Here is a 237,181-nt window from a genome sequence, read left to right on the forward strand (position 1 = left end):
TGCCCCATTGTACCAAGCAGCCCTATGCACTCCAATGACTACGTCCTACTAAATAGCAATGAATGCCCCATTAGGCAGCCCATGCATCCTAATGTGAACAACGTCATGCTTTTAACTCAGTGGGGCCTGAGTTAGCAGCAGGTTTATCGTGAAGAGTTAGTATTAGCGTTAGGGTTAGGGCTGGGATAGAGTGACAGGATTAACACTCCACTCCTCAAGGCAGCCACTTCCATCACCACCCAGCAATGCATGTCCCAGCACAGTCAGACTCTGACTCAACACAGTCACAGCAAGGTGAAAGCTGAATTGTTTCCCAGAGGACAGAGCTCTGGGACTGCCAGGTGTGTCGATCTGTGGGTGCAAGGGAGTAGGAGGTTGGAGTTGCATGAAGTTGGGGTGCTTTTTGGTGTCCGAAGGTGAAAGCCTAATGGAGTGTTGGTGTGTTATCAACAGCATGGCAGGCCATGTGACAGTGGCAGAGGATGCTAAAGACGTTTAACTGGTTATTTCCATGTGTTTAAGGTCTGGGATTGGGGGTGTGGCCTGAAGGAGCCTGGACCAGTTTGGGGTTAGTGTTAGATTCAGCATTAGCTGGAGTGTTGGGATTCATTTGTGGCTGGAGTCAGAGGTAGGGCTGAGCTGAATTCGAGTGCTGGTTAGGGTAAGGATGAGTGTTAGGGGTTCAGAACCATCAGCCAGCTACAGACCACCTCCACAACTGTGCTGAGTGACCCAGGGAAGATGCAGTGCAGACAACACAACTTTCAGAAGGATTAGAAATCTCGCTCCACAATAACCACTAGAGCGAGAGCCAGGGCCACCCCGGGGGAAGAGGCGGGGGGGCAAATGGACAATTTGCCCTGGGCTCTGCAGGAGCCCCCACGAGAATATAGTATTCTATCATATTGCAACTTTTTTTTATGGAAGGGGCCCCCGAAATTGCTTTGCCCCAGGCCCCTGACTCCTCTGGGTAGCCCTGGACAGAGCTTCCTCAGCAGGTAGCCCATGGCTTAGGACTCTCTCCCACTAGAGCTGGGAATGACCATGTGTCATGGTATGAGCACCCACTCTGAATCTTAGCATCCAAAAGATGGGGTACCAGCATGAACCCCCCTAAGCTTAATTACCAGCTTAGATCTTGTAGTGCTGCCACCAACCAGGACTTGCAGTGCCTGGTACACTCTGGTCCCCCCAAAACCTTCCCAGGGGACCCCAAGACCCAGTCCCTCTGGATCTTAACACAAGGAAAGTAAACCCTTTCCCCCACCGTTGCCTCTCCCAGGCTTCCCCTCCCTGGGTTACCCTGGAAGATCACTGTGATTCAAACTCCTTGAATCTTAAAACAGAGAGAAATCGGGCTTTTCCTCCCCCCTTCTCTCCTTCCTCCCACCAATTCCCTGGTGAGTGCAGACTCCCTCCCCTTGGGACTTACACAAGATAGCCCAAAATCAATCAGGTTCTTAAAAAGAAAAGCTTTTAATAAAAGAAAGAAAAAAAGTAAAAGTTGTCTCTGTAAAATCAAGATGACAAATGTTACAGGGTCTTTCAGCTTATAGACACTGGAGAAAATCCTCCCCCCAGCACAAATACAAGTTTCAGCAACAGAGATACAATCCTTCCAGCAAATACACATTTGCAAATAAAGAAAACAAACAAAAAGACTAAACTGCCTTCCTAATTGGTACTTACTAAATTGAACAGAAGAGGCTGTTTCAGAAATTTGGAGATATGTGCTTACATGTCTGGTCCCTCTTAGAACCCAGAGAGAACAAAAACCCCGCGAAACAGCCCAAAACAAAGGCTTCCCTCCACCGAGATTTGCAAGTATCTTGTCTCCTGATTGGTCCTCTGGTCAGGTGTCCGGTTCACTGTTTGTTAACCCTTTACAGGTAAAAGAGACATTAACCCTTAACTATATGTTTGACACCATGAATGCCATCACCTCTCGGAGAAGCTAAGTTCTCTGCTCTAGCGCTGTCGTACTGGCATCGTTCATTGTTACTGACGTACATACGCAGCCTTCCCGCCCCGGGGACGGGGGAGGACAGTTTGCAGTGGAGCCAAATAGCGTTGGAAGGTGCTGAGACACCACAGGGATGAGAGTGGTAGAAATGACCACATAGAGAGACAGACTGGCATGACAGGAATGTTCCTGGTGAGGAGTAAGGTGCACTGGAGAATAGTGTGGAAAAGCCTCCATATCTTCAGGCTGCCCTAAGTTTGATCTGGAGCACAGTGTGCAGGGAATGGGACTTCATTTCATCAACCACGTTAGGCACTAAAGGCCAGCCCGTTGCCTGAGCAGGGTTAGCATCTTGTAGGCTTGCCCCACTGCATCGTCTCTTAAGAGCACAGAAATGGTGATGCTTGTAACCTTCCCACCCCTGGGTAGTTAAAAGCCCAGTTAAGGTGCAGATACCTTGCCGGAAGATGGAATAACCTTTTTTCTGCAATCTGATTACTCTGTGTTGAACATACACAGTCTATTTCATAGCTGGTTTGTGTGATTCACTGTGTTACTCTAGTTATGGGTCTGAAATGCCAACCTGCTCCTTTTGGCTTAAGAAACAGCTACATTATGAAAGAAAATAAAGCAGCACCCTCGTGAGATGCTGACATGAACACACAGCACAATGTTTGGTCTCTGATGTAACATGGACACATCAAACACAGCTGAAAAGAGAGTGTCAGGGGAAAAAAATCCCCTCCAGTAAAGTCACTTTATGCTTGCCAAACACTCCCCACTGCAGGTGCTGTACGAACAAAGTGACAAGCTGAACTAATGCGAGCAAATTGACACTCAACATTCCATCTGTGTTTTTGCTTTTACTTGTGACAACACAGTGTGTGTCCGTGCATGTGTTTAGTACTGCGCAAAACACTTTTTGTTAACTTCAGAATCGTTGTGCTAATTAATAATAGTCCATAGCTCATCCGTCTTGTACGACTCTTCAGCGGTAGAGCTCAAAGTGCTCCCCAGAGGAGGTCAGTATCGGTCCGTTCTTTAGCAACGCAGGCAGACGTGCCAACGTGAGTAGTGATTTAGGTGCCTGATTTAAGCCACCTGAAAAAGGCCTGTCGGGAAGATCAGGCCCCTTTTTAAGGCATCACATGTTGTGCACCCAGGTTGGTACTGAACCTCCCATGCTCAAACAGCAGAACTCAAAGGAATCGCTAGTTAAGGCCACATCACGATCAGTTCACACCTGCCACTGCTCACAATCCCAACTCCTGCCCACCAGTCTCAGCAGGAGGAAGGGGCTGTATCCACAGAGACGCTTTGACTGGGAAGTGCTGCATTGGGTTACCTTTGCCTCTGACAATGCTGACGACACAGAGTTAGTCCAGAGGCAGGGGCTGGGTTCTGTGAGGTGCTCAGGCCCAGAAGGGAGACGATTTCATTGGGAACTCAGGGCTCACAGCTCTTCTCAGGATCGGGCCCAGAGGGACTGACTAACACACACACCTCAACAACGAGAGTGCCCGTGGTTATGCTAATGCTCAGCCAGGCTGTGCAGATGTCATTGCTGGCTCCATTCCAGTCCCATTGAACCTTTGCATAGTCGCATCCGTCCAATGCTCAGCTGCACCCAGCCAGGGTGGGGAAAAGCCCCTCTCCCCTCCTGATACCGGGGCCCAAATGGCCCCTGGCATAACCCAGAGCAACCCTTCCTGTTAAAACTCCTGTGCTACCCATGGGAACAGCTCCTGCGGCCCGGGTCCCCCCAGCGCAGTCCCAGCAGGCAGCTCTCGGGACGCTGCAGTCACCAGCCAAGCGATTCTGAGCCCAAATGGAGCGCTGGCTGGGTACCCACCCGATTTCCCTCTCCCAGCGTTCCTACCATGGTGTGCACATGCTTTCTGAGCACCTTGGGCTGCATCAGCAAATGGCAGAACCTCCCAGGGCTGGGCTGATGCAGCATGATACCAAAATTGCAGCCTGCTGGGCAGAAGGAAAAGGTGAACTGAGGCTTAAGGGGAAGGATGGTGTGTACTAATGCACCGGATTTCAAACTTACCCAGAGCTCTTCTTAGGCTCACAAGCTTGTCTCTCCCCACAGAAGCTGGGCTTGTAGAACTACCATCTCCCCAGCCTTGAGTCTCTAATATCCTGGGGCCAGCACGGCTACAACGCTGCCTAAACCATAGAATGGCTGTGAGCTAGAACTATATTCCACTGGAAAATGCAGCTCCCCAAACTCAAAATGCTTCCTGACATTGGATTGATTTCCCCAGAATTTTGTTTTGGAAGAAAACCAGGGGGAAAATTCTGACAAAGTGAAAACATCACATTTCAACATGTTTGAACAAAACATTTCAGTGTTTCAATTTGAAATGGTATTTTCATTGTGAGTGTTCTAGTTTGTCATGTCACATGATACAAATTTAAAATAAACTCCAAATCAAAACGTTTCAATCAACCTGAAATGAAATTTTTTCAGCATTTTCTTTTGTGGAACATTTTCAAATGTTTGTTTTCGTTCCAAATCTCAAAATCCTTTCTGAACTACAATTTCCATCCTTTGTGTTGCTCTAGAGACACCAAAAGATCACAGTTCGGTTTGCAGGGCCACCACCAACTTCCTGTGTGTCTCCAGGCTTGGTTCCCCAGCGTGAAATGAAGATAATACGTCACACTCTGCATCCAAAGTGGGTGAAGTGGCAGAGTCTTACCAGCAATAACAATTCCTGATCTCCGAGGGCTGTTGTGACACTTGATGTTTGCACAGTGTTTTCAGAGCCTTGGATGGAAGGTGCTACAGAACAACGTATTTATTTATTTACTGGCCTATTGACTTATCTCACCAACTATCCTTAGATTTCCTTATATACTAACAGGTGAAAAATACCAAGAAGCCTCAGTTTCCTGAGGCCGCTTCACTGCGGTTTGAGAGCTACAAGGTGGGAGAGGGAATCTTTTATTGGACAAACTTCTCGTGGTGAGAGAGACAAGCTTGCAAACCCACAGAGCTCTTCTTCAGGGCTGCGGAGGGCACCGCTATTTTAGTATGTCAGGACAAGGGTGGCACAGTCACCTTGCGGAACTCTTTGCCAGAGGATGTTGCGAAGATCAAGGCTATAACAGGGTTCAAAAAAGAGCTAGCTAAATTCATGGAGGATAGGTCCATCAATGGCTGTTAGCCAGGACGGCCAGGGACGGTGTCTCTAGCCTCTGTTTGCCAGAAGCTGGGAATGGGCGACATGGGAAGGATCACTTGGTGATTACCTGTTCTGTTCATTCCGTCTGGGGCACCTGGCTTTGGCCACTGTCGGAAGACAGGATCCTGGGCTAGATGGATCTTTGGTCTGACCTAGTCTGGCTGTTCTTATGTTCCGAAGCCCTTCTCAGGATTTCTAGCGGATTTTTCTGAGACATACCTGGCTTTTGTCAAGTAGGCAGACATAAGCTTCAGCTCCAATTGCCAAATGTGACTGCCTAAAGGTAGGCACCCAAATCTCTATTTAGGCCCTTCAATAAAAGAGGGATAATACTGCATGCTACTGAGCAGCCTGCGATTTCCACTGGAGTCAAGACGAGTTGTAGGGCTCAGACTCCCCAGAGGCTTTTAGGCAAGAGCCTAAATTGCAACAAAATGTTGAAAATTCAAATTCTGGGGAGGGATGTGAGGGGAAAACCAGGAACATTTTCATTGATTTTTTTTTAAACCAGTAATATCACTGATAACATTATTTGAAATTTGACCAAAAACAGGGCAAGCATTTGTTTAAAAAAGCCCTGGTTTCCACACTGACCTTTTTTTGTCTGAGGGGGTGGGGAGGAACCAGGTCTGGCCCCTTGGGGCAAGGGTCCTGTGAAAGAAGAGAAGATTTGTCCCAAAGACTTGATGATACAAAAGCCAAGGTGAATGTGGGGCTCCTGGTCATGCTCGACTCAAAGCGCTGCACTTTCAAACATGAATGAGTGGTGGGATCTATCCCCGGATATTAGAGAGACCGGGTGGGGGAGGTGCTATCTTTTACTGGACCAACTTCTGGTGGGAAGAACCCAGCGTTAGAGCTTACATGGGGTTCGTCTTCAGGTCACCTTGTCTCTCTCTAAGAAACAGGGAGTCATTAATGTGTAAGTGCTGAATCACAGGGTACTAACCTAGTAGGGAAAGGCCAAAAAAGAACCAGTGGCTGGCAGCTGAAGAAAGCCAAATTCCAACTGGAAATCAGGTGCCATTTTTTAAAACTATTTATTGATTTAGAAAGTTTTAACAAGTTGACAAATCTTTGCCATTTAATATCAGAACCAACACAATCGTTAGAACAGTGAGTTTTGTTCAGGGAGAGATTATACAGGGAGATAGTCAGCAAGTCTTTCTGTTTAACAGCATGTTACCATGGGACCATCGTTACAACACCTGTGTTGTTTCCAGTGACTGTATGCAGTGAAATCTCAATGTCCACATCTACCAGACCAGGCATGTCTAGAAAACATTAATATTCAAAAAAATGGATAGTTGTGCTGGGGATTCTCCAGGTGACTGTATTGTGTCTGAGTACTGAATAAAGGTAACCAAAGATCTAAGTATCCATCAGGCCTCTGTCAACTCTGCTGGGTCTGTAGCTGGTGTGGTAATTTTTCCATAGCCACAGGCTCCCATATTTTTCTGACCCATGCCTCTATAGTTAGGCTATTTTTCTTTTTCCAGTGAGAGGCTAAGGCACAAATGTTTAACATGGAGGGTGATGAACCACTGGCACAAAGTACCAAAGGAAGTGGTGGATTTTCCTTCTCTTGATGTCTTCGAATCACGTCTGCGTTTCTCTGGAAGATCTGCTTTTGCCAAACACAAGTTACTGAGCTCAATATAGTGGTGAGTGGGTGAAATTCTCTGGCCTGTGCAACACACGAGGTCAGGCCAGCTGAGCTAATGGTCCCATCTGGCCTTAACCTCTAGGGATCTTACATTATATTTAACAAAACAAGACTCAGCTGCTATGATCAAAATACGCACTCTGAGAACAAGCTGACTTGCAGTTGCCTTGTTTGTGTGTGTATATCATTTGGAACAAACTACAACCACATGGATTTAGGGAGGGGGGTTGGCATATATTTGTGTTGAACCCCATGCAAAGGTTAAGCACAAGCCTAAGGAGAAGATCCTCTCCTACCTTTCCCCATGCTGTGCTATAGGTAGAATATGTACCATGTCTATTGGTCTTCTGAAAATCAGTGGCTGCCATCAAGTGTTTCTTGATCCAATTACAATCACAGATCTAGTTAAAGTCAATGGGTGAGCGGAGGCCCCTTTCTGACATAATAGGAGGAGCAATTAAGCCCCTTTGAGTTAGTGAGCTACAAACAAAGGCAGACCTGCCCAAGACACATGGCAGGTCATAGCTCAGCTGTGTGGCCTGAGTTACATAAGAATGGCCATACTGGGTCAGACCAAAGATCTAACTAGCCCAGGATCCTGTCTTCTGCCCCAGAGGGAATGAACAGAACAGGTAATAGTCAAGTGATCCATCCCCTGTCGCCCATTCCCAGCTTCGGGCAAACAGGCTAGGGACACCATCCCTGCCCATACTGACTAATAGCCATTGATGGACCTATCCTCCATGAATTTATCTAGTTCTTTTTAACCCTGTTATAGTCTTGGCCTTCACAACATACTCTGGCAAGGAGTTCCACAGGTTGACTGTGCATTGTGTGAAGAAATACTGCCTTTTGTTTGTTTTAAACCTGCTGCTGATTCATTTCATTTGGTGACCCCTAGTTCTTGTGTTGTGAAAAGGAGTAAATAACACTTCCTTATTTACTTTCTCTACAACAGTCATGATTTTGTAGACCTCAAGCATATCCCCCCTTAGTTGTCTCTTTTCCAAGCTGAAAATTTCCTGTCTTATCACTCTCTCCTCATATGGAAGCCGTTCCCTACCCAATGCCCATTCAGGAGCTAGGAGATTGGTTTTGCAGCTGTGTGTGTTGGCACAGAAAACCTGGAGAAGCAGTGGTGAGTGTGACCCCAAGAGGAAGCAGAGTGAGAGGGCTTCCTGGGCGCAGAGCTTGCCAATGTGGCAGACTTGGAGATTTCTGAGCAGGGAAACTACCTACTGCTGCTTGTTTCTACCATGTTCAGGGGAACAGGGCTTAGGGCACATTGCCTGTAAATTGCACCAGAAATGCACCTGACTCGTAACACTGATGTTTCCGCCTACTGGAAGCAACCCTGCAAGGGCCCAAACACTGGCTAAAGGTCTGGGCCAAAGGGACACAGTACTTAAGGGCAGTAGGCTCCTGCTTAACTCAGCAGTAGTGAGCTCTGCCATCTTCTTCACGATGCTGTCAGGGAAGTGAAGTGAGCAGCCTCTGCTCAGGATGACTAGAAGAGGATGCTGGTTGCTAAGGAGAGTTAAATTGTTCTTTTCCCTTCCCTGCTTGGCTTCAGCCCCCCTGCTGCAGAAAGGGCAGTGGCAGGAGCGGTTACCAACCCAGCAGAACAGGGCTGGTTCGGACTACGTAGGACTTGCCATTAGCTGGTTTCCCTGAGTGACGCAAGGCTTGTGATTCCCCACAGCCGATGCAGCTGGGTGAGAAAGGTCCAGTTGGTGACCCTGCCTGATATGGAAACGCTTTGGGTAGAGAGTTGACGTGTACGGCTCTAACCAGCCCCCCTGGGTTTGACCCCATGCGCAGCCCTCGAACCACCTCCTGCTACTGCCTGAGCTAAAGCATTCAGTGTCCAGACCAGCAGCAGTAGCAGACTCATTCCCGTTCTCTGGGGCTCGGCCAGTAGGAGAAGCCAAAGCTCCCAGCCCCTAGCTTGGGTGAGGTGGTCAAGTGAGAGCTTATTTTCTAAAGTATAATGTAGCCCTGCAAAGGAACCTGGCCCCTAGGCAGGTGGCGCAGGGAGCTGCTGAGCACTGCAGGAGCCCGTTAGCTCTGTTTCCAAAGCAAACCTGTTCTGTGTTCGCCCATTCTGTCCCTCTCACCCGCCTTTTTAGTGCACGGATGAAGCTACTGCAGCAACTTCTTTCTTTACAGCTTTGTTTTTTCTCCGTTCATTCTTCCCTGCAGCGATAATGTCCCTGTGACTCAGACCTCCCACCCCAAGAGTGACTGAGGGCACATCGGCATATTAATCAAATTGGAAACCTGAGGGCGAGGCTCCGGCACGCCTCTCAGAGTAACCATTCTTGGGATTGCAGTGCACGGCTCCTAGCAGGTGAACATAGATCCCTGGCCTCGGGGCAGGGCCCTAAACAAAGGAATGTTTTATTCTGCGGGAGGTTGTGCCACATACTTGTCATTACTGGTCACAGATAGGGCTAAGTAGCACTGGTTATAAAAGCCCAGGGAGCCACTTTTAGCCATAGTGAGCTGAAGAATGCAGTCCCTGCTTGTCCAACGACCTCGTCCTGCCTGCTTGGGTTCTGCTGGGCTGAGGGCCAGGCCCGGGGCTCAGGGAGGAGAAAGAGGACGACATGACAGCAGCCCATCCTTTTGGTCATTCCCAGCTCACGGACACCTGACTCAATAACCACTCCTAGGCCTCATATTGGCTCTTTGGCTGGAAGGGGGATTTGGTGTTTTACAGGCTGACATGCAGCCTGGCGGACCAGGCCTGCTGCTCGTGCAAACATCCAGGCTCGAGCTGAAAGTGCCACACGGCTCGTGCTTCCTGCTCCCGGGGAGCTGCCCGGAGGAGCATGGGCTGAGTCCCCACACAGGCCCAGCAGTGGCTGTGGGACCCTTAGGTCTGCACTAAAACAGCCAGACGGGCATGCGCAGGCTGGCTCCCTCAGCCTCATTGCTAGTGGTGCCTGAGCAGTCAGTCTACGGAGGCAGCTCCGTGAGGCTGAGACACTGACGACATGAGTCAGGCCCATTCCTGTGTATGCACAAAAATGGCTGCCAAAGCCTGTCCCGCCAAACATGGAAGAGCACAGCCGGGGCCAGCAGGGTCCTTGGGCAGCAGTCCCAGGTCTGCCAGTCTGGCCAGCTCCATGCCCAGGATACCCTGGCGCTCTCTGCTTGCACGCATGGTCACACTCACCCTGCCTGCACAGCCAGCCTAGTCTCTGCTTGCACCCAGAGCGTGCCCCCCCCCAATTAATCTACAGAGGGAGGGGGCTGACATGGCGTATTGCCTTGGGCAGTGGCTACCTGCTTTTATAACGGGGCTAGATCACACCTGCCTTGGAGCAAGCGAGGGCGGAACGGGGACGGGAGGCTTGGCACACCCACTGGTTTCAACGGGGGCTGTGAGCCAGTAACGGCGTTCAGCAGGACGTGCCCTAAGCACTGAGGGAGCCTTGCAGAGATGTAGGTGACAACTCGGTCTCTGCCCTGAGGTGCTCACCAGCCGAGCGCCTGACCCTACAGGTTGTGCCGCACGTGGGATCGCTCTAGCTGAGCCATAGCCCACTGCCAGCAGCAGGAAGCCACGTGGGGCCAGGTGTCTGCCCATGTCCCACCGTCTGCAGGCTGGCGCTTATGCCCAGAACCAGCCCGGTACGTAAAGCCAAGAGCCAGGCCCCAGTGGGAGCAAGGACCAATGTTAAGACCCTACTGGGGGGGAGGGGGGGGGGGTGCTGCGTGAAATATGGGCGCAGCGCGAAGGTGTCTTTACCACAGGTGGGGAGGAGCAGCTGGATCAGTGGGCAGAGGTGTTTTTCACGAGGGGTAGCAGGTGGTGCATTGTGGGGTCGGGGGGGCACATCAATGCAATCGGTGGAGGACAAGGTGCAGCCCACAGGGGCTGTGACTGGTGGCCGCGGTGGGGGTGGGGGCTGCAGAAGGGTCTGGCTCTAGGGCCGATGCCTGTGTTACCAAGCCAGGGAAGCAGCCCAGGCCGCATAAGCCGGCTGCTCAGTGGGAGTCACAGGTGCCGGGGCTTGGAGAGATGGCCGAGGGGCCTGTGCGCATAGTGCTGGGGGGATAACGGGGCGGGGGGGGGGGCGCTGGAAGGGACTTGCCCTGCCACTGAACGTATTTCAATAGCAGGCGTGTCACCGCAGTCACCGCTGTACACACAGACACACCCTGGGGCCAGCCCAGCACCGGCGTGCCAGAGACAGTAATAGGCACCAAGTGTATGAGGTGTTTTTTGTTTTTTGTTTTTTAAAAAGCATCTTCATGAACTGTATCACCAGCATCAGCACTCTGCAGCATATCAGCACGTCTGCCTGTGTCCGGGGTCCAGCCCCTCTAGACTAGATGGGCACATTCAGTTTAATGTCAAGGCGCAGAGGTAGTACATTTATTCACTAGTCACACACATTGTCTATACATAGTGCTTGTGATGGCACGTGACACCCAGTGGCACCATTGCACACAGCCGTGTCTGGGTGTGCCAGGCTGACCTGGCTTGTGGGTGCCAGATGTACTGTGCAGTGGCATTGAGCAGCTGTTGGAGCGGGCATTGTGGGGCTTCGTGCTCCACCTTGGGCTCTGAGTAGAACCAATTCCTGGGATCAGGGTACAGGTCCTCCCCCGGGCGGCTGCACTGCACCCGCTGGAGCAGTGCTAGCACTTGGCAGCTATGGGGCACTGACGTCAGACTGGCACACTTCAGCCTCCTCGGAAAGCCCCGTCTGGCACCACTGTCATACGGAAGGGACTGGTGCAGCACATCCTGCTCCACCCACCAGCGATCCACAGCACTGGGGTCTGCCAGACAGGCCCTGTTATCAGCAGTGCCCAGCGCCTTCCCACACTCTGCTAGTGACCCACAGGGCCCAACCCCACAACACACATGGCTGCGTCCCCAGGTGCGCCAGCCAAACGCTTCCCCGGGGGGCAGGAACCCGCTGGCTGCCTGCCTCACAGCCTTGGGGGAGAGTAGGTGCCAATCTGAGCTGCTCCAGGAGACAGGCAAAGCTGGGCACGCGCGCGCACCAACGCACCCATTCACTGGCATTCTCTAGCTCAGAGCCCAGCTGCTCAGGGTGCCCCCGCCCCCAGTAAGGCTGGAATGGAAATGCTGCACCCCACCTCCACTTCCCCCTGCGCTCACCTCCCCCCCCACACACACACACCCAGCAGAACGGGGGGCGGGGGGGGGGGAAATGAGCCCCAGACGCGGCAGTGCTGGAACTGGGCACAGGTGTGGTCAGACCTGAGGAGGGGGGCAGAATTGCTAGGCAGAAGACAGGAAGATGGAGGGGGGTGATCATCTGCAGCAGGGGGGCCAGTCTCAGCTCACCTTAGAGAGGGGCACTGACCTTGCTTCTTGCAGCGTTGCGCTTGGCCGTACTGCACCATGCCACCCCACCCAGTCGCACGCGTCACCCTGCGGACCGCTGGCCTGCAGGGCACTGCCCAACCCCACACACAGCTGCTGTAACCACGTGAGGGCCTCGGCTGGGTCCGGAGCAGGGCAGGTGCTGTGGGGGTCAGCTGACCAAGCAGCGTGTGCTGGAGCCCGTCGGAAGGCACACTGAGGGTTGGGTATAAGACCCTGTGGGGTGAATATCCTGCATGGAGTCCTAGCAGAGCCCATGGGCATACCCGGGGGGGGGGTGCCTTAGGGATAGGGGGGCTGCTGCCTGCACAGCTTGCAGAGGATGGGCCACTGGTACCCAGGGTTATGTTAATTTTCAGCTGATTATGAGCTGCATCTATTAAGAAGACAGGGCCTGAGGAAAGGACGGCATTGTGCTGCGTGGTGCTGGGGCCACACAGAGGCTGTGTTGCTTTGGAACATGCCTTGGAGGTGGTGATACTGAGGAAAGGGGTTGGGGACATGAACTGGCAATATTGGGCATTATTTCTGGCTGTCCTGGCTGGCAATTCTGCCCCCAGCCAACCCGAACAGCTGCAATTTGTTTTTCAAAGGGTGGCGGGAGGGGGAGTGCTTTGAGTGCTACGGCTGATACCATGGCTGACTGAGCCTAAAGCTGGCTGAGGCATAGCCCAGCCAACCAAGGGTTTGGGATGCGTGTGAATGAGCTGGTGGTGCTGCAGGACTCAGAGACTGCACCCACTGCCTGTTGCTAACGTAGAAGTTCTGGTAGCTCTGTGACGGCAAGCAAGCCTGGAAACGAGCCATCTTTCCTCCCATACATCTTGGGAGGTGCCTAGACCTGCTGCTGTGCTCATCCCTTCCCTTGTCCCGGCCAGATCAGCTTAGTGCCGGGTGTCACGGCCCAGTGCATGTATGTCATAGGAAGCAGAACAGCTCCACCAGGAAAGATTGGGAGCCCCACCCCAGAATAACCTATAGACACATGGGTCTCGGGTCCAGGCTGTGCTCCAACACAGGCAGGGTGGAGATTTGAACCTGGGTTTCCCACCTCCTAGGTGAGTCCCTAGCCTGTAAGTGCTATCAGGGGGGGAGGGGCAGCTCTGGCTTGCAAGAGGGGTTGACCTGGCTTTGACACCTAACTGGAGAGGAGGGTTCATAACCCAGGTATCTCCCCCACCTGGAGTTAGGGCCTAACCTCTCTCCTCCGCATTTCCTATTGGTTGGCTTCTGGGAACCCCTTTTTAGAAACCTGACTCTCCCTCATGCATTGTACAGGGAGCCCTGGTGCCCAGCTCAGGGTTGTGAACTCGCCTAGGCAGCAGAGTATCTAAAAGGCACCTAAATCCCCCTTGTGACTGTCATCCTTAGGAGCCTAAATCCCCTTGACTTTGTTAGACTTACTCCAAGCTCCACTGGACAGACGCACTCATGCTGCTTGCACTACCTCACTAAAAATAGCTGCGTAGCCATTCAGGGTGAAGTCCGGCGCCGCGGCCAAGGGAGAGAGGCAAGTTCAGAGCCTGAGCTCCAGCCCAGGCCGTGCTGCCCAAGCAGCTATTTTTAGCCTGTTAGTGCGAGCCCAGGTGTGATGAGCTGGGCTCAGAAACTCACTGCCACGGGCTGCGCAGACGCACCCTGGCTGGTAAAGTCACTTTCCAGACTCTACCTATGTATCTTTGAGCAACGTTAAGAGTTAATCACAACAGCCCTGCTGTAATCGCATTAAGTTCTCTGCAGGGATTATGAAAAGATGACACAGACAAACATTTTTGGAAAATCCATGGCAAGCTTTTTTTTTTTTTTATTAGCTATGCAGTATTTGTAAATTTCACATGATTTTCTTTGTGAATTCTTCCTAATGAACAAACCAAACAATTTGTTTGAGAACAGTTTATTATCCCTATTGAGGTGATCATTATTTTAAAGTTAGCCTACAGACTACACAGCACACCATCTAAGTAATCTTCCCTCATCTGATTAACACAACAGTAATTTTTGGGATGTATAATTTTCTCTCTTAACTCAAGAATATCCTTAAAGTTTGCAAAAATTCACATTGCAATGAGAAACAGGAACAACTATTCTGCTTCCCTGGGGAGCAAAGTGAAGAGAACGTTTACAGTGACTGCCTGAAATACTGCTCTGTTATAACAGATGTTAAGGGAAAACTTTATGATGAATAAATCTCAGAGCTGTGTTTCTATGTGCCAGGAGATTTGTACTGGGTCTGTTGCTGTCTGGATCAAGAAGAGAAAATATTTTGGTTAAAATTTAGGTGCCTAAAATTAAGCACCTAAATACAGCTTCAAGTGTCTAACATTAAGCAGCTAAGTTTGAAAATGTGGCATGTATCTTTCAGAGTGTCAGGATTCTGAGTTGTTAGACCCTGTTCCTGCTTCCACTGAAGTGAGTGGCAATTGGCCTATTGGCATCAGTGTGTCAGACCAACACATATACATATTTGTGACCTTAAAAATGCTGATGCAGCTTGAACTATTCTGTTCAATGTGGTGAATTTTAGTAATTCATGTATCTGCTTCTTCTCCACTCTCGCTCCCAGTGTTGAGAAAATGACAGAAGATGTCACTTGCTTTTCTGGCTGTCTTGCCTAAAGAGCCAACAGACACTATCGACTTTCTTTGACAACTGCTACAGAATATGGCCCTGATCCTGCAAGCAGATCCCTGCAGCTTTGCAGAGCCCCCATGAAATCAGTAGAGCTCTGCATGGAGCTGAATGCTGGATCGGGGCCCATTTGAGCTACTCTGCATGTGGTTTATGTAAAATTAAACAATCCCCAAGGAAGTGAAAGAGAGGAAGGCAAAGAGATGGGCCAGTGGTGAATGACGGCGTTATCTGTAGAGCCCAGGAATGAATCAAGGTACTCAGCTGGGAGGCTTTCCTTTGAAAATTTCATAGAATTTGAGGTTAGAAGAGACCATTAGAGCATCTAGTCTGACCTCCCTGAATTTCACAGGCCAATTAATTTTCACCCAGATACTCCAATATTAAGCCCAAACACTTGATTTAGACTAAAAAACATTTCAGTCCTCAGGAGGCTAAGCTGTTGAGACCAAAGTTCCACCACAGCCCGAGGCTCCCTTCACTGGCAAGGGATTGAGAGATGCCCTTGATTCATTCCAACAGCTGGCCCAGTCCCAGGGAGATGGGACAAAACAGAGAGAAGTAAAGCAGGTTCCCAGTTCCCTACAACAAAACTGTCTGACTTAGAAGACACCAAAAGGAAACCATTTTGCTGAAAAATAGATATCTCCAGGCAGATTTTTTTTCATCGTTGTCATAGTACCAAGTACAAGCAGCGTATAGTAGTCTGTACATCAAAGTATTCCAGTGTAAGACGAGCAATTGTGTGATGACATATGCTTGGATCATAACTCAGAAGGTTGCTCAAGATGGATTCCTTAAGGCTTAGGGGAAGCTCTGGAGGTTTTATGATGATTTCCATCTCAGCAGAGAGAACCCTTCATGGATCACATACGTCAAGGTGGCTAAAAATGCAAATACCTACAATGGAAAAAGCTGGAGTCAGGTACAGTTAATTGCTAAAGGGTATTGTTTGTTGACTGCATATTTAAATTTGCCCATTCAGCAGTACTTATTTTAACCAGTACAGTACTTGGAGCCCAAAAGCAGTGACTCCATTCCAGAGTTGCTAAGGGTAAGATTTTCAAAGTCACCTAAGTGATTTAGAATCCAAATGTCACTGAAAGTCACTTAGGCTCTGAAGTGCAGAAGTCACTTTTGAAAACTGGGCTTAAGTTCTTGAATCACTTCAGTGCTTTTGAATCAGTTTCCCTGATCCTCACAATACTATTTTTGAGCATCTCACAATAGGCAGCGTCTCAATCTCTGGTGACGTCTCACACACTTTTACCCTCTCTCAAATGGCTGCCATCTGCCATTTCTTTCAGTGGGGCTGAAGCCACAGCTGGCCCTCAGTTAAGATGGCCACCATGTTCCCCAGCATCTTTGCAGGTAGAAGAGAAGCTGCCTCAAGTAAAGATCTTCACTGGCTTCTACTGTGCTTGGCAGGGACGAAGGCCCAGCTGGGATTAAGGAAGGTGGCCACTTGGTCACAGAGCACAGCACTCAGTAATACTATATTGGAAAGATGTTAAAAACAGTGGGCATGTGAGGAAAGGGCGAGCTACTGTACTGGATATGAATGGCCCGGATCCCAGAGTCTTTTGGAGTTTGATAGATGGGGATGATTAACCTGCTCATTATCACAGTGAGGGAGAGAAGGGTTCTCCTCCTCCCCCTCATGGAAGTGCTGGGTCTGAGCTTGTCTCCCAGGCCATTCAGCTTTCACTCCTTGTACATTTTGTTCACCCCTCCACTGTGAAAGCTATTTGATACTTACCACTGCTGCAATATCTTCCTGGTAAACTTTAAATAGGAAAGCATCATGGGCAATGATGGTGGCATAGGCTTGTAAAACAGCAGCACTCAGGTAAAACAGAGCAGCCATTGAATGATAGAAAGCATCCTAGAAAATAATAATAATTAACAATCACTTCCAAAAATACCACTAAAGTCAGAGACAGAAGGTGCTCTAAAAAACACACATACACTTCCCCGGCTGAGCGACAAAAGCACTTTGGGCCATTTACAGCTAGTTCATTTACCTTGAGCCTCAGGCCAAAGTGGTTTGTGCAAATGGGATTCTGTCCAAGTTTGGCATTTTGGCAAATATATTTTGACAGAGAGGAGCTGCATTGTGACCCAGATCCTCAAAGATATTTAGGTGCCTAACTCCCAATGGGCCACTCCCAAAGGGAGTTAGGTGCCTGGATACTTTTGAGGATCTGGGTCTTTGCATCTGAGCCTGGCCTGTGACTAGGACTCCTAGGCGCTACAGTAATGCAAACAATAAGTAAGAGAGCAGACGGGGGGACTCAAGGTGTCATAAACAGATGGTTAACGGTTAATGTCTCTTACCTGTAAAGGGTTAAGAAGCTCAGTAAACCTGGCTGACTCCTGACCAGAGGACCAATAGGGGGACAAGATACTTTCAAATCTTGGTGGAGGGAAGTTTTGTTTGTGCTTTTTGTTTTGTTCGTTGTTCACTCTTGGGGCTAAGAGGGACCAGACGTACACCCAGGCTTTCCCAATCTTTCTGAATCAATCAGTCTTTCACGTTTCAAAATTGTAAGTAGTAGCCAGGCAAGGCAGATTAGTCTTATGTTTGTTTTCTCAACTTGTAAATGTGTCTTACTGCTGGAAAGATTTTTACCTCTGTTTGCTGTAACTTTGAATCTAAGGCTGGGGGGTCCCTCTAGTCTATATGAATCTGAGTACCCTGTAAAGCATTTTCCATCCTGATTTTACAGAGATAAAGAAAGAAAAGGTAAAAATTAATTAAAAACCTTCTTTAAGAACCTGATTGATTTTTTGCTTGTTTTAAGATCCAAGGAGTTTGGCTCTGTGTGAAGCCTCTCAAGGCAATCCAGGGAAGGGAAAGTCTGGGGGGGGAAAAGGAGGGGGATAGTTAATTTCTCCTTGTTTTAAGACCCAAGGGGTTTGGGTCTGGGTTCCCCAGGGAAGGTTTTGGGGGAACAGAAAGTGTGCCAGGCACTAAATTCTGGCTGGTGGCAGCGTACCAGATTTAAGCTAGTAATTAAGCTTAAAGGCGTTCATGTAGGTCCCCACTTTTTGTACCCTAAAGTTTAAAGTGGGGGAAAAACCTTGATACGAGGCAAAAATCCCCAATTTTCCATAGGGCTGTGGTGTATGGAGGCTGTTCTCCCCATGTCGCGCCTGTGTGGAAGGCCACTCGAAGCAGGCCTCATTGCAAGGGAGCTGAACTCGCAGTTACTGCACACCTTGCCCTTGTGCTGAGACAACAAACAACGAAATCAACAATCCCAGTGGTACCACATCTCTGCCACTGCAGCCACGCTGCCTGCCCTGGGCAAGGGAGCACACGTGCTCCTGGAGTGGCACAGCTAGACTGGAAACCAGTCGTAACTCAGCGTCACGATTCCTCCTGTGCTGAGGTGCTAGTGTGCAGCGTGTAAGTTACTTCACCCGTACCTTGCACACACCCAGATACCCTAGCGGTGGAGCCAGGGCTCTCCAAACTCCCCACCCTTCTCTACCCCCTCCCTGGCTTGCAGCGAAGCTCATCAGGCCAGCGTCCTTGCTGCCCATCCCACAGCTGGAGTCATCAGCTGAGCAGGGTATCATGGGTGGGGGGCAGAGACAACCTAGCGCTGTGGAGGTGAGACTTGACTGGAAGGTAAAGTGTAGCCTTGGGTTAGGGAGTGAGTTCCTGTACGTAATGAGCTAGGCTTGTTAGAAAGGAAGAGAAGATGGGGATGGGGATGGGGATGGAGCGAAGGCCCAGTGACCCCAGGCAGGAGCAGAGCAGTTACATCCCCATCCTGGCACTGTCTTGAATGGTACAAGGGCCTGGCTAATATGCTGCTCCGTGTGCCAGGGACCCAGGAGGCCATGGTCCATCAGTACAGGGCTATGGCGGGAGGGGCAGGGCCTGCTGCTCTGCTCTCGATGTGCCATCTGGTGCACAATACTCTCCAGAGCCCAGGTGCCATCTTATCTTCTTCTACCAATGACTCCTGAGGAGACTGGCTCCACCCTGCTCAGCTCGCCATCATGGAGGACCTCTTCGTCCCACCTCCCAAGCCACTGGAGGAATGTTCCAGTGGGAAGCGAGGGAGGGAAATTTGGGATTATTAGATTTTCTAGGCCACTCTTGAACCGTTGTGTTTGAGCCCCTCACAACACCCCTGAGAGGGAGGGAAGTTCCCTGTTTAAACAGATGGGGAGACTGAGGCAAAGAGATTTCCCTGAGGTCATTCAGGAAGTCTGTAGCAGGCCCAGGAATAGAACTCGAGTCAGAGCAGCGCACTAATTGGAATTGCAATCCCATGGGAAGTTCTGATATTTCAACTCCTTCTCCCCCACTGAATTGGGACAAAGATGAAATATTGAAATTTTCCCCAGAACAAGGTTTCAAAACAATTCATTTTCGAAACAGCGAAAAGTTGCATTTCAGTTTGTTGAACTGACCCCTAAACATTTCACTTCCAGTCAGTGCAACATTAAACTGCATTGCCTCATGGGAGTTGTAGTTGGGCATCTCAGGCCTCCATTCTCCCCAATGGGCTGAGCTCCCCAGCCATGCTTCATCTTTCCTGATGCACCTGAACTCACGTGTCTCACTTGGTGAACCATGTGGCTCCGTCAGAGGAGAACCTGTGTTGCACCATGGGAGGTGTAGTCTAGCCAAGGAGATCCGTCCATAAGTGAATGGGGACATGAGCAGTTTCAATTACAGTTTCTATAGGGCAATGGCATCACCATTGGGAAATGCAGTTTAGTGGTGAATCGACCCAAAGCAAAATATTTTGTTTTGATTTTTCTGGCAGAAAATTGAAAAGTTTCAGCAAATTCAAAATTACCTTGTGGAAAAATTTAATTTTGCAGAACCTATTTCCTGTGAAAACAATTGACAGAAAATTCCCAACCAGCTGTAACTCTAATCTTCCAAGTCTTGTGCCAACATCTAGTCCATAAGAACATCCTTTCCCTGCATGTGGCACTATAGTTTTCAGTGGCTGACATCTCAGAGGGGACAGAAGGCTCCCCAGAAAGAAAGGGCTTTGGAGGAGAAGAGGGAAGGGAGGTACATCAGGAAGGGTGTGGACTACAGTCCCTTCCTGGGGATATAATGAAATGCAAAATACAGCTTTGCTAATTGCTCATTAGAACAGGTGCAACATGCACAACTGCTGGGCTTCCTGAACCAGCAGCAACGGAGCTGCTTATTCTGGATTCAGGTCCTGATCGCAGCTTTGGATAATCCTGTAATGGCACAATGACAGGCATATAAACCCAGTCTGCCAACAGGCACGTTAACTTCACCTGACACCAGAGATTAGTCCCACTGTCTCAAATACATGCTCAAGTGTTGGCTGGATCAGGGCCACAGTGCTCGGACTGTGTGTGTCAGTGAGCTATACAACGAGAGGATCAGCTTACCACTGCAATCCAAGAAGATTTTCCACTGTGAGCGCCGCAGAAATAGAGGCACATGAGAAGAGCTGAGAATGTGAAGCAGAACACGGAGACAAACATAACCCAGCCTTGCAGCATCTGAAAAACTACCCTGGTTGAGGCCACCAGAATCCAGACAAGGCCTCCAAACACCTGCAAGACATAAGTGAAGGGGAGAGAGAACAGGATAATTCAGGTTTCGTATCTTCCATCACCATGTGTCATGTTATGATCTCAAAAGACATGATAAGTCCATTGGTCTCAACCCGAGAGCTGTACATCAAGATTGCCTTCTTTCCCCAAGAAATTAATAAGAATATTAAATTTAACAAACCCTGTCTTAATAGAACAACAGCAGTTCTACACCTACATTTCCCTTCTTCTCAGGGGATTCACAAGGTAGCAATCTAGTTCTGCAATTTATTGTCATATGTGGGGGCGGTCGCCATCTCATACGTGAATACAGGCAGTCCTCAGACTTACGACACACTTGGTTCCTTACAATTGCATCGTAAGTTGGAACATTGTAACTCGGAACTGCAACTACTCCATTGTGGGATGAGCATCGTAAACTCAAAACCCATAGTCATTAGTCAATTCAGGGTGTTAATCTAGAAGCATCGAACGGTGTAAGTCTGAGGACTGCCTGTATTTAATAGCCCCAAAACAAAACGCTTATGAAGGGAAGTGTTTTCTCCATGGAGTCCAACACTCAGATGTAATATTAGAGAAATTTTGCACAACCCAGCTGCTACCTCTGGCCAAAGTTTTCTTAATTTTCCATTTTTAATGACATTTGTTATTGAAAATTGGAATTTATTTTGTTAATAGAAAATCTAATGAAAATTGTGTCTGCATCTTGGGAGGTTGTTGACCAGCAACCAAGCTCAACATTGTGTTTGTTTACTTATTTACATTTCAAAAAATGCAAAGTTTTTGCCCCTTCCTGTGATAATAGTATTGGTTTTCTGGCTAGTTGTGCTGCTGCCATTGGTGTGCACAACAGACACAGCTTTACATAGGCTTCTGGCTCTCCTGCTTTAACAATATGGCTCCTAGAGAGTCAGAACTGGAAGGTACCTCAAGAGGTCATCTAGTCCCGTCCCCTGCACTCGTGGCAGGAGTAAGTATTATCTAGACCATTCCTGACAGGGGTTTGTCCAACCTGCTCTTAAAAATCCCCAGTGATAGAGATTCCACAACTTTTCCCTGGGCAATTTATCCCAGTGCTTAATCACTCCAACACTTAAGAATTTTTTCCTGATGTCCAGCCTAAACCACCCTGGCTGCAATTTAAGGCCATTGCTTCTTGTCCTGTCCTCAGAAATTAAAGAGAACAATTTTTCTCCCTCCTCCTTTTAAGCACTTGAAAACTGTTATCACATCCCCTCTCGGTCTTCTCGTCTCCAGACTAAACAAATCCAATTTTTTTTAATCTTCCCTCGTAGATCATGTTTTCCAGACCTTTAATCATTTTTGTTGCCTCTCTCTGGACTTTCTCGTTTGTCCACATCTTTCCTGAAATGTGGCGTCCAGAACTGGACAGAATAATCCAGTTAAGGCCTAATCAGTGCGCAGTGGAGCAGAAGAATTACTTCTTGTGTCTTGCTTCCATCACTCCTGCTAATACAGCTCAGACGGGGCTGTCTACACAAGGATTTACTGTGCACTAACTTCAGTCTGTGTGCACTGCAGAGCGTGTCTACACTGCAATTAGACACTCGCTGCTGGCCCGTGCCAGCTGACTCGGGTGCACAGGGCTTGGCCCAAGGGGCTGTTTAACTGCAATGTAGACATTCAAGCTGAAGCCTGAGCTCTGGGACCCCCATGATGGGGGTGGGTCCCAGGCTCCAAGCTAAGCCTGGCTGTCTATACGGCAATTAGAGAAACAAGGTGAGGGCAATGAGATCTTTTATCGGACCAACTTCTGTTTGTGAGTGAGCTTGTCTGGGACCAGTATGGCTATAACACTGCATGCTGCACTGCCGCTAAACCGCCCCATAGCCTGGGCCCAAGTCAGTGGGCATGGGCCACCTGCAGGTGTCTAACTGCAGCGTAGACACATCCAGTGTGGCCTTCACTCATGCCATACAATTCTTAACGCGTACTAACCTGGCCAGTTAATACTTATTCTTCCATCCACTTTGAAAGTGGAGTAAGTGTCACACACCGTATCTCAGAATGACACACTGTAGCCCCTGCACATGTCATGATATTACATACATGGCATGCCATGTAAGGTATCATATGAAAGGTCATGATCTGCTGAAACCCATTGGTCTGTCCAAATATATATATATTGTTAGTGTGTATAAAGTTATTAGATTGTTCTGTATGGTTGTTAGTGAAATAAGTTGCAAGTTTGCTAGTGACACACAAAGGATTCCTGCCCAGGGGGGTGTTGACCGCCCATTAATCGACCTTGTGACTCAGCCGTGCGAGCACCACACAATGGGAACTGCTCAGTCACTGGGACATGGGGACTGATTGCTGAGTCCCAGTGAACAAAGCCCACCAGGACGTGCCTGACTAGCGCCTGCCAGGCACATGGGGCAAGGGTGTAAAACAAGGGACAGTAGCATCACGTCTTCACCTTTCTCCTCCCCCACCTACACTGGACACAGCCGAGATGCCAAGACGACAAAGCTCATCTGAGGAGACTGGTCCAGGCTCGGGGGAAGCCTGTGCAGTAAGGACTGTAACATACCATGGGGTGAGAACATTGCTTGATCTAAATACTGTGCTTATTTTTATGTTCTTTGGTGGCCATCTCTGTCCTTTATGCCAACCACTTATAATCACTTAAAACTTGTCTGTCTGTAGTTAATAAACCTGTTTTATATTTTACCCAAAACTGTGTGTTTTGCTTGAAGTGCTTGGGAATTCTCGGATCAGATTACAAAGGCTAAATGTCCTCTCCACGTTGAGGGAGGGGTAGAATGGGTAATAAATTTATACTGGTCAGGCTTCTGAGCAGGGCAGAACGGTACAGCTCTGGGTTCCTAGGCTGGGGAGCTGCAGGGAATTGGCTGGAGCCTCTCCATGCTGCAGTGTAGACATAACTCGAATTACCATTTCGTGCTGAGGTTTGGCTGATTCTGATTTCAGACACCAACTTACCCTGGCAAAATCACAACACATATATATTTTACACCACTTGAGAACGTTTTGAAAGCAGAGAAGATATTTCCACAGTAGCATCACAACATTCAGAAATCTTCTATTGCTGCACGTTGTAGGACGAAGTTCTGAGATGCCTTTATTTCATCCCAGCTTTATCCTGGGAAGGGAACACATTTCTTCGGCTAGTGTCAAAAAGCCCAATAGTTTGACACATTGAGAGAACCCACTGATGGATGGGATGCATTGTACAAGTCCAGAAACATACACGCTGGATTGATCACATGAATGAGGTCTTCTGCAAACCCCGGAGGAAACGTTTTCTGGTCATCACCTAACTTAGTGACGACCTTCAAAGCCTATTGATGTAAGAGGCACACTGAGCACTATGTAGAAGTACTTTACTCTTCCATATCACCCCTGGAGATTAACAGCTGCATGCCCCTTTCATGAATTTAGAATATACACGTTTATTAGTAGGTCTAACGACAAGCCAGGCAGCAATCACAACACAGTTGCACAAATAGAGTCTGAATTTGCTTGGTCAGTTGCTGGAATCTTCAGATAATCCACGAGTCACTGGCAGTGAGGTGCTGTGGAGATCCCCAAGAACTGGTAAGTGCTCAGTTGAAACCCAGCACAGAGTGGAATGTGAGGTTAAAAAACCTATTCCGGGTATCGTTTTCTGAAATTCTTCTTCACGATAAGTAGGTAACATGAGCCCACACAGCGGGAGAGAGGGACCTAGTTTACTCTATTAAAGCAAAGAGCAGGACAGCCTGATGAATAGCCCCTCCAATTATCTGTCAAGTATGGGAAAGGCTAATGAGCCCAAAGCCTCGGGTACTGTTGTCAAACACTTCAGACAGATGTTCCAACATCTCTTAGCACCATTAACAGCCATTAGCAATGGAAGAATTGCTGCTGGCTGGGTAATGTGCTTCTCCTCTCTCAGGCAGGCATAATTCTGCCTCACAAATCAAGCCTCACCCACTTCACTAGTTGTAAAAATGTCTGAGAGGTCATGAAAGCCAGGCTGCTAAGTGCCTCGCTCACCTCCCTCCCTCACCTGTTCCCGAGTTCGCACACCATTTTTTAGCTTGACATTGAAATAAGCAAACAAGAAAAGAAAAGACTGCAGCCCCTGTGGCCCAGCGCTAGCTTGAGCAGAGGGACTCCTGGAGGAGGCAGGAGTTTTGTGGGGTTGATTTTTACCCCTGAAGGTTTGAGAATGTTCTGTTCTGGACAAACTGGGAATAAGACCTGGCCAGGATCTGGGGGAGGTCTAACCAGCCTGACTCTTTCCAGGCCAGCCATCAATAACACTTAGCATGACGCATTTGAGAGGAAGTGGGAAACTTCTCTCACATTTATGTGAAGAATGCACTTAAAGGCCTGAGCCCTGACTGCTCACATGCTGCTCTTGGGAAGGCCTGGCCACAATCCCCTCTAGTGACTGGCCCGTACAGAGTACGGGAACCTCCACCTCAAATCTTAGGAATTTTGCTTTTAGTGCTCAGGGGCTTAAATTAATACTTCCCCACCCCTGCTCTTCTCAGCCAGAGATCTCACAGCACTGTACAAAGGCCAGTATCACTGCCCTCATTTTATAGATGAGGAAACTGAGGCACGGGGCAGTGAAGTGAACTGCCCCAAGTCGCCCAGCAAACCTGGGAATGGAGCCATGGTCTACTGAGTCCCAGTCCAGTGCTCTCTCCACTGGTTGATACTGCCTCCCCTGCTGAGGGAGATGTCTGTCTCCACACCGCTGACTGCAGGGATGTGGCTGTACGCTGTTGTGTGACCCAGACAAGTCACTTGTTTCCCTTCCTGCCCACTCCCTCTCTGTCTGTTGGGTCTGTGAGCTCGTTGGAGCAGGGCCTGTCTCTCAACCTTCTGCCTGTGCAGCATCTAGTGCCAGGCCTGGCTCCAGGGTTTTTGCCATCCCAAGTGGAAGAAAAAAAGGAAAAAAAAAAAAGCCATGATCAGTGGCACCTCCACTGCGCCACTTTCTTCTTCAGCGGCACTTTGACGGCAGGGGTGCGTGATGGGGCCCCAGTGCCAGCCGAGGCTCCAGGCACTAATGCATGGAATAATTCCAATCTGCAGAGACCATCTGCCACACAGAGCAGCTCAGCAACGGAACTTAGCAAACAATTAAATTACCATCCTGAAAAAGGGTTTGAAGAGAACAGGTGCAGGGATGCGGTGATTTTATTTCACCTTGCATGGATAATATTGATCAGAGCATGGCTTGGTCCAGCAAGCTGATCCACAAGACAAGATCCTTGTACCCCAGTGGATCTGAGAGCAGGATCAGGCCTATGAAAAGACAGGGTGGTAAGTGATGTCGTCCCATTTGAGCAGTCTGATGTTCTGCATTTGTACAGCCCCTAGCACAACGGGTCCTGGATCACGCTTGCGTTCCTAGGCACTACAGATCATCAGTGTCCAAGGCAGTTTAATGGTTCCCTTCCTAGATGGCACCACTTGGAGTCTGAAACAGAGATGTGAGATCAGGCAGCTCTCGGCAGAACCTCCCCACATTTACTCACGAATTGCGAGGGTAACACAGAGAGCGGCGCACTGGGAACACCTGAATGTGTCTATATTGTTGCAGCATTTTGTAACTAACAAAACCCCGCGCTGCTCATGTGCTCCAAGCACACAGCTCTTCATGCGCTTGGAATCCAGAGCTCCACAGGCATGGCCTCCAATGAAACATGAGAACAGACAAAAGATCCATCTAGCCCAGTATCGTGTCTTCCGACAGTGGCCCATGCCAGGTGCCCCAGAGGGAATGAACAGAACAGGTAATCAGCAAGTGATCCATCCCCTGTCGCCCATTCCCAGCTTCTGGCAAACAGAGGCTAGGGACACCTCCTTGCCCATCCTGGCTAATAGCAATTGATGGATCTATCCTCCAGGGATTTATCTAGTTCTTTTTTTGAACCTAGTTATAGCCTTGACCTTTGCAACATCCTCTGGCAAGGAGTTCCACAGGTTGACTGTGCACTGTGTGAACAAATTCTTCCTTTTGTTTGTTTTAAACCTGCTGCCTATTCATTTCATTTGGTGGCCCCTAGTTCTTATGTTATGAGAAGAAGTAGATAACACTTCCTTATTTACTTTCTCCACCCCAGTCATAATTTTACAGACCTCTATCATATCTCCCCTTAGTCATCTCTTTTCCAAGCAACAAAGTACCAGTCTTACTAATCTCTCCTCATACGGAAGCTGTTCCATACCCCTAATCATTTTTGTTGCCCTTTTCTGAACTTTTTCCAATTCTAATATATCTTTTTTGAGATGGGGCAACCACATCTGCATGCAGTATTCAAGATGTGGGTGTACCACGGATTTATATAGACGCAATAAGCCATCCACCTGGCTCCCCAGGCAGGCAGCTTTTCCAGCCTGGCTGGAGCTAGCTGCATTTGCTGTCAGCCCCCCAGCCTGAAGCAAATACTCACCAGTAACCACACACCACAGAACAAAAACACTAACCCAGGAACCTATCCTTGCAACAAAGCCCGATTCCAGGTCTGTCCACATATCTATTCAAGTGACACCATCATAGGACCTAATCACATCAGCCACGCCATCAGGGTCTCGTTCACCTGCACGTCTACCAACGTGATATATGCCATCATGTGCCAGCAATGCCCCTCTGCCATGTACATTGGCCAAACCAGACAGTCTCTGTGCAAAAGAATAAATGGACACAAATCTGACATCAGGAATCATAACATTCAAAAACCAGTAGGAGAACACTTCAACGTCTCTGGCCATTCAGTAACAGATTTAAAGGTGGTAATTTTGCAACAGAAAAGCTTCAAAAAAAGACTCCAACGAGAAACTGCTGAGCTTGAATTGATATGCAAACTAGATACTATCAATTTAGGCTTAAATAGAGACTGGGAATGGCTGAGCCATTACAAACACTGACTCTATTTCCCCATGTTAAGTATCCTCATAGCTTCTTGTCAAACGGTCTGTGGCAAATTGCCAGTACTGTTATGCTGCGTCTCATGCTCTCTCTTCTTTGGGGAAGGTTTCAGGGCACCATTGCTTGCCTCTGAACCAGTATTTTAATTACCCCACTAGTGTCCTTGAGGAGGGGAGTGGAGAGGGAGGGACCTGGGCCCGCCCTCTTCTCCAGGTCCCAACCCAGGGGCCCTGAGGTTTGTGGTGAATCACTTGAACTAGCCGTTCCTTCCCCTGGGCTACTTCCCTCTCCTGCCCTTCAGCTTGGGAAGGGGCTTCTTGCCCTCCTTCTACACAAGCCAGGTGCCCCTTATCTAGGGTTTTTTTTGATTTCTCAGCCCACCGCAGCACTCCTCCAAACTTTCCTTTTGTCTCTCTTCAAAACTGTTCTCTGCTCCAACCAAACCTTCCTGCTCCAACTCCCACACTGTCTGACTGAAGCAGGGGTTTCTATCACATGACTGACTGCTGGTGCTCTAATTGGCTTCAGGTGCTCTAATTAATCTATAACAGACCTTCCTCCCCTTGCAGGGAATAAGGCTCCCTGCTAACACTCTCCTGCTGCCCTCTGGCCGTGCTGTATCACATGTCTTAAATGGACTATCTTGATTATCACTACGAAAGTTTTTCTCCTGCTGACAACAGTTCATCTTAATTAATTAGCCTCTTAGAGTTGGTCGGGCAACAGCCACCTTTTCATGTTCTCCGTATGTATATATATGTCCTCACTATATGTTCCATTCTGTGCATCCGATGAAGTGGGCTGTAGCCCACGAAAGCTTATGCTCAAATAAATGTGTTAGTCTCTAAGGTGCCACAAGTACTCCTGTTCTTTTTGTGGACACAGACTTACAGGGCAGCTACTCTGAAACCAGTAAAAGAAAGGCTATGTTAGGATTGTAAACAGAGAGCGGGCAGAGGAATGTGGCCTCCCCTGGAGGCAGCCCCATTATACCGATGGGGTATCATATTCCCTTCCCTGAGAGGCTCCATCACCTTCCCCCATCTGAGTCAATGCAACAGCAAACAGCTGAAGCTGCCTTTGCCTGGGTTTTTCCACATAGCTCGAAGCTGTCAGGGGCTCATCTGTGCTGATAGACCATGGCTAAAGGTGCAGCCTTTTGGGTCAGCCAAGCCCCCAGAGCCGGCTGTATGAACCAGACCCGTGGGAGTCTGCATCCTTAGGCTGGAAGTCCCAGGAGGAAAGGCTAGAGAGGGTGGCATGTCTGCTCTCAGCTAGAAGTGCCACCAGAGCTGCCTTTCTTGGGGCATCGCAGTCCTCTGCCTCCTCCCAGGCACGCCGAGGACCTGGAAGAGAATCTCCCCCAGGCCGCAGGGTGGATGGAAATCAGAACAGCTTGCCTGAAGGCCGTGACATTGTGCCAACATGCAGCCGCTGCGGACCCGCTCCCCAGAGCTGACCCAGGAACGCCGTTTGGTTCAGTTCCAGCAGTGCGCAATGATGAGGTGTGTTCCCTGCCAGCCTGGCCCTCCCGGCTCAGCACCACAACCACCTCAGGCAGCCACCCACTCCAGAGTGCGGCAGCCGGTCTTTTAACTCCCTCAGCCCTAAGGTAGCACAGCAGTGAATCTAAAAGGGTTTCTGAAACCGCCAGAGAACAGCAGCCGCCTCCATTGCCCAAACCAGCGACAAAGCCACCAGCACGCCAGGGGAGCTCCAGCAATTAGTCTCAGTGCTAGAGACGGTTGGAGCTAGAAATACTAGTCTGGAGACTGCACAGACACCTTCTAGCCAAACACATAAACAGGGGCTAGTGTGGGAACATCTCCCCTCCCCTCTTTATGGGAGGGCCATAACTTTCGCTGCTGGGAAGTCAGAACAGCCTCTCAGGCCTTGTCTACGCACAAGTTGTACCACTTGAACTATCCCAGTGTAGTTAGAGCAGTTCGACCCCCTAGTGTGGGCACCGTTGTCCCAGTATAAAGGTTCTTATCCCAGAATAGCTGTATGGGAAGGGGAGTAGCGGAGCTGCAGCCACACTACGGTTTAGAACCAGCTCGGTAAAAAGCCCACACCTGAACAATGTGTAGCGTAGGGCACAAGGGAACAGGCTGTATGTGATTATTGCTGGGGGATTCCCCCAGCTCCTTAGGGCATTAGGAGAACAAATCCCACAGACTCGTTTCCCATCAGCACTTTTGAAAACACGGCCCTGGACAATGGCTGTAAACGCTACAGAGAGAATCCAGCTTCTGCTCATTATACTGCCAGATTCCAGAGAGCTGTGCGCCCTTTAGCTGCTTCTTCTGAGGACTGGTCAGCGAATTCTAGCCCCATCCTCTGGAATCCGATTTCCCTTCTCTGCTTGCTCAGGAAGAGAGTTCGAGTGTGCGCCTGCTGAGGCATCAGACTTGCCAGTGTCCCACTAGTTGTCTGGCCAGCAAGATGCAGCATGGAACACAAGTTGGGACTGTTGCTTAGATTGCTGGCTAAGCCCTGGAAATGCAGGTTTTCTTTTTCGGCCAGTCAGTTCGCCTTGCTGCATCCAATAACTAGCTCTTGGTGGGGAAAGTCCCTTCTGTGTTGTGGGTTAACAATTCTGTTGCAAACTTCTTTTGTTGCTCTTTTGTTACTAGTAGGGCCCTTTGGGATTTGCAGCAATTCCTTGATGACTGTTTTTACAGTTCTGCAAATACACTTGCAAAAACCAGCACTTCCTTTGCAAACAGAGAGAAGGAGCTGGGAGTGCTGCGTTTTGTTCTCCAGAACCAGTTCACCTTCCCCTAGGGATGCGCTGAGCCCAGATGAGGGCAGGTTTCCCAGCCACAGTCCTAACATGCGTTGTTTGCATCTTTTCCCTCCCCTTGCAAAGGTGCTGGCACCATGTCACTAGCTGCTTAGAATTACACAGCGGTGGGTGTTCCCAAGGCTGTGGTAGGAAAGCGAGCCAGGAGCCTAGGCAGTAGCTGAGAACAGTGCCTGGGCTACAGGCAGAGAGAATCACAGAGTCCAAGGCCAGCAGGGTCCACCAGACCTCCTGTGTCACACAGCCAGGGAGCCTCCCTTGGCCCAGACCTTGCGGGTGTCTTTCAGAAAGAGATGCAAAGTTGGGTGGTTCAGACTGCGCCAGAGCCTGGCTGAGAAATCCCCTCCACTTCCCATTGGTCCCAGAGCACTGATTTCATTAGCGGAAACAGGATCTGCGCACACAGCCCCTCAGAGTTTCCCTTCTCTCCTGCCGCCTCCCATTTATGCCTCACCGGCACTGGATAAGCCGCACTGAGCCATGAACCAACAGTGGGAGATGCCCAGGTTAAATGGTTTCATTCCAAGCTGCCTCCTACAGTTGAGTTCTCCTGACATCCCTGCTCCCCTGCATCCAGTTCCCAATTCTCCCTGTCCTTCGGGCCATGCCCTGAGCCCTGACCCTTCTCCTCCTCCCCTCCCTCCACAGCCAGACCCCCACACCCCCGTCAGTGCCCCAGCACACGTCCCCGTCCCTCCATCCAGAGTTCAGAGGCCAAGGGCAGAGTATAGTGAAGGGAGAGGGGGGAACTGACCCTGCCTTGGTGCTAGGGCTGGCACGGGGACCAAGGGGCACCAGCCTCACCCCCTTATTAAATGGATCCCAGTGTAACCTCTGGCCTAGCCTTGCGCTGCTAGACACTCTGGCCCGGTGGGATTTCATGGGAGTGGCTGATAGCTGGGTCATGCTGGCCACATCTTGTCTCACCTCCAGTATTCCCCGAATACCTCCTGTTCTCACTCTTTCCCGCTGCTCTCCCAGCTACTCTCCTCCCCCAAACCTTCCCCTGCCCATGACCTAACTAAATCCGCTCAATAGGCGATAGGTTTCGCCAACAGGTTGGAGTGAGAAACATTCGCCAGGCTGGTTTGCTGTGCCCGCTCCCTGCGTCGCTAACAGGGATCCTCCCCTTCCTCGTGCTCCCTACACTCACTTGTCACATCTTGCCTGAAGCTCCATGGCAGACTCCTCAGGGAGAGGATCCTGGCTTTTCCCGTGTGTGCGCAGCACCCGGCACAGTGACCAGGACCTCTGGGGGCCCATTACAAGAACATAAGGAGTTAGGAATATGTATCAGTGCAAGAGCTGGGTGAACAATGGATTTGTCTGCTCACCAGCAAGTCTGAAAAATTGGGGGTGGGGGATGTGGTTGAGTTGGGTTGAACTGAAAACAAAATTTTGGTGACTTGAAAAGTTAAAAACAAACAAAACAAAAAACCTTTGCTCAACCCAAATTGTTTTGGTTCCATTTCAAGCATTTTAATGTTTTTGATTAAAAGCATTTTTTAAACAAAGACATTTTAAATAGAAAAAACCAAAACATTTTGTTTTAAAAAAAAAACAACCGTTGACATGTGGTGATTTGGGGGGAATTTTATTTGTTTTGGGGGGGGGGGAAAGCAAATTTGGCAAATTGAGCACAAATCTGTGAAACATTTCAGGGCCCCTGAAGCTGCCTGTTTCACTGTAAAAAAAAGTTTCAAATGGAGAGTTTCACCCAGCTGGGGTGACCAGATAGAAAGTATGAAAAATCAGAACGGCGAGTGGGTGGGCAATAGGCACCTATATTAGAAAAAGCCCCAAATATCAGGACTGTCCCTATAAAAAAATCAAGACATCTGGTCACCCTACACCCAGCACTAATCATTATTCTTATGCTCAACAGCTTTGACCCCGCACTTTCACTGCCCCCATCAGGAACTCTTCATTCCCCTGCTAAAGGCTAGAGAGTCGAATTCAAAACGCCCATTGCTGCTCCTCATGGTCACTGCTCTCCCAGCCAGAGGGCCAGGCGGGGCCCAGCTTTGGACTCCCTTGATGCTACTCTAAGCAGCAAAAGCAAATCAGCTTTTATCTCTGCCATTGTCTGCAGCTGAAAATGTTTCCAGCCCATCTGAGCTGTGCTGGGTACACCTCCATCAGTGTAACCCGGGTTTGTTTTCAGCATGGCTCAGCCATGTGTCCACGGCTGCTGTCCGGGTAGGGTGACCAGATGTCCCGACAGTCCTGATTTTTGAGTCTCTCTTATATAGGCTCCTATTACCCCCCACCCAGTCCCAGTTTTTCACATTTGCTGTCTGGTCACCCTATGCCCAGGCTCCATACTATGTACACATGCACTAGCTGGAGCAGGTGTGCAGGAACAGGGGCATCACCCCCTGCCCCATCCCCTAGGGTAGCCCTTGCCTAAGTGACTCACTTAAAGTCACACAGCAAGTCAGTAGCAGACAGAACAGGGCATTGAACCCAGGTCTGAGCCTAAGGTGACCAGATGTCTGATTTTATAGGGATAGTCCCTATATTCAGGGCTTTGCCTTATACAGGCACCTATTACCACCACCACACCCCAACCCCATTTGTCACACTTGCTATCTGGTCACCCTGTTTGAGCCCCAGGCCAACACCCTAACCCTGGACTGTCCTTCCTCTTCTGCCTGAAACCCAAGCTCCTGGGTGAGCCAGGCCTCACCGGGCTCAGGCGAGACTTCTACTGTTTAGTCTCAGACACTGTAGCCTCGGGCCCCTCTTTTCCAGTTGCATTTGCTCTTCCTGCCCCACCCAACTCTCCCCTGGGCACTGGCAGCAGAGTGAAGCTTACTCAATCCATATCTCTGATCCTTTCTGGGGTAACATTATGGGAATGTAGGTTGCAGATTCCAAAGGAGCCTAAGGGAGTTAGGCCCCAAGCTCCTGGCACCTAACTCCCTTAGGAAATCCCAAACTTCTCACAATTTCACTTTGCTACCTCAGCAGCAAGGAGGTGGAAGGAGAATGTGAGAACAGCTCAGGAGGTTTTTGCTGCTCTTCTCTGCCTTTGGAGTCTGCTACTTCGTTCTACTACTCCACTCCTGCTGCACCTTCTTTTCCTGCATAGATGACTGGCCACACAGATCGGCTCTTGATGGGCTGGGAAGGTGGCACCTAGGTGGGGAAACATCCAAGCTCTCTCAGGGGCACTCAGCCTAGGGGGTAGTTAAACAGAAGGCCCAAAGCCAGGCTTGAGGGGGGTGCAGCCGCGCAGATGAAAATGACAGTATTTACGCAAACCCTGAGGATGCTGGTGTGATGCAGTAGGGACTGTCTGTGTGGGGAGTGGGAGAGCAGGGGAGGACTTTAGGGGATGGACGATGCCAGGGCCTGTAACCTGAGCTAGGTAAGGGAGGGGAAAGGTCAAACACCTTTGCCCGGGAAGGGGACAAAGGAAGGGAGTGGCAGGAGGGAAGCAGTTTGAGTTTGGGCTTGGGGCTGTGTGGGCGGAATTCAGGGTATCCTAGCTAGGATCCAAGCACCCTGAAAGCCCAGAAGGACTCGGTGGAGGGGTCCTGACTGTGCCTGCAAGCCCTGCTGTAACCTGTGTTCCTGTTGTCCAATAAACCTTCTGTTTTACTGGCTGGCTGAGAGTCACTGTGGGTCCCAGGAAGAGGGGTGCAGGGCCGAACTCCCCCACACTCCGTGACAACTGGTGGCAGCGGCGGGAGATACTGCACCCCGTGGACGGCGCTTCCTGCAGTAAGTGACTGGGGAGCAGTAAAACGAAGGGGTGGTTAACCCCTGGGAGTGTGTGCCCAGTGAGCAGGACTTTGCAGTAACAGGGTCCCCCGGGGGATTACAGCGAGCGGTCCCAGGGGCGGAGGAGTCTGCAGCTCGACCCTGGCAGAGAGGTGGTGACCTCACGAAGGACTGGTGCACTAGGGGTCCCCCTGGAAACCGTGGGGAGCGGCGAGCACCCCGGCCTGTGAGTGGTCAGCAGGAAGATGTATGCCAAGCGGCGCAAGTGCGACCTGCTGGAGCTGTGCAAGCAGAGGGGGCTGCACCCAGGGAGACGCACCAAGGACCAGCTGATTTCCCAGCTGGAGCAGGGAGACCGCATGAATGAACGGAGCCCTGTCTCTGAGGGAAGCAGCCGAGAAGATGCAGCGCAGGCACCAGTGACTGTCCCTGCTGGGAGTGGTCAGCCGGCAGACGAGGGCTTCCCGAGACCCCCCCTTCCTAGGCGTAGAGGAAGGGCGGGGAGGAGCCCAGTGTATACCGAGGGCACCGTGACACCCCCAGCCAGCAGGGGATCCTCACGGCGACGCTCGGCATCCGTGGAGCGGATGCGGCTGGAATATGAAAGGGAGCTGAGACGGGAGGAGCTCGAGTTAAAGAGGCGAGAGCTGGAGGAGAAGGCGAAACAACGTGAACATGAGCTGGAGGAGAAGGCGAAACAGCGTGAACATGAGGAGAACCAGCGTAAACATGAGGAGAACCAGCGCCAGCGTGAGTGGGAGGAGAAGGAGAAACAGCGTAAACATGAGCTGGACCTGGCCCGGCTGAGGAGCAGTGAGGCCCCGGCTGCGGTGAGTGAGGGAGGACCCAAGCCTACAAAGAGCTTTGATAAGCACTTGCTGCCCCGGCGTAAGGAGGGGGAGGACATAGATACCTTCCTGACGGCTTTTGAGAATGCCTGTGAGCTGCACAGGGTTGACCCTGCAGACAGGATTGCAGTTCTCACCCCCTTACTGGACTCCACAGCCGTGGAGGTGTACAGCCGACTGAAAGGGGCGGAGGCAGGGGACTACGAACTGTTCAAACAGGCCCTGCTCCGCGAGTTTGGGCTGACTCCTGAGATGTACCGGAAAAAGTTCCGGAGCCAGCGTAAAACCCGTGAGGTTACATACCTACAACTGGTCAACCGGGCGCAGGGGTATGCTCGCAAGTGGACAGCTGGGGCCCAAACTAAAGAGGACCTGCTTGACCTATTTATACTGGAGCACCTGTACGAGCAGTGCCCGTCCGACCTGAGGCTGTGGTTGATGGACCAGAAGCCGGAGAACCCGCAGCATGCAGGCCAGCTGGCCGACCAATTTGTGGACAGTCGGGCAGGGGATGGCAGGGAGGAGTCTCGAAGGAGCAGGCCTGCCTCAACGCAGAGAGAGAGTCATCATGGGACCTCCCAAAGGGGGCCTATGGAGAACCCCCCCAAAAGGGGAACATCCAGCGGCAGGTCCCTCCGACCCACTCAAGGGGACCCACGAGATATGGGCTGCTATCGCTGTGGCCAACGAGGTCACATACGGGCCCAGTGCCCCAAGCTCAGGGACAGACCAAGCAGACCCAACCCGCAGAGGGTGGACTGGGTAAAAACCCAATCGGAGGAGGGGCTACGTTCCCAGGAAAGGGGGGTTGGCAACATACCACCTGTTGATGCTCCCGGTTCCGGGTTTTTGGTTTACCGGGTGGGCGCGGGGCTGCCCCTCCGGAAAGAGTGCATTGTTTCCCTGGAAGTGGATGGGAGGAAGGTCACTGGGTACTGGGACACGGGCGCAGAGGTGACGCTGGCCCGGCCTGAGGTGGTGGCCTCAGATCGGATGGTGCCCGACACCTACCTGACCCTGATGGGCGTGGGCGGGACCCCATTCAAGGTACCCGTGGCAAGGGTACACCTGAAATGGGGGGCCAAGGAGGGCCCCAAGGATGTGGGGGTACACCAATATTTGCCCACTGACGTGTTAATGGGAGGGGACCTTGAGGACTGGCCTAGTAACACCCAGAGTGCCCTGGTCGTGACTCGTAGTCAGAGTCGGCAAATGGCACTGCACCCCGAAAACGGGGAAGGTACTCGACCTGAGGTGCAGGCCCCTAACTCAGGGAGCGGGAAACGCCCAGGGGCACGGTGCAGAGAGGCTGCGGCCTCAGACCCAGCCAGCAAGAGAGAGCCGGTCCCCATTCCTGTCCCAGCTGCTGAGTTCCAGGCCGAGTTGCAGAAAGATCCCTCCTTGCGGAAGCACAGGGACCGGGCTGACCTTAGTGCGGTACAGACCATGAGGAGAGGTTGCAAGGAGAGGTTCCTGTGGGAGAAGGGGTTCCTGTACCGAGAATGGGCTCCCCCAGGGGAAGTAGAGTCATGGGGGATCAGGAGGCAGCTGGTGGTTCCCCAGAAGTTCCGTCACAAGCTGTTGTACCTGGCCCATGACATCCCTCTCGCAGGGCACCAGGGAATCCGGCGCACCAGGCAGAGGCTGCTACAGAACTTTTACTGGCCTGGGGTCTTTACCCATGTCCGACAGTACTGCCAATCCTGTGACCCCTGCCAGAGGGTGGGGAAGGCCCGGGACAAGGGGAAAGCGGCTTTGAGGCCTTTACCCATCATAGAAGAACCTTTCCAGAAGGTAGCCATGGACATAGTGGGACCTCTCAGCAAGACGACCCGGTCAGGGAAGAAATACATCCTGGTGGTCGTGGATTTTGCCACTCGCTACCCCGAGGCGGTGGCCTTGTCCTCTATCGAAGCAGACACAGTGGCAGATGCGCTGCTGACAATTTTCAGCCGGGTGGGGTTCCCCAAGGAGGTCTTAACGGACCAGGGGTCCAACTTCATGTCGGCCCTGCTCCGGTCCTTATGGCAGAAATGTGGGGTCCAGCACAACTGGGCCTCAGCGTATCACCCCCAGTCCAACGGGCTGGTAGAAAGGTTCAACGGGACGCTGAAGATGATGCTAAAAACATTTATGAACCAGCATCCGCAAGATTGGGACAAGTACTTACCTCACCTGCTGTTTGCGTACAGGGAGGTACCCCAGGAATCTACTGGGTTTTCACCTTTCGAACTGTTGTATGGAAGGCAGGTGAGGGGGCCCCTAGACCTGATGAGGGACGAATGGGAGGGGAAGGCCGCTCCCGAGGGAGAGTCAGTGGTGGAGTATGTCCTGACCTTCCGGGAAAGACTGGCCGAGCTCATGGGCCTGGCCAGGGAGAATCTGGCCCGAGCCCAGAGGAGGCAGAAGGTCTGGTATGACCGCACAGCACGAGCCCGTACCTTCGCCACCGGGGATCAGGTGATGGTTCTTATCCCCGTGAGGAGAAACAAACTCCAGGCCGCCTGGGAAGGGCCCTTCAAGGTTATCAAGCAACTGAATGAGGTAAACTATGTGGTGGAGCAGTCAAACCGGGCACATCACCGTCGGGTGTACCATGTGAACATGATGAAACCATACTATGACAGGGGGAATGTGGTGTTGGCCGTGTGTGGACATTGGGAGGGGCAGGGAGATGACCCCTTAGTGGATCTATTCCCTGGGACAAAAGCTGGTTCCCCCCTGGAGGCGATTCCCCTCTCTGAGCAACTGACCCCGGGCCAGCACGCTGAGATCAGAGGGGTGCTGCATCTGTACCGACAGCTGTTTTCCAACCAGCCTGGACGCACTAATTTGACTGTCCACCGGGTGGAGACTGGGTCACATCCCCCTATAAGATGCTCCCCTTTTCGGGTCACTGGTAAAACTGCCCAGGATCTTGAAAGAGAGGTCAGGGACATGCTGGCTTTGGGGGTGATCCAGCCGTCTTCCAGCCCTTGGGCCTCGCCAGTGGTGCTAGTCCCCAAGAAGGATGGGTCAATCCGGTTCTGTGTGGACTATCGAAAGCTCAATGCCATCACCGTATCTGATGCCTACCCTATGCCCAGGCCTGACGAGCTCCTAGACAAGCTAGGAGGTGCTCGGTACCTCACCACTATGGATCTTACCAAAGGCTACTGGCAAGTGCCGCTGGACGCAGATGCCAGGCTGAAATCGGCCTTTATCACCCCTCTGGGGCTCTATGAGTTTCTGACCCTGCCCTTCGGCCTCAAGGGAGCGCCAGCCACCTTCCAGCGCCTGGTGGATCAGCTACTGAGGGGGATGGAGAGTTTTGCCGTGGCGTATATTGACGACATCTGCATCTTCAGCCAGACCTGGGAGGACCACATGTCCCAGGTTAAACAAGTCCTAGACCGACTCCGAAAGGCTGGGTTAACCGTAAAGGCTGAGAAGTGCAAGGTGGGGATGGCCGAAGTATCTTACCTGGGCCATCGGGTGGGGAGCGGCTGCCTGAAGCCGGAACCAGCCAAGGTGGAGGTGATCAGAGACTGGCCTGCTCCCCAAACCAAAAAGCAGGTACAGGCCTTTATTGGGATGGCGGGGTACTATCGAAGGTTCGTGCCCCACTTTAGTGCCATAGCTGGCCCCATCACTGAACTATGCAAAAAGGGGAAGCCAGACAAGGTGATCTGGACTGAGCAGTGCCAGGAGGCTTTCCGGGCGCTGAAGGAGGCTCTGGTTAGTGGCCCAGTTCTGGCAAACCCAGATTTTGACAAACCCTTTATGGTGTTCACTGATGCCTCAGACACGGGACTGGGGGCAGTGTTAATGCAGGAGGATGAAAAGGGGGAGAGACACCCCATCGTGTACCTGAGTAAGAAGCTGCTACCCCGGGAACAAAGCTACGCAGCCATCGAGAAGGAATGCCTGGCCATGGTGTGGGCCCTTAAGAAACTAGAGCCATATCTCTTTGGGCGACACTTCACCGTGTACACCGACCACTCTCCCCTGACCTGGCTGCACCAGATGAAAGGAGCCAACGCCAAGCTCCTGAGGTGGAGCCTGCTCCTGCAGGACTATGACATGGACGTGGTCCATGTGAAGGGAAGTGCCAACCTGACAGCGGATGCGTTGTCCCGGAGAGGGGGCCCTGAACTTCCCCAGGTCACTGGGCAGAGTGACCCCGCTCAGTTCAGTCTCGAAGGGGGGAGAGATGTGATGCAGTAGGGACTGTCTGTGTGGGGAGTGGGAGAGCAGGGGAGGACTTTAGGGGATGGACGATGCCAGGGCCTGTAACCTGAGCTAGGTAAGGGAGGGGAAAGGTCAAACACCTTTGCCCGGGAAGGGGAACAAAGGAAGGGAGTGGCAGGAGGGAAGCAGTTTGAGTTTGGGCTTGGGGCTGTGTGGGCGGAATTCAGGGTATCCTAGCTAGGATCCAAGCACCCTGAAAGCCCAGAAGGACTCGGTGGAGGGGTCCTGACTGTGCCTGCAAGCCCTGCTGTAACCTGTGTTCCTGTTGTCCAATAAACCTTCTGTTTTACTGGCTGGCTGAGAGTCACTGTGGGTCCCAGGAAGAGGGGTGCAGGGCCGAACTCCCCCACACTCCGTGACAGCTGGCCCTCAGAGTGTCATGGGACCTGACGATACTTTCAAATCAAACAAACAGTCATGCAGCTACATTTCCCCACATCCTTCTTTGGAAATGTTTCCTCTAGGAGAGCTCTCATCATTTGTGATAAGTGTCCTGACAGCTTTGTTGTGTTTCTGTAGCGACAAAAAAGTGTGTGTGTGGTGGTGGTGGTGGGAGTGTTCCCTTAGTAATCCAAAATGATAATAAAACCCAGCAATTCCAGTGATTACAGAGGATATAACAACTCAGGGCAGCCAACTTCATGCCAGCACCAGAATAAAATAAAACTGTCCTCAGCCAGATCCAGAAAGCTCATTGGAAGAACCAGTTTGGCAGAGGGCAATGGGAGCACAAGGGTCTGCCAAAATGGATCCACTTGCAGGAGGGGGTGGGGGGGGCACCGTCTGAGCAACGCCTCCTTTGGCAGGTTGCATCAGAGTGATGTTAACAAGCAAAGACACCCAGCCTGCAGCACATTCCCCTCTGGTTTCTCTCAGGGTGTGTCTGCTTCAAGCTGGGCGGGGACTAGAGGGGCCCCTGCTAACTTTGCTCAGTAGTGTGCTGCAAGCAGAGAGCAGCCAGCGCAGCACAAGCAGCAGGAAACCAAAATGGCAAGTGCATGCTCAGGGCGGCTCATACCACTGCAGCTTGCATTCGATGTGTAGCACTCGCGCTATCAGAGCTGGCCCAGGTACATCTCCTTGAGCTGGAAATTACCTCTCCATCTTGAAGCGCAGACATACTCGGCATGGCCTTGCTACTGCAGCTTGTGCAGCTGTCTTGAAAGCTCTGACCATCAAATATCTGACTAGAATTAGTCTTGGATGGGTTAGATTTTTATCATTAAATGCCAGTAAACATCAGTTTTCCCTTACACACACACCTGCAAAAATATCTCCATCGATAATCATCAAAATGTACAGACAGGCAAAGTAAGCAAAATGCTCCTTGAGAACAGAGTTTGATTTAGGGATATTTACTTTGTATTCTTGGACATGGGATGTTGCCAATTTATGTTTTAATGGTTATAAAGCTTTAACTTTTATAAGCTCAACATCTATCAGCATTAAATAAATATCTGACCTCCCCATTGTCTGACCCCCAGAGCTTCCTGTAACTGTGAAAAGTTTAGTTGATGTAAATGGGGGGGGGAAATGCTTCAAAAATAGCTATCTGTGGAAATGATAAAAAATAAAAATCGAGTTCTGCCAAGCCCTAACCATTATTAAACTAGTTGTCAACACAGTACATACCAAATTTCCCAAATAGTAAAACCAGATGTCCTGATCATGTTATCTCATCTCAGGACCTTTTGCCACAATAATAGTTGCATAAATGTTTCAAATGTCAATGTTTTCCCCTGATAAAAGCACTTGCTATATCAACCCAAGAAAGGCAATTTCAGTTTTAACATTGTGTTGCGTAACTTATCTTTTAATCAAAATTTTGTTACCAATGCACGACTCCCCCTAAGTACACAGCTGGGAGCGATAATATGTCCATAGGAGTTTTCAGCACAATTGATATCTACAATTATCTGATTGTTGGCATGAGAACACCTTCCGGCTAACAGAACCTAGGAACAGGAATAGCTAACAACCCGCAAGCCAGTGCTATCACCTGCAGTGTTACCAAAGCTCTGGGGGCCTGTGTCTCCATTGCCTTTCCACTTGGGCAAGGAGATGGAGTCAGGCCCTTGCAAATCAGGAGACTGGCTTAATCATTTTCCTTCCTGCTGCTCCAAACCCTGGTGCATTCTGGGATTCAGCAACTTTCTGCAGCTGTTTGTGTTCACCAGCGTTTGCACTTTGTGCTCACTGAGTTCTAGCAAACAAACAGGGAAACAAACTCAGGGCAGCAGGTAACCGAAAGTATCAAGTTTGGGCTGGTTTCAGGGCAGGAGTAGGCTGCACAGTTTGCAGTGGCAATAATAAGGGAAGGGAAGTAGTAATACCGCGGAGGCCAGGCGGGTGAAACTGCCCAGCATGCTGCAGATCAGCAGGCTGGAGGCGTGGGATGTGTCCAAAGGAGCACTGTCCAGGATCAGCCCAATAGGGAAGGGGCTGCGTGTCTGGTGAGCGGAGGATGTGAGAAGTCAGAGGCGGTGTTCAGGTTCCCAGCTGCAGTGGTGATGGAATCAGTTATAATTCTGGCACAGGCAGGGGACTGACAACAGTTACATCTCCAGAGCTGAGGAGCAAAGGGCTGGACATTTTCAATCTGCTTTAACTAGCACCTAGCTGAATCCCTGGCCTCCAGCTCTGGGAGGTCTAGCTCCCCAGGTGTGCGCGAGACACCTCTCCCATGGGGCAGACAGGATAGCACTGGGATAGCAGGGAAGAGCAGTCTTTCCCTCTGGCTCTGGGGCTAAAGGCAGACGGGGCCGGGTATATGAAGGGGAAGGAGACCCAGTGCCCAGCAGTATTTGGGGCCTGGATTCGGACACTGGCTTTCCCCAAGGATAGCAGCAGCAACAGGCAGACCTGGGAGGCAAGAGGACAGGGGCTGACAAGTGCTGGGCACCATGTGGGGCTGGGCATCCCTCCCCCCAGCCCCCCTGGAGTCAGGGGCAATGAGGGACATCCTGGCTTTACTGAGGCCAATGAGAAATCTGTCATGGGTGTCAGTGGGGTCAAGATTTTATGCAGAGCTGGCAGGATGGGGGAGGGACACTGACCCACCCCTCAAACAGCAGTGAGGGGCACCATAGAGACCGCATGGGACAGAAGCCCCTACTCCCAGAGGCTGGAGCAGCCGGCTCCAACCCCCACAGCCCCTCAGGCCTCAGGGCCTGTGACGTGATTGCATTTCTCAGCTGCTGACAGAATGGAACTTGTGCTGGGAAGGGGAGGTGCAGGGAAGCTGGGGAAGGGGAGCAAGGAGTAGGAGGGATGGTCCGAGGAGCTGGGGCAAGGATTACAGATGGGGAAAGACATCAGTGTAACCTGGGGTTTGTTGACCTGCTGCAAGCAATGAGGAGGAGTGAATAGAGTGTGGGCCAGAGGGACGAGCTGGGGTACAGATGTACGCGGTGCTGGTCACTTTGTCTGTTGAATCCCTCATTGTCTGCCTCTTGCACGCCTGCTTCTGCTCCAGTTTACACCAGTGTAATCCCACGGACTCAGGAAAGCGGCTCCTGCTTTGCACCCGCCTTAGCAGGGCACAGACAGCCCCATGCTCGCTACACCAAATACATGGATGATCCAGCCACAGGGCCTGTGACAGTATTTAGCCTCCCTCTTGATAGGTCCATACTATTTTTGTTCAAGGTTTTTTTGTTTGTTTTTTTAATAGTTCCATTGCAAGCTATCTCATGTTTCACATCAACAATCACAGCCAGCTACATACCTTTGCATCATCACCCTATGACCAGGTTTCATTGGCTTCTTTTCATTCTCTGTCTAAACATTAGAATTAGGGTTGCTTAAAATAACGAGGACATTTCGTGAACACTTTCTAAAATGTTCCCCCATTTATTTTTAGAATTTCAAAATTTGAAACATTTTGGCCAGCTCTATTCCCAACAACAAGCAAGCGCTCACCGAACAGATTGCTTTTGAGCTAAAGCTTTGAACAAACAGACTGTACGAAGCAGCAAGGTGCATTTCAATAACACAGAACATTTACCCTGCTTCTTGTCCAGCGATAGGTTTGTAATACAAACCTCATGTTTTTGAGTGCAGTTTCAGTGCGCTGCACACACTGTATTTCCTCTGCCAGTTTTCTCTTCCTTTATCCCGTGCTCGGAGCCACAAGTGGACCAGAAATCCCTACTGGGTGTAAATCACTGCCAGTCCAATGAAGTCTTTAGAATTACACTGATTTACAGCAGCTAAGGATTTGGTCCTGTGTCCTGTCAAACACCGGGAATAGCACTCTGCTCTCCTGCCCACATCAGTTGGGTGTTCCCCAACTGAACAGGTCTGCCTGGCCAAATCCTTCCTCCTCGGTGGGACCCCTCTGAAGAAGTGACCCTCTTGCTTATGAGTTCTATTGAGAAAAACTAACTGTTCTCAAATCCATGCTGGAGCAAGGAACAGAACTGGTTCGATCTGTTTAAATTGCAATTCATAGATTCATAGACCCATTATGGTCATCTAGTCTGACCTTTTGCACCCACAGAATCTCACCCACCCACTCCTGGAACAGACACCTAACCTATGTCTGAGTTATCAAAGTCCTCAAAATGCATCAATATTCTAGCTGGCATATTGGATCAATTGGCCAGGTACCAAATGAAGTCACAGTCCGTATCCATCTCCTCCCCATATCTGCTTGCTAAACAATCATCTTCCAAAAGGGACAAGTGCCATGAGAGCTCCTCCTCCCAGGTAGTGGAGCGTATGCGCTGCATGAAAGCAGCGGCAGCATGTATGTCGCTGGCAAATGGGAGCTGGATTTCTGATCTCCCCTCAGACAGATTTTTGGGTAGATCCTGAGAGCCACTGTGGAAGAAGAGAACGGCCCCTCCTCATCCTGTCCAGCTTACCATCCACGTGTACCCTCCTCCCCAACCCTTGTTCGCTATCACACTCCCCAGCCTTCCATCAACTGGGTGGAACTGTTCTGCTTCCCAGGAGCTGCAGGCCCCGTCCTGTTATCTCATTGGCACTGGGCCCCACCTGCGGTTCCTTTAGTCTCACTATCTCCAGGGGTGTTCTCAGGTGGCTTATCAGTTTGTTCAATGGTGGGGAGAAGTGGGCATAATAAACCCTCTGAGCTGTTCTGTGGTCCGACTGTTTGTCCTCATGGGCAGTGGGCCGGGGTACCTGGGTGGCCAGGCCTAGTCAGGGGGCACATTTCAAGCACTGAGGGGAGCGGTGTTTTTCCCTGCAGCTTATCCTTTCTGGGAAGGGAGGTTGTGCTCCGTTCCCAGAGCCAGGCTTTGGGCTACCAAGGAGGGACACATTCCTGCCACTCCCCCAGGCCCCACTCTAGTGAGGTCCCGTCAGAAGGGCGCCCCCGCTGAGCGAGACCCAGGTGCAGAGCCCACACACCTGACCTAGCTGATGGATGTGGTCGGCCATGTCTGTCACTGGGTGGCTCCTCGCTGTCCCGCTGCTACAGCTCCTGACTTACACCCTTCCCGCTTCGGGGCTCTGCTAGTGTAATGCCGACAGACCCTGGTCATCGTCAGGCAGGATCGAACCTGGGACCTCTGGAGCTTAATGCATGAGCTGAAAGCCAGCTGGCTGTTCGCTAAGGCTGTAGAGCAGACTCATTGTCTCTCTCTCTCTAAGTGGTCTCGGTGCCACTAGATGGGCCAGACACCACACCCAGGAGGTGTGTGGGTTGCACTCTCTCTTCTGGGTGGCTGCTGCCAAGGTGGGGGGACCTGGTTCTCACAGGACTGCGCTAGGGTCACTGCGGGAGCAAAAGAGAGTCTATTGGGCAGCCTCAGAGAGGCTGCTGCATGGTGTAGGGGGGAGGGCTGTAGAAAGGCCCCCACAAACCTGTTGTGTACCTCTCTGGGAAGAAGAGACGCCATTGCTTCTGGGAGGGAGGAGGGTTCGGGGCAGCCACGGGAGTGGGTACATAAGGCCAGGGGAGATCTCCATCTGCCGCCTCCTCACTGGAGGGTGGGGGGAAGACCATCCCACCCCCGGGTAACCCTGCTTACTGACCCCATGATGGGACTGGACTCTACCACAGGGCACAGAGGCACCACCACAGGCCCACTCCTGGACTTTGGAGCCTGAGGTTGGTCAGACACCCTCATCCTTCTCCTAGCATGACATCCACCCAGGTGCAGGGGGGTAGCCAACGCCTTGGCATCAGCTGATGGCTACAGAACCGCTGAAGGCCACAGTCCCCTGCAAATTCCTCTCTGCTTCTTACTGCAAGTGAGCGTCATGGTGCAGACCACCCCAAGGGTGGGCCCTACAGCCAACAAGCTGGTGAATTCTGAGTCCTTGCCCATAGCTAAGCTTTCTTGCTAGTTACACAGTGATGCCACGTGCTGGCTCAGAATTTGGGAGGAGAAAAGGAAACACCAGCTCCCTGGCCTTCCTCCTGGCCTGCACACGTTCCCCCAGGGGTCAAAGTTGCGGGATCCTTGGGGATGAAGAGGCTGCATGCGAGGGAACAGTGATGTCCCAGAGATGCAGACCAGGCTTGAGGAAGTGGGTGGAAGCACAGGATGGACATGGTAGAAGAAGGGGACTGGGTTAGAGCAGCATTGCTGTGAGAAATCATTGTCTGCTGCTACAACTCCTGCAGGGCTGCTCAGAGCCGCAGGCTGAGATGTGGGTCTTTAAAATGGGAGAGACTGAGCATGAATATCCTATGCCAGTCACAGTTCTAGGAGATACTAGGGCCCCGAGTCTGCAGACGGCTCCAAGCTGCTTGAAGGGAGCCAGCTGCAGCATCAGTGCTTAGACATTTGTCTTGTAGAACCAGGCCTGAAAAGCACCGAGCCCTCCCACTCCTGAAGGCCTTACTGGGAGCGAAGGGTACTGCGTAACTCACAGGGGGCACTAAGAGACCAAAGGTATTGAGACCCCGAACGCCCATTAATCTCAGTGGGAATTAGGAACCTAAACTGATCTGATCTTAAGCATTAGACAGGATCAGGCCCTATGTGACCTAACGATCCTGAGCTATCATTGTTTAGACAGCACAATGTAAATGCTAGTTTTACTTGTTCAGTTACATTTTTCAAACAAATGCTTTACCAGCAATGTAACATTATCCCCTGGTTTCCTGTTGTTTTAAAACTGCACAGAGTAGGGGGCAGGGCAGGGGAGATTGGGAGAGGAAGGAGCCTCTGCCCTGTGAGACCTTGAACAAATCCCTTAAACCCATTCAGGCGAAGTCTTGGACCCACTGAAGCCAATAGGGCAGTCTTTCACCCAGGGAACTCGTTTGTCCACCAGTCACATCAAGAGCTGGTCAGAATTCCCACCCCCCCCGCCTTCTGGGAAAGCTTCAGCTTTTCACTGGAAAACTGAAAAGTTTTGGCCTCAAAACTGCGACAAACAAAAAGGTAATTTTACAATTTTTATTTGAATTATTAGTTATTGACTGAAAAAAAATTTGAGATTTTGTTTTATTAAGTTTTTAGAGGAAAACAAATCTCTGCAAAAAAGTTTTCATTTTGTCAAAGCTCCATTTTTCTGTCAAAAAACAGGTTAGATGGAAAAATTTTCAGGCGGCCTTAGTTACATCTCTAATGTTTGTTAAATATCTGGAGAGTCAGTATCATTTTCTCCCACTGTAATATTCAGGTTACATAATAGGCCTAATTCTTTGTCCTTATGACTATTCATCTGATACCGTCTCTAATCCTATGATCTCATACTACTACTCAAACATCATAAAATGCCATACAGTTGTTTTTGCTACCTTCGATATGTGTTGTACCTTGTAGTGCTGTGTCTGCCAGGGTTCATGCCAGCCCTTTATTGGAAAGTCTAAACTTAGCCAGACTTTTACAACATTCCACATATTATGTATACAGTCAAAATTCTCTCGTTTAAAAAGGCCTCCAAATTTGCAGCGGAGTTAAGAGTTTGGCTGCCCCTCGGAAAGCTTGTATTGTGCATGTATCAATAGCTGAATTGCCATCACAGACAACAGGCTTCATTTAGCCTTTTTAACATTTTATCTTCTGCAGTGCTGCCAACACTTATCCAAAGGCATTGATCAGGAAATTGGGCACAGGTAGAGGCTGAGATTATGAAGTTTGCTTAGGAGATCTGGCTGTCCAATTGCCATTAATGCTGTGGAAATCTCAGCCGTGAAGTCCCCACTCTTTTCTCCACTGTCCCAGTTATGATGGTCTCACAACCGCACCCCTGAATTCATGCCCCCAGCTGTATCCTGCAAGGAGCACGGTGAGCACTGGGGAGAGAGGGGGGAAAAATGTACATTGCCACAGTGCTAAGGTGTGAGCCAGAGGTGCACAGCACCATACCAGCACATGGCTTAACACTGTACTTTACTCAGAAATCTGCAACACAAAGCCTCTGGGCACCTTCACAACCATTGCTCCGGTTCTAAAAATTCAATTAAAAAAAAGAAAGCCCAAACTTACAAATTCAGGGATAAAGAGGAGATCAGGAAATGTTGTCAGGACGGAGAAGCCAGTAGGCAAGGAGACCGAAACAGCTGCCGATGACATCTTTGTCCGTTCAACTGAGAGACACTGGCTCTTGCAACTTGAAGGGGCTTTCAAATGCAGCCTCACCTCCTCCCTGAGACAGGTGACTCTTGACTGATCAGATGGATGAATGTTACCTGCCTAGAGGGAAGGAGCTAGCATAGGTGTGGCCAGCTGATTTAACAGATTTGCCTGCTGTGTTTATAAGCCCTGGGAGGAGGCTGCAGAGTGTTATATTTTAACTTTCCCGTAGTGTCATTGGATACACGTCATTAGATCTCCTGGGCCAGGTGGAGTTAGTAGAGACCTGCTGGCCAAGACACTGCTGCCAGAGCTAGAACTCAAAGGATGGGGCCCAGATCCTCAGCTGGGGTAAAGCAGTGTCATTCCATTGACATCAGTGGAGCTGTGCTGATTTACACCCACGATGGACCTGGCCCTAGCTTTTGGCCAGTGCTCCAGAACTGCATCCACAGCCGCTCCTATGAGACTTCTGAGATTTCCAGGGTCCCACCCGCTGCAGAGTCCAGTCCCCCACTTAGAACCACCCTCTGCAACTGCAAACTCCTCAAGTGTTTCCCTAGCAAACAACCATGGCTTGGCAGAGCTGGGAACAATCCTACACTGGGAAAGGAGAGGATCCAGGACAGCCCTCATCCCCAGTGGAAACATCTGAGAGTTTGAAATAGCCACCACGAGCCCAGGAAGCACACCTGGTTTTAACAGCAAGAGCTGCTGACTAGTGCGACAGGTCACCAAGGGAGGTGGTGGGTTCTCCACTAATGGGCGTATTTAAATCAGGACTATTGATCTTTCTAAGAGACACATCCTAGCCTACCCATGAGGCAGAGACTTGGTGTGGGACTCACGGGGGGGGGGGGGGGGGGGGGGGGGAGGACTTTTCTGGCCCATGCAATACAGGGGTCAGGCCAGGTGATCCAATGGTCCCTGCTGGTCTTAAGATCTGGAAATCTAGAGATAGGTGCAGTACCAGTTCCAGTTCCACTGGTCAGACGTAGACCACCTTTTACTCCAGCACTGGGGGCTGCCTGGTGCTGATTGTGGCCGAGGTGCAGCTTGGGAGCAGTTCTAGCGTGCATGGTGCGAGCTGCCCAGGAAGGGCTGCTTTGCAGCATGCCAGCAGCCCTTAACTTTGGGGAGGGAGGGATAAACTCAGTCCTGTCTTTAGAGACCAAGTGTCTCTGTGGGAACAGCTGGGGTAAGCCACATTCCCTGGAGCATGAGAGGAGCAGCCCAGCGATTCCTCACTGGGCTGATCTTGGACTATGTCTTTGGGCAAGCTGCCAGCTAATGGGCCAGGCCCCTGTGATTGCATTAGGATAGTGACTCAGCAAAACTCTGGGTGGAGGCCTGGGGCAGGGCTCATTCTTCCTTGGGGAGTGCAGCTAAGCTGCCTCTGTGAGGCCGAATCCCTGGAGGGCTAGTGCAAATGCCCTGAAAATGGGCATGTTAAGGGGAAGGGGCAACTGAATGAATTCCTTACCTAGTTTATGGGAGCAAGGAAAGGGTTAACAGCTGCTGCAGTGTTGGGGCACAGATCCCCCTCCTCACCAGCCACAGAACAGGGTATCCTCACCAGCCCAGAATGCCCTGAGGAGAGCCAGGGCTGGGGGTGAGATGAAAGGCAACTAGGCTCAAAGACCAGAGGCCTAGGTACCAGGTGAAGACAGGACATAAAGGGACCAGATTGGCATGGATTCATGGCGTCTGCAGCCTAACTCTGGTATCGGCAGGCCCCAGCATCTACAAAGGAATCAGGTCTCCAGACAGAGACTGGCTTGAACATTTCCAAACTGACAAATGTTGGGTTGTTTATTGGCCTTTCCGTTTTGGAGCCTTGGTGGGGAGGGGTCACATTTTCAAGCCCTGCTCCACAGCCACAAGGGCTACATCCATGTGTGTTCAAACAGAAGCTGAGATTCTGCACAAGCTGGGACTCCAGAAACACCCCAACTATCGTGAGCCAGGAGGGAGCAATGCTGATGCAGAGCCAGCATCTTGACCTTCGCACCTTTCGGGCCCATTAGTGAAGTTGTGTGTGGAGGGGTCTGTCTAGGGAGGGCCTCCACAGGGGCCTGCGATGAGCATCCTTTTAGTTCTTGGCAGGCCGCTGCATAAGAGTCCTTTGCAAAGCCTCAGAGCACAGAGTCGGAAAGCAGAGATAGTCAGTGCCCTTATTGCCCTGGTTGACACTGCTCAGAGGGCCTGCAGCATTCATGCTAGCGCCTGTTGCAGTCTGGCACCTCCAGCTGCCTTCATGGCCACAATGACTGAATATTCACATCACAGAATCCAAGAGATCCCCTGTCACTGCTGGCCAAGTGCATCATGGATTCTCTATGTCTGCCAGTACTGTCTTAGGGCAGTCTCTATCCTTTCCCTTTGTGCACAGCAACACACACACACACTCACTCCCTAATGACATGCAGGGTCACTAAACTGATGTCGCTTTTGTATGGTACATGACAACTGTGAGGATGGGAGGCTGTTTCTTTCAATCTGTAGTAGGAAGCCAGGCTGGGAGGTGTGAGGGAAATGCAGAGGAAGTAGTTCTTTCAGGGCAGTGATTTTCAAACTTTTCTGGGGACTCAGTTGAAGAATATTGTTGATGCCCACAACCCAACAGAGCTGGGGATGAAGGGGTTGGAGTAGCTCTGGTCTGAGGCAGAGGGTTGGGGTGCAGGGATGAGCGCTGCAGGGTAGGGCCAGAGTTGAGGGGTTCAGGGTGTGGGAGGGGGCTCTGAGCTGGGGTGCAGGAGTGGGTCAGGGCTCTGGGATGGGGGTGCAGGGTCTGGGGTGGGGCCAGGGTGTTTGGGGTGCCAGAGGGGGCTCTGAGTTTGTGGGGGCTCAGTTCTGGGGGTTGGGGTGCAGGAAGGGGGTCCAGGGCTCTGGGCTGGGCATGAGGGGTTTGGGGTGCAGGAAGGGGTTCCAGGTTTGGGGGCACTCCAAGCTAGGGATTGGGGCACGGGCTTGTCTCAGGCAGCTCCCAGTCAGCAGCACAGCAGGGGTGCCAAGGCAAGCTTCCCACCTGTCCTGGCACCGCAGACCATGCTATGCCCAGGAAGCGGCCAGCAGTGGGTCTAGCTCCTAATTGGAGGCATGCAAACAGCTTCGCATGACTCTCACCCACAGGCACCCCTCCCCACCAGTTCCTATTGGCCGAGAGAGCGGAGCTTGTGCTCAAGGCAGGGGCAGTGCGTGGAGCCCCATGGCCCCCCTGCCTAGAAGCCGGACCCACTGCTGGCCAATTCCAGGGCACAGCGCGGTGTACGAACAGGTAGGAACTAGCCTGCCTTAGCCAGGTAGCATGACCAACGGGACTCTTAACGTCCTGGTCGACGGCGCTGACCAGAGCAAACCAGTGCCTTACATGCTGCCACCCAGTACTGGGTCACAACCCGAACTTCGAAAAATGCTGTTCTAGGGTTAACCTTGATTTTCTCCTTCTAGTTACATTCCTGAGCAGAACAAAGAAAAGGACACTGATTCTTTGCCATGTGACAAATACCACAGGATGTGAAAAATCGACAATAAGTAAATGTATTTAAGAGTCAGTTTTGAATGCAACTTTGAAGTACTGCAATGGGGTGTCCATGTCCAGACATAGCAAGGCATTCATTGTTTATTAGCTACCTGTCAGGAAACCTAGCAACCGATGATTAAAAGGATCTGTATGAAACTGTAGCTAGTGGGTGATGACATGGGCTTTTGTTTAAAGGTGTCAAACTGCAACCAAGATGCATTAGTTAACGAATTTAGGACTATTTAATCTAGCATAATTAAATATACACAAAACCTGTAATGATGCTAGTGTGGGGCATTATGGATTTGCTAGACTATCTGGCCCAGAACCTCAGCCTGGTTGCATGGGGTTAGTGCCAGCAGGAGAGCGCGTGCACTATAGCATGAGTCTCTGCTCATTGCAGAGAAGGTCTGCAGCATTCCAGCACTGAAGCCCAGGGTCGGTGCTGACAAGATGAGAAATCTCTCTCTGGGTTCCTCTGCACAGGTCTGATTATCATTACACAAAGCCAAACCCTGACCCCTGCTCCAAGCCTGGCTCATTAGTATCTAGCAGCTATTGTCCAGGTGGTGCTGAGGATAGAATCCAGTCAGCCCACCCTCTCCAGACTGCATAGCACCTGAAGAACTGCTCTCTGACTGCGACTACAGCCTCAGCCAGGCTGCTGGCAGACTCTCCTTACATGGAGAGATGCCTCAGACCTGGACCAGGGGGGCACGCCCTCACCACACACACAGCTGTGACGATTCATCTCTGTGGTTAGCATCCCTGCAGAGGGGCTCCTGCCTGAGACCGTCCATGTCTCAGCCGCAGGATCAGGCCGTTAACAGTAATTCCACTGACCAGCAGAATTCTATTTCATTAACACCCTTTAAAATCACCAAACCACTGCACACTGCAGGAAATCAACGAGACCTAATGGCCATTATCCAGTGCCCTAATGCTACACCATCTGCATTGCCTCATTCACCTAGAGGCCTGGGGGTGAGTGAAAGACCCACAATATTTTGACGGAATGGATCACAATAATTGAAGTGAATCCAGGAAAGTGGAAAAATCCAGGGGGTGGGGGGACGACACAGCCAATTTTCTGCTCACCTTTCAGTGGAGCAACACAGCCCCCTGGCGGCCTGTTGAGTTACTCACAGGCATGTCCTGGGAGAACAATTCTACAGGCCACCTGCCAGGGCCCAGGGTCTGCAGCTGTGCCCTGCCTCGCACAGCGACGGAGAACACTGCTACCGCGCCCTCCCGCACTAGGCCTGCTGTGGGACCTTCATTCTGTAGGCCCGAGTCAGCAGCAGATCCTGGATCCAAGAGTCACTCCTCTGCAGGGCATGGACTGACTCTCCCCAGGGACCCAGCCAAGAGAGGGAGTCAGCATATTAGGGGCTTAAAGCTTATTTCACCCTCCTACACACACACACACCCCGCTGCCTCTTAAGCGCAAAGACACCCTGCCTTGGACATCAGCTCCTGTCACCGAGGCCCTTTGTGCATTACACTGTCACAGTCACTGCAGCATGGAGCTGGGCCAGGCCAGGGTCCCAAGCTTGTGTCTACATGTGCCCCATCTTCCCCTTGGCAACCTGCCAGCCTGCCTGGTTCCCCACTTGCCCACTGCAGAATTTTCCCTTCATGCTTCCGCACCAGAGAGACAGAGACAGAATTATCCCAAATGAGATGGCCTATGTATTAGTCACGTAACTTCATGCACCTTGGGATCTCAAACAAACACACACAAGATCCCTGCAACAAGGAGTCTGACTTTTGAAAGGAGAAAGTCACCCCTTCCCTACCAGCAGGCTACAACAGGTGTATCTGCCTCAGTTTCCCTCCCTCAGAGTCCCGAGCAATTCCATGACAGCTCTCATGCCAGGATCCTAACAAGGGCAGTCTGGGCCAATGGTCAGAGCAGGGTCAAACCTGAGATGGTCATAGCCAGGAGTTCACAGCCAGGTTCCAGGGCAGCATCAATACCCAGGGTCAGAGGCTGAGTCAGGTTTCAGGGTCTGGGTCAGGTGGCAAAGTCCAAATCAAGCCAAGGTCAAAGCCAGGACTTCAGGAGCAAAGACAGTCATGGCAACTACAAGAGATCCACACTATTACCTGGATACTTCCCAGAACACCCCTTGGGGTTATATAGGGCAGGGAGCCAATCAGGGCCATGTGGCTGCTGCCCATCAGCTCCTTGAGGCGGGACTTCCCATAATCGGTGTCCACAGGGGATCATCAGCAGTGGAGTGACACTAGTTACAGCTGCTGTGGGTGGCAGCATGATGCTGCTCCCTAACACCCCTCCAGGCCTGGGTTCTGTAGCTAACAGCAGCCCTCCTTGGGGCCAGTTTATTACTCACCTGTGGTGTAAAGCCTCCATCTCAAGCAGTCCCAAAGCATCTGCCATTGTTCCCCCCATGACGGCAGTCCTTATAATCCAGTGCCAGCTACCCTGTCAATGTAGCGCAGGCCACGCTCCGGCCTCTTCCACCGTGGGCTGGGCTCTTTGTTGGCCTCCTTTCACTATTTCAATATGCAGTGGAGGTGGGAGGAAAAGGGTTAAAAGTGTAGGAACTTAGCCTGGTGGAGTCTCCTATAAATAGAGCAGGGGATGGACCATGGCAGAGAAGTGCTGCATTATTGTGACCATCTCGGAATAGCTGCCAGATCTGTTACTGTGACCATCTCTGCAGGGGTCTCTCAGTGGTACTTCAGGAAGAGGAGAAAGACTGCACTTTAGCTGACTGACTAGTCCCAGGCACGAGCCACATGGGGCTGGCATCCAGTGAGTCTCAATCTTGGCTTCAGGAGTCTTTTTAAGAATAGTTATTGATCAGGGGGGCGGTAGTGTTGAGGACTGTCCTGCAATGTCCCCTTGGAGATCTGAGGGTCTCCTCACTTCTCCTTCCAAATCACATCCCCCAACCTGACGGGGGACAGAGGAACAGGAGTCCAAATCTGAGCTCACAAACCTCCCCTTCGGGCAGGCTCAGGCTGGGTGTTCTGCCTCCACGACATGCCTGGACATCCCAGCAGGGCCAGAGAAAACCGCTACTGGATTCACACCTGGTTCAAGACCCTTTTCTCTCTCCAGGCCTCCACCTGCTCATCCAACTGCTCCGGGATCAGAGAAAGCAAGTGCCGATTGAGCTGAGGTGAGAGGCGTTTCCAGTGGAGAATCTGACTCACTGTTACAGTGGGGCTTTTCCAGCACACCCTGGTTCTGTTAAAGGTGCGTGTGCCGGAGCTCTCGTCAGAGCATCTAGAGACAATGCCCACATGGTTATGGCTGGGGGCCCCCTGCCGTGGGGAACTAGAGCACACAGTGATGTGGGGCTGACACAAGCTTCTGCATTCTCTCCCCTGGGCCCAGTGATTCCCAGAGTGCTGGCAGGACAGTGCCAGGGCTGGGGAGAAGTGGAGGGTGGCATCAGTTTGCAGATTCCACATAAACAGGCCAAAGAGCCCAGTTCCTTAACACTGTAACTCGGGTTTCTCCTGCCTGATTTTTCACCTGACTGAGCTAAGACCCTGCACCCAACACACACGGGACAAGAGGGAGTTTGAGCTGTTTTTCTAGTCAAGTGCCAGGTTCTGTCCCTAGCTGGACAGCAGCAGTCCCCGCTGAACATGAATTTTCCGTAAACCTTTCCAGCACCCCCCCCATTGTTCAGTTACATGAGAGATGGGAAACCAGGCACCACCAAGGGAACTCAGCCTGTGCACGCTCCCCGGTAAGCCCCCGGGGAACACGTTACATGCTCAGAGCAATAGAGTGCAAAGAGCAGGACGTCAGCACGCGTGGAGCCCAGCATGGTCTTTCCATGAGTTCTCATTGCTTTGCTCAGCCTCAAGAGAGAGGGAGAATCTAACACTCACTTCCCTCTTCGTCCTGGTCAAGGGAAAGTGATTCATAACACACCTATGGTGTGTAGAACATGGGCCTCAAATAGCCCAGAAGGCCTGGGAGTGCGGGGTGCAGGACCACAGGGCAGGGCAGAGCTGGATAGGAAATGTGGGGTCTGGCAGCCTCTGTCTCTGACACTTATACCATAATCTGAATGTGTGGGCAGGCAGGGCCATCAAGGAGATCCGGAGGAGAGGGGCAGTCATGCTGGAGGGATCATCGTTGCAGCAGCTCAGTGACTGGATCCAGGAAGGAGGTTCCAGGCACTGGCATAAGTGGGTTTGGTTCCTGGCTCAGGGATGAAGGGCTCAGTTTTCTTTCCTGGGGGTGGTGCTACTTGTTTCCACTGGAGCTCTGAGGAGCTCTGCCCCCCTCCCCTGCCTAATCCCCATGTGTGTGGGGGGTGGGAAGAGAGGACTCCATGTCCCACCCATAAAAGTCACTCCTTCATTGTGTGGAGGCCGCATGCCAGTGCACTTTCCACTGTGTTCCTACCCCCTTGTCTCAGGAATCACAACCCACGACTAGACAGCGCTTGTGGGGCTTGGAGTTTACAAGTTCAGCCGCTGGCTCAGAGAACAGATTCATTGTGTGTTTCCCCAGAGGCTACTCCTGCAGGTTTAAATTTAGAAATAAAGATGAGGAACCTTCCCCTTGGTTCTCTCCATCTTCTCGTTCCTCTCTGCCAGGCCTTTGGCTGTTTGTCTCCCTGCTCCTGGACCAGGCACAGAACAAGGTGCAAATAGGAATGAGGTGAGCAGGATTTTCTGCGGAAAATGGGAAGCACGCAAAAAGGTCACAGAGATCAGAGATGCAGAGGATGTGAAGATCATCCAGTCCCTCTGCATGATTATGCAGGACTGCTACCTTTGGTGCATTTCAAGTCTAATTGTAAAGTCCCAAGAGATGAATGGGGTTAGGCCCTCCTTCACTGGGAGGCTATTCACAGCCTGAGAGCTCAACCTCCGGTCTCCTGCGATTCCATTTCCTCATCACATCCTGTTATTTCTTGTCATCCAGCCTTGTCCTGGGAGATCTCTCTCCAGCCGTGGGGAGACCATCTGCCTCCACAAAAGCGCCTAAAGTGCACCATGCCAACAGCTCTAGTACAGGACACACAGGCCAGTCCTCCCCCAAGACAATGGGGCAATCACATTCACCCCAAGGAGCCTCACAAAGGCAGGGGCACAATTCTGTGCAAACAGGGAAGTGAGATCCTCAGAATTAAGTTCCTCATGAAAGCTTGTGTTGTTTTGCAGATTCCCCAGCCACCACAGCTGCTCTTTTCCCATGAAGACCATGGCAGTAGTCAGAGGGTCCGAGGGACCCTCCCTGGGGCAAGATGCTTTAGCAGTGGGAAAGGGAGCCATCAAAAGCCATTATAAACAGGTAATTTCTACTTTCTTCCCCATTGAAGACAATGGGCCTAATTCTGGAAGAGCTCTATTCCTACAGGTGAGAAGCATGGGGCATATACAGAGGATGTGCTGTATTTGAAGTAGCATGTGTCATATGTAATAAATAATTGGGAATTTCAGATACACAAGGAATATAGAGCAAGGCCCTAAATCAGAAAGTCAAATTCAAAGTGAAGAACCTTGGGCCAGTAAAGGAGCCTGTTGCTGGGGAGAGAAGCCCTCCCCACACCCTCATCAAACCCAGTAGGTCAGTGTTCAAGACCCTAAAATCACAGGAAGGGGAGAGGAGAGCCGAGACAGAGGGCCCTGGAGCAGGTGGGTCAGGTCTGGTGTTGTTAGATGGCACTGGGATCCCTCTCCATCTCACAGTTGAGAGGGACCAGAGAAGAGTTTAATACTGTGTATGTCCCAATGCAGCAGGCGAGGTTCCAGCGATCAGCAGGGACTAGTTCTTTGTATCCTTAGGACTCCGTGTGCACTGAGGTTAGTGGTGTCTATTTCCTGTTTGCTGTTGTTGCCTTATGAATGACAAAGTCATTAATACCTCCTGATGGCTGTGTGCTCTCGCTCCTTACGCTGGCTGGGGGGTTCTCATAAACTAGGAACCTTGTTTTCCTCAGGAACGCAGCACTCTTGCTGCCTTGTTTCTAACCTGTAGCTGGAACGATTCACCCATCTCTTTGGGCTTGGACGGTGGCTGGTTGCAGGGAGGGGGGTTACAGGGTGAGGAGCCAACAGGCAATGGTGTTTCATGGTCTCCTTCAGGACTCTGAACCTCTTGGCTGGTGAATCACCAAGTCCAGCACCAGCTCCCTCAGGACAAAGGAGCTGCCCCACCAGGAGGTCACCGCCAATAGGGACCATCAGCTGTCTGCATGAGAGGTGAGCACGTGCGCTGGGCTGGCTGGAGAGTGAATGCTCAGCAATGACCCAGTGTCCCTTGGCGTGGGATTGCTGCTCACATATGGGGCTCTCCTATGTGCTAAATTCACTGGGTTTGGCATGTGGAATTACTGGCTCATGGGAGGCTTGCTGGCCCCTTGTGCTGCCTCATCAGGGTGGGGCACCCACTTGTTGGGTCCTGTCTGTGACCCAGACTGACAGCTCTTCAGGGCAGGGCCTGTCTCTGAGCTCTGGGTTTGTGGAGCACCCTGGAGTAATAAGCAATAAACACAAACCCCATCACGCTTGTTTTTGTGCTAGTGGTGCTGGTTGAGTTAGGAGCAGGGCTCTGGGACAGAGATTCTCAAACTGGGGGTTGAGAGCCCAAGGGGGTCACGAGGTTATTACAGGGAGGCTTGTGAGCTGTCTGCCACCACCCCCAACATTCATAATAGCGTTAAAATAAAATTTATAAGGGGGGGGGTGTCACGCTCTGAGGCTGGCTGTGTGAAAGTGGTCACCAATAGACATTTGAGAACCACTGCTCTAGGGGATAATGGGTGCTGAGTCCTTCAGGCCATGCTGGCTTGAGTGGGGTAGAGTAGCTAGGTGCCAGGTTTTCAACCAGAAAGTCCAGTCGAAAAGGGAAATGACAATCTGGTCAGATCTACTGACCAGACACCCAAAGTTCAGTTACTGTGGGCAGGGGAGGCAGGTAGGTAGGTACTAGGTCATCACCCATGCCAGCCCCATCTCAGCTGGAGTCACCTCCTCCCTGCATCAGGCAGCTGCAGCTCCCAGCCCAGGGTCTGCAGGAGAGTCCCTGCTGACCAGGGCAGGGGAGTGGAAGGGGAAAAACAGTGATCAGCTTGGGGAAGGGGATAAGAGGGGTGGATGGAGGCAAGGCCTGGGCAGGGGGGAGAGAAGAGGCAGGGCAGCTGAGGTTCCAGCATTCATGTCCAGCTTTTAATTGGCAACCAGGGTTGGGCAGGGAGGAGCTGGAGCCCTGTGGGGTCAGCAGTGGCTGTAGGGACAGGATCTGGGGCTCCAGGCTGCACTCAGACTGATGCTTCAAGGATGGGAGCGCATCATGGGGCAAGCTTACTGCCATGTAAGCTGGTGCAGCTGCTTTGGAGCTCTGCCCCCTACCCCAATGCCATGGAGGTGCCAGCACCAGGCAAGAAGCTCCATGCTTAGGTGCAGCCTAACCAAGAGCCTGAGGGCAGCCAGGCTGGCAAGGAGCTGCCTTCTGGCTGAGCCTAGCTTCCTGGGGCCTCACACTGCCCCAAGCTGAAAGCAGCCAAGAGGCAATAAGCCCTCAATCTGATCCTCAGCCCTGGGTGCCTCTAACAGCAGCGTCCTTGGGTAGCTCCCCCCATTCCCCACTAACCCTTCAGTGGCATCCTTTCCTGACCACTCCTCACCCAAAGCTGGCTCATTCTCACCCCCCCCCCCCCCCAATTCATCCTCTCCCCTGCTCATTAACAACTCTGTTGGAGCCTGGCTCCATCCATCAGGCTGGGATAGGGCCCTGCGAGGAGGGGAGCTTCCTTATCACTGCAGCTGGACAGACAGTGCTGGCTGCTTCCCCACATAAAACCAGTTAGCAGAAGAGGACTGAGGTACTTCCATCAGAGCAGAGAACGCTGAAGTCCACATGTAACTTCAGAGAAACTATTTTCTAAAAACTAAAAAAGCCACCGTAGTTGAACATCCATGTAGAAGAAGCAGGGAGAGATAAAAAGGCATCTTTTAAAAAGTGGAAGTCAAATCCTAGTGAGGTAAATAGAAAGGAGTGTAAATTAAGTGTAAATATATAAGAAAAGCCAAAGAGGAGTTTGAAGAACAGCTAGCCAAACACTCAAAAAAGGTATTAAAATGTTTAAGTATATCAGAAGCAGGAAACCTGCTAAACAACCAGTGGGGCCCCTGAATGATTGAGATACAAAAGGAGCACTTAAAGACAATAAAAGTCACTGCGGAGAAGCTAAATGAATTCTTTGCTTCAGTCTCCATGGCTGAGGATGTTAGGGAGATTCCCAAAGCTTTGTAGGTGATAAATCTGAAGAATTGTCACAGATTGAAGTGTCATTAGAGGTGGTTTTGGAATTAATTGATAAACTTAACAGGAACAAGTTGCCAGGACCAGATGGCATTCACCCAAGAGTTCTGAAAGAACTCAAATGTGAAATTGTGGAACTATTAACTATGGTTTGTAACCTATCCTTTAAATCCGCTTCTGTACCCAGTGACTGAAAGATAGCTAATGTAATGCCAATATATAAAAAGGGCTCTAGAGGTGATCTCAGCAATTACAGACCAGTAAGTCTAATGTCAGGCAAGAATAAAATTGTCAGACAAATTGTTGGACCTCCTCATTACTTGTTTCCTTGCAGCCCACAGCTTTCTTCTTCTGCAGTGAAGAAGGAACCTGTTCCAGGGGTCCTGACGACAGCTCCTTCATTTCCCTGTGCATCCCACTCAGTATCAACATTCCCCTTAGCATGTTTCACCCATTACAAGACAGTGTATCACCAATTAACAGCTGTGTTAAAGCATCACTAAAGTGCGTGACAGTAAAGGTATACATCAGGATTACACCACATAGGTGAACATGGTCCCTGCAGTAGGGAATGAGTCAAACACCAGCAGGGAATTTTCCTTGCCCTCAAACTTAACTCAATTCTTTAAAACAGATTCCTTCACAATAAAAATCAATTTAAGAACTTTGAGGGCACAAATGAGGTAAACGCAGCCCTCTTACAAAGACTAGCTTGAAGGGGGCTGTGCACTGCCTTTCCCTTTGTAATGTTTTTAAATGAGTAATTCAGAATAAGATGAATTCTGAGCAAAGCCATTTGCTCAGGGGAATACAGAAAGACAACACAGATCATAGAATGATGCTAAAGTTTTTGTTGTTGTCTATTTAACTCAAACCTTACAAAACTGTGGGAAGTGATCTGTGACTGATCCAAGCCCCTGGATAAGGAGCAGACAGTCTCATTCTCATCGGAAAAATTCAAAGAAAAGTGCTGGTAACTGTCATCTACAACTTTTCAGATTCAGTGGCCACGGCACATCAACCAAGAGAAGAATCTGGAATAAGACTAAAAAGCAGCTACATTTAATACAAACTACAGTGCTTGTGTTGCCCTTTTCGAGGGAACAGCAGAATCCCCCCCTCCATTTCACATTTGGTATATTCCCCTCAGCCCTTGCTACATTTGTCTGGTTCTTTTCCACTGCAAGTACTTTCCTGGCCCAATTTCTTCCTCCATTTTTGTACATCTACTTTTCTCCCCCAATCATCCTCTTCCCAGCTCCAGGCCTGTGGGTCTTCACAGGCATCTAGTTTCCTCTTGAGGCTTGTCTACATGGGAAAACTACAATAGCTTAACCTAAACCAGTGGTTCTCAGCCAGGGGTAGGTGTACCCGTGGGGGTACGCAGAAGTCCTGCAAGGGTACATCAACTCATCTAGCTTTTTGCCTAGTTTTACAACAGGATACGTAAAAAGTACTAGCAAAGTCAGTACAAACTAAAATTTCATATGACTTGTTTATACTGCTCTATACACTACACACTCAAATTTAAGTACAATATTTATATTCCAACTGATTACAATTTTTCAGTATAGTGTGCTGTGACACTTTTGTATTTATGTCTGATTTTGTAAGCAAGTAGTTTTTAAGTGAAGGGAAACTTAGTGGTACACAGGACAAAGACTCCTGAAAGGGGTACAGTAGTCTGGAAAGGTTGAGAGCCACTGACCTAAAGCATGAATTTAAACTAATGCAAAGCTCTGCACCGACACTTATTTCAGTTTAAGGGTTTATTACTGCAGTTTAGTTCGCACCTGTTCCCAACTAATTTACACTAAACCAAAATCAAGAGCATCCACACAGTAAATGCACCCCTCATGTTAAGCCAGTGCAACTCATGTTCACAAGACATTATACTGCTATACTTCAACTTCTCTAGACTGACCTCACTTTCAGCTTCTCTTTGGTGCTAGACTCCTCTGTACAATGAATAAGGATACCTGTAAGCAATGACTTCTAGGTATATTTGCTGAATCATTTCCTTATAATTATACGTTATCTCCCATTCTCCATTTTTCAGTTTTTGGGGTCTTGTATTTAAGAATTAGCAAAATGTCAACAACAGAATACTTTAGCAACAGGAGCATCAGCTTCCATTGCTAAACTATAATGCACTGTACGTATGGAAAATTAGACCCTGCAAAAATCAAGTCAAGACAAACCTAGGAAACTGGCTAATAGATTTAAGAAATAAGCCTAGCAGGTGACCATGAAAACTGTCAAAATAAGAGACCTTTACCAAAATAGGGCATTCTAACGGCTAGTACTCAAGAACCTTCATGTGTTAACAAGTCTAGGGACAAACCTGTTCAGAGTGTTGGGACTACTTAGTTGCAAAAGTCTTACAAGCATGAGTGAAGGCTAACATTAGATGAGAAGTCTATTATCGGAAACTTGTGGATTACCCAAAATTTGTCTTTTGGCCCAGGTAATTTTCTATTTAAGGTACTACGTTAAGGTTTATACTTTTACAAGCATAATCCACCATTAGACATATCATTAGAAGCACGAACAAGTCTGTTCTTTCAAACTCAGTGCCTGTGAAGGTGCTCTAAAGCGCTTTCTCTGAACGCTGAAACTGGTATTTAACTACAGCATCAGAACAGCCAGAATGGGTCAGACCTATAGACCATCTAGCCCGCCGACAGTGGCCAAAGCCAGGTGCCGCAGAGGGAAGGAACAGAACAGGGAATCATCAAGAGACCCATCCCCTGTCACTCACTCACTCAGTTTCTGGTAAACAGAGACTAGGGATACCCTCCATGCCCACCCTGGTTAATAGCCATTAATGGACCTATCCTCCATGAATTTATCTAGTTTTTTTTTTTTTTTTAAATAGACCAGAATATTGAAGAGCTGCAGTGTTTTGTTTTGTTTTTTTATCAAAAAGATTCCTGGCAGTCTAACAACATCCTTATCAAAAGACAGTCATGCTCGGTTTCAACATGAAGTGTCAAAGCCACTTGCAACTTAGAGATCACAAAATAGGCTTCAGTTTGAAATACTTCCTCATATAATTTATTTTTACGCTCTTCAATCATGTATTTGGTGCGTACTACAGGAATTAGCTTACCAGTACCATAAAAGGTTTTGCCTATCAGCCTACAGGCTGCTTTATGATTGCAACATATGTTGCAGAACAGATCATGACTGCACAAAAATCACTGGTTTAGTTCATTTCCCCCCCTAATTTGTTTAATTGGACAAAGTTGGTTGCAGAAGAGAAGTCGTGACAGCTGTATTTTTTTTCTCCCTCAACATGCACGGTTTAAAGGTAACCTGCAAAAAAAAACCCACAACCCTGTGCTTGTGCCCTTTTCGGCTTCTTTATATGTAAAAAGTAGGAGCAATTGAGCTGTTTACAATTTTGTAAACACTCTGGTTAAAAGTTAACAGCCATTTAACTTCACTGTGAGTAAAAACTCCTTTCAACACCTTCATTTAAGAATTCAAAACATTTTATACCTCATTGATTCTCCAATATGGCCAGGGAAGACTAGACTTTACATTCCCAATCATTTTAAGTCAAAAACCAGTAGAACAAAAGTTACACTTCCTTTTAGGACACTTTCAGAATCAAAAATGTATTAAAAAAAGGCACAAGCACCTTCTGTAATAACACTTTGCAGATCACCTTTAACTTGCGTCACCTCATCCATATCTCAGAACAAAAGCAGAAATTAAAGATACACCTTTTTCTAGAATTCAAAATAAACTGAGATGACTGTTTGATAGCCATCAATTTTTTAAGTTTGACTACCTTTATAATGACAACTTCAATGACATACATGACTTGCTTTAAAGTTACTGAAGCATTAACAGAAGCAGTAGGTCTACCACAAAGAGGTTTTTAGTTAGAAATACACATTTTATTTCTATGTGTCAATAAAAAAAAAGTCCACATTTTCAGATCACAGGATGCAAATGCATACAACAAAAAAAGTTGCGCACTAATCTATGAATGTGATGTCACAATTTAGAAGATCCCAATCCAGGCCAATTGTTATTTGATTGAAATACCCTTCTAGGACTAAGCCCTTACCATTTACATCAGACACAAAATCCCTTATAACAACGTAAACAAAATAACTTTCTTCCTAAAAGGTTAACTTTGAAATTTCAGTCCATTCTTACAGGACTTGCACTCCTCCTTCGAGGGCTTCCTGATGGTGAACGACTGAAAGTGAAAGAAAGACAGAAGTTAGCTGGAGTAACTCTAGTGCTGACTTGGAACTTCTGATATAACAATGTCGCCAGAGGAGGGGAAAAAGAAACCAAGTATTTTCTGTAATAACCCAATAATCAGCACCAATGAAAGTAGATAGTTTTCCTTTTAAAATAGATCTTACACACATTTCCTCATTAACAGGAAAGGATAAAAAGGAGACTACAAACAAGGACCTGAGGTCAGGCACACACTACTCCAGTTCCCATGCACTCCTTCCCTCAAGAGACTTCAGTCAAGCTTGGAAAAGTGGCCTCCAAGTGTTGAGAAGATCATACTTATCCTGAATTAATGGAAAAGGGTTAAAAATGGCTCAAACTAAAATGGAAGAATCTAAGGCTAATAATTACATAAAACATGCAAATGTTCTAACAAGTATTCATCTGCATTACAAAAGGGAAATGTAGAAAATTCCATCCTGCTATTACCATGTAGCAACAGACTGTACAGCTGTTAGTCAAAACAGAGCCACCAGCAAGGTGGACCACAGTCTGACTTCAATTCAGTCAAACGGGTGTTTGTTACAAGAAGTCTTTATGTTTTGCTTCCCACATTTAATCCATTTAGTTTTACTCTGAGCCATTTACATTTTCCATTCAAATTTTTTACTCTGGCTATATCCCCCACCCCTTGAGAAAGTAGGTTCAGTCCTTCTGAAAAGGATTTAATTGTAAGCCAGAAGTAGCCCACTGCACCTTCTAGAACACAAGTTAATCTCATTATGATCACTGGAGTTTTTAAATAGACTGCTTAAAATTGATTCCCCCTGTGCTTAAAAATTTATTTCATGCTTTAGCTCATTCACTTTATAAAGACTTCATTAACTTGCAATTATATGAGGATGGAAGTAATACAGCAATAGCCAAAGGCAAGATCCTCATAATACAACATGCAACCACTTTCTTGGAAACAGCTTTACTATGATGGGCCTCATCTTAGTAATCAGTGTCCCACGCACCAATTAAGGCAGCCCTGTCCATCCAAAATACATCTTACAGTTAAATCGGAGACAAAGTAAAGGAAAAGTTCTGAAAACTTGTTTGACTGAGAATACCAGTAGAGACCACTGAAGACACAACAACATTTATTCTACACCCAGCAGTCTTTAATCGCAAGATTCAACTTACCTTCTCTTTGGAGATGGTGATCTGGACTTTGATCGGCTGTAAAATATGGACACAAGTTTTTATCTGTCCTCATCTCAAGATGCAGTTACCATCCATCACTACTCATTTAATGAAAACATGCTGGTACATTTCAAGTCTGGTGCTCACATTTGTGTTTCATCCCACCTATTTCTACTTCTTGGCAACTCTGAGTAGTTTTGTTTGTTCAGAAAATCCATCAACAAAAACCATTAGCCCAAGAGAGCAGTGCCTCCTTAATATAACCACCATCAGAAACAAAGTTCCCCTGCTGTGACTGTGACATTTTAAAACTACCAACAAGGTGTGAACATCTAACTGATTCTAGAACTTTTGTAGCTCTGCAGCCAAGAGTTCCCTTTGTTCTTCTGTAAATAAGCCATTAGAATCTTCTGCTTGCTTGATGGTGAAGTTAAATATCTTTAAAACCATTCAGTGAACAACGCCAATGCTTTACACTTCTCAGTAACTCCCATCCTGAAAACACTCTTCTGTTACTACTGGACCACTAAACTGCATACTTATGTTATGTCACAAAGAAGATTTATGTTAAGATTTGAATTCTAGGAGTACCTCATTCATAGAAAAAACAGCCCCAGTCCTACATTTGAGTACATGCCCTACTATTTGAGTCTCCCTAGCTGGCCCAAATTGATCATGGCTAGCTGTTCACTGCACACCACTAGCATATGCAAATGAATCAGGGCATCCTGGAGAATGGCTAAATGGACATTTGAATTTAGGGGGAACTAATGTTAAGTTTCAATATGACGTTCATGAGATAACAGGCAGAAACTGCACATTTTAGCATCAAGAGGTAACTTCCCCCAAACGCACCCTAGGGATTCTCTTGAGTTCTCTATTACTGTGCATTTGTATTTTGCTAGGTGCTGTTTAAGCTTTTTTCCAGCAAGTTTGGGGCTTGAAACTACGAAGTGTCCCTTCTAATATACTTTCCTGGCACCAACTTCATTCTTACAGGACACATTAGGGTCTTAGTGCATGATGGTGAACCACAGGCAAACTTCTGGTACACGAACAAGTTGTGCCTAACATGCATCATCTATGGCAGAAAGAACTAATGCATTTGACTACGTAAACCTGTAGCTTTAATTAATTATGGCAAACATCTTACCTGCTTCGTGGCCATAAAGCAGATCTGGATCTGGATCTTGATCTAGACCTAAAGTTTGAGGAAGGAAACTAATGAAAGCCAACTCAACTCCACAAGAATTAATTTCTGTATTAATACAGCAATGCAGTAAGAAAAATACAAATCCACAGCATTTGCTGTCTAGGTAAAAACTCCAAGCAGTCAATACTGCAGCAGCAATTTTGTTATCTGGAGTAGGATCCTGTTTGCCAGCTTTAGATAGGAGTGCTATTTTCCAAAAAAATCAGAAATCAAACACTGAAACATGAGAAGTTGATGTCACCGATAAGCTTATATTATATTATAATATGTAAAGCAATATTTATTTACATAAATTGCTCCAGGGCTTTGACCACAATACTTACACATTGTTTGGGGTGTGATTTTATTCACACTCAAGGACATAACTAGGCCAGCAAAATGTTTAAGTATACACCAGACCCTAAGACCAGCTAAACATGCAATACCAAAAATTCAAGAGAACTGTTTTTTGAATATTCACTTTAGTTGAGGGGAAACTCCCCCACGTTAATATGTCTGGTCTTGTGAAGCTCATTCTTTATGTGTTATTTGGCAAGTAGATTCTGGGAGCTTCCACTATCTCCCATCAAATATTCTGAATCCACCTTAAAAAAAATGGTGGCTGATAAGCATAATACAAAACCAATTACCTTGATCTTTTTAGAGAACGTGATCGGGATCTACGGGGTGAGGCTGATCTAGATCTACGAGGTGATACCGACCTCGATCTGCGAACGGAAGCTGACCTGGATCTGCAGTGAAAAAATTGAAAATATTATACAATACTTTGCTCGTCTTTAAAAAAGGAGAATAGTATGTTTGATTTCTCTTAAAAAGGAAAGCACAAGGAAGTCAAACTCACCTCCTACCACGGCTTCGGCTGCGTGACCGAGAATACCTTCTTCCTCTGGACCTTGAATGAGATCGAGACCGTGACCTAATGGTAGGTTAGAAAAAATAAGTATTAGAAAACAAATTTAGCAATTAGTGCACATGAGCCTCTGCTGAAGTTAAAGTTTCAGACAACTAAAAATTAGTGTCTGTCAGTGGGAAAAACTCAGGGCCTATTTGCTTTGAGTATTTTTACTACCTAGAAAAGATGTTAAGCTGAATTACATTTAGAATTACATTATAATATAAAACACTGTAATGTGTATTAAAATAAACCTTGCAAGTTTGCAGGTCGACCCTCTTTGGCCCAAGGTCTAGCAGATCTAGACGATCTAGAAGTATCTATAGCCGATCGCTGCATCTAGGTGTTCTCTTCAATCTAACGACGATCAAACTGACAGCCAAATGAGCCAGGGTGAGGCTTGATTGACGCAAGAAGATTTTTCTAGGTGGGAATGTGGTCAATCTGGTGTTCCTCTTTCTAAACCGGAGGGGGGGGGGCCCCAATTGAAAGCCAAATTTACTGTTACGGCGATCACCATCTCAAATTTTCTGCCCTTTAAAGAATATGGTGAAGCTAGGTGTAGATGGCTCGAGGGGATCTGGCCTCTTATGCTGATCACCTCAAGGTCTAGAAGGATCTTAATTGTCGGATTTTGCAAGGCGCCTCAGCATGAAACCTTAAGGCTTGTGACATTCTGAATCAAGGCGACTGACTCAAACGAAGAAACCTGAAAGGTTTTGACCAGGTTGATTGTTAATATATTAACATTTAATATGAATATCAACAAAATGTAAAATACACCTGTATGAATACAGCAGTAAAGTTAAATTAAATCAAATCTGGCATAACATTCTCTTCTTGGCTAACAAGACTAGATCTGCGCCTAGCAAAGAGAACCAATCACTCCTTTCACACACATACCTGCTCCTCCTCCTCCGACTATAGCGGTGACAGTCATAAGCATAATGACCCTTGTCTCCACACTCGTAGCATCGGTCGTTGGGATCGAAGGGGCGCCGCGCGGGAGGCCTGTCGTAGCGGGAGCGGCGGGGCATGCCCGTGGACAGCTCCACTCTCACCCGCGAGCCACACAGCACCCTGCAAGCCCGGAGAGGCGCCGGTTAGCGCGGCGGGTCGCTGCTGCTGCGCAGCAGGAGTCAGGGGCCGCGGATCCCGCGCGCCCGCCGAGCAGCAGCTTCCCGCGCCACCTACTTTCCATCCAGTCCGAGCACCGCGTCTTCCGCGTCCCTCGGGTCCTCGAACTCCACGAAGGCGAAGCCCGGCGGGTTCCGCGCGATCCAGACGGTGCGCAGGGGCCCGTAGTAGCTGAAGGCTCGCTCCAGCTCGCCCTTGCCGGCGCCGGTGCCCAGGTTCCCCACGTACACCTTGGTCTCTGCAAGAGCAAGTCACGCGGTCGCTGGGGGCCGAGCAGCCGCCCCGCCTCACCCCCGGGCGAGCGGCCGCAGCGCGAAAGGCCTCGCCGGTCGCAGCTGCCGCTGAGGCACCGCAGCCATCTTGGCCGCCTCACCCGCGGGGATCCCTGGCCCAGACGCGCGGCGAGCGCCCAACATGCGCAAAATGGCGGCGGCGGCAGCGGCAGCGGCCGCCTCCTCCCCCGCGGCGACCCCCACGCGCCCCGCCCCCCGGGATCGGCGAGGAGGCCCCCTCATCCCCGTTGCCGGACCCCTACGCGGCGCGGCCTAGTTCCTACCGCCTCCATAGCGGCCGTAGCGCGACATGGTTCCCGCGCCAACTGCCACCCAGCCTCGCCTGCTGCCTGCCTTTCTGCGCGCAGGCGCCGCGAGCCGGTTATATAGAGTGAGCGGCGCACGCGCACGGCACCCCCCGGCCGCCCGCGCGCTCTGAAGGCGGGAAAGAGAACCCACCCCTTTCTCCCCGTTTCCATAGTAACGTGCTGTGGTGGAAGAACTTGTCCCCACGGGGCGGGGAGCGTGAGCGACCGGTGTCGGCGGGACCCCAATAGAGCCTTGGGGGGAGGGCGAGGGGAACGGTCCCCCTTAGAGCTCCCCCAGGGGTATGGGGGGGGCTGAGCCCCAATAGAGCCATGGGGGGAGGGCTAGGGGACCAGTCCCCCTTAGAGCTCCCCCAGGGGTATGGGGGGGCTGGGCCCCAATAGACCCTTGGGGGGAGGGCTAGGGGGACCGGTCCCCCTTAGAGCTCCCCCAGGGGTATGGGGGGGCTGGGCCCCAGTAGAGCCATGGGGGGAGGGCTAGGGGGCCAGTCCTCCTTAGAGCTCCCCCAGAGGTATGGGGGGGGCTGGGCCCCAGTAGAGCCATGGGGGGAGGGCTAGGGACTGGGCCCCCTTAGAGCTCCCCCAGGGGTAGTGGGGGACTGGGCCCCAGTAGAGCCTTGGGAGGAGGGCTAGGGACTGGGCCCCATTAGAGCTCCCCCAGGGATATGGGGGGCTGAGCCCCAGTAGAGCTATGGGGGTGAGGCAGGGGCTGGGCTGCAGTAGAGCTAGGGGGGAGGAGCCCCATTAGAGCTCCCCTAGAATCAGGGGCTGGGCCCCTGCAGAGCAAGGGATCAACTGCAGTAGATGGGGGGGCTTCAGCAGGACCCATTTAAAGTTATGCCGGTGCCTAAATATTTCCCAGAGTGGGAGCTGAGATTTTTTCAGCCATGTTTTTACTCAGTTAACATGTATTGGGGTAACAGCTTCTTTTGGCTAATTCAGGTTTGTCCGCACAGAGACTCTGCTCATGCAGTTGAGTCGGGGGGTGGGGCTGAGACTAATACAGCTCCAACCGCTGCCGAGGGGCTTTAGTCCTCAATGAGAACTTCTGTGGTTGAAGAAATTATGTGCATCTTGCCGCATGGCTTCAGCAGCCTATAGAATCTGCTGCAGTCAGCTGTACTGAGTTAAGTGTGTAAATGGCTACTGCATCAGGGTCTTCCCTGGTGAAAAGCATCCTGTTATTTTATGTGCCGTAGCTCTAAACAAACCAACAGAATTTCATCTAACAAAAAAATCATTTTGCCACTGACAATAAGTAAAAGATATCTCTGTATCTGGACAGAACACCCACAAAAAAGGCTTGTAACACATGTACCTTCTCAGCTGTGATTGTATTGAAGAAGAGTAATTAGGAACTGATCTAAAATTATGTAATTACATATTTTAAAGGTACAAGAAAGGATAATGAAAGCCTAATTAATACTGTTCTCTGGTTTTTTCATTTAATATAGAATTTAAGTGATTATTTTAAGCTTCTGTTGCTGGTTGTGAAGATAATCTTCAAAATGAATCAGTACACCGATGTCTAAGAATCAGATTCACAAACAACTGCAGTGAAAAGAATGTGAAATGCCCTATTTATTTTAATGAGAGTCTTAATTCAAAGCCAATTGAAATTAACAGATTACAATGATTTAAATTTAAAACCTCATATAGGATTGAAATAGCTCTGAAGCCTATGAAAGTTTAAATGTCAGTATCCATGATGAGAGAGACCAGGTGGATGAGGTCATCTTTTTTACAGGACCAACTTCTGTTGGTGAGAGAGACAAGCTTTTGCTCTGACCCTATCAACAACAAATCATACTGAACTAACCGAATTTTTGACAGGGTTTGTGACTTAGTGTTACTAGGGCTCCCCATCCACTATCAGAGAAGGAAATTAGGTTAGGAAATTTGTGTGGCTTCAGCATCCAGCCATTTGTTCTTGTTATGCCTTTCTCTGCTAGATTAAATGCCTTTAGTATGTGATATTTTCTTCCTGTGAAGATACTTATACACTGTAATCAAGTCACCTCTCACACTATGCAGTTCACTCAGAGATTGGCCCCTGAGTCAGCCTGCCCCAGGTACATACAGTCTCACAGCTCAGCCATACCCAAGTTACCATGTCCTCACTGGTGCTGCACTCATGCACCTGCATCAGTAGCACTTCCCAAGGCTCTTTATTCGGCAGTAAGCTGTGGCACTGATTCTTTCCGAGTGAATTGTGAGAGAACGTGTCTGTCCTGAGCACACAGGTGGAATTGTGGTAAAGCACTGGAGGACTGTCAGCACTCAAATGACTTAGCCTGTGTTCTCACTTCAAAGTGGGCAAATTTCCAGCCGAAATGAAAGCTGAGCTCCAGCCTAAACTGCCAACCAGGCCAGATGGAAAGCACCACTTAGCTCAGAGGGAGAGAGAGAGAGGTAGGGGTGTGTGTGTGTGAGAGAGAGAGAGAATGAGAGGTGGGTCAGGGCAATACCTGGATAAAAGCCTGGGCTAACTCTGCAATAAAGACATAACTTCAGTCTTCTTTTGATAAACTAAAGAGATTGAGCTCTTTAAGTCTCTTACTGTACAGCATTTTCTCCAGCCCTGAATAATGTTTTGTGGCTCTTTTCACTGCCCTCCAATTTTTCAACTGTTTTTTTTTAAATGTGGACACTAGAACTGGATGTAGTAATCGAATATTGGTCTCATCAATGCCACATACAGAGGTACAATCATCTCCCTCCTTCTACTCCCCCTGTTTATACATCGAAGGATCACATTAGCCCTCTTTGCCACAGAATTGCCCTCAGAGCTCAGCTTGGGTTGTTTTTGCACTATGACCCCTAAATCTTTTCCAGAGGCTCTGCTTTCTGTAGAGGGAGCCTGCATTCCATGTCCCTAACTGCATAATTTTGAATGTGGCTGTATCTAGATTGTGCCGTATGACTGTCCTGTCCTCCTCAGTATTTACCACTCCAACAATCTTTGTCACCCACAGGTAGGAGAGGCAATTAAAGGCGGACACAGAGGGGAGGGACACAGCCAGGAAGACAAGATTCATCAACTCAATCTTTCATCTGAGACAGCGTTAGATAAAGAATTAGGAGTCCATAGAATAAAATGTCATTCATACCAAATAATGGTTTTTTTATACAAAATATTAGCTAATACAAATGCTTCCTGCTTTCAGTTATATGACTGTTCCACCATCTGTTCCCTCACATACAGAATCAGCCAGAGTGGCTAACGCACAACAGTACTGCTCACCCTCACACCAGTCAGTGAAAATTAAGTCAACCAATAGTATAGAACAATTCTTTAAATTAAGGGAAAAAGAGCACCTCCCTCTGTTTGAAATAGAAGAGTTTTAGATGAGAAGCGTTTGTCAACTTGTCCATTATTACTGTGTTGCAAGATGGCCTTGTATCAAGCTCTGGACTCGAGACAAAATAATTTCATTGGAGCTGCTGCAGTCTTCTGGCCCATATGGTGGGTCGATAGTTAATACACCTGCCACACACAGTGTTCTTTGTGACTCGCCTTGTTCTGTTACAGGGATGTGATTGGTCTCCAGCCAAGTCTTCAGGCTGCTCTTCTTCTTCTCTAGTTCTTCGTGGCCATAAACTTTGCTCTCTTCTGGCATGAATAGGTGAGCAAGCTGCTCCTTCATTTCATCATCCCCTTCATTCACTGTTTCAACTTTCTGTACAGCGTGACCCAGGATGACTGAGACACATACTTTTCCATTCTCCATGAACTTCACTAGGACAACACTGCCGGGAAAGAGGACATATATTGAATGATAAGTCATTAACTAGAAAAAGACAGTGAGAATTTTAGGCCGTGTTGCTCAAAAATGGGTGTTTAGAATTACGTGAGTAAATACATAGCCAGATTTCCAAAATTTGAGAACTCAGGAGTTCTCATTAGAAGTCACTTTAAAAATCATGCCACAATCAGGGAAATTTCAGACACCTGTTTTTGAAAATCTTGGCTCTGTGTGCATGTGTATATATATATATATATACACACACACACACTCTGCATAGCAGAATATTCCATGCAAAACAAAAAAATTCATACATTGGGCTGGGAAATCAAGTATTCCAGAGAGTCAGGCTGGAAGTGCACACTTGACACAGGGTTCCTGAGTGCCCAGGAATATTATACCCTAGTCTATTTAACATCTTGCATGTTGAAGGCCAGAACATAGAATTCCACACCTTAATTACCATGCGATAAATTCCTCACCATTAAGGTGCTTGCAGAGGAGAGATTCTGCCTTTTATGCTTGTTTATTATATAACAGGTGCCAGAATGCTTTTTGGTAGGGAGAAAAGAAGAATGGGAGAGGAGGGCTGTTTGTTTGAACATTGGAAAATCAGGTTTCATTTCCTCTGGAAGACTCCCTTGGTGACTGGCAGTGCAGGGAGAGGACATCACTGTGGACAGCAAAGATAAAGCCTGAAGCTATGTCTATGTCCAGAGCTCTCCTGGCGACAAAATAAAACCATCCCGAATGAAGGGTGGTAGTAGCTTCGTCGATGGGAGATCAGCTCCCACCAAGAAAACGCTGCCCACACAGGCACATTTCATCGTTAAAACTTCTGTCGTCCGGGGGAATGGTTTTTTTACACCCCTGAGCAACAAAAGTTTTAATGATGAAGTGCAGTGTAGACATGGCCTGATTGCAATGGGAAGGAATTTAGGGTGAGAACCACAAAGTGATTGAGGGCACAGCTACACTAGAGAGTTTACAGCGGCACAGATGCAGATGCACCGCTGTAAGCTCTCTAATGTAGCTGCTCTAAGCTGACAGGAGAGAGCTCTCCCACTGGCTTAACTACTACAGCCCCTGCAAGTGGCAGTAGCTGTGTCAGCAGGAGAAGCTCTCTCACTGACATAGCACTGTCCACACTGGTGCTTCTGGCACGGTAACTTATGTCGCTCAGGGAGGTGATTTATTCACCCCCTTGAGCAACATAAGTTATGCTGACATAAGCTGTAGTATAGACATAGCCTGAGGCATTGCAATGCTGAGCATCACAGATATCTTTTAGGTGCCTAGAAAAAGAAATCATGGAAACAATGCTGCAATCCACAAAGCCTGAGTCAGACCTAGGGTCCCTATACAATCAATGGGGAGAGAAAGATGATTCAGAATGGGAGCCACAAAAGCCAGCATGATAGGCAGCTCACCACCTAAGCTAGCCAATGGGAGATGCTCACCAGAGAGGCATGTGCTAAGCCCTGTTCCTCTCTCAGGAAGAAGTGCCGAAGGCTTGGTCTACACTTGTCGAGCTAGCTAGTGCCTCTCGGACCCGGAAACCCAATAGATACTGCCTCTTGGAGGGGGATTAACTATACTGACAGAAAAAAACCCATCAATGTGAGACCTGTCTATGCTATGGAGCTACAGCAGCAGCACAGTAGTTGTGCCACTACAGAGTAGACATGACCTAAGTTTCTGCTTAGCACTCCATACATGGGAGCCGGTCTCCTAGTGTCAGGCAGCTTAGGTTCCTGAGCCACTTCCTGCAGGGATGAGTTCAGTGCCTGCCTCGCTCCACGCCAAACAGTCACAGGAGGAGGAGGAAGTGCTGCTTCTGCTGATCTTGCAACTTTTAGTCCCGGGGTAGAGCACTAACTTGTGATGTGGGAGCGCCAGGTTCAACTCCCCTCTCTGTGCCTGAAGGGGAGAAAGGATTTCAAACAGGGGACTCCCACCTCGCAGGAGAGTGCTCATTGCATTGGGCTATGGGATAGTCTGATGTGGGGCTCCTTCAGGGCAGGTCTACACTTAAAACATTGCATCACGCAGCTGCACCGATGAAGCTGTGCCTCCGTAGCACTTCTATGAAGACGCTCTCCGCTGATGGGAGAGCCCTCTCCCATCAGCATAGTCAATCCACTTCCCCGAGAGGTGGCAGCTCTGTTGATGGGAGAAGCTCTCCTGCTATCATAGCACTGCCTACACCAGGGGCTGGGTCAGTGCAACTACAGTCACTCAAGTGTGGATTTTTCACACCACTGAGTGACAATTATACTGTTATCAGTCTGTAGTGTAGACTAGACCCATGTCTCTCCTGTTGAAGCAGTTCCACTCTGGATAACTAATGACAGAGTGATTGGAGCAGGGGGGTTGGACCCAGCATCTCCCACCATCTCCCACCTCCCAAGTGGGTGCCCTAAGCACTGGGCTACAGAGTCACACTCTCTCTCTCTCTCTCCAGCCCAGCAACTTTCCAGTGTGGAGGAGATGTACATAAATAGTCACTGGGTGACAGAGTGGAAATGACTTTATAGTTCAGAGCTTAAGGCACTCAGCTGAGAGGTGGGAGACGTGGACCCAGTTCCCCTGCTCTGTTATTTACCCAGAGTGGAGCTTCAGTGGGAGAGACTGAGGGGACCCCATCAGACTATCCTGTAGTTCAGTGGTTAGAACACTCAAAGGATTTCAGCAGGGGGCTCCCATCTTTTGACCTCCTCTGGTAGAGGGGGGGAATTGAACTGGGTCTCCCACATCCCAGATGAGTGCTCTAACCACTGGACTAAAAGTTACACGTGGAGCACTACCGCCATATCCTCCTCCAGCCAGATTGTGAGTTAGACCTGACCTGGTAGGCAGACCTACCGGAGTGGGCCCCCCCCACGACGTAAGTGTTTTGCCACCTATCTTTTCCCAGTTTGTGAATAGCTCTGGGTCTTAGGTCAGAGATAGGCGTCTGGGCACCTAGAGGGAGGCAACTGTGTACATGCCCAGCGGCAGAAATAAAGATGCCTAGCCAACTTCTACCCTGAAAACGTAGGCACTGAGTTTAGGTGCCTCTGGGGTTCGGCAGGAGTTTTGAGGAAAGCATTGGAGCCAAAACTGGGATTTAGGCACCTAAACCCCAGATATAGGCACCTAAGTACCTTTGTGCATCTAGGTCTTGCTTGTTAAAAAACAAGTTTTAAACATCTATTCAACTCAAATCTGGCCAACAGCTGTGGGGAAAATCTTTGTAACTGACTCAGGCCCTTGGCCAGTCAGTTAGTGGCTCAGAGTGCTGCCTTCCCAGCTCTGATCTTCTGAAGAGTCCCACAACAAATGCAGTGAAGAAAACATTTAGTCTTAGAAATATCAAATAAGTTTGTGTGGAGAAGGGAGACAATAATGAAGTTTTTTCCTACATCAGGGGAAAAGGGCAGAAGCTATTTTTCCTCTTTGCCCTCGTCCAGACTAACCCGCGGCATCGGCGGGTTAAAATCGATTGCTCGGGGATCGATATATCGCGTCTAGTCTGGACGCGGTGTATCGATCCCCGAGCGCGCTTACATCGATTCCGGAACTCCATCAATCCGAACGGAGTTCCGGAATCGACACGGAGAGCCGCGGACATCGATGCAGCGCCGTCCAGACTGGTGAGTACCTCGATTTTAGAAATTCGACTTCAGCTACGTTATTCACGTAGCTGAAGTTGCGTATCTAAAATCGATTTTAATTTCTAGTCTGGACGTGGCCTTTGCCAGCCACCTGTCAGGAGAACTTTGTGCTAGCTATAATCTTTACCATTCACTATTATTTGACTATGTTAGTTTCCTGGAAGATGCCCCACTAAAGAAGATGCCTAATTTAGCCTGGCCCAATTAGCCAAATAGCCTGGGCTAGTCTAAATTTCCACAGCCCCTTTATACCAAACTTCTTTACAAATGATACAGATGTAAGACCACAGCATTGCAGCCGCCTTGAGGGGGAGAACAGTCACCAGTGGGCACAGGAAACACAGCATTGGTGAGTGGCTCTCTACTCTTTCACAACACATTGTGGGCTCCAGTGTCTCAGACAGAGTAGACAGCCTCCATCATTCACTCTCTGAACAAATTCAAAGCTAAATGCACAGAACTCTACTTACCTACACTGAGAAGCAAGGGCTATGCCAGCCCAGCCTCGAGTTCAGCCTGTAGCACCAGGCACACTCTGTGTTTCAAACCTGACGTTCAGACCCCATCTTACAAGTCTGCAAGAGCTGAAGTGCTACCCACTGTACTTTATCAAAATGTTTCTGCCAGATATTACACACACACACACACACACACACACACACACACAGCCCCGATTCCTTCTCAATGCATACTCAGCCTTGCACCCCACACTCTAGTTCAGCATAAAGCAGAGCTAAGATATGGGGAAGAATGTTTGTTCTCATCTGCAAAGCTGCACCAAGATGCAAAGACCCTAATCACTTGTAGTGCTTTATATTTTCAGAGGAACAGAACTCCATTTAGCAGCCTTAACAAATCTCTATAAGAGACAATTCTCTGGCACACTGCGGTGGCTGCTTTAGATATGATGGAGCAAGCTCTTACAACTTCTGAATACTAAGGTACCCAAGAAGATCATAACAAGACTAAATGAAGGGTCTGCTCTGATTAGTCTCCAAGCACAGACTACCCCATTCTTAACTTATCTCCAAAAACGCAACCTAGGAGATGTACATAAGTATCTGTTATTAAGGCTGTCGATTAATCACAGTTAACTCACGCGATTAACTCACAACAAAATTGATCACAATTAATCACAGTTTTAATTGTGATAAACAACAGAATTCCATTTGAAATTTATTAAATATTTTGGATGTTTTTCTACATTTTCATATATTATATTCTGTGTTGTAACTGAAATCAAAGTGTATATTATTTTTTATTACAAATATTTGCACTGTAAAAATGATAAACAAAAGAAATAGTACTTTTCAATTCACCTCATACATGTATTGTACTGCGATCTCTTTATCATGAAAGTGCAATCTACAAATGTAGATTTTTTTGTGTTACATAACTGCACTCAAAAACAAAACTATGTAAAATTTCAGAGCCTACAAGTCCACTCAGACCTACTTCTTGTTCAGCCAGTCGCAAAGACAAACAAGTTTGTTTACACTTACAGGAGATAATGCTACCTGCTTCTTGTTTACAATGTCACCAGAAAGTGAAAACAGGCATTTTCATGGCACTTTTGTAGCTGGCATTGCACGGTATTTACGTGACAGATATACTAAATATTCATATGCCCCTTCATGCTTAAACCACCATTCCAGAGGACATGCTTCCATGCTGATGATGCTCATTAAAAAAAAATGTGTTAATTAAATTTGTGACTGAACTCCTTGAGGGAGAATTGTATGTCCCCTGCTCTGTTTCACCTGCGTTCTGCCATATATTTTATGTTATAGTAGTCTCGGATGATGACCCAGCACATGTTGTTCATTTTAAGAACACTTTCACTGCAGATTTCACAAAATGCAAAGAAGGTACCAATGTGAGATTTCTAAAGATAGCTACAGCACTCGACCCAAGGTTTAAGAATCTGAAGTGGCTTCCAAAATCTGAGAGGGACGAGGTGTGGAGCATGCTTTCAGAAGTCTTAAAAGAACAACACTCCGATGCAGAAACTACAGAACCTGAACCACCAAAAGAGAAAGTGAACCTTCTACTGGTGGCATCTGACTCAGATGATGAAAATGAACACGTGTCGGTCTGCACTGCTTTGAATTGTTATCGAGCAGAACCCATCATCAGCATGGACGCATGTCCCCTGGAATGATGATTGAAGCATGAAGGGACATATGAATCTTTAGCACATCTGGCACGTAAATATCTTGCGACACCGGCTACAACAGTGCCATGAGAATGCCTGTTCTCACTTTCAGGTGCCACTGTAAACCAGAAGCAGGTAGCATTATCTCCTGCAAATGTAAACTAACTTGATTTGCTGAACAAGAAGTAGGACTGAGTGGACTTGCAGGCTCTAAAATTTGACATTGTTATGTTTTTGAATGCAGTTTTTTGTACATAATTCTATATTTGTAAGTTCAACTTTCATGATAAAAAGATTGCACTACGGTACTTGTACTGGGTGAACTGAAAAATACAATTTCTTTTGTTTGTTTTTTTACAGTGCAAATACTGGTAATCAAAAATATAAAGTGAGCACTGTACACTTTGATTCTGTGTTGTAACTGAAATCAATATATTTGAAAACGTAGAATACATCCAAAAATATTTAATAAATGGTATTCTATTATTGTTTAATTGCACAGTTCATCACAATTTAAAAAACTGTGATTATTTTTTTAAACCCTTTGACAGCCCTAATTATTATTAATGACATTTATTACACTAATGCCCAAGGGCCAACAAGGAATGGAGCCCCATTTTGCTAGGAACCGTAAAGACACAGAGTAGTAGACTTTCAATTCCCAACTAAATAATAATGTAAAGCCCTTGTGTTGAATTTATGCATCCTGTCCCCTCTGATACATTCTTTCTTTAGCTAAAAAACTTTGCTTGGATATAAATATCCCCTTGCAGTGTTTTCAGCCTAAAATCACTTGTGCTAGCCTATGAGAACAGAAAATTAACTGATTTATCTACTTCCATTGTCCAAGATGAGTGAAATACAAAAAACAAAGCATATCGTAAAATTTGATTTTAATTATCTATAGCCCCAACTGTGATCTGCATTGGTGCAAATCAGTTCACCCTGTGAATTACGATATAGCACTGGGGCTTTAGGTGATACTTAACAGGAAAATAGATTGGTATTTAAGATGTTACACTCCCTTGAATATTTCCCCTTGGCTTTCTCTTGGATGTGATGAAGGCCAAATGCATTCTGTATTTAAAACACAGCACTACACAGAAGCAGTGATGATGTTTTAAGAGTGCTTAAAATGCACAGCAAAATTAGCATGAATGAAGAGCAACCAAGCTCCTGGGCTCCACCTGTTCCCCAAAACTATTAGTCTCTCAAATTAGATGACTATTTGAAATCATATGAACAATCCTTATGACTCCTAGCATCTCCTTCCTCTTGGCTCTGCTAATTAGCACAGATATTGAATTATGGACCAAAGTCCCAGTGTGCCATTTCTGCTCCAAGCAAGTTTGCTTCAGATTCAGTCTTTCCATATCAGATCACCATTCTTTTTGTTATAAGCAGATTACAGCTCTGTACTTACTTTGCAGAAACTGGGTCAACTGTTAAGACCCATCCCTTGTATTCATGTTTCTCAGCAGCTGTGACTTTTACTTCTTTGTTCACATAAGTCTGCCATTCTAAAGGACTTTTCCTCTGCCATTCACTCATGTTTCCCACTCACTGAACCTAAAGAGCAATCAGTTTAGTTATTAGCAACAGCAGAGGCCTCTACTCCAACCCTTTCAACCAGCATTGAGTTTGCCTCCTTTTTCTGTTTAATCATCTTAGTCACTTCTTACATCATATTTTAATGAAAAAGTCACATAAAAACACTTCCATTTCCTCCTTCATTTGTTGTTTTTAAAGGCACACACAGCTTTAAAAAAAAACATTCCTAACGTACAAAAATGTGTACTTTCTATTGTCACATGAGATGACTATGTATCTCCTACTATTGGCCCAAGTAACACTCATAGAATATCAGGATGGCCCCCTCAGGGACTGAACTCACAACCCTGGGTTTAGCAGGCCAATGCTCAAGCTACTGAGTGATCTCTCCCGCCCTTCACTGTCACTGAGATATATACATACTCTTCCTCAAGCCTTGCCAAAGGACATTGATCAGTAACAGCACCACAGCGGCTTCTGTTTCTCAGTTTGGGGCAGGAAGGCATCTCCTTTTCCCAGGACCCCTCCACAGAGCTTAGTGGAGAGTAGAAGAGGGAGATGAGTGTACAGGACTGAGTCCAAAGAGCCCGGGGAAGCAGGGAGCACTGGGAGTCTCTTCCACTTCCTGTCCACTGTATTTGGGGGGAGGAAAGCACTAGCAGGCAGGGAGAGTCCTTCACTTCCTAGACCCCTGTGCATGGATCATGGAACCTGCAGTTTACCCTCTGCGTTTCTGAACCTGTGCTATATTAGAACACAAGAACATATATATTGGGTCAGACCAAAGATCCACCTAGCCCAGGATCCTGTCTTCCGACAGTGGCCAATGCCAGGTGCCCCAGAGGGAATGAACAGAACAGGTAATCACCAAGTGATCCATCCCATTGCCCATTCTCAGCTTCTGGCAAACAGGGGCTAGGGACACCACCCCTGCCCATCCTGGCTAATAGCCATTGATGGACCTATCCTCCATGAATTTAGATAGCTCTTTTTTGAACCCTGTTATAGTCCTGGCCTTCACAACCTCCTCTGACAAAGGGTTCCACAGGTTGACTGTGCGTTGTGTGCAGAAATACTTCCTTTTGTTTGTTTTAAACCAGCTGCTTATTAATTTCATTTGGTGACCCCTAGTTCTTGTGTTATGAGGACTACATAACACTTTGTTATTTGCTTTCTCCACACCAATCATACTTCCTGTTAGTTGTCTCTTTTCCAAGCTGAAAAGTCTTATTAATCTCTCCTCATATGACAGCCATTCCATACCCCTAATAATTTTTGTTGCCCTTTTCTGAATCTTTTCCAATATACCTTTTTTGAGATGGGCAACCACTTCTGCATATAGCAATCAAGGTGTGGGCATACCATGGATTTATACAGAGGCAATATTTTCTGTCTTATCTATCCCTTTCTTAATGATGCTCATGATCCTGCATGTAGAGCACAGAGCCCCACTCAGAGTTTGTATTTGATGCTGTACACAGGAAGATTGTCCCTGCCTTATAATCTACGGTTACAATCTAAGGCCCTCAGTCTTGCAAAGACACTTGTTTTTAACTTGAGGCAGATGCTATATTCAGTAGGACTATTCAGGTGTGCAAAACTAAGCCACTGTGGACCAGTTCACAGGATCCCAGCCTATTAGTGTCTCTGCAATACACTGCACCTTCTGCTGGTTGGAAAGTGCCCTTGCTATTCTGCTCTGTCCATGCACTCAGTCTCACTTAAACCAAGCTTGTTTCCATGAGCCTATTCGCCACCACAGGCCAATAAAAAAGCAGACAGACCCCTGCTCAAATCTTTATTGCCACTGAATTGCACTTCCTGCAGAAGGTAGCCACCATAATCTAGGTCAGCGTACTCTGCAGCACTAAAAACCCCTGGACACCAGCCAGACAGCCACGCTTTTGTTTTACTTACATGCAACAGTGCTGAAGCGAACAGCTGGCTCACCCTCACAAGCAGGGATACCACCCCCGAGCCCGGAAAAGCATGGCCCAACGTGCACTCCAGCACGCTTTGCTCACAGACCTCATTTCCTGCCCCCAGAAGCCCCTGTTCTGTAGTTTCCTGATTGCTATCGGTGCTGCGTAGTTGGACTAGCTCACGTGCTTCCGTTCGCTCATATGCAGTTGACAATTTAATAAATTACAGGGATTTGTACCAAAATAGTAATGTGCTCAGCATCCGCCTCCCTAGAAAACTCCACGCATTCCAGCCCCCTGGGGTTTTTTCAACTGCAAATTTCGGTTTCAATAGCTTGGAAGCAACGTTTGACTACAAAACCTTATCTCACAAACACATGCATGTATTTGGGATGTTTTACAACATGGATTGGATGCATATTACCAATAAACGGGGGGACTGCATGAAATATATTTAAATCATTATGTTGTTTATTTCCAATTTCCATGAGATTTAAAGAAAACACAATATGTTTAGGTGCCCCTGCTTACGGCCCCCTGCACACTCGACACTCCCGTTTTGGTATTGTTAGCACTGTCACTTTCCACGCAAGGTCCTGCAAACATGCACATGCTTAACTTTACTGCCACGAGTAATCCCGTAGGGCTACTCACAGGAGAAAAATTAGGCATGTGCATAAGTGTCTGCAGGATCTGGGCCTAAATGTGGTCCCACATTACAGTGGGGCGGAATAGTTTGGGATGAGACTAGCTCACTGTTTAACAGTTACTTTTTCCTGAATGCTCTAAAATCCACATGCTGAGTCAGACTGCCTTGGTAAGTACCTCAAGTACCTACCAGGGCAAATCTGAAGTAATTTGAGCAAGGGTTCCCAAGATACTGCCCCCTCTCCCCATTAAGAAGAATCACATAATCAACATGTTATAGAGACAAGGCACGTGAGCTGACATCTCTTATTGGACCAATTTCTGTTGGTGAGAGACACAAGCTCAAACTATGGCATTGATCTCCCATAAACTGGTATCATCAGTTTGGGACTGATCTTAGCACCAGTGTCTAGCATCAACAGCCCACTGGGGAATCAATATTTTAAAAGCATGAAGCAGAACAGAGATCAGTTGCAAGCCAGAGCATTTGCAGGCAGCATAATGCCAGAAGAATTGGGTGGCTTTAGCCACTGAAGCAGTAGCCACATACTGGGAGTTCAAGTCTTATCCTCGGCAGCACTTTGGGAATGTGTGTTGTGGTGGGGCAGGGAAGCCTGCACTGTAGCAGCTTGTGCTGCAGCTGTTCTGGCGATAAGTGGAGACTTCAGATTCAGGGTGGCCAGGAGCATTAAATATACACAATATTGGTTTTTAAGGAAAAGCTCTTTGAGAAAGTGAGTTGTACACACTCATTACTCAGTCTGCATTTTGCAGTCTTTCTGGAAGTTTTGCCCTGAGAGCAGTGTTTCTGGTTTAACAGCTGATGTTTCAAAGTGGTTAACCATCCATATGCTCACTTTTAACTTTAGGACTATTGGCAAGGAAAATTGCCTTAACTAATTAAAAGGATGACAACAGAAAGGAGTAGGTTTGGGATAAATGAGCATACCTCCTGCTCATCACCTACTTCCTAAACCAGGGATCAGCAACCTTTCAGAAGTGATGTGCCGAGTCTTCATTTATTCACACTAATTTAAGGTTTCCCATGCCAGTAATACCTTTTAACATTTTTAGAAGGTCTCTTTCTATAAGTCTATGAGAATAACAGTTTAGTTATATATATGTAAAGTAAATAAGGTTTCTAAAATGCTTAAGAAGCTTAGTTTCAAATTAAATTAAAATGCAGAGCCCCCCAGACTGGTGACCAGGACCCAGGAAGTGTGAGTGCCACTGAAAATCAGCTCGACTGCCGCTTTTGGCCATAGGTTGATTTAGATGTTGGCACAGAAAGTACGCTTATTAAGTTTGCAGACGATACCAAACTGGGAGGGATTGCAACTGCTTTGGAGGACAGGGTCAAAATTCAAAATGATCTGGACAAATTGGAGAAATGGTCTGAGGTAAACAGGATGAAGTTCAATAAAGATAAATGCAAAGTGCTCCACTTAGGAAGGAACAATCAGTTTCACACATACAGAATGGGAAAAGACTGTCTAAGAAGGAGTATGGCAGAAAGAGATCTAGGGGTCATAGTGGACCACAAGCTTAATATGAGTCAACAGTGTGATACTGTTGCAAAAAAAGCAAACGTGATTCTGGGATGCATTAACAGGTGTGTTGTAAACAAGACACGAGAAGTCATTCTTCCGCTCTACTCTGCGCTGGTCAGGCCTCAACTGGAGTATTGTGTCCAGTTCTGGGCACCGCATTTCAAGAAAGATGTGGAGAAATTGGAGAGAGTCCAGAGAAGAGCAACAAGAATGATTAAAGGTCTTGAGAACATGACCTATGAAGGAAGGCTGAAACATTGGGCTTGTTTAGTTTGGAAAGAGAAGAGTGAGGGAGGACATGATAGCAGTTTTCAGGTATCTAAAAGGGTGTCATCAGGAGGAGGGAGAGAACTTGTTCACCTTAGCCTCCAATGATAGAACAAGAAGCAATGGGCTTAAACTGCAGCAAGGGAGATTTAGGTTGGACATTAGGAAAAAGTTCCTAACTGTCAGGGTAGTTAAACACTGGAATAGATTGCCTAGGGAAGTTGTGGAATCTCCATCTCTGGAGATATTTAAGAGTAGGTTAGATAAATGTCTATCAGGGATGGTCTAGACAGTATTTGGTCCTGCCCTGAGGGCAGGGGACTGGACTCGATGACCTCTCGAGGTCCCTTCCAGTCCTCGAGTCTGTGAGTCTATAGGTGCCATAGGTAGGGGACTGAGGGGGATCGAAGAAAAACAGGTGGTTACAACTCTTGGGCTAGTCCACACTAGGAAGGTAGGTCCCCTAACTGTGTCGCTCTGGGGCGGTGAAGAGCCCCACATCCATAGCAGAGCCCTTCAGCCGACCTACCCCTGGTGGTGTGACCCTCCCCAGGCTGAGAGGAGAGTATCACGGCCCAGTCACACTAATGTCACACCCCAGCTCTGCTTGGGCCCAGCGCCCGCCCACCCCCCAACTGCACTAGGGCCAAACCCCTCTGAGGCCAGAAAGGGCCCCGCCCCACAGCGCTCTACCCAGCTACACTAGGGCCCGCCCCCACAGCGGCTCCCCCGGGGCCGGCGCCCGGCCCCTACTCTTGCTGAACGGCCTGTGACACCTCAGGCCGGACCGCACGACTGCGCGTTACTATAGAAACCAAGAACAACAGAAGCCCGGTTCCGCTTCGCCTCAGCCAGCGCGCGCAAACGGGGAGAGTAAGCAGAGAGGCGTGCGCATGCGCAGTCGCGCTCTCGGGGCTCCCGGCGCATGCGCGCGAACGGCCTGGCGCGCAGCTGCAGCCGGAGCCGGGACGATGTCTCGCTACGGGCGCTATGGAGGCGGTAAGCGCCGGGCCCCCGCCGCTTTTCCGCTGCTCGGGGCCCAGGGGAGTGGTCTGCGCGGGGCTCGCTGGGGCGGCGCCATTTTGCGCAGATCGGGCGCGCGCCGCGGTGGGAGCGCTGAGGAGCGAAATGGAGGCGGTGTCAACAAAGATGGCGGCTCCTCAGTGGGGGCGGAGCCATGGACTGTCCGCTGAGTGGCGGCGCGCGCAGCCTTCCTCTGCTCGCCCCCGCGGGGGAGGGGCGCCGCCCGGCTGCTACTGAGCCTGCGCTTGCGAGGCGGCCATGGCCAGGCCCAGCGGCTGCAGTAGCCGCTCAGAGCCGGGAGGGGGCGGGCTGAGGCGCTCCCAGGCAGGGCCGCGGGGAGGTGACTGGCGCCCCCCACAGGGCGGGGGGTCCCAGGGCAGGATGCGGCGCTCAGCGCCCCCGTGCCGGGGCTGGGCCCAGAGACGGGTTGTGTCTCTCCCCCTGAGATGTCGTGTGTGTGTGTGTGTCCCTGCCCCTCACCCCCTATGAGATATTGTGTGTGTGTGTGTGTCTGAGCGACCCTGCCCCCCCCCGCTATGGGGTGACCTTAGTGTGTCTGTGTGAGCGACTCTGCACCCCACCCCCTATGAGATGTCCTGTGTGTGTGTGTGTGTGTGTGTGTGTGTGTGTGTGTGTGTGTGTGTGTGTGACCCTGCCCCCCCCGCTATGAGATGTCGTGTGTGTGCACGCGAGCGACTCTGCCCCTCCCCCGCTATGAGATGTTCTGTGTGTGTGTGCACATGCGAGCGACTCTGCCCCTCCCCCGCTATGGGGTGGCCTTAGTGTGTGTGAGTGACTCTGCCCCCCCCCGCTATGAGATGTTCTGTGTGTGTGTGCACATGCGAGCGACTCTGCCCCTCCCCCGCTATGGGGTGGCCTTAGTGTGTGTGAGTGACTCTGCCCCCCCCGCTATGAGATGTCCTGTGTGTGTGTATGTGTGTGCGCGAGTGACTGTGCCCCTCCCCCGCTATGGGGTGGCTTTAATGTGTGTGTGTGTGTGAGCAACTCTGCCCCCCCGCTATGAGAGGTCCTGTGTGTGTGTGTGTGTGAGCGACTCTGCCCCCCCCCACTATGGGGTGACCTTAGTGTGTGTGTGTGTGACTCTGCCCCCCTGCTATGAGATGTCCTGTGTGTGTGTGTGCGCAACTCTGCCCCCCCGCTATGAGATGTCATGTGTGTGTGCACGAGCGACTCTGCCCCCCCGCTATGAGATGTCCTGTGTGTGTGTGTGTGAGCGACTCTGCCCCTCCCCCGCTATGGGGTGACCTTAGTGTGTGTGAGTGCGACTCTGCCCCCCCCATGAGATGTCCTGTGTGTGTGTGCACGCGAGCGACTCTGCCCCTCCCCCGCTATGGGGTGGCCTTAGTGTGTGTGAGTGACTCTGCCCCCCCTGCTATGAGATGTCCTGTGTGTGTGTGGGGGGGACTCTGCCCCTCCCCCGCTATGGGGTGGCCTTAGTGTGTGTGTGAGAGATAGACTCTGTCCCCCCCCCCCCTCGACCTCTGCTATGGGGTGGCAGTAGTGTGTGCGTGAGAGACTGCCCCGGCTCATCTGTCTGCATAAAGCCTGAGAGCAGCTTACAGCCTTGTCTTAGGGGGTATTCTGATTATTCCAGGGTGTAGCGTGATGCCTTTGTTTCCTTTTTTTAAATGTGCCTTATTGCTCATAGCACTTCCTTTACCTGCTGCATACTTCTAAGGGCTTGGCTACACTGGAGAGCTGCAGTGCTGGTGGTGGGTTTACAGCGCTGCAACTTAGTAACTGTCCACACCTGCAAGGTACATCCAGCGCTGCAACTCCCTGGCTGCAGCGCTTGCTGTACACCTGGTCTGCTTGGGGTGTAACAGCGCTGGTGATGCAGAGCTGCTCATCAAGTGTGGCTGCCAAAAGCGCTGTTATTGGCCTCCAGGGTATTAGGAAGTATCCCAGAATGCCTGCTCACAACAACCCAGAAGAATGGCTGAACTCCGAGCTCCCCACAGCTACTTATCTAAAAACCAAACACAGCTGGTCTTTGCTCCAGCGAGGCAGGGGAATTGCTTTGGAATGTTCACAGCTGTTTGCTTGAGGAGAGAGCGGAGTCCGTGTTGAGCAGCTGCGTATGTGGTCTGAAGGCTATTTAGGAGTGCATAATTTGCATTTAGTGAATGAGAGGGGTGGGGGAAGGGGTCGAAACGTTTAAAATGATTGAAGGTTGGTGCTGTGTATCTTCCAGTCCTTAGAACTTGCAAGGCAGGGAGCTGAGAACAGTGTCAGCTCCAAAAATCCACTCCGTCTCCCCCACACTCCCTGTCACACTCCACTCCACCCCCCCTGTTTTGAAAAGCACATTGCAGCCACTTGAACCTTGGGATAGCTGCCCACAATGCACCACTCCCAACAGCGCTGCAGATTTGGCCACACTGCAGTGCTTTCCCTACACAGCTGTACGAAGACAGCTGTAACTCCCAGCACTGTACGACTGGGAGTGTAGCCATACCCTAAGAGCAAATAATCATTGCTGAAACTAAATACCAGTATTTCTTGTCACAGCTCAGTGTTTCTCAGGGCTTGGCTACACTCACACTTTACAGCGCTGCAACTGGGGTGTGAAAAAACACCCCCCTGAGCGCTGCAAGATACAGTGCTGTAAAGCGTCAGTGTCATCAGGGCAGCAGCGCTGGGAGCGCGGCTCCCAGCACTGCAAGCTACACCCGTAAGGGATGTGGTTTACGTGCAGCGCTGGGAGAGCTCTCTCCCAGCGCTGCCGCTCTGACTACACTCACACTTCAAAGCGCTGCCGCGGCAGCGCTTTGAAATTCCAAATGTAGCCATACCCTCAGAGAGCACTTTGTATTGTGATGTTAGCAGTTAGTTCTGAATGTCCTCCTTCCCCCCCCCCTTTTTTTAAAAAGCAGCACAAAATTTATTCTTTAGGATCATAGGGCATCAAAGCTGACAGATTTGCTAGGTTGGTATCACAGCTTCTTCAGTTTCCTTTAATCCACCCATGGGGATTGCATTTGCAAGGTGCTGTTTTGTCACTTTTGCCAGGACCCTAATGCTTTCCTCATATCAACACTTGGTTCCACAATATTCACTACAGGCCAGATTTCCAAAGATTGAAAGCCCCTAGATGCTTTTGAGAATCCCACTAGTTGCCTAAATGCCTTTCAAAAACCTGGCCCTCAGGGTACTATACTATCATATGAAGTCATTCTCAAAGGCAAATTTTTTTTTTTTTTAAAGTTACGTATAAGTATTCAAACAGCATGAGTCATACACCCACAAAAATGATGAAATTAGAATTAGAGGTTATTTTAATTTGCCTTTTTGTTTGAGTTATTAAGGTACACTAGCTTCATACGTCCCCATTGCCTCACCCAAACAATTCTTATATCTAGAACAGTTATACATACCAGTAACATTAAATACTGTTTTGGACATGCATAGTGAGATTCCCTCCCACCCCTTATTGAAAACACTTTAAAAAAATCCTTATTTCTGTCCCCATCCTGCAAATGCTGAAATTCACTGTCCTCATTACTTCATTTGTTGCATGCATAAATATTGTTCTGCTGCATTGTTTATACTTCCAGTTGCATATTTTAATTTCATAGCCTTCTGTATGAAAAAAAAATCCCTGAAATGTAACATTTTCTTAAGAATGAGGACACAGACTGGTTCTGGCTAGGCTGTTAAATGAAACATTCATAGCTTGACAGATCCTGTGATTGTGGGGCTAGCTCTGCTCCTTTCCCATCAGAGGTACTTGGGTCTATATGTCTAGAAGTCTCCATTTTTGTGGGTGTTATGGAAAACCAGATAAAGCATTTTGAACTAAAGGAATTAATAAGCTTTGTCCCCCTCAATTTGCCTTATCTGCTTTTATTAAGGAAATGTCTAGAGGGTGTGAAATTAATGTGCATATATTACAGCACCATAAAACCCTGTGTGGACATTTTCATTCAAAAGTAAAGTGGCCAGTGTTGACAGTAGCAGTCAGGGCAACCAAAGAAAATTGCATGAGTCCTTCCCCAACATTAATAATCAGACCTTTGGCTTGTTTTCAACAGTTTTAAAATTTGAGCTAGTCCAGCTTTATCCACTTTTTGTATCCAAAGAGTAAGAGTGTAGTAGTGGAGTATGTGTCTTAATTTACAGAAAAGCCTTTGCACTATTTCACAGGTATCAATTTTGGGCTGATAAGCCACTTACTGAAGTGTTAAGGTTAGAATTTAAGGTGACCTTGCTCTTCTTTTCTGTCCTGTGCGGATCAGGACATCTTTCATGAGCTGGAGAATGAAGGCCTGATAGCATCATGCTAGCTCAGGGGTCAGCAGCCTTTCAGAAGTGGGGTGCCGACTCTTCATTTATTCACTGTAATTTAAAGTTTTGAGTGCCAGTGATACATTAACGTTTTTAGAAGGTCTTTCTCTAAGATTGTTATATAACTAAACTATTGTTATATGTAAACTAAACAAGACTTTCAAAATATTTAAGAAGCTTCAGTTAAATAAAAATGCTGATCTTACGCTGCCAGCCTGCTCAGTTCACTGCCAGCCTGGGGTTCTGTTCACCTAGGCCGGCAGCAGGCTGAGCAGGGCCTGTGGCCAGGATGCCGGCAGGCAAGGGGCTGGCAACTGGAACCCCAGACCTGGGCGGGAGGGGGGTTTCCAGGGGTCGGGGCAGAGGGCTGGGGGTGTAGGGGGGGTTCAAGGGTCAGGGCTGGGGGAGAGGGGTGCAGGGCAGAAGGCTGGGGTGTTAAGCTCATGGGGGTGTTCCCAGCCCCCTGCCCTGAGCTGCTCATGGCAGGGGGCTGGGAGGAATATTTCCTGTTCCACCCCCTTCCCCAGAGCCCCATCCCTTCCTCTTCTACAGAGCAGCCAGCATGCTGCCACTCTTCCCCCTCCCCCTGACAAGGGCCATCAGCTGATTGGTGCAGGGAAGGAGAGGAGGAGGGGCAGGAAAGCACCACACTGAGGGAAGAAGTGGGGAGGGGGGAAGCTTGGCTGCCGCAGGACCAAGCTTCTGCCTCCTGTCCCCACAGGGGAGAGTGGTGGGGGCTGAGTGGGGCTGGAGGCCGGGACAGCGGCAGGCAGCAGCGTGCCACTCAAAAATCGGCTTGAGTGCTGTGTTTGGCATGCGTGCTGTAGGTTGCAGACCCCTGTGCTAGATCCTGCTGTGCATGCAGTGAGTGGTGGCATAGGTGTTCAGTGATCCCATCTCTGAGCAATGCATTTAAAGTGGTGGTACTCTTATCCCATTAGAATTAGCCAATTGGTTCACATGTTTGGTGCTTTAACTGGGAAGATTCCTCTTTAATTTCTGCCTTTACCTGCTCACTACCCCACTATAAACCATATCTTATCCCAGGGAAGTTTGCAATACTGCATACATATACAAACAACATCTTTCTTATATTATGATGGTAATACTAATGAGTCTATTATTAGGATACCCACAAAGGTATGAGGACAATATGGATTTTTGTTATCCTTTCAGCTAACTTAAAACATTGTGATGTTTTTCTTAGCACACGTGCAGAGCTGATCATCTACCCAGAAACACCCTTAAATAATGTGGCAGTGTGAAGGATTGGGGGCTGTCTTATAACACCCTCTTCCAGTTGGGCATAGCCCAATCCTTTCCCTGGAGGAATTCTGCCTGGAACCTTCTCAGAGCCCAGGGAGATAGTTTTTAGCAGGGTTAGTTGTGGTTTCTTTTTGTTATTTCACATTTCCTCAACAAAACAAGATCTAAAGTTCAACTCTATCCCTCACACCCATAAGTTCATCAACCCATAAGTTCCTGGTTCTTACCTCAGAGCCTTTATGATAAAAGGATTTCCCACCATTTGCCTTCTGTCTACTTGTTTCTTGGAGTAGTAGTTGTAGCCTTTGGCTGGTATTACAATACCTCTGCTCTAGTTCCTGCTCGTCCGTTAATGAAGATCAAACAGTTAAGCGGCAGGTGTTTTCCCCAGGTGTAGTGGGTGGGGCTAATTAGCCAGTTGCGGGCCTCCAATTTGTCAAGGTCATTTTGAATTCTACTCCTGTCCTCCAAAGTGCTTGCAACCCCTCCCAGCTTGGTATTATCAGCACATTTTATAAGCATAATCTCCAATTCATTATCCAAGTAATTAGGGAAAATATTGAATAGTACTGGACCCCGGATCGACCTTTGCAGGTCCACACTAGATACGCCCTCCCAATTTGACAGTGAACCATTGATAATTATTCAAGTATCATCTTTAACCAGTTATGCCCTTACCTTATAGTAGTTTCATTTAGAACATATTTCCCTAGTTTGCTTATGAGAATGTCATGTGGGACTGTCAGAAGCCTTTCTAAAATCAAGATATGTCATATTTACTGCTTCCTCCCATCCCGTTAGACAGTAATCCTGCCAGAGAAGGAAATCAGGTTTGTTTGGCATGATTTGTTCTTGATAGGTCCGTGCTGGCTATTCCTTATAACCCTATTATCCTCTAGGTTTTAACCAATTGACTGTTCAATAATTTGTTCCAGTATCTGTCTAGGTATCGAAGTTGGGCTGATTGGCCTGTAATTCCTGGGTCCTCTTTGTTCCTCTATAAAGAGACTCAGGGCTAGATTCACAAAGATTTAGATGCCTCTGTCTCAATTTTAAGTTCCACTGCCATTCCCAAAATCTCGCCAAACCCTTTAAGCAGTCGGATTCTGTATTCTCAGGGTAAAGTTCCTTAGATGCCTACTTGTCTACCTTTAAGTATGCGCGCTGCTGCCTTACTCTGGGCATCTGGATACCTATGTCCCACCTAAGCCCAGAGCAATTCACAAACCAGGGAAGATGGTGGGAGACAATGCTTATTTTGCATGTGGGCCTTATCCTGTAGTTGTGCTCAGAGGCTGCCTAGTGGATTAAGTTACAAGTTACCTTATTGCTTCTAGCCTAGTGGTTAGTGCCCGTGCCTTGGATGGCGGTATACCCAAGTTCAATTCCTGCCTCAAGTAGAATGGGAAAAATGATGTGACTAGTGTTTCACACATCCGAGCTGAGTGCTCTAACCCCGTAGTTCTCAACCAGGGGTATACATACCTCTGGGTGTACACAGAGGTATTTCAGGGGAGATACATCAACTCATCTAGGTATTTGCCTGGTTTTACAACAGGCCGCATCAAAAGCACTAACTAAAATTTCATACAGACAATGACTTGTTTATATTGCTCTGTGCACTGAAATGTAAGTAAAATATTTATATTCCAGTTGATTTATTGTATCATTATATGGTAACAATGAGAAAGTCAGTACTAGTGGGCTGTGATACTTTAGTATTTTTTGTCTGATTCTGTAGGCAAATAGTTTTTAAGTGAGATGAAACTTGGGGATACACAAGGCAAATCAGACTCCTGAAAGGGGTACAGTTGTCTGGAAAGGTTGAAAGCCACTGCTCTAACCTCTGATCATGCCCCCTTCTTTGTGTCTGTAGTAATTTAACCACCCCACCCCCACACACAAGTACATATACCAATTAAAAAAAAAATCAACATGCAACGCTCACTAAATATTAAAAACAAGAAGGCATTGATTCAAACAGAGCCATTTAAGTATATAATAATGTAAATTTTAAGTGAGATACTGCTTACTTGCATCACACTGTTGTTACTAGTGTGATAGGTGCACCTGTTTTTTGGAACAGAGCAATTCCATCCTGGGTTGGACACTCGAGACAACTATCTGGAGATCCCCTTCTACCTTCAATTAAATGTGCACACTGCATCGTAGCAAACGGATTAATGTACAGATGGCAACGACTTTGGATAATGCTATGCAAGCTAAACAGAAATCCGTCAAAGTGCACAGCACCATCTAGAGTCAAATGCACTGTGCCGTCTGACGACCTGATATGTCTGGAGGAATCAGCTTTGCTAGTTGTTCATTGCTGTGGGTAAAATGTGTGCTGTCATTTTTCCCTTCTAAAGCTTCTCAATCCCCCCTGCCCCCGAATATATTCTGTGCCCCCTAGTTTGACGGGGATGAGGAAGATGAGAGGTAGAAAGTTGTGACAGGTCAACCCCATCTGTCACAATTTGCTTCCTGGGATGGGAGTATGGGAAAGGCAGAGACAACAAATTGTGACAGGGCAGCAAAAAAAGAACACCAGGTGTCAGTAAGTCTGCCAGTAGCGAATTGTGATGATAGCAGTTTGTAATGTTACACTGGCCACGTTGCTGAACTGTGGAGACGTGGTGGGTCTGGGGAGGGCTACTCAGTCACTCAACGACCGCGTGACTTGCTCTTGCAGAGACCAAGGTGTACGTGGGGAACCTGGGCACCGGGGCCGGCAAGGGCGAGCTGGAGCGAGCCTTCAGCTACTACGGCCCCCTGCGCACCGTGTGGATCGCGCGGAACCCGCCGGGCTTCGCCTTCGTGGAGTTTGAAGACCCAAGAGATGCTGAAGATGCAGTTCGAGGTTTGGATGGAAAGTACGAATGCATTGTATTTCTGGTGGCCTTAACTTCTTACTAAGGGTATGTCTGCACTACAAGTGCGACAGCAGCATTGCCACCACCCCACTGGAGTGTAGACACTTGCTACAGCAGTGATGGAAAGAGTATCTCCATCACTGTAGTTATTCCAACCCTTGAGAGACAAGGACGGTAGAATTCTTCCATAAACCTCATAGTGTCTACTAGGGATTTAAATATCATTTTTTTAAAATGCCCGTTTAAGCTTTTAAAATTATATCGTTTAACTGTTTAATATTTTACATCCCCAGTTGGCACGCCGTCACCACTCCTTCCTGCGCATTGTTACGGCAATGGGAGGTGCAGGGAGGGAGAGACCATCACGTGATCTGGGAATATTATGGTGATTGGGAGGTGTCATGGCGAGGAAGATACTGGTCTCCCTCGGTACATTGCGGGACTTTGGCTAGTTCCGGTCATGTGCCCCTTGCTGCCCAGGTCCCTGGCCGCCCCATGGGCCAGGAGGCAGCGACACCTCCCTAGTAGCGGCAGCAGCCAGAGTTAGTGCCCAGCACCACCTGGCCCCTCAGCCTGCCACACCGGCATCATGTGGCAGCAGCAAGCGGTGCCCTGAGTAGCCGCCCACACGGTAGGAGTCTGGATGGTGTCCAGGGCTCAGCATAGTCTCTCGAGGTGGTGAGGGGGCTCGCGAGGTGCTGGGCCAGCGGGGGGTGGCTGCTGCTCCCTAGGCAGGGGGCCTGTTTCTGTGGAGGATGCCATGTTGCCTGGCCGGGATTGCTGTGCTGGCTCCTGGTGGGGAGCGAGGCACCCAGCCCTGGGAGCCAGCATTGATAGCCCGAGAGCGCAACACGTTCCAACTGCCCCCGGTCCCCGCTGTTCTGGGCTCTCAAGCCATTGCCATGCAAGGACAGCTCGACTTGTCCTGCCCTGGGCGCTGCTGCTGAGTGGAGAGCAGGATGAGGATAGAGAAGAGATGGATTTGTTAATGCACACAGTGTGCTCGGACGTGGGAGCAGGGGCAATCTGTTTTGAACGTTAACTGCAATATAGTAACGGTAAGACTAATACTTATCGGTTAACCATTTGACCGTTTAATATTTTACATCTCTAGCGTCTACAACAGGGCTTGTGTAGGCTTACCTACATCTCTCAGATGAGAATTTTTCACACCCCTGAGTGACATAATTAGGTTGACCTAAGTGTTAGGTGTAGATCAGGGTTTAAAAGATGTAGCTCTTTTACAACAATGGGATTCTCAAACGTTAGCGGTTCTTTAGAGATTGGCTTTCTTATTTTACAGGTGTTAGATAAGGAATAATACCAGATTATTAATTGCTATTTTTTATAAATCAAATTACAGGGTGATTTGTGGCTCCCGAGTGAGAGTTGAGCTGTCAACAGGCATGCCCCGCCGCTCCCGCTATGATAGACCTCCCGCACGGCGACCATTTGATCCTAATGACCGATGTTACGAATGTGGCGAGAAAGGTCATTATGCTTATGACTGTCATCGCTATAGTCGTCGAAGGAGGAGCAGGTATGTGTGTGAAAGAAGTGATTGATTCTTTTCACCAGTTACTGTTGTAGTCGTTAGCCAAGAAGAGAATGTTATGCCAGTTTAATTTAACTTTAATGCTGTATTCATACAGGTGTATTTTACAATTTGTTATTTCATATAAATGTTACTATATTAATAATCAACCTGGTCAAAACCTTTCAGGTTTCTTCGTTTGAGTCAGTCGCCTTGATTCAGAATGTCACGAGCCTTAAGATATCATGCTGAGGCGCCTTGCAAAATCCGACAATTAAGATCCTTCTAGACCTTGAGGTGATCAGCATAAGAGGCCAGATCCCCTCGAGCCATCTACACCTAGCTTCACCATATTCTTTAAAGGGCAGAAAATTTGAGATGGTGATCGCCGTAACAGTAAATTTGGCTTTCAATTGGGGCCCCCCCCCTCCGGTTTAGAAAGAGGAACACCAGATTGACCACATTCCCACCTAGAAAAATCTTCTTGCGTCAATCAAGCCTCACCCTGGCTCATTTGGCTGTCAGTTTGATCGTCGTTAGATTGAAGAGAACACCTAGATGCAGCGATCGGCTATAGATACTTCTAGATCGTCTAGATCTGCTAGACCTTGGGCCAAAGAGGGTCGACCTGCAAACTTGCAAGGTTTATTTTAATACACATTACAGTGTTTTATATTATAATGTAATTCTAAATGTAATTCAGCTTAACATCTTTTCTAGGTAGTAAAAATACTCAAAGCAAATAGGGCCCTGAGTTTTTCCAACTGACAGACACTAATTTTTAGTTGTCTGAAATTTTGACTTCAACAGAGGCTCACGTGCGCTAATTGCTAAATTTGTTTTCTAATACTTATTTTTTCTAACCTACCATTAGGTCACGGTCTAGATCTCATTCAAGGTCCAGAGGAAGAAGGTATTCTCGGTCACGCAGCCGAAGCCGTGGTAGGAGGTGAGTTTCAGGCCGTCTTGTGCTTCCCTTTTTCAAGAGATGTCAAACATTGCATAATTATATTTTTAAATTTTTCCCTGCAGGTCCAGGTCAGCTTCCCTTCGCAGATCGAGGTCGGTGTCACCTCGTAGATCTAGATCAGCCTCACCCCGCAGGTCCCGATCGGGTTCTTTAAAAAGATCTAGGTAATTGTTGTTATGCACAATAACTATCAGATAATGTTTTTATTAAGGTTGTAAATTCAGATATATTTGTGGAAAGTGTAACTTTCCGTGTTTGCAGAGCAGACTCTTTGAAAAGGGCCTGACAACCCTCAAGACCGAACTATAACTCCTTTAAAAGGGCTGTGGGGGAATGCATTAACTTTAGTTCCTCTTGAACTAAAGTAGATAGTGAAAAAGAGTTTTCTGAGGGCTTGTTTACACAGAGCACAAATGTGCACTACTGCAATGTGACTTCTAAAGAGCATTAATATGTTTGTGCGTTAATTGGTCTGGGTAGACCCTGCTGGTGTGCACTAAAGGTTCTCTGGTGTGCTCTAACATAGTGCTGTTTCAAACAAAAACGAGCTACGCGGACAAATTAATGTGCAGTACATTACCCCACTATGTAGGCAAGCACTGAGCTTTTGGGACTACATGGTTAAAGCTATAGCCTTATTCTGTGTAATCTAGGTGTCTGTTTGGATTGTTCTGTGCACCCTGTCAGTCCTGTGATCTTGACAGTTATCTGAGCACCGATCGGCAACAAGGCTACTTTGATAGGCTACCTTAATCATCGTAATACTTTCTCCTGGAGCTGGATTGGTTTTTATTAGTTTCTTTTCAAACTTAGATCTAGATCCAGATCACGATCAAGATCCAGGTCCGTTACATGGCCAAGAAGCAGGTAAGATCTTTGACGGAATTGATTAAAGCAACTAACTAATAGCTGCAGGCTGAATTAACTTGTGGTCAAATGCATTAGTTTTTTTTCAATTCTAAGTAAATGCTGGGTGTTCTCTAAACTCCTTTTCCAGCAAGTTTGGGGTATGAAGTGTTCTGAAATTGTACATCATAGACTTATTTGTAATAGATTTTATTACTTTACCTGCAGTTTTACAGGACACCTTCGGTTTAGAACTGTGATGGTGAACAAGAGGCAAACCTTCGGTACATAAACCAGTTGTGATTAATATGCATGTATGCCAGTTAATATGTATGAGAAACACATAAGTCACCTAAAACTGAACTAAGTCCTAGTACTCAAATGCACCTTGCCCATTTGAGATCATAATTCCTTCCTGCTTCTAACGTGCAGGAAGTCAAAACACAGTGTTGTGCTATTACGTAAAGCAGTTCCCTCCCAAGGATTCTCCATGCCAGATTCTTGATATTCTGTAGTGCCCTAGGTACGTGCCCAGGACTAGTGCATGAAAGACTCACCAGTGCCCAAATTCTTGGTTACTGCTGACTCAAGACTGTCTGAACACTGATCTCTGAACGGGACTGGGCAGCAACTGTTAGTTGTGGTACCTGAATTAGATTAAAAGGTGGCATAATAGTGTGAAGGATTGTTTTGTACAAAATGGATCATAGGAATTAAATGTCTCAAACCAGATTTAAAGAATTGTGTGCAAAATGTTTCATGCTGGAGTTCTCATTAATACTTCTATAATGAGTAGCTCTAAGCCAGTGGCTGTGCCATGGACAACGAATCTGGCATTCATGGAGCAGGTCTCCTGCTGTCTGTTATGTAAAGATGGAATTAAAATTTGGGATTACAGATGATGCTGTTCCAGTCTCTGCTCTCGACTACATCCATTGGTTTTGCTCCGTCTCGAAAGGCTGTAGAATGAAAGAAGAGCTCTCTCCTCGCTGCATCTCTTCCATTTCTTCTAGCAGCAGCTGTGTGGGGTGGGGGCATGGGGTGTGTCTAGAGAAAGCAAAGCGAAGCAGCAGCTAGAGGAGTAGGTGGGAAAGCCCCCTGCCTAGAGGGGAGGAAGAGCCCAGTACTGGTGATGGCAAGCGACAGGATCCCTGTTACAAGTGGGAGAGACGGTGAGAACTTTCTTGGAGAAGGGGAGGATGAAGAGTAGGGGAAGCCCTGCTTGGTAGTGGGGCAGGAGAGGTGAATCCTAACTAGAAGGACCAATGTAGAAGGTGACAGATAAGAGAGGAGAAATACTGACATGAGTGCAGTAAGATTCAGGAGGAAGGGAAGGAGGGAGACAGGGAGAAGCCCTGTCTAGCGTGGGCGGGGAGAAGTGTGGTGTGCTTTCTCTTGCTGCTAAGGTGGGCTCTTTCTACCTGTTACCGCATAAGCGCCACAGTGAGCCTTAACATTTCTTCCTCTAAATTCACTTCTCCACTTGGCCATTCTTTTCATCTTCACTGAATCTACCCAGACTTTAAGTGGCATATGCCAGTGATGTGCAGAGAACAACTAATCAAGCTCAACTTGCGTGTCAGCCAGGGAGACTCTTGGATAACCCTGCATACCATTGGCTACTGAGTTTTAGCACTGGGATCGTTTTCTCAAGTCAGCAGTTTGTTCTCAGATGAAGGGATTACACCTAGAATTCCCATTTTAACATTAAACTTATTCATGGCCTACCCATGTCACTGTAAGTGTGCAGTTAACTGATGAAGCATTGATACTGTTCATTGGGCATGGTAAGCAGACGATTCTCATGGCTTCATTACAGAAGAACAAAGGGAAGGCTTGCAATAGAGCTATAAAAGTTCTAGAATCAGTTAAACATTCTCATCCTGCTGCTAATTTTAAAATGTCACAAAATCACATTAGGAGAACTTGTTTCTGATGCTGGTTATATTAAGGAAGCACTGCTCTCATGCTAATTCTTTTTGTTGAAAGATTTTCTAAGCCAAGAAAATGGCACAAGTGTTGCCTTACTGCAGAAATAATTAGGGGGTATCAAACACAAATGAATATGAGTGAGCAACTTATATCTGCCTTGAAAACATGCTGGTATATTTCATTACATGAGTATTGGTGCATGCGCCTGGGAATGGTTAGCAGTCACTGCAGGATGTGCATCACATGAGGTGGAATGCATAAACTAACTGCTGACACTACTGGGGATTGCTTAAGTAAAGAATAAATATCGGTGCCATTTCAAGATTTCTGCTTCTGAAAATACCTGAAAGTGACAACCCCAGTGACGTTCAGTGTATGGTTTACTGTACCAGGCTTCATGCATTATCTTCACAAACTAATTGGCCACATGAGTGAAATTTCATTGTCTTGTGTGTCAAAGGAAATTCTATGCAAAAGCAAATGAGCAACACTTGGTGTGATGAAGCTGGTAAGGAAGGAAGGTTGTGAATTTCTCAATCATAGTGACTTTTGATGATTGAGAGCTCTAGATTCTTACAAGAATTAATATTAGGACTGAGGTACAGCAGTGTCACTTGCCTAAAGCAGTATTTGTTTCAAAGAAACCAAGTTCTTGGTTCAGAAAGGACATTAAGGGATGCACTAGTTGAATGTCTTGATGTGTTCTGCGGACTGAACTCAATGTAATAGTTCAGGGGTAGGCAACCCATGGCACGTGTGCCAAAGGCGGCACGCAAGCTGATTTTCAGCAGCACTCACACTGCCTGGGTCCTGGCCACTGGTCCAGGGGGCTCTGCATTTTAATTTAATTTAAAATGAAGCTTCTTAAACATTTTATAAACCTTATTTACTTTACATATAACAGTAGTTTAGTTATATATTATAGACTTCTAGAAAGAGACCTTCTAAAAACCTTAAAATGTATTACTGGCACGCGGAACCTTAAATTAGAGTGAATAAATGAAAACTCGGCACACCACTTCTGAAAGTTTGCTGACCCCTGTAATAGTTCAAAGTTTACCTAAACATAGCGATCACAATTCTGACAACATCAAAGCTTATGAAATGTGGAAATAGTTGAGGAAAGGCTTGAATACTGGAAAACTAAAATATTATTTGTTGATGAAACTATCTAGAAAATTCATCTACTTTCATGGACAACATTGGTAACATTGAAGTGCGCTTCAAACTTGTTCCAGTGTAGCTGGCATCTTTGGAAGTCTTTTCAGAACAGTTAACTTTCCATAGGTAGAAAACATGTCACACTTTCAGCAGACACTCTTAACCAAGGCTGAAGATTTCAAGTGACGAAGGTGTTAACATTGAAATGATGATGATGACGTTTCAGGAGAGTACTGTCTGGAAAACAGATTGGCTTTTAGGTGGAAGACATCCATCCCAATGGAATCTTGCAGTTTGGAATACAGCACTCAATTGTTTTGTAAAAATACTAGTCATAGCTTCGATTGGACAGTGTACTCATATGAACTGTCTCAAGTAATATCTAGAATAGAATGATGACTGCAGCATGTGTGGTACTGAATTAAAAAGCTGTCTTCTGAAACTTAACTGCAAAAGCCCCACACGTGGGTGGATTTCTGCCTGTCAGTTACTAGCCCTCCACAGTTTTCTTGGCATGTAGTATGAATTTTATCATCACTGGTTTAGGTAACTTCACTGTACATGCATCCCACTGGTGCCTTGCTGAGCCTTATTTCTCTCCCATTGTAGGTCTGGGTCCCATGGTAGATCTAAATCTGGCTCACCTGCTAAAAGGTGAGCATGTAATATAATGCACTAGACCTTTTAGAAGTAAGTGTTGCTTCATCATGATTCACAAAGCCCTTTGCTTGGACCAGTATTTCACTTGTATTTGAAGGATGTTATTGCTAAGTTTTAATAGTTGGGATTTTTACTACAAAGGTCATGAATATTTAGTGAGATGATGGGTGGAGGGTGATTTCCCTACCCCATATTTTGTTTTAACTGTTTAGTTTCCACAACAGTACTGATTCCTCTTACTTAAACTTGTTCCTCTCCTCCGCCCCTATATCACAGAATTGTTGTGACTGTTAAAAATTGTTCTTAAAACACCTAAAAGGGTTTGCTGCAAAGGCATATATAGCTCCAACTGTAGTAGGGATGGTGGGGATTAATTTGATGCCCCCAACAAATCCTAGTAAAAGATTTTGGACGTGTTGCCAGTGATACCTATATAAAATGCTGACTAAGGTTCCAGAGAGTTTCTCACTCTTGTTAAGTATGGGAGAACTTGTTTTGATGTACTGTAATGTAACTTTGAGTTGTCACTTAGTGTTTCTTTCTGTTTTGCAGCCAATCAAAGTCCAGATCCCCCTCTCCAAAGAGAAGGTAAGTTGAATCTTGCTACTAAAGACTGCTGGGTGTAGCACACATTATAATGTCTTGTCATCACTACTGAAAAGTCAGCATTTGCCAGCACTCAAGTTACTGGAACTTTTTCCTCTACTTAACTGTAAGCAGAAAAAGGAATCTTTTGGAGAGACTGGGCTTCCTTAATGCATATGACACTGATTACTAAAGTGAGGCACCCAGAGGTAAACTGCTCCGAAGAAAGTGGGAACATGGTGCATTATGAAGAACTTGCCTTGGGCTATTTCTGTTGGACTTCCGTCCTCTGTAAAGGTTTCATTGAACTGAGATCCATGCAAGAGGTTAAGCAAAAGCACATGAAACTTATGGGTAAATAATCACAGGGAGAATCCATTTTAAACAGTCTATTTAAAAACTCCAGTGACTGTAATGAGACTAACTTCTTTTGTAGAAGGTGCAATGGGCTACTTTTGGCTTACAGTTAAACCTTTTTCAGAAGGACTGAACCCATTTTCTCAAGGGATGTTTGTAGCCAGAGGAAAAATCTGAATAATACTAAGGATAGTGGGAAATGGAAATGGCTCAGAGTAAAGCTGGAAACAGATTAAATGTGTGAAACAAAACAAACTAAAAACTTCTTGTAACAAACACCCATCTGGCTGAATGGACTCAAACTGCTGTCATCCTTGCTGCTGGCTCTACCTTAACAAATGGCTGCACAGTCTGCTGTTCCTACACGGTAATAACAAGATGAAATTCTCTACATTTTCCTTTTGAAGCCCAGATCAGTTCTTATCAGAACTTCTGTATGTTTTTATGTAATTAATCACTAGCTGCCTTTTTTCAATTTTAGTCTGAGCCATTAATAACCATTCTCCATTAACTTGGGTAAGTATGCTCTTCTGAACACTTGGAGACAACTCTTCCAAGCTTGGTAAAAATCCCCTGAGGGAAGGGGCGCATGGGAACCGGAGTAGCTTGTAACATGCCACACTGAGACCTTGTTTGTAGTCTTCCTTTTCCTCCTTACTCTGTTCTTTTCCTCTTATTCTTTTGAATGCTTTAGAAAAGACTGTCAAATCCTAAAGATGCATTGTTTATTCATAAAAAGACTAATGACTGTATAGCAAACTTGAGATTTCTTACATCCTTGAGGATATTGTCTAACAAACAGTGTATGTTTGCAAGGTCTGTTTTAGAAGAACTAACTCACTAACTTCATCAGTGCTGGGAGGAAAGGGCTTTCTGGGTGTGGTGTGTGGTGTTGAATCTGCATTTCCAGATGACTATTGAAGTTACTCCAACTGACTTCTGTTTTCTTTCACTTTCAGTCGTTCACCATCAGGAAGCCCTCAAAGGAGGAGTGCAAGTCCTGTAAGAATGGACTGAAATCTCAAAGTTAACCTTCTGGGAAGAACGTTATTTTGTTTACATTATTAAAAGGGATTTGTGGTGTCTTTGATGTAAATGGTAAGTTCTAGAAGGGTATTTCAATCTGATAACAATTGGCCTGGGTCTGGATCATTTAAATTCTGCAAAGTCACATCAGTAGACTAGTGCACAACTTGTTTTGTTGTATGTATTAACATGCTGTGATCTGAAAATGTGGGACTCTTTTATTGACATGTTTTTTATTGCCTTGTTGAAATAAAATATGTATTTCTAACTAAAAACCTCCTTGTGATGCCCTACTGGTTAACACAAAAAAACAAAAAAGTGGCTACCATTAGCCTACCCTAAACCAATCATATTCTTCCCAGTTTATTTTAAATAGTTTCTAGTTATGTGAACTTGTTATTGATGTTAAATGGATGATGACAACATTTTAAACAGTGACAAAATCCTTTATCTCAGTTGCCATAACTTCCTGTAATATCATTGACATGAGCTCTCTATTCGTTGTAATCTTCCAATGTAGAGAGAGTATGAATTTCTAATATCTAAAGTTTGTTTACAAAAAGTAAAGCCTTTCTTATCACAAAGCAGAAGGGCACAAGCACAGTATTTCCACTGCAGGTTACCTTTAAATAACGGTTCATGTTCCGAGAGAAAAGGCAGCTATGTCACTCTTTCTCTATCACAACCCATTTATGGTCAGTTACTCGAACCTGAGAAAAACTGAACGAAACTGAGAACTTTTCTGCAACACAGGTTGCAATCATAAAGCAGCCTGTATGCTGGTAGACAAAACCTGTTTAGATAATGGTAAAATAAACTCTATACTGCACACAGCAAATACATGGTTGAAGAGCTTAAAATGAATCTTATGTGAAACTCCCCTAAAGGCTTGTTGGTCTGTAGCCAAGAGTTGCATGGGGATATGACATTTCAAGTTGAAACTGAGACTGGCTGTCCATAGGTCTTATCTGATTGGCAAATATAGGGTTAGACTGCCAGTTTCCTTCTTAATAGATATTAAAAATCTCCATTTTTTTTTTATTCTGGACTACTTTATTTAATTTAGCTAGATGTCAGTTTCAACATTTAAGGAGAACTGTTAGGGTTTTCTAAACAGCCACTGAATTTGAAAGAGCAGACTTGTGTGGGCTCCTAATGAAATGGCTAATGGCAGATTAAAAGTTTACAACTTGTAAAAGCATAAAATTATTACTGTAGTATCTTAAATAGCAAAATGACCTTTTGGACCGAAAGACAAATTTTGGGTAACCCATAATTTTCAGATAACAGACTTCTCATTTAATGTTAGACTCCACTTGTGTCTGGTAGATGTTAGACCCCCTGTGTTGTCCCCACACGCTGAAAATTTTACACTTGGCAGCTTTAGTTCTAAAGTGTACTAGCCACTTTCCTAGCTTTAATGTCTAGTCTTGATTTTTCTGGTGTTTGATTTCCATACGTTCAGTGCATTGATGCTTAGCAACAGAAGCATCCACTCCCAGTGCTAATTATGCTGTGATTAATATTCTGCTAATATCCATAAAACAAGACTGCAAAATGGGGAGCAGGAAATGACAACATTGATTCTCCTGGAATAATTCAGCAAATATACCCAGAAGCCATTGCTTAGGATGACATTCATCAGTATAGCCTGTCCATTGTCTGGCAGTTTTACAGTATAACTAGTAAAAGTGCCACATGGAATGATGCTATTGCATTTAATGAGCTCTTTCTCTTCTGTACTGTTAAGACAAACACTCCACAATAAACATGCAGACTCTAAAATTACTGTACTGGTACATCTCTTCTGTCTCTCCGCTCCTCCAGAGCAGCATAGAAAACAGAGCAGCGGGGACTGTATTTCCTTAGGATTTAAGAGTTTGGTGCACAGTTAACTGTCTGTCATGGGAGTACTTAAGGAACCAGGGTAGATGCGGGCAGGACTGTTCCAAAGGGAAGGGTTCCCCCTTCTCTGGTAGGCGGCAGTAGTGCCCAAAGAGTGGGCAGCACAGACTGTAAAGGAGCAGTGGCCAGTGATGTTCTGAAATACAGTGCATCCCTTCTGCAAACAAAAACTGGCAGGTAGTAGAAAACCTTAAGAGCATCTGGTAATGCCAGTCTAGTTATTGCTATTAACAATCATAGCAGTTTAAGGGCTTGTGTACATGAACGTTGCATGAGCTTAAGATGTGTGAATTTAAAGCTAGTTAAACCTGTGCAGACTCCTGTGTAGATGCTCCTTGATTCTAGTTTGGTGTTAATTGGTTGGGAACAGGTTTGACCTAAACTGGAATGACAAACCGTTAAACAAACACGTATCAGCACAGAGCTTTGCTGCACTAGTTTAACACTTTTTTTTGGTAATGCAACTTGTGCATGTAGACCAAGTTTAAGAGGAAACTAGCTGCCCAGGAAAACCTGCAGGCTTAGAGCTGGGAGGAGAATGTTCAGTGGGAGAGAACCAGGCAACAATTCTAGCTAGAAGTAGGGCCTGAGTGGGAATTTACCATGTGTGAGGGAGTTGGGTGAGACATTACTGTCATGCTAACATCTGATTGAAAAAAGGTAATAGTGTTGATGTAATAGACTTTGCACGACAGTTGACTCGGTACTGTACAACATTGTGGGTAAGTTAGAGTGATAAAAAATCAAAATGGCACACATTAAATGGATTGAAAACTCTCTCGCTAATAAGTAGGGTCCTCTGAGGATTGGTTCTTGGTGCTTTGCTGTTTATTTTTATCACTGACCTGGAAGAAAAAGCATTACTGATAATTTTACAGATGACACGAAAACAGGGGAGTGGTTTGGTAATAATAATGAAGAGGACATTGATAGTGTGTTCTGGATTGCTTTGTAAACGGCACACAAGCAAACTATGCATTTCAGCATTGCCAAATCTAAAGTTATACATCTAGGAACAAAGAACCAAGGCCATGCTTACAAGATGGGGGGGATTCTTCTAGAAAGCAAAGATTTGGGATCACAGTGGATAATCAGCTGAATATGAGGTCCCATGATAGTGTTGCCAAAAGGGCTGTGATCCTTGGATGTATAAAGGACTATAAGGCCTGGGCTACACTAGAAGGGGCGTTTGAACTAAGATATGCAACTTCAGCTACGCAAATAGTGTAGCTGAAGTCGAAGTATCTTAGTTTGACTTACCTGGCTGTCCTCACGGCAGCGAGTCGACTGCTGCGGCTCCCCCATCAAGGTGGAGTACAGGTGTCGATTCACGGATCCATTTATCGCGTCTAGATGAGACACGATAAATTGATTACCCGATACATTGAACACTACCCGCCGGGGAAGGAGAAAGGGGAGAGGAGTTTAAAAGAGGCCTTGACATGATCGAATTGATGGATGAGGAAGACAAGTTTTGTAGCCACTAAGGGCCAGGTTTTAAAGGTATTTAGGTGCTTAATTCCTACTGAAATCAACGGCAGTTAGGTGCATAAGTCCCTTTGGGGATCAGGGCCTCAGTGCTGGCCTAACTCTCCTTCTGACATCAAGGGGAGCTTTACCAATGGGAACTGTCAAGCCAGTGTCGAGAGCTTTTACAAACTCCGTCCCTAAGAGATGTGCCTGCACCTGCCACATCTGCCTACACTGGAGAAATCTGGGAGCTCCTGCTGCTATTTTAAGTGATTTCCCCTGCTCCCTTCCCACTACTCAGAGCACTTTGTGATGAATTTCTTCTTGTGGCTGCAGAGGTGACTCCTCAAGCTGCAGTAAACTTGAGCCAAGTTGTGTGGTTGTACTCCTCTCCTGGCCACAGCAGTGCACTGGGGAAATGGGGCTGTGGAAAGAAAAAGACAATATCTTGGTTCTGACAGTCTCACAGCTTGGTGCTGAGTGCTATCACTGCTTAGCAAGAGTCATTTTTAGCTTTGGTAAAAAGATCTAAAATCCTCATGCTCCTTTTAACTGTCATAGTAGCTTCTAAGGCGAGGTGGTTTAACCTGATACAGCTTATTGTTAGCTAGCCAAGGACACATTTTAATGCTGCTCCTGCAATGGAAATGCTAGGACCAAATAGGCTACTTCAAATGGCTTAGTTTAACATTTGTTTTAAGCCTCAGCATCGGTGTCGTTTTGTGCATTTAAAACAGCTGTTCTGTTCCAGGCACAGCTCTCCCAAGGGAGGGGAACATTGTGAAATGAGCTGTACATTGTGGTTCAGTTTGGCTGCAGGATGCCACGTGTGTTTTCACAGGCTCTCACATACCTGCGAGAACGGGAGCAGGGCAGGGCGAAGTGATGTCAGGGCTGAATACTGTAGGAAGCATTCATTGCTAAGACACAGTTCAGGACCCTTGGCAGGAGGGAAGGGACCGCAGTGAGTCCCTGAAATGGAGGGGGATGGGAGGTGGTTCACAGAGAGCTTGTGGAGGGTAATGGAGGGCTGCAGGGAGCCCCTGGTGGGTGCAATGAGCCCACCTGACAAAAGGAACAAAGTGTGCGACCCCCCTGGTTGCTAAGATACAATCATTCAGCAAGTGAAAATATCTCCTCCTCCTACAGGAAAAGCATTCAGCTACCTCCTTGCACACCCAGCTTTGGCATTTGATAGGGCTGTTGGATGGGGGCGAGGGGGGCTGGTGGTGCATTTGGTTAATACATTCCTGGAAACCTGAGTCCAAACTGAGATCCAGGAAGGGGAGGTTATTTGTGGTGCTTCTAGTGGTGTTTTGTCATGACCCTGCAACCAATGGCATGGCTTGAGATTCCTGCTCAGGTTGAGGGCAGCTGTGAAAGATCCCAGAGCACTCTTAAGAGTTGGGGGGTTGGCTTCAGAGGGTGTTTGCCTAACTACAGCTTGCAGAATTAAGGCCTGAGAGGTGCAGTTTCTTAAAGGCTTGTCTACACACACAAATTGTACCACTCTAACTCCACTGGTAAGGGGATGCACCATCCCCCCAGGTACAGACACTATTATACTGTTACAAAGGTGCTTTATGCGAGTATCGCTAGTCCCGTACAGTAAGGGGACCAAGCCATACTGACATAAGGCCCCTTTATACTGGAGTTACTGCATTTACATTAGGAGGTGCACACCCTAACCAGCAAAGCTGTGTAGACCAGGCCTAAGGAGCTGTTGCGTCTCCATGAGCATGTGCATAACTTCCATTAGCTCAGAGGAGCCCTTCCCTCAGCACTCGTATGGATTTCCAGGACAGCAACAGTTACCTTATTAACTGCATCCGGCCAGTTCTGTGTTTCAAGGCAGAAGGCTGAATGCTTGGGATACACAGAGCCCCCTTTGCCCTCCAGCGAGCCGTCCAGGAAATTTCCAGTGTAGAACTGGATTCCAGGCTGAGTGGTGTAAACCTCCATCGTCCTGCCACTAGGGGGATGATGTGCTCTGTATAAAGAGATGCAGTTTTGTACCCAGGGAGCAAGGACAGATAGCAAGATGGGGAAGGAACGGAACCTGGAGAGCAAGGAAAGAGGATAGGCTGAGAAGAACTGAGCAGCACTTCAGGACACAGTGCAAGACTCTCCTCTTTGTCCCAGCTTCCTCACAGGAACAGTGACATTAATGAGAAGCCTGCAGGTCATGCAATTTTGTAGGGCACTTGGCCTCCCTGGCAATTAGTGCAGTCTAAATGCCCAAGCAATGAGGAGGCCAAGAAGACAAAGCAGTGGGCTGCTGACAGGAGGCTGATGGCAGTGGGTGGCCTATGGAACAGGAGTGGAGGGGATGGGAGCAGCAAGACAGGGCGTGGGGGAGGGAAAGGGCCACACAATGCATTGACCAGGGAAGTGTGAGCCAGACAGAGTGAGTGCAGGGAGCCAGGAAAAACAGGAGCCAGCAGGGCAAGGAGAGGGGAGATGGATGGTCCAGTGGTCAGGGTGCTGGCCTGGTACTCAGGAGAGAGGTTCAACTCCCTGTCCAAGGCTCCCACTGTGACCTTAACAACTCAATCGCTGTGTGTCTCAGTTCCCCATCTGCAGCATGGGGATGGCAGCACGGCCTGCCTCACAGGCCTCTTGTGAGGGGAAATACATTGAAGACTGGGAGGCTCAAATACTCTGGTAATGGGGGGCCCGTAGATGGAAGGGACAGAAAATTGGGATCTTCCTTCAGCATCCCCAGTCGATGCCCTCTGTGCTGCAGGCACAACTGGTGCCAACCAGAAAGACCTGAAGCCAGGGGACCACCACTGCTTTACACAGCTGATGTACTCGAGTTCCCACCTTGCACAGTAGCGTCGAGCCTCCGACTGTTCCAGGCAGAAGTTATGGTCAAAGCCAGGGAGCTGAAACTTCTGCATGTGTCTTCCAAGCTCTACCGGCTTCCTCAGATCAAAAGCTGTGTCCTGCACCGCAGCCACCTCTCCTGGGGGGAAATAGCAGAGGGAGGCTCTCGGTGAGCAGACAGCCTGTCTTAGCAGCTCACAGAGAGGCTCCAGGAACCATAAAGAGAAGGACACTGCAGCTCTGAAATACTGACCTATGTCAGTGAATAGCTCTGTGGTAGAAATAACAGAAATAAACGTGGGGCTAGACAGGACCTCAACAGGTCGTCTAGTCCAGTCCCCTGCACTGAGGCAGAACTAAGTCTTAGAGACCATCCCTGGCAGGTGTTTGTCTAACTAACCTGTTCTTAAAATCCTCCAATAACAGAGAGTCCACAACCTACCTAGGTAATCCGTTCCAGTGCTTAACCACTCTCACAGGTAGGAAGTTTTTCCTAATGTCCAACCTAAATCTCCCTTGCTGCAATTTAAGCCCATTGCTTCTTGTCCTATTCTCAGTGGTTAAGAAGAAAAATTTATCACCCTCCTCCTTGTAACAACGTTTTACTTACTTGAAGACTGTTATGCCCCATATTGTATTACCAACCCAGCAAAGCAATTCAGCACATTCATATCTTTACGTTCCTGGGACTATTCTTGTGCTTAGAGTTAAGCATGTGCTTGAGTGTTCTATTAATTATTATTATTAACTATACTGTAGCACCTAGGAGCCCTATCGTGGGCCAGGTCCCCCTGCATTAGGTGCTGTGCAAACACAGAACACAATAAGAACAGGAGTATAAAATTTGTTAGTCTCTAAGGTGCCACAAGTACTCCTGTTCTTTTTGCGGATACAGACTAACATGGCTGCTACTCTGAAACAGAACAGAATGACAGTTCCTGTCCCAAAGAACTGATGTTCCAAGTAGTGAATCTGCTGAATCAGGGTCTTACAATTTGGGTGTTTTTAGAACTGCTTAGAGAACTTTTTAAAGTGAGCATTTCATGCTGCAGAAAAGTGGACAGCCTGAGAGATGGAAGCTCTTTGCTTAATGACAGAACGAGTTCCTGTACAGGCACTGGCTGTGCAGACTTCCCCACAGGACAGAGCCAATATGGCTCAACCTGGCACCAAAGGGACCACTTGTAGGGATGACAGACTAGTCTCCCATTGACTCCTTGGTGCCTTCAGTAGCAACGCCAACAAGGACGTGCAGGAGGGTTCTGTGCTGCCCACAGGGACCAAGCTCACAGGCTAATTTCATGCAGACCAACAATTGGGCATCAGAATGGCACCATCAGCCCCTAATGCAGTCAATGTTTCACATCCTGCTGTGCTAAACATCACCCAGCTATGGATAACAGCTGGCCAAACATGCAAGGCTTTACACACAGCGCAACAGCATTTCCCGGCATGTTCTGCACATCTGTGAACACCTCACCCAATTACTTCCAAAGCCGAAGGGGATGTGCTAGGCAGCGCTCTATTAATCTGGGGAGAAACTGGAAAATGAGAAGGGGGAAGGAGATGCACAGGGAGCCCTTGCCACGGATTAGCAAAGCCACAGCTTTAAGCACTCTGCAGTTATCCCGAGCTGGCTGATGGCCCTGCCAGCATAACCATAACACTAACGCAGTGCTGCCCCATGTTGACACCCTGAATCACTGGCCTCCTGGACAGACTGAAGACAAGTAGTACTGGTGAGGGGAATGAGGCTGCGCACACACCTCCTGTCCTGGGGGTGGGGAGAATGGGGAGCACACCAAACTCCTGACAGGGTGGCTGGGAGGATCTGGTATGTGGGGAGAAAAGAAACGGGGGCACACAGAGCTGCAGGGAACCCCTGAAACAGAGGCACTTGGTGGGGAGCCCACAGGATGCTTGCGGGGAGAATGGGGGGCTGCACCGAGCTCAGCCCACAGAAGCTATTGAGTGTGCAACCCTCTTGTTACAAGGCCAGATTCACAGGGGTTGTTCCCTCTCATTGACGTTTGGATGTTTGCCTGCGTAAGAACCTCAGGATTTGGGCCAGAGCTGTTAGACATTCCCGATGTCAGATCCACTCCAATGTGATCTGCAAAGTGACAAAGCTTGTGAGGGCAGGGGCCTCCGTTCAAGAAACACCGGCAATGCAGAACCGGCAGAAGCAGTGTCCCTCTCGGCATTGCTGTATTGTGACATCACACGATCAACAGGCACTGTCCCCTCCACACCCGTCTGCTTGAGACACCATTAATCTGGTGACAGGGTTCAGCTGAGCAGCAGATTCAGGCATCACCAGCTCTTTCAAAATGCACCCTTCACCACGGCGCTGCAGGGGGCACTGTTGGCTGAGGTGAGCCAGCTCACGCTGCTGAGCTATGGCCATCTGAGACATGCAGCATGCCCCACTTTTAAGCTTTATAGTAAGAAATGGAGCAGGTGAGGAACCACAGCCAGCTGCAAGGAAGGCAAAAGATCACTTAGCTTGCAGCGCACTGTGTATGCAAATACGAGAGGGCTGCTATGAATGCAAGGGACAAGGCACAGTCTGAACGCTGTGCTCAGTGTTACTGCGTGGTGGGCCACTTCAGCGGCCTCTCGGAGTCTAAAAAGCAGGAGAGAGACAGAGAGGAGAAAAAAATGGAAGAGACAAAGAGACTTACTAAAAGAAGGCGGCAATTAAGGCCGTGTCCACACTACAGAGCCGATGCCGACCGAGCCTCCTGTACAGACAGCTACGCTGACAGGAGTTTTTCTGATGGCATAGGAACACCACTTTCCTGACCAAGGTTACCAGAGGGCTTCTGGCTGCACAGCTGTCAGTATAGCTGCTCTGTCCGGTGGGTTTTGCCAGCTTGTAGCTAGGAGGTGAGGTGTCTTTCACACTTCTAACCGACCTAGCTGTGCCACTGTAAATTTTGGCCCACGTCGCAGTGTGCATGGCTGAGGAAGGAGCTGCTGCACCTACAGCTCGGCAGGGGAGATCAATGGGCTGTTCTCTAGGGTATCTTGCAGAAACTCCCAGCAAAAAAAGAACCGATCCAGGTTTATTCTTGAGAGGAAAATCTTCTCCTGGGGGCTCACTGACTTCAACCATTTTCATTCACTTAAAGAGAGGAGAGGGAATCTTGGTCTTTTTACCTACACCCTCTCAAACCCCAGGATGAACACACCAACACCTCCTCATCACCACTCTGGATGGAGAGACATACCTATACCCATTTCACACCCCTGGATAAATGGAGGCACTCTCACTCATCCTCACACCCCCACACTCTAGGCAGACATACACAATGCAACCCCCAGGCCAGAGAGATGCTCACAACCCCTGATCAATACAACACTGGTTACACTCAGTTCAGATTTATCAAGTTTCCTTCACAACCCTAAAGGCTAGAAACCTACTCTTCCTTTTATGTGAAGGCTGACATTCTGCAGAAGCTCAGAACAACCAGGACAACTCCCTACTCCCCTGGGGCTAGGGTACTCGAAATGGTATTGAAATTACAAGCCATGACTTTAGGTTACAAGAGGTTTCTTGGTCTTACTGGCATGTTAGGGGGCTCAGAGAGAAATGTGCCATCTGGGTCTTCAGCAGTCAGTATGCAGTGACCCAGCCTAAAGTCGGACGAACTGTGCTTCTCTGCCTGAGGGACCAGCCTGCTCTGTCTCTCGCTCCATTTGGGGTGTGTGTGTGTTACATTTCTGCATTCTAAGAAATAAAGTCACGTTCTGTTGCAGCCTTTCAGACAGAGTGTAAATTGTTTCCCCACCCTAACTCCCTGTTTATATCCCCTGATGATAGCAGACGGGATTTAAAATGTTAAGACATGAGGCAGCAAGTCAGCATGAAGTGCACACAACATTCTCTAGCTCACCACACTTCTAGAGTAAACCCACCAAGGCATGGTCTGATGTTCTGCAATTCTCTTTTGTTATCACAGAAGGCCCATAGAGCAACACCCCTGGAAGAAGTAGAAAGATGCTAACATGCAAGCACACTTGCTTCAACAAGGCGACTGCTGTATGTGGTTTCTTTAGATAGAAGCTCTAAGAAACAGCAATCTTAGAACTGGTTACTGAAAACAGCAGTTGGCTCTCTCAACAAACAAAGCGCTGCTTGCACTAAGGAAGAGCATGTGGGATTTTTCTAAACTCAGTCAACAGTAAAATAATTAAGTGGATGGAACATCTACTTCCTCCCTCCTCCTCCTGGTACCGCAAACACACATTGACGCTCAGAATCACGTCATTTTGCTTCAAAACAAGGCAAATTTGATATAAAAACTTCCAGGGCTGACTCAGAGACATGCCTTTTAGGAGCGAGCCGTGTTCAATAGCCAAGCTGTTCTCATGGCCCGGTTGCACTGGTTTCACATGGTGCAGATTCAGTGCGCATGCATCGCTACCTAACTAACGGGATGATCCAGTGCTCAATGAAACATCTCCATTGCCATTGGTTAGAGTCCTACATTTTTATCAATAGCACCTCTAAGAGTGAATTGGGCCCTGTCATAAACAGATAGTTAAGGGTTAATGTCTCTTACCTGTAAAGGGTTACAAGCAGTGAACCTGGACCACCTGACCAGAGGACCAATCAGAAGACAAGATACTTTCAAATCTTGGTGGAGGGAAGTCTTTGTTTTGTGTTGTTTGTCTGTTGTTCTCTCTAGGTTCTGAGAGTAACCAGACATACCTACAGGCTCTCTAAATTTCTGCTCAAATAGTGAGTATAAGTACAAAGGCGGTTTAGTCTTTTTAATTGTTTTCTTTATTTGCAAATGTGTATTTTGCTGGAATGATTTTAATGTGTATTTGTGCTGGGGGGAAGGCTCCTCTCTAGTGTCTGTAAGCTGAAAGACCCTGTAACATTTGCCATCTAAATTACAGTTTTTTCCGAGGTGCTGAGTACCCACAGGCTTCCATTAACTTTGAAAGGAGTTGTAGGGGGACAGACCCTCTGAAAGTTTGGCCCCCAGGATCTCAGATTGGGTACCCAAAAACTGAGACATGCAAAATCAGTAGCCACTTTTCAAATGCTCTAGCCTTAGGGAGATAACCTTCTGAAAGTGAGGGCCTGATTTTCCACCCACTCCCCCAGCTGCAATGCCATTGACCTCACTGGTGTTATTTCACATTCGGAGCACTGCGAGTCTGGTCTGTCTTTACCCCAGTGTTGTTTTACGCTCTGCACTACAATGGGAAATTCTGCTTTGGTGGGGATCCCAGTAGAAAATGCTGCACCCCCTCAGAACCAGAGCTGCTTCGATGTCACAGGTCTATGGGAACCATCAAAAAGCTCTATGCTGAAACTTGCATTTTGTCCCTTTGCTCACACTGCCTCCCTCTAAGGTGGCTGTGATCCCAGTAACCACAGTGCGCTTTCTCTTCTCAGATGAGCAAACTGGTGACAACTCTGCAGCACAAGAACTTCCTTCCAGCGCTAGAAGATGACAAACTGCTCCCTTTCTCTGGGCCTTTCTACTTCACATCATTCTGCTCAGTGACAGGGCTGCATCCAAAGCCTACTGAATTCAATGGGAGTCTTCCCACACACTTCAGTGGGGTTTGGATCAGGCCCTCGGTCAGAAGGGAGAAGGCCTATGCACTAAGTGAGCAGTTCCCTCCTTCACTTCCCTGGAGGCTAAGCCTGCCATGCCATAAGGTCTGGGATCTCCAGTGAACCAGTGACTGATACAGTGAGAGTCTGCATGTTTTCCCACAAAGTGCAAACATGCATTCAGTCTGGCCCCCTTTTAGCTCAGATTAAAGAGACAACAAAACAAGGAGAGGTGTGAGGTGCACAGCCTTAACAGCTTGCTAGACCTCCGTGACAGCCAGTTCCCAACCCAAAGGGCTATTGGTGTTATTTGTGGTGTCTCTTTCCCTTCTCCCACAGTCACAAGAGGCAGGGTGACCTGGGGCAAGCCACTTCCTCTCTGTGTCTCTCCCCAGCTGTAAATTAAGGATAATCTCCAGGCCAATCCCCATAAGCGTCAAGTGCCACATCCTCTAACCACCCTGCTCTATTCCACCACTGTCAGCTCTTGCCTCTTTCCAGCAGGAGTAGCTGCTGCAAGCCGTCTGAGCCCTGCACCTCCTGACTTGTGCCTGTGTGAACCATGCTCAGTTCTCGTGCACCGAAGCTGATACAAGCCCACTTACTACAAGTTTTCTTAGTCATATCCCACAACCACTTCCTCCACATCCCTTCTCTCCACTGCTTCAGAGAGCTCCTGTAGCTGGGTGTCCTGCATCATGGCAGCATAGCATGCCTCCACCACACGGCAAACTGGACAACAAATGGTTTGGAATAAGAGACAATGATCTCCTAAAGTAGGCTGGAAAGATAACTGAGACCAAGCCATGATTTAAACTTCTACTGAAAGGAAAGAGAAGAGGAAGAACATTGAGGCCCTCTGATGAGGTTTTTAGCATAGACACAGCAGATCTTCAGGCCCCCGTCCAACTGATTGGTGCTTCTCAGACAGGAAAATTAGAAAGCTCCCCTTATGGGTAGATTACCCTACTGTAGGAGAGTCCCTGTGTGGCATATAAAGTAGGTGTAGCCAACTCTGACTACCTGTTCCAGCATCCCCTTAGGCACGGGGGTGGGCCAGAAGCATCTTGGACTCTGGTGATCCTTGGTAGAACAGTCCCTATGGGAACATTATTGCTAGCATAATTTAGAGCAGACCCGAGACTGATGTAAATTCCACCAGAGACAAACTACTGCCTAGCCAGTCAGTCAGTCATGACTGAGGCTTGGGCAGTCATACCTAGTGGTCAGAGCAGTGGCAGTCAGCAGCTAGGAACAGCTCTGAAAGTCAGTACTGGAGTCCCAGAGCAATCCAAGAGGAATGTCCACCATTACAGCCAACACGGGAGTTCATCTTGTTGTACAGACACTTCCTGGTCTCCTCCTCCTGAGGCAGTACTCCCTGCGGTATTTATTTCTACAGGGTCTATACGGTAATGCATGCAGCCCTACCATTGCTGTGGGTATGCATCTGCCCTCCTGCAGACCCAGGTTCCTGTCCTGTCCTGTCCTGCAGAACCTCACAGCCCCAGGATTAGGGCAACAAGGATGTTGCCTATAGCCATTTTTCCCCACTCCCTCTGTGTCCTGAACAGGTTAGCTGGCCCTCAGGATCTGGCCCATGGTTCTCAAAGAGTTGCTAGATATTTGTCACTCCAATGGTGAGCACAAACTGACCTTGGCTGCCATTGATTTCCTCCATCTCCTTATTGCTATACAGAACACACACAGTGATTAGTTGATTGGTGAAATGGATGAGGGCCAAGGCCGGATGAGTGCCACCTCCAACTGCAGCTAGTTATTTTAAAAACATAAAATTATCTAGGCTGACTCAGGATCTAACTTCATATTTTCTCTGTGGTTGAGTTTCCCAGCACCCAGCATTTTCATGAACATGCTGGTATTGTGCAGTACTCTCGGTCACACAATCACCAGCATTTCCCCATCTCCTGACGACACCTCATGGTTTACCCTCAAGCACCATCGGTGCATAAGTCACAAGCTAGCTATGAATAGAGCCGGATCTGCACACGTGGCTGTGTGGTGTCACTGACTGCTTCAATGAGGCGATGGCTACTGCAGATCACTTGGCTTTGCTATAAATCACTATCAGCTGCTAGACTGCGGCCTTATGTGATCACATAGTGAGTGTGTTGGAGTGCAGGGGCTGCTGAGAAGGGGCTCCCATCAGAGAGGCAGGGAGTGGGCAGAGCCATGACTCCATCCCTAACTACCAATCAGCAGAGATGGCTAGCCATGTGGGGAGCACTCCTTATATGCACTCCTTAAAGAGATACAGCAGTTTATGCACCCCTCACACTCTGGAGGACCATGGAACTCTGGGTCACAAGACTGGACCTTACAGGCATCATCAAACCCTCTGAAATTAACAAGAAACTTCTGAATGGGTTTGTTCTGCACATCAAGAGTTATACCCACATAGCAACGAATACTGCCAAGGGCTATGTAACCAAGGAAAGGTGTAAGGAGAATAACAGACCAAACTCCACCAGGACTGTGGGTGGAATTAAACATCTCATGTGCTGCATTCAGAATACAGAGCAGGCTACTCATGGCAGATCAAACCAGGGGGCTCCAGCATGCACTCCGTACCCCATCAGGCCTACCATACTCTTACATTATTAGTATGTAAGTACTATAACAAGTGACAATTGGTAAATAAAGTGTAGAAGAACATACCCACATAATCACTCTTTAGAAGCCCTAACACACACACTTCAGCACATAAATAGGTGATCCCTGGAAACATATCGATAAATAAATGCAAATGGAAGAAGTAGAGAGAAGCTAGAGAGGAATGTAATAGTGACCTGATATGCTAATAATAAAGCCTGTAGAGAGGACAAGGTCACAGAGTGTGATCTCTTCACTTCCAGTGGACCTTAAGTATTGTTTGAGCCCAAAGCATTCAAACTCATTACCAAAAAGAGTTATAAGTTATGGGGAGATTTTCAGAGGCACAGATGGGAGTTCGGTGCCTAGCTGCCCTCTGAAAATCATCCCCTTCTTCACACTCACACAGGGCCATCATTCCCCACTCCCTGCACACACCTTTACAATAGGAAACAATACTACAGAGCAGGTGTCAAACGCTGACAAAAATACTAGATGGATATTCTGTGTTTGGTGGGTGAGGTGGAGGTTGTGCATACCTTTAAGACCATTTTGTGTGGGGCTGTGGGGGTTTTTTTCAGCACAAGTAGACACCTGAGTAAAACAGTTTCTCTCTTTAAAGTGACTCTTCCTCCACTCAGCACAGTCCTTGACAATAGGAAATTATGCAACACAGTCGGTGCCACATGCTGCCTGCCAGATTTGGAAGCATAGGTGTAAGTGACAAGTAGCGGGAGATCAGGGTCACGGATCACAGCCATCGGTTCTCTGGCACAGTGCTGCCGTCTGTGATCAAGTTTTGTATGAACTATTTTCCTGGCAATTGACAGGTTTTTATTTGCTTGGATTTATCGCCAATGCGGGTAACTTTGAATGAAATGACAAACTTCCCATCAAACAGTTAATCTTTTTGTTGCTCTGAAGTCTCGGTTTGGGGACATTTCTCTTCTCACATCAGCAGTCACAGCCTCACCTCGCTGCTGACAGCCCTGACTTTTCGGATCTACTCACTTTGAACTCATCCGTTGCTCTGCACCAGTTCTTTGCAAATGCTCAGAATCACTCTTTATCTTACAAGTCATGCATTTTTGTGGCTTTCGATCCGATCTAACTGTAGAATTCTACTCAATACATTAGAGTGGAGGAAGAATCACTTTAAAAAGAGAAGCTGTTTTATTCAGGTGTCTACTTATGCTAAAAAAAGAGACAGTCCCACACAAAATGGTTTTTAAAATATACACAACCTCCACCTAACCCACTAAGCACAGAATATCCATCTATTTTTTTGCCTTAATGAATTCATTTATCCAAAATGTTAAGAGGCAAATAGATACAGAAAACAAGAATGTCAAGCCAAGGCACATTTAAAAACTTAAATAACCAGCCAGGTAATTGCTAACTTTCAAGAACAGATGTTACTTAAAATACATGAGCATCCACTGAAACATTACACTAAGGTCCCAATTCAGCAAGGTAAGTGCTTTGTACTTAGCATGGGCTTAACTCTAAGCATGTCATCAGTCCCACTGAAATCATCTTTTGCCATTTTGCATTCCGAAGCCCAGGGGAATACTGATGTGCCTACACACAGTCTCTTGCTGAATTGGGTCCTGGATTTGGCGACGATGCATGAGGAGTAATAATGCAGATTCACTTAGACCTACTCACACCCCCGCTCCCAAGTGCAAATCAATGTGACTTGCCCACAGCGGAGCCGGAAGGCATATGGTAATGCAGACTTGCAAAAACGTCAAGGAAATAAAACCTACTAACTCCAGTAAAATTTTGCTAGCCGAGGCTTACCAGAAACACTAACGCACACAGCCCTCCCACCCTGCACACTCATACAGACATAGACACACACCCCTGGACAGACACACAGACACCCTCTTCAGACCACCAGGTGGACAGAGGGACACACACACCCATCAATCCTTGGGTGGACAAAGGGGACACACACACATCAGACCCCTGGGTGGACAGAAGGACACACGCCCATCAGACCCCTGGATGGACAGAGGGACGGACACACACACACATGCACGCACACTTGTCAGACCCCTGTGTGGACAGAGGAACACACATACATGCATACACACCTGTCAGACCCCTGGGCAAAGAGAGAGGGGGACACAGACACACTTCACTCCAAACTTTATCTCATTCTCTCACACATCGTTAACACCAGGCACTCACTCTCTCCCACAAGTGACAACCACGCTACCCTGCCATTCCATCACTGCTCACCCCTCCCCGCATGTCTGACACCCCAACTTTCCCTCATTCATCCCCCGCGTGCCCATAACGCTGTGCCCCCTCCATTTCCTCCCACCTCCAGCTCGTAAGTTCTCTGGTCTCTTCCACCTTAGCTGCACAAATTAATCAATTTTCTGCTTCCCCCCACCCAAAATGGTTAGCTCTTCAGTGCAGGAGTAGCCATCTCTGCCCTAGCTGGGCAGGGGCCTCCCCTCTGCTCCTCGGTGCTCACAAACAGCGCCAGCTCCCCAGTCCCTAGGGAGACACTGGTGTTCTACTAGGACTGCTGGGATCTTTGGCTCCTGCCCTTCCTAGGTCTTGGGAAGGGGCCTCTGCTGCTGGGTGGCAGGCGGGTATAAGGCCAGTCTGGGGAGCAGCTGGTACAGCAGGAATGCTCTAGGTCTGGCCTCAGCTGGTGTCAAGTGAAGACGACAAAGGCACAGAGAACCCAGTAAATTTAACTCCCTCTCTCCCTCACCTAAGAGGAGCAAGGAGCCTGGACCACTCAGGCAGGGCCTTTGGAACTCCTTCTCCCTTCTCCATGCTGCTGCCCCTAGCCAGGTTGAGTGGTGCAGCCGCTGCAGGCCTAACTGCACCAGAGATGGGTGCATCCTCACGGGGGAAAGCTGCAGCATGGCTTATGCTCAAGTCGGGTGTTTATGCTTGCAACAAAAACCTTAAGGCCTAGAAACGTGGGGCCTGGCTCAATTCCAATTCACTTCAGCACAACTCCGCTGAAATCAACAGACTGACGGTGAAACCCTGGAACAGGGAGACTTCCACACGGGGAAAGACCTCGCCAAAAACGTTAAAGGATTCGCCTTTCCTCTGCTGCACACAGTTATCTAGACAGTGTGTGACCATCACCTACCAGCACTCATTGTATTTAAGTGTCTCTGAGGTTAGACATGGAAACCACCAGAGCCCTCCATTGAGGTTTAGCTGCCAGTGCTTTGCTGGCAGCAGGCCTGCCGACAGCAATTCCAGGCAATGGGCATGGCCAGGGCTTCCACATTGTCCACTCTGATGCCTTCACCGCTGCTGGTACCACCCCACACATGCCTAGGAGCCCTGCGGCCTGCCTGGATGATTTAGAAGGGCCTGGGGCTCCCAGTCGCCACTGCTGCATCTGCCATGGTCCCTTTTAAATCACCTGAGCCCCTGGGCAATTCCCCACCCCCCTCAACGGTCCTGGCTGGCAGCAACAATTTGAGGAGAAAAACGCCACATTCTTCTCTCCCTGCTGTGGCACCTGACACTTCAGAGGCGCCTGGGCTGCTTTAACATTTTACTTTTAGTTTTAAAATTGATTTGGGACTGATTCAAACTTTTCAGCATTTGATTCAGTCCTTTTTGAAAAAATTATTTTGCTCAGCACCAAGGCAGTTATTCATAATACAAGCTACCAGGCCTGCTCCTCGGCTGGTGTCAACTGGTGTAGCCCCAGTAAGACAACAATCGAGTTATGCTGATTTATGCTAGTTGAGGATCTGACCCATTACATGTGAAACAAAGCAATCAGACTGTACCTGGGAGTCCCATAATGTAATATGATCAGGCTTTGAGGGACTGATTATCCAGGCACAGTTTATGGGAATAGAAGGACCTCAAGATCATGTGGAAAACTTTGCTAGACAAGCATGAGTAAGCCAGACATTGCAAGAGGAAGGAAAGGGGAAAAGGAACCAGGTCCTAGCACTAGGAGCTGCTCAGCTGGCAACAGCACAAGCAGCTGGGCTGGAGGAAGGAGGTGAGGATAATGGGGGGAGGAGGACATGAGAGGCAGCTGGAAGCAAGTCTCACAGGCTAGAGAGACAGACTTGCGCTGGCGTGGTTTGGGCTAGTGCGCTCAAAACAGCTGTGGGACTTTGGCACTGTGGCTTAGGCTGAGACTTGGACTGGCCATCCAAGCTCAAGCCTAGGAGGGCAGCGAGCCTGAGCCTCTGCCAGAGCTCCAATGTCCGCACAACTGCTTTTAGCCTGCTAGTGCAAGTCTGTCTACCCAGGCTCGGGTCTCGCTCCCAGCTGCAACATAGACATACTCACAGGTACCTACAGACACCAAAAACCACAGGCAGAAAGGGTTTCCCTGGCTTCCCTTCCCTACTCATTTACACAATGGAAGTATGGAGATCCATGATGCCCCGAGATGATCGGATGAAGTTATTCATACCTATGTGTAGCAGAGTGAAGTCCCTCACCCTGGATTCCTCTCTGCAGACAGTCCTCACACACTCTCATGGCAAGTTCAACCCTGTGTGCCTCATTTACAAGCCGTGTTCCCCACAACATGAGGCTTCTCCCTTCTCCACAGACACATGATGGGGGAAGAGATCCTGGGCTTCTCTGGCCCTTCCTTCCAGCCTCCCCATTCCTGTCTCTCCAATAACTGTCCTCTGATGACAAGCTGAATCACCCACCTTGTTTATTGGTTAATTACCACATTTATTTGCCCCATGTGGGAATGCTCACCACATGCCCAGAGTGGTGAGTCAGCCTGTGGCTACTCACCCTGTGCTTCATCCACTGAGGAAAGTTGCAGGAACCTATCAGTGGTTTGAATGTAAATCACCTTTCAAGGGTGCTAGATTTAAAAAAAAGATAGAAACCCAAGAAGTTCTGAATTGAGCTCCCAAAATAGTTAAACCTCTGAAAGGAGAGAAATTCACAGTTAAGGCAGACAAATCCCCTTAACTCTGCCCTTGTGGTGAAAGCAACCTCTCAGCTTTCTTCCTTGCATGTGACATATGGAAAATATCCATCTCAGAACACATGGCTATGTAATTCGTTTCACACCCACATCTCTGGAACAAAGCAGGATGATGTGTTACCTCACCAAGTGCTCTTTGTACAGCCTAGGCACGTGAGCTCTTTAGACACGGAGCTAGTGTGTCGCTGTACAGAGGACATGTGACTCACTAGCTGGCATACACATGAGGTCAGAGAGCCCTCTCCTCTGCAGTACATGGCAAAAAGTGTTAGACTTTTAGAATGCCACTGATCCCCTCAGAACTTTGTCTGATCTCTTCAAATTTGATGGAAGGATCCCAGATGGGACCCAGATATAACCTCTCAGTGTGGAGACACACGGAGCTTTTGGGGGGATTTTAAATGGAGGCCAAACATCAGGCTCATCTGTTGAACCTCAGTTAACCGTGGAGCAGGTACCAGCACCAAAATGGGGGCTACAAGACCAAAGCAATCAGTCACACCAGGGCGTAGGGAATTGCTCTCCAACTATGTTTGGGTGAGGCAAGGGTCAGTTCCGTGCAAACTGCGGAGCTGCCTCACCCAAGGAGAGCTATTATCGTGTGACTTTGGACCCCCTTTCGTGCTAACAGAAGGATCAAACAATTTCCTAATGGAATAAGAAACTTCACTTATGTTTAAGAATGACTTTCCTCACCTTAGAGCCAATCCTGCTCCCACTGAGCTACAAAATCCCCTCCCCTCAAACAAATGCAATTCTCAAAGTCACCAACCAGTAGGGATCAGGGTGTCATCCAAAGGCAAGTAAGAGTCTGCTTCTATGGAGACCATATGGTTGTAGATATCATGTGATCCCTAGGAGACAATGAAAGAAATGTTTACACTTATACTGTACCCCTTACATGCATCCAGGTATCTGTGCAGGGTGTTTTCCACTGGTAGTTATCAAACCACATGGACACTGACCACAAACTCCAGCAGAGCCCATGTTACTGGATTGCAGCGTTCAAACGTTAGTGACTTTGAGCTTCCCTACAACTGGCACAGTCTCCACATTACCCAGGAAGCAGACAGAGGCAAAAGCAACCCTCACAATCCCAAGGCTTTAATCCCACTCCACTGCTCATTACACTCATAGCCTTATCAATGCTCTATACACAGTCAAGAACAGAATACTTGTCAGAATGACAGCTTTTGTGTCCTGGTACAGTGGGCATACTGAAAAGCTTGTCAACTGTACTGAGCTAGAAATTTCCACACCCACAGCACTCCTCTCTGTCTGCCTGTTCTGCACTTCCTTACTGCTTTCTCCCCTACTGCACAGAGGGAAGTTACTAGGGAAGGTACCATATAAAACCTAAGGTAGACACTTTCTTGGGGCCAGATCCTCAGAGGTATTTAGGCACGTAACTCCCACTGATTTTTTTTGACGATCTGGATCTTTGACTGAAAGTTCTCTGGTACAAGGACTGTTTTTTTTGTTCTGTGTTTGTACCTTAAAGAAATTGCTAAATTACAAAAAAAAAAAAAAAAAAAAAGGCTAAGATGCAGGCAACTGTGGTTAAACATGTTAACGATTTTGCTAAACAAAAGCATAAGTGTAAAAAAATAAAGTTACTGCTAAAATTGAAAAAAAAAAATCCCCCAAATCTTTTTCCAAATCAGGCCAATCCTCATAATGCTGAAACCATGAAATCTTTGCTGTAACAAAAAATCATCCATAAGTGTTTTTCAGTATGCAATTCTCTAATTTGGCCATTACAAAAACCAAATGGGTCATGGCATCTTACTATTAATTATCAAAAAATTAAATCAAGTAACTCCACCTTGTGTAGCTGTTGTATCTAAAATGTCTAACCCAATTAAATCTGTAAATCCCAAAGCAAAATGTTTTTTTTACCATTGATATTGCCAATGGCTATTGGTCAATATCTGTTTCTAAGAAAAGTCAACATTTTCTAGCTTTCGCAGTAAAGGGGGTTCAGTTCACTTTCCAAGTCTTACCCTCAAAATTCCATAACAGCCCAGCTATCTTTCATGAACAAATAAAGCACATTCTGTCTAGGTTTTACAAACCATCTGTTTTATTTCAGTATGTAAATAACATTTGTTTAGCAAAAAAATGTAAAAAAAAACAAAAAAAACTAAAGTGCCTAAATAAGCTTTTACAAATCATCAAAAGAGCAATACTAAAGTGTATCCCAACAAAAGCTACAAGCCATTTTGGCACTACAGTAGATCAGAAGGTGTCAGGGTCACAAATGCTGCATGCTGTGGTTGGAAGTCTTTGTTCTAGAGGGCAAAAGTCCTTCTGGGCTGGAGAAGGAAGGTTTTCTTCTCTTGTGGCTGGTATTCTGTGTAAGTATGGGTCTGATCCTGCTTTCACTGAAGCAAATAGCAATCTGCAAACTCCCCCTCCCCCCAACTGAAATAGGAGCAAGATCAAGCCCTTAAATGTGCGTGTAACTTTCTAATCAAGGTAACAACTTCTCACACAGAGACACACACACTGTAGGTGTTATGTCTGCTCCATAAAATGTGCTTATGCTGCAAATTATATTTGTTTACTTTGCCTTATCATTAACCAATTAACTATACACTGATGATACACTGCAGTTGTTAAAACAATGGCATTGATATAGTTAAATTACATAGAAATTCTAAACTATCTCTATCTAGCATGTTTCAAAGAGGCTTGTTATCTAAGTGTAAGAATGTAACAATGCTGTCAGACGCAATCCTCACTGCACAGCAGTATTGGGAGAATTTATTTTCTATACCTTTGCCTTCATGCCTGATTATAAATGTAATGAGAGCAAAATGTAATTGAGAAGCAGTGTGGTCCACATGGCAGGGTACGGTGACTCAAGAGACATGAGCTCTACTCCCAGCTCAGCTGTAGACTTGTTGGGTGACCTTAGACAATTCACTTTCCCTCTCTATGCCTTTGTTTTGCTCTCCTTCCAGCTGTTTTCTGTCTTGTCTAGTTAGACTGTGAGCCAGGATTCTCTCACTACATTTGTCTACAGCTCCTAGTGTGGAGGCCCTGATCTCAGCTGGGGCTCTAGGCACTAGTAGAATGAGGTCAGACCAAGGGACATGTCAGCACAAAGTGAAGTACCTATGACACTGGGATACACTTGCATCACTGAAGCAGAAGTTATTTAACGCTTTGTTAGCTGGTTGGGTTGTTCTGGGTTTCCTGGCCCAGAAACAATGGGGAGTAGAAAAAAGATGGTTACTCACCTTTGTAACTGTTGTTCTTCGAGATGTGTGGCTCATATCCATTCCAGTTAGGTGTGCGCGCGCCGCGTGCACGTTTGTCGGAGATTTTTACCCTAGCAACACTCGGTGGGCCGGCAGGGCACCCTCTGGAGTGGCGCCGCTATGGTGCCTGATATACACCCCTGCCAGCTCATCCGCTCCTCAGTTCCTTCTTGCCGGCTACTCTGACAGTGGGGAAGGAGGGCGGGTGTGGAATCGATATGAGCAACACATCTCGAAGAACAACAGTTACAAAGGTGAGTAACTGTCTTTTCTTCTTCGAGTGCTTGCTCATATCCATTCCAGTTAGGTGATTCTCAAGCCTTACCTAGGCGGTGGGGTCGGAGCGAGACATTGCGGAATGTAAGACCGCTGAGCCAAAGGCGGCATCGTCTCTGGACTGTTGGACCAATGCATAGTGTGATACAAAGGAGTGGATGGAAGACCAGGTGGCCGCGCGGCAGATTTCCTGTATGGGAACATGGGCCAAGAACGCGGCAGATGAGGCTTGAGCCCGAGTAGAGTGGGTGGTGAGATGGCCAGTCGGGACGTGAGCCAAGTCATAGCATGCCCGAATACAGGATGTCACCCAAGATGCAATCCGTTGGGAAGAGACTGCCATGCCCTTCATACATTCCGCTACCGCTACAAATAGCTAAGGTGAACGTCGGAAGGGTCTGGTCCTCTCGATGTAAAACGCGAGAGCCCTGCAGACATCCAGAGTATGCAGCTGCTGTTCCCGTTGCGATGAGTGCAGCTTTGGAAAAAAGACTGGCAGGAAGATGTCCTGATTAACATGAAAGGCAGAGACGAGCTTAGGGAGGAACGCCGGGTGTGGTCGCAGCTGTACCTTGTCCTTATGGAACACCGTATATGGAGGATCCACAGTCAAAGCTCAAAGTTCTGAGACTCGTAGAGCCGAGGTGACAGTGACTAGGAACGCTGTCTTCCAGGACAGGTACAGCAGCGAGCGTGTGGCTAAAGGCTCAAAGGGGGGCCTCATGAGCCTGGTTAAGATGAGGTTCAGGTCCCAGGTAGGGGTTGGGCGTTTGACCTGGGGATAGAGTCGCTCCAAGCCCTTAAGGAATCTGGAAACTATAGGATGGGAAAAAAACGGAACTGCCAGCCTCCCCAGGATGGAAGGTGGAAATAGCTGCAAGGTGCACTCTTAGAGAAGAGATCGCTAGACCTTGCTCTTTGAGAAACCATAAACAGTCCAAGATAGTGGGGACTAATACAGACTGCGGAGAAAGGTCCTGCTGGGCGCACCAGTGACAGAAGCGCTTCCATTTAGCGAGGTATGTTGACCGCGTGGAGGGCTTTCTGCTTCCCAGCAGCACCTGTTGCACTGCGGCGGAACAACGCAACTCTGATTGGCTCAACCAGCCAGCAGCCATGCAGTCAGATGAAGGGACTGCAGGTCCGGGTGGTGCAGCCTGCCGAAGTCCTGCGTGATCAGGTCCGGGCAGAGTGGCAGGGGAATCGGGTCTGACAGAGATAGGTCGAGCAGCATGGTGTACCAATGCTGCCTCGGCCAAGCCGGAGCGATCAAGATAAGGCGGGCTTTGTCCCTGCGGAGTTTGAGAAGAACTCACTGGACGAGAGGAAAGGGTTGGAAGGCATAACAGAGGTGGCCCGTCCACATTATGAGGAATGCGTTCGACAGGGAGCCCGGGGAGCGACCTTGTAGGGAGCAGAACACCTGGCATTTCCTGTTCTCCTGGGAGGCAAAGAGATCTATGTGGGGAAAGCCCCACCTCCAGAACACTGAATGGAGAATGTCTGGACGGATGGACCACTCGTGCGCCAGGAAGGACCTGCTCAGGTGATCTGTGAGTGTGTTCCGGACTCCTGGAAGGAAGGCGGCTACTAGGTCTATGGAGTGGGCTATGCAGAAGTCCCACAGTTGGATCACTTCCTGACACAAGGGGGAGGACCGTGTCCCTCCCTGTTTGTTTATATAATACATGGCCGTTGCGTTGTCCATGAATACTGCAACACAACGGCCCTGCAGATGGCGCTGCAACGCTTGGCACGCCAGCCGGACCGCTCTCAGATCCCGGACATTGATGTGTAGCGTCAACTCCTGGCCTTGGGTGCGCAGGTGCCCTAGGTGAGCACCCCAGCCCAGAGAGGACGTGTCCATTGTTAGGGACGTGGAGGGCTGGGAAGGATGGAATGGCAGGCCTGCACACACCCGGGACGACGTTCACCAACAGTCGAGGGAGCCGAGAACGCTCGGCGGAACTGTCAGAATGATGTCTATGGCATCTCTGCCTGGCTGATAGACAGAGGCGAGCCAGATTTGGAGAGGACGCATTTGCAGCCTGGCGTGCTTTGTGACAAACGTGCATGCAGCCATGTGACTGAGGAGACCAAGGCAAGTGCGAGCAGAGGTTGTTGGGAAACTCTGAAGACTTTGGACAAGGGAGACTATGGCCTGAAACCGGTTGGGGGGGGGTAAACTGGCCGTCGCCAGGTTGGAGTCCAGCATTGCCCCGATAAATTCTATCCTCTGCGTAGGCACCAGAGTTGACTTGTCCAGATTGAGAATCAGGCCCAGACGCATAAACAGGTCCTTGATAATGGTCACATGGCTGATGACTTGTGCCTCGGAGGCACCTTGGATAAGCCAGTCGTCAAGGTAAGGGAAGACGTGTATTCGACGACAGCATAGGGAAGCAGCGACGACCGCCATACACTTCGTGAAGACACGAGGGGCCGAGGAAAGGCCAAAGGGGAGGACAGTAAACTGGTAGTGTCGATGGTTTACCACAAAGCGCAGATACCGCCTGTGAGGGGGATAAATTGCAATGTGGAAATATGCATCCTGCATGTCGAGAGCGGCGTACCAATTTCCGGGATCCAGGGAAGGAATGATGGTTCCCAGGGATACCATGCGGAACTTGAACCTTTTGATGAATTTGTTGAGTCCTCGCAGGTCTAGGATAGGCCGGAGGCCCCCTCTCGCCTTGGGAATGAGGAAATATCAGGAATAAAACCCCTTGCCCCTTAACTCCTCCGGTACCTCCTCTATAGCTCCGATTGAGAGAAGCCTGCGGACCTCCTGGATGAGGAGCTGCTCGTGAGAGAGGTCTCTGAAGAGGGACGAGGAGGGGGGGTGCGAGGGAGGGGGTGAAACAAACTGAAGATGGTATCCAAGCTCCACCGTACATAGGACCCAACGATCTGACGTCAACTGGGACCACGCCGGAAGGAACGGGGAAAGGCGGTTGTAGAACTGAAAGGGATCCGGGGAGGCAATTTGTACATTGCTCTCGGGCGCACCCTCAAAAGTTTGATTTGGGTCCCGGTGTTGGTTTGGTGGGACCAGAATTGTTACCACCTTGAGGTCCAGACTGACATCTGCGATTGGTACGACCTCATCTTCTGGCAAAGTCTTGCCTTGGCCGAGGCAGGAGGTAAGGGCGCTGAGGTTGGGAACGGAAGGACCGTCTTTGAGTCTGAGGCATATGCATTCCCAACAAACGCATAATTACACGGTTGTCCTTTAGACTCTGCAGTCTTTCGTCTTTTGGGAGAACAAGCCTTGTCCATCGAATAGCAAGTCTTGTATGGTATGTTGCAGCTCAGGTGGCAGGCCGGACACTTGCAACCATGATATACGGCGCATGGCTATGCCAGAGGCGACCGTTCTAGCTGCCGAATCGGCGGCATCTAGCGAGGCTTGTAAGAGGTCCTCGCGACCCTCTTCCCCTCCTCCAGGAGTGCTGCAAATTCCTGGCGGGAATCCTACAGAACCAACTCGGCAAACTTCCCGACCGCCTCCCAGGTATTGTAATTGTATCTACCCAGGAGGGCTTGTTGGTTCGCTATGCGGAGTTGGAGGCCTCCCGCGGAATAGATTTTCCGTCCCAACAAATCCATGCGCCAGGCCTCCCTAGATTTAGGTGCGGGGGCTTGTTGGCCGTGGCGCTCCTGTTCGTTGACGGACTGTACCACCAAGGAACAGGGAGCGGGGTGCACGTAGAGGTACTCATACCCCTTGATAGGCACCATGTACTTCCGTTCGACCCCCTTGGCTGTGGGTGGGATGGAAGCCAGGGATTGCCAGATAGTGTCTGCTCTAGCCTGGATCGAACGGATGAAGGGGAGAGCCACTGTGGTGGGTGTCTCTGCGGACAAGATGCTAATCACCGGGTCCTCCACCTCTGGAACCTCCTCTACCGGCAGGCTGATATTCTGGGCAACACGCCGCAGAAGGTCCTGGTGTGACCAGAGGTCAATCGGAGGTGGCCCCGATGCTGACGTGCCCGCTACTGCCTCATCCGGGGAAGAGGAGGATGACAGCCCCGGGACGAGTGGGTCCTGCACTGACGCCTGGTCCGGGGGGACCTCCGTCTCCGGAAGATCATGCGGGTCCGAAGCGTGTGCACTGGTTTCCTCTGTGCCAGCAGGAGGAGGTCGGCTGACGGTGGCCTCAGGCACACGGTGCTCTGAGTGACCGGAGCGTGATGGGCCAGTCGGTTCGCCTTGGGCTTGATGATATGCCCAAGGTGTCCAAAAGGACCACTGGTGAGGTCCGTGGTCCGGGCCATGGGCATGCATATCTGAATCCCCGTAGGAGGCACTGTCCGCATGGGAGGAGATGGATGGATGATGCGAAGGCCACGGAGGAGCTGAAGTCGATTGGACCAGGTCTCTGTGTCCATTGGACTCCTGTCTGCGCGGTACCGGCGAAAGGTACCGAGAGTCGTAGCGGTGCCGGGAGCAGGACCGGGACCTGCGACCAGTGCAGTGCCGGGAGGTCGACCGGTGCCTCACATCTCCATGCCGAGATCGGCTGCGAGAGGTACAGCGGTGCCGGGATCTGGACCAGTGCCGAGAGTACCGTGATGGAGACCGAGATCTCGAGCAGTGCCGCGAGTACGACCGGTACCAGGATGGAGAGCAGTACCGGGACTGCGAGCGGCGCTAGGAGCGGGAGCGATGGCGGGACCGAGAGCGTCCGCGGGACCTGGATCGGGACTGGCGGCATTCCGCAGTGCCCGGAGAAGATGGCCTCATCATGGCGGGCTTGCCCAATGACTGAACAACCCGCACCGGCGGTGCCGGGGGTCGAGGCAGCTCAGGCTCCGTCAGAGCAATTAGTTCCCGAGCCGTGGAGAAGGTCTCCGGCGTGGAGGGCACGACGAGCTCGACCACAGCATGCGCCGGGGAGCTGGTAGGCACCGGACTCGACAGCTCCTGAGAGACCAGAAGCAACGGTGCAGAGGCAAGCGGTGCCGCAGCAGTTGACGGTGCGGGCGGTCCGTCTTGGATGTACGCTCCGATTGCAATGTAGATACAGGTGCCGCAGGGGCCTTGTGCCTCTTGCTCCTCGGGGAGAGGGATCGATGCCGGCCAGAAAGTTGAGCCGGTGAAGGCTGGTGCTGAGTCTTTACAGGAACCGTGCGCTCCGGTGCGGAGGGGGCACTTGTCCCTGGTGCCTGGGTCGGTGCCGAGGATGGAGGAGTTAGAGCTGCCTCCATCAAAAGTTGCTTGAGGCGAATGTCCAGCTCTTTCTTCGTCCGGGGCTTGAAAGCCTTGCAGATTCGGCACTTGTCCGCAAGGTGGGATTCGCCCAGGCACTTTAAACAGGAGTCGTGCGGGTCTCCTGCGGGCATCGGCCGATGACAGGCCACGCAGGGTTTGAAGCCCGGTAAACCGGGCATGGGCCCCAGTACCGGGGGAGGAGAAGGGGCTAGCCCCCGATCCCCTCTAACTATATACACAACTACTATAAAAACTACTAATATAAAAGTTAACTAGAACTATAGAGAACGAACTATGTACACAATGACTATATAAACGAGCGAAGAGCTAGGGAGGTGGAGATCAGCTAAGCCGCACTCCACTGTTCCAACGACCGACATGGGCGGTAAGAAGGAACTGAGGAGCGGATGGACCGGCGGGGTATATATCAGGCACCATAATGGCACCACTCCAGAGGGCGCCCTGCCGGCCCACCGAGTGTTGCTAGGGTAAAAATCTCAGACGAACGTGCACGCGGCACGCGCACACCTAACTGCAATGGATATGAGTAAGCCCTCGAAGAAGAAGAGCCATTTTCCCAAAAGCCATGAGTGGTCGTGACCCCAACAAGCTTCATTTTCTCTCAGAGTCAGGGAGCTTAAGGCCAGAAAAGACTAGGTGATCATCTAGTCTGCTCTGTACATCACAGGCCACTATCCTGTATGCAGTCCCTTCTGCACTTGCTTAGGAATCCAAACAGACTGAAAGAGTCACAGTAGCTTCTCCTGGTGCTAACTTAACTTCCCTGAGCAGGGCATGTCCCTAATTGCCCAGAACCCCCTTGCACTGGGCTTTTCTGACCACCCACACCACGAATAGCCCCAGCGTCTCCCTCCCTCATCCTGCCCCAACTTGCACAGGACTCTTGGTTCCCCTCCCCTCACAATGTATTAAAGTGTTAGTTGTTCTGATGTTATAGCAAGCAGAATAAGATCATTGGACAACGTAGCTCATGAGAGAGTTACGAGACATTTAGGTTAGTGAGATGAATTCAGCCATGCTTCCAAAGCAGGAGAAGTACCAAGGATTATCACCTTACCTGGCCTGCTAGATTGAAGTAGGCATGGTTTGTCAGGCTAACAGGAGTAGTGCTGCTGCTTTGAGCTCGGTAGTTTATTGTGAGTTCCCCACCATCGAGTGTGTAGGTCACCCAGACTTTTAGTTCCCCAGGATACCCTTCCTCACCATCTGGGCTTGTTCTGGAGAAGCGTATGCCATTTAGCAGCACCTCCGGGGTCCAGAGAACCTGCAACAACAATTTTGTTGACATTCATTTCATTTCTCTACCTCCATTGAAAACCACATGCAAGACACTTGACATGGCTCCATTTCCAGAGGCAAACACATCTCTCAGAATTCTTGTTTACAGCCACAGTGACATAGCATTGTTAGACAGTAAGCTTCTTGGGGCAGGAGCCTTATTTTGTTCTGTGCTTGTACAGTGCCTACCACAATAAGGTCCTGATCCATGACTGAGGCTCCCAAGTGACACAGTAATATAAATCATAATATTTTACTGAGTAACACCCTTCTCTTGTGCTACACGTGGGATTTAACATAGGAAGAAGAGGCTGCCAACCAGTATTATTTCTCACTTCCTCAAGGTCCTGTATATTTCAGATACATAATCTAAAAACAAATTTATATTCTGCATTTTATCTAGAGGTCTTACAATCTAATTCAGGGATCACTTAGCCCACTCTTAGGGTGGGAGCTCCTCAGCTGCACAGTTTAAAATAGGAAGTGAAAACAAACCCTGTATTCAACTGAAATGACGGGGAGAAGTTTGAGGAACAGAACAACTAAGGCTGGAGTCCAATCAGAGCACTAGGGATAACTCTCAAACGCCTCTGATAAGTGTCACAGGATCTTTAGGGTACATCTACACTGCAAAAAAAACATGGCAGTGAGTCTCAGAGCCCAGGTAAACCGACTCGGGCTCACAGGACTCAGGCAATGAGGCTAAAAACAGCCATGTAGATATTTCTGCTCAGGCTGAAGCTCAGGCTCGGAGACTCACACACACTCCTGCCAGGTTTCAGAGCCCAGGTTCCAGCCCAAGCAGGCAATGTCCACCTTGCTATTTCAGCAATGCAGCATGAGCCCCACAAGCTAAGTCAGTTGACCTGCACTCAGACTCGCTGCCATGGGTCTTTTTTTACAGTGTAGACATACCCAGAATGACCACAAACAGTTAGAATCACATCAGAAAGGCGCCATGCTCCCACGGCACCATGCGGAAGCACGGGTACGTGACCAACACAGAGCAAGGAATATTGTCTGTGCTGAAGCAAGTCCCTTGGCGTCACAACTAGGCCCAATCCTGCTTAGCTTGTGAGATGCAATGTACTCACAGCATGAGGCTCCAAGTCACATACATGTTGCTTACCCCTTTCTTCCTCTTTTCCTTGCTTTCTTCTTTCATAGCACCATCAAGCTGAGCTAGAGAGGCAGCACTGCAGCAAGCTTTCAGAAGCTGCACTGTGATGAGAACTCTGGCACGCCACTGCACATCTCTGTGTACCTGACTTTACCTACCCTTACAACAGGGATAATAAATGCTTACCTGCCTTACAGTGCTATCCTGAGTATTAATTCATTCACACTTGGAAAGTGCTTTGAGCTCCATGGCAGGAAGGTGTTCTAAAAGGGGAAATCATAGGCAAATTATAATCCTGTGTATTTGCTTTCTGGGTTTGGGTCAGGACGGCAAAGACTCTGGGATTTCCCCAGCTCTCTGGACACACGGACGGGACCAATAACTAGTTGAATCGCAGTATTTTCATACCGCGTAGAGTTTCATCCTCCAAGTTCCCTGGTCAGCTTCCTTCTAATTGGAATGAAGTTACATCAGACTGCTCTCTATTTGCCATGGCTGAATGGACCTTCACATGCTCTTCTCTTTGCAGATGTGCATGGTCTTGACCCAGACATGGAAATCAAATAATCAGGTCAATTGTAATGTGCCTTTCTGCAAGTGGGACTGCTACAAGTACTGACCATGCATTCTAAGCAGCTATACCACAGCAAGCATACAGAGAAGGAAGGAGGTAGACAAATCTAGCTAGTGGGGAAATGAGAGTCCAATGTCAGAGAGTGTAAAAATAGTTGCTGCAGTTAGTGGCTACTAACTCCTTGTCACATGGCAAGGATGTAATTTTATGTAATCCTGACCTATTTTATATAACTCAGACCAGGAAAGCAAGATTAGTTCCTTACCAGCTTTCTGGAGCGCCAAACATTATTTATCATGCGGTCTGTGTGGTAGGAGATGTAGTTGCAAAAAGTACTCTCTCTCTCTCTCTTCTCCCAGCTGTCAGTTTAACAACAGCACAGGACATTGTGTCCTGCTTGCGAAGCTGAATTTCTGTCCTGAAATCTCTTCTTTACTGTTTAAAATAATCTTCAGAGAATGTTTAAAAGAAATAACCTACATGTTCAGAATAAGTACTACTGTATAATTACTATTGCAGCTAAGACTTCAGTGATGACATTTTCATTGTGCAGTAGGAGAAACCATAGGAAAAAAATGTTATGCATTTTTCGCTCACATCCTTCACTGATGTAAATGTGCAGATCAGTGGAATTATGCAGATTTACCCCAGCTGAGGATCTGGCCTTTGGTTACACTGCGACTGCTTTGATAACATGACTATTTGGTAACATGACATCTACTGCACTGTGGTAACAGCACTTCTTGGGTGATTAAAGGCCTTCCTATTAGAGCCTGTACATACACACTAACTAACTGAAGGGGAAATCTCATTGAAGTGACTATTCAAAGAAAGATCATTAAGGTTTTCTGGTCCCCAAAATCAGCATTCTATTCCCACAGAACTGACAATTTTTGTTGAACATTGCCCCCCAGGATTAAAAGAAAAGCACAAGCGCACAAAACCTCACCCGCCATTAACAGTCATCCAAGCCCAGAATAGCAGCTTCATGGACGAAAACAACTGTCTGAGAGGATTTGCTATTAAATGTACATATATTTCTACTTTGTTTTTTAAATTAAATATTTGGTTTTTTTCTCTCCATGAAGGCTCTAAGGCAGCTGGAGTCCCATAGGTGCAGGAACTATGGGTGCAGGGGGTGCTGCAGCACCCCCAGGTTTTGCACAGGGTCCTGGCTGCCTGCCCCACACCCAGGGGCTCTGCTGCTGGCCCCCGTCCCGGCCGCTGGTGCCGCACCTGGAGTCTAAGCCACCAACCAGGGGTCCCAGTCACCAGGCCCCGTGCCCGGCCTGGCACCCAGGGTCCAGGCTGCTAGCCCCACGGCTGGGGCTCAGCTCCTGACCCTGGCCCAGGACTCCGCACCCATCCCCAGCTGTGACCCCAGCCTCTGCCCCCTTACCCTGTCTGCATCCCCCACTCCTGAAGCAACAGCCCTGCTCCTGGCCCCAGCTCAAGGGGGCGGTGAGGGGCACAGACATGGGTAAGTGGAGGGGGTGCGCAGCTCAGTACCCCCACTCTAAAAACTGTTCCAACACCACTGTGAAGCCCTAGGGAAATTGGGCTTGATCCTAAGAGGCGCTGAGTACTCTATTCCTGATTTAGCCAGGCACTTAAGCACATACTTAATTTCAAGCACATAAGTCAGCCTGCTGAATTCAATGGGACAGCTCATGTGCTTGAAGTTAAGCTGGTGCTTGCGGACTTTGCTGGATCAGGACCAGAGTGCTGGGCACCCTGCAGGATTGAGCCTCTAATGACATTCCAAAAGACAAGAGGCTGGACCTGAGTGATTGAGGTCATGTGTATATTGGAAAATGATACTATTTGTATTGCTACTGCACCTAGGAGCCCTAGTGATAGACCAGGACTCCACTGTGCCAGGCACTGCACAAACACAGAACAAAAAAACAGTCTCTGCCCCAAGGAGCTTACAGTCCAAGTTTTGTATACTTATTTTTAGAAACTGAACAAAATGCACCTACAGATAACAAAACAAGGTTGTGATCAAACACAAATGGGTCTTTTAAATGGCAGCCAATACAGGTTACAAAAAAGATATGTTGATACTTGTATGGGAAGTATGGTAATAATGGCAAAGAGTGTTTTACAAAATGGGGATACCTGGCATTAAACTTTATCTTGATCTTTAAAGATGGGTGCTCAATGCAAAGCTGCTAATTCCTGCACTTTGGAGGACATGAGCCAGCTCTGAGAGTGGACTTCGTTAATGCTATATATAGTTATTTCTGTAGCTGATTGAAAAGAACAGAACCAACAAAATCAAAATTTGTAAGTGTGAAAAAAATGGGTTTCATAGAAAATATTTGGAAGATATTTCAGGAAAATATCTCAAACTTATAACAAAGACCGTCTATCTCTCCAAACAGAAAGAACATAATGCTATACAGTAACCTGCCTGGGAACCTTTGAATCAGATGACTTCAAGCTGACCAGCTAGATGACAACTGGTACTGCTCAACACCACTCAGCTAGTCATGGCTAACAGCTATTACACTGCTGACATATCCAGTCCTTGTCTACTCTGGCCACAGAGGTCAGCACTCTGAACTGGAGAACACTCAATTGAGTTTAAACACTGGACAGTTTTCAAATGTAGACAAGTACTGGGAAAGAGACTTACACTGTTTAAAACTCCTTATTTAGTTTTTTTTTAGAATCCATTTGACTCCAGTGTATAATAGTATTTGAGATAAAAGATGTCTTTGCTAAAATTAAAACTGAAGAGGTCCCTGCCATGGCAAGGGGAGCAAGGGGTAACAGAGCGACAGGGAGGAGAAATGGCTTTCCACAGTCACCCAGCAGGCAGAGTCCAGACCCAGACCCGCGGCAGGGGCCAGTTGGGCAGCAGACAATATTCCTAAACAGGAGCAGCTTACCAGCTGTAAAAGCTGCATGGTGCAAATTGCAGGGATTGGGTGTTTTAATCGTACAGAGCTGAAGGATCATTGTAAAACAAGGAGATATTAGCATGATAAGGAAGCCATTTGGAAAGAGTGTCAACTTTCAAGGTACAGAAAGCTTGTCCTCAAACATCAATAACACAGGGATAAAGCATACTAAAATCAAGCTCTTCCTTTAACAGGATGCTCCTGATTGAAAACAAGGCAGATTAGAATCAGTTTGACCATGATCAGATTTACCTTGTCAAACCCTTTGTTCCCTCCATGCAGACAGTTGGGTGGGTTGTTGAGGGCCAACTGATACTCTTTTCCTTCCACCGTGAATTTCCCATTACCAATTCTATTAGCAACTCGCCCAATAGTGGCTCCAAAGTAGGGGTGTTTGTTGACATAACCTAACAAAAATAAATTTCATTCAAAATAAAGTTCTAGTTTGACTGTGATCCCTAGGGCCAGGCAGATGGAGCTCAAAAAGTAGGGTTGGGTGGGGGTGGGAAAAACAGTCCTGGCAATAAGACAAGGGTCTTAATTTAAGATGAGAATGTAGAAGGTGTCTGCAAGTCTCCATTTGTTTACTAATTTGAGTTCTAGAAGGCATCCCCAACTGCATATCTTGGAGGTGCATGTCCATTTCCATCACACCCAACAACTGCCCTGCACTCCTCGTGCCCTTCCAGAATGGGAGAGTTTCATTTCTCAAAACTCATGGCTGCCGAACAAGGAACTGTGGAGTTTAAGGTCCTTTTACAAGAACAGCCGCCTAAACAAGATGTACATGTTAAAAAGCCAGGAAATGGAGAACTAAGGTGACACTTCCCACCCAGTGTAGCCACCTGGAGCACTAGTCTGATGCATTAGCCACAAGGCAACCCTTCCTGCTAAATACCATGGAGGTGAGGCATTATCTGTGCAGATCTCAGCCAGGTGGTCACCTCCAAAACACGCTACTGTAATTGGCTTGTTCAGCATCCCAGAGGCAGGCTGTGGGAGGACACACACTAGATCTTCTGAGCCCCAGTACACTGCCACAGCCACAAGACTGTCTTTTTCCTGCTTGCAGCCCTTGTCGTATTCACAATCAATATATGGACACTATGTTGCTGCCTAGGGCAAGCCACCTTGGCAGATTCACTTAAAAGGGCGGCAGGGCTGAGGGGGGGGGAGCCTTGGGCCAGTCTTTAGAGACTGGATCTCATAGACTCATAGGTCAGAAGGGACCAATATGATCATCTAGACTGACCTCCTGCACAAGGCAGGCCACAGAACCCCACCCATCCAATTTTATAACAACCCCTAACCCAGGACCGAGTTATTGAAATCCTCAAAATTGGTTTGAAGACCTCAAGCTGCAGAGAATCCACCAGCAAGCGACCCATGCCCCACGCTGCAGGGGAAGGCGAAAAACCTCCAGGGCCCCTGCCAATCCGCCCTGGAGGAAAATTCCTTCCCGACCCCAAATATGGCGATCAGCTAAACCCTGAGCATGTGGGCAAGAGTCACCAGCCAGCACCCAAGAAGGAATTCTCTGCAGTAACTCAGTTCCCATCCCATCCAACATCTCCCCGCAGACCATTGAGCAGACCTATCTGGTGGTAATCCAAGATCAATTGCCCAAATTAACGATCCTATCATAACATCCCCTCCATATACTTATCAAGCTTTGTCTTAAAGCCAGAAAAGTCTTTTGCCCCTACTACTTCCCTCGGAAGGCTGTTCCAGAACTTCACTCCCCTAATGGTTAGAAACCTTCGTCTAATTTCAAGTCTAAACTTCCTAATATCCAGTTTATACCCATTCGTCCTCGTGCCTACATTAGTAATAAACTTAAATAATTCCTCTCCCTCCCTAACATTAACCCCCCTGATATATTTATATAGAGCAAGCATATCCCCCCGCAGCCTTCTTTTGGCCAGGCTAAACAAGCCAAGCTCTTTGAGTCTCCTTTCATAAGGCATGTTTTCCATTCCTCGGATCATCCTTGTAGCCCGTCTCTGAACCTGTTCCAGTTTGAATTCATCCTTCTTGAACATGGGACACAAGAACTGCACACAGTATTCCAGATGGGATCTATTCATGGCTTTGCCTGAAAGGCCCTTGAGCAGATGTTTATTTGCTACATAGGGGAAGGATGGTAGTCTCCCCTCAGGACAGGGATATAGGCAACCTGGGTTATTATTAAGAGGTGTGAAATGCACAGAAATATTTCTCACTGTCAGGGGAAGAAATTTTAATTTTAGTTTCTAGTTCCCAACTCAGTTCCCCTTCCCTTGTGGTATATTGTGTGAGAAGGTCTCCCTAACACTCTCTCACTGCTGCAGAAGATGAACATGGCTCACAGCAGGTGAGCTCACAAAGTAAACTCCAATAGCTTACAGGTGTTCAAGCTAAAAAGTTCTTGGTACTGATGCTAGGTCTCAGCAAGGGCAGTGCAGTGATGTGGGCTTCATGGGGATAGCGCCCCCTGTCTGGTCCATATCTATGCATTACGAGAAGACTGACATTTAAAAAACAGGTCTTTTCCCTTTTGTTGGGGGCTGGGGGAGGGGTCTGTACTCTAGAGAATACTGTCATCCACTGTCACCAAATTTTCACCCCAGACTTGACCCAGACTCTGAACTGACAGGCCAATTTCTGAACCACCCTAACTAAGCATATGAATTTTAGAAAGGTTTGAAAATTAAAATCTGCACAGAAACCAATTAGTGCTTCACCATAGTAACACATGCACCCTAATAACCAGAGACACCAAACCCATTCATCCAAATCTACTTCTTTCCTTAGACAAAAAAAACAGATTAATACATGGTCTCTGCTCTGCTCTCAGATTCTCCATCGAGAATGGAAAGTAGAATTTGGCATCCTACTTTCACGCAATTTGTGAGATAACAAGGAGGAGGGAATGCATGAAATAAAAGCAGCCTGATATGTGTCTGCCAGAGAGCTGCCAGCAAGTCTGGAGTGTGTGTTCCCTTCTGGAGCTAAGCGAGCATTCGGAGTGCTTCCTCAGTATTTGGAAGAGGTGAGAACGTGGTCCCAATGTGACAGCTGGGGCATTCTGTCCTCAGCGGTCACTCCATGGAGCTCCAAGTGGCTCATATAATTTGCCTTAAAAACAGGAAGAAAGCACCTATTTGCAGTCAGGTGGTGACTGACTAGCTGCTTATTGCAGGACTCATCTGTGCTGCGTGCCTGGCTCAGATCTGTTTAGGGATACAATGACCTCAAGGCAGCCATTTCCCCGTCAAGCCTTATTTCATGGGCTTTCCAAGGGCCCAGCTCAACGTAATGCAGAGTAACCCCTAGTCTGAGGAAACCCATTCATTTCAGTGGCACTGCTCCATTGTAGTTCATGAGCAAGAGATGGGCAGAATCAGGAACTAAATATTTTTAAGAACTAGACTCAACAGAGTAACAGACAGGCCTGTCAGCTCCACTCTAGTAAGGCACTAGTCAGAAATGTCCACTCAGACCCCTCGCTCCTGGAGCCCTGAATATTCAGGCTTGTCCTCTCAGGCCTCTACCATCCGCATTGCTGTCCCTCCTCTCCATACAAAGCACAACTTCTTGGATCACTTACCCTGCCTGCCCCCTCTTGAAGCCTCTCCACCTGTTCCCCTCTTTCTCCACACTGGGGTCAAGCTACTTGTCTTCACTCCATGGGTCTTCGTGACTCTGCACTCACTGCATGCCCACTCCCACCTCTTGTCCACCAACCCCACCTGCTCTGCTGCACCAAGGTTGCCAGCCTCCTCCGCCCCCTTGTCAGTTCTCACATAGACCTTCCTGTGCTAGCATCCATACTGCTGCCACCTGCACATAGAACACCTGCCCTGAAATGATCCATAAGTCCCCAGCCTCTTCATCCAGCTCTGCTGCTGCAGCCAGGGACAGCCGGGGATTGACAGCATTCAGTGTTATTAATTATCTGTATGACCCTAGTGCCTAGGAGCCCTAGCCATGGGCCAGAACCATGCTAGGTGCTGTACAAACAGAACAAACACATGGCCCCTGACCCATTTTCGAGTTTTGCAAGCCTGACTCTGATCTCACTTGCATAGGTGTGTAAATCAGGAGCAACTCCAGTGCAATCGACAGAGAGACACTTGGGTACTAAGAGGTAAAGGTTACATACTGGGCAAGGACTATCCCATTTTGTGGTTGTACACACCTAGCACAATTTATCTAAGGTTCTCCTATGGCTCCCATCACCATATCTGAGCACTTCCCATGCTGCTGCATTTATTGGCACAGCTCTGCCATCAGGCAGGGCAGGGAAATTATCCCCTTGTACAGCTGGGGAATTGAGGCACAGAGAGACTAAGTGACTTCCCCAAGGTCACAAAAGGAGTTTACAGCAGAGCAGGTAACTGTACCCAGGATCTCTTAAGTCCCAGCTTGGGGCCCTCACCATTTGACCATCCTCCTTCTCAAGGCTTCATTCTTGACTGGGGCCTCTAACTGCTACAGTAATCAAAATTATAATAATGTATCTCATGGCCATAAGAACAACTCTACTGATCAGGCCAACGGTCCATGTAGCCCAGTATCCCGGCCCTGACATTGGTCAGTGTCAGATGCTTCAGAGAGAATGCAAAGAGCAGGGTAATTTTGAAAGCTCCACCTCTATTGTCCAGTCCCAGCTTCCGGCAGTTGGAGATTTAGGTATACCCAGAGCATGGGGTTACATTCTAATCTCCAGGATTTTATCTAATTCTTTTTTGAACCCAGTTATACTTCTGGCCTTCACATCATCCCCCCGCAACAAGTTCCATGGGATGACTCTGTGTTGTTTGAAGAAATACTTTACTTTAAACCTGCTGCCTATTAATTTCATTGGCAACCCCTGGTTCTTGTGTTATGAAGGGGTAAATAACTCTTCCTTATTCACTTTCTTCACACCAGTATGATTTTATAGACCTCTGTCATATCCCCCCTTAGTCATCTCTTTCCTAATTGTAAAGTCCCAGATGCTGTGCTGTGATTGAAAGTCTTTGTTCTAAAGAGCAAAAGTCCTTCTGGACTGGGGAAGGAAGTTTTTCTTCTCTTGTGGTGGGGATTCTATGTAATATGGGTCTGATCCTGCTTCCACTGAAGCAAATGGCAACCTGCAAACCTTCCTCCTTTCCCCCCACACACACTGACTGAAACAGAAGCCTCTCCATTGCCTTGCCCATAACGCAGTAGTCACTCACACCAGTGTGGGTGGATGGAACACAACACCACTGGGATATGGTAGTGTTTTGCACTCCCTGTGCACTACAGCAGAGGACTATGCTGGGGGCAGGGCCATGGAGAACCAGGGGCCTAGTGAGAGGTGCCTTAGAAAAGAATCAGAAAGAAAATAACCAAGAAGCTAGGTCAATGCATACTGTCTTTGAAAAAATGGATTTAAACCCACCTTCCAAGTGATCAAAACCCAGGACAATGTCGGAGAGCTTCCCATCCCTGCCTTTGGTTTCCAGTGCCGTGATTATACAGCCTAAGGAGATAATCTCCACTTTAACACTGTCTGATTTCAGCAGGAACTTTTCAACAGCCCCTCCTCCTCCCTTCTGGGGCAAGTGTCCAAACACCTCTCTGGTCACCTCTGTCATTTCACCTCGCAGCGGGATGTCTCTGGAAAACAAGAGGGAAACCACAACACCAAGGTAAGCAGACAGCTGAGGAGAGGAAATCCAGAAAGCAGAGGCAGCAGCAAGAAAACACACACTGCAAACAGGGCAGGGCTCGGAGCCAGGAAATCACATGATCCTCCCCCAAGCAGGCCAAGCCAGATGAGCAGACAGGGACAGACCTTTCCTGGCCCCTCTCTGCAGCAGGGAGGCCAGCCAATATTCTGCCAAACAGAAACTAAGCTACAACCTCCTCTATAGCGCGACTACCAGCTACTCCATCCCATAACAGCAGCAAGTGAACACTACGGGGTCCAGCCATTCAAGCTTCAGATAGAGGGTTGCATACTGGGATATGTAGTCCACACTGCTGGCACCAAGAAGGGGAGAGCTGTAGGCTGTGGCCTGTAGTTTTGAGAGACCTGAGCTAGAATAAAAGGGCAGAGAGACTTTCAAAATGCAGGATTACCAAACTCCAGGGTTCAAAATTTGGAGTCAGACCCCCAAAATCACCAGACTGGCTTAAAAATTATGAGATTTTACAAAATAATACATTTTGGGGTCATTTTATTTGCCTTCCGACACTTGAGTTTTTAGGATACACTCAGATCACATTTTCAAGGGTTTTTTTTGCAAACTTACCGTTGTTTTAAAAGGAAGCTGAGATTCTCTCATAAGCATCTTACTCTGGCAGCTGGAGATTTAAGACAATCACCAAATATGGCAAGACTCACAATAGAATTGTGAGCATTGGCAACAATGATAACTTGTGTGTGCTGGAGAAGAAAGGCGATCTGCTAAGACTTGGAAGTGATATGTACTAGAAATCACTTTGGGGACACTCTCCTTCAGCACTGCCAACCCCCATGCATTCTAAATCATGAGTCAGGGCCTCAGAATCATGAGATTTATCAAAATAATAAATGTTCACAGGTTTTTTTTGTTTGCCTTCTGGGTTTGTGCCTTTAAAGGGTCACATTCTCAGGCATTCTCCACAATTGAAGGCTGGAAACTTAATTTTTAACTGAAAACTGAGATTCCCATTTAATCACAGAACTCTAGGAGCTGGAAGTTAAGAAACATACTAAATGTCATGAGTCTCACAATAAAACTGCAAGAATTGGCAATCGTGCTTTTAACTCCTTTGACGTTGAGATTTTTGGAGAGACAAGGTATACTCTTCTCCCATATCATGGCAGTGTTTGCCATGCATTATTTAAGCACTATGCAGGTAAACAGCTTGATATTTCTAAGAAGTATGACATTAAGGGAGTAAAATAAGTGTTGAAATATCCTTAGGCCCCAATCCTGTAACACTGCATCATTTTACTCACATGAGTAGCTCCTCTGAGTTCAACGGGGCTACACATGGGAGTAAAGCAAAGGGGACATTCACATGGGTTGCAGGATCAGGACCTTAGCTAGTAGATTCCATTGTTTTTAGCATTTGAGTTCTTTAAAATATCACTTGGACAGTCCCAACTTAAAGTCAAGCAAGTATGGCTGGGTTGTAGCATTTCGTAAATCAAAATAAAATCATTATGAAAAACAGGCTTTTGGCAATTAATATCTTGTTATTGATTTTATTACATTTATAAACTTAAATATCTGTGAAGCATGGACACTGACAGTCTTCATAACAAGCAGCAACATCTGGCACATATACTTCTATAGATGTAGTTGCATAATGGAAATGGATGAGAGAGATGTGGATTTTTGTAAGTCACAATGTTGATATTTTTGCATTTACATTATCATGATGATTTGTCCTTTCTAACAGGAGGTGCCTTTTGGTCCCAATCAGGATGGAGGCTGAGTGCTGTATCAGTGCACAGGTAGCCAGTTCCTGCCCCAAACATCTGACTTGCCTGTCACATTCACCTGTATCTTTGTCAAGAGGAGGGAAGGACAAGAAGAATAACAAAACTAAGAGCATGTAGTTACATCGGTCACTACTGTGCAGTCTGATGGCCCCATATACCTAGAGGAGCATTAGAAGAATATGAAATAAATGCAGCTTTCCCTACTTGCTTTATAACTAGAGCTGCACAGAAGATGGGGGAAAGGGTCTTCATGGAAAATTTTGACAAGAGTTAAAAGAAAATAGTTGTTGTCGAAATTTTCCACAGAATCTTCAACTTCTCATTGAAACTGAAAAATATGGGGCTTTGGTTCCTTGATGAAAAGTCAAAATTTTCCATGAAAAAGAAACTTTTTGCAGGGGAAAAGAGGTTGTTTCATTTTCTATCAAAAACCAGTTTTGATGGAAAAATATACTACTAGCCCTGCCTATTGCCTGTAAACAACAGCCAGTCTGGGGTTTGAAGAAAGAGAGCAGTAGCCTCATTGGTTAATTCCAGGAGGACATCTCATGCATAGTACACAGCATGGGCGGAAGTATGGAGCCGCTTGCAACAGATACAGACATCTGGACCTTCAAGGCTGGGCCCATTGCACTGAGTCCGTCACTTCACCAATCAGAGACTTGCAGATCCCTGGTGAGGGCCAGAGTCTAAGGTGATAGTGAAGTGGTAACTGGTGCTGAGTAGCACAGACAAGCAATGAGCCAGAGAAACAACCCCAGAGGCAGTATCTTGAATGGACTTGAAGGTGAAGGGGGCTGGGGTACATGTCTGTGTGTGAAAGAGATAGATTTAGCTCTATGAACAGAAAGAAAAGGACAGGTCCTGCTTCCAGGACTCTGAGGTATTATGGATGGGGCTGTGCATGGCCTTGTCAGGAGAGGAAGCTGGCCTGCTGGTTGGAACTAGAGCAGCCAGGCCTAGTGACCAGAGCCCAATTCAAGAGTCAAGTTACCAAATCCAGGTAATAAGTCAGAGCCAAGGCTCAGAGCATCTGCTGGACCAGGAGCAAGGCCATAGCCACAGGTATGAAATGCTACTGAGCAAGGAGGCCTGCTGCAGGGTCTGAGAATGTTCCTGCAGGAGCCTTCAGCCGATCAGGAGGCTGGGTTCATTAGCTGAATCAGCTGAGGGCAATGAGCTGGGTCTGTTCAGCCCTGGGTCCCTGACAGTAGGAGAAAGGGTTGGGGCTATGGACTCATTTGGGCAAGAGAGAAGGAGAGGTGAAAAAAGGATGGAGGGAGGAGGAGAAAGTGGCACAGAGAACCAGGCAAAAGCAAAACTGCAGAAGCAAGGGGCCCTACTGCAGGCAGGAGAAGCCTGTGGGGAGCCTGTGGGGAGCTGGCATGGTGACCGCTGGCCAATGTAACTGTGATGACAGGCAGTACCATGATCAGCAGTGGGCTGCAGATATTGCTGCTGCAGTCAGTATGGTAACACAAACAGATATTCACTGAGTGGTGATGCTGGAGGAAGAGCAATATGTGCAAGGTATTATTATGGTAGCCAATGGATCATCCCCTAATTTCATTAACATCACAGCCTAAGGTTGCAGACTTCCTGCCACTTATCTCCAACAAGCAGGTGGAAAGAGAACCCTTTCAAATCCATATGGCCTTGTCTGGGCGGCCCCTCCCATCCTCTGTAGTGCTCATGTCAGCCCCCACCACTCAGCCTGGATGGGGAACTGCTGTGATCCAGTTAGTGGGGTACCTTGCGCGGTGGGTTTGAGGCCAGCACTGAATTGGGATTAGTCAAGGGCTGTGGCTGGGTGTCCCCAGGGCGGGGAGTGATGTGGGCTGGCAGCAGGAGACCGACAGAGCTCAGCCAGGGTTTCCTCATCTCCCCACTCCACCTCCACACACTGTGGCCCAAGTGACCAAAAAGACTGGTCAAAAGAGGCACCGGATCAAACATAAACATCCCTCTCTAGGTATTAAGAAGCTCTGCTTTACCCCGCAAAACTCAGACTTGCCCACAGTCCTTGGCCATGCAGCATCCAATCAGTGAACTCCACACCAATAACCAGGGGAGCTCCTGTTTCCCCAAAGCTCCCTGTCCTGGCTGCTGCTGGCAAAGCCCCTGCCTCTCATTTCCTTGTGGCTGACTGTCTCCCTGATCTGATTCTGAACAGACTGCCTGGCTCAGGGGGGGCCTCTGAGTGGGGCAGCAGAAGGCAGGGCTTGGGGTACACTGAAAGGGTTTATGCCCTACCACAGAGAGCTGCTCAGGTGGGTTGTTTGTGCAGACGGAGGGGTTGTGAGGCTATTTGTTTGGATACCCTGGAACGAAAAGGCTGTTGGCTTTGATGCGGTAGGCATTTGGGGAGTATGTGGGTGGAGGTAGCTCAGCTCTGGGGAGTGGGTTGTTCCCAGAGGATGGTGTTAGCGGTATGGCTGAGGTAACCAGGGATTTGTTCTTGTTACCCCATTCTGAGACCCGGTCCATCCTCATTAAGGATCTGAACCAGAGCCCAATAAATCAATGGGAGTCTTTCCATTGTTCTTCAGTGGGCCCCGAGTCAGGCACTAAGAAGGGGGATGAAGCTTGAGTGGGCTCCACTGGACTTTAAGAGGAAAGTTAACAGTTAACAGGAAGAGATGAACAGCTGGGGGTTTGGGAACCCTGGTTACAAGTGAAGAACAAAGGGCTGGTCTAGAGGTGCAGACAGGTGCCTGGACATCCTTCATTTAGGAACATATGCTGCCAGAACAAGGTTTGTTCTTATGAAAGGAGGGTCTCAGCCATCCTGCCTGACAAACGCTGTGAGAAGGGCTATTGGGAAGCAGGACCTTACTACAGACAAGAGGGCATCTTGTTAGTTAAGCTTAGGCTCTAGAATGCATGTTATGATTTTAGCTTATATGTAACCCTTTCTTTCTATTAATCAGACTTGCTTCTTCTCCCATCTCCATACTTTGTTCAATAAACTTATTCTTATTTTCACTACAAATGTTTATAAGTGCTGTGTGTGAAGTGGAGCGACGATACTGATGTGACACTGATAAACTGGGGTGTGCCGTTCTTCGGGGAACAGTGGATCTGGTAATGCTGTGAGTGTCCCATGGCACGGGGGCCCGGCTGGGCAATGTGGGAGGATGCTTGGAGGGCTCAGGGGTTGGACTGTGCCTATCGCTGACCTGCAAGAGGGACAGTAGTGCCCACGTGGGCTGAGAAGGGAGAGCTTGAGTTGCCCGTGGCTGATGGAACTGACTCCCAGAAGGCACAGATAAGATTTCCTCACAGTAAGGGCAGGTGGTAGTGAAGTGCCTCACATCCTGGGCACCCCCCGCTTTCCGGGAACCATCACAGTAATTCCATCCCTATTCAGCAAAGCCCCTTGCACATGATTAAATGCCATAGATTCCAATGGGGTTTAAGTGCTTTGATAAATCCCATATTTGGGACAACCCTTGTGGAAAAGTCCTATATCATTGCATAGGGATTAAATCAATAAGGTTTTATAGAAATGTAACACCATTCTATAGAAATTACTCTCAACACTTTTCCAATTTAATAGAAAATGATAACCTTTCTCTAGATTTTTGGATCCATCCTATAGAATGTAATAGAGAATTCTAATGTTCTGTTCTATACTGCTGACATTAGAACTGTTTGTGATTAGCAAATGTGCTCTGTGATCCGTAGCTTGGTGAGGAAGTGGTGATGGAGACTGTGGCTTTTGTAACATTAAAGGAGTTGATATTCTGATTTAGTTCTATGATTCATTTCAAGGAGGGTCTGGGTTCATCTGCTTATCTAACATTATCATCAGTAATTCATTCATGCTCTGTGTTCCCCACCCACACATACAGGGGCCCACAGTGATGCTCAAAGGAGTGAGTGGGTGGCAACACCATTGTACTATATTTGATCAAATACCATAAATTAGCGATTTACAATTTTCAAGCGTCTTCTGGTTACAGGTTAACCAGAATGGGAAATAACCTGCCAGCTCACTCCTACCACTCAGTCACATAGAGAGTAAGGGAGGGACTGCTCCCTTTGTTCCTGGTTCCTTCAGAGTTCAGAGAAACAGGACTTTGTATGTTCTTTGTAAATAAGTCAGGTATTTCACTGATGCAGTTTTATCACCAATGTCTATTTTCAGTTGGACGATCCCCAGGGCCCTGAACTTTGACTAGCTGCTTGGGAGCAGAGTAGGGTGACCAGGTGTCCGGTTTTGGTCCGGAACACCCGGTCAAAAAGGGATCTTGGCAGCTCCGGTCAGCACCACTGACTGGGCCCTTGACTGTCTGGTTTGCGGCGCCATGCAGCAGGGCTGGCAGGCTCCCTGCTAGCCACCACGCCATGTGGCTCCCAGGTCAGGAAGCAGCCAGCATGTCCGACTCTTAGCCTTAGGGGTGGCCAGCGGGGTCCACATGCTGCCCCATTCCCCGTCCTCAGTTGCAGCTCCTATTGGTTGGATCAGAGCAGGGGAGGAACTAGTGTGAGCGCGACTCACGAGCGCTCAGCAGATGGCTGTTGAGGGGTCACGTGGGTGGTGTGCACCTCTCCTGCTGCTGCTCCGCCCTCTTCTCGTCACATGGCTGGGCTTCAGCTGCGGCACATGCCCTGCGGTGATCCACGGTCTGTCTGTCGCCCCATCGCCAGCACCCAGGAGTTCACTCAATGTGTATCCCCATCTCTGAGTGCTGGGAATGGGGCTGCACTTCCATCCCCCTCACTGTATCCCTCTCCATCCCATCCCCCTGTCACTGTATCCCTCTCCATCCCAACCCCCCCCTCACTGCATCCCTTCCCGTCCCACCCCCTGCATCCCCATCCCCCCCATCATTGCATCCTAACCCTCCTGCACCCCATCCCCATCACCGCATCCCTCCCCATCCCACTCCCATGCACCCCAATCCCCCTCACTGCATCCCCATCCTAACCCCCTGCATCCCATCCCCCTCACTGCATCCCTCCCCATCCCAACCCCCCCGCATCCCCATCATTGCATCCCTCCCCGTCCCATCCTCTCCTGCCCCCAACACCTACCCATCCCCGCCCTGTACCTCTTACAGCACTCTCCCACCCATCCTCTCCACCTCCCAGAGCTGCCATCCCTTTGTCCCTCACTCCCCACACCTCTGCACTCTTTTCACCTCCATACACTGCTACACTCTCATTATGTCCTTATACACTCGTATGCCCCCCCACATCCTCATGCACTTGTAGCCCTCTGCCTCCCCCTGCATCTCCATCCACCCCACATACCTCCCCACCCCTCCACTCTCCACTGCCCCCTCTCACCCCCACCCAGCTCTCATCCTTGGCTTCTTTCCCTCCCCATCCTCTCTCCTCCACCCCATCTTTTCCCCTCCAGCCAACCCTCCTCCCTTCCCAGTTGGGTAATTTAGGCAGCCCCTGGAAAAGTGTATGAAAAAGTGTCTCTGTGTAGGTAAGTGTAATAAGTGACGGGGGGGGGGAGAGCTCCCTTTTATGGGCACCCAGCCAGCCAGTAGCTAAAAAATCCCTCTAAGCAGCTGTTCTCTAATTGCTCTATCTGTAAAGGGTTAAAAAGTCTCACTGCTATGCATAGGTAAAAGAAAGTAAGTGGACACCTGATCAAAAGAGCCAATGGGAAGGCTAGAACTTTTTAAAATTAAAAAAAGCTCCCCTTTTGTCTGTCTGTCTGTTCTCCAGGGAGAGTTGGACAGGGCAGTTATGCTGTAAACAGCTTGGAGGCAGTTATGAAAAATCCTCAGTAACGTACCTAAAAACTACTAATTTAAACCCCCAAATATGTAAGTAGATCAGAAAATGTCTAAAAAGGTGTGATTAGGTTTATCTCTTTTTATTTCTTCAGGGCTTGTGAACTCTGTGCTAACCCCAGGTGCTTTTGTTTTGCTTGTAACCTTTAAGTGGGACCCCAAGAAAGCTATTCTTCGTGCTTAATCCTTGTAGTTATTCTTTTAAAATCTAGCAATAGCCTAAGTTTCCAGATGTATTTTTTCTTTCTTTCTTTCTTTTTTTAAATAAAATTAATCTTTTTTTAAAAACAGACTTGGATTTTTGTGTCTTAAAAGGTTTGTGCACATGTTGTTTAATTAGCTGGTGGCAACAGCTAATTTCCCCTTTTTTTTTCTTTCTCAGATCTTCCCTGGAGGAGTGTGTGTGAAAGGGCTTGAGGATACCCCACAAAAAGAAATTCCCAAGTGTGTCTTCCTGGGCTCTAAAAGGGTGGTAGCAGCATCTACCAATCCAAGGTAAAAAAACAAAAGCTGTAATCTTGGAAGTTTAATACAAGCCTGAAGTGGCCAGTATTAATTTTTAAAATCCTTGTGGGCCCCCACCTTCTGCACTCGAAGTGCCAGAGTGGAGAATCAACCTTAACAGCAAGTGTGTACATGCATGCATTGTGTGTAAGAGACAGTGTCTCTTTGTGTAGGGACATCCATATACTGCCGCATGTGTGCATACCTGTGTGAATAAAATCTGCAGCCTAACTCTTTGACTTTTATTCCTTTGCTGGCTTGCACACAGAAAAATTGAGGACATCAAATATATCTGTATTTATTTAATAAGTTTTTAAAAGAGAAGGGAACTCTAAAGAAATGTACTATTTCTTAAAAAGTGAATGTTGTTGACTAGTAATTGCAGAAGAGCCAATGTATCAGACATTTCTCCCCACCTTTGTCTAGCTACATTACAAACTCTTTGTTGCAGACTCTCTCTTTTTATGTATATGTCCAGCACCTTCCGCCCTGCAGCCCTGATCTTAGTTGGGGTCTCTAGGCACAAAACAATAGTTGTAATATTAAATAACGTGGAAGTACGTGTGTTAGTGCATGCTAGCTGTGTATGCATGAATGCACGTGTGTATCTGCATGTAGGTGTGGGAGTCAGTTTCTACAGATTTATTTATATAGGTATTTGGACAGTGCATTTTTGTGGTTGTGCTGTGTGGATTTGTATTTAGGCTTCAGGAGTGGTCTTTAATGGACCCATTGCAGATGTGATAATGTGTGGTCCTAATTCCACACATAAAATTACAATAACTTTAGTGAACAAAAAACATGGAGCTGGTTAAGAAAAATGGGAAGAGAGGAGGGAATGAATCATGAAAACCTTTGTGAAATTTAATTTTTTTTAAATTACCCTTTTTGATTATTTTGCTGCCAACTCTAGCATCCTGTAACAAATAAAACTTGAACTTAGCCTTGCAGTGAAAATGAGCATGTGAGAGAGGGTGGGGGAGAGCAAGCGATGTGGGGGGGGGGATGAAGTGAGCAGGGGCGGGGCCTCAGGAAAGCCAGGGGTAAGGGTGTTCAGTTTTCTGGAATTAGAAAGTTCACAACCCTAGAGCAGGAGGGAAGCTGCCCAGCTCTCCAGGGCGGCAACTGGGCTCTACCTGCCCAGCTTTCTTGTCAATTTCACAGCTTCTGCCGTGTAGACACTGAGGCCTTGTTTACACTACATAATTTTGTTACCAAAAATTATGACACTTTAATTAAAGCGCTGTTGTATGTCCACACTATGCTCCTTGTGTTGGCAGAGTGCACCACACTAGCAACTCTTGCACTGACACAGAGTGCAGTGCACTAAAGATAGTTATCCCAACTGGCTGCAGGATGCTTTGGGAAGGATTTGCAATGCCTCATGGAGCAGGCACAGCCTCACATGATGCAGATTTCTCAATCCCATTGTTCCATGGGCATCCTACTAGATTGCCAGACACTTTTCCACTGAAAGGGGTCAGGGGAGAGTGTGTGACAGGGAGCATGCGTATGTGTGTGAGGGAGAGATAGTGTGTGTCGGATCGAGTGTGTGAGAGTGAGTGGTGTGAGTGTGTAGGCACAATGTCTCTAAGTTCAGACAATAGCCCAAAGCAACCAGTCCTGAGGCAGGGGGAGGGGGATTTCCCCGACATCAGCCCCACCTCCCTCCCTAGCTCTGCACAGCACAGCAGTCTCTCTCTCTCTCTCTCACACACACACACACACACACATAGGCGGCAGGTTATATATGTTTGCGGTGCTCCGGCTCCAGGAATATTCAGGGCTGGGGGCCTGTTCCAGCACTATTTGGAGCTGGGTCTCTCCCCTGGCCCTGCCTGGCTCGGGCCCTGGCCCCCACGGGCCTCCCCCCGCCCGCCGCGTCCTTGCCTGGAGCAGGTCCCAGCCCCTGCCTGCCACCCTGGCGTATCCCCCCCGCCGCGTCCCTGCCTGCTTAGGCTCCCAGGAGAACTGCTGTCTGCTGCCCATCCCCTACTGGCAGGGCAGGCTGCCATTACCCTGTGCTTCTGCCCTCGCCCTGAGCCTCCTCAACGCCCCAAACTCCTCATCCCCAGCCACAGCCCTCATCCCCCTGCACCCTGATCCTCTGCCCCAGCCCTGATCCCCCCCGCAACATGAACCCCCTCATCCTCAGCCCCAACCCTCATCCCCCTGCACCCTGATCCTCTGTCCCAGCCCTGAGCCCCCCACAGCATGAACCTCTCATCCTCAGCCAGAGCCCTCATCCCCCTGCACCCTGATCCTCTGCCCCAGCCCTGATCCCCTCCTGCAGCATGAACCCCTCGTTCTCAGCCCCAACCCTCATCCCCCTGCGCCCTGATCCTCTGCCTCAGCCCTGAGCCCCCCCTGCAGCATGAACTCCTCATTCTCAGCCCCAACCCTCATCCCTCCACACCCTGATCCTCTGCCCCAGCCCTGAGCCCTCCGCATCATGAACCCCTCATCCCCCCGCACCCTGATCCTCTGCCCTAGCCCTGAGCCCCGTCTTGCATCATGAATCCCTCATCCTCAGCCCTCACCCCTGCACTCCCTCGTATCCCCAAACTCCCTCCCAGAGCCTGCACCCCCACCCCTTCCTACACCCCCAGCCCAGAGCCTGCACCCAAACTCCGTCCCAAAGCCTGCACACCTCACCCCCTCCTGCACACTCACTCCCTGCCCCAGCCCAGCGCCTGCACCCAGCACCCAAACTCCATCCCAAAGCCTGCACCCTGCACCCTTCCTGCACCCTAATCCCCAGCCCAGGACCTGCACCCCAGACCTCCCCCCCACAACCCCTCCCAGAGCCTTAGGCAGGTTGGGGCTCAGTTGGGGTGGGGTTCTGGGCACCACCAAAATTTCTACAAACTTGCCACCCATGCTTACACACACACACACACATCCACTCCTGCCTACTTGCCTCCAAGTTCCTAGTGTGGGAGAGAGCAGCATTCCACATTAATGATTTGCATTGTGTTGCCAGAGCTGAGAAGCATGGTCAGCTGCCAGAACTTCACTGAAAGGGAAGAGGTGCATGCTTGTGTAGCAGGAATGCAGGGTCGCCCCTCAAAACAGTGCGCAAAGCAATCATACTGTTAAAGCAAAGGCTTCATAGAATATCAGGGTTGGAAGGGACCTCAAAAGGTCATGTAGTCCAACCCCCTGCTCAAAGCAGAACCAATTCCCAGACAGATTTTTGCCCCAGATCCCTAAATGGCCCCCTAAAAGACTTAACTCACAACCCTGGGTTCAGCAGGCCAATGCTTAAACCACTGAGCTTTGTGGGAGGCCAGTGATGGTGATATAAGGAACAGCTGTGTCTACACTGACACTTTGTCACTTTAAGTTTGCTGCAAAAAGCCCCGTGCCTCCCGTCGAGGTGGTTATATTTTGTTGCCAAAACGGAAGAGTTTTGTCACCAAAAGTGTCATTGCAGTGTGAATACCTCCACTGTTTCGTTACCAAAAGTTTCCTTTTGGTGACAAAACTCTGCCATGTAGACAAGATCTGACATAATTTGGTCGACGTAAGGCAGATTACATTGATCTGCCTATGTCATGTAGACCAACCCTCAGTTGCTATAGGAATTGGTACTTTTCTTTTGAGCTACACAATAGCTTAAAGTTCTTGTTGTTTGCTTTTGTGTGGCTGTGCCCAGCCTGTGGCTCACTTATTCTTTTTTGTTACAAATTGCTCAGCATCAGAATTTCCCTTATTTTCCATCCTAGCTAATTTGTAATCTAAACCATTTAGAGAGCATCTATCTCAGGACATTGAAGGGTGAGAAAAGAAAAGCAACATACAAAGAGGAAGGATTGTACGTGGCTAAAGTGTTAGACTGGGTGTGATAGAATGCTAGCTCTAGCACTTTCCTCATTTGGTAACTGATTATCAGAAGATTACAAACTTGATCAGAAGCAATTAACCTCTTATGGTGAGACTGACACGTGGGGAAGCAATGAATGGGCTAATGAGGTAATTAGCTCAATACGGGAAGATATATAACTGGCAGGAACAGGCAGTAAGGGAGAAGTTCAGAGTGAGCTGAATGGATGGGCCCTTTGACATAGGTCTGTATTATGTTCAGTAATGTTGGGAATCTAAAGATACATGGTGGGAAGGATGGACTATGTATATATTGTGAGTAAGAGACAACCCAAATGGGCCAGGCCATGCAGCACATCAGGTAGCTGAGGGAGTGCTATGTGGGATGGGGACTTGGAAAATCTGGATTAAAATTCCCATTCTGCTGCTGACTCCCTGTGATCTTGAGAAGTCACTTCAGGCCAGATATTCAGGTGTATAAAAAGCAGATAGTGGCCTAATGATAATTTTTTCAAAAGCAATTAAAATGAGCTAGATGCCTTCATCCTATTGAAGTCAATAGGATTAGGCCCCAGCCTCCTCAAATGTTTTTGAAATTCCCACTTGGCACCCATCTGCAATGTTAAGTGCCCAAACAGCTTTGAAAATCTGGGTCTTCATCTCTCTGTCCTTCAGGTATAAAGTGGGGACAGTAATTCTTGTTTTATCTAGAATTTTCTCTTTTGTGTGTTAATACAGCCCTAGCACAAAGGGGTCCTGCTCCCAGGTGGGGTATCTTAACACCGTTCTAATAATAAAACTGTTAAAAGTAGTTCAAGAATTAGTATATTCAGTGCCAGAGAGAACCATGAAACTCCTCGAGGTACACTGCTGCATCAGAAAAGGGGATTTTGGGGAAGGGAGTGGTAAATAACCTACATGCTACCTTTCCTTTGAAAGAAAACAAGCATTTAAAGCCTACTCACAACAGAGAGTCAACAGAGATCCATTAAGTTTTTCTCTTTGTAATTAGTTTGATTTCAAGAATTACAGTGCACCCTTAGAGAACGTCTGGGACATTCTTTTAAAGATCAAAGGGACAATTCTGTGGGAGTTTTACCTGAGTGAGGAATGGAGAGATGTATTCCCTAGGGGATGGATGGGTCTGGAAGCAATGCTCCTGTGTTGCTATTACGGAGAACTCAATGGCCACCGTTCTCTGATATGAGGAGGTACGGAGGATGATCTGAGGTCAGATGCACTCCCCTATGCTAGCATTACCTGCTGTAGCATAAACAAAATTAGATAATTAAAATTAGCTTAAGTTTGGCTATAGAAACATATGCTGTAAAGGAAGACCCAAACTAGACCATAAAAAAGAGCCTTTCAAGAAGTGACTTATAAGGCCAGAAGGAATGAAGTGGGGAGAGAGTCTGGTTCAAAGAATAATTAACAAAACAAGGGGATGCTTCTAAAAAGAAGGCCTTGGACCAACAGGGGTGACTGCAGATGAGTTTAAATAAGACACAGTATCTATCTTCAAAGGAGTCAACATGGCTCTTTTCACCCCACATACCAGTGTTACCTCAAAAATTAGGAAAAACTGTTGGTCAGCAAGGAGGAGGGGAAGAGAGAGGGAGGAAAGTCCTTGGGGAGAAGAAAGGAGGTTGTAAATCTTACCTGGATTCAAACTGGAGAAAAGGATAACCCGTCTCAAACTGGTCTTTAGCTGAAGCCAAAAATTGGCAATGGCATCACTTGTTTGTTAAAGGGTTCATGGTTAATACTTGCCTGACCACAATGAGGATTTTCATCCACACATTCCCCCCCACCCAGGGGTTTAGCACATTCGTAAGTAGCTTGATCTAAATGCTTATAAATGTCTTGTTACTGTTTGGATGTAGTAAATTACTTATTATTTAGGCTTTACAGACATGTTTAAATCTTAAGGCCAATTGCTGTAGTAAATGAATTTATGGTTAAATGAGTGTTCTGGTAATATCCTGCATAAATAATAATTTCAACACCTTCCAATGAACCACACAGCAGAAATGGAGATGAGTGGCCTCAGAAGAGAACATGATCAGGTCACTCTCCTTTATGGAGAAGCAATGCTAGGGGCATAGGATAACTAAGAACTCGCCTGTCTGGATTGGGGAAGCATGCACAACCAGCCAATGCCTGTCTATTTTGAAGTCCATAAGGACACTGGCAGGCTAAATGCCAGCTCTAGCCCACTCTGCAATCATTAGCTAAGAACTGAAACACACAGCTGGAAACCAGACCAGTTCACCTATGTTAGTTTTGCTCAAAATAGGTTTTAGTTGTATAAGAATGTATTGAGTGTTTAGAGTCTATGAAACTTTTGTAAGTTGCTGCATGCATTAGTCTCACTTATAATGTAACTATTCCATGCTATAAGCAAATATGGTTTTTGCTTTATAACTTCAAAAACATTTGCTCTGAACTTGTGAACTCAGGCATGGGAATCATCCCATCTGCCCATCCTGAAGGACCATCAAAATCAGATGGGCCATCGAGGAACACTGCAATACAAATGATTGGTTAATTGGCCTATCACACCTTGGAAATGCTACCTGCCAGGAAGCTCATCCAGGGGACTTGGAAGCTGAATGAAGGAAATAAAACAAAATATTTCATTTCTTCACTGTTTGAACTCACACAGGGACAGAGCCACCAAACTGAAGACAGAGATGCCATGAGGTTGCCTCCTGGATCTTCCCTGTAAGACACTTTGAATTGACAGACCATGGCACTACAACTCCGTCACTCTGAAGATTTAGCTTGTACATATGTTTGCTTGATTTAACCAGTAAATAACTTATTTATTTTTCCTAGTCAATGTTAGCATTATTACAGAATTGGGCCACAGGGGTTGTCTTTAGTGTAAGATGTAGAGCAGGGGTAGGCAACCTATGGCTTGCGTGCTGAAGGCGGCACACAAGCTGATTTTCAGTGGCACTCACACCGCCCAGGTCCTGGCCACCAATCCAGGGGGCTCTGCATTTTAATTTAATTTTAAATGAAGCTTCTTAAATATTTTAAAAACCTTATTTACTTTACATAGAACAATGGTTTAGTTATATATTATAGACTTATAGAAAGAGACCTTCTAAAAACATTAAAATGTGTTACTGGCACCTGAAACCTTAAATCAGAGTGAATAAATGAAGACTCGGCACCCCACTTCTGAAAGGTTGTCGAACCCTGATCTCGAGTACTAATTGATCTGGGGTAAGTGAGTGGTCTGTTGGGACTGAAAGCAACCTGAATTCAGTGTGATTTTTGGTGTAATCATTTTTCACTAGGTCCAGTTACTTGAGTGGCAAGACAGACTGGAGAATCTAACTGTCTGTCTGACACCATGGTAAGACTGTTATAGTGATCCAGGAGTTCATATTTGTTACTGGCTTGGTAAAATCTAATCAAAGAACATAATGCGGGGTATCTGTTGTTTTTTTAAACAGTCTGCCCTGAGGTAGGAACTCACGGTCGTGAGCCACTCGAGACAGCATGAAACATCACACACACCCCTTGCAAACACCACCGAAAAGCACACTATGGCAGATGATCTACGGCTAAATGTATGCTCCAGCTTTGTTGGAATCTTCCTCTCAGGCCATAGAGTGGTATTTTTTTCACCTCAACTCCCATACTCCACTCTGCAGTGGGTTTGCATAGGAGTACATCTATAATCCCTGCCCAACTCTTTATTACTAGAGTGCTGGAGCCCCCACAGAGCACACATCCATGGTACACAGATGGCCTGCATGGCTCAGCATCTTACCTTCCCCCAGCCCATGTGCAATGGAACTTTACTGGCTTTGTTGCTGCTACAGATCTGCAATGCAATGGATGGGGTGAGGAGATGGAAGAGGGTTGTGGAGGAAGGATTTACCCAAGTTAGTGCAAATTTGCTGCTATCTTAGGCTTGGTCTACACTACGCGTTTAAACCAATTTTAGCAGCATTAAACCGATTTAACGCTGTACCCGTCCACACTACGAGGCCCTTTATATCGACATAAAGGGCTCTTTAAATCGGTTTCTGTACTCCTCCCCGACGAGAGAAGTAGCGCTAAAATCGGTATTACCATATCGGATTAGAGTTAGTGTGGCCACAAATCGACGGTATTGGCCTCCGGGTGGTATCCCACAGTGCACCACTGTGACCGCTCTGGACAGCAATCTCAACTCGGATGCAGTGGCCAGGTAAACAGGAAAAGCCCCGCGAAATTTTGATTTTCATTTCCCGTTTGCCCAGCGTGGAGCTCTGATCAGCACAGGTGGCAATGCAGTCCCAAATCCAAAAAGAGCTCCAGCATGGACCGTACGGGAGATACTGGATCTAACCACTGTATGGGGAGACAAATCTGTTCTATCAGAGCTCTGTTACAGAAGACGAAATGTCAAAGCGTTTGAAAAAAAAATCTACAGGCTACACAGTGCTGCGTGACAAGCGTAACGGGAAGCCAGAGACTCAAATGGACGCTCATGGAGGGAGGGAGGCGGTACTGAGGACTCCAGCTATCCCACAGTCCCCAGCAGTCTCCGAAAAGTATTTGCATTCTTGGCTGAGCTCCCAATGCCTGTAGGTTCAAATACATTGTCCGGCGTGGTTCAGGGAATAGCTCGTCAATTTACTCCCCCCCCCCACGTGAAAGAAAAGGGAAAGAAATCGTTTCTTGACTTCTTTCAATGTCACCCTATGTCTACTGAATGCTGCTGGTAGACGCGATGCTGCAGCAGTGAACAGCAGTATCTGCTCTTCTCCCCTCCCCGGTGGTAGACGGTACAATATGACTGATATCCGTTGTCACCATCAGCCCGTGCTTGATAACTGCTGAATACCCCTGGCTGGCCTCAGGGGTGCCTGGGTAAAAATAGGAATGATTCCTGGTCATTCCCAGTAGATGGGACAGAACAGTTGGTAACTGTCCTCATCATAGCAACTAGGGGCTGAGCTCCATCAACCCCCTCCCTTTCCTGTGTAAAGAAAAGATTCTGTATTACCTGGACTATCATAGCAGCAGCATGCTGGGCTCCTCTCCTCCGCACCACTTAATGTCCTGCCTGGACTGTCATAGCACCGGGAGGCTGCCTCCCCCTCATTTTATCTCACTAACAAGTCACTGTTTCTTATTCCTGCATTCTTTATAACTTCATGACACAAATGGGGGGGACACTGCCATGGTAACCCAGGAAGGTTGGGGAAGCAGGGAAGCAACAGGTGGGGTTTGTTGCAGGGGCACCCCCGTGAATGGCATGTAGCTCATCATTTCTGCGGGATCTGACACGGAGTGGCTGTGCCCTCTGATACACTGGTTCTCTAGTACACTTGCCCCATATTCTAGGCAGGACTGACTCTATTTTTAGAAACCATAAAGGAGGGATTGACTCAAGGAGTCATTCCCAGTTTTGCCTTCGTGCCCCCGGCCGATCTCAGCCAAGGGTACCCATGATAGCAGCAGACAGTACAGAAGAACAGATAACCATCATCTCATTGCCAATTTACACCAGCAGCAGCAGACAGTACAGAACAACTGGTAACCATCTCTGCTATCATGCAAAAGAAAATGAACGTTGCTGTGTAGCGCTGGAGTATCGCCTCTGTCCGCGGCATCCAGTACACATACGCTGACTGTAAAAAAAAAAGCTGAACGGGCTCCATGGTTGCCGTGCTATAGCGTCTGCCAGGGCAATCCAGGGAAAAAGGGTGCGAAATGATTGTCTGCCGTTGCTTTCCCGGAGGAAGGAATGACTGACAACATTTACCCAGAACCACCCGCAACGATGATTTTTGCCCCATCAGCCACTGGGCTCTCAACCCAGAATTCTAAGGGGCAGGGGAGACTGCAGGAACTATGGGATAGCTATGGAATAGCTACCCACAGTGCAACGCTCCGGAAATCGACGCTAGCCTCGGACCATGGACGCACACCGCCGAATTAATGTGCTTAGTGTGGCCGCGTGCACTCGACTTTATACAATCTGTTTTATAAAACCGGTTTATGTAAAATCGGAATAATCCCGTAGTGTAGACGTACCCTTAGAAGTGTTCACTGACAGAGGTGCATGTTACTGATTAGCATACAGATAAAAAAAGCTGCAAACCATGCTAGCAAACTCTGAACAAGACAGTTCCTGTTTAAATAAAAGCAGAACAGAAAGGTGTAGGGAGGAAGGATGGCTATGGAAACCACAGGACAAATGTTGAAATAAAGCTCTGGGGCCATATTCTGCTGGTGTATCTTAACAGCACAGAATTTAGCTCCCTGTTTCCAGCTCTGCAGGATAAAGATGTATCAGGCCTTAAACATATCACTGATGCAGAACTCCATATTACCTGTCCTGGCCCTCTGGCCACTGTAATTTTCAGAGTGGAAAACTCCACATTTGAGATAAAAAAGAAAATATTTATCTGACAAGCTACCTTAAAGTGGAGACTGATCAGTGGGTAGATTTCAGGTGAAGCAGTCTAAGGTTTGTGACAAATAGTTTCTCACATAGTTCTGCAAACTGTGTCCTTGCAATTTGTTACATGAATAGCAGGTCCATATTCAGTGTTGCTATCTCTAGCCTTTTTGTCACAAATCTCACAATACTTGGTGTATTCCTTGAAGCCCCAAAGCCTGGAGTCATTTGATTAGCTGAGAATCTCAGCTTTAATTCAAAATGTAAGCTTCTAGCTCTCAGGGCTGCAGAGAAAAGTTTATAAACATGATCCTAATGACTCAAAAACCAGAAGGGAAACAAAAAGCACCAAATATATATTTAATCCCACCCCCCCAAAAAACCACTCATTACCTCATTGAGTGTCTAACTCATATTTTTGAATGCTTGGGAATTAAAATACTGATATATTCACACACTAGTGAGGTTGTTTTCTAATCTGGAGTGTTGACTCTTTTAGGGAAACCTGGGGTCTATTCCCAGCTCTGTCACTGGCCTGCGAGGTGACCCTGAGCAAGTCATTTCCACTCTTCATGACTCAATTTACCTATCTGTAAAATGGGGATAAAGATACTGACCACCTTTGTAAAGTGCTTTGAGTTCTATGGACAAAAAGTTCTATATGAGACCTAGGTACTAATTACTGTTGTTATCCTGGGTTTATTTTCATCACATTTTTGGAGTTTCTAATGAGCTCCCAGTGACTCATACAAATAAGAGAGAGGAAAGTTGCTTGTACATCCAGTTAAAAGAAATGATCTTAAAACACTATGCATTAAATAACCATGAATTCAATACCTATTTGTTTTCATTATTGCAGTTTAATTTACAGGAGGGGAAGGGATAGCTCAGTGGTTTGAGCATTGGCCTGCTAAACCCAGGGTTGTGAGCTCAATCCTTGAAGGGGCTACTTAGGGATCTGGGGCAAAAATTGGTCCTGCTAATGAAGGCAGGGGGCTGAACTCAATGACTTTCAAGGTCCCTTCCAGTTCTAGGAGATTGGTATATCTCCAATTATGTATTATAATATTGTAGTTGACAGAGGCAAAACTAAAGGAAGGAAACAATCTCCTTGTTATGAAATCAAAACAACGGAACCAGTATTTTGAAATTTGAGCTGTCCATGCTGCAATCTAAGCATTCAGGCCATTTCTCAGCCCCGGCTGCTGAGCTGGATGCTAGTCAGATGTGTCAGAAAGGAGACCCCAGAGGCATTTCAACCAAGGCTCTTTCAGTTTATTAGGTGAAGCAGCTGTTCACATCCCTTATAGGCCTTGCTGGCAGGGGATGCTTAGTGACTTTTTAGGTGTGGACAGCACTTTCACAAAAATAAATAAAGGTAAAACATTGGCAATATGGCCCAATGACATGGTCCTGTTCTGGACAGAAAGACAAGTTATACTGAGATTGTTTATTTCTGTGAGTTTATGGCAATAGAACAATTCACTGATGCCCAGCTGGACCTGGACACAAAAATCACATGAGTGTCTAGAAGCCAAGGAGACCTACTGAGACTCTAGAATTTGCCACAGAACTACAATTATTTCATGACATTGGCACAACAGAGGCAAAAACAACAGCTAGGAAGGCTGTGAAAGTGATGCCTCTATGTTTTGTAGGAACTAATGCGTCCAATACTCATGTTGAGAAAGGAGATTCTAATCAGATTCAGGAAATGATGGCTTGACAAATATTATGTAGACCAGGTTGTACTGGCAATAATAGAAACATCCAGTCAAATGCAAGTCAGGACAGGTGCCTAATAATAAAATCCCCTAAACCAGTTGAGACACCAAATAGAAAGGACAAATCTTGGACTTACCTGGGACACCTCATTATATAAGGTAACTCGAATATAAGAAGTTATTAAATCAGACATTCCAAAAATGCTGTGGGAAAGAGGATCCAAAAGCATACTTGGATTCAAAGGGAAACTGTGACTAGGGAATGCACAGAATCATAGAGTATCAGGGTTGGACGGGACCTCAGGAGGTTTCTAGTCCAACCTTTGCTCAAAGCAGGACCAATCCCCAACTAAATCATCCCAGCCAGGGCTTTGTCAAGCCTGAGCTTAAAAACCTCTAAAGAAGGAGATTCCACCACCTTCCTAGATAACCCATTCCAGTGCTTCATCACCCTCCCCCATTGACTAATGGGAGACACTAGTGTTAAGACCTTCACCTTTGCTATCGGTGCATAAGGGTTGGGAAGCAGATATGGAGAATTAACTCATGTTGGATTTGGACTTCTCTGAGGCTGATAACTGGAATAAATTCCAGTTAATTAGTTCTGCAAATTGTCTGAATGGATAGCATGATGTGCTTCTCTTAGGGTAAAGTGGCAGAGGTCTGTGTGATGGATCTAAAACTTCCAGCCCTGCTGCTGAACCACGTGGATGTCAATATGATGCCACAAGATGGAATTTTTGTTTGTTTGCTTTTTAAAAAACCCAGGAAACTATACACAAAAAGCTATGTTAAAAGAATATTATTGAAGTTAAAAAGTCAAGTACTCAAAAGTTAGGAAATGCCAAAATTAAGGCTGCCCACGCATCCTTAATTTGGCCCCTGTAGTGGGCCACACTGCACTACTCCCTGGGAGGATGAGCTGTGGCAGGCTAGGGAGCCTGTGCAGCCTTGGAGCCAATCAGAAAAGGGCTTATGGGGAGCCAATCAGGGCCCAGATTGGAGGGAACCAATCAGGGCCAGGCTCACCCATATATAAAGGCTGCCCAGAGCAGGAGTGGTCAGTCTGTCCCAGGCCTTTGACAGGGGAAGGTCAGTCTCCAAGGGGGAGACTAACATTGTGGACAGTGCGGCTCAGGCTCAGGGAGGCTAGAGGAGACTCTAGCCCAGAGCTGCCAGGCTGCAGGCCCTGAAGGGAAGGGCCTAGTGGGTGCAAGGGGCCATAGGGGAAGTGGCCCAGGGGAACAGACAGAGGAGGGAAAAGCAAGAGGACAACGAGGCTGATGCCAGAGGGTCCCTGGGCTGGGACCCAGAGTAGAGGGTGGGCCTGGATCCCCCTGCCCCTTCCTCCATGCAGTACACCCAGCCATTGGCCGTAGGGAGCAGCCATTACAGCCTACACCAGATCCTTGACAAGAGGGATTAGACTTTGGGGGGTGTGGTTGCATATGGTGGCTGGAGTGTTGGACTGCTGATCATTGATCCCCGGAAGGGGGTCCAGATGGACTAAGGGACGCTGCTGGAGGGCAATGGCCTCGAAGAGGATGCTGCTGAGCAGGGAGCAACACAGGTCCAGCGACAGCAGAGGGCAGAACAACGGACGGGACATCACCAGGAGGGGCCGCTCCACTGGAATTGAGCTAATTCCTGAAATCACCAGCAGGAGGCGCTGTGGGTGGTGAGTCCCAAACCGTTTACAGCCCCTTTCTGTGCATGAACCATGATAATCTTTAATTACATCATCACATATTATCTTTTTCCACAGAACCCCTGCCTCCATCAGAGCACAGGATGGATGGTGCTTCAGTTGACAAGCAGCTATTCAATATTTTGTTTTCTCCTCAGTGGGCAGTGTGTAGCCCCAGGCTTTATTTACTGCTCACTAGAGCCTCATGTTTTTCATTTTATTGTGTATTATTTGGTATTTGTGAAAAACAACATATAAAACAAAAAAACCCAGCCCCTGGGGTCTCTGCACCACTCAGGTTCGGCACAGCCGCCTCTCTGTCAGGGTGGCTGGGCCAAACCTGAGCAGTGCTGTGAATCCATGCATCAGGTTGCAATGCCCAGAGTTCCAGTCCTGTGGTACAGGGGCCACTGCTGTGGGTTGGGTGTGGGTAGGCTCCTCCTGGGGCCTTCCACCCACCTCACCCTCAGGGCAGGACCTGTCTAGCCTGGTCTCCCATCCAGGTGGATAAAATGAACTAACATGAAATTCCCACAAATTATTTAAAAAAAAAAAAATTCCCTGAAGACAGAATTATGGACTTCCTTGTGGATTTTCTATGGTGCTCATCACTATAGTATCTGAGTGCTTCGCACACTTACATTTATCTTCACAGTATCCCTGTGAGGCAAGGGGTTGGGATTATCCCCATTTCACAAATAGGGATCTGAGACACAGAGGTTAAAGTCAAAAGTGTCCACTCATATTGGATGCCTAATTTCAGACCCTTAGGGCCCAATATTTCAGAGTTCTCACTCAGCATTATATAGCACTTTATACATTCAAAGCACAGCGACCACCGTGTTCAATTGCAGTTGTGGATGGTCAACACTTCTGCAAATCTGTCTGCAGGGTAACAATTGGTGACCAAGTGAAAAATCTGGTTGAAGTGACTTTCCCAGAATCATAGTGGAACTCAAAAAAACTGTTCAGTGTGTTATACTAAAGTAAGTAATGCCTCTGAATATATTCAAAAAAAGTACTGCCAATCCCAAGCATTCAAAATTCTTGAGTCAGAACTCCCAAATCATAAGATTGGCTTTAAAATCATGAGAATTTCAAGATAATATGGTTGTGAGGGGGGAAGGGTCTATTTGGGTGGTTTTTTGGCCTGGTGTTTGAATGTTCACATTTTCAAGCTTTTCTCTACAACGACGGCTAGAAACTTTTTTAAAATATGAAAGCCCAGATTCTCAGCTAATAAAGTGTCAGATACTGGAATCAGGTTAAACACAACAAATATTGTGAAACTCGTGATCAAATCATGAGAGTTGGCAACACTGCAAGGATCTACTGGATAAGAATGTGCTAATTTTACATACCTACTTTTCAGGGTAGAATTTTAAAACCAACATTGCCAGAAGTGTCCATTAACATTGGTTGCTTCAATGTTTGGGTGCCTTATCAGAGATTCACATGGATTCTGAGCAGCCACCGCTACTGCTCCTCTGGATCCTAGTGGGTGCTTAGGAACTCTGAATATCAGGCTATAGGTGACTTACACTGAGTATCCAAACTTGGAGGACTGTAAGTTGGTGAGTGACTGTGCAGAATCAAAACCATAACAGCAGGTAGTCTTCAGTAGAAGATCTTTATAAACCCAAATCCAAAAAAAGGTAATAAGCATAAACAGAGACTGACAAACACTTCCCCAGCTAAGGATCAAACCACTTCATCTGAATAGGCAGCCTTGACTTTCCTCAGGTATTCTCCCCATCCTCTCTCCAGCAGATCTTTTTATCATCCTGCTGCTGCCTTGTGTACTGGGGACCAATAGGATGCAGAAATGATGTCACATGGATGCTCGTGAAAATATTGCCTAAATGTTTACTTTTCGCAATTTAATTAAATGTTGCTCATTGCATAACGGTAGCAAATAACTTTGTAGGGAAGTGAGCGCTGTGATCTGTTTCCAATTTGAATAGCAGCATAATCATTGTGCAGAGAGAGGAAGCTATCAAACCAAAACAAGCTTTCAGTTCTTCTTACCCTTTTAATAATCCTTTTGCAAGAGGGATGGACGTTGGTATGTGATAAGCAGAAGCAATAAACCCTGTAAACGAATAAGTATGATGACCCTTTCTTGTCTTGCTGCTGGAGCAGAAAGTTTCCAAAATGGCCTAAACCCAGCTTCCACATTTCAACCTAAACTTTTTGCACATGCCAAGAACTTAGATTTGTGTGAACAAACAGTTGCGTGCCAAAATCAGGTAGTTATACATCTAACAGCGCCATCTGGGTTAACAGTTCCATATTGGAGGGCATACAACTTGGACATGCTGCTTTGGATATGCTGTTTTAGAGGCCACATTTTGAAAATGTAGCCTTTGATCTCTGTCAGGTCCCAAGTCTTTTCAAGAACCTAACACACCTTGAATTGCACTGTGGGCTTGTTTGGATAGGAAAGTTTTACCAGTATTATAATAATTAAACTAGGGATGTAAAAGGTTAACTGGTTAACATTAGGTTTACCAGGTAAACCGACCTTAACCATTAACCCTCTGTGCACCGGCAGGCACAGCCCCAGCCTTGGATGGGCCAGAGTAGCCCCAGTCCCCCCACGCTGTCTGTCCAGAGGGACCCCAGCCCTGTCTGCGCCAGGACATCCGGAGCAACCTCAGTTAACCAGTTAAATGATATAATTGTAATCACTTAACCAGTTAACTTTTAAAATAATATTTACATCCCTAAATTAAACCCTTCCAAAATGACATAAGCTAAACCAAAATAAGGCGATTCTAACACGGGAATAAGATTGTCCACATGGGTTTTACACTGGTATAATTATATAGGTATAGGCTAAGGTGTTAATTTATACTGGTATTTCTTTCCTGCATAGAGAAGCAAATTGCTAGCCAGTATGTAGCACAGAACCTTACTGTTATCTCCTTATAGTAGCCACACATGCAGGAGGGGAGCAGCTGCATCTTCCTTATGCTAGTTTACAGGCAATAGTCTTGATTATTTCTATAAGTCAAGTGCATAGCACTAGTCCTCCATGGATAGGTATGAATAGGGTAACCAGACAGCAAGTATGAAAAATCAGGACAGAGGGACGCTGGGTAATAAGCACCTACATAAGATAAAACCACAAATATCGGGACTGTCCCATCTGGTCACCGTAGATACAAATAACTAGTGAAGTGCATTCATGGAGGAAAGAGTGCAACCCTCTAGCAAGACACAGATAGAAAAATGGTTTACAAAACACTGCAGTTCCATAAGCATCCAGGGGCAGTGATAAGTCTACAAAGAACCTGAAATTGCACAATTTTGGTGTAGGTTGGAGACACTCGACAAATTGAGGGGGCAGACACAGACTCTGTCTATCACTAGCTGTGCCTAGTTTGCAAAAGTCCTGTCACAGCTTCCAAGAGGTCAAGAAAACTTGGACTCCAGGGGCAGTCTCATTCCTCTTAGCCAGCAACACAGGTTACTGTATGCCTATTTCAAAATAAGGACATGCACTAGAGACATTAGATATTGAAAAACAACAAAAAAATTGAAGGTTCATAACAGAAGAGAGCCCCGAGCCTAGTGAGAGGTGAGTTTGGTGGCTCGCACAATTGGAGATGGTAAACTGTACAGCAGGGATCCTACAAGATGTTCAGCTCCCATGGGACTTCTGGGGTGGGCTGGAAGTCTTGCAGGACTGGCACAGGATTTGGAGCTATAAGGTCTCATGGGATTTGTCACGATATTTGAAGCCATGATAGGAGTCCTGCGCTCAGGACCACTTCCCAACAATAAAAAAGAGAATGCATTGGAATACACCCACAGCTGATGTGGATTTGTGGGCACAGCATAGTGCCCTGGGCTTTCAAGAGCATTCATGATTACAAGGCCAGAAGTGACCAATGTGATCATCTAGTCTGATCTCCTGTATAAACTGATCATAGAACTTCCCCAAAGTAAGTTCTAGCTCATATATTTTAAAAAAAATCCAATCTTTATATAAAAATTTCCAGGAATGGAGAATCTACCACAACCTTTGATATGATGTTCAAATGGTTAATTGCCATCACTGTTTAAAAATGTACACCTTATTTCCAGTCTTAATTTGTCCAGCTTTAACTTCCAACCTTTTGGCTCTCATTACACCTTTCTCTTCTAGGCTGAAGAACCCACTTTCAAATATTTGTAGATAGCTACAGACTGTGATCAAGTCACTCCTTAACCTTCTTTGTATTTAAGCTAAATAGATCGAGTCTCTCACTATAAGACATACTTTGTAATCCTTTAATCATTCTCTTGGCCAGTGGTGGGTAACCTGCGGCCCACATGCAGCCCATTAGGGTAATTCGCCGGTGGGCCGCAAGAGTTTGTTTACATTGACTGTCTGCAGGCACAGCTGCCCGCAGTTCCCAATGGCCACGGTTCGCCGTTCCCGGCCAATGGGAGCTGCGGGAAGCAGCAGCCTGCACATCCCTACTAGTACTCCAGCAGAAGTTACACCAGCACCAAATAGAGAGGTAAAAAACTTCTCTACTCCTACTCAAAATTCCCCTCTTCATTTTTCCTTCCAAGGATTGCATTAGCTCTTTTGGCCATAGCACTGCACTGGGAGCTCATGTCAGCTGATTATCCACCTTGACCTCCTTATCCTAATATAGCTACTTGCATGGGCATATAACAGATGGCAAAATGTAACACAATTTCAATTCACATTTGAAAGCCTCATGAGCACACTGATCTCCAGGGAGCTCTCTTTCTCACTTTCATCCTGCTATTGTAGCTATGTTAGATCAACTCATGTTGATTATTTTATTATATTTATGCCTAAATGCATGAAATAGTTTTGCTGTTTGTTCTTCTGATAATAACTTGTATTCCAGTAATGCCTATGAGTCCCAATCAGAGCCTCATTATGCCAGGTGCTGTACATACACATAGTAAGAGACAGTCCTGATGACACCATGGAGTGTACAGTGTAATTGAATATAAGTCACAGCAAACTGATGCAAAGAAACTATGGAGGAGGAAAGACAAGGTCAACAGTGGGTATGTCCTCACTGCAGAATTAGCTCATTATTTACTCTCAAATTAACACCCTCTCATGTTAGCCTAGCTGGAGTGAGGGCAACCAGTCTGCAAAACTAACACTCGGGCAGCACAGAGTAGATGCATCCACACTGCATTAGGCCTGGTCTATGCTGGGGGGCGAGGGGGCGGAAGAGGGGGATACGTTTTCAGTCTAAGATACTTAAACGTCAGCTACGCAACTTCAGCTATGAGAATAGCATATCTTAGATTGACTTAGAATCACTTACTTCGTGTCCTTACGGCACAGGATCGATGGCTGTCGCTCCCCCGTCAACTTTGCTTCTGCCTCTCCCTGAGCTGGAGTTCAGCAGTCGATGGGAGAGCGATCGGGGATCGATTATCATGTCTACACTACACGCAATAAATCAATCCCCGATAGATTGATTGCTACCTGCCGATTCCCTGGGTAGTGTAGATGTACCTGTCAAAGTTAAACTCAGGACTCAGTTTGTCAGACCACTCTGTTTTATTAGCACAGCGCTCTGCTAATAACACCCAGATAATGTGAGCACCATGCAAGACACACACTATCTTCTTTATACAGATAAAAGGGCGGGAACTAAACAAAGGGACAAAGAGCAAAACTGTAAAATTTACCTGGGGCACAGCATGCATATCCTACTTCCTTACTAACTCTTATCGAGCTAAGGCTAATACTTCACCAATTGCCCTTAAGTAGAGCAACTGTTTTACCTTAATGTCTGCATTCCTGACACCTGGATTGCAGCAATTCAGCTCTTTTGCTTAAAGGTACATATAGCATTTCTTTAATCCATTCTTATTTTCACAATATAATTCATTCTACTTTCACATACCCTTAGTTTAAGCAGCACTCAAGCTTCAGTCCCTCACTCCCTGACAGGCCAGCAGGTTTAAAATACCACCTAACTCAAGCTAGACATACTTGTGTGTGGTTGATAATCTGGTTAGGAGCAAGACTCAAACAGCTAATACAGCAACAAAGACAAGCCCAGTGACAGGCCCATGTGGTTACATAGCTCTGTCACTATCAGGTAGTCTCAAGTCATTCAGAGTTTGGAGGTGGTTGTTTTTGTTCCAACCTCTGAGCAAATATTCTTTGTGTAATTATGTCATTGCACTTATGTGCATGCTGATAAGTGAGTAATCTTTATTTCCTTTCCTACTAGAGCATAGCAGACTGAAAACCTTATCTCCTTTTCAATAATAATACTGTGTAACAAAAAACTGCATGAAAATTAATAAGATTATTTTGGAAAACTTTACCACCCATTGGCTTTCCTTCTCATACAAGGAACAAATCTGATCATCAAAAACAATGGCATCCCTACCGTTCAACAAATGATCACTGTACAGCTGATTAATGCATATTTGCCTGGATCATCTTCTGAATCGTAGAATATCAGGGTTGGAAGGGACCTCAGGAGATCATCTAGTCCAACCCTCTGCTCAAAGCAGGGCTAATCTCCAGACAGATTTTTGCCCCAGATCCCTACATGGCCCCTTCAAGGATTGATCTCACAACGCTGGGTTTAGCAGGCCAATACTGAATCAGATACTACATTTTGAGTGTAAATAAATGGGATAAATTTCCATTACTTTTTTCCTTCAAAAGTATGAATGACAAACAGAATTATTGTTCCAAGCCTGTGCCTTACAGAGGTTAAGGAACAAGACAGAAGTGCAGGCTGTAAAGGGATCAGTGTTGCAGCTTGAAAGTGAGAAAAACAACTAGAAATCCCCATTTGGAATATGCAAACACTGCAACAATCAGTAACACTGGATCTGTGACCAAATGGCACTCCTTGAATCCTTATGCTACACAGAAACATATTGAAACTTTTCTGGCTATTTCCTGTTAGCAGAGGGTAGATTCTACTTAAACAGTGACCACAAAGAGCTTGGTCAATCATTCATTCTCACAAGAACATTTACAAAGAAAGAAACTCAAGCTTAGTCTACACTAATGAGTTAGGTCGACCTAAGGCAGCTTACTTTGACCTTACTCTAAGCACCTAAACTAAAATGTCCCTCCCGCTGATGTAAGTTGCCCACTACACTGACTTAATAACTCCACCAAGGCAAAAGGCAAAGCACTTAAGTTGATGTAGTTAGGTGGATGCAGTATCTATGTAGATACTGCATGGCTTACATCACCAGTTGCCGCTCCAGAACTGACAGACAGAGCCCCACTGCCAGCAGTCCACCCGGGGTGGCGGGACGGCAGTGGGCAGCCCCCTACAATGCCCCACTTAAGTCAGTGCAAGTGCTCCCGGTGAAGGTGCGCACCGCTGACAGAAGGAGGGTAGTGTGTACACGAGCAGCTGATTTAATTACTGCGGTGGCTGTAAGTCGACCTAACTTAAGTCAATTTAATTGTGTAGTGTAGACATGACCTCATTATCATAGCATGCCACAAAGACAGCAGAATTTATCTGACTATAATTCAGCTCTGCAGCAGACAACAGCCTGGAAGTATGTCATACCTGATAAAACCGCAAAACCTAAGTCCATATAACTGAAATTTATTAGAAACTTCATATACTGTAGGTAAGCATTTATGTCCAGGATAGAAACGTCTTCGGGATAACACGTGCTGGGTAACTAGAAAAAATGGCAAGTACAAAGAAAAGAGAGCTTAATCACAAAGGCAATTGATATTAATCTCTGACAAGCTGTCCCTAAAACAGAGGCATAGCTTTAGCTGTTTGGATACCACAATCTTAACAATACACTTGAAAAACTTCCAAGAACCATAGACTGAAAGAAGAGAGACACTGAAAGAAGAGAGAGGGAAAGATAAATAAAGCAATTCAACAGAATGAAACAGAAAGAACAAAGCCAAGACAGATAATAGACTAATCAAAAAGAAAAATCCTTCATAACGCCGCCCTCCCCCCAGTTGGCAAAGACTAACCATATGTGTGAACTCCCTAGCCTCCATTGCTCTACTTTAACCACCGTTCTTCTTTTCAGGGTTAGGCAGTCAAAAGAGTGCTGCATAAAGCCGCCTAAAGGCGATTTAAGGCTTAGCCATGCACCAAACACAAATAGCTTTCCTCCCACATGCAGTCACGCATGCACGAAAGGGTAATTCAAGATAGGTATGGGCTCATCAGTGCATCACAGAATCATATAAACGTAGGGCTGGAGAGGACCTCAAGATATAAATGTCAGAAATAGGGATGCTGCCACATCCCCTGCCTTCAAGTGGTTTCCATCATATACAAGTTTACAGTTTGGTTCAAAGGCTCTCAGCACCCCCACTAAAAAAACTGTTACAGCATCTCTGTCTTGAGAAGTTCCTTCCGGCTCCTACAAACATCAAGTAGACATGTACAACATGAGCTGAGCAGCAGTATATACTCCTTGCGTCATCTGAACATACGCAAGCAGCAGAGGCTGGGGAACAACTCATGGCCCTGTTATGGATTTTTACTAGCACCAATCACCAGGGAACATTAGTAATGGATACACACAGCGATAGAACAGGCTGTTATACACTCACAAACCTTGCAGGGTAAATCTGCAATAGAGTAATCCTTTCTCACGTAACATGGTGAACCCTGGGCCATGTTACCCCACAATGGCACAAGAGCTGTCTCTTACTCCTTCAAAGCAAGGCAGTTTGGAGGCTAAACACTGGGTCGGAGGCTGACAGAGCTGCATGAGAGCCTGATCAGAAGTTGGCTCTGTGCCTGCTTCCTTTGCCATTCTCTGGGGTGTCCATGGTAACTCTGTTTACAATAGTGAGGGTGGCTGTCCCTTTTGTGATGGTTATATAACACTTCCCATTCCTCTTACATGGCTCTCCTGCAATCTCCCTGCTGTTTCCTGGGAAGGGGAGGGGGCCAGCTGCCAATATGGGAGAAATGTCATTACTTGTATTCAATGTTATATATTTTGGGGTTCTAGGACTTCCTGAAATTTAAAGTTTCCTGAGAGTATCTTCTGAGAAATTGCTCCATGAGTAAGAATCTGCTGTTGAACCATTATAGCAGGTATAACCAACCAACTTATATTTTTGCTATTTGATGCAGCATATGGTTAGGAGATAGCGTTAAGTGATAAGAGCAGGGGAGGCAAGAGACCCAACTCTAACACTGACTTGCTGTGTGATCCTGAGTGAATTACACAGGCTAAAACTTTTAAGTGTCATATCAACTAATTTGGGTGCCTGAATGACTAGGTGTTGCACATGACCTATTGCCTGATTTTCAGTGATGTGCTCAGCACCTGCAGCTCTCTGACTTAAACTGAACTTGTGCAGTATTGTGAACCCCATGCATTCAAAAACCAGGAGTCTGGCCCCCAAAAATCAAGATGTCAGGGCAGCAAGATTTGAGGGGCCTGGTATATCAGTGTTGCCAACTTTTGTGCAAATTCTATGAATTTAAAGCCCCAGTTCCTGGAATCAGGTGATTATGGGAGAATTTCAGCTTTCATTAGAAGAAAAAGTTAAATTTCTAGTCTTTGTAGATGCAGAGAAAAAGCTTGAGAACATGCTCCTGAAGACAAACACTAAAAGGTAAATAAAATTTACGCAGTGTGTGTGTGTGTGTGTGTGTGTGTGTGTGTGTACACACACACACACACACACAATCTCTTGATTACAGGTGATATTTGATTATCAGCAGGTAAGTATGCCCAGTGGTCTGTGATGGGATGGGATCTGAGTTACTACAGAGAATTCTTTCCTGGGTGCTGGCTGGTGAGTCTTGCCCCTATGCTCAGGGTTTAACTGATCGCCATATTTGGGGTCAGGAAGAAATTTTCCTTCAGGGCAGATTGGCAGAAGTCCTGGAGGTTTTTCGACTTCCTCTGCAGCATGGGGCACAGGTCACTTGCTGGAGGATTCTCTTCAATTTGAGGTCTTCAAACCACAATTTGAGGACTTCAATAACTCAGACATAGGTTAGGGGTTTGTTATTGAAATGGATGGGTGAGATTTTGTGGCCTGCATTGTGCAGGAGGTCGGATTAGATGATCATAATGGTCCCTTCTGACCTTAAAGTCTATGAGTCTTCAGTGCTTGGGGGTGACAATGCTGAGGCTGGATTGTGAGGAGAGGTCCACTGTTGGGGGGGAGGGGTGGAAGGATGTGCAAAGGGAAGCCCAGTGTGGTGAATGGGTGAGGAGATTAATTAGGAGCAGGGAGTCCTGGGAAGAGAGATTAGATTTGTTCCCCTTAGAAAAAGAGACATCCTAAAAGTCACCCAATGAAATTAATAGGGAGCAGGTTTAAAACAAACAGAAGGAAGTACTACTTCTCACAACAGCCAGTCAACCTGTGGAACTCTTTGCCAGGGCATGTTGTGACAGCCAAAATTATAACATGGTTCAAAAAAGAATTAGATAAATTCATGGAGGACAGGTCCATCAACGGTTACTAGCCAAGATGAGCAGGGCTGCAACCCCATGCTCTGGGCATCCCTAGCCTCTGACTGTCAGAAGCTGGGAGTGTAGGACAGGGGCTGGATCACTCAATAATTACCCTGTTCTGTTCATTCCCTGTGGGGCCCCGGACGCTGGCCACAGTTGGCAGACAGGACACTGGGCGAGACGGACCATTGGTCTGACCCAGTCTGGCCGTTCCCAGGTACAATATAACGGACAGTCTAGGGCAGGCAAACCGGGAGCTTCAGCTCGCCCTGTCTCACAAGTCAAGAACCAGGGGCCGCTCACTTACAGGAAAAGGTGGAAAATTCAAACCCAGCACAACTAGACTAATGAACTTACAGCCAGGGGATGTCCTCGAGGCCAAAAGCGTATCAAGGCTGCCCCTGTGGTGAGGGCGCTGCCAAGGCTGTGGGAGGCCGGGGCCAGGCCCTGCTCTGCCGCTGGCTCCTGTGTGGCCTGGGGCCAGTCAGGCCGTCACGGGCGCTGAGGGCAGCAGTCACCACAGGGGGGCTGCAGGGGAGCCAGGGGGCACCTCACCTCGCGGCACCTGTCACCGTGCGCGCAACGCACCCAGCAGCCCCACGGCCCCACCTATGGGGCGCCCCCACAGCGACTGCGATTACCTCAGCCTTGACGCCAGGCGCGCGGACGGCGCGCGGGACAGGGCAAGCCCCACCCCCTCCCCGGCCGCGTCTCAATCAGGGGCCTGCGCGTGCCCGCTCGCCCGCCGCGTGGGCTAGGCGGCCCGCGCGCTCCGCACGCGCCTCGGCCCCACTTCTGCCTTCCCTAGCCGCAGCCGCCAGACATCGAAGAACTAGGTGAGGGGGCGGTAGTAGCTCGCGGCGCGTGACGGGCTTGCCGCTCGGCCAATCCTAGCGCGCCCCTCCAGCAGCCCGGCCAATCGCCGCCCGGGAGCGGTTGCCTGGCTGCCGGTGTGGAGCAGGGAGCGGCGCGGAAAGTCGCTGGTGCTGCTGGTGGTGTCCGCGGCCGAGCGACCCCTCCCCGTTGTGTGTGCGCCGCCGGGCCCAGCTGCCGCCGCCATGTCGTCGCCGTCGTCGTCCGGGGAGCAGTACGAGGAGGAGGAGGATGGCGCCTACGAGAGCCAGGCCAAGCGCCTCAAGCCCAGCGCCGCCGCCGAGGAGGGCGAGATCGAGTACGGCGGCGCCGAGGAAGCCGAGAGCCGCCGGGAGAAAGCAGCGGGCCCCCGCGGAGGGGGCTTCTCGGGCGGGGTGAGAGCGGGGCAGGGTTCCCCTTCCCCCGCGGGGGGAGGGGGGCTGGCTGGCTACAGCCTGTGGAGGGGCAGGGGAAGTGCTGTTCTTCCACCCCCGGGCCTGTGGAGGGGCAGGAGGTGCTGGGGAGGATTGCGGGAGATGGTGACCATGCCCCCCACAAGTGGAGGGGCAGGAGTTTTTTCAGGGAGCTGCTGATTCCCCCCCCCCCACCTCCTTTCATGCCTAGAGGCAGGAGGAGATGCTGATTATTCCCACCATGGGGGAGGAGAAGGGATGATGCTCACCATTCTCCCTTCACCATGATTGCAGAAGGGGGCCAAGCCCTGCTGTAGTCTGTAATGTGTAGATCAGGGGTAGGCAACCTATGGCATGCGGGCCGAAGGCGGGGCACAAGCTGATTTTCAGTGGCACTCACACTGCCAGGGTCCTGGCCACCGGTCTGGGGGGCTCTGCATTTTAATTTAATTTTAAATGAAGCTTCTTAAACATTTTAAAAACCTTATTTACTTTACACACAACAATAGTTTTGTTTTACATTATAGACTTATAGAAAGAGACCTTCTAAAAATATTAAAATGTATTACTGGCATGTGAAACCTTAAATTAAAGTGAATAAATGAAGACTCAGCACACCACTTCTGAAAGAACAGGAGTACTTGTGGCACCTTAGAGATTAACAAATTTATTTCAGCATTAGCTTTCGTGAGCTACAGTATAAATATCTCCTGTCTGAGTGTTCCTTTCTGTGCATCCGAAGAAGTGAGCTGTAACTCATGAAAGCTGATGCTGAAATAAATTTGTTACTCTCTAAGGTGCCACAGGTACTCCTATTCTTTTTGTGGATACAGACTAACACGGCTGCTACTCTCAACCACTTCTGAAATGTTGCGGACTCCTGGTGTAGATGGACTGATTTATTGTTCCCAGGACTTGTGTCTATTTCATGGTGAGCTCTGTTGCCATTTGGGGTATAGCCATCAAAGACCCTGTGCCTTCTCATTGCTGGCTGTGGCTATAAAAGCCTGGAAGGGGAGAGAAGGGTTTTTTACCCTGCTCTCTTACATTTTGTCTGGCAAGTTTGGCAACATATGCATAGATTTAAAAAATAATCTAAATCCTTCTCTTTTTACGCATATATTTGAGTGAGTGTGGGGTTTATTATCATTCCATTTTCCCCTGGCTCTCATGTGCTTTGTGTACATATCGTTGAATAATGAAATGAAATCACTATTCTTTGCACCCATTAATATAGGTTAACCCTGCTTTGGTGTCTTCTCCACATATCTGTATTGGGTTTGTTAATAAACTAGATAGTTAACTAATTGGTGTGAAATTTTCTCTGCATCACTCTTCAAGGTGGGAAAAAGGATCACCTGAGATGGTCATTAATGTTCAGTGGAAAATCTTGAAGTTTGGGGAGCCTTTGGATGTTCATTTGTGTTAAAACAAATTTGTTCTGCATCAGAATGTAGGAAACTGAGTTTAGTGTTATGATTGTTGTGTGGTTTGGTTTTTTGGTATTATGAAAGAATTTCTGCTGTTAGTGTCCCTCCATTCAGTAAACTTTCTGATGGAGATGATAACACTAAATCAATTAGAGAAAAAGTTCCCCAAACAAACTGCGGTATTGATACACCATTGATGAAAATTAACTCTTGAGTACTGTAATTGACTCAGTGACAAGCTTTAACACACAACTAGATGGCATTTCTGTGTTTGGATGCAACACAGTAACTTTTGATGCTGCATCTACACATACAAATATGATGGGGGCTAATTTAGCTACAACTCATCAGGAAAGAGATCTTGGAGTCGTTGTGGATAGTTCTCTGAAGACATCCATGCAGAGTGCAGCAACAGTCAAAAAAGCAAACAGGATGTTAGGAATCATTAAAGAAAGGATAGAGAATAAGATGGAGAATATCTTATTGCCCTTATAAATCCATGGTACGCTCACATCTTGAATACTATGTACAAATGTGGTCTACTCATATAAAAAAAAGATATACTGGCATTAGAAAAGATTCAGAGAAGGGCAACTAAAATGGTTAGGGGTTTGGAACGGGTCCCATGTGAGGAGAGATTAAAGAGGCTAGGACTTTTCAGCTTGAAAAAGAGGAGACTAAGAGGGGATATGATAGAGGTATATAAAATCATGAGTGGTGTGGAGAAAGTGAATAAGGAAAAGTTATTTACTTGTTCCCACAATATAAGAAGTAGGGGCACCAAATGAAATTAATGGGCAGCAGGTTTAAAACAAATAAAAGGAAGTTCTTCACAGAATGCACAGTCAACCTGTGGAACTCTTTGCCTGAGAGGGCTCTGAAGGCTAGGATTATAACAGGGTTTAAAAGAGAACTAGATAAATTCATGGAGATTAAGTCCATTAGTGGCTATTAGCCAGGATGGTAAGGAATGGTGTCCCTAGCCTCTTTTTGTCAGAGGGTGGAGATGGATGACAGGAGAGAGATCACTTGATCATTACCTGTCAGATTCACTCCCTCTGGGGCACCTCACATTGGTCACTGTTGGCAGACGGGATACTGGGCTGGATGGACCTTTGGTCTGACCAAGTATGGCCATTCTTATGTTCTTATCTGATAAGTCCAAAATGTTAGGGAATGTTCTAGAGGCATCAATGTACAGAACCCATATTGATTTTGATGAAAACTGGAAAAAACAAAAGTGGGAACTGGGGGACACATGGAGCCCCTGGCATCTGGTTAGCATACCCATTCTTTTAACCCACTTGTGTAACTGTCTAGAGATCAAAGAATTGGTTGATGGGAGCTGTTAACACTTTCCAGCATAATGCCCCATCTCAGCTCTGCTCTTCCAGTACAATTTAAAATGTTGACACCATTAAAGTCTGGGGGGAGAGAGAGCTCAGTGGTTAGAGCATTGGCTTGCTAAACCCAGAGTTGTGAGTTTAATCCTTGAGGAGGCCACTTAGGGATCTGGGGCAAAAATCAGTACTTGGTCCTGCTAGTGAAGGCACGGGGCTGGACTCAATGATCTTTCAAGGTCCCTTACAGTTCTAGGAGATAGGTATATCTCCAATTATTATTATAAATCTTCTTTCAGACAGAAAGGAAAAAGAATAAGTATGGGGGCAGGGGAATGTTAGAGAGAGTGGGATGGCACATAGAACCCCTGCCATGGGGGCAGTGGCGAACACTAGCATGGTAGGGATACAGCTCCTAACATGTGGCTGAAGGAGGACTGTGTGGGAGGATACATTGAGCCTCTAGCATCAGGGAAGAGATGTTTCAGGGAGTCTCTAAAATAATGGCGATGGGAAGGTGGCAAAGCTTAGCTTGTAGTAGGCATTAGAAAAATGCAAGTAGTCCTTGGTTTGTGCAATGTGCTTGCAACAGTGTCCAACTCTCTGGTGTATAAACAGGCAAAAATATTTGCTGGCTTTATAACTTTGCTGTTTTTGTCATATTTTGGGATATTTCCGAAGGAAACAAAAAAAGACAATAGTGAGAGGAGGGAGTCTGCAGTGTGGGAAATGTGGAGCTTGATGTATCGAGTGGAGTGATCTAGAGAGGATAATCTGGCTGTAGCAGGGTAAAAAAAGGGGGAAAAACAGGCGTACAAGGAAGAAGAGAAGAGTGAAGAGGTAAAAAAGCACAGAGAGCTAAAGTGAATACTGAAAGGGAAAATATATGGGGGAGAAAGTGTGTCAACAAGTGAGACCAACTGGAAGACGAAAAAAAAATAATAGAAACAAATAGCAAATTTTAAAAGATTTATAGAAAATTGGAATTGGATTTTGAAATAGCTAATTGCAGACTAAAGGTGGGGAGACAGTAAAAATACAAGAGGAGACAGATCTAAAACATTATTTAAAGTAGTAATGTGACTCAATGCCCAGGTATTAAAGCAATTCAGTGAAGTTGCTTCTGTTGAAATCTTTATATGTGTACCTTGTTTGTGCCTCGAGTGCTGGGTTACATCAGCTCTTGATGCTGCAGTTCTACAGAAGTGCTGTCAGCTTCAGTTATATAGTTTTTATTTTACTGGCCTCTTGGAGGAGGGCACGGGGGGGGGCATATCATGTCTTTGTCTTATCACTCAGCCTTGGGTGGGTAGATAAGAACTCTATATTTCTAATTTTAAAAAATATTATTAATCGTGTTTATTATGATAGTGCCAAAGGGCCAGCCAACAATGAGGTCCCATTGTACTTGTCATTGTACAGGATGGTTCCTTCCCCAAAGAGCTTACAATTTAAATAAACAAGACAGAAGGGTTATAACATACAAGCAGAATGAACAGTGTGATGGTGGCAAATGTCATGCTAGCTCTACTCTTTGTTGGGGGTGGGGTGTTACTTGAGGTGGGGATAAGTTAAATAGATGGGGGGGGGCAGGGGAGAAGAGGGTAAGGGGGACAGATGGGGAGTGAAATTGAGGCGAAAAGACTGAGAGAGGGTCCAGAAGGAAAGGGTTGGAACAAACAGGCAGTCAGCCCAGGGCAAAGAAATCCAGTCAGAACTACACCAAATAGACAGTCAGTCTACTATCAACTGATGTTCTGGAAATTAAAAGCGAAATGACTTAATTCTCAAATTCAGCTATATTTACTGCTGAGTAAAGTTGGTAACACTAATTAATCTAGTCTGTTGGATTTGGTGCAGGATAAGAGTGTTGTGCCTGGTGGAACTGGTGGTACCATCCTAGGAGGCAAAGGAGTTGATGCAGAGAGACCTCTGTATAAAAAGAGAACATTGATAATGATTACAATCTCTACATAAACCCACAAGGCTCTTTTTCAAATGGAGTCAATCTGCAAATGCTATAAATAACTGCATTTTGATGTTGCTTAGCTGCCTTGATATCTGTAGGTCAAGATATAGTGACCACTAGAGCATACGAACTATAATGGTGATGTCCTGAATAGCTGTGGTATGCGTCATTGACAGCAATGACTGCTTTTTCAGACCATTTGTGTTTCTTTTCTTGTACTGATAGCTATTTAAGGGGGAGGTCACGGGTGCCATAGTTCTTCGACAACTGCACTGCCTTTTACAATAGCTTGGCTATAATCTATGTCTGCTGTCCTGGGTAATCCTAACAATGCTTTTTCCACACTTTTATCTTTTGCTTCAGCATATACCATGAATAAGGCTAAGATTGTGTCACGGTTATTTTTAGTAAAAGTCACAGACAGGTCACAGGCAATAAACAAAAATTCATTGAGCCTGTGACCTATCCGTGACTTTACTAAAAATATAACCGGGGGCAGGTCTAAATAGGAGGGAGGAATGGAGTCCCATGGTGGGGAGACTGACAGGCCAAGATCCCCGTCTCCAGCAGCTGTAGCAGGGGCTGCAGCCATGGAGAGGCGCACAGCCCCTCACTCCGGAGAAGGCTGCAGCTGCGGGACACGCAGCTCGAGCTACACCTTCCACCAGGCGGCTGAGGCGCGCAACCCTGGCTGGAGTTGCAGGGTTGGGGAGCACAGCTCCAGCTATAGCTGCCGGGCAAGGGTGCGGGGTCCCGGCTGCAGTCTCCTCTCCCTCCTTCCCCCCCCCCCCCCCAAACCACAGGGCAGGGGCTGTAGGATCCTGATTCCAGCCATCCAGTTTGCTGTTACAGCAGGCGGGTGCACAGTCCTGCCTCCAGCCCCCACTTCAGCTGCTGACAGCTGAAGCAGAAGAAGTCACAGCGGTCTGGTAAAGTCATGGAATCCGTGACTGCTGTGACCTCCATGAGTAAAATCGTAGCCTTAACCGTGACTCTTCTGTAGGTTTTGTGGCTTCCTGACTTAGGGCTGAACTACACACAGTTCTTGTACAGCTACAACAGCGGTTCTCAAACTTTGGTACTGGTGACCCCTTTCACCTAGCAAGCCTCTATGTGCGACCCCCCCCCCTTTTAAGTTTAACACACTTTAAAATATTTAACGCCATTATAAATGCTGGAGGCAAAGCAGGATTTTGGATGGAGGCTGACCGCTCGCAATCCCCATGTAATAACCTTGTGACCCCCTGAGGGGTCCTGACCCCCAGTTTGAGAACCCCTGCGTTACAACTTTATTGGTTTAATTAAAGCAGCACAACCCTAGTATGAACACAGTTATAAGAATAGCCATAGTGGGTCAGACCAGTGGTCCATCTAGCCTAGTATCCTGTCTTCCACCAGTGGCTGGTGCCAGATGCTTCAGCAAGAATGAACAGAATAAATTAATTGAGTGATCCATCCACTGTCACCCAGCTTCTGGCAGCCTCATGGATTTTTAAGGCCAGAAAGGACAATCATGATCATCTATTCTGACTTCCTGCACATTGCAAGCCCCAGAACCTTGCCCATCCACTCCTGTAATAGACCCCTAATCTCTGGCTGAGTTACTGAAGTCCTCAGATCATGTTTTAAAGACTTCAAGTTAAAGATAATCCACCATTTACTCTAGTTTAAACTGCAAGTGACCCATGCCCCATGGTGCAGAGGAAGCAAAAAACTGCCAGAGTCTCTCTGCCAGTCTGACCCAGGAGAAAATTCCTTCCTGACCCCAAATATGGTGGTCACTTGGACTCTAGGCATGTCATCAAGAACCAACAGCCAGATAGATACTTGGGAAAGAATTCTCTCTAGTAACTCGGAGCCCTCCCTTTCTAGTGTCCCATCGCTGGCTGCTGAGAGTTATTTTCTGTTAGCAGTCGCAGATGGGCTACATGCCATTGTAGGCAGTCTCACCATACCATCCCCTCCATAAACTTGTCAAGCTCAGTCTTGAAACTGGTTAGGGTTTTTTGCCCCCACTGTTTCCCTTAAAAGTCTGTTCCAGAACTTCGCTCCTCTGATGGCTAGAAAACTTGGTCTAATTTCAAGCCTAAACTTGTTGATGGTTAACTTATATCCGTTTATTTTTGTGTTACATTGGTGCTTAACTTAGATAACTCTTCCTCCCGCCCTGGCATTTATCCTTCTGATGTATTTATAGAGAACAATCATATCTCACCTCAGCCTTTGGTTAGGCTAAACAAAACACACTTTGAATCTCCTCTGATAAGATAGGTTTTCCATTCCTCTGATTATCCTAATAGCCCTTCTCTGCACTTGTTCTAGTTTGAATTCATCTTTCTTAAACATGGCATGGGGGACCAGAACTGCACACAGTATTCCAGATGAGGTCTCACCCATGCCTTGTATAATGGTACTAACACTTCCTGCTCTCTACTGGAAATACCTCACCTGATTCATCCTAGGATTGCATTAGCCTTTTTCACAGCTGCATCCATATTGGTGGCTCATAGTCATCCTGTGATCCACCAATACACCCAGGCCTTTCTCCTCCCTTGTCGCTTCCGACCGATAAGACCCCAGCTTGTAGCAAAAATTCCTGTTGTTAGTCCTTAAGTGCATGACCTTGCAATTTGTGTTACTAAATTTCATCCTATTTCTATCACTGTAGTTTTTGTGATTGTCTAGATCTTCTTGTATGATATTCCGGTCCTCCGTACTAGCAATACCTCCCAATTTTTTGTCATCTGCAAATTTTATTAGCACACTTCCACTTTTTGTGCCAATGCCATTAATGAAAATGTTAAATAATATTGGTTCCAAGACCAATCCCCGAGGAACTCCACTAGCAACCTCCCTCCAGCCTGACAAGTCACCTTTCAGTGTGACCTGTTGTAGTCTCTCCTTTAACCAGTTCCTTATCCACCTTTCAGTGCTCATATTAGTCCCCATCTTCCCCAATTTAACTAATTTCCCATGTGGAGTTGTATAAAGTGCCTTACTGAAATCCAGATAGATTAGATCTACTGCATTTCCTTTGTCTAAAAAAATCTTCTCAAAGTGAGATATCTTGTTGGTTTGGCACAAGCTACCTTTTGTAATACCATGTTGTATTTTTATCCTAATTACCATTTACCTCTGTTCCTCGCTACTTTCTCTTTCAAAATTTATTCCAAGATCTTGCATACAATTAAGGTCAAACTAACAAGCTTCTGGTTTCCCAGAACACTTTTCCCCCTCTCTTAAAAATAGATATTATATTGGTAATTCTCCAGTCATAGGGTATGACCCCCAAGTTTATGGAGTCATTAAAAATCTTTGCTACTGGACTTGCAATTTCGTGTGCCAGTTCCTTTAATATACTTGGATGCAGATTATCCAGGCCCCCTGATTTGGTCCCATAAAGCTGTTTTAATAATTTCTACTTCCATATCCTCATTTCCAGTCAGTAGTTTAGGGACACCCAGCATTTATAATGGTGTTAAATTAAAACCACTTTTTTATACATTTATGTGGGGGGAGGAGTTGCACTCAGAGGCTTGCGATGTGAAAGGGGTCACTGTAAAAAAAAAAAAGTTTGAGAACCACTGAGATTCTCTCTCTCTATATATAAAGAAATAAACTTTTATCCCACAAAGGTTTATATATTAGTATATCTTATTCTTGTAGAGATACATTTATAGCAGTACAAAATTGTTGAGACCAGTCCTTACACGCATGGGTGTCATCTTGTTGTAATGTATCCTCATCCTGCTTCCTGTCACATCCTTGCACATCTGATTGTCTGAACAATCGCAAGTGGGCCTGAATCAGGAGCCTTCAGATGGTAGTCCTGTTAGCCTTAAAGGTTGCAAATCCTGCTAAATACCTCATACACCCATGACAAGAGACTGAGATTTGTTACCTCTTTCCCCAAGGAGCTTCTGCCAGTATTATCCCTGAGCTGCTACAAGTACTGTGACTTTCTGTTCTATGGGTCCCTCCACATTTTATGCATGGGGATTCTTGAGCATTAATATGGCATTTATTCCCCCTCCAAACCTTCAGCTCCATCAGCAGGAGGTTGGTCTTCCCAGGCAACACTGGATAAGGGGGAATGTGTGTTTTGGGAGCCACTTGGCTAAGCAAAATAGAGATGTCTGCAGGAGATAGCTTTGGCTGCCTATGGTCAGACTGAATGAGGTTGTGACTGGCTGGGTCTCTGTGCTACTGCTGGCCTTCTGAGCACAAGAATATAATTATGCTCGGCAGAAGCTGATCTTTATTTTTTATAATTTTGACAATTATTATTAAGCATTTTATTTTTATCTATTTTTAAATTCACATTTGTGAAAATTTATTAGGTGTAGACAATGACAGACATTGAGATTGTAAAAGTTAAAGCTTAATAACCCGTAACACACAAATTGCCAACATCTTGTGTTTAAAATATACAAAGTAAATCTCCTTAAATCAAACTTTAAAAAATTCTCAAGTGGCATTTTTTTCCTTTGCCTTTTTTTCCTTTGCCTATCTGTAACTTGAATTATCAATGGAAATATTTTCATTGATTTCATTGTACACAAAAACCAACAGTGCTGGTGTGGACAGTGCTTAGATCGCTGTAACTTGTGTTGCTCGGGGGGTGGGGAGGATTCTTCTTCATGCCCCAGAGCCATATAAGTTAGATCAACTTAAGCAGTAGTGTAGACTTGTCCTGAGATGCAACACCTTAAGAGCAGACCCCAGTGATAAGGTTTGTAATGCTGATGAGGACCAATTGGATGATGATACATCAGGCTGTATTTATCTTTCACTTTTTACAATGAGAACTTGAGCTTACATTTTGCATTTATAACAAGGAGTACTTGTGGCACTTTAGAGACTAACAAATTTATTTGGGCATCAGCTTTTGTGGGCCTGATGAAGTGGGCTTTAGCCCATGAAAGCTTATACCCAAATTTGTTCATCTCTGAGGTGCCACAAGTGCTCCTCGTTGTTCTTACTGATACACACTAACCCGGCTACCACTCTGAAACCTGTCATTTTGCATTTAGTTTACTTTAGCTTTGCTTTTTGCTGCTTGCAGGGGATGCCATGTGAAGGCAGTGACATTTACTGTTAATCTAATCCTTTCAAGTTTAGACACAATCTTTGGCAGGAGCCACATCTTGCACACTTGTGGACTGTTTTTAAGTGCATGTGCACATAATTTAGTATGGATGCAGTGACAGTGGAATAAAAGTTCCTTATACCAGTTTAGCTTATTTCCTTTCCCATATGGACAAACTGCGTCCACATTACGTGACTTGTACTGCTTTAACTGTATCAGTATGGTTAAAGTGTTACAGTTTGTTTGTGTAGATAAGTCCAAAGCCTCAGTTGCATATCTGTGTGCCTAACTCTTGAGATACACAGTACTTGTAAATCTGTTCTTAAATATTTGTCACAACTTAGACTTAAAAATAAATGCATTAGCATCTGTAATATAATTGGAGATATACCAATATCCTAGAACTGGAAGGGACCTTGAAAGGCCAAGGAGTCCAGCCCCATGCCTTCACTGGCAGGACCAAGTACTGATTTTTGCCCCAGATCCCTAAGTGGCCCCCTCAAGGATTGAACTCACAACCCTGGGTTTAGCAGGCCAATGCTCTAACCACTGAGCTGTCTTTCCCTCCCACCCCCATCTCAGGCATTCTTCTTTACTTTGTATTTTTTGTGCTTAGCTTCCAAAACAGTTGAGGAAAGGGAATTTATGGTTCTTCGCTGTGGTCTGTCAAGCACTTACAGCCTAGAGAGCTGGCTCTCCTTTTTTCTAGCTGCTTCCACAGTGTCCACACAAATAATTTGAACTATTTATACTGCTATGCTGGATCCTAAACTGGCTAACCCCTCAGGAAAGAGTTTAATCTCATTATAGGCAGCTTAAGGAAAACTTTGACTCAATGCTAGTGGCTACATGATAAGTGGGGAATAAGAAGTCGGCCTAGCTGCTTTTGCCATTGGCCTGTGCTGTACAGAAAGAGGAAACAGGTGGTGCTCTCCATGACGAGTGGAACTAGATTTGCTACCAACCGTCAGGAGAGGACAGAACAGAGAACAGAATAAGAGGAAAATAGAAACTGTATTTCCCTCAATTTTCCACAGTCTTTAAACACTTGCATCTGAAAGCATAATAATCTGTTTAATTTTATCGCTGTTGCTTTAGACCTCAAAGATACTGGATTTAATTCAGGAAGTTGTTGTTGTGATTTATGCAAATATGATCGGTGCTCTTCCCTGCCACAGCCACCACCACTCGTCTTCAAAGAACATATGTGTTGCAGTTTAAAACAATATAATCCTGCAAGTATCTACAACAATCTGCAACTAAAATTAAGATTACAAAGTAATTTACTCATTGGCTGTCCAGGGTTTGCAAATTCTGAGGTTGTTTATAAGGATTACCGTGTCAAAGCCATTTGCAGTTTGTAATTGCAGATACTGAGGACTATAATCTTGGAAATATCACTAACACCTCAAAAATCAGTTGTTCAAAGGGAAGAACTCTGGATTTAAAGAGAAATTACAAATCTTGCTTTTGCAAGAAACTCATGTTCAATGTAGTTATTGCACATCTACAAGTAAGTATATAATCCACTGTAAACCCACATCTATTTTAAACTTGCAGTCAATTTCCTTTAATTTGCAGGCTCAAAAAAAGGTGGTGGGAAGGGAAGATAAGGACTTCTTGAACTATAAGAAAGAATCTTAGAAGCTAATTTATGCAAAACTTTTTACTAATTGCTTATCCTGAGGGGGCTTGAGGACCAGGTCAAGGCATCTACACGGTAGTTGGAAGACATTACACTTTTGCATGGATATATTTCCAGAAAACAGACTTAGTTAAAATTATATTGGTTAACTTCATATTGGACTAATCTGCAGTGTGGCAGGAGTTGACCACAACAGCTGTTTGTGTCACAACTTATTTAGTATGCCTTTAATATCTCTAATTTTTTTCCTGCTAGCTTTGGATCTTTCAATGTCTGTTCCCTCTTCAGTTTATTCATCTTTTCTGTCTTTGGGCTGAAGTTTACTATCCTTGTTCTTATCTCAGGGATGCACAGGGAAAGATTAACTAAAAATTACCACCTGACCTATTCAGTCATGCATAAACACAGTCATTGTACTTAAAGGAAACCTGGATGCTTTTGTGCTAATGACCTGGCATATACAGTTCTTAGTGCAGACCATTTGTGGGGGATGGTAGTGAAGGAATTGATTGAGTAATGAAATTATATGATAACATTAAATTCTGAAAATCTTCATTGCGGGAGTTATGCTGTGTCATCAAGACACTGAATCTTTTTTTAAAGTAGTTAATCACAGAGGTGGTGTACAAATGTCCACTAGGATCAGAAAACAGGATGTAAAATTTGAGAGGTTGTTTTTTTTAAGTGCTGACTCCTTAGGTGTAATTCTGATTAAGTACTGATGTAGCCCTCAGTGATGTGAGGAAAGTGCTGTGACAGAGTTCCTTCTCTACCTTGGTGGGTCCTGCACTTATTGGCAGACTTGCTCACCTCAGTGATCTTCCCCACAGCCTGGGTCAACTCCTCCTGTGTCTGATCAGGAGTTAGGAGGAACCCAGGCCCACCCTCTACTCCAGGTTCCAGCCCAGGGCCCTGTGGATTGCAGCTGTCTATAGTACTTCCTGTAAGAGCTACACCTCCCTGGGCTACTTCCCCATGGCCTCCTCCAAACACCTTCTTTATCCTCACCACAGGATCTTCCTACTGCTGTCTGATAACACTTGTACTCCTTAGTCCTCCAGCATCACACTCACACTCTCTCTTCCTCTCCTCTGGCTCCTCCCTGCCTGACTGGAGTGAGCTCCTTTTTAAACCCAGGTGCCCTGATTAGCCTGCCTTGATTGGCTGTAGGTATTCTAATCAGCTTGTCTGCCTGAATTGGTTCTAGCAGGTTCCTGATTACTCTAGTGCAGCCCCTGCTCTGGTCACTCAGGGAACAGAAAACTACTCAGCCAGTGACCAGTATATTTGCCCTCTACCAGACCCCTGTACCCCACTGGCCTGGGTCTGTCACAGTGCATAATCACATAAGATACAGGGCCTGTAGTCAATTAATTGGTATTATTCTTGCATAGTGTGAGAAGATGCTGTTGAAACTCAGATCCTGTTTACAGTAGGAAAATGACCCACAGCAGTTCAAATTTCAGTAATGGATCTTCAGTCCCCTTGTCCTTTGTGCATCACCAACAAAAATTGGCTTAAACTAGATTGGAAGAATATTAAAAAAAGGTTATTCAGGCTCATCTATGCTTGCAGCCAAACAATTTTCCTTCCCAGTTGAGGAAAGTATATTCCACAGTAGAAATCTTTTGTAATCTATGGTTCACTTCCTTGTATAGACAAGGTCTTACTAATGCAGGTGACCAAACTTGGAAACTGGGGTCTTGGTTAACTGGTTAATTTTGAAGGAAACCTCAATACCCAGCTCAGCAACATGCTTGCTCTGACTCACTTGACTCTTCGTGTGTGTGTGTTAGATCTTGTGGATGGATGGAGGCACTTTTGCTGTGGAGAGGTCAGACATTTACTTACATGTGGTTAATTATAGCTGTGTTTTAAGTTCTGGTATAAACTAGAAAAATTTTGTGCTTTTGTTAGGATGTGGGTGGAAGTCATCACAAAGTGTCTATTTCTCCTGTCGTCCATGTCCGAGGACTCTGCGAATCAGTTGTAGAAGCGGACCTTGTGGAGGCTCTTGAAAAATTTGGAACCATATGGTATGTTGACAGTAGTAAAACCATATCTCTGGTGGCTCAAGGCAGGTTGGGAGCTTTGGTGGTAAAAGAGCTTTGAGAAAAAAGCTAAATGATCTGCAAGACTTGCAGTGGGATCCCTAATCTCAAAATGGCCATTTTTATCAATAATTAAGTCGGTAGCACAGGAATACTGAACTTCTTGGCAATGTCTCTAACTGCAGGTATTGTACTTTCTATACACAAGATGGCTAATCAAATAAAGTCTTGTTGTTGTACGTGCAACGCTGCATGTCTGCAGTCAGACTTTCAATAGTTAACTATAAGAATAGTTATGCTAGAGTTGTAGGTTTCTTGCACTCTGATACTGTGTCAAAGTGTGATCTCTTTTTGCTATTTTCACTTGATCATCCCTGACCTTTTACTAGCTACAATTTAAAAACATTTGTATTGGAAATAAAATCTTCAGCTAGTTACAGTTCTAGCAGGGCTAGTATATATTATTCATATCAGCTAGTTGTGAACATTACAAGCTTTAGTAGACTAATATTTAACTCTTTATATTCTGAAAACACTACTTGTTGCTTATCTAACTTACTGATAAATTGTTTAACTTTTTTGTACAAATGTACTTTATAGTTACATGATTTGATATAGGAAATGGAATGAAACTTACTAACTTATGAAGGGAGACCAGATGTCTTATGCTAGGGAATTTAAAAAAAAAAATTAACATTGCTTGTCATAAATGGAACAATCTTAAGAAAAAGCCTATCAGGAGAACTTACTCTGTTTTTTTTCTACTGACCAGCTATGTCATGATGATGCCATTTAAACGCCAGGCTTTGGTGGAATTTGAAAACATAGAAAGTGCCAAGAAGTGTGTGACATTTGCCGCAGATGAGCCAGTGTATATTGCTGGACAACAAGCTTTTTTCAACTATTCTACAAGCAAAAGGATCACTCGGCCAGGGAACACAGATGATCCATCAGGTGGAAACAAAGTTCTCCTATTATCAATTCAAAATCCTCTCTACCCAATTACAGTGGTATGTTTCTTTTAAAAATTTTTTAAAACCTTTCAATTTCACTTCCAGTGTGTACTCCTTATTGTTATAATTATGTAATGTATTTACGTGAATCAGAAGAATTATGGGTATCCATTTAAGCTGTTTAATATGCAGTCAGTTTTGGTGTATTTTTTGTTACAACAGTGAATTCAAGTGAAGCATGTACATATCAGACTTCTCCAGAGATGCAACTAGTATTCAGCATGCATCCATTTGTATGAAGGTACAGTTTATAAGACCCTGTGCTATATATCCAAAACATCGGTTATGCTCGCAGAAAGTAAATCTGATTTACAGGTTTGACTAAATGGAGTCAGGAGTATTTGGCACGCCTTTTTAATGGATTTTTTTCATTGTTAACCTTGCCCTTGTCCCCTAAAACTAGCTGCTTCTTGCTTGTGTGCTCATAAAACTTGCTAGCATTTAATATGTTCTAAGCACATAGTACATTTTTAGTAATATTTGCTTAAGACAACTATTAATATTCTATCAGAGCAAGTTATTATGAGCAGAAAATAGTCCAGCAGAACTCTCTCAATCACAAATATTCTTAACGGCTTAAAAGCTGAATGGCATTCCCTTTGCTATAGCAATACGTTTGGAATGTCTTTCAGAAAGTATGTAGCAACTTATAATATTTCAAAATCCTGACCACTGAACCCTTCAGAGATTGCATAACACCTCTGAAGCAAGATAGGATGAGCACAGCTATTACGCAATATCTTTTGAAGACTTCTGTGTTGTCAGCTCTACACTTAACCCTAGCAGGCAGTCTACTAAAATCATAAGAGTGGCTACACTGGGTCAGATCAATGGTCCACCTAGCCCAGTATCCTGTCTTCTGAGAGCGGCCAATGCCAGGTGCTTCAGAAGCAATCATCGAGTGATCCATCGATGATTACTAAAACTTAATTTAAAAGTTACAACTACTTGGACACACATCAGACATTTATATTCAGGTGTATTCTAAAAAAAATCACACTTTCTCTTTATTCCCATTACAGGGCATGAGAACCTGGAGTCTTGACCATGGGTGTTATCTCACTATTTAACTGGCTTATTTTCTAGCCATCACTTGGTTAGAAACCAAGGCAATAGATTGTCTGGGTTTTATGATGTCACAATTTGTCATTGCATAAAACATTCCTCTTTACTTTTTAATATTTTGACACGTTGCATATTGCACTGGCCTGGGTACAACTTCTCATGCAAAGAGTAGTGGAAATACAAGACACCCTCTTATTTGTATCTTTCCACTTTCTGGAGATGAAATTCAAGTCCTTTTCATCATTCATCACTACTGTCAAAGGTTGGGGCTGAAAATGGGGCTTTTATAAATTATGAATTAAACTTTGAATGCCATATGCTATAGCACTACAAAAACATAATTTTTGCAGTCAGAGGCTTTCTCTGCATTCAATGAAAGGACAGGCGCGCCACCTGCAAATACTTCGGTTTGGGTGAATAAATTTATTATTAGTATTATCATAGTGCCTAGGAGCCCTATTCATGGACCAGGACCCCAGACCCATTGTGCTACGTGCTGTACAAACAGAACAAAAATATAGTCCATGACCCAAGAGCTTACGATCCAAGTATAAAACAAGAGACTACAGAGAGGGGAGTACAAGGAAACAGTGACTCTGTATTAATCAGCATGATGGGCAGAGGACTCAGCACATGAACAGCCTAGCCATGGTCAAGGTTTTTATGGGCATCACATCAGAGGAGAGTTTTGAAGGAGGATGATGAGTTAATTTTGCCGATGTTTGTAGGGAGCTCCTCCTGGACGTTTGGGGCAGCATGGGAGAAAGCATGAAGGTGCTTGTTTGAAAATTTAACAAGAGGGGCTGATCAGTAATGGAAGTTGACATCTTGACAGCAAATGAGAGATGATAAAGTGGTAGGGATAGACTGTAAAGGGCGTTGAAAGTAAAGGCAAAGCAGTTTGTTTGATGTGATAGGGAAGAAGGAGCCAGTGGAGGGATGGCACAATCAAAACGATGGCTAGGAAAACCTTTGCAGCAGTATTCTGAAAGGGCTAGGTTTCATTTGTCAAGGCCAGAGAGACGGAAGTCGAGATGAGAGTTTTAGCTGTGTGAATGGATAAGTAAGGCCTTATTTTAGAGATGAAATGCATAAAGAACTGGCATGAATGAGACAGGCTGGATGTGAGGACCTAGAGAGAAGTCTGTGTTGAAGATGAGGCACAGGTTATAGGCCTGAGGGGCAGGCCGGGATAGTGGTGGTGTCCACAGTGATTGAGAAAGGAGGGAGTGGGGAGGGCATTTGTGAGTGGAATTAGGAGCTCAGTGTTAGCCATGTTGAGTTTAAACTGATGTCTGAGTCTCCATTAGGAGGTATTAGAAAGTCAGACTGAGATGAAATTGTAGGCCGTAGTTTGCTCACCCCGGCATAGAGAGAAAGGAGTTCTCCTTTTGTGGCCTGAGCTATATCCTGGAGTGAAGCCTAATACTTGTGTGAATGCTTCCTTTAGTGAGTCTTAAACTGTATTGGTGAACCCTTTCACACAGCATGCCTCTGAGTGCGACACTCCCTCCCCCTTATAAATTAAAAACAGGGATTTTTAATTTAATTTAATCTTAATTTAATTTAATGTGGGTGTGAGACCGACAGCTCATGACCTACACGTAATAACCTCGTGACGCCCTGTGGGTTCACAATCCCCAGTTTGAGAACCCCTGGTTAAGAGGTTATGTATTTTAGAAATTGAAAACAGACAATCTTCCTTTGAGGGAGTTGACTGTTCTTGATTGTGATACAGCAACATAAGGAAAAATCATCATCTTTTAAGGTTAACATTTCTTAATATACGTATAAAGTAGCTATAATTTGATAAATAACTGGATTTATCCTTCTTTGAGCTTTAAATGCAGATATGGTGAAATTTACTCCACGAACACATGCAATATACCTTGAAGTCCTGTAGAACACTTGTGAATCTTCATAAAAATGTCAAACTTGAAATGTCTCTCTAAAATAGCTTTTCTTCTTCATTTATAGGATGTCTTGTATACTGTGTGCAACCCTGTTGGGAAAGTGCAACGTATTGTTATATTCAAGAGAAATGGAATACAAGCAATGGTTGAATATCCTTTTATTAATACTCATATTTGTATGTTCTCAGCTGCAGATGAGACTTAAGCATGCATATATCAATAAGATTTTAGATTAGTCTTGAGCTCTACAAATTTGAGAATTATTAGATTCGAGATGCTTTGTCATTTCCAGTGTATGCAGCAGATAAATCTGCACCAATATATTGCCACTTTTAAATCCCATATTTGTTCATTTGTTTTTATATTTTGTGCTAAAAGTAACTCCTAAGATGAATGTTACAGGCTAATCATTTTTGTGCATTTGGGAGCACATTGTGTAAAGTCAGTTTCATGGTTTTTCCCCATTAAAAAGATGCTGCAAATTGTATGGTCTGTTGTGCTGGGTGCTGCTGAATTTAGGCTGTCTGGCACAGCCGACCATTGAATACAGGGATCAAGGAGGGAGGCGACACCTTGACATAAGCCATCCTCTAGATCTCTGCAGGCATTTTGTATGTTCTTATGCTAGTCTCCAGAGAACTAAAAATCTCAAAATATGTAAAGAATATGAATTTCTCCCCCATGTATTGAGCCTAGCATATTGAAGGGACACTTGTCTTGCAGGCTGTCTTCTCTACCACTGGACAATGAAGTTAAAGCAAATTTCTCTTTAATCTCAGGCCACAAATACAGTGTCTGTTGTCAAAAATGTCCCTTTGGGGTCTCTTGTATGTTCATATACAAACACAATGTTTAACTAAAATCCAAACACAAGAAGTCTTTTAAACTTCTTTTCCCTGATTCAGTGGTAGAATTTTTTTTTGAAAGGGACAGACTACTCAAATCTTTCCCTTTTTATATCCTCAGTTCCTTCCATGCTAGGGTGATCGAGTTCACGTTTGTCCAGACCCAACCTTCCAGGTCTGGTTTTAGTAGTACTAAGAGGAGATACCAACTCCAGCCGCCTTGTTCAAGGGTTTAGTTTGAACCTTGTCCCTGATTCCCATGGCACAGTCATTCGCAATATTTGTCAGTAACGTGCTACATCCACATACTCTGATTTAGTGTGTAGTAAGCCTTAAGTTTTAGGCTAGCCTACACAAACATTTAGTTTGCAGCAAGCTGGGTTGTGAATCTACCCTGCAGTAGCCTGTCATAGACTGCTTGTCTGTGTGAACCCTGCTGACATGCATTAACAAACTGTTAAGATGCATAAGCAGGGTCCACAAGGGACAGTTGATGTGTGGCAGGGTAGATTCACCCTTAGCTTGCCATAAATTAATGTTCATGAATACAAGCTCTTAGAATAGAGGTGGGCAAACTACGGCCCATGGGCCATATCCGGTCCATTGAGGCTTTGGATCCGGCCTGCAGGATTGTCAGCCCCGCACCACTCACAGAAGCAGTTGGCACCACAGCCCCTGGGAAGGGGAAGGTGAGACAGAGGGCTCCGCACGCTGCTCGCTTGCAGGCCCCCTGCAGCTCCCATTGGCCAGGAACGGGGAACCGCAGCCAATGGGAGCTTCGGGGGAGGTACCCACAGGCAAGGGCAGCACCCAGAGCCCACTGCCCCCCGCACCCCAGGGCAGCAGGGAGCTTGCCCTAGCCCTGCTGCCATTCCGGAGCCGCTCCAGGTAAGTGACGCTGGGCCAGAGCCCGCACTCCAAACCCCTCTTACACCCTGTGCCCTGAGCCCCCACCCCTGTGCCCTGAGCTCCCTGCTGCACCCCTCCTGCACTCCACCCCCTGCCCTGAGCCCACTCCTGCACCTCACCCCCTTCCTGCATCCCAACCCTTTGCCCTGAGCCTCTCCTGCACACCACATTCCCTCCTGCACCCCAACCCCCTGCCTCAGCCCTACGTTCATGGCCCTGTATGCAATTTCCCCATCCAGATGTGGCTTTCATGCCAAAAATTTGCCCACCCCTGTCTTAGAATATCAGATGAAGTGACCACTTCCATTTTCACTCTGAGCTGTAGGTTGTCCACCATTTAGAAGTTGGATACGCTCTCAGCATGGAGAGACCTGTGTGAATAAACTGAGACTTTCACTGAACCTGCATAGACTGTAAGCAGAATGAATCTATTCTTAATTCATGAAACCGCTCAACCTGGGCTGCATACACTTCAAAGGCAGGTACCATATGGCTCAGGCCGCATCTGAGAACTTGAATTGCCAGTGCTTTTCAGCAGTTTTAAACAAGTGTGTCTGTTTAGATCTCTCACTTATTCCTAACAACGTAACTGTAGGTTGCTTTAAAATGTCTTGGATTGCTTCATTATTATGGAGGGGGAAAAACACATCTTTATTTAAAAACAAAAAAATCCTTAACAAGATTTACATTTGAATCAGTTCTCTGTGCTCAGAAGGCTAAAGCAGCACTCAATGGAGCAGATATATATGCAGGATGCTGTACACTAAAAATTGAATATGCAAGGGTAATGCTCAGATCTTCTCTATTAACTATTTTACTGATGAAGTGCATAAGTTCAAGACTTACCCCCTGTGTTTAAATTTTAACAGCCAACTCGACTTAATGTCATTAGAAACGACAATGATAGTTGGGACTACACTAAACCGTATCTGGGCAGACGAGGTAGGTTTTTTATATGTTATAGCTGTAAGTGTTTGACTATGCTAATGACACTACTTTATACATGGTTAGCTTGTGTAATGCAATAGTCATTTCAAACAAGGCGTTGCTGATGAAGGCTGTCTTGCAAAGGCCAACCCGTAATCCAGGAAAAAAGTAACATTGAACATTAGTGCCCCCTACTGGTGTACAATGAGCTATTTAGTTCAACAAGGAGCCCACACATGCAAGCATGTTCGCAGTACAAGGACTTGCATTTCTCCAAGCAGCTCTCACTCTTTGGAGGAGAGGAAACTGATACAGACTATTCCTTACAAACTACAAACTTGCACACTGCTTCTCTATGGAAAGGACTTTTTCCCCTATGTTGGACAAGGCATTAAGAAGGATAGAGGACTCCAGCAGGCTGACTCTACACTTCATCATGCACTACATCGGCATCAGCAAAAAGCCCTCTGAAAAAACTCAGACTTGCAGTTCACCTTGTCTGCATACTACATGCACCACCACCACAAGTTTTTAAAGGAGGACACTTAAAGTACTTCAAATTTGCATGGGATGAATACCATGATAGACTGTACCCATTCTGTTCAAGTTTTTATGTATATTGGTCTTATTTCCCTAATTACAATTGCAACATTTAAGAACCTCCATAAAACGGTAAATCCCAAATTTCTTGTTGATCTCATCTACATTGTTGTAATACTCTTATTTTATTCCTTGCTGTATTTAAGACAACTTCAGTCAGTCTTTCCAGTGTAAATTGTCTCATAGTAAGTAAACTGAAGGATTTATCTGTAGTTAACTGGGATTAATAATACAATATTAAACAAGCTTCCTCAGGTATATTAAATTTAAGTATTTGAAGCAAGGAGGTGCACATGTGGTGCATGTGTAACATGTCTCTTAGGTTCTTAACTGTGAAAACTAGTCAGAGCTTACCGCTTTATAGTGAACTAAAAATGTAAAAGACAAATTGCTGTGTAGCCTGACTTCTGTAAAGTATTTAAAGTATTCTCTTTTTGTAACTGTTCAGTGACTTGTATACAATAATAGTTTTTCTATAATGTAATCTTTAGAAATCTAGGAGTGCATAACATGGAGGTGGAAACATAACATGTCTAACCAAGGTAGAGTATCTTCAAAGTCTTAAATATGAAAGCAGGGGCTTTGACTTCTCTCTGAGATGCACTCTCAAACTTACATTTTTGTAGAAATGTTGGGTGTTATCAGTAGTGGTTTGGCTTGTAAAACTGTTGTATGATTAAAAACGCAGGTTTTGGATTTTCAAAATGAAGTTCTTGTAAAAGGTTAACAAGGGAGCTACAGTATTGGTTGATGATAGAATTTCAATATTTGAACCATAATTCAGAAACTCACTCAAGTAGTCAGGAAATATTAAAGAAAATTAAAATTGTGAAAAATGTTTAGAAACTGACAGCAAAGAAACTGCACTAGTGAAAAAACCTGAAAGATTAAGTGGATTGTCAGTTTCTTAAACATTGCAATTTATATTACAACTGTTTTTATGGCATCTAGTCTCAAATTTGGCAACCTTTATTTCATGTAATTATGTTACAAACAGATATGACTGTATGGACCAGGGGCTTCTCCAGCAAATGAAGCAGTGGGAGATGAGAAGCTTCTCACCAGCATAACTCTGGTCTAAAAAATGCACAGATCTGTTTCTCACTCCTTTTTTCTTTTTATTTTCTTTTTTTTAGTTCATTTTCTTGACTATCTTTGTCATCTACATATTGACACTACATCCCTTCATACCATGTAAGAGGAAAGGGACTTAGATCTGTACTATCCAGCTGTCTCTTTGTAGTGTTGTTTTTCTCTTTCTGTTGCACACATCCCTTGATCCAGAAAGTAATATATAGGACAGTACACAAATAGGTGAACTCTACCTCCCTGAGCCAGTTTTTATCCAGTGAAGCAGGCATATAGAGCAGTTACAGCCCATAACCAGCAATTTTGATAAAGTAATCCTGGCAATTATCCCAGCACTTCCTCTCCATACTTCATGTAACATGCCAGCTGTTCCACATGCACTCTTCAGGCCATTCCTCTTCCTGAAGTTCTGATGGTGCTACATGATCTTTGAACTTGATATGCCCAGACTGCAAGATTCTAGCTTCAGCAAACAAGATCTTATCCCCAGAGAACTTCATTCTGAGGCTTGGCTTGTCACTGTGTACTCCACAGCAATAAAAGTTCTCATGAGACATAGCATTTATTTCTTGGTTCCCTTGTAGGCTGAGGTACCCCCAGTCTCTTCTGAAATTCTCAGAAGACCTAAACTATTATTTCAAAGCTAGCTTCTTTCATTTCAGCTTCTCTAAGGAATACCTGCAGATATGAGGGGAATATATTCTTGGATTGCATGTATCCTGTCAGCAAGTGACTGGTTGAGGAGAGATGTCTTTTCCTTCTGGCCAGGGGACTGACCCCTTTCACGTTTGCCATTTACTATGAGACCAGTGCTTCACAGACATTCCCTCTATTAAAGATAGAACTCTTTAACAGCTAGCCACTGTACCAGTTAATCTGCATAGGTCCAAGAGAATAGAACCACAGGCTGGGATCTTACACCTAAATTTTCATCTCTGCTCTCTGAAAGGGGCTTTCTATAGGCCAAAGTGCTGTGTGGGAGCATTCCTCATCCTCTCTTGATTTTTATTGACAAGGTAATCATCTAGCTAGGAACCTATCCTCAACATCTTAGGTGGAAATCACACAATTTCTCATCTCCCACTGTATGCTGTCATAGAGGTTAAGCTCAGCCGTTCAAATTACTTGGGAAAAACACTAATTGTAGTGGGCTTGGAGAGTCAATTTCCATCATTCAGTCATATTTAAATAGAATGATAATTACAGCAAACTTAAACATTTTACCACATCTTTGAATATGACACTTAAAGAAGTGGTTTATTAACAAAACACAGTGAGAAGTATTCTTTAAAATTAACTGCTGCTTACCAAAAGAGTACTTGGGAGTTCACATTTTTCCAGTACGCAGCAGTCACTAATTAGAAATGACCCTTTTGAAAATGGCGCACTGCTTCCATCCAGTAATGTTGACCCCTTGCTTAACTTTAGATTGTTATATAAAACAGGTTTGCTCAAAGGACTGTCTATTGTTGAAGTGCATTATTCTGACATTTTACAGCAATTAAAATATAACCTGTGATGCAGCATGAATAATGCAGTAATGTACAATCCTTTCAGCACTCCCACTAGGTGTTCATGTAAATATAGTGTACACATATGTAATGCTCTCTGTTTACTGATTGTGAAACCATGTAATACAGGTTGTTGTTGGCTTATGCTGAAACTTCTTGAAAGAAGCCCACTTTGAAAATGTGTTGCTGTTGAAGCTAATAGTAGGATTCAGGTACTGTCTTTCAAAAGTACTGTATTTAAAACTTGTTTTAAGACATGCATAGGTAAATCCTACTCTAAAATGTTTCCTATAGTATTGTGTGATGTTGCTTTAGGAAAAATTTCAAGTATTCCCATAAATTTAAAGTGTCTGTACCTTCTCTTTGCCAAAAAAAATCTCAACTTAAGTGAAATTTGTTATGCAGACAACCTCTTAATATTGGTGTCCTCTGACGACAGCTTGTGTTTAAAAACTGATTTGAATGGGTAATTTTTTAAGTTAACCATGAATCAAATTACTTTTTTCCCTTTTATTAGATGAAACTAATATCTTAATTTGAGAATTACTTGTACTTGTCTGTTTGTTAAAACTGCTTTTTTCCTGTATATTAGACAGAGGGAAGGGCCGCCAGAGGCAAGCCATTCTGGGAGAACACCCTTCATCATTTAGACATGATGGCTATGGTAAGTTGCATGGAGTGACAGGTGGTTCATGGCTTCTAGTTTTTTGTGTGGTGGAATTAGGTATTTATAGGTTACAGGGTTCTCAAACTTCATGGCACCGTGACCCTCTTCCGACAACAAAAATTACTTCACGACCCCCAGAGGGGGGACCAAAGCCTGAGCTGCCCAACCCCTGTTGCCCTAGGTCTGGGGCCAAAGCCTGAGCCTGTCCAAGCCCTGTTGCCCTGGGGCCGGGGGAGCCTGAGCCCCCCACTCTGGGCAGGGGTGTGGGGGACAAAGCTGAAGCTCACGGGTTTCAGCCCCAGGCAGGGGCCTGTAAGCTGACCCTGCCGCCCAGGGCTGAAGCCCTTGGTCTTTGGCTTCGGGCCCTGGGCAGTGGTATTTGGGCTTCAGTCCCAGGTCCCAACAAGTCTAAGCCAGCCCTGGTGACCCCTTTCAAAGGAGGTCCTGACCCACAGTGTGAGAACCACTGGCACTGAAGTATGATCTACATAATTTTAGACTTCTCTCAGCTTCTGCAGTTTGTCAGTATTGCTGTTGCACAGGTGCCAATGTCTATTCATGCTGCTTGTGATATGATGAAACCTGTAGTGTTTTGCACCCGTAACCCTTCTTTTTGCTTCACAGTTCAAATTTTTCCCCTTGGACAATATCCTCTGTAAGTTGCCACCACACTAGATGGTGACAAGGGAATAAATATCTGCACCAAGATTTTTTTTTCTAGACAGCACAGTACAACTTAATAACTGATACCTATGTACAGTGTTTGTAACCTGACATAGTTTCAGGGAAATCTTTGGAGCTTTTTGAGACTTGCATTCAAAGCTACTAGTTGCAGTTTTTATTTCCCTTCTAATTATCCATCTTGTCATTGTTTGTCTGCAGTTGGTAGTATATCATTAATAGCTGGGGGGAAGAGCTTTGGAATTATTGCTATCACTGTTACAAAGTTCAGTCAGCAAGTGACCTCAGTTCTATTAGGGCATCTAGTATTCTGTACCTCAACATATGCAGTCCATCTGCATCATCTTTAGTGGTCTGAAGGCAGAAATCTTGATAGGATTTCTGAAATGTTACATAAGTTTCACATGCAAGTTAAGTGTTTGTTTATTTTTTTTGGTCATCTTAATCCCCAGAAGTCAGTGCATTTCGTCTGTTTTCTCTTATGCAGATGTCTTGTGCAGTATAATACAGGTTAACTTTCTAACTTATTTTCTCCCAGCGACCGTCAAGCCTTGAATTCCCATTATTTCCATTTGCTCTTCTCTGTTAGGGTGAGAAAAGAAGAGACCAAACATGCCCACCCAATTTAGCTGAGTCCCCTTTCTCCTCTCAAAGAAAATTTTCCCATCCTTGGAAAACACAGTCCTCTTTCTGCTAAGTTCATATGTGATTTTTGAACATTTTGCTCCTCTGGTTGCTGCTCTCAGTGGGCCAGACTGCAGGGTAGGCTCCTTGTATCATATCTCCTGCCTGAGAGAAAACTAAACTGTTCAGACTTAGGCCATATCTGCACTACAAACGTTTATAAAGCCACCCTACTATATCACTTGTGTGCATGCAAACTTGGATCCTTGCGTTGGCACTGCACTTATTAGGAGTGCTTGTGGCATTGCACAGTGCAATGCACCGTGAGTTGGTATCCCGTTGTGCAGCTCGCCATCTCCAGCACACTGACTTTGGGAACTTCTGGCAATGCATGGTGGGGCAGAAACAAGGTAGCAGGCGTGACTGGGAGCAAGGGGTCAACTTTCCAGCATGCAACTTTGTCATGATGTCATCTATGTCCCTGATTTTTCACCCCTTCTTAAAAATTCCCACAAATCCGTGTGGCCTTCCACTTCCTCCATCTCTGACAGAAGCATGGAGCCTGCACAGTGCAGCACTTTGTCATGAGCACTGCAAGCACAGGATGCACAATTCTCTGCTATTTGCAGAGTCACAAGAAGGAACTGAATCAGCAGGGAACAGGACAATTTCACAGAGGACAAGTTGCCGTGAGACATAGCTAGCAAGAACCAGTTCATGGAGCAGCTGCAGATAATGGAGTGCCACTTCTGGGCCCAGGAAAAAAACACTGACTGGTGGGATCACATCTTAATGCAGGTTTGGGATGCTGAGCAGTGGCTGCAGACCTTTTGAATGCGCAAAAGCCGTATTCCTAGATCTGTGTGCTGAGACTGCCCCAGCCCCTCCAGCACAAGGATGCCACCATGAGAGCTGCGCTGACAGTGGAGAAGCAAGTGGCAATTGGACTGTGGAAACTTACAATGTTAGATTGATACCAGTCAGTGGGAAATCATTTTGGAGTTGAAAAATCCACTGTGGGGGCCATTGTCAGGGAAGTCTGCAGGGCCCTTAATTGTCTTCTGCTATGCAAGTCTGCAGCTCTTGGCAATGTGCCACACATAGCGGGTGGATTTGCACCAACAGGGTCCCAAACTGCACTGGAGTGATAGAAGGCATAGACATCCCTGTTTTGGCCCCAGTCTACCCTGCTACAGAGTACATCAATAAAAAAGTCCATTTCTGTGTGGTTTTGCAAGCATTACTGGAGACGTTCACTGGAGACGTTCCACTGATGACAGTGTTGGCTGGTAAGGGAAGGTGCATGACACACATCTTTAAGAACACAGGACTGTTCAGAAAGCAATGTCACGGACATTCTTTCCTGACTGGCAGATTACCATTGCCAATATTGAAATGCTATTAACAATCCTGGGAGACCCACCTACCAGTTCCTCACTTGGCTCATGAAGCTGTACACCGGCCACTTTAACAGCACCAAGGAAAGATTCAACTACCAGCTCAGCAGGTGCAGAATGACAGTTGAATGTGCCTTTGGTAGACTGAAGGAACGCTGGCATTGCTTACTCACAAGATTGGCTCTCTGTGAGAAAAATATCCCAGTGTCATAACTGCCTGGTGTGTCCTGCATAATATCTGTGAGGCAAAGGGGGAAAAGTTGCTCCTGGGGTGGAGGGCAGAGGTGGAGCAGCTGTCTGCTGAGTTTGAATAGCTAGACACAAGGGCTATTAGAAGAGCTCAATGCAGAGATATACAGGTAGGGAGGCTTTGAAAGAGCACTTTAACAGTAAACCACAGTAATGTGTTTTGGTGTACTGTGATCTGCCTGCCCCTTCTGTTTTGGAGCTGTTTAGGAATTGTGTGGTATCTGGTGTACCTCTATGAATATAACGCTGTCAATGCACCTATTAATTTTGTGGTGTTTGCTATACATTTGTGATTATTACACTGTTTGTCACTGAGCCTCTGAGTTGTCTCACACTACAGTAACCCTGGGTGCTTTCAATACAACCAGCTATTCTGGAGCATGTGTGTGAAGTAGTCAAGAGGAATTATTTTCCAAACACTAGAATTGTACATAGTAATGAAAACACTGCAAAAGAAATTCTGTGCAAGTTAAAAGCAAATACATTTTAAAAAGTCATAAATTCATAGAACAGAGCTTAAGAAGGGGAAAACATTCATGTCTATTTTAGCTACAAGTGCAGAAACCGTGGCTCTCCCATGTCAGTAAATGTGAAGCTGTGGTTGTCCTTAATGTCCCCTGGTATGGAGTGGTAAGAGGTAGGGATGTGGCCTCTGATGCCATGTGGAATGCTGGAGGGGGCAGGGGAGGCACATGTATACTGAGGTGCTGTAATGGAGTTCTCCATGGACTGCAAAGGGAAGTGAACCCATGATTGTTGAACTTGTAGGTCCACAAGAGTATGCAGCATCTGTGTTTTGCTGACAGAGAAGCCCCATTATGTCCTGGTGCATCTCCCTGTCCTTTTCCTGCTTGGACTCCTGGGCCTTCCTCCTGCCTGCTCTTACCATCTCTCTACAGACTGCAGCATTCACCTGCCAGGCCCTCTGCTCACTGTCTGATGCAGCACTGGCTTGTAGGATCTTACTGAATATGTCATCCCAAGTCCTCATCTTTTTCCTCCTTATCTGGCTCAGGCATTCCTCAGATGTGGAGGGGGAACCCCTTAAGGCTGCAAGGCAGAAGCTACAGACTTTAAATGCACAAAGGTCATTGTCAGTATAGTCACAATGGAAAGTGAAAGTTAAGATTCAGAACTCCCTTCCCTTACTCCCCTGAAGTTTTAAACAAGATATGCTGATTGACATTTGATTCAGAATGCTTGTGCGTGGCACCACTCTGTGCCCCAGCCCTGGTGTGTAAGGCCTTCCAGGGGCAAGGGAAATGAGGGACTTGCTCAGTTGCAGGAAACTGAATATAGGGCCATGGGAGTGGCACCGTTTCCACAGGCAGTGGAGGTTTTCGCTGGCATCTCACTCCTGAGAGCGACAAAGGAACAGAGAGCGTAGCTGCTGCTTGGGTCCCCAAGCATTGCCCATATGCTGCTAGCCTGTTACTGCAACTGTGCCTGCCAAAGTTATCCCCAACAGATTCAGGGAAGTATCCTACTGCAGAGGAATAAATAAGGCTGCTATCCCTAGAACCCTTTGGGAGAGGATCACAGAGTACCTCCATGAAAGTTTCGTCGAGATCTGTCAGGAGGATTCAAGGGCCATCCCTGTGTGCGTAAACTGTTCCACATGACATCTCCTCAACTGTCTACCTCCCCCCAGCCTAACTGTGCAGGGGAATGAAAAGCAGATACCAACTTTGCCTTTTGTAATGCTCCCTCTTCTAGTACAAGTAGGTTTAATGAAAAGTCAGGAGTTGTGTCGAGTTGGAGGATGCCGTAAGTACATCAGTGTAGTGGGAAATACATTTACACACTTACCCGAGATTCCATCCCTTGAATCAAGGTCATCCATGCTCAACTGCCAGGACTGACTGGACTGCAGTGGAGTCCCAAACAGGTCCTGGCTTGCAGCATAGCTGAACCCACCAGTCACATGTCCCCACCCTCTGCTACCTCCTTGTCTTGGCTGTGATTCAGGCTCCTCACATGTATCCACAGTGGTCTATGGGGTGTTAGTGGGGTCTCCACCAAGTATGGTATCCAGCTCTCTGTAAAAGTGGCAAGTCTGCGGCTCGACACCGATCAACTGTTGGTTTCCCTGGCCTTCTGGTATGCCTGTCTCAGTTCCTTTACTTTCATGCAGTACTGCTGCCAACCTGTGTCATATCCCTTCTCTTGGAATCCCTAGGCAACCTGTTTATAGATGTCCACATTTCTATGGTCTGTAGCTGTGGCTGCACAGCTTCTAATCACAGGCCCAAAAGATTTAATATCTCTTGTGTATTCTAGCCAGGTGCCTCTGGAGCCAGCATGGTCAGCTGGGCAGTTGCACACAACAGTGGAGAGCAGCTAAGTGTGCCTGGACAATCAGGAATTTGCAGGGCTTCAAAGCGGGTGGGGAGAGCTTCTGGTCTCCAGGATGCCTGGGCAATGGAGTTCACAATTATGACCAGAGTGGTCAGTGTTGGACATTGCAGGACAGCTGCTAGAGGACAGTTGGGGTTGACCTAGGTAACAGTGTCTACACTCATACTACATTGACCTCGGTACATCAACCACAGCTCACCTCTGCTCAAGGAGGTGTATCACCCTAATGGGGTCCCTACATAAGTGGGAGATAAATTTAAGCATAGACACATGCACAACTAGATTGATATAAGCTGTCTTCCGTCAGCCTCACTTTGTAGTGTAGACCAGGCCTCAGAGGAATGGAGACCTCCCTAGCACCCTAAAGGAAACACTGTTGTTAAAGTCCCTACCAGCTAAAATGTGAATTAAAATGATTCACTGAAATACTTCAAGCATCTTTTTATAAGTGTTTTGTGTTAGTTCAGTAAAATGTGACCATTAAAACATTGATTTATGCAGTTTAGCCCACTGTGAAATTTGTCACATTGCTTCATGAAAAATGAGGTTTTACCCATAGTGAAAAACAAGGCGGCCTTTATTTGTATTAATGTAGAGCCTTAAATATGCATGTTGCTTATAAGTTAGTTGGAGAACTGTTTGAAGAAAGACACTCTTTCCCTGTGTTCCACATCTCCCCCCCAAAAAATTGAGTGCCCTGCCTCTGAACCATTCCAACCTTGCTTGGTCTCAAGCTAGAATTTCAAACTTTGATTTCCCTTTGTGGAGGCATGATGCTCTGCCAGTAGACTACTAAATTGGCCGGACAGCTTATTTAAGAGAACGTAACCTTTTCTTGTGGGGATTTTGTGTGTGCTGTGTTGGGAGAGGTGTGTTAAATGGGTCAGTAGTGGTAGAGGGAAACTACCTATTATGGTTCTGATGCTGCAGTTTGTGGTGGGCTGTTGTGCCTGCATCCAGCAAATTTCAGCATAGATTCATAGACTCTAGGACTGGAAGGGACCTCGAGAGGTCATCGAGTCCAGTCCCCTGCCCTCATGGCAGGACCAAGTACTGTCTAGACCATTCCTGACAGACATTTATCTAACCTACTCTTAAATATCTCCAGAGATGGAGATTCCACAACCTCCCTAGGCAATTTATTCCAGTGTTTAACTACCCTGACAGTTAGGAACTTTTTCCTAATGTCCAACCCAAATCTCCCTTGCTGCAGTTTAAGCCCATTGCTTCTTGTTGTATCATTAGAGGCTAAGGTGAACAAGTTTACTCCCTCCTCCTGATGACACCCTTTTAGATACCTGAAAACTGTTATCATGTCCCCTCTCAGTCTTCTCTTTTCCAAACTAAATAAACCCAATTCTTTCAGTCTTCTTTCATAGGTCATGTTCTCAAGACCTTTAATCATTCTTGTTGCTTTTCTCTGGACCCGCTCCAATTTCTCCACATCTTTCTTGAAATGCGGTGCCCAGAACTGGACACAATACTCCAGTTGAGGCCAAACCAGCGCAGAGTAGAGCGGAAGAATGACTTCTCGTGTCTTGTTTACAACACACCTGTTAATGCATCCCAGAATCATGGTTGCTTTTTTTGCAACAGTATCACACTGTTGACTCATATTAAGCTTGTGGTCCACTATGACCCCTAGATCTCTTTCTGCCATACTCCTTCCTAGACAGTCTCTTCCCATTCTGGATATGTGAAACTGATTGTTCCTTCCTAAGTGGAGCACTTTGCATTTATCTTTATTGAACTTCATCCGGTTTACCTCAGACCATTTCTCCAATTTGTCCAGATCATTTTGAATTTTGACGCTGTCCTCCAAAGCAGTTGCAATCCCTCACAGTTTGGTATCGTCTGCAAACTTAATAAGCGTACTTTCTATGCCAACATCTAAGTCATTGATGAAGGTATTGAACAGGGCCTGTCCCAAAATAGACCCCTGCAGAACCCCACTTGTTATACCTTTCCAGCAGGATTGGGAGCCATTAATAACTACTCTTGAGTACGGTTATCCAGCCAGTTATGCACCCACCTTATAGTAGCCTCATCTAAATTGTATTTGCCTAGTTTATCGATAAGGATATCATGCGAGACCGTATCAGATGCCTTACTAAAGTCTAGGTATACCACATCCACCGTTTCTCCTTTATCCACAAGACTCGTTATCCTATCAAAGAAAGCTATCAGATTGGTTTGACACGATTTGTTCTTTACAAATCCATGCTGGCTATTCCCTATCATCTTACCACCTTCCAAGTGTTTGCAGATGATTTCTTTAATTACTTGCTCCATTATCTTCTCTGGCACAGAAGTTAAACTAACTAGTCTGTAGTTTCCTGGGTTGTTTTTATTTCCCTTTTTATAGATGGGCGCTATATTTGCTCTTTTCCAGTCTTCTGGAATCTCTCCCATGACTTTCCAAAGATAATAGCTAGAGGCTCAGATACCTCCTCTATTAACTCCTTGAGTATTCTAGGATGCATTTCATCAGGCCCTGGTGACTTGCAGGCATCTAACTTTTCTAAGTGATTTTTAACTTGCTCTTTTTTAATTTTATCTTCTAAACCTACCTCCTTCCCATAAGCATTCACTATGTTAGACATTCCTTCAGACGTCTCAGTGAAGACCGAAACAAAGAAGTCATTAAGCATCTCTGCCATTTCCAAGTTTCCTGTTACTGTTTCTCCCTCCTCACTGAGCAATGGGCCTACCCTTTCCTTGGTCTTCCTCTTGCTTCTAATGTATTGATAAAAAGTCTTCTTGTTTCCCTTTATTCCCATAGCTGGTTTGAGCTCATTTTGTGCCTTTGCCTTTCTAATCTTGCCCCTGCATTCCTGTGTTGTTTGCCTATATTCATCCTTTGTAATCTGACCTAGTTTCCATTTTTTATGACTCCTTTTTATTTTGTAGGTCATGCAATTTCTCGTGGTTAAGCCAAGGTGGTCTTTTGCCACATTTTCTATCTCCTACCCATCGAAATAGCTTGCTTTTGGCCCCTTAATAGTGTCCCTTTGAAAAAGTGCTAACTCTCCTCAGTTGTTTTTCCTCTCAGTCTTGATTCTCATGGGACCTTACCTATCAGCTATCTGAGCTTACCAAAATCCACCTTCCTGAAATCCATTGTCTCTATTTTGCTGTACTCCCTTCTACCCTTCCTTAGAATTGCAAACTCTATGATTTCATGATCACTTTCACCCAAGCTTCCTTCTACTCTCAAATTCTCAGCGAGTTCCTCCCTATTTGTTAAAATCAAGTCTAGAACAGCTTCCCCCAAGTAGCTTTTTCAACCTTCTGAAATAAAAAGTTGTCTGCAATGCAGTCGAGGAACTTATTGGATAGTCTGTGCCCCGCGGTGTTATTTTCCGAACATACATCTGGATAGTTGAAGTCCCCCATCACCACCAAATCTTGGGCTTTGGATGATTTTGTTAGTTGTTTAAAAAAAGCCTCATCCACCTCTTCCACCTGGTTAGGTGGCCTGTAACAGACTCCTAGCACGACATCACCTTTGTTTTTTTACCCCTTTTATCCTAACCCAGAGACTCTCAACACTTCCGTCTCCTATGTCCATCTCCACCTCAGTCCAAGTGTGTACATTTTTAATATATAAGGCAACACCTCCTCCCTTTTTCCCCTGTCTTTCCTTCCTAAGCAAACTATACCCATCCACACCAACATTCCAATCATGTGTATTATCCCACCAAGTTTCAGTGATGCCAACAATGTCATAGTTGTATTTATTTGTTAGCACTTCCAGTTCTTCCTGCTTATTACCCATACTTCTCGCGTTTGTATATAGGCATCTAAGATACTGGTTTGATCTTGCCTCCCAGTTTTGCCCTGACCCTCCTTTCTCTCTGCCATTATAGCCCACGCTCCCTCTTGTTTCCAACCCATCTCCCAAGTCTTCATGTTCCCCACTTACCTGTGGGCTTTGCTCACCTGTCCCCATCGAACCTAGTTTAAAGCCCTCCTCACTAGGTTAGCCAGTCTGTGTGCAAATAGGGTCTTTCCCCTCCTCAAAAGGTGAACACCATCTCTGCCTAGCAGTCCTTCCTCGAATAGCATCCCGTGGTCGAGGAAGCCAGAGCTCTCCTGGCAACACCATCTTCGCAGCCAGGCATTCACCTCCATGATGCATCTGTCTCTGCCTGGGCCCCCACCTTTGACAGGAAGAATCAAAGAGAATACCACCTGCGCTCCAACTCCTTCACCCGTACTCCCAGAGCCCTGTAGTCACTCTTGATCCGCTCAGCGTCACACCTCACAGTATCATTTGTGCATCAAAGCCTACATGAGATGCAGTTGCTGGATTCAAAATATCAGGCTTGTCCTATAAGGGGCAAACACATTAACAAGTAACCTCTAAGAGTACTGTCATAACATTTCTTCCCAGATGTGGACCTTAGCGTCCAAAATATGGGTGTTAGCATGAAAACCTCCAAGCTTAGTTACCAGCTTGGACCTGGTAATTGCTGCCACCAGCCAGGAATTATACAGTGCCTAGCCTCACTGTGGTCTCCCCAAAACCTTCCCTGGGGGACCCCAAGACTCAGGTTCCTTGAGTCTCACAACAAAGGGGAATAAACCATTTCCCTTCCCCCTCCTCCCCTCCAGGTGTTCCCTCCCTGGGTTCCTGGAGAGATATACAGGAGCAAGCTCCGTGAATCTAAACAAAGGGATTCTACCCTCCCTGTTTCCAGTCCTGGAAACACAAGTACTGAGAGAGAGCTAATCTCTCTTCCCCCTCACCCAGAGGGTATGCCAAGTCAGGCTTAGTAAATCTAACACAAAGAGATTTTCCCCCTGACTTCTTCCTCCCACCAATTCCCTGGTGAGTTGCAGACTCAATTCCCTGGAGTCCCCACTAAAGAAAAACTCCAACAGGTCTTAAAAAGAAAGCTTTATATAAAAGAATGAAAAAGGACATGAAATATAGTCTCTGTGTTAAGGTGACAATATACAGGGTCAATTGCTTAAAAGAAAAAATGAATAAACAGCCTTATTCAAAAAGAATACAATTTAACACATTCCAGCATCTACACACGTGTAAATACAAAAAAACAATATAAACCTATTGTCTTACTATCCTTGTACTTACAACTTGGAAACAGAAGATTAGAAAGCCAGGAGATGGAAAAATCACTCTCAGAGCCGAGAGGGTCAGACTCAAGACAAAGGACTCACACTCAAAACTTCCCTCCACCCAGATTTGAAAAAGTCTTGTTTCCTGATTGGTCCTCTGGTCAGGTGTTTGGTTCCCTGGGTTAACCCTTTACAGGTAAACGAACATTAACCCTTAGCTATCTGTTTATGACAAGTACAATAACCAAAATTCTTATTAAAATATTCTTTTCAGTTTGTGCACTTGACAGCAGTTCTGCTGTTCCACTGATTTGTCAGCAGGGGAGAAACTAACTGAACATCGAAACTACTTAAACGTTGAGGAAGAACCCTTGAGGATGGAGAGGAGGAAAATAAATTGCATGATATGAATCTTTTTTTTAGTGAGAAAAAGGAATTCAATTAGTAAATTACAAAGAATTCTTAGTGGATAGTGTCCCTTTACATCAAGTATTTGTATAGTGGAGCATTAATATACTGTAAGTAAACGAGGATTATGCTGAGTAGTGTTTAACCTGGTCTCTGTCATTTCTGTAGGATCACATGGTCCTTTGTTACCCTTACCAAGCCGGTACCGAATGGGGTCTCGGGATACTCCAGAGCTTGTTGCTTACCCACTACCCCAGGCTTCCTCCTCTTACATGCATGGTGGAAATCCTTCTGGCTCAGTTGTCATGGTTAGTGGGTTGCATCAGCTAAAGATGAACTGTTCGAGGGTCTTCAACCTGTTCTGCTTGTACGGAAATATTGAAAAGGTAAAACATATTTTATTAGGAACTTGGAAGCTGCTACAAAACCCAACTCAGTCTATCTAATGTTGGAATTTAAGTGTTGCAAACAGTTTATTTTCTAGACATAGAGTTATTGATACCAGGGAAAACTTTAAGTTGGCACGTAACAACTTTCCAGAAGAACTTTCAAAATTCTTACAGTAGAGGTTTCCTTTGAACTTCATTGTCACTTATTCCTGAACTATTTTAGGTAAAATTTATGAAGACTATTCCAGGCACAGCATTGGTAGAAATGGGTGATGAGTATGCTGTAGAAAGAGCTGTCACACATCTCAACAATGTCAAGTTATTTGGGAAGAGGCTTAATGTCTGGTAAATATGCAATTTATTACTTGCAGTTCACTTTCAGGTGTGCTATGACTGCAAAATGTCAGCCCCCTATTGCTACGACGACTGGCTGACTTCACAAAAAATTTCAAATAATTCATTTGGAATAAGACTCTAAGGTGGTAAATAACAGTTACAAAATGGGGCATCAAAAAGGTTGTTGGATATTCAAGCTGTAATATTAGATATAAACCAGATGTACATGCACTATGCAATTTTTAACACTACAACACACACCTTGGTAAACATACTTGACTTAACATACAAAGGCAATAGCTAACTTTGACAGTCATTTAATGAAGTATTTTTTTATTGCCATATCTGTGAACCCTTCTCCAAGCATTAAACAAGGGAATCAGTACTTTTTTCACATTGCTGCAAGTGCGTGTCATCTGTTCTTCTTGCCTCAAAACTGCTTATGTTAAAAGTATATTATGAACAGTGTCAGTCGGAATGGAGGGTGTTTTTCAACTATATATCTTTAAATCCCAGTGTGTCCAAGCAGCACTCAGTAGTGCCCAGTCAAATATTTGAGCTGGAGGATGGTACAAGTAGTTACAAGGATTTTGCTATGAGCAAGAATAATCGCTTTACCAGTGCTGGCCAAGCATCCAAGAATATAATCCAGCCACCCTCTTGCGTGCTACATTATTATAATGTACCCCTGTGTGTGACTGAAGAAACCTTCGTAAAGGTAGGAAATCAAAACTATGGTAGCATACATTGGTATTGGGAATTAATCTTTCCCTATACTTTGAATAAGAAATAGTTGTGGTAATTGAATGGTAACAATACTGATGTTTAAGATGGAGCCATTGAATGCTATATATGAACATAGGCCCCTGTGTTTTTGCATTGCTTAGCATTGCTCCCTTTATGGATAATCTATCCAGTTGATCTGTGAAAAGATCTTTGTACTCCTGTCTCCTGAACCTGGAAATATGGCAACTTTAACAAACAAAATGTGAGAGGCAAGAGCCAGAAATGAAGACCTTAGTGCATGGTTGTTTGAAGGATGGGATGGGGGAAAGGGAGAAGGTGGAGAAGATAAAACATGACTGAAGGTTACAAGGGATGGCTGAGAAGTTAACTAGGGATTTCCTAGTTCTTTTTAGTGGTTGTTCAGTCATTTCTTCTCTCTCCATACCTCAAAGCTACCACCATGCTTCTTGTGGGTAATTGTGAAAATTTAGCCATGATATAAATGCTGTAAAGTATTGGTGGTTTTGTTTAAAAATTTGACTACCTTCTTATGCCTCAAATAGGCTTGGCAAGCCAGTCAATTGACCTGTCAAATAATGTCAATTGAGCACCTATTTGACTATGGTCCAATATTTCAGTAGAAACACCCTAATGGAGGTGGTGGCCTGCCTTTTTGATTGTATCATGGTGCCATCTGTTAGCAAGCTTATCTAAATGTCCTGATCACACACTTTATGGCATGCTAATGCCACCTGTTTAGGAGTAAAGGAGAACTAACTGAAAGTTAAGCATCTTGATTGGCTGGAATCTTCTAGAACAAACATTGTGTGTGTTTACATACACAAATGTTGGTCAAATAGTGTATGTGTGTGTCTGTCTGTCTGTCTTGTTTGCTTTGTATACCTGGCCACTAGTGTACATGTTGGTTGACAGAGCACATTAAATAAGTTTAGACCAGGTCCCTGCCCAGAACAGCTTACAATCTAACCTGACTAGACGAGCATACAGAAATTAACTCTGAAGGGAATGATGGAGGAAGAGGAGGGTTCAGTCATTGGACCTCCTCCCAACACAGAAGATTTAATTTCATTTTTTTTCTTTTGTAACTATTCATTTTTAAATGTTAATTTAACATTTGCTAGAAAGGTAATTATTTCAGTTTACAGGACTTCTTTTAATTGGGTTTCATGTTTTTCTGAGTTCAAATAATTCAGTTAAATAATCTTTTATTGTAATTAGGCATAAGTATCTAAAGGCTAAGCCTATTGAAAGCCATAAAGTCTCTTTTATTACTATAGTTATTGTTCTAATAAATTAATGCTTTAAAATATTTGACCGTTTTTGGCAATATTTAACCCGTTGTTATTTTTGGACAGGTCAAATGCCCAACCCTAGCTTCTATCCAACTTAATGAATATTTTATTATATTCTGGTAGTGCATGGAAGCCCCAATCAGGATTGGCCCCATTGTGCTTGTTACAGTATAAACATAAACAATGCATCTACACTGGAATAGAAGACCTGTAGCATGGCTGCAGCTGGCCTGGATCAGTTGACTTGGGCTTGCGGGGCTAAAAATGTCTAGTATAGACATTTTTAGCCCCACAGCCTGAGCCCCATGAGCCCAAGTCAGCTGACCTGGGCCAGCCATGGGTATTTAATTGCTGTGTAGACATACCCAGAGAGTTTACAATCTAAGCATGTTATAATTCTCCTGAATAACTTGTCTTGAAAATTACTGGAAACTCTCTAGGCTAAATGTTTTTTGTTTTGGGTGCCTGTCCTCCCAGATAGTCAGCAGGTGGCATTTCGTGTTAGAAAATGATTATTTTCTCAAGTTTCTCACACATCTTTTACAGCAGAAGGGATCTTAATTTTTTCCCTTCAGTGTGTTCCACTTAAAAATGCAGAGAATACTGCCCTAAATAAAATGACCAGGAAACTCTCGTTTGTCAAATACAAGAGTTTCTCAATTAAGTGTCATTAGTCACTTCTTCTGTATTTGGGAATAGGCATTTTAATCTTAACCTTGGTCATATTTTCATCTCTTCTTTTATTCCTGTGGCAGTTGTGTGATGACCATGAAGTTCTCACTTTCATCAAATATAAAGTGTTTGATCCAAAACGTAAGTATTTGTTTTTTAGATAAAGTTCATGTTTTAAAATTACTTGTTCTGGGAGCAAGAAAGTCTGATTCTCTTGTTCTACCAGCTTCTGCCAAAACACTTTCTGGTCTGCTGGAATGGGAATGCAAGACAGATGCAGTGGAGGCCCTCACTGTACTTAATCACTACCAGATAAGAGTCCCAAGTAAGTCATTCTATTTACGATTTTTAAAATAAATTGTTGTTTAAAAAATGTATTTCTCTCTGATTTCCCCAACACACACACCCCCGTTCATTTATATCTTTTCTATAAGAGGTGTCTCAGATGCAAATAATTTTGTGAAATCTGCAGCTTAAAAAAATAAACATGTCCTTTGTGATTTTCCTTCATTATGTGCTCCGGTGACAAGGTTCCTAACACGTATTCCTGTGCAGAGAGCGTTCTCAGTAATGGATGCCAAGATTTCAATTGACTGCAGGAATGCTAACAAAAACGGAGGTCCTTTAGAGTCTTGCTGCAGAACTCATAATATCTGTATAGGGATGGAACATGCTCAAAGGGTTGAGAACCACTGGATGATCAAACTGATTTCCCGTCACAAAGCTCGTTTGTGTCTGTGGCCATGCTCTCAGAAAGGGAATAAAGAAAACTACTGTAGTCAAAATAAAATCTACTGTCTGACCTAATCAAGCATTCTTAAATTCCACAAATGAAAATAAATGGAGATTTCTAACCTTTATATTCTCTGAAGACCCCAGAACTCAAATATTGGCCAGTTTAATGACTTCTCAAAACTTAATTCATTACACCAGAGAGGGGCTTAAAACATTCAATTTGGGATTGTAAATACACAACCTGCTGCTCTAAACAAAGAATTCTTATGCAGGTTTCACCTCTTCTAAAAAGAAATTATGGGGCCAAGTAAATCTAGTTTCGTTTCAAACTGATAGAAATGAGACTGGAGTTATCTGTATTTCTGTTTAAAATAGTGGGCCAGATTTCTGTGGAAATCTGGAGTAACTATAAAAGCAAATAGAAATGTTACAGATCTCATGGATGAGAGATCACAATCCAGCTCCATTCTAAGGTTATTTTAGTTACAGTTCTTATTGAAGCTAAAGGAGGAGGAAGTACCTTGCCTGCCATTCTAACAGTTTGAGGCAGTTTTTGCTAATGAAATGGGTGTTTAAAATATTATGACTAATGCACTTTTGATTCTTTGGTATCTGTTTTTCTGTGACTTTTCTGGGAGACAATGCATAGGAAGGAGAGGGAAGAAAAATTTCCTCTGTCCTTTCTTAATACAGAATCAACAAACTAAGGGAAAGACCTTGTTTTTCTTCAAGGTCAACAAAATAGTATTAAAACGTGAAGTGTTCACCAACACTTACTAAACTAATATTACCCAAGGGGGGCTGCTCCATTGGAAGAAAGCCCTCATAACCTCCCAGAGCTCTGAGTGCTCCCTTGTAGCAGCCCTCGGCAGCAGAACAGCAGCCTCTGGCAAAGAGAGGGGAGAGTTTCCTGGAGAGATGAGAGTTTTCTTGGTCAAGCAAGGAGGAAATTGTGCATCCGATTTGCCATTCTACCTTTGACAGCAGTTTGGCTTTTCTCCTGCTTGTCACTTTCATTGAACAGCCGCCTTCTCTTGGCTTAGAAATCACTTTTGTAAACGTTGCTATCATAAATCCTCCAGTGGAGGCCCTTAATAATGGGGGCACTTTTTACTACATACTTGTCAATTTACTAGATGCTGTGCATGTATGTGTGATCTTAACTATCATTTTACATGGCAGTCTAGAAAATGCCACCGTTCTATAAATAAGCCCTGTTTATTAGGGAACCTATACCTGGAGGCTTTGGAGTGCCTGAAAATTTTAAACAAAAAAACCCCAAAACACACCTCTGCTAAGCATGTCAGGAAGCATATGCTCCCTTAACTGACAAAATTGTATACAAAAAAACTTATACTGAATATTTAATTTTGCCCTTGTTTCTCACAGATGGCTCTAATCCTTATACCTTGAAGCTTTGCTTCTCTACTTCATCCCATTTATAGAGAGAAGAAGAAAGCATGTTAGGCGCTACATTCACCTTGATTTGCAAGTTTGAAACTACATTTCATTCAGAAGCTCTGAAGTTGTTGCTCTAATGTTGTCTCATCTCCACTTAATTCTAAGATCTCCTATCTTGTTTTAAAATAAATGGATGTTTCTTCATAAATACAGAATAAACCTTCTCTCTTTGCTTCTGAAGAGTACATGTTTGTTGTAAACTTACTAAGAAAAGTTTTTGTTTTTCACTAAATTGTAATTAGTACCTACAAGTATTCAACCGCCTTGTAGGTAGCTTATGCACAGATACTGTGTACAGTTCCAAACCTTAAATCTGCAATTGTTTTAATCCAAGATTGAAGTATATTTGCGTTTTCAATTATGTTTAAAGGATTAGCAAGTATTTTTCCATTGTAGGCTTAATTGACAGATTCTACATGAAATAGTTCTGTTTCTGGTTACATGTTTAGGTAACTAAGTATGTTGCAATTATTAATACTAAAAATAAGTTTGTATTTATAAAACGTTTTCATTAGGTTAACATTGCGCACATACTGGATTTTGAGTAGCATAGTCTTACCTGATTTATATTTCAAAAAAGCTAGCATAGAGAAGACAAGTATTAAGTCAATTTGTGTAGTGTGCACTCAAATTTACTTAAAACGGAGATGGTTTTTAAAAACCATTTTTTGTTTGCATTGGCATACCAGTCCATTCTTGGTATCTCTTTGACTGAGGCCTGAAACTTTAATTTAAATGTGTTCATCGTTATTTACTTCATGTGAATTTTAAATTCTCAGTGTTCATGGAATCCTCGTGGTATCTTAAGGGTTTCTTATATTGCCATAATTTATTAACAGGTAGAAGTTTGATCCTGGCAAAAGAAATTGACATTGGAGGAAAGAAATGGGTTTTTCCCCTTGTAAAAGTATTTAACAAAACATGTCACATACTGGGAGACTGTTCTTAATTAACAGTTGGTATCCTTGTCCATATTGTTTATTTCCTTATGTCTGATTTAAGACTATGTTTTGTCATGGACTAGAAAAGAAATCATACATTCAAAAGGTCTGATTATCTTTCCATTTGTACTAGTGTAAATCAGATATAACTCTGTTGAATTCATGGAATTGTGTGGTGTAAAATTAATGAGATCAGAATTGGCCCAGTTTTTCTCTACCAGATGGGAGAAAATGTGTTCCACTTCCCAGTGTGTAGCAGTGTATTTTCTCTAGTCACACCCTAATGTCATTTTATCCAGTCATAGAAGTTAAATGGGAACGACCTATGGGTTGGATCCTCCATTTCATCTGTCTGCCAATGCAGAATTACTCATGCAGTACACTTCTTACTGTTCTGTGCAAACAGTGAGTGTTCCATCCTTCCCTACAGAGAGAATTCTGCAGCTTAAAGGATCTGCTTCTCAGTCTGCATTTATTGATATTCAGATTAAACTTTTCCCATTCTTAATATCAGGTTAGTTACACCATAGGTCATGCCTCGCTGGCCACAAAACCAATAAAATATTTGGTATCATTTGTACCTAGGTCTGTATATTCCACCCCTTCCAGTAAAAAGTGCAAAAAAGTTCTTAGTTCCTCTTCTACCAGCCTGACTGGCCAGTAGAAATCTGTTCCTTTCTCACAGTAGTCTCCTTTAAGAGTTGTGTTAGTTTGCATTTCCTATTGGTATCAATGTAGTTCTAGCAGCTGAGATAGTTTGTAGTTTAATATTAGAATAGTTATGCCACTTGATGGGGTTTACAAGGTTTTCAGAATGAATTACCTTAAAGCATTCAGGTTTTTAAAAACTGCACCTTATATAATGGTAAAGTGACCTCAGTGAACCACCATGTCTAGGTAAGAAGCATCTTCCCCACAGCTGTTCAGCCTGGAGTGAGAGAGAAAAGGAGAGCAGCCTCTAAGTAAATTCTCTCAGAGGACATTATGTGAACTAGAAATCCCTTCACCCAAAATATCTGAGCAGTTTGTGCACCTACAGGTATGTTTACACTTCAGTCAGAGTTGTAACTGCAGCATGTGAAGGTCAGAACTAGCTTAGGTATGTCTATATGAGTTACACTCTGATTGCAATGTAAACTACCCTAAGTCAGGAGTGGATCTGAAATCCCAATGCAATTCTTCCCTTGAGAGTGTCATCTGGTCCATCAGTAAGCTGAGAACAGTCCGATTCCTTATTGCCATTTTGCCATATAACTAAACCGATACACAGTGGGCACTCCTTGAGCCTGAAACAAGTGTACCTATCAGAGGTGGCCTCCTTATTCCACACACACACAAGTTCTAGATCATGTGTGGTCTGGTTCTTTTGAACAGACAAAATAGTGGGATGGTGGCAGGAGGGAAAGTTACGACAGGAGAGATTAAGATCTGTATAGAACATGAAGATGTTCTTGTCAGTCTCCTGTTCTGTCACATGCTTGTTAGGTTAGATAAACTGAAGCACTGATGTCTTGTTGTAATTTTCCTGCCTTTTTTTTCACAAGCCTTATGCCCAAAACATTGAACCTTGCCATACAAAAGACTTATTTTTAAACCATTGACACTCTCATAAAACGCCCACTACTGTGTGCTTCAGTGTAGAAGTGAAGGATGATGCTTTTAAAATCAAGCTTCAACTATAGACATATTATTGGAGGGGAAAATAAAATATTGACAGAGAGGAGAGTTCATCCTGTTTTAGATAATTCTCATGATAAAAACAAAACCATACTCTAATCCTCGTTTAAGATGTTTTCTTTACACGCAAGGATTAAGACGGTTTAGTGGTCTTTGACTTCTCTGTGCTGTCATCAAGTTGTAGCTAGGGTGAATAATTTGAGGAGTGATTTAAAAGAAAATATTCAGGAAAATATGCTGTTAGGAAAGAATGATATGATTGAATGTAGTGTCACTGAGTGTCATGGGAGGGGGTGGCCTGTGATTGGCTGAACCCCTCCCCTGGTTATAATTAAATATAATTTTCTCCTCTTCCTGCTGTGTGGGCTTTATTCCTTGTCTGCTAAAGTTTATTTTTTTTTAATCCTGTTGTGTCCCAGCAGGAGGCATTTACTCTCTCTCTCCTATGCAGCGGAGTTCTTAAACATAGCAACACCAACACGAGTTACAGTTTGAACCATTCTCCCCTGCCTTCCCCCGGGGAGTGCTTAGAACATCTCTTGCTTTTTTTAATCCTTTGCACAGAACACATAAATTATCCTCACATCTGCATTCACATTTCCTTCCTTTAGCGCTTCACTCTCGTGTTTGTTTTGTAAGCAACATATCGGATGTTTGTTCTGAGCCACCAGTTGGAGAAGTGATGCAATGATCTGGAGAAGCAGAGAAGATTTGCTTTGTGTTCTCCCGCCTTTGGCCAATGTAACTGAGTTTGGGCTTAGTTTGATGTGAATTGTTCTGCTGTTTGAAAACACCAGGAGCCAGATTCTGATCTCAGTTACATGAGAGTGCTTCTATTAAACTTCAGGGGAGTCAGTCCAGAGTCATTCAAGTATAACAATATAAAAATCTGGTTTTGTAAATCTTAAACTAGGGAATAAATCCTGCTTCCTATTTGTGAAAGTGCATGGATCCCCTGGCAATGGAAGGGGTGCTTCTACCTTTCTACAGGACTGCAGGATTTGGTGGGGGCCCATAGCAACAATACACGTTCCTTGCAGAACCTGGGACTACAGTACCTATTTGGGCCTGGGCCCAAGATTCCTGGTAGCTAGCTTTTCAAGTACTTCCCCATCCGTGAGGGACTGGGTACTCTAAGATTGGTGGAAAAGTTGTATGCTTTAAATTAATCTGGTCTTCCACCCAGCCCACCTTCTTATCCCTGGGGATTCTTTTCATGGAAAAGCATGAAGGAAGGAGTGTCTTGAGGGGAAGGTAGTGTAGTGGGGCCTGGGACATTTGGCTGTTATTTCCCAGCTCCGCCATAGACTTTGTGACCCTGGACAAATCACTTAATTTCACAATCTGTAAAATGGGAGTGTGTCGTTTGTCACCTTATGATGTATATGTACAATACCTACTAGGATAGCATCCTCTAGGTCCTACTATAGTGCAAGCAATCATCCAATGTGATGATGCAATGAAGTACTATAAACGTATGTCAGTCCTTCCTGTAATAACAATAAGTCGCCTCAAATGTAGGATTCTGACTTTGCTGTAAGGTGGGAGGGAGGAGCTGACCGAGAGCAGGGTCCTATTCAAGCACAGAAATAGACCTGAATATTCAGACAGGGTGAGACCTCCCCACCCCCTGTATGTAAGTCAAAGCTGAATTTGTAAATTCGGTGATGATAGGTTGAGGGAAATGCCCGGAAAGAGTCTGTTTGGCCCTTTATAAGAATTGATTCCTGTGGTGGGAAACGTATAGTATTCTGCCGTCAGAGGGAGAGCCAGGCAGAGGGAGAGCATGGGTGACAGACCACAGACTTTTTAGTTTAGGAAGGTTGGCCAGACATCCCAGCACAAAAGTCATCCACGTTTTAGTGGCTTAGTATAGGCAAAAGAAACACCTTCATGTTTTCCCTTTTATAAAATAGAACAAGTGTATTCCAATAAAGTCACCCTCTTTGCTCAGATGCTGGCAGTTCCTCTAGGTCCCACGTTTCAGTTATTCACTTTGGCCAGCCTTCAAACCCATAGTTTGGCTTAACTCTAGAGTGTTTCTGATGAAAGTTTGGTTGCCCTTCGCTGCTGTGGTCTGGCCACAAACCTGTACATGTGCTGGGTTTGAGGGTAGTAGTGCACTCTCCTGTGGTGACCCTACTCCAGCGTGCATCTGCCTCTCGCTCCTTTCCCTCTGAACTTTGATTCCCAAATCAGATATCCCCGAAAGGCACAAGCCCCAGATTTGCTAATCTGTAAATGTTTTATGCACAACTTGGTTTCCTTTTTGTTCCCATTTTTCCCCCCCACAGTGAGGTTCCATCATTATGGAAAATCATGGAGCTCGGTTCTTTCGCTGTGGGTCATGGTATAATTGAAACATGGTATAATTGAATCATGGAGATTTGGTGCGGCCCGTTTAATTGTGCTGAACTTTGTCCATATTCCTCAAGTGAAAGTAACCCCAGTCCCTAGTTCTCAAACCTAGGGAGACTGGGTATCCCAGGCCATTTTTTTCCACTTTTCACAGTTTGGTTTACCCTCCATATCCAAATCAGACAATATTCAAATTAGTTTCTCTTCTCTTCACTTAAGTTATTTCTGAGGCCTCAATCCCTTGCATGCCTTTTTTCATGTTCTTTTGGCAGCTGCAACGTGAGCAGCTTACGTACAGTGAGATGACACATAAGGGGGAGAAGAGAGCCTTCTAGGAATTTAAAAACAAAGACACGGTAAAAGGGCTTAAGATTTGCAGTGCCCAGTTCCCATTATGCCACCTGCCATCCTAGTACAGCATTATCTTGATTATTTCTTCTTACAGACTTCTTAAGACTATTGTCAGAATGATCCATGTATCATCTTGATCATATTCAGCATTAGGCAAGGGCTAGTCAATTTCCTGTAAGGTATTTCTGTAGCATTTTAATAGAAGTGACTCTTCGAATTGTACATCTGCTACCTATTAAAAGTGTCTCACCATTCCCCCACCCCACCCGTGTCAGTTTGGTTTCATGCGTTCTCTTCCTTCTGTCCCATCTTGAGCATCCCAAAGCAACAGGCACAGATTTTTAATTCCCTCCCATTTCCTTTTCTCCCTGCCTTTTATTTATGTACTGTACTGTGAAGGTCAAGGCAGAGCATTCTCTGCAGCCAGTCTTGATTAGCAGTGAGTGACAACTGCAAAGCATCACATTTCAGGCTGAAGATCACTTGCTGCAAGACTTAACACTGGCACTCTTTTCCCGTTGGTGTGTTGATTTGGTGGCATAGGTTGGTTGAAGCAAGGAAAATATCAAACTCTCAAATTCTTTCCATAGGAGCAGGCATCTGAAATGACCTGTTTGCTTAGAGAAAAGTTGGCCTTTGAAAGGAAGCAAATTTGATTTGAATATTGGCAAAGTGTGCCATGAGACAACACCAGATGTCAGCATGAAATTTGTATGATTCGTTTACTCCAGGTGCACAAATGGTGACTGACATCTCACACAGTGTGGCCAACTCTAAGTATTTACAAATTGTGAGTTGGGCACCTCCAAAATCATGAGCTTAGGTTAAAAATCATGAGATTTAAACACTAATAATAGGTTTCAGGTTCTCTATATTTGCGTTCTGGTTTCTGAGCACTTAGGCTGCACTCAGGTTACATTTTCAGGCTTTTCTCTGCAACCATGAGGGCTTGAAACATGCTGTTTTTTAAATGAAAGCTGAGAGTCTCATGTAATCACCTGAATCCAGGAGCTGAGGCTTTAAGTTAAACACCAACTATCGCAAGAGTTGGCAGCATTGGTGTCAACACACCCCTGCACTGTTTGTGTAGCCCCCTTTCCTGCCGTAGGCTGGGTTTTCAGTGTTTGCTGTAGTGTCATGTGTAACACAGTGATTAAAACCATTTTTACTAGCTCCCCCGGGATGGTGTTAACTTTGCCAGGACACCCTCATACTCTTAAACCTGTGATAATCTCTGCATTATTGTGCCCACCATACTGTGTTGTGTGGTATCACAGTGCATGTTAAACAGGAAGTATTTACTGTAAAAAACTACAAGCTGCAGACACAAGCAAATGTGCTTTCACACAGCATGAGTGTCAGCGTTGTCTCTGTTAAACAGGGACCCGCACCTTGTCTGGAACACTGACTAGTCCACAGAGACACCTACAGCTGAGTAATATACTGCAAGTAATATATCCTCACAACCACTGAGCTCCCCCATTGAGCGCAGGTGCTGTGTTAAAAGAGGGGAAGAGCAGAGTCATCTCTGTGAGAACACCTTTGGGATTCATCCCTGGTGTGGAACAGCCCCATTGTGTTGACTTAACGGGTCAGTGAGAAGCCCAGATATTTCCTCATGCTCTCTTGGCATGAAGGAAGATATCCTAAGAACAGCGTTGCAAAAGAACTCCAGCTGCCTGCTGCTGGAGAACTCATAAAAACCTAGATTTGATTCCACTTGTATAAGCAGTTTTAATCTGTGCGGGAGGGAAGGAGACTTTTGGCCCTCTTCCTTGAGGGAATTGATATGCTTCCAAATGTATGCAAATGCCCCCAGATACCACACTAATAAAAGGCAGCCTGGTTTATAAAGAACAGACCTTGCCAGACCAGTGTGATTGCTTCTGGGGTAGAATTACAAATAAGTAGACCGAGGGGCACCAGTTGCTGTCATGGGCTCGGGTTTTAGTTAAGTATTTGATATTATCTCATGAAATCTTACTGTCTAATTGATTCAAACCAGCTTGGCCAGGAAGGAGCATTTTAAAAAGAAGTTCACACATTTAAAAAAAAAAAGGATTACTCCTCAATTACAGCATGATATGCAACAAAGGCCAGGTTTTCCGCCTTCTGCTTATTACTCACACGTTTCCACCGCTGTGTCACATACTGGCAGGTGTGAAAACCCACTAGGCAGATTTGGAAACATCTGCCTGAGTTGCTTGTGTAACATTTTTAATATGCAAATCTTACTTCCCCCTCTGTATTGTACGCTTCTCGGCCATACGCTGTGACATCTAAAGGCAATAGTTTCAGACCAGAGCGTAGATCTAGCTGCACTTTGCTGCCATTGAAGAGTACAAAGGAACAGATACTGCAGAAACTAATGGACTAAACTCAACTCATAAATTCCTCTGGGCTGTTCGCTCAGTCTTCCATAACTAGCAGACTTCAATGAGCCCTTCTGCTGAATCATGTCACAGAAGTGGTGGCATCAGTACATGTGAATTCAGCGGCAGAACTCCTTGCTCCATAGAGATAACGGTTCCATGCATGCGCACGTTTAATATTTAAACTGAATTGAATTTCAGCTGGCAGCACTCTAGCCCATGTGTAGAGGGATCCATGGATTTAATGCACTGAGGTTTCCACATCTTGATCTTGCTCTTTCAACATTTTCATCTGTGCATGTTTGCAAGATAGACACGGTCTTGATCTTGGACTGCAGCAGCGCTGTCTGACGATAGCTTTGGGGCCGGGGCAATGCTTATTCAGTTACTGATGATCTGTAGATTTATTTCCTCCACAGCTTTATTAGAACCGCACTGCGAGGTGCAGATAAACATACATCAGTGTTACACAGAGCTGAAGCTTTGAGGCCTGATTTTGACTCAGGTGAGCAATGGACCATCTGATTGGTGCACACAGCTGTGGTGATTGAACACCTTCCCCAAGATGAGTGTCTACATGTAGGCTCCTGAATACCTGGTGTCGGCCTTCAGTGGAGCTGCAGGGTGCTCAGCATTTGGCAATTAAGCCCCTTGCTCAGTGCCTGGGTGAAGTTTTAAAAGCCAACCGTTGAGCAGCTGGGCCCCAGTGCCTAAAGTTATATGGGTGCCTAACTCCACCGTTGAGGGACTACACCCTGCACCCAGGTAGTCACAGCACTATCCATACCATCAGTGAGCAGCAGGGACCTATTGTCTCTGATGTGCTCCTATCTACGAAAAGCCCTTCACGTAGTCAAGGAGGGGGTCTGGAGATACCCTCTGATGCACAGGTAACCCCCAGGTGAAGGAGTGTGTGTGACAGGGCCCCCTCTGGGCCGGGCCACAAACGGAAGTGATGAGTTGCTGTAGTCCTTAATTATAACATGTTGGCTCGTTAGCTCAAGTTGTAGCCACTCCTGCTGCTAAGCCTGGAGGGCTTTGGTTCAGTCCCTGGTGTGTCAGCCACGGGGGTGGCTCTCGCGTATGCAACACGCTGACCTTTCCACACAAGTCATCCGGGCATAGTCAACAAACCTGCAGGGGAGAGGAAATGCAGGTCCCGGCCAAGCAGAGTACTCCAAGGGAAGCTCTTTACATCAGGCAGGAGCAAAGCCTTTCTGTGGGGGTGGATGGGGGTTGTATTTCCAGCTCCCCTTTTCGAGATTGTGCCAGGAAAAGCCTCTGTTCTTGGCGAATGAAAAGGAAACAAACAAACAAACATTAAAAGAGAGGCACATTCACCATTTTTCCCCACCCCAGGCCCCGAGGCAGCCTTTGGAGCTGGCCCTCCACGTGAACAGCAGCCACTGTGGCTCCTCTGTCATGGCAGGATTGCCATCAGAACTGCAGAGCCACGCATGGCCCAGATCAGCTGGAGCGCCAGTGCTGATGTAGCTGAGTGTGGGGGCTGGGTTACCTAACTTGCCTTCCACTGTGTGAGCAAGTGCTAATGAGAGACGCTAGAGGTTGTGATCTTCTGAGCAAGGTGAACTAACTGACCTGCTGCCCCATGCGTTTTGGCTGTTCTCCAGCAGGAGGCTGCCCAGGGGACCTCCTCTCCTGCCTGCTTTGCGCTCATGAACATCCAAAACACAGGTTTCTGACATAGAGGTTGCAGACAACGGACCCTGCTCAACACGACTCTCTCGGAGGGCCTAAACCCTGGCACAAGTCCCTGGTGGAGGAACCTTAGCAGTGGGTCAGGTTGCAACAGCACAAAACCCCCAGGATGGGAGAGGCCAGAGCTAGCTGAAACGGGTCCCTCAGAGTCCTCTGACTCAGGGGTTCCCTGGGGAATCTCCCCTTGGCCAAATCCTGCGGAGCCGCAGGGGGAATTACAGGCTTCGCCCATCTCCCAGCACATTATGCACCCCCAGCCTCTGCGGCTCTCCTCAGGGGACCAGGTAAGCAGAGCCCTGAAAATCTGTGGATATCCGGTTTGTATTCACAAACCGTTTTTACAGATCACGGGTCGGATGTGGATACAAATGTTGTGTCCACGCAAGGCTGTACAGGCAGGGGTGGATTTCCCCGAGAGCTCAGCACCTAACACTCAGGCACCTAGATTTTCAAAAGTGTGAGCGTAACCCGCCAGTGAGCGTATGTTACCTGTCCAGCTCCAAGCCCCAGAGAACGGGAAGCGTAGCACCACAGCTGCGGCCACCTCCATAGCCCAGACTGGAGAGACGTATGCTTTTAGCTCTGGAGGGTCCCATGAAACTCCTGTGGGGCTGGCCAAGATGTCACCCATGCCATGAGCCATGGGAGCTGCTGGAGGCCGAGGCCTTCTGGAAATCTGGTTTACATGCTCATCTGGGAGCTCTGAAAGACCTGGCCTATAATTTACCTGCGAACCTGGCTCTATGTAATTGATGCTAAGGACAAGACTTCCACCTGATTTTAAACTTTCCCCATTAATAATTTTCCTGTGTCTATTGGTTTGCCTCTCCAGCCCACAGTGGCTCTCTCACTCGGGTCTTACTTCATCCCTAAAGTGCTGGTCTTTGACCCAGCACCGAGCTCTCCGGAATCTCCGTCTCTCTCATTCCTATGGCTGACAAGCGCTCGACAGGACAATGTCATCTGCCTGGGGTCACTCTCTCAAAGGCTGAAAGATTAGACTGGAAGTTCTTTTGGAAGGAGGTGTCATATAGCTGAGGTCGAGATCCTAAATGTAGTTTCTGTCCTGCTCTGTTATATAATCTGCGGCTGATAATCTCTTGGTAGGTCAGTGCTTCGAGGTATGCCAGTTTGTTAGTGCCTGGGGCAGGGAAAGATCTCAGACGTTGGCTTTGACTGGTGCAGAATGTTTTCCTTGAATGAGCTGAAGAGGAGTTTAAGGCCTGGATTTTCCAATGCCAGACTCTTTCTTGTGCCATAACACTCTTACCCCCCTTACCTGGGCAGGCCCAGACACTTGGATGCCTGGCAGCACCCACAGGTGCGCTCTGAACCGTCTAACACCTGTACACATCCAAGTTTTTGAGCCACACCTGGAGAGATGGGGTCAGAGGAGTGACAAACACAGGAGGGAGGGGCTTGGGGGAGAAGACAGGTGGGGACTTTACCAATGGAAATGGGAGAAGAAAGGACCAGATGAGGGGTGAAGAGAGGGAGGGATAGTGAAGAAAAAGGAGAGAAACTGAAGGAAATTGGGACTTGGAGGGTAGGACGGCAAGCAAGCACCACACACGGGAAGGGGGGAAGGATGGTCTTAGGACTAATGCCCTGGGTTCAATTTCCCAGGCTTCCATGGACTCCCAGTGTGACAAAGTCTCTCACTCAGTTTCCCATCACTAAGGCAAGGGTAATGATACTTCCCTCTCAGAGGACGGTGAGGGCACCAGATGGCACATGTGTCACTGAGACATTTTTACTATTATATGAGGAGAGAAGCTACATCGGAAGAGCTCCCTTGCTTCTCTCACACACAATCACCAAGAGACATTGGTCTGTTTAAAGCTAGAATGGGCAAAGCATTTGAGACTATACAATCTCTTTCAAACCATAATATCCAACTCAGCTGGATAAGAAGAGTAGCTGGATGGTTCTGCTAAAATGATTGGCACTGAAATAGTTAACAAATTTACATTTACATCGCCATCCTTAGGTTTCAGAGTCAACACCCCATTGTGACAAGTAGGGCAGTTGATACCTTGTGTCCCTTTCATTGCATCTGCTGAGTTTCAAGCTGTTAAAGCGGACATGTTGACTACTGTGAACTCAAGTAAACTTGCAACCGGAGAGGGTCTGGAAGACTGGCTGCTGGATGGTAGCAGAGCATTGGTATGTGAACAATTAATATAGGGTTATTCCCCTCTGGCACTCCAATTTCATTTTTTGTACATCGCTTACAATGCGCTCTATTATTTAAGGCCAAGCTGCCTTAAAGCTGTTATGCAGAGATGCTTGTATTTTGTTACTGATCGGATAGCCTGTTTTATATGACCAGTCCAGACATGCCAGCTTAATGCTGCTGTGTTATTATTCAATCCAGCTTTCTGTTTCATAACCCCTTTCTAAGTGTGCTGTGTTTTTTAAAATATGTTTTGTGGTGGTTATATACGATTTAATCTGAGTTCAGGTGGCCAGCTCTTAATCCCGGATCTCAAATTAACTTGGATCTAATACAATCAAAATGAGGAAGTGAATTTAATTGCTTTCTCCCTCTGTGACTTTTCTCCCTAGGTGGTGATGTGCTTTACAAAATCAGCTCTGGAAATTGAGTGTCATTTGATCAACTCCAAATGTGTGAAGTCTCCCTGAGTAATATTTCATCTCCATTTTACTCTTTTCTCCTACACCGGCAATAACAATCACAGGCTGAATGTCCTGCCTTTGCAAAATTAACCAAGCAATCGTAAAATACGAGCGCCAATATAGTATTGTACCTTCGGGGTTTGTTATGAGATCAGTTGTAACCTGATCTGTGTTTTGTTCAGCTCTTAAAAGCGACTTGTCTAATATGTAGTTTAAGCCACGGAAACAAAACAGTGGCATATTTTATTACTTATTAAAAAGTATAGTTTTCTGGGTCACGTATTGTCACCAAACTATTAGGCTAATATGCCGCTCGTGAACATTTCTTCGCAGCAGACGAATGCTGTGCTAGGCCTCTGACCCACGCTGCTAAACATAGGCAGCCTTGGGATGGGGTGTCCTTATGCAATCCAGCAGCCCGCAGGTGATCTAATGAGCAAGGAATATCATCGCCCTCGCTATTTGCTTACACTGCTTTGCCTAGCGCTCTTGGCACGGCGTCAGCTGGCAGGCGTGCAGCCGGCCCTGTATTAGAGTCCCCGGAGGGTCAGGTGGCCTAGTGGGCAGCACATCCAGCCTCACATCCCAGCGGGGAGGCCTTTCCATCCAGTTCCTTGCCCATGTATAGGCTTGGCTGCAGCTGGCTTTTCAGTGTTCTTGCCTGCTCCTTACCAGTGCGGCAGGGACGGTTGGTTGGGGAGCCCGGCCCCTCCTGCTTTGCTGGGCTGTGACCCGGGCCTACGAGAGCCAAGCAGGAAGTGTTCTCCAACACCCTGGTTGGGAGCCCCAGAGTCTGGCTGTCTTCCTGCCCCGTCTGAGCTGGGTTGTTCTCTTCTAAGTTTGCTCTCCAGTAGGAACATGGTCTGCAGGTCCAGCAGGACAGGGCAAGCTGGGCCCAGGATTGTCCTTTAACCCCTTCGGGGCCAGGGCAGGTTGTACACACCGCCACAGGTGCTCAAATTTGGTTGCAAGAAATCTGGCCTGGCAAAGCAGAGATGCCGCTCAATACTCTGTGGTGACTGTACGTATTGAAAGGAAGACTTCTGCCTGTGCAGGATGCAGCACGCTGGAGTTCTCTTATACTGTTCTCCTGGCAGTTCCTGGTCCTTCCCTCTCAGTGACCTTCTACGTGTTACTCGCTACAGCCATCCTTCCTACCCGAGAGACTGAGCCCTCAGTGGCTAGCAAGCAGCATCATTCCATTGAAGTCAACTGAGCGACACTGATTTTCCCCATCTGAGGATCTGGCCCTATGAGCATGTCTATCAGCAAGCGGTGCTGCAAACCTTTCTGAGACCAAGCTTCGATGAAGGGGCTTTTATTTGTCCCATACCAAGCTCAGGAATGTCTCTCCTCCTCTTCCAGTGTGATTGTTATTTGTATTACAGTGGCACCCATGTCCCCTCTGCAGAGGTTTCACTGTACCCAGCAGAGGCATGTGTCTGGCTGTACATGTTGAAACCATCTTGCAATTGGGAAGGAGCATGGGCTAAGGGATCAGGGATACAGAGACCTCGAGCAAGTCTCTTCCCCTGTTTTCCCCACCCTGTGTCTGTCTTTTACGTTGCGACTGAGCTCTCTGGGGCAGAGACTCTCTGACTGTGTGTACCTACAGCACCCATATGGTGACCTGGCAGCAAATGTGAAAAATTGGGGTGGGGGTGAGGGGTAATAGAAATCTATGTTGCCGGCAGATAACTGCCTGAGGCCAAGCAACAGCGGGGGGGGGTCCGTCGCCTGGTGTGCCGCGCCAATAAACACACCAGGGTAGAGAAGCAAACCAAGTTTATTTGAGCTCAAATAAGGTGCAAGGGAGAAACAATCTCAGATCCTGCACCCCTAAAACAAGCAGTTTCTTCTTTTTATATCCCAATTGTTTACTACAAAACTTTTTCGTGCTGACTAGCTAATCTCTTACTCCCCCCTCCTTTCCCATCCAGCTGCAGTATCTTTTCTCATTCAATCTTTTGTCTTCCCCCTTTCTGCCCCCTCTCCGCTGCTGAGACATGTACACAGTATCTTAAAACGGCCTTGAGCAGGCTTTAGCCTAGCTTCAATGTATTACAACAGAGAACTGGCTGTTACAACCGAAAACTAACTGCTAACACTACATTTTTGCAGCTATTAGTACATTAGGTTACACTAGGTTACACAAAGTGTTTAACATGGAGGAACATTGGTTCATTGAGGCCTACAACAGGAGGGCTTCATTGACACTTGTGGTCTACCACCTTTCCGAGTTACCTAGGGTTATGCCAGATTGACACCAACACCTACATAAGAAAAAGATCCCAAAATTGGGACTGTCCCTATAAAATCGGGACATCTAGTCACCCTAAGTACCCAGCATAATGGGACCCTGACCTCAAGAGCAGGGCCCTGTTATGCCAGGTGCTGTACATGCAAATGGAGAACTGAGGCACTGAGAAAGATCAAATAGGTTGTCTAAGGTCACACAGAGAGTCTGTGGCAACATCCGGAATTGAACCCAGATCTCTGAGTCCCAAGACTTAACTTCAACCGTCTTCGTGTACACGATACACTGTAGCGCATCAAACCCCAAGGGGAAACGTTTGCAACAGCATGCATCCCTCCCGCAGGAGTTCCCATGGTGATGGCAAAAGGAGAGAGATTCTGAGTCTGATCCTTTCTTCTTTGTGCGCCTGCCACTGGGTGCACTGAGTTATTGGGCTCTGCAAGAATGCAGGGTGGAGCCCCGTGTGTCTATCTCGTCTGCATTGGGCTGGAAACTGGCCCTATATTACACTGGCAGCAGCTGTTCCCCTCTGTCTGTTTGTTCCTCGCCATGGGTATCCATGTGAACCCAGAGAGCACTCACGCACCTGACACAATACCGAGTTCAGGCAGCTCCATTTGCAGAGTCACTGATTTTCAGGGAAAGTTGAGGGGCGAGCAACTGCCTGCGCTGTTCATGAAATCCTTATCCCATGAGACCCAGTGGGGCTACTCCTGGAGCTGCACGCTACTCAACCTGCATGAGGCCGTGACAGAGATTCCAACCCCAGGCAGTAGCTTTGGGGACGATTGTGCTAACACTGTGAAAGGTTCGTGGGTGATTGTTCTACTCCAGGGTTACCCTAGATACCCCAGGAATGACAGACAGCAAGAGAGTCACTGAGACTAAACAAATCATATAATCATCGAATATCAGGGTTGGAAGGGACCTCAGGAGGTCATCTAGTCCAACCCCCTGCTCAAAGCGGGACCAACCCCAACTAAATCATCCCAGCCAGGGCTTTGTCAAGCCTGACCTTAAAAACCTCTAAAGGAGATTCCACCACCTCCCTAGATAACCCATTCCAGTGCTTCACCACCCTCCTAGTGAAATAGTGTTTCCTAATATCCAACCTAAACCTCCCCCACTGCAACTTGAGGCCATTGCTCCTTGTTCTGTAGCATCTGCCACCACTGAGGACAGTCTAGATCCATCCTCTTTGAAAACCCCCGTTCAGGTAGTTGAAGGGTGCTATCAAATCCCCCCTCACTCTTCTCTTCTGCAGACTAAACAATCCCAGTTCCCTCAGCCTCTCCTCGTAAGTCATGTGCCTCAGCCCCCTGATCATTTTCATTGCCCTCCGCTGGACTCTCTCCAATTTGTCCACGTCCTTTCTGTAGTGGAGGGACCAAAACTGGATGCAGTACTCTAGGTATGGCCTCACCAGTGCCAACTAGAGGGGAATAATCCCTTCCCTCGATCTTCTGGCAATGCTCCTATTAATGCAGCCCAATATGCTGTTAGCCTTCTTGGCAACAAATCTAGAGAGCTGCCGCTGCCTGCAGAGGTTTGCACAGATGTGTTTGCACAGAAGTGTTCACACTGGGTATTCCAGAGACTCAAACCAAGCAGGGTGTTTGCTATGAACTGACACAGGGCCTTCCTCCTGAGACAGACAATGGCCAGACCCTTCTGTCCAGGGGGGGCCCCTGGGAAGGGATTGGCCTATGAGGGCCCAGTGAGGCTGGGGATGACCTCTGGTAATCTTGTAGCATGCATATAGGAATGTATACTGGTTTTTAGGTGCTTTCTCTTTCATGCTTTAGCCTTAGGAATAAAGGCGCTTGCTTAGAACGAGCTGTGTGATGACTTGTAACTCCCAGCAATACTCTGTTCATAGCCCTTTGAGAGAAAGCAACATGCAGGTGCTGGCTGCTAGGCAGCCTGGCTTGCTGGGGATCTCACAGGGTGCGGCAGGGGGCTGCAGACCGTGAAAACGCCCGGTCAGAAGGGAGTGGGACATGGCTCCCTGCCCAGAAACTGGAGACCTGACTGCCCCTCCGTCTCCCAGAGGGGGAAACAGGTGCAGTTACCCTGAAACTGTGAGAAGTGTCAGAGTCTGGTCCCCCAAGTCCCAACCCTCCTGGGCTGTTCCGAAGCTGGGAGATGCAGGGGAGTCTTTAACCAAGAAACTAAGAAACGATGCCAAAGCAAAATGAAACCCTGGGTAATCATGATGAAAATCTGTGCTTCCCTAGCACAGGAGTTGGACAGTTCATGTCCCAGGAGACACACAGCTTGTTTCTATGAAAGGCTGACTGGGCTGTCCCACTCAGCGTTAGGGGCTCCATCCAGCCAGTAGTCCCTCCTCCTCGTCCGGTCCTGTGGGATCAGTGCAAGGAGGCCGGTACTACTCTAAGGGGTGCAGAATCTGGGTCTCCAAGTCAATGTGCAGAGCCCCAGCGTGCTGCATGGCTCCCATTCCGTGGTCATGCTCTAACTCCAGTGGGTTTTGGCTGCTGCAACCCCAGTCTCTTCACTGGGAGCAGCCCTGACTCCACGGCGGATCAGGGCACACAGCGGTGAATGGGAAGTGGTGGGTGCTGGCTGGTATAGCCCAGGACTTAGCCTCGTAAATTGGAACAGTTCTGTGGAAAGGTTGGGGCTGCTGTTCTGAATGGGGAGAGGGGGCCTCACTAGCAGCTGCACGGAGCAATGCTTCGCGGTGAATTCAAGCTGCAATCACCCTGGCTCTGAGTTACCTTGCTGCTGTGGGAATTGACACTGAAATCCTTGTTTTAAACACGCCAGCGTCTCTGTGCAGCTTGTCTGAACCTGCCTTTGGAAAATGAAGCTAAAAACATCTGCCTGCTTGTGGAGCCTGTAAATCTTGTCTTGTGGAATATGACTTTCCTGGAGGCCCACATCACAGCAAAGGATGCAAATAGGGTTTCATTGCATAATTAGCACCCTTTGCATGCCAGCAGATAACAATTCAACCACTTACACAATCCTTAACCGGACCTGTGTCCAGAGCTGTGACACTGCAAAGCCACAGCTGCTGTACATCAGGGTTTCTCCAGTGAAGTCAGAGTAATGGTGACAACTCACACCAGCTGAGATATTGGTGCATGATTAAAGATCCATTCAGGTGCAAGGCCCAGGATGAGCCAAACAGGCCAAGGGATATTCCAAAAGTGACACTGACCGATGAAGAAAACATTTCCCAGGCTGAGAAGAATTGACAGAAACACTAAGTGTTCAGACCTGGTTTTACTGTTTTAACAAACGAAGGGTCCCCATGTTTTTCCAATTTGATCTGAAGCACGTATGCAATGACTGAGCCTTGTGTTTTCTTTGTGTCTGGTCTGGTAAGGCTTGATCTTTATATTTGATCTCAGAGATGAAGCAATGGCATTTATTTAATGTACACTCAAAGCACAATACTGGATATAACCACAGCAGCCCTTGAGTCCACTCCTGTGCTGACTGAATGGAAACTCGATGGGAGATTTGTCATTTATTTAAAGGGAGCAGAACTCTATGTGCTATCTCCTCGACCCTGTATTTAGCTATGACACTCAGGGCACCTTTCCCAGCCCTGAGGCAGAGCTCTGTGCAGCTGGAAAGCTTGTCTCTCTTTCCAATGGAAGTTGGTCCAATAAGAGGTATGACCTCACCCGCCTTGTCTCGCTAATATCCTGGGACCAACAGGGCTACAATGTCACTGCAAACATCCTTATCACACAGGCAGTCACTGGCCATCAGCAAAGGCAGAGAGGTAGGTGTTGCCCCCAGCAAACTGTGCTGGGCCATGACAGGAAGTCCGTGGGAGCTCCAGTAACTCATCTTTGATTGGGTCAGGCAGAACAACAGGGGAAAAGCCAGAGCTCTGGCTTGTTAGTTACCTGTCTCATAACAATCCTCCTAGCTGGGGAGGGGGGTTTGCCTCTGAGCACCATCTGGCGACAACGACTACATGTTTGGTAGAGTCCTTGCAAGCTTGTGCCAGGTCCCTTGTTGGGGCTCTTCCCGAGCAGGAGCCATTACGGGCAAGTTCCATGATGCTCCTGAGCCAGCGATCCCTGCCTGGACCGCCTGTGCCTCTGTCATGGCTTCCTCCAAGAGCAGCAGGTTTCTTTTCCCCAATGGTTCTGTCTGGACTGTGGAAGGACACATGAGCCCTGTGGCACTCTGGCCTCGCTCCGTGTACCTAGAGCACAGGCTATGTGTGGGGATAACCACTGCAAGCTCAGGTAAGGAATGTTTTGCCATGATGGGTTTGTCTACACTGGACACTAACCCTGGGCTCTGACTCCAATTTGAGCCCAAGACACACTTCTGTCCACTCACAGCTCAGTCTGACTCGGGTCCAAGCACTGTCATTTTGCAGCATGGACGCAGCTGGCTCTGCAGAGCTGAGTTAGAAGGCCTGTGCAGTGCCTCAGGAGTGTGTTAGCACGGCTGTGAGACTCACTTTACAATTCAGTGCAAGTTCAGGCTTGGAAATACCAAGCCCACTGGCCTGGGTCCCACAGACTGTGGTTTGCGGTGCAGTGTGGACACACCCTGTGGCATTCCTGCATGACTGCTGCTGTGGGGCTGGGCCTGCAGCCCTCCCTTTTGCCAGATCGTTCTGCTCACGCCCAGAGCACACCTTAGATTGCTGCAAAGTTTTAAAGAGTCGGACATATTGCTGTCCAATTAAAATGCGAGGAAACTGGCAATCTGCTATAAAGGGGAAGGCAGCAATCTCAGTGCAAACGTAATAAGTGTATTCTTTCAACCTTTGGGCTAGGTCCTCGGCAGCACTGAAGCAGGCCATGAGGTGTTACATGGTGACTAATGACGCTGGCTCTATGCCATCCAGGGATTCTCCTAGGGCAGGGGATGGGAAGACCTGGTAGCTTGGTAAGGCTGCCTTGCACTATAGGACCAGTGCAGGGCACCCTTACTGGGGCCGTGTTCTGGCTCTCTCTTTAGATGAATACTTAAAAGGAAGCAGACTAATGCAATGTGATGCAATTTCTGTCCTGCTGATGCTATCTCTGGGAAGATTCTGCCCTGATGTTGAACAGGGCCACCCAGAGGATTCAGGGGGCCCAGGATCTTGGGCGGCGGGGGGCTCCCGCCTCTGAATTGCTGCCGAAGATCCGGCACTTTGGCAGCGGGTCCCGGGGTGGAACACCCACACTGATGGCAGCCTACAAACTTCTAATGAACCTGTATTCCTTTGCCTCATGAAGCATTGCCAGAAAATAAAGCATTATATTGCTGTCCAGACCATCCCTCTTCTGTTCCATCCCTGCTCCTTGGGTTTAAAGGCACAATCCTATGTAAACTATGCAGCAATGGCTGCAATCTGAGAACTACAGATTATGCCCCTTTTTAAATACATTTGGTTCCTGGCCTCCACTCCTGTTTTGCACCTGTCAGTTTTCACTTGTGTGGGATCCCCACAAAGAAATCAAACCCAGCCGGTGAGAGCACCTATAGGCTTTCCTGCAGCTGGTGCCTAGCAACACATGTTGCAAATCATTATAATGACAGCTAAATTTCATATTAGTTTATTCTTTCCCCCAGAGCAGCTCTCAGACCATCACCAGAAAGAATGGTATCTTACAAATGAATGGTATTTGAGGAGCTGGCTTTCTGCATCTGTCACACACATGCATTACCACCAGCTGCAAGGCCACACAAAACAGCTTCTGGTCTGAAAGAATTTATTTCTCTTCTCTCTGCTTCCAATAACATTGCTGATTTTTGAAGGGTCTTAGGGTAACATGTCCACTTTGCATTGACTAGTTCATCTGCAGTGCTTTACATTCTGAATAGGGAGCTTAATTTACTGAGCCAGATTCTGATACATTCACTCACGGTGCGTCCTAGACTCAGATCCTGCAAAACTACTGTGTAGTGCTCGGGCTTGGGCTGGAGCCCAGGCTCTGGGATACCCCAAATGTCTACACTGCAATTTTACAGCCCCGCAGGCTGAGCCCCGCGAGCCTGAGTCAGCTGAAACAGTCCAGCCACAGGTGTTTAATGGAAGTGTAGACATGTCCTATGGAATTCTGGGTAAGTATAGAACAAAAATGTCCCGACAAAATGGTGTCTACAAAGAGTTTGCCACAGTGAAATAAAAGGAGCTAAGTTACCAGCAGACAAGTATATTGCTGTAACAAGTGACTGCTTACAGTTATCCTGGCTAATTTAATTGTGCGTGTTCAGGTGACATTTAGCAATAGCGAGCATTTCTGAGGTGAAACCTTCATGTGCCAAACTCAACTCTTCCCATAGTTATCCATTCAAAGGGACACTGAGAGGTCCACTTAAGATCTGTATAAACAAAGTTTTATAAAACCCAAGAACAGCAGAAATATTTCCTCAATTATTTTTAGTTTAACTGAAAATTGAGTGATTTTTGTTTGCAATTAAATGTTCCCCTTGTGTTTCCAAACCAAACATTGTAGCATTGCAATAATGCATGAGAACCATCAAGAGAAATTGACAATTTGAATGGTCTAAGAAGATAGAAATGCAAAAAGGTGCCTGGAGTCACAACACAGATTAGGACATTTGAGCCAGACTCACCAGTACATGCTGGTAACATAAAGCAGCCATAAACAGGTGCAAAAAAATAAAAAGACATGGAAAACAACTCATGATAATCATGGGCAGATCCAACCCAATCACATTGCACTGGAGGCAGAACTTAGCACTCCTGATGCCATTAGCAACCCCTATTGACTGCTGAAATCTGAAAGGGCAAGATTTACCAAGGCGATACAACAGTCACTATGGTGCCCATGTTTTTTAAATC

At 46.7% G+C, this 237,181-nt stretch overlaps 6 protein-coding genes across 16 annotated transcripts; 2 read left to right on the forward strand and 4 right to left on the reverse strand.

Moving 5' to 3' along the window:
- Window positions 1-13,998: 13,998 nt before the first annotated feature.
- On the reverse strand, window positions 13,999-47,554 carry MAL (mal, T cell differentiation protein). Its single transcript, XM_050951485.1, has 4 exons — window positions 47,340-47,554; window positions 20,229-20,396; window positions 16,585-16,710; window positions 13,999-15,725 (listed from the first exon to the last, which is right to left on the reverse strand). The coding sequence occupies exons 1-4, from the start codon at window positions 47,424-47,426 to the stop codon at window positions 15,651-15,653; spliced, it is 456 nt and encodes a 151-aa protein (XP_050807442.1). The 5' UTR covers window positions 47,427-47,554; the 3' UTR covers window positions 13,999-15,650.
- Window positions 47,555-62,422: 14,868 nt separating this feature from the next.
- Window positions 62,423-68,512, reverse strand: LOC127049997 (serine/arginine-rich splicing factor 7-like). The gene is made up of 8 exons (XM_050951483.1): window positions 68,405-68,512; window positions 67,906-68,086; window positions 67,615-67,791; window positions 66,661-66,735; window positions 66,449-66,550; window positions 65,760-65,807; window positions 64,607-64,642; window positions 62,423-63,431 (listed from the first exon to the last, which is right to left on the reverse strand). Exons 1-8 carry the CDS (start codon window positions 68,430-68,432, stop codon window positions 63,374-63,376), a joined length of 705 nt encoding a protein of 234 aa, XP_050807440.1. The 5' UTR covers window positions 68,433-68,512; the 3' UTR covers window positions 62,423-63,373.
- Window positions 68,513-69,998: 1,486 nt separating this feature from the next.
- On the reverse strand, window positions 69,999-81,643 carry GEMIN6 (gem nuclear organelle associated protein 6). The gene is made up of 3 exons (XM_050951484.1): window positions 81,472-81,643; window positions 79,427-79,572; window positions 69,999-72,196 (listed from the first exon to the last, which is right to left on the reverse strand). Exons 2-3 carry the CDS (start codon window positions 79,552-79,554, stop codon window positions 71,824-71,826), a joined length of 501 nt encoding a protein of 166 aa, XP_050807441.1. The 5' UTR covers window positions 79,555-79,572; window positions 81,472-81,643; the 3' UTR covers window positions 69,999-71,823.
- A 3,184-nt stretch (window positions 81,644-84,827) lies between these two features.
- Window positions 84,828-104,269, forward strand: LOC127049996 (serine/arginine-rich splicing factor 7). 7 transcript variants are annotated; one of them, XM_050951477.1, is made up of 10 exons: window positions 84,828-84,940; window positions 93,231-93,411; window positions 94,775-94,951; window positions 95,820-95,894; window positions 95,978-96,079; window positions 96,729-96,782; window positions 96,990-97,045; window positions 100,464-100,508; window positions 101,067-101,102; window positions 102,416-104,269. In XM_050951477.1, exons 1-10 carry the CDS (start codon window positions 84,835-84,837, stop codon window positions 102,460-102,462), a joined length of 879 nt encoding a protein of 292 aa, XP_050807434.1. In that variant the 5' UTR covers window positions 84,828-84,834; the 3' UTR covers window positions 102,463-104,269. The 7 variants fall into 7 exon arrangements, 6 of the variants coding, with proteins under 6 accessions (XP_050807434.1, XP_050807435.1, XP_050807436.1 ...); XM_050951478.1 differs by having other exon boundaries at window positions 96,735-96,782; XM_050951479.1 differs by lacking the exon at window positions 96,990-97,045.
- Window positions 104,270-105,193: 924 nt separating this feature from the next.
- Window positions 105,194-174,957, reverse strand: GALM (galactose mutarotase). Of its 5 annotated transcripts, none has more exons than XM_050951474.1 (8): window positions 174,861-174,957; window positions 141,918-142,135; window positions 136,760-136,914; window positions 131,684-131,890; window positions 122,619-122,700; window positions 108,684-108,825; window positions 107,673-107,916; window positions 105,194-106,281 (listed from the first exon to the last, which is right to left on the reverse strand). In XM_050951474.1, exons 2-8 carry the CDS (start codon window positions 142,111-142,113, stop codon window positions 106,204-106,206), a joined length of 1,104 nt encoding a protein of 367 aa, XP_050807431.1. In that variant the 5' UTR covers window positions 142,114-142,135; window positions 174,861-174,957; the 3' UTR covers window positions 105,194-106,203. The 5 variants fall into 5 exon arrangements, with proteins under 5 accessions (XP_050807431.1, XP_050807432.1, XP_050807429.1 ...); XM_050951475.1 differs by lacking the exon at window positions 174,861-174,957 and adding an exon at window positions 172,436-173,390; XM_050951472.1 differs by lacking the exon at window positions 174,861-174,957 and adding an exon at window positions 142,382-142,544.
- Window positions 174,958-175,248: 291 nt separating this feature from the next.
- HNRNPLL (heterogeneous nuclear ribonucleoprotein L like) lies at window positions 175,249-219,038 on the forward strand. Its single transcript, XM_050951467.1, has 13 exons — window positions 175,249-175,552; window positions 188,961-189,079; window positions 189,867-190,104; window positions 193,150-193,235; window positions 195,527-195,623; window positions 195,709-195,781; window positions 199,559-199,630; window positions 210,604-210,821; window positions 211,048-211,169; window positions 211,677-211,878; window positions 213,955-214,012; window positions 214,098-214,196; window positions 215,996-219,038. The coding sequence occupies exons 1-13, from the start codon at window positions 175,364-175,366 to the stop codon at window positions 216,049-216,051; spliced, it is 1,629 nt and encodes a 542-aa protein (XP_050807424.1). The 5' UTR covers window positions 175,249-175,363; the 3' UTR covers window positions 216,052-219,038.
- The last annotated feature ends 18,143 nt before the right edge of the window (window positions 219,039-237,181 follow it).

The sequence above is a fragment of the Gopherus flavomarginatus genome, chromosome 4 (assembly GCF_025201925.1).
Source record: "Gopherus flavomarginatus isolate rGopFla2 chromosome 4, rGopFla2.mat.asm, whole genome shotgun sequence".
Lineage (NCBI taxonomy): Eukaryota > Metazoa > Chordata > Testudines > Testudinidae > Gopherus > Gopherus flavomarginatus.

Coding starts and splice junctions, on each gene's coding strand:
- MAL (XM_050951485.1), bottom strand. CDS start 47,426: ATGTCATCGGCAGCTGTTTCGGTCTCCTTGCCTACTGGCTTCTCCGTC. Junction 20,397..47,339: donor TCCTCTTTATCCCTGAATTT/GTAAGTTTGGGC, acceptor TATGTCTTGCAG/GTGTTTGGAGGCCTTGTCTG. Junction 15,726..16,584: donor AGGAAGATATTGCAGCAGTG/GTAAGTATCAAA, acceptor TTTCCATTGTAG/GTATTTGCATTTTTAGCCAC.
- LOC127049997 (XM_050951483.1), bottom strand. CDS start 68,432: ATGTCGCGCTACGGCCGCTATGGAGGCG. Junction 68,087..68,404: donor CTACGGCCGCTATGGAGGCG/GTAGGAACTAGG, acceptor TTGCTCTTGCAG/AGACCAAGGTGTACGTGGGG. Junction 66,736..67,614: donor AGTCGGAGGAGGAGGAGCAG/GTATGTGTGTGA, acceptor ACCTACCATTAG/GTCACGGTCTCGATCTCATT.
- GEMIN6 (XM_050951484.1), bottom strand. CDS start 79,554: ATGAGTGAATGGCAGAGGAAAAGTCCTTTAGAATGGCAGACTTATGTG. Junction 72,197..79,426: donor GTTGACCCAGTTTCTGCAAA/GTAAGTACAGAG, acceptor CTTTCCCGGCAG/TGTTGTCCTAGTGAAGTTCA.
- LOC127049996 (XM_050951477.1), top strand. CDS start 84,835: ATGCGCAGTCGCGCTCTCGGGGCTCCCGGCGCATGCGCGCGAACGGCC. Junction 95,895..95,977: donor AGCCGAAGCCGTGGTAGGAG/GTGAGTTTCAGG, acceptor TTTTCCCTGCAG/GTCCAGGTCAGCTTCCCTTC. Junction 97,046..100,463: donor GAACAAGAGGCAAACCTTCG/GTACATAAACCA, acceptor CTCCCATTGTAG/GTCTGGGTCCCATGGTAGAT.
- GALM (XM_050951474.1), bottom strand. CDS start 142,113: ATGACAGAGGTGACCAGAGAGGTGTTTGGACACTTGCCCCAGAAGGGA. Junction 122,701..131,683: donor ACTTCAATCTAGCAGGCCAG/GTAAGGTGATAA, acceptor ATTGTCTCCTAG/GGATCACATGATATCTACAA. Junction 107,917..108,683: donor GCTCGACGCTACTGTGCAAG/GTGGGAACTCGA, acceptor CTTGCTCTCCAG/GTTCCGTTCCTTCCCCATCT.
- HNRNPLL (XM_050951467.1), top strand. CDS start 175,364: ATGTCGTCGCCGTCGTCGTCCGGGGAGCAGTACGAGGAGGAGGAGGAT. Junction 211,170..211,676: donor GGGAAGAGGCTTAATGTCTG/GTAAATATGCAA, acceptor TTTAAATCCCAG/TGTGTCCAAGCAGCACTCAG. Junction 214,197..215,995: donor CTACCAGATAAGAGTCCCAA/GTAAGTCATTCT, acceptor TGTTTCTCACAG/ATGGCTCTAATCCTTATACC.